General features: G+C 37.8%; 1 protein-coding gene and 1 pseudogene across 1 annotated transcript; one reads left to right on the forward strand and one right to left on the reverse strand.

Annotated features, from left to right (window-relative positions):
* Nucleotides 1-25,540: 25,540 nt before the first annotated feature.
* Nucleotides 25,541-28,328, reverse strand: LOC124106448 (ubiquitin-conjugating enzyme E2 variant 1-like; annotated as a pseudogene).
* A 4,695-nt stretch (nucleotides 28,329-33,023) lies between these two features.
* Nucleotides 33,024-194,159, forward strand: Myh15 (myosin heavy chain 15). Its single transcript, XM_058585464.1, is given in 38 exon segments — nucleotides 33,024-33,099; nucleotides 61,178-61,285; nucleotides 62,486-62,563; nucleotides 62,566-62,613; nucleotides 78,508-78,572; nucleotides 78,575-78,619; nucleotides 83,816-83,982; nucleotides 84,541-84,700; nucleotides 92,571-92,585; nucleotides 92,587-92,606; nucleotides 92,608-92,646; nucleotides 92,648-92,735; nucleotides 93,796-93,928; nucleotides 98,744-98,868; nucleotides 112,565-112,921; nucleotides 113,960-113,990; nucleotides 113,993-114,132; nucleotides 126,976-127,114; nucleotides 130,567-130,637; nucleotides 132,850-133,058; nucleotides 133,060-133,123; nucleotides 139,969-140,093; nucleotides 148,024-148,033; nucleotides 157,533-157,637; nucleotides 157,974-157,981; nucleotides 162,368-162,412; nucleotides 162,414-162,542; nucleotides 167,592-167,860; nucleotides 167,863-167,943; nucleotides 170,221-170,345; nucleotides 173,211-173,289; nucleotides 179,505-179,731; nucleotides 179,905-180,108; nucleotides 183,687-183,740; nucleotides 183,742-183,813; nucleotides 189,404-189,508; nucleotides 189,686-189,721; nucleotides 194,112-194,159. Coding segments are annotated over 38 exon segments (3,900 nt in total).
* The last annotated feature ends 94,199 nt before the right edge of the window (nucleotides 194,160-288,358 follow it).

A 288,358-nucleotide genomic window follows, 5' to 3' on the forward strand; every position in this document is an offset into this window, starting at 1 on the left:
GGGACTGCTGACAGGGTTGTGGGTGGGGTCATGGGAAACCAACAAGGAATAACAAAGCACCTTAGCTGCAACAGCTGTTGCACCTTCAATGTGGAGTGGCACGGGAAATACACTTGCCAAAAGCCTGAGGAACAGAGGAAACTGCAGGAGGAGCTGCCTAGCAGGAGCCACGGCCTCCAGAGCAGGACACAGTCACTACTGGCTTGTCAGGAGGAAGGTGGCCAGGTAGGAACATGGACTTCACTCTCCACCCCTCCCTCAACTCCTATCACTGGCTAATTTCAACCAGAAGCCACATGGAAAAGGGATATGTTTATGCAGTTCTTGAAGATTAGCTTTGTAGGTCCAGAGCAGAGATGGGAGGATGGAGAGCAGATCTGAAGGAGACCATCCAGCCCTGCAGGACTGTCCTACACCATTAGAGACTGCATGTGACAATGTGTCTTGCTTTGACAATTGTGTATAGCTGCCTAAACAAATTACCATAAGTGAGAGGCTTAAACCAAAAGAAGATTATTCTTTCACAGTTGCAGAGGCTGGAGGTGTCAACAGGGCCATGTTTCCTCTGAGGACTTGGAAAGAATCCTCCCTGCCTTCTGTCTCACCTCTGCTGGATGCTGGCAAGCTTGGTGCTCCCAACTTGATCTGCCTCACTCCAGTCTTCCTCTGTCTGCACAGGGTCAGCCTGTCTGTCTCTATGTCCTCTCTTCTTCACAGAGGCACACCAGTCACTGGATTTAGGTATGATATCATCTTGAGATCCATAACTCCCTGTTAAGGCCCTATTTCCCGGTAAAATCACATTGTGACATTCTGGGTGGACAGGAATTCAACTCATGATAGCCAGTGACAAGATACTTATAGGCAAAAGCTCTAGGTCTTTCCATGCAGTTTGTCACTCTTCGTTTCCCTCTGCCACCACAGTGAGCAAAGCCCAGAGAGTAGCTGTTCTCTCAGTCTGGGTCCTGGAGTGAGGATGAAGAGAGCCCCAGATGACCTGCAAAAGAAATGTATCGAGAAAAGAAATGAACGTGTCCTCTCTCCTGACAGATACCAAGCACAGTATGTAACCACAGTCCAGCTCTTCAGAGACTTTCCCAGCAGCCATAGCAGCTCCCCTCAAGTTTACCAAAACCATTCTGCAACTTTCGGTGTTCTTAGTCCCGGCATTTTACTGGATTATTGCTCCTCTTTGGACCTAGGTGTAGAAAGAAGTAGAACTTTAAAGGCTGCTTTTTGTGTCCTTAGGGGAGCAAGTTTTCTAGGGTAAAGAGGCATGGGTGTTCTTTGAAGCTAGCTGCAGCATAACTGTCTGCATTTGGGACTGGCAGCCTCACCTCCCGTTTCAGATGAGGTCCTACCAGCAGCAGCCAAAAACATGCACTGAGAAGACTTTGTTCTCTGTCTCTACCAGGGCTCTCTAGCGTCCCCTTCCCTGGCCTCCTGTGGTCACTTGTGCAAAGTCACTGGAGAGACTGTGCCTTGTGAAACTCATTCATTGATGTTCCGCAGGTTCTCTGTGTACATCTGCAGTTGACTTTACCTCTTGTCTGATGGCTGTGTTGTGGGCTATGCAGGCAAACTCTCAGCAACTGGACTTTGAAAGTGAAGTGGACAAGCTGGCCTCGCACTGCCACATGAGACTGAACTACATATTTGGAATTGGGAGAAAGGTTGCCTGGTTCCTCATCTCTTTAACCTTGTTTACTTGTCTTGAATGGCAGCTGGGTCTTGATGCCTCAGAGGATGACTGTTGCTGCAGAAGCTGCAACTGCCACCCTCCTTCTTCTCCCACAGTTCCCTGAAACACAAGGGTAGGAGGAAAGAAAGCAGTTTGACACACCCTGAGCCCAGAGGGTGGTTTTCAAGGACTGGTACCTGGCTTCATAGCAACTATAGCACCTGGGGGCTTATTAGAAATGCATATTCATGGGCCCTAACACCAATTTCTAAACAGACTCTCTAGGCTTTGGCCTGGCAGTCTCTGTGTAGGTGAGTCATGCAGATGATTCTGGGACACAGGGAAGTGTGAGAGCTGTTGGCTTTAGGTCTGACCTCAGGAGATAGATGGCCTGCCTTTGAGAGGATACATCCACTGAGATAAAATGTCATTAGCTCTCCTGTTTTCTTTTCTTTAGCAAAAGACATCCACCTGCAGTAGAATGAAGAATATCTCGGAAACCCAGTTGTCTCCTGGCCTACTGGGTTCTTTATATTAGTTGCAGGTCTCAAGTAACAATTGGGAAGTGGCAGCACTCAGGAGACACAATCATGACAGCTATTAGTGAAAACCTTTGTGTGGACAGCAGCATCTCTAGGATCTCATTGTAAAAAGTAGTAACAGACATAGGGAGAGCAGTGTCTGAGATTGAGGTCTCTAATGACCTCATGGCTGTGGTAAGCCTAATGCCTGGAAACGTTCCTGTGCAAGGGTACAGGATGCCTATCTGGCTGTGGCAATGCCCTGCATGAGGAGGATCTGTGGAAGAGTCTTATCAGCCTTGACCTTGATCTTAAGCACATACCTCCTAGGAATAGAGGAACTCTCCTCCTAGACAACCACAATGTTTCACCAGTTCCACTACTTCTGAAGCTACCTGCTTAACAGTAACTTTAAACAATAGACTTTCTTGAGAGTAACACAAAGCTCCTAACATTGCACATTGCAACTGTAAACTGAAATTGCAGAAAAGCTACATAAAATGTTTCTAGACTTGTAACTTTCTGATTACAAAAAATAATGCTTGCATAATCTTTAGCCTCATAATAAGACATATAAATAAAGATTGCTGGTGTAACTCTTTAGATCTGCTTCTCCATCAGAGAGCAGCACGCCACCTGATCCCAGCTTTATCTTCAGAAAACATCTGTGTCTATGAGTCTTTATTTTTCTAATCCCCCATCACCCCTTGCTGGAACCTGCTAGACTGGCCATGCTGGTCACGGCATCTCATGACAAAGAAGCACACATTGTACCTCTGTTCTGAAAAAAGTCAAAAGTTATGCTTCTTTCTGGCCTTAGACTCTCTGACTTTACCTTAGTTTAGAAATAGTTTGAGAAATGGTTGTAGTGTTCTTCTAGAAACTTATTATTTGAAGACTGTGCTAACCTTTGGGAGTTTCCATTTATAAGATACCATTTTGATAAAAGGTAGAAAGCTTTCATATGGTTATACAACAGTATCTGTGGTCCAGAGAATGAAGCAAATAAAACTGGGAGTCTCATGGAGAAATAACAGATCAATACTGTGAAAGTTTACAGATCAAAATGGGGTCATTTTGGTCAAGATCCAATCCAAACACACAAATAAATAAAAAGAGGAGTTTATGGAGGAAGGGATATCAGGCATGTATGCTGATAATAAGACTATTTTACAAAAGATTCTATCAGAATCAAAACCTTGCACAAAGGCCACCACAATCTCACAAAAACATAAAATGACATCTTCTCAGCAACTCTCTGGTTAATGTTGGACTGATGTCACTTTTACTGATCCTTGTAGTCAAGGATTATCATTTCAAAATATCTTATATGTGATCCTCATCTTGCCTTTACACACTTCCTCTTATCTATATCTTCCTGAATGCACCTATGCTTTACTCCAGTAAGCACATTTGCATTTGAATAAAATTCTATTTCCAAATAAACTCGATTAATTTTTAGGGAATCTTTTTTTGAATGTTATTTAGGTTGGCAAAACCCATTTCACCATGTGCCAAATTCAGAGGAGCTTTCACAGCTTGTAGAGTAGGTGAGAAATGAGTCATACTCTAACATAATTCAAAAGAAAATTATTTGTACCTTTTCGACACACAAAGGGGCTAGACTACCTGGAGATGGTTCTAGTGAGCTAAAATGAAGTTCTTCTTTTAAACTTCTGTGCCCTCAAAAAGGTCAGCAGCATTCTGCACAAAGGCATGCTATGTTCTCTGGACATTTAACAGGCCTGTTATGGGCAAATATGTCAAGTTTGCTGATAGATAAATTTCTATTCTTCAGTCTTTAGGATAATTCTCTTGATTTTTGTCTGATAGCACTGAATTGCTGAGAAAGTTAAGTAGTTTTCTTGTGCAACACAAAGTCTGTGAACCAGAATTATCTTTTATTATTATTATTATTATTATTATTATTATTATTTTCTTATTTAATGAAAAACTTGTACTCCTTCATTTATTCCTCTATGCCATCAGAATCCTCATGGCAGTTTAAAGGGTGCAATGGCTCTAGAAATCTGATCAAGTATGCTGTGATTTGTGCTCCAATAATCTCCCAACCCATTCCTCTAGATTTTTCTTTGGGGGGCTGAGCCCTACAACTATCTGGCTTCCTTTTTCTTCCCTAAAAAGTGTTTTGTGCCAATGGAACCATGAATTAAATGAAAGGCTATCAAAGTACTAAGGGAAAGAATTGATAGTCAGTGCATACATATATCACAACTGACAGACTTATTTCTACTCAAGTGAAGATGCTCTCAGTGTCTCTAAATGGAACCCTGCCTAGCTGTGTGCACACTCTGAGGGGTTTACATAGCTGTCCTACCCAGCACAGACAGACTGGATAGTTTCCTGGGTGATATTATTTTTTAAAAATCTGTTTATTTTTTATTACATATAATATTTATAATATTATATACTTATAATATCTATAAGTATAAAGGAAAATGTGAAATTTTGATTCTTCTGTACTTTGGGAAGGGATCAACTTAGGGGAATTATCATAACTCTCACCTTAAACTCATTGTTTCTTTTTAAAAAATTAATTCAATTATTTTAATGAGGTATATATGACAACAGAATACATTTTTATTCATTGTACACAATTACAGGAAAACTTTACATTTCTATGGTTGTACATGATGTAGTATCACAACACATATGCAATCATATATGTACCTAAGATAATGATGTCCATCTCATTCCACCATCTTTCCTGCCCCCATGCACCCTTCCTACCTTCCCTTCCCCTTGCCCAATCAAAGTTCCCCATTTTTTCCATGCTTCCCCACTCTCCATCATGAATCAGCATCCACTTATCAGAGAGACTATTTGGCCTTTGATTTTTTCTGATTGGCTAACTTCACTTAGCATTATATTCTCCAACTCCATCCATTTACCTGCCAAGGCAACAACTTTATTCTCTTTTAATGGTGAGTAATATTTCATTGTGTATACATACCACAATTTCTTTATCCATTTATTTTTTGAATGGCATACAAGTTGTTCCACAGTTTAGCTATTGTGAATTGAGCTGCTATGAACTTTGTTGTGGCTGTGTCTCTGTAGTATGCTGTTTTTAAGTCCTTTGGTATAGACTGAGGAGTGGGATAGCTGGGTCAAATGGTGGTTCCATCGCAAGTTTTCCAAGGAATCTCCATAATATTTTTCATATTGGCTTCACCAATTTGCAGTCCCACCAGCAATGTGTAAGTGTGCCTTTTCCCCCACATCTCACTATCATTTATTATTGTCTGTATTCTTAATAGCTGACATTCTGACTGGAGTGAGATAAAAATCTTAGAGTAGTTTTGATTTGCATTTCTCTAATTACTAGAGATGTTGAACATATTTTTTCATATATTTGTTGATCAAATGTATATCTTCTTCTGAGGAGTGTCTGTTCAGTTCCTTGGCCTATTCACTAATTGGGTTGTTTGTTCTTATGGTGTTAAGTTTTGTGAGTTCTTTATATATCCTGGAGATTAGTGCTCTTTCTGGTGTGTGTGAGGCAAAAATTTGCTCCCATTCTCTAGGCTCTCTGTTCACCTCATTGATTGTTTCTTTTGCTGAGAAGAAGCTTTTCAGTTTGAGTCCATTCCATTTATTAATTCTTGATTTTATTTCTTGTGCTCTAGGTGTCTTGTTAAGGAAGCTGGGGCCTAATCCAACATGATGAAGATTTGGGCCTACTTTTTCCTCTATTATGTGTAGAATCTCTTGTCTAATTCCTAGGCCCTTAATCCACTATGAGTTGAGTTTTGTGCATGGTGAGAGATATGGGTTTATTTTCATTTTACTGCATATGGATTTCCAGTTCTCCTAGCACCATTTGTTGAAGAGGCTATCTTTTCTCCACTGTATATTTTTGGTGCCTTTGTCTAGTATGAGATAACTGTATTTATGTAAGTTTGTCTCTGCATCTTCTATTCTGTACCATTGGTCTACCTGTCTATTTTGGTGCCAATACCATGCTGTTTTTATTACTAAAGATTTGTAGTATTGCTGAAGGTCTGGTATTTTGATGCCTCCTGCTTCACTCTTCTTGCTAAGAATTATTTTTGCTATTCTGGGTATCTTATTTTTCCAAGTGAATTTCATGATTTTTTTTTCTATTTCTATAAGGAATGATGCTGGGATTTTGATTGGAATCACATTGAATCTATATAGTGCTTTGGGTCTTATGGCCATTTTGACAATATTAATTTTGCCTATCCAAGAGCATGGGAAATCTTTCCATCTTCTAAGGTCTTCTTCAATTTCTTTCTTTAGCATTCTGTTGTTTTCATTGTAGAGATCTTTCACTTCTTTTGTTGATTCCCAAATATTTTATTTTTTATGAGGATATTGTGAATGGGATAGTTTTCCTAATTTCTCTTTCAGAGGATTCATCACTGATGTATAGAAATGCATTTGACTTAATGAGTATTGATTTTATATCCTGCTACTTTGCTGAATTTATTAATTAATTCTAGAAGTTTTCTGATAGAGTTTTTTGATATATAATCATATCATCAGCAAATAATAATAGTTGGAGTTCTTCTTTTCCTATCCATATCAATTTAATTCCTTTCATCTCATTGCTTTAGCTAGAGTTTCAAGGACTATGTTGAATAGAAGTGGTGAAAGAGGGCATCCCTGTCTTGTTCCAGTTTTTCAAAAGAATGCTTCCAATTCTTCTCCATTTAGAATGATATTGGCTTGGGACTTAGCATAGATAGGTTTTACAATGTTGACATATGTTCCTACTATCCTTAGTTTTTCTAGTGTTTTGAACATGAAGCAGAGCTATATTTTTTCAAATGCTTTCTCTGCAACTAGTGAGATGATCATATGATTCTTGTCTTTAAATCTACTAATGTGATTAATTATAATTATTGGTTTCTGTATGTTGAACCAAACTTGCATGCCTGTAATAAACCCCACTTGATCATGGTGCATTATTTCTTTAATATGTTTTTGTATGCAATTTGCCAAAATTTCATTGTGAATTTTTGCATTAATGTTCATCAGGGATATTGGTCTGAAATTTTCTTTTATTGATGTGTCTCTGCTTGGTTTTGGTATCAGAATGATACTAGCTTAATAGAATAAGTTTGGAAGGGTTCCCTCCTTTTCTATTTCATGGAGTAATTTTGGGAGTATTGGTTTTAATTCTTCTTTAAAGTCTTGAAGAACTCAGCTGAGAATCTGTCTGGACCTGTGCTTTTTTTTAGTTGGTAGGCTTTTGATGGTGTTCTATTTCATTGATTGAAATCAATCTGTTTAAATTATGTATATTTTCCTGATTCAGTTGGGGTAGTCCATATATATCTAAAAATTTGTTGATGTCTTTGAGATTTTCTATTTCATTAGACTCTAAATTTTCAAAATAGTTTCTAGTTAGTTCCTTCTGTGTTTCAGTAGTGTCCATCATGATATATATTTTTTTTTAATCAGGAATTTTAGTAACTTGAGTTTTCACTCACTTTCTCTTAGCATGCCTAAGGATTTATCAATTTTATTTTTTATTCAAAGAACCAATTTTTTGTTTTTTTCAAATTTTTAAATTATTTCTTACTTCAATTTTATTTATTCAGCTCTGATTTTAATTATTTCCTGTCTTCTGCTCTCCCCATAACTTTGAGGTAACATTGAAGAACAATAAAATACACATATTTGAAATATAAAATTTGAACAGTTTTGTATATAACCAATACAATCAATATAAAAAAGCAGTTCCATTGCTTTTCTTTTTAATTTGAAATCATGCAGGCTCTGTTTTCTGCATGACTTATTACATTAGAAATCAAGCACGCTTTTAAAAATTTATTTGAATTTGTTATATATGACAGCAGAATATGTTTCAATTTATATTAAATATATAGAACACAATTTTTCATGTCTCTGGTTGTATCCAAAGTAGAGTCACACTATTCATGTCTTCATACATATACTTAGGGTAATGATGTGAATCTCATTCCACCTTCTTTCCTACTCCAAATCTCCGTCCTTCCCCATCCCTCCCCTTTGCCCTATCTAAAGTTTGTCTATTTCTTCCCTGCTCCCCACCCCATCTCCATTATGAATCAACATTTTTATATCAGAGAAAAAGTTTGGCATTTGGATTTTGGGGATTGGCTTATTTCACTTAGCATAATATTCTCCAACTCCATTCATTTACCTGCAAATGCCATGATTTTATTCTCTTTTAATGCTGAGTGATATTCCATTGTGTTTCTTTATCCATTCATCTACTGAAGGGCATTTAGGTTGGCTCCACAGTTTAGCTATCATGAATTGAGCTGCTATAAACATTGATGTAGCTGTGACCCTATAGTATGCTGTTTTTAAGTCCTTTGGGTATAGATCAAGGAGTGGGATAGCTGAGTCAAATGATGGTTCCATTGCAAGTTTTCCAAGGAATCTCCATAATATTTTCCATATTGGCTTCACCAATTTGCAGTCCCAACAGCAATGTATAAGTGTCCCTTTTCCTCCACATCCTTGCCAACATTTTTTGTTGCTTGTATTCTTGATTACACTTCTGACTGAAGTGAGATGAAATCTTAGAATAGTTTTGATTTTCATTTCTCTAATTGCTAGAGATGTTGAACATTCTTTTCATATATTTGTGGATTAATTGTATATAATCTTCTGAGAAATGTCATTGGCCCATTTATTGATATACTTTTTTTCAGTGTTAAGATTTTTGACTTCTTTAAAATTTCTAGAGATTAATGCTCTATTTGATGTGCATGTGGTAAAAATTTGCTCCCATTCTGTAGGCTATATATTCACTTCACTGATTGTTTCTTTTGCTGAGAAGAAGCTTTTCAGTTTTAATCCATCCCATTTATGGATTTTTGATTTTACTTCTTATGCTTTAGGAGTCTGATAGAATGCAGGGTAGTATCTCTACTTTTTGGTATTTGCTAAGAATTGCTTTATGCCATAAAACATGGTCTATTTTAGAGAAGGATCCATGTGCTGCTGAGAAGAAAATGTATTAACTCATTAATGGATGATATTCTATATATGTTAGTTAAGTCTAAGTTAGTGATTGTATTATTGAATTCTATAGTTTTTTTTCAGCTTTTGTATAGAACATCAATCCAGTGGTGAAAGATGTGTGTTAAGTCACCCAGATTTATTATGTTGTGGTCTATTTGACTCTGAAACTTGAGAAGAGTTTGTTGAATGTAGATGCTCCATTGTTTGGGGCATATACATTTAAAATTGTTATTTATGTCTTGTTTGTGTATGGTTCCCATGAGCAGTATGAAAAGTCCTTTTTTAATCCTTATGATTAACTTTAGCTTGAGTCTACTTTATTTGATATGAGGATGAAAAACCCTGCTTGTTTCTGCAGACCATGTGAGTGGTACAATTCTTCCCAACGTTTCACCTTCAGTCTATGGATGTCTTTTCCTATGAGATAAGGCTCCTGGAAGCATCATATTGTTGGGTCTTTTAAAAAAAAAAATCCAATCTGGCAGTCTATGTCTTTTGATTGGTGAGTTTAGGCTATTAACATTCAGTGTTATTATTGAGACATGATTTGTATTCCAGCCATTTTTGTTGATTTTTGTTATTTAACTTGACTTGGTTTCTCCTTTGATTATTTTTTTCTTTAATGTAATACATTCCTCTGCTGATTTTCATAGTTGTTTCTTATTTCCTCCTCATGGAATATTTTGCTGAGGATGTTCTCTAGTGCAGGCTTTCTAGTTAAATTCTTTTAACTTTTGTTTATCATGAAGGGTTTTTATTTCATTATCAGATGTAAAGCTTAATTTTGCAGGATATAAGTTTCTTGGTTGGCATCCATTTTCTTTCAGGGTTTTCTATATGTTGTTCCAGGATCTTCTAGCTTTCCGGTTCTGGGTTGAAAAAATCTGAGGATATCCTAATTGGTTCCCTCCTTTGTGTAATCTGATTCCTTTCTCTTATGGCTTTTAATATTCTCTCCTTATTCTGTATGTTAGGCATTTTCATTATAATGTGCCTTGTGTGGATCTGTTGTGATTTTGTACATTTGGTGTCCTGTAAGCCTCTTGTATTTGGATTTCTGATTTATCCTTCAATTTTGGAAAATTTTCTGATATTATTTCATTGAATAGATTGTTCATTCCTTTGGTTTGAAACTCTATGTCTTCCTCTATCCTAATAACTCTTAAATTTGATCTTTTTATGCTATCCCACATTTCTTGAGTGTTCTGCTCATGGTCTCTTACCATTTTCACTCTGTGGTCTACATTCTTTTCAATATTATATATTTTGTCTGTATTGTATGAGGTCCTATATTACAAGTGGTATAATCTATTAGTGTTGCTTTCAATTGAGCTTTTAATTTGGTTTATTGTTTCTTTCATTTCAAGGATTTTTTTTTGTTTTTTTTTTTTCCAGAACCTCTATCTCCTTATTGAACTAATCTTTTGCTTCCTATATTTGTTTATGTAGCTCTTCGTTGAAATTATCTTTTGCTGACTGTATTTGCTCTCTCATATCTTATCCCTTAATTCACAGAACAATTTAAATCTTTACACCCTGAACTCCTTCTCAGTCATTTCATCTGCTGTGCTGGCCATGAACTCTAATAATGTAACATCTTGGTTTGTTTGGGGCACTTTGTTTTTCTTTTCTTCTTTTTTTTAAATATGTTCTTCTAATTTTTTATATATGATAGCAAAATGCATTACAATTCATATTACACATATAGAGTACAATTTTTCATATCTCTGGTTGTATACAAAGTATATTCACACCATTCGTGTCTTCATACATGTACTTAGGGTAATGATGTCCATCTCATTCCATCATCTTTTTTACCCCCTTGCCTCTTCCCTTACCCTCCCTTCCTTTGCCCTATCTAGAGTTTGTCTAATCTTCCCATGTTCCCCTTTCCAACCTCACTATGAATCAGCCTCCTTATATCAGAGAAAACATTCAGCATTTGGTTCTTTGGGATTGGCTAAATTCACTTTTTTTCCTTTTTTTTTTTCATGTTGTTCTTGTGTCTTCCCTTCTTGCACTGTGGATCCAAGGCATCAACATTTTTACTCTATATGATTATGTGCCCCTGCAGGTTTCAATACCTCTCATTTGAGGGAAAGAACAGTGTTAACAATACAAAAATACAAATAATATACAATCTTGAACCAAATAGTTGCTATTAAGACATTTACAGTTTGGTCACAATACACAGAAGTGATGAGTTCAATTATTAACTATAATATAAAAAGTGAGTTTGCAGAAGGGTTTACAGTTTCTGATGGTGGACAAAGAACCAGGGGTGAGGTATATAGGATGAGATGTTGAGGGGGTAGGAAGTATGGTTATAGAGTTATTAGATCTTAGGAAGTGTGAACGAGGAATCTAAAGAAGATGGTTAGTAGCAGGAGAAGAGAGAGGAAGTGATTTGGGGTAAGTATGTGGGAAGGCAGTAGAGTACATAAAACACACATAAATATTAAGAAAAATAAAAATGCAAAAATAGAAGAAAAGAGACTATACAACACAACTGTAATATGCTATTCAGACAACTCAATCCTCAGTATCCTAATTCATGCAAAATATTTGGTTTCACTTATATTGGGGATGTGAGGGCAGGAGAATAGAAAGGGAGAAATGAAAAAGAAGAAAAAAGAAAAAAATTTGAATGAAGAAAGAAAGATTGTTTTGGTTGGAGAACAGTATCTTTCTTGCTTCCCTTCATATCCAATAGGTGAGGTTGTCTGTTGTCTGCTAGTATCTCCACCCTCAAGATAGTGAAAGTTACCAGAGTTGCAAGGTTGGTCTTGGGTGCAGGGCATCTGGAAGTAGAGTGTGGCACCAGCTGGTCCCCAATGGAAGACTGCACTCCAGGGAATCCTTTGGGGCCCCATCGTGTGATGTGGGTACCTGGTGTTACCTCCTTATGTCTCCTGTAGACCTCACAATTTCTGGTCTCTAATTTAGTCTCTAAAATGTATCTCACTCACTCTCTCCCTTTCTGCTTACTAATTGGAGACTTTTCTTTCCAGAGGTCTTATGGGTCTAGGGGCTGTGCTCCTGTCTTAAAGAGCTGTTCTGCATTGGGCAGTCACTGTGTGGAGTTAGTGGCTGCTGGGGAGAGAGGGGAGTTGGGGACTATTGGTGCCTGCCCAGCTTGTGTTTCAAGCCGGGAGTTGCCCCAACTAAAGATGGTGGTGAAGGTGTCTCAAGATAGAGGTGACTGCTTTTACCAATGGAGTGTCGGATCAGGTGGCAGGGGCGAGTGTTTGCATTGGGTGATATGTTCAAAGATGCAGTGCTGTAGCATTCAGTGTTGTGGCCATCAGCTGTCTCCAGATCCAATGTGCATCTCCATGGGTGTCCCCAGGGCTGTCCTGGGCCTGCCTGTGCTCCAAGCAGGTGGGTGAGGCTTTCCCAGAAATCAATCATCTTAAGATTTATAGAATCTCACCCCCATGTCAACAATGTCAAAATTAAATGCTGCACTTATAAATATATCTCAGAGGTCAAGGAAGAAAGGATAATTACAGTGTTAGCAATGGATTCTATAATTGCAGCATCTTGGTTTGTTTGGAGAACTTTATTCCCTTGTTTTTTTCTTTTCTTTTCCTTTGTGTGTGTTTGTGAGTGTGTCTTCCCGTCTAGCAATGTGGATCTGAGGCAGTACAATTTCTACCCTGTAGACTTATAGTGTCCCTGAAGGTTTCTGGTACCTCATGTACAAGGGGTAGGCCAATATTAACAGCACTCAATGCAAACAATATACAGCCTTAAACCAAATAGCTCTATTATGATGTCTACAGTTTTGTTGCAATACATAGCAATGATGTGTTCAATTATTGTCTACAATATCAACAGTAAATTCCCCAAAATGATTTACAATTTCAAGTGGTGGACAAAGAGAGAACAGATACGTGGTGTAAGATGTGATGTTTATGAGAAAGGAGGACAGAAGATAGACATAAAAAAATTATTATAGGAAGAGTGAAAGAGGAATTAATGAAGGTTGGATGTTAGCAGGTGAAAAGAAAGAAAGAGAATCCAGGGAAATAGATAAGTGAAAAGGGGGGGAAATATATATATATATAACTGTAATATACTATTGAAACATGCCAGTCCTCAGTAAGCTGGTGCATAAAAAATACTTGATTTCAAAAATGGTAGAGATGTGAGAGAGAAAAAATTAAAATAAGAATAAGAATAAAAATAAAAATTTCTATAGAAAATTGAACAATTGCAGCTTTTCTTTTCAGCTGATAGGTGGGCTTGTCTGGAGTTTGATGGTAGCTCCACGCTAAGGATGGTGAGAGTTTCTTCTGGAGGTGTATCTCCTGGAGGTGGGGTATATCAATTGCCGGTCCATATCGGAAGACTGCACCCTAGAAATCTCTTTTGGGTTTCACTCATGTCATGTAGAAGCCTGATCTTAGCCCTTTACATTGCCTGAGGACACCATAACTCCTGGTCTCTGATTTAGTCTTCAAACTCTATCTCTCCTGCCCCTACCTTTCAAATTCCTAGTCAGGCAGTTCTCTCCCAGGCAGTCCTGAGGGCTGGGTGCCAGGACTTGTGTCCTGTCACAGAGAGCTAGCTATTCTCTATTGGGCAGATCCAGACCAGGTGCTGAGTTCAGTGCATCAGCTATGTATCCTCAATTGATCTGCCAGGATGGGGTAGGAGAAGTTGGAAGATTGGGGATTGGGGAGCTGGAGGTTCCTGTTGGGTGCTAGTTTGGTGCCAGATGTGTCAGGATCTAAGGATTGGTGAACCTGTGACCAGGGAGCATGTCAGAGACCCTGACCCATCCCTGTGCAGTTCAGAACTTGTGGATCTGGATAGAGCCCACCTTTCTCCAGCCTCTCTAACCTGTGATCCTCAGGTGAAATGCTTCCAGTTTCTGACTTTCCACTGGACAGCCCTACAGAGACCTAACTGAAAACTCACAGAGCTGGGTTTCAGTTTCCACGGGCTCTGCAATGCTGCAGTCCTAGGATGGCTCCTGGATAATGAACAATCAATAAAACACAGTGGAGTTCCTCCTTTTTAAAAATATCTGACTAATGAGTCAAGTAGTCTGCAGTTTACCTAGAGCAGACTGCCCCTCCAGTCTTAGGATTTTTCATTGTAAACCTCTGGAGACATAATATTCCCATTGTTTGAGTTTAGGGTAGCCAAGATGAGAGAAATGCTGCTTCACACAATTCTACTGTCTTTTCACCCCTTGATGTAATCTTATTTATCAACTCTTGCTTCTGTTGTCTTCCCTTTGGGGGTCATAAATTGATTGCCCCAAACAAATGTCCTGAAGTATTTACCTTATGTTTTATTCTAGAAGATGTATAGTTTTGGGTCTTAGATTTCAGTCTTTTGGCATTGATTTTCATATAGGTTGAAAGATAAGGGTCCAGTATTTTTTTGTATAAATATCAAAATAGTTTTCCCAGCCCCCTTTGTTGAAGGTATTTTTTTGTCTTCAATCTTTATTTTTGTTACCTTTATTGAAAACCAGTTGGCTTTAAATAAAGGGATTATTTCAGGGTTGTATATTCTATTTCTGGGTTATTTATCATTTGTTCCAGTGGTCTCTTTCATTCATTTTGATGGGAATTACATTGAATTTGTATATTGCTTAGAGAACTATGGACATTTTCCAATCCACGAGCATGGGATACCTCCCCCATTCACCACTACCCTTTCTATTTATTTATTTATTTATTTATCCAATTTCTTCCTTCAGTGTTTTATGATTTTCATTGTAGGGATCATTTACATCCTTGAGAAAACTTATTCCTAGTTATTTAGTTTAGTTTAGTTTAGTTTTTAGTGAATTGGATTTTTTTTTAATTTCCCTCTTGGCAATTTTTTTTTTATATAAAAAGCTGCTGATTTTTGAAGTTTAATTTTGTATTCTGCCATCTTGTTGAATTTTTTTTCAGTTCTAACAATGTTTGGGGGTAAAGTCTTTTGATTTGTCTGTATATTAAGTCTTTCAATTTTCAAATAGGTATACATGGTCTATTTCTTTCCTATTTGAATGCCATTTGTACAACTCTCTTGTCTCATTTCTCTGGACAAGACTTCTAATACTATACTGGATGAGACTTTAAAAATAAGTGGATACCTTTGTCTTTTTCCAGATCTTAGGGAAAATAATTTCAATTTTTCATCATTCAGTAGGTTATAGGCTGAGAGTTTGTCATACAAGACCCTTATTGTATTGAGCTATATCCCTTCTATGCCTAAGTTTTTAATAATTTTTTTTTAAAAACTAATTTATGTTAAATTTTACCAAATACTTTCACTGTATCTGTTGAGATAATTATATGCTTTTTAATCCTTCTTTCTTTGATGTGATATATTATTTATTAATTTGCATATTCTAAACCATCCTTGCATTTCTAAAAGAAATCTCGCTTGATCACAGTGTACAATCTTTTTGATGGTCATCTTGATTTTTATTGTCAGCAGTTTTTTGAGATTTGTTGCATATATGTTCACCAGGAATATTATCTTTACTTGTTTTTTCTTTTCTCTTCTTGTTTTTTGTTTTGTTTTGTTTTGTCTTGTCTCTATCTTCTTTTAATATCAAGGTAAGGTTTTTGGCCTTGAAAAATAGTTTGGAAGGCTTTCATCTTTTCATTACTTTGAAAATAGTTTGAGAAGAATTGGATTGATATTAGTTCTTGTTGAGAGCCACAGCCGAAGGGGCCCCAGCAAACTTCCAGCTGCCGGCTGATGATTGGCTCACAGCGGCCCCAGCAACATCTAGCTGATTGGCTCCTCTGCGGTGATGCTCATTGGGCTGTTTCCCTGCCCTTTCAGACCACGGAGCTGCTCATTGGGGGACTTTTTTGGCTCCGCCCACAAGACCCAGCCAATCGGCCTCAAGAGCAGGAGGATTGTGGGAGGTGGAGAGAGGCTTGTGTTGGAGAGAGAGGCTTGTGGGAAGCTGGTGGTGGCAGTTGAGGCTCTGAGGGTTTTTCCTGAGAGGCTGTTTTGTTTGGCTGTGTGGTTCTAAAAATAAAGTTAGTTTCTTTTGACAAGTGGCTCCTGATTGTGCCCAGCCAGACTGCGGCAAGTTCTTTTATAGACATTTTGTAAAAACTGATTTTTTTGTTGAAATACTTTTTATTACAGATTAATCTTGTTAGTTATTATTTATTCAGATTTTTTATGTTCTTATGGCTTAAATTTGGTTGAATGTATATGTCCTGAAATTTATCTATTTCTTTTACATTTTTCAACTAATTGGAATAGTTGTGTTCATAATAATCCCTAAGGATTTTTTTTCCATATATGTGTGGTATCATTTGTATTCTCCCTTTTCTCAGATATTATTTTATCTATTTGGATCTTCTCTCTTTTTTCTTGGTTATTCCAGTTAAAGCCTTGCCAATTTAGCTTCTTGTCCAGCAAAAAACTCATCATTTAATTGATCTTTTGTAAACTTTTAGCAGAACTTCTAATTTGATTACTTCTGTTCCGATCTTTATTTGTTTTCTTTTACTAATTTTGAGTTTGGTTTGCTCATGCTTTTCCAGTTTTGTGAGTTGCAATATCATGTTGTTTATTTGAAAATTTTCTCCTGTTTTGATGTAGGGACTTAGTGCTATAAACTTCCCTTTCAGCTCTCCTTTATCCTGTAGGTTTTGAAATGTTGTTTCAATTTCATTTGTTTAAAGCACTTTAAAAGTTATCCTTTCAATTTCTTTGTTTACCCAATGGCAGCTAAAGAATATGTTCTTCAGTTTCTAAGCATTTTTGCAATTTCAAAAGTACCTCATGTTGACTTTTAGTTTGATTCCTTTGTGGTTAGAGAAGATATGTACTATGACATCACTTTTTAAAAATTGTTTAGGCTTGTTTAATGGCCTAATACATGATCTGTCATGAAAAATGTTCCATGTGCTCATGATGATAATGTTTATTCTGCAGGAGTTCAATGCAATGTTCTGTGTCTGTGAGGTCCATTTGCTCTATGGTGTTGTATAATGTCATTATTGGTTATTGAATTTTTGTCTGGATGATCTTTCCACTAATGAAAGTAGAATGTTGAAATCTCAAGCTGTTGATGTATTAGAGTCTGTCTCTTCTTTAGCATCTACTAATATTTGCTTTATATAATTGTGTGCTCCAGCATTGGGTGAATATATTAAAATTGTGAAATATATGTTGTAAATATATATTCAAATTATTATTTCTTCTTATTAAATAGTTCTTTGTAATTATGTAATGACCTTCATGTCTCTTTTTGCAGATTTTCTTTTGTTGTTGTTTAAAATCCATTTTATCTGATATATGAAACACTACTACTGCTTGTTTTTGTTTTCCATTTGAATTACATATTATTTTCTAGTCCTTTACTTTTTCTGTGTGTTTTACTGGTAAAGTGAGTTTTTCTTTTATAACCAGAAGATATTTGAGTCTAGTTTTTTTTATTTTCTCCTTCATCCATTCAGTCTAAATCTTTAAATTGGGGAATTTAACCAGTTTATACTTAAAGATATTAGTCATGAGTAAAGTCATAATCTTGTCATTCTATTAATTTATTTTCTGCTTGTTTTGTATAGCCTTTGTCCTTCCTTCTCTCCTTTTCATCTTTGTAGTTCAGTTTTTCATATATTGATAGGGCATTTAAAAAAATCTTTTGTGTACCTCTTCTCCTGATGATGGTAGTTATCACACTTTTGCTTCCAGATGTAGGAGTCCTTTAATAATTTCTTGTAAGTGGTGAATAGCTTTAGATTTTGTTTGTCTTTATTTATCATTCACTCTCAAAAATAGCTTTGATGGGTATAGAATTCTTGGTTGGAAGTTTTTTTATTGAGAAGTTAGTTTTGTTTTGTTTTGATATCGGGGATTAAAACTGATACTGTGGTAGTAGGAGCAAATGTGACTCCATTTTGTTTTATGACTTCATCCTGTAAAACAATCATGCCAAGTAGAAGAGTCATGACTGGGACAAGATGTTATTTTCCTTTTGCTATAGAAATCTTTAAGAACACAAAACTACCTAGTGGGGTATTGTTTCTGTAACTAGGGTAAGGGGGCTCTGTTTCTGTAACTGGGGTGACTGGGCTAACTGTGATTGGTTAGGCTTCCCTCTGCTTGACTGCACTGTCCCGCTTCTGTAACCTGGCTTGCTTGCATTGGCTAGACTGCCCCCCCCCAACATCCCTTTTGTGGTTTTTCAGGCCTATAAGGAGTGCCTTTGCAATTGTTCGGGGCTGATCAGGGGAACAGCTTTATGTTCTGGTCAGCCGCCACCAGTGTGCTTCAATAAAGGCTTGATTCGATTATGCGGGAATGGTCTGGAAGTCAGTTTATGAAACCCTGGGACGAAGCTTTAACTATAACAATACCAAAAAAAAGGGGGGGGGGGCGCTTAAACACTGAGCCACATAGCAACCTTCCCAGGCCTTTTTTTATAATGTGTTTAGAGATAAGATCTCACTGAGTTGCTGGGGCTGGCTTTGAACTCACAATCTTCCTGCCTCAGCATCCTGAGTTGCTAGGATTACAGGCATGAACCACTGTGCCTGGCTGAATACATCATCTTCTTCTCTCCTAGCCTTAAGGTTTTGACAACAAAGTCTTCTCATTGTCTGATGATATTCCTATATAAATGATTTCATACTTTTCTATTGCTCTTTTTAGATTTGATAATTTCACTATAATTTGAATGAGAGTAGGTTTTTGTTTGTCAAATCTATTAATATGCCTTTGCACTTTCTAAACCTGGATATCCATATTATACCATAGAATTGGAAGGTTTTCAGCATTTTTCTTTTCACTTCTTTTTTCTTTCTTTTTTTTTTTTTTTTGGTACCAGAGATTGAACTCATGGGCACTGGACCACTGAGACATATCCCCATCTCTATTTTGAATTTTATTTAGAGACAGAGTCTTACTGAGTTGCTCAGTACCTCGATTTTGCTGAGTCTGGCTTTGAACTTTGATCCTCCTGCCTCAGACTCCCAAACTACTGGGAAGGATTTTTTTGATTGAATAGGTTTTCTATGATTTTTTCCTTTACTTCTAAAACACCCCTAATGTGACTGTTTGCTCACTTAATGGTGTCTCATAAATCTTGAAATCTCTCTTCATTTTTTTGAATTTTTTGAATTTTTTAAAATTTCTTTTTAACATTCTGACTTTTTTTTTTAAGACCTGCCTTCAAGTTCAAAGAGGTGAATGGGGTTAGAGCTCAGTGGTATAGAATTTGCCTAGCATGTTCAAGTTCCTAGGTTCAATTCCCAAAAATGAAAAAAATAAAGAAAAAGGAAAAAAAGAAATTCTTTCTTCTTCTTGATCAATTCTTCTATTGAGGGCATCAGCATTTTTTTTATATTATATTTATTAAATTCTTTGGCTCCAAGATTTCTGACTGGATCTATTTTATTATCTCTGTATTCTCTTTTTTCCTAATTTCATTGAATTCCTTTATTCTCTTGCATCTCCCTAAATTTGCTTAAATAATTCTTTTGAATTCTTTGTTAGGCAATTGCCAATTTTCTTTTCTCTGGGGTCTCGTGGTAGAGAGTTTTTGTGTTCCTTTGGAGGCTTCATGTTTCATTGTCTTTTGTTGAGGGGGGTGTATTTTTGTTTGTGTATTTTTGTTTATTTGCTTATTTAATAGTTTTTTTAGTCAGTTTTTTTCTTTTGTTGCTATATTGATATCAGGTGGGTTGATTTCTACTATCAATTTTATAAAGTGAGGCTTTATGCTGGTGATATGTCCTAGGATGTTGTTTGGATATGCAATGTTGGCTTTGGATTCAGGCGAGTGCTTTAGGATAATAATCATGTAGCTTCTTTAGATGCAATACTCTTAAGCAATGTTTGTAATGCCTTAGTGGCCTAGGCTGTAGGGTTATCAGATTGCATGATAAACTTGAATGTAGCTCTCTCTCTTTTAGACAGTGAGGTCATTTGTATCTTATATATGATATGCTTTCCTGTGTTTGTGGGCTTCCATCAGTTTCTGTGAATTGTGAGGATGGAGCCACTCTGGTAAGCCCAGGTGGGTGCAGCACATCATGTCCAATAGTGGAGTAGGGTTCCTGTCAATTTGTGGGGGCTGCATGGGTGCTTGGTTACACCAGTGAACCCAAGTGAGGCATCTGTCAGTTTCCAAGCCCTGGATAGTAGACTCTATTGGGCCTCTGGCTTCTGACCTGCTCAGGGAAGACTGCTCAGCTGCTTTTCAGTTGACTATCTATTGGGTTCTTAGTACCTCAGTGTGTCAAACTCTTAAGAATGTGATGCTCAACTGTTTATTGGTGCCAGAGAAGGATTAGCAGGGCCACCTGGTTGCCTCCTGAGGCATTTCAGGGCTGAGACTTTAAAAAAAAAGCTTCTCAGGCTGCTTCCTAACATTTAGGTGGAGGGCAGGACTATTTGGCTATTTACTGAGCCTCTGTGGGCTGAGATGTTTAGGGCATCCCAGCTGTGTTTTATGGTTGAAGGTAGGTGGGTAAGCTGCCTGGCTACTTCCTGGGAGTCTCATCAGGCCAGGCCACTAAGGGCTCTTTCCTCGGCTGCTTCCCAGGTTAAGGGTATATGAGCAGGGCCGGTTGTCCGCTTCTGGGGAAGCATGAGCATGGGCAGGGTGACCTGGCTATTTCCTGTGGGCTTACACAGGCTGGCCCTCTAATTGTAGGATGCCCAGATGATTCCAAGGTTGAGGGATGGTGGGCAGGGCTTCCTGGGTGGTTCATAGGGTTGGGACTAGAGACAGTTACTCGGCTGCTTCACCCTCCAGATGCATTATAGCAAGAGCCCTTTCCATACTGAAGGAAGTTCCTCTTGGGTTGGGATTAATCAAAGATATGTGATGGCAGATGCCATATACTTGGTTGCTTTCATTATAAGGCCACTGGGTAACTTAAAGGTCTGCTGTGTCCCTGTTACATCCTCACTGTACTCCTGAGACTCTGCTTCAAACACTCCAGTGAAATAACTATTAAATTTACCTTGTTTGTTTTCCCTCTTTTATTGTGGAGAAAAGCATTCCAGGCACTTTTAGTCAACCATGTTTTTCCACCCTCAATGTCTATCTTATTAGAGTGTTCTTTCCCTAACTCATCAACTTGCAAAGAAAAAAATTTGTAATTGATGTTCCTCTTGGTAATTAATACTGGGATTATTAAAAATATTGACCAAATGCAACCATTTATAATAAAAAAATTCTGAGTTATAAAAAGAAAGACATATGGAACTGTCTCAAAATTCAAACAATTATCACAAAAATGCAACAGTCCAATGATATATTTGGTAAAGTAAATTAATAATAATGAGAGATGAGAATATTAAGATGCAAAATGTACAAAGAATAATTACAAATTGAAAAGAAAAAGTAAATGGTCCCATAAGAAAAAAAAGGACAAAATAAGCAACTTAGGTAAGAGCCAAGCCAATTGACTGATCAACATTTGAAATAGGCTCAAGTTCTTTAATAGGGAAATAAAATTAAAATAGCAATGAGATATATTTTGTACCCATTGGACTGTTAAAAATGAAAAGGAATGTGTATGCCTTTACTCTTGGTAATACTTGAAAACAAGTATTTTGATACATGATAAGTGAAGTTGTTAATTGTTACTGCCTCTTTGTAAAGTTGTCTGGCAGTATCTTTTATCATGTGAAATGTACATTTTCTCTGAGTTAACATTCCCACTCCTGGGACACTTTCCAAACAGTAAATCATGAGTAATGACACATGTGGAAGGTTGTTGATTGTAACATTTTTTATAATAGCAATAAAACTCTGGAAAACTCGATAGCAGAAATACTGAATAAATTATGATACATATGGTATGATGCGGGATATCACACAGCCATTAAAATAATAAATTAGAGTTGTAGCAGTTAATTTGTCAGGTAGTCAATGAGTTGTTTTTTAATCAGAAAAAAAGGAGCACATAGAGACTTATAAATAATTGATCCCATTTTGTTAAATAACCCACAACAATGTATAATGTGTTAGTGTATTTACCTGAGTATATAAGCATAGAGAAAAATATTAGAGAATATATTTTAAATCGTTAAACTAGATTATGTATGGGATACATACAAGCATGATGAATGATTATAAGCACAAGCGTAGAAGAATGCAAGACCTAATTTAGAATGTGGAAAAAGAACAAAGACTTATAAAATAAACCCATGTTTTAGAATATGTTTGACCTATGAATATATAAAATCTGTTATACATGTTTATGTATATGTATATTTATACATATATTATATATATATATATATATATATATGTATGTATAGGTATCATTATATAGAGATGTTTATCAAGACACATATCTAATTCTGATCATAAATTATACCCAGAAATACTGACCAGCATCTTATTTTATTTTAAAATAGTACTTATTACAGAAAATGCATATTAGAGAAAAAATGGAAAATATAGAAATGCAAAATAACTATTTAAAACATCCATAATCTGCCAGTGTGTATGCCTAGAATCCCAGCAATTTAGGATGCTAAAGCAGGAGGATTTCAAATTTAAGGCCAGCCTCAGCAATTTAGTGAGTTCCTGTCTCAAAATTTAAAAAATAAAATAAAGGGCTGGGGATATAGCTCAGTGGTAAAGCACTCCTGGGTTCAATCTCTACTACAGAAAAAAAAAAATCCATACTTTTACTACCCAGAGGTAGTAAAATTTGAGACTTCAATTAGTGCATATATTTCTTAAATATAGTATAGATACTGTTTTATAATTATCTCCTTCAAGTACCATGAACATCTTTAATAGTTAATTCTCCTCAGGAACAAAACTTTATAACAAATATGAAACTCTCTCTTCATAGCCACATGTCAGGTCCTTTCACAATGCTCTCATCTTCAAACCATACCAATAAAATTGGGAACGGAAGAAGATGAGCAATAAGGATGTAACTAGATTTGAAATTTCTACTTTTCTTCTAAAATCTGTGCTGAATCTGTATAGAAGACATCCTTTTTTCTTCCCTCTACTCACGAATATATGCTAATATCTGTGATATTAACATCACTATCTAGGTTAGGAATAGGGAAGAAGAACTGTTGTTACAAATTATGTTTCAAGGCAACATGTAAATTCTTGATTCTCAAATGCTTCAGCACCATTTGTGTAGGCAATGTTGCACAACCATTCCTCTTTAGCAATTATTATAGTAGTTTCAGATTTGACTTTGTTTTTTCTGACAGAATACTCAATCAACAACATTTTGAGCCAGTAATTTCTTGTCTCTAATATACAAGAAATCTTCAAAGCTGGCTTCTATGTTGGAAATAGTTACTTTAATTTCATTCTCAAATCAATTACCTAGGTGATTTGATTATCTGAATACAGCAATAGTTGACAGGATCTAGATTTTACCTCATTTTGTTTTAAACACTATCTACTTAGTATTCAGGTCACTGTTTTATTCACCATTCTCTATTCCACCCAGGGAAGAAGTAACCCTGCTTCACATTCCTATGGTTGTAATGATGTCACAGACCAATTTGAATTTCCAACTGCCATACCTATCTACTCTGTAGATTTGTCAGCTACTAAATATTACTTAAGCCATATCAGCATCATCTCCCTGTTCCTGACCTTTTCTGGATTTTTTTACTTACTCATTTACTTACTTACTTTTTGGCATATAGAATTACACCATCTTCCCACCACTACCACCATCACTACATTTATACACTTCCTGTTGTTGCCCACCACCTGCCCCCACAGCCTACTGGTGCATGTCTTTACTCCTGAGTACTCAGAAGTAGAAATAGGCTTTTAATAGCTGCCTCTCATTTCTTGTGAATTAAACCCTCTCAAGACCAGTCTGTTTAATCCTTTGCATTTGAACATTTTGAACCGCCAGAGCGCATTAGAATTCAAGTTAACTTGTTCTGTCATATTCAGATTTTCTCTTTGTAAAAGACCCAAGCATACATCATACCCTATTTCTCATGCCTTAAGCACACAAGAAAATGGCTTGAAGTAACCCAAAAGCCCGGTGGAGAGATTTAATGTCCATCTCCTACAAACTAAATGCCAGTCAGGATAATGTTCTCTGGATTTCTCTGGCTTCATATTCATTCATATTGCCTGGAATTCCTGTGAGATTACTGCTGTCAATTTACCCACTGTAATTAAATAATATTCCTGTAAGAAGCCACAAAGATCATCTCAACTAGACTATCATATTGGATCATTTTTGTATAACCAATTAGTTATAGTTAAGCAATATTGCTTTAGTATTTACTATTAGCCAATTTTTGATCTTCATACTGCACTGCTTCAGTGTAGGTGTCTATCTACTGTTTCCTTTTTCCCCAATGAGAAATCGTGAATTAATTGATTTTGTGAGGTTGTTATGCAGAACTAGCCATTAGAATTGACTCCATGAGCTATTACCTATAACTCAAAGATTCCCTTTTTCAACACTTCCCAAAATTTATTTTAAATATAGTTTAGAAAATCCTTTACCCCAGAGAAACATTTTCATATTTTGTAAGAGGTTGTAAAGTCTGGGAAAATGATTCAAAGTCGTGGACCTTGACTGGCTAGTCTCTCATTTCATAACAAATTTTTAGTTGTTTGCCTCACATAGAAAAGCACATTTCATGGATATTGGGGGAGACAAATTGACATACATTTCCTTGGATAAACAGGATGCTTTTAAAAATTACACCTTTAGGCTGCAGAAATTAAATAATGTTCTAATACTTATAAATCATAGTAGTTACAAGAATAGATTTTGAAGCCCAACAAGTCTATGCTTACATCTCATATCCAAAACCTATTAGCTCATTACATCTGTAAAATGAGGAAAATAAAACATAACTTATGGGGTTGCTATGAGATTTGAATAAATTCACACATACAAATACCATGACAGTATCTATTCCAGCTAATATTTACTCTCTTACTGTGGGGTTAAGTGATATTTTGCTGAAGAGCATATTTTACTTCAATCCTAATCCAGAAAAATACTGTCCTCAATCTTTGTTGAATGCAGCTTCTTTGCAAAGAGCAAGAAAAAATAAGTCTTTTTCTAGACACTACTCAATACTGCCCATACTTCGATTGTGGCTCCATTGTCAATAGCTGGCAAACTTGGGGCATACATTCATTTATTTATTTATTTATTTATTTATTTATTATAGTACAACTTATATATTTCAAATGTACACAAAATTAGTATCATTAACAGTGTCTTAACATTAATTGCCTTTGAATGGGAGCTTCCTTTCCAGTACTTTGAGCTCTACAAGATGTATCTAGAAAATTTATTTCAGTAGAAAATGAAGACTGCTTAAATTACATGGGGAGGGGAGGGCCTGTGGTTTTTCTTTTCAATTAATTACTGTAACACTGTCCTTCTGGTGGCTGAAGGAGTTTTATATTTTCTTTAGACATCATTAAGTGCCCCAGTTCTTGCAGAACAACTTTGATGCTATATGAATTCTGCCATTTTGTTTGCACTGATATGGCTCTTGGGTCCACAACTCCACTAGAACTATTAACTCCATTCATAACAATTTTTGTTACAGATCTTACAAAGGGCTGTGTTTCTGAGTATTTAGGTTCACATTCTGTTTTAAGCCTGTATATTTAGTTTTCATAAATTGTCTAAGCCCATTGTGGCTGCCATCTTGCATCACTGTTGCTCAAAGGCTGGTCCCATTCATTTCTTTTGCTGGTCCATGTTATAACTTCCTGTAAATTATGGAGTGCTGAGCTAGCGAAGTTAAAGAACTTTTAGTTCTATTTCCATGGATTCAAAAATCTTGGGATAATACAATTTGGGTTTCATGACTTAAATATTTATATTTTCCCTGATGATTCAGTTTTCTTGGCACAGGTAAGCAGTTGATTTTCATCCTCATCATACTTCTTTCGATCCATGAATCTGGATTTTCATTTTTCATCCAATTGAGAGAATGGGTAGTGATGCTTTTTTAACTACAGACATGTTGCCTGTTAGGACAACATGGAGCAGAACTGAAGAGAAATGTTAATGATATTCACTAATTAAAATGTGGGCCTTTAATTAATAATTGAACCACATGAGAAAAGAACAAAAAGATGCAGAGATCTCAGAAAACCAGGGAGGGCTGAAAATCCTGTAGAAAACGAGTAGAAATAAAGCTTGGGAAGTTCCTGATTACCGTTTGTCTTTAAGAGACCATTAGAAATTAGAGTTTCTGTAGAGTTATGAGGAGTAAAGTCAAATAACAGTTTGATGGGGGATAATTAGGGTTAGGAGGGGAAACAGAATTGTGGAGTGTGAACTGTATTGCCTGGAGACCTGGCGCCCTCATACTAATCACTCTCTGAAGGGAAGACTTTAAATAATCAATAATTTGTACAACACTCTTGATTTGTAATTCAATTCATCGTTTTAACATTCCTCTTTAAGGAGATAAGCCTGCGTTAGCCCCCAGCTTTTATGGAGATCCAAGATGCACATAAATAAATAAGACACAGGCATTGTAGCTGTTAGAGGGTGGAGATTAGTGCATAAAGATTAAGTGCTTAGGAATTTTCTATTGAGTAAAGCCTTTTGAGTGAAGGCACAAAACAGGATTATCCCAGCAGCATGAATATTAGGAGGCATCAGCATCATTTTTCTCCTCAGCAGTGCCCCTAATTATGAGCATCTTGCAACATTTTCCCTGGCTTGTGGCATTCACTGGTCCTTGTAACTCAAATGCATTTCATTTACTGCCTTGAGCCATGTGTTCCAGCTTGTTTGGAATCATTTAAGTGCATGGTTAGTCTCCCTTTTCTCTGTTGACATCTGGACAAATCCATTCTCATTTTCCACCACTATGTCTCTAATTTTACTAATAGATAAGGCTTTGTCAAGTGATGCTTAGTGTTTGTTTACTCAGAGGAATATTAATATTTTTCTTATTACTTGCATCATGGTTTCCTAGCAGGGGAAATCTTTGAAAGCACAAAATAACCTACCTAGAGGACTCAAGGGAACCTAATCAATTGTAATGGGATCAACAGGTAAAAAATGTTGGTGTTGCTAACATGAAAATAATTTAACTCTTCACAATTTACTTAGTAGGCATCTACTGAATTTCTGCTTATAATTAAGGCACTAGAATGCCAAGGCAGTATAAAGCCCTGTATCTCTTTTCCCAGAAACTGACTCTTACAGAAAGACATAGGATTGCTCAAGTGCTGGGTTTATTGTGGCTAGCAGTGAGAAGACTAGAGTAAGAGTGACCTTCCAAGAGAGATTTCTATTCACAGATGATTCCCTTGTCTCACCTGCGTCTACCCAGATTTGACTACTAATTCTAGATGTCCCTCTTGACTTACTTCTGTAGTTTGAAGTGTCCCCCAAAGCTCATATATTTGAAACAATTTCCAAACTCATATATTAATGATTTTTGGAGGTGGGATTTGGGTGAGGTAGTTCCTTCATGAATGGACTAATGCATTCATGAATTCTTGGACTAACAAGGTGTTGAGGGAGTGACTTTGTTAAAAAGCAGGCTGTCTCTGGGATGCTTTGTCTTGGGATCAGATGCTCTCTGATGTTTCAGGATCCATTGAGAAAGCCCTCACTAGATGCTAGCAGATGCTGGCTCCATGCTCTTGGCCTTCTCAGTCTCTAGGACCAGGAGATAACTAAACCTCTCTTCTTTATAAATTTCCTAGGCTATGATTTTCAGCTGTAACAACATAAGAAAAAATAAGACAATTCCCTATGGTAATTGTCCTTATTATGGTTTTGTACATCTCAGATTCACTGAGCAATTTGGAAAATAAAGCTACCCTCCTACATATTTAGCACAGCAATCAAGTACTGCATAAATGTTTATTGAATATTATTAAGAGTAGTTAACATTGATTAAAATTTTACTATGTAACACACTATGTACTGACTTTTATATATACTCTTCACATCACATTAGGGACAGAACAAGGGCCTATATTAGAAGAACGACAAGGGATAATGTCTCAATTAAGGATATTTTAAACAACAGAAATTCCTCCAACATTATTTAAAGTTGGGGGGAAATGGGAGTTGATTGGAAGATTACTGAGAGACTTTACAGAAACGAAAGGTAGTGATTGAATTTGTTTCAAAAGGTACTGTTACCAGGAAGTCTATTTGGGACATAAAGCGATTTTTTTCTTTTTCTCTCTTTCCTTGGTGTCTTATTATTGTTTGTCTTCTTTCTTGTGATTCCTGTCTGTTGATGCTTTTGCTGATTAACATGCAGGTGGTGCCATGTGATCATACATACCACAATGCTATTCTCAACTCTCAAGTTTGTATCACACCATTCACAAAGAGCCAGACTAGACTGGGAGTGATATATGGACCTCAAATCCATATCCTAAGAGACACTCTGATTGTCCCTGTTTTTATCAGACCCTCAAGCCTGTCTGGTCAGGTGGGCCAGGACACTGGTGCCACATTGCAAACATGACTACTTGTGGCTTGTGCCAAGGGGTGGAGATTTCTTTCTGCACATTTATATAGAGCATAACCATAGTTCCAAATGAAGGAATGCCTACTTTAAATCCATTTATCTAAAAAGGCAATGAGTATTTGTGCTGACCATTATTGTACCCCCTAAGCCTAGCATGGACAATTATAAATGGGCAATAAATATATGTTGAATGAAAGAATAAATGGATATTTTTCTAAAAGGACATATACAAAATACCTGGGGAGAGAGGAGAAGATAACCACACAAAAATACAATTATCATAAAAATTGCTAGCTTCCAAAATAAAGATTGATAAATAACTTCAAGGACTATACCTGAAAATAAGGCAAGCAATTTGTCCCAGATTGCCCAGAACTTTCCTGGGTTTTTCACTAAAAAATTACAAGTCATTGGAAATAACTCAGTCCCTTGAAAATAGATGGATAGTCACACAATCTGATATCATATCTCAGCTAAAAGGCACTAACTTAGTTCTATCAAGAGCTGCTATGTTTTGACCAATATGATCTTTTCAGTCCATGGTACAAAGCTTACAAGTCAACTATCCCTTCCCTGTGAGGACTTGCTATTACTCATCTCTTACTTTGGTAACTAGGTACCTGAACTATATCTGGAAACTGGATTATGTCAATAAAAACCAAAGGGTATTGTCTTGTATGGTGCTCAGTCCCTGAAATGGTGTACTCTAGAGCAGAGCAGGATTAGCTCTTTGGCTATACCACAAATGGAATGATATAGTATAGCTTATTATATAATGCTTCTCTTAGAGTCCAACTTTTTAATACTAATGGTGTTGCCTAAGTGCCCTGTGAATCATAGAGATATAGAATTGTCTGGGTTTTATAATTATGGAAAAGTAGTAACCTTTTGGGGGATTTTTAAATGGTCATTCCTTGACACCAATTCTCTTACAAGTGGGGTATCCATATTTTCCTACTTACTTTGGACAGTCTCAGATTATGTCTATAAGCCTGGTTTAATTATTAGTAGCACCGTCTTTCACCCACAAAAGTGTCCCAGTATGGAAAAAATGTAACTAGGTTCAGGGGGAAAATTATATAGCTATTTAACTTATAAGTACAGTCATGTAATTCCCAGAACCTAATCATTCCTAATGCATTTGAAAAGCAAACTCCTGAAAGTTCAAAGGGATCACTAGGCTCTAGAAGTGAGGTACTCAGAACAATAAGCATACAGCTCTAGTGCCTCTTATGTTTCTTAAATATTTGCAGTAGCAAATAAAATTCATGATCACCAAATACACTAAAACACCAGCCTCAAATATAATTTCCCTTCAATATATAGATTAACATTTCCTCCTAAAAAGAAGTAAGTTTAGTTCTGTATTCACCTGTGATTCTCTATATTGAGTACAATATACCTTTCTGGTAATTTAACTTGCAAAGTTAAATTGCTTATTCTTTGGGGGCATTTGGGCTCTTTTTCCCCATCTAAAGTATTGATTTGACTGGGCTGTGATAAACGTGTTACTCTATAAAGTTCTAAAGCCTTGCATGCTAGTTCAACCTAAAGGAATCTAGAGATCAGAAGGACATTAAAGGGTTAATAGATACTGGAGGAAGCCAAGGAGGAAGGAGGATTCTGATCCTTCCTTGCTCAGGAGGGTCATTTTCTTGGCCTCAGTTACCTCCCTCCAAATGGTTACCAGGTCCTCCCTGCTCCTGACAACTGCCATTTCCTACTACCTACTGCCTGCTCCTACACATTCTGTTCCTTGTATGCGTTGAAAATGTATGAAGGTTCAGACTTGAAAGATGATTTACATAGGTTAAAGTACTTTATGTAATGATATAATCTTTTTATCTCTTTTTATCCCTTATTAGAATAAGTTCTGGGGCTGGGGTGGTGGCGCAGTGGTAGAGTGCTCACCTAGCATGCATGAGGCACTGGGTTCAATCCTTGGCACCACATAAAAACAAACTAATGTATCCACCTAAAACGAAAGATAAATAAATAAATATTTTTTTAAAAATAGAATAAGTTCTATTTTTTTTAAAATTGCTAAGTTTGAAAGTATAAACACCTGGAACACTTAGAAACAGACTAAACTGGAACTGAATGAAAGGCAGTTTCTTCCATCTCACCCATCTCCTGTTCCCATGTCCCAGAAAGATAACCATTTCTTGAGTATCTTCCCAGGAAATTTGTACACATACCCTACAAATATAAATCCTGAGCTCTACTGTCTACTGATTGCAAGTCATCAGAAATTACCCATAGAGAGCAGAGTCAGATACTGTACAATTCTGTCATATATGCAAACTCACAACTTATCTTTCCAATTATGGCTTCTTCCTGTCCCGATTCATCCAGATTCATTGCCAGAGCCATTTTCCTAAAATACCACTTTCCGTATGTCCTACTCAAAGAGTCTCTGCTGCTTCCTGTCACCTTTTTCTAAAGCTGACTTTCAGAGTTTTCTTTTACCATGCTCCATTCTATCTATTCTAATGTCAAGTAATGTTACTAATGTGAATATTATAATTATTACAAATCCTATATCTGAACATTCACCTCCAGGAACTTCAATTTCACTCTGTCCTCTGACAAATATCCTCAGTCTCATCTCCTGGACCCTCATTAATTTTGTTTCTCTGGAGGATCTTTTCTCCCCTCTAGCTCAGGGAATGTTCCTATACATGATGCCTAAACCTTGCATTGCATGGGTGAGAAAATGTTCCTACCAGGATTAAGTGATATCCTACGAGGCTCATGCCTGTTTTCTGGAGGAGATAGAACTAATATTTATCCTGGATCATTAGTTTTTGCTTTAAACTACATTCCTTTAAACTAAATTCCATAAATAGTACAAGTAGCCATGAAGAGATAGTGTGGTAAAATGCATTAGTTTATTGGGTTTCTTCATTGTTACGTGTGCATAAGGTAGAAAGTAATCACAGTCCATTCTGGAGTGAGTAGACCATGTTGCTGAGGAGTCCTGGAGTACAGCAGCTGAGCTAAGCAAACTTGGTGAGTGCCTCTCCACCTTCTCCTTTGAAAATGGGGCCAGTGACACTTACCTTGCATGCTTCAATAGAGAGGGAGATTTTTCTGCACAGAGAAAAAGAGCTTTCATTTAGGATCACAATTTCCATTTCTTTTCCTCCCTGTTATCAAATGTAACGTATGAAAATGAAAGATAATAATGTAAAGTGCATGTTGAAGGGAGAATGTCCAATGAATTTAGCCTTACTTATTTATCCAGCAGCTTGATCCCTCTGATACTGGCTTAAGCCAATGAACTCCTTCACTTAAACTTGCTCCACATCCTTCTCCCCACAATATGCTCCCACTTTCTACTTCCTCACCCCTATACTCAACCAGTCTTCTTAAATGACTGTGTACATGAAATTTTTGTAAGCCATTTGCTGCAGACACTCCTCTCTATCAGGATACTCTTTTTTTTCATTCCTTTAGTTTATAAAGCTGAGCATGTGTCTCAACAACTTCCTCCCTTATCATCATATTCTGGCTATGATGCTCTATGTACTTGTCTACAGGTACATATCTTGAAGCCCTTCCTCTACTCCTGCCAAGGCCCCTACTCTCCACAGCTAGATGTTGGTTGGTTTAGCCCATTCTAGCATCTGCCGAGGTTCAAACTCTGTGGCTAAAAGTTGCCTTGTGACTTTTACTGGTCCTAGGCAGGTACTTTTGGGGACATTTTCTGCACAAAGAAATATTAAGATAGACTTACAGTTGTGTTGCTATAAATGCAAATATAATCTGGCCTGTGGTTCTGTTTATCTGTCATTAATAGTACACTTATATTTTTCTTCTGATCTGTGTTAAGACAAAATGTTTTCATGGGTCCCTGAAAATACTGTGGGTCCTCCTATTGTGGGTCCTCCTATGCTGTTAGGTGACTCAGCGTTTTGAGAGACAGGTGTTCTTGGAGTTCAGTTTTGTCATAAACTTGAGACACACCAAGAGAAAGAAGGGGCACAGGTGGATATAAGAAAAGTAACCCTTTTTGTGTGTCTGCAGTAACTGTTTCTCACTTTAGAGCTTGATGCATCCTTTCTAATTTTTTCTCCCCCTCACCTAACTTCTGCAGAGTGAATGCTTTCAGCTCACTCTTAGGCCTACCCTTTTTCAGAGGATTTCCTTTGAAGCATGGATTTGTCAGAGCTTGGGGAAACTGCAACCTTCCTCAGAAGAAGGGAGGCTGACCTGCTTTTGCTGGAGACTATGACCTTTGATAGTAAGACCTGTGGTGGCTGCTGGTTTTTCTCATGTTATTACTTCAAGGTAGCAACTAAGATATTTGATTGAGAGGCGCCATCAATTCTGAATCCAAACTTATTCAATTAGCCTCTATGTATCTTTGACGAACAATGGAGGAGCTCATAACGTCCACACCAGGAATGGAGGAAGATGTCTGGGAGATGGCCCAGGCCCAGGCCCTACTCAGTTGGTCCTCAGACAGTTGTTTTTCTCAGAAGCCACTGTTACAACATTTATGTCCCAGGAGTGGACCACTGAAAAAGACATTTTTTAGAAGCCTTAGTAGTAGGTGAATAAATGCCTTAGGGGAGAGAGACTAGACAGTGACTTAAGTAGAGGTGGAGATTGTACACTGTGAGGAAAAAGAAAAGAAAAGACTCTGGCAAAGCTGGAGAATTGGAATTTGCCTCTGACCCTCTTTGGAATTTCTTAATGTTGTAACTTGGCCCTCTGGGGGTCTCCTAGGTCAGCAGAGTCTCTGGGCCAACACTAAAGAAAAGGTAATTAGGAGTCTTGCTCATAATTTCTTGATCCTTTTAGGCAAGGAAAAAAAGCTAATGAGAAGTTAGCCTCTAGACAAAGGCCAAGTTCTACACAAAATTCTCTCAATGTAGGTTACCTTTTACCCTCTTCTTCCTTTACATGTCTGGGCTACATAGCCGTTCTCTGGATTTTAGCCAATTGAAGATTAGAAATCAGATTCATAGTGTGATCTAGAATCAAGTCACTGATGTTCCTTAATTCCAAAATTATTCATCAGTTCACCATAAAAACTGAATGTTGTTCTAGTACACAGATTTAGTCAGCGTTACACTTAATATGATCAATTATAATTCAAGTCATTTATGTAGGACATTATACTTCCATCAAAAACCAAGCAGTCCTGGATTAGTTCCCAGTTTCCAGTCATAGGATTTCATTACTATGATTAGATTTCCAAGTACCTAATTATAGTCTATCAAATCAAATACAATAACAGAACCATCCCTGAGGTCAGATGTGGTCATGCACAGTCTTTAGCACAGGTGGTTAGACCACTAAGGACAAGACAATGGTGCTGCCAGGGAGAAAATCAAAATTGGACCAAATCATTAGAGATATATGCATGATTCATTTTGTAGAATCAGCATAGTAATCAATTACTTAAAATATAGCAATCCACATAATCTTTAATTAATTTGTTTTTTAGCCAAACAATCCTTCCTCATAGAAATGCACTAGCAACAAAGAGATGAAAGTTATAAAAAGTTTTCATTTCCTCAGGTTAGTAGACAATGGAGCTTTCTGTTTTGAACTCAGGTAAAATGGAAATAGTATGTTACTAAGTATTTGCTCAGTAGTCTTGGATTCACTCTCACTATTATTGATCCCATCTGGACATACAATTAGAACAAACTACTTCACTATATTGGGACTCGGTTTTCTGACCTGTCAAATGGGGATAATAATACTTGGCATGTCCACCAATCTCCATTGATTTGAGGAATATGAGGACTACAATGAGAAACATGAAAAACAAATATGATGCATTACAGGAAAATAAAACTAAAACTGTGGAGTGTTACAGAGGAAGCCTGAGTGGTTTTAGAGATTCAAAGCAAAACACCATTCCAAACCAAATGTAAATGAAAAAAGCTATATATTTAAAATTACTCCAAAATTGAATACAGTATTTTATTAATCACTTTTTTTTCACTGTAACAAAATACCTGTGATGACAAACCTAAGTAGAACAAGGGTTTATGTTGGTTCATGGTTTCAGTCCATGGTCACTGGGCCCTATTTGGGCCTGTGATGGTGCAGTAGGTTGTAGTGAGAGCACATGGCAGAGGAGGCAGAGGAAGCCTGTTCACCTCATTGTTGGTGCAGGCCCCAAATGGCTGGAGTTAGGCTCCCTCCCGAGTCTTCCAGCTATGTGATGAATTTAGTGTGTAGCCAGGGCTGGGAGTTGGCTACCTCATGGTTAATCAAGGCCAGAGACACTCTGATTCAGCATATGTACTCAAGGTCATAAACATTAACTTGTAAGTATGCACCCCCTTATGTAACCTGTTGGCAGTGTGCCTTCTTTGTTTGGCCTGAATATAAAAAGTGGCTATGGAAAAGACTCAAGGACTACAAGGGGCAAAATGAAGACTAAAATGGAACTGGCTGGAGTCTGAAGCTAAAGCTGGAGGCTGGAGGCCATTACCACCTCTGAATAAAGCTTGCCTACTATCTTAACTGTATCTTGCATCTTCTTCCACCTGCCAGGACCCTGAGTCTGTTTCCTGGACCTGAGCCCCTTCAGGAGGCTCATGGTGGTGGGGAAAAACAAAGAGAGAGAGGAAGGCAATCGGCCTCTAAAACATGAGCCTTTGGGGATACTCTAGATCCAAACCAGAGAAATGTAACCCCAATTTTGATTTCTACTACAAGAGTTCACAAGAAATGCTTCATATAGATAGTCGTAGTTATAAATACACTGACTATAGATGATTGACAATTTTTTTCTCTACTTTGAGTTTTCTCCAATACCTATTATCTGCATATTGGAAAATATATTAAATATATCAATATATTAGTATGCTTAATATATTGATATATTTAATTATCTAAAAATAGTTAAACGTATAGTCGAAAATCTCCTCATTATACAGGTGAAAAAACTCAAGACCAAAATAATGAGGCAATTGCTTTATATCTCATTAGTAACAAAGCTGGTACTAGAATCCAGATTGCCTGATACAAAGGAATTGCTATCAACATTTCCAGTTCTGCACGATTCAAGAACACAAGGAACTAAAATTTGGTGGAGTTCATTTACCTCATATTTTAAAACATCCCTTTCAGACCCTCTGCTTCAGAGAGGGAAGGGTTTTCAAGATTTTTGCGGGGGGGGGGGCGGGAGGGGGCGGTAAAGAAACAATGATCATTACTGGGCAGGTGGTGAACCTGCTTCTTGAGAGAAAAACTGGAGGAAGAAATTCTAAGCACATGTTAGAAGAAGCATGCTACAATGGAGACAATACTTAGTTAGGAGGTGACTAATCTAATTTCTATAGAGTCATTTTTCTAACTGCCACCAATGAGTTATGTGATTGTGGTGTGACTAGGGCCAACTCTCTTTACCTCTCCTCCAAGGATCTTAAAAGAGAAAGAGTGAAAAGACTGTCAGGTGATCTTCAATTTTCTTTTGAGCAGTAACATTTGGTTTAAAATGCAGAACATTAACCTTAAACACACACATGAAATTACACTTTCAAAAACAAGCACAGTTTCATAGACATATCACAAAGAAATTTCACTTTTTGTTAAGAGACAAAAATAACGCATACAATGACAAACCAGTATTTAAAAACACAGATGCCAAGCAGAAAGCAAATGCCTGGTGTGCTAGATGGGAGTATAAAATCCTCTCACCAAGCAGTTTGAGCAGTGGATTGTTTGTAATCATGAAAACAGAGAAGTCAGCAAATTGTAGATTGTGATAGCAAGTAAATAGTGAGTGAGCTGGAAGTGCAGCTCAGTGGCAGAATGCAGACTTAGTACGTGTGACACCTGGGTTCAATTGCCAGAACCAAGGGGGAAAAAAAATATATGTAGTGAGCAAAAAAATTCACTGCAGAGACAAGCTTGTTGGAAGAAGGTGGTAAAATTTCCCAACTTCCCCTACTTCTTGCATGCTCCTTTCCTTGTCGAGTAGGACACTGGGGAAAACATATGGCCTCTAGCTGTGAGGGCTCTCTAGATTTTGTGACTCCTATATTAGAGGTGGTGGTGGTGGCTGAGCTGGCATTACACATTAGTGCCACGGTGACAGTGGGGTTTTCACTATGTCTTCCTTGGCCCTGGGCTAGGATTTTCCTCGTTCCAGCCAATGTTCTCCCCTCAGCCTTCCTCTTATCTATATGAGGAATTGTGATCTGAGGACTCCTGGGATTTTCTGCTAAAACTCCCTTTCCTTTGAAAGTGAAATTCTTACTCATCTTCACTGGCTACCTGCCTCAGGTGGAGAGAACTTGGGACGTATGGAAGTGAGCCTAGAGAATCTGCCTCAGGTGTTCACAAGAGTTCTGCCTCATTTCACCTAAAATCTTTTCTGGTTAGTCACTTTGTGAAGAGGTTTCTTTGTTTAAGGATGAAGCATGGGCATGAGGAGGCTGAAGAGAGAAAAATAATATATGGGAGAAAATATGAGTTAGTTTTACTGTATAACAGAAATAAACTGTATTCTCTCTCCTTAGTCGCCCCTGCGATTCTAGCACACCATTTTCTTCGCAGACTTTCATTCAAAGATTAAAATTATCATCTAAAGAAACCCTGAAGAACAAGACCACTGACCTAAGTTTTTACTTAGTTCCAGATCTTTCTGAGTGAAGATTTTGGAAGGGATTTGGAAGAGAATATGAGAACCAAGGCAAAACCCAAGGGCACAGGGTTATGAATGGTATAATTGGTGGGATTGGGGTGGGTAAACTTTAAACAGGTGTTGATAGGTAATGTTCTTTTATTAAAATGATCTGTGGTGCTGCCAAATATCAGCTTACTGAGATGTTTCTCATTCCCATAGAGTCATTGTGTAGGAGTATCTTCAGGGTAAGTATTCTGTTTTAGATGAGATGCTTTCCAGAAATTCATGTGTGAGAATATGCAAGAAAATTTAGAGATGAAGTGATTGGGTTTGAAAATCTTAACTTAATCAGTGCATTAATCCACTGATAGGGATTAACTGGGTGGTAACTGTCGGCAGATAGGGTGTGGCTAGAGGAGGTGAATCATTGAGGGGCGTGGCTGTGGGGTATATATTTTGTCTGTGGCGAGGGACACCCTTTTTCTACTTCCTAGTGACCGTGTCCTGCGCAGCTTTCTTCCTCTACCCACTTCTGAGATGATGTTCTGCTTTACCTCTAGGCCAAAGCAGTGGAGTCTCTTGCCTATAAACTGAGACTTCTGAAACTATTGAGTACCAAGTATACTTTTCTCCTCACAAATTGGTATTATCAGGTCTTTTGGTCAGGGCAACAAAAAACAGTAAGAAATCATGATTATTTTTTTAAATAAGAAAAAAGATTTTGGTGGTACTGGGGATTGAATCTAGAGGTTCTCTACCACTCAGCTACACCTCCCAAGTTCTTTTTTTTTTTTTTTGCTTGGGGTGGGGGGGGGCTTGGACTCAGAGGCACTCAACCATTGAGCCACATCTCCAGCACTATTTTGTATTTTATTTAGAGACAGAGTCTCACTTATTTGCTTAGCACCTCAATTTAGCTGAGGCTGACTTTGAACTGGCAATCCTCCTGCCTCAGCCTCTTGAGCCACTGGGGTTGCAGGAGTGCACTACCATGCTCAGCTCCAAGTCTTTATTTTGAGACTTGCTGTGTGACCCAGCTGGGTTTGAACTTGTGCTCCTACTGTTTCAGCCTCTCAAGACCCTGGAATTATAGGCATGCACCATTGCTCGTGACTGCATTCATGATTTCATGTAACTTTAGGTAAGTTTTTTACATAAAGCAATTTTTATTATAAAACTTTATGTAAATTTTTATAAAATTTATATAATTTACAAAATTCCCATGTTGATGATTTTAAATCAACAAGAAAATTTAACAGAAAGATCGTATCCATCAGTATGAAAGAACCTAGTTTATATTTGCACAATTATAATAGTTATAATCTATATTTCCTTTACAGGGAAGGAGAATGCTGGGATTATGATGGGAAGAATGGATACACCGAGGCCAAATTTGAAAGAAATGAAGATGGAAAAATAATTGACTAGAGACAGAAAGGTAAAAGAATGTTTATTTCATCTTGGAAATACCTATGTTCTCTTTTTAATAGAATCATGAAACATCTCCTTTCTCTAATATTTTTATTATTAAAGATCTGGTCTTTAATAAGAATGAACATGGAATAAATCATAGTAAAATGATTCATGATTCCTGTGGCTAACATTACTGGCTCTAGACTTCACAACCATTTCCACTTCTTTCATCAATGGTTCAAGTATTTTTTAAGGTGCCCTGTGGAGTGAATAATGACCTGTAGACTTATGAAACAAGCTGTGGTTATTGGATCAAGAAAGAGATGTATAATTTGAATAACAATGTAGTGTAAGAGTAGCCAAAGATGGGGGGTTGGCCATTTACATCAAATGCTAAAGAAAGACCTAAGGGACTTGGAGAAAGCCTTGGATTTGAGAATTAGGAGGTCACCTACGACCTCTAAAAGAGAAGATTAGGTCAAGTGCTTGTTCCATAAGACTACAAGATTTATGTGGGAATGTGAGGTGAAGCCATGACAGCCCCACATCTCTCTGCCTTTTGTTGGGGCATTCAAAGCAGCAGCACAGTATTGAGAAGACTGCTCACTCTCAGAACCTTCTTCACCTTTATCCCTGACCTGGTGTTATCACCATATTGTGAGATTTTTCAGATAATTCTCTTCTCAAAACTCTTTCCAATTCTGCCCTTTCTCAACTCTATAATAAATAGTCATTATCAAGAAAATTCACCTTTTCCATGCTGTCTTTCTATGTGGACAATATGATCTAAAGCAGTGCCATTTGATTTGTAGAGTTCTGGAGGCCACTCATAAATACCACTTGTGGTGCTTCAATATGCCTTTCCAATAGCCAATGTCTGTATGTTAACAAAACGAACAAAATAAAACAAACAATAACCACCTAACTGGGTAGATTTTTGTGATCCATGGGATTATGGAAGGAACCTGTTCCTTTCAATAAGAAGATGAATAGCTGGCAAGGGCAAGTTCAGAGGGCTATTTAGCTTTGAGACAATTTTTTATTTAAAAAGGGGGATTTGAATGTGTCTTGTGTCTCTTCCATTGTTCATGGCAAAAGTTTTAAAAATCAAGTTTATTGATATGCAAATTTTATATCTGATAGCTCACCTCTTTAAGTGAAAGTGCTTATTTCAATGGTTTTAAGACATTTAAAGAATTGTGGAAGCATCACCATATCGTGTCTGATATTAGACCATTTTCTACATCCCATAAAAGAAACCTGCATTTTTTAGCAGTCACTGCTCTTCTCTCTTTACCCAGCAGTGATCCATCTACAGATGGACAGACATCATCTTAGGTGCCTCTCCTTTGTCTTTCAGGTGAGGAGTTACAGCTGGTGAGACTGATAAGCTCACAGGCCTGGTTTCTCTGATAGAGGTTTGAGACACTCATGCATCCAGGTGCTTCTAATGGAATGCAGTAAGTTCACAAGTGATCCTTTTTCACTAACATAATTAATTTATTAGTTTGGGCCTCATGATTATACTATGCAGGTGGTGGTTGTGTACATGTATAAACAAGGTATAGAGTCGTTCTACCTTGTACTCAAAAGTTATTAGTTAGTTACTTATGGCAAACTACTTTATAAAATTGAGTAACTAGGACACTGCTGTTCTATATGACATGAATAACTCCAGGAAGGGCACAGCCAGCTCTCCACAGGACTCCAGAGGAGAAGGATCACTCACTGCTGGAGTCCTGTCAGAGTGTCTGATGGATGGGGATGAGACGGAGACCATGAAGAGTGTGAGAGTCTTGCAAAGAAGAAGGCATCATCAGCCGGGGTGAAATGGGCAGTCACTTGACACCAGTACTTTCTAATCAAGTGAGAGTTATAAAAAGAGATTAGGACGCCTTTGATAAGAATGCCAAGCAACTCCCTGATAGTAGCAGCTTACCCACACTAATCAAGATATTCATATTTTCTGAGTAGCTCCAAGTCCCATGTAGTTTTTGGAGCCACAATTCAACCACTTCAGTGACTTGGTGAACCACTCAGTGTCCTGAAAGTCACATCCTTGATCTTGGTTGAGGCATAGATTCCCTATGGCCTCAAATGCCTGACGACTGGTTATCAAAACCCCTCAGCATGTTGATATTTTTCTCTATTTTCCAAATCTCTATGAGGCAGACATGTTAGTAGTTAGAAGATTTCCCAGGGGAGAGGTAATCCCAGGTCCTTATGTTAGTCTAACCTGCTTCTGCCTCTTCCTATTAGATGTCCTTTCTTTATAAGAATCTGAAAGTTCTCTTCTTTTGTTTTCCTTTATAAGTAAATATTTGAGCAAATGTTACCTGACAGGGGAAGAACTGACAAGCCTGAAAGAATTTCTTATCTATTTTCTGAAATCTGTTCTGATCATCCCTCAGACATATTTAAGTCTCTTCTATGTGGCCATAAACCCTTACAATTGGCTTTCCATGTGTCAGAAGTCCTGGCTGCCCACAAAGGGAAGAAACGCTTGGAGGCTCCCCCTCACATCTTTGCTGTTGCTAATAATGCCTTTCAGGATATGCTTCACAGTTAGTAGCTGCTCTAGAAAATGAAAAGTAAAACCATCTGATCTGCTATTTCTCTTAAGTGTCACCACGTGGCACTTAAACATTGTGAGAAGAGCATGGCCTTTACAGGGATTTAACACAGTGAAGCCCCTCTTCTGGATAATGTGTGGGCAAAATAGTGCTTACCTCCTATGGTTACTGGGATGATTATCTTACATGTCAAAGTGAGATATTTTAAAGTGCCTGGGTTGGTAGCTGACCCAGAATAAGCCCCCTTTAGATGTCAGCTTTTATTACATAAAGTTTTTCTCATACTGTCTGTCACAAAGAAGTTGTTCTATAGCTATTATAATACAATGATTCCTAAAAAGCTTAAGGTGGCAGACATATCACCCGTTTGTTGGTGATCATTTGTATTTAGAGGAAAGAAATAAGCCTAGAATTTATATGTTCATAGGACTGTTGTGATTGAGACAAGAGAAAATCCATTTTATTCTGCAACTTTTAAGTGGCATTATTTTTTCTAGCTGAAAGTGAAGCTGTATAGATATAGAACAAGTCAATGCTCTTTGTGTTTGCTGTGCTTTATTTTTTCCCCCTTAAGGCCTGCATGAAGTTTCAATGGAAACAGACGCCTACATTTCACTGAGACTAAAGCCTACATTTGATGCTTTTGAATCGTTTGCTTTTCAGATGTAGAATAAATTCCTGGCAAGAATAAGATACTCAGCAAATTGTCATAATGCATTAGTCAGTGACTACTCCACATATGGTGAGGGATAGTCTGGCTCCCTCCTTTAAAGAAACCCTTTAGAGGCCACAGTGCACAAGCTGGGCTGAAGCGGCCTCTTGTTGGAGAGGGCTCCCTTTTTCCAAGTGATCATGTTCAAAGGTCCCTGGACTAAGAAGAAGAACTGAAAGTTAGTAGGTATGAGCATGGAGCAGATAACATGCTATTGTGAGCGACCAGATTGGGGCAGGGCAAAGTACAATAAGTAGTGGGAACTAAAAGATGGTATGGTTTTGCAGAATAAGAAGTCAAGAGAAAGGAAGGATAGAGTTTCAGTGAAACCATTTTTTTTTGTGTTAATTTTGATGGAAATAACACTAACAGGGCAGGTGAATGTCACCATGTGCCTGAGACCCATGCGGCTGTGAAGTGCTGAAGTCCTTGGGCCTTCCTATGCAATATTGGTGTCACTCTGTGCGTTAGGTTTTCTATCCCAAGATATATAGATAAACTCAGGCCTTGATTATTTTAATGCTTTGGGTGATAAAGCTGTAAATTCACTACTGTGTTCTTTCCACATTACAAAATTAGCTGGTGGTGGCTTTTTGCACTGTGACAAAAAGGCTCTTGGTTTCAGAGGTTTCAGTCTATGGTCAGCTGGCTCAATTGCTTTGGGGTTATAATATAGCAGAACATCATAGTGGAAGATCATGGCAGAGGAAAGCTGCTCAGCTCATGGCAGCCATGAAGGAAACAAAGAGAAAGGAAGAGACTCAAGACAAGATAAACCCTTCCAGGGCATGTCCCCAATGACCCACTTCCTCCAACCAGGCCCCACCTCCTACAGTTTTCTTTTTTTTTTTTTTTCTTTTTTTTTTTTATTGTTGGTTGTTCAAAACATTACATAGTTCTTGACATATCATATTTCACACTTTGCTTCAAGTGGGTTATGAACTCCCATTTTTAGCCCATATACAGATTGCAGAATCACATCAATTACACATCCATTGATTTACATATTGCCATACTAGTGACTGTCATGTTCTGCTGCCTTTCCTATCCTCTACTATCCCCCCTCCCCTCCCCTCCCCACCCCTCTTCTCTCTCTACCCCCTCTACTGTCCTTCATTTCTCCCCCTTGTATTATTTTTCCCTTTCCCCTCATTTCCTCTTGTATGTTCTTTTGTATAACCCTGAGGGTCTCCTTCCATTTCCATGCAATTTCCCTTTTCTCTCCCTTTCCCTCCCACCTCTCATCCCTGTTTAATGTTAATCTTCTTCTCATGCTCTTCGTCCCTACTCTGTTCTTAGTTACTCTCCTTATATCAAAGAAGACATTTGGCATTTGTTTTTTAGGGATTGGCTAGCTTCACTTAGCATAATCTGCTCTAGTGCCATCCATTTCCCTGCAAATTCTATGATTTTGTCATTTTTTAATGCAGAGTAATACTCCATTATGTATAAATGCCACATTTTTTTTAATCCATTCGTCTATTGAAGGGCATCTGGGTTGGTTCCACAGTCTTGCTATTGTGAATTGAGCTGCTATGAACATCGATGTAGCAGTGTCCCTGTAGCATGCTCTTTTTAGGTCTTTAGGGAATAGACCAAGAAGGGGAATAGCTGGGTCAAATGGTGGCTCCATTCCCAGCTTTCCAAGAAATCTCCATACTGCTTTCCAAATTGGCTGCACCAATCTGCAGTCCCACCAGCAATGTACAAGTGTACCCTTTTCCCCACATCCTCGCCAGCACTTGTTGTTGTTTGACTTCATAATGGCTGCCAATCTTACTGGAGTGAGATGGTATCTTAGGGTGGTTTTGATTTGCATTTCTCTGACTGCTAGAGATGGTGAGCATTTTTTCATGTACTTGTTGATTGATTGTATGTCCTCCTCTGAGAAGTGTCTGTTCAGGTCCTTGGCCCATTTGTTGATTGGGTTGTTTGTTCTCTTATTGTCTAATTTTTTGAGTTCTTTGTATACTCTGGATATTAGGGCTCTATCTGAAGTGTGAGGAGTAAAGATTTGTTCCCAGGATGTAGGCTCTCTATTTACCTCTCTTATTGTTTCTTTAGCTGAGAAAAAACTTTTTAGTTTGAGTAAGTCCCATTTGTTGATTCTAGTTATTAACTTTTGTGCTATGGGTGTCCTATTGAGGAATTTGGAGCCCGACCCCACCGTATGTAGATCGTAGCCAACTTTTTCTTCTATCAGACGGCGTGTCTCTGATTTGATATCAAGCTCCTTGATCCATTTTGAATTAACTTTTGTGCATGGCGAGAGAAAGGGATTCAGTTTCATTTTGTTGCATATGGATTTCCAGTTTTCCCAGCACCATTTGTTGAAGATGCTATCCTTCCTCCATTGCATGCTTTTAGCCCCTTTATCAAATATAAGATAGTTGTAGTTTTGTGGATTGGTTTCTGTGTCCTCTATTCTGTACCATTGGTCCACCCGCCTGTTTTGGTACCAGTACCATGCTGTTTTTGTTACTATTGCTCTGTAGTATAGTTTGAAGTCTGGTATCGCTATACCGCCTGATTCACACTTCCTGCTTAGCCTAGTTTTTGCTATTCTGGGTCTTTTATTTTTCCATATGAATTTCATGATTGCTTTCTCTATTTCTACAAGAAATGCCGTTGGGATTTTGATTGGCATTGCATTAAACCTATAGAGAACTTTTGGTAATATCGCCATTTTGATGATGTTAGTTCTGCCTATCCAAGAACAGGGTATATTTTTCCATCTTCTAAGATCTTCTTCTATTTCTCTCTTTAGGGTTCTGTAGTTTTCATTGTATAAGTCTTTCACCTCTTTTGTTAGGTTGATTCCCAAGTATTTTATTTTTTTTGAAGATATTGTGAATGGAGTGGTTGTCCTCATTTCCATTTCAGAGGATTTGTCGCTGATATACAGGAATGCCTTTGATTTATGCGTGTTGATTTTATATCCTGCCACTTTGCTGAATTCATTTATTAGCTCTAATAGTTTCTTTGTAGAGCCTTTTGGGTCTGCTAGGTATAGAATCATATCATCTGAAAATAGTGATAATTTAAGTTCTTCTTTTCCTATTTTGATGCCTTTAATTTCTTTCGTCTGTCTAATTGCTCTGGCCAGCGTTTCGAGAACTATGTTGAACAGAAGTGGTGAAAGAGGGCATCCCTGTCTTGTTCCAGATTTTAGAGGGAATGCCTTCAGTTTTTCTCCATTCAGAATGATGCTAGCCTGAGGCTTAGCATAGATTGCTTTTACAATATTGAGGTATGTTCCTGTTATCCCTAGTTTTTCTAGAGTTTTGAACATAAAGGGATGCTGTACTTTGTCGAATGCTTTTTCCGCATCTATCGAGATGATCATATGGTTCTTATTTTTAAGTCTATTGATGTGGTGAATAACATTTATTGATTTCCGTATATTGAACCAGCCTTGCATCCCAGGGATGAATCCTACTTGATCATGGTGCACAATTTTTTTGATATGTTTTTGTATCCGATTCGCCAGAATTTTATTGAGGATTTTTGCATCTAGGTTCATTAGAGATATTGGTCTGTAGTTTTCTTTCTTTGAAGTGTCTTTGTCTGGTTTAGGTATCAGGGTGATGTTGGCCTCATAGAATGAATTTGGAAGTTCTCCCTCTTTTTCTATTTCCTGAAGTAGCTTGAAAAGTATTGGTATTAGTTCCTCTTTAAAGGTTTTGTAAAACTCTGCTGTATACCCATCCGGTCCTGGGCTTTTCTTAGTTGGTAGTCTTTTGATGGTTTCTTCTATTTCCTCAATTGATATTGGTCTGTTTAGGTTGTCTATATCCTCCTGACTCAATCTGGGCAGATCATATGACTTAAGAAATTTATCTATGCCTTCACTATCTTCTAATTTATTGGAGTATAAGGATTCAAAATAATTTTTGATTATCTTCTGTATTTCTGAAGTGTCTGTTGTGATATTGCCTTTTTCATCCCGTATGCTAGTAATTTGAGTTCTCTCTCTTCTTCTCTTCGCTAGCATGGCTAAGGGTCTGTCGATTTTGTTTATTTTTTCAAAGAACCAACTTTTAGTTTTGTCACTTTTTTCAATTGTTTCTTTTGTTTCGATTTCATTAATTTCAGCTCTGATTTTAATTATTTCTTGCCTTCTACTTCTTTTGCTGTTGTTTTGCTCTTCTTTTTCTAGGATTTTGAGATGAAGTATGAGATCATTTATTTGTTGGTTTTTTCTTTTTTTAAGGAATGAACTCCAAGCAATGAATTTTCCTCTTAGAACTGCTTTCAATGTGTCCCATAGATTCCGATATGTTGTGTCTGTGTTTTCATTAATCTCTAAGAATTTTTTAATTTCCTCCTTGATGTCTTCTATAACCCATTGATCATTCAGTAACCTATTGTTCATTCTCCAAGTGATGTATGCTTTTTCCTTCCTTCTTTTATCGTTGATTTTCAGTTTCATTCCATTATGATCAGATAGGATGCATGGTATTATCTCTACTCCTTTATATTGTCTAAGAGTTGCCCTGTGACATAATATATGACCTATTTTTGAGAAGGATCCATGTGCTGCTGAGAAAAAAGTGTAACTGCTTGATGTTGGGTGGTATATTCTATATATGTCAATTAAGTCTAGGTTATTAATTGTGTTATTGAGTTCTATAGTTTCCTTATTCAACTTTTGTTTGGAAGATCTGTCCAGTGGCGAGAGAGGTGTGTTGAAGTCTCCCATGATTATTGTATGGTGGTCTATTAGACTCTTGAACTTGAGAAGAGTTTGTTTGATGAACATAGCTGCACCATTGTTTGGGGCATATATATTTATGATTGTTATGTCTTGTTGGTGTATGGTTCCCTTAAGCAGTATGTAGTGTCCCTCTTTATCCCTTTTGATTAACTTTGGCTTGAAATCTATTTTATTTTATATGAGTATGGACACTCCTGCTTGTTTCCGAAGTCCATATGAGTGATATGATTTTTCCCAACCTTTCACCTTCAGCCTATGTATGTCTTTTCCTATCAAATGCGTCTCCTGTAGGCAGCATATTGTTGGGTCTTGTTTTGAGATCCATTCTACTAGCCTGTGTCTCTTAATTGGTGAGTTTAAGCCATTAACATTTAGGGTTATTATTGAGATATGGGTTGTTGTTCCAGCCATATTTGTTTATTTATGTTACTAAACATGGTTTGTTTTCCTCTTTGATTATTCCCCCCCCCCTTTACTGTCCTACCTCCCACTGTTGGTTTTCATTGTTATTTTCCATTTCCTCTTCCTGTAATGTTTTGCCAAGGATGTTTTGAAGAGATGGTTTTCTAGCTGCATATTCTTTTAACTTTTGTTTGTCGTGGAAGGTTTTAATTTCATCTTCCATCCTGAAGCTTAATTTCGCTGGATACACAATTCTTGGTTGGAACCCATTTTCTTTCAGTGTTTGAAATATGTTATTCCAGGATCTTCTAGCTTTCAGAGTCTGTGTTGAAAGATCAGCTGTTATCCTGATTGGCTTGCCCCTAAATGTAATCTGCTTCCTTTCTCTTGTAGCTTTTAAAATTCTCTCCTTATTCTGTATGTTGGGCATCTTCATTATAATGTGTCTAGGTGTGGATCTCTTATAATTTTGCACATTCGGCGTCCTGTAGGCTTCTAGAATTTGGGATTCTGTCTCATTCTTCAAGTCTGGGAAGTTTTCTCGTATTATTTCATTGAATAAATTGCTCATTCCTTTGGTATGGAGTTCTATACCTTCCTGTATCCCAATGACTCTTAAGTTTGGTCTCTTAATGTTATCCCATATTTCTTGGATGTTCTGCTCATGGTTTCTTAACAGTCTTGCTGAGCTGTCTATGTTCTTTTCCAGTTGAAATACTTTGTCTTCATTGTCTGATGTTCTATCTTCTAAGTGTTCTACTCTGCTGGTAGTATTCTCCATTGAGTTTTTAAGTTGGTTTATTGCTTCCTGCATTTCTAGGATTTCTGTTTGTTTGTTTTTTATAACCTCTATCTCCCTGTATAGTTGATCCTTTGCTTCCTGGATTTGTTTGTGTAATTCCTTGTCGAAGTGATCTTTCATTGTCTGATTTTGCTGTCTAATTTCTTCCTTGATACTCCAGATCATCTGAAGCATATATATCCTGAATTCTTTATCTGACATTCCATCTGCTGCAGCTGTTACCTCTTCTAAAGTTGAGCTGACCTGCATTGCTTGTAGTCCTTTCTTTCCTTGTCTTTTCATACTGCTTGCGTTTCTTTCTTCTTGGTGAAACTGTTGTGTTTTTGAAATTTCCCCCCCCCTATATATTTATATTGCTCTTGTATAGTTGAAAAGTCTCCCTTGCAGGTGCGGGCGGGGGCTCTGCTCTGTCCCTCCTCCAATTGGTGTGAGGTGTCTACCACGCCCGCGGACCCCTGGGCCTGATCCGCCGTTCTGTCACAGGTCTGCCTACCTTGCAGGTGGGGGGCGAAGGCTCTGCCCTGCCCCTCCTACCACGCCCGGGGACCGCTAGGCCTGATCTGCAGGTTGGTCGCCGGTCTGCCCACCTTGCGGCACGGGTGTCAGTTCCGCTCCGCCCCCACTCCAATTGGGGTCACTTGACCACCACACAGGCTGGGCCTGATCTGGGCGCGGGCGAAGGCTCTGCTCTGCCCCTACTCCAGTTGGGGTGAAGTGTGTACCACGCTGGCAGGCCGCTGGGCCTGTCGCAGGTCTGCTTACCTTGCCGGCGCGGGCGGTGGCTCTGCCCTGCCCCTCCTACCACGCCTGCAGACCGCTGGGCCTGATCTGCAGGTTGGTCGTAGGTCTGCCTACCTTGCGGGCGCGGGCGGCGGCCCCGCTCCTCCCCTCTGGCTCGACGACAAAGCGAGAGAGACTCGGGTATCTGTGACTCACCCTCCCTACCAGGGGACCAACTGTTTCCGTCGCCGCTGGCACCGATGAAGTTTTCTCCTCGGCCGCTCTCCGATGACATCAGATCTCTGCCATGCTGGCATCCCCTGTTCAATGGCTGAATCCCATTTTCTTCTCTTCCAATAGGCGGAGCTGTGCCCTCTGAGCCGAGCTTCTGCCCTCTATGTGCTGACAGAAATCCCTGTACGGTGGCTCCTGGGAGTCTCTCAATCCTGTTAGTCCAGAGCCCTTTCACTTATCCGGCCCCTCCCCCTGTTCCTCCTCCCAGCCAGCCAGCCAGGTCCTGTTCACCAGAGGCGGTTCCCCAAGGATCTGATTACACTTGCAGCCCCACCCGAACAATGAACACCCTCTCTGTCATTCATCTAAGCCCCAGTGCTGTGGTGGGGTGATCTGGGAACCAACAGTTTAATTTTTCCGGACCCCTTTGGTGGGCACGCCCCCAGAAACTGGCGGCTAAGATCTTGGGTGTCGCCGCTGGTGTTAAGGGGAGGTGGGGATCTGGAATCCCCTCCGCTTCCCTACAGACACACCCCCGGTGGTTTCCTGGCTGCTTGTATCTGGAGGGGGTGGGAGTCACACACCTGCTAATGTGGATTCCGCTGGGAAGGAATTCTGTCGGCTGAACTCTGGTGATGTCACCACTCTGCTATGGCGGGCCCCAGGCTCCTTGCCGGAGTGTCCGAAGGGAGGGGTGGGACTGGTCTGTCTCTGGTTGGTTTCAGCTCCCGGTTTGCTATTTCATGAAGGCTTGGCGAGAGACCTCTTCCTAGAGTCCCTGCACCGCTCCTGCTGAGCTGCGCCTCGGAGGCTATCCGCCCTGACGCGGGGGCCGGTGCAGGCAGCCGACAGTCGCCGAGTCGCGCGGGCAGCGGTTGGCGGGTCTGGACCTCTGCACTGCATGGCGGAGATTCACTCGTCTAGCGCAGACTGTCACCTCCAAAAATCCTACCGATTCCCGGCCGATCTCTCTTTAGTGGAATTTTGCTAGGAGTTTCTCAGCAGGTCGAATCTAAGCGTATCCATGCGTCTCTCTGACCCCGTAGTTGAGGAGGTACTGAAAGCGCTGCCTCCCCTCTCGCCGCCATGTTGGCTGTCTCCCCCTCCTACAGTTTTCAATCATGCCTTCAAATTATTCTACTACAGGTGCAGTCAGAGCCCTCATGATCCTATCACTTTCCCAAATTCCCACCTTCAAACTTTGAAAGGGCACCAAGTCCTCAACACATGAGTTTTCGGGAGACAGTCCAGATCTAAATCATAACATCTGGTTATCAAAAGCAAAGGGGAAGCCTAGAGAATACCTGCCTAGTGAAATGATTGTTAGGCCCCTTTCTGAGAAGAGGGTTTAATTTGCCCAAGTGGAAGCAATGATAACAATCTTTTGAAGAGTGGTAGGGAGGAGAGGAGATTGTCTTTACTTAATAAAGGTCTTTTCCTACTTTTTCAAAAGAAGTTCATGAGGAATAGGGTTTTTTTTTTTTTTTTTGTTGTTTTTGGGGGGGGGTGGTACCAAGTATTGAACTCAGGAGGAGTAGACCACTGAGCCATATCCCCAACCCTATTGTATATTTTATTTAGAGACAGGGTCTCACTAAGTTGCTTAGTGCCTCACTTTTGCTGAGGTTGGCTTTAAATTGACAATCCTCCTGCCTCAGCCTCTGAGGCACTGGGATTCTAGGTATGCACCACCACACCTGTCAGGAATAGGCTTCTTGATTTTATCAAGTTTCTTGATGTTTCTGAACTTCAGATTTTTTTTTCTTGTACTGGAGATTAATCTCAAAGGTGATCTACCACTGAACTATATCTCCAGCACTTTCTATTTTCTTTTTCTTTTTCTATCTTTAGACAGGGTCTAGCTAAATTGCCCAAGGTGGCCATGAATTTGTGATACTCATGCCTCAGCCTCAGAGTTTCTGGGATTGCAGACACATGCCACCAGGCCTGGATCAAACTCTAGATTTTTTATCATGCTTTCTTTCCCCTTCTCCTCACCAATTAACTGTCTACATAACCTAAAGTTCCATCTTAAGTTTTGACTTTTCTATAAAAACTTCCCTGTTTGCTATAGTCCATATGGTCAAAACTGCTTAGCTTTCATTACAGTGATTATCAGAATTGATAAACTATTGACCACCTGTGAGGAGTAAGGAGGTGGAAAGAACCACAGAACAATTGTCAAAGTTGGAAAAAGTCTTGCTTTTTACCTTTATGCCTTGAGAGGATCATCATGTGCTCTAAACTAATAATCTGAAAACATGAGTCGCATCATTTGTTTCCGTTCTGCTTCATGACATGTTTACTGGTCCAGTCTCTGTTGGTTAAACCCTCTGATAGTTATATACTTAAGATTCAAACCATCTGACTTTAAAGCTAGAATTATCAGTGGTTTAATTGGATACTTTCAAAAATATTTCTAAGCCTCTTTAACTACAATGAAATATTTATATTCCTATAAGTATATACCAATATGCATCTTCACCTTAACTACTGTGTCAAATCTCAAATGCCCAACTTTACTAGCTTTCTATGTTCAGAATAACTTTGCCATCGCTCTGTATATTTCGTTTGCATTTTTGGAGAAATGTGTGGTGTGTGTGTATGTATGTATGGTGAGGACTAAACTCAGAGCCTTGCATATGATATGCAGTTCTCTACCAGCTGAGCTACACCCCCCAGCCCATTGGCAATTTTTAACTTAGTTTTCTTTGTTTAGCTCCATTAATATGTTAATGGGCTTCATAATAATTTGAAGATAACTACACCATGAAAGTTGGCAATCAAAATAAAATTAGTTAAATTAGTAATGTTAAATGGAACTCAAAATTAATGAGCTATGGAGCTGTTATACCTCTTATCTTTCTATGTCTGACATGGTAATTTTGCTTGTTGAATTTGATCCTGGACATTGACTGCTGTTTTTGCAAAGAAATATATCCGAAAAGTCATCTGGTCAAATTTTTAAGCATAGAAAATTTTCTTTCCAACCACCACCTTCTCAAATTTCATTGATTTCTTTTCCAGTCATTTAACTCTATTATTCGCTAGATATGACTTGTTTTTGTGTGAATTTGTGAGTTTTGAGGGAGTTTGGGTGCATATTAATTGGTTCCATATAGTCATTGAGTCTTATGATTGCATAGCACATCTATGGAAATCTTTGCTTATATGGTTCTTTTATTTATTAGAAGGACCAAAAATCCATATTACATAGGATTTAGATATATGTAAAGTTAGATATTCTTGAATACTGTATATATGTCAATAAGTGTGTGTGTGTGTGTGTGTGTATATATATATATATATATGTATATATATATATATATATATGTATATATATATATATATATATATATATATATATATATATAGTTATATAGTTATTGCCACAAAGTGGGTCTTTGAGGATGAGTAGAAAACAGTAAAGTTGTAGTGAAGTGTGGCTGCTGGCTGGTCATTCAAGCTCACTGTATAGATGACCCATTTTGGTTCATCATGTAAGTGTGCATGATCCACATTCAAGATCAATACTATTATAAGTCACTGCTTGGTATGAACCTCTAGATTACTTATGAATAATAGCAAGCAAAAATAAATTTAGTAATGGTAAATTTGCTGTATTATCCTAGGATAAGTTTCTAGATATGTGAATTAGATGAGAAGAGAGGTAATTAACAATGGTGGAATACATGGAATGGAGTTCATCTGGAAATAGGCTTTGGTACTTTTTGTTTATTTTGGCTTATTTAGATTCTTTGATCTATTTTTTGTTGGAGCTTTTTTGTTTTGTTTTAGCATTTAATTCCTAAATAATACTTTATATTCATGTTTATAAGCAGGTTTGGCTACAGGTTATCATAGTCAGAATGGAGATGAACTTGGAGATGGGAATGTGGTAAATTATAGAATACTATTAAAAACAGTTGCTCTTGTCTTGCATGCATCTCAGGAGACTTTAGATGATCAAATCATATTGTATACCTATAATCTTAGCTACTGGTAAGGCTGAAGCAGGCAGATCACAAGTTCTAGACCAGACTGGGCACATTAGGAAGGCCCTGTCTAAAATTAAGAAATAAATAAAAAGAGTTGGGGATGTGGCTCAGTGGTAAGCACCCCTGGGTTCAACCCCACTACCAGGTTAAAAAAAAATTAGAACATCATATTATGTAAGTGAATGCTCTCTTGGAAGCATTTGGAAATACTAAAACCCTGAGAAATAACAATTCCTCTTGTCTTGTAACATGATTTTGCATAGTATCAGATTTTTTTTTTAGCTTTTAAGCAATGATAAAAACTCATGTCTGAGCAAATAGATGCAACAAAAATTCTAGAACATCAAAAAAGATCTTTTAGATTAAAGTCTATAATGTTGTTATATTCCTCAAAAAAAAAAACTAACCGACCTCATCATTCGGACAATTAACACTACTTATAAATATGTCTCAGAAGTTTCTATTTGGTCAATTTCAAGATGAAAATATTTATCTTAATTGTTTCAAATTTCTTTCCTTTCTCAATAGGCAAGCTGGCCCTCCAAATTATAGTGATGCTTTATATTTTATTATATTTTATAGATTGGAATATTTTCTCCTATGTAATTTCCTGTACTGCTTATAACAAGTCAATTTGGCAGGTATTTCCTAGTTCACTCCCCAAAATTATTGTTTCCACTCTTGCGTATAACCTCCTTACCTATACATATTTTTCACTGGAGATTTTTTTGTTTTGGGGAGAAAGTACTTTTTAAGTGGATTTTGATAGCTAGAAGTCGCATGACAGAGGAAGAATTTGGATTTCAAAACTTAGCTTCACAAATCCATTTTATGCCAAGAATGACTGGCAGGGAGTCACAGCATAATTTGTAATGAAATCTGCAGAAGGCTTCTTGTTTGAGTCTCTGGACGTAATTAAATAATAGTCTCATGCTGACTTGCCTAATTTCCATCCAGAGGCTTAGAATAGTGCTGTCCACATTTGCTCTGCTTTTAACATTTGGTCTAGTAGGTACTCCTAACAGTACTTAAAACAATTGCTATTTTTGGTATTTATTATAATGCTGTTATTTTCTGATGAAATATGAAAGAAACCAAAAGAAATGAGAGGAAAAAGGGACAATACAGAGGGAGAAGGGGAAAAACTTTTTAAAAAAGGAAAGTGAAAGAAAAGATTATAATAAAGGAAAAGAACAAAAAGCAGAAATATAAAGAGCAATTGAAAGAGAATAAGGATAAAGTTGGAAGAATAAAAAGAAGTAGAGAAGCAAAATTACATAAAAATGAATGGAAGGAAGGGACAAGAAAAGGGAGTCTAAAACATCAGGAAATCCAGTGAATTATTTAAATGAATACTATGTATAAATATGTATCTGTATATGTGCATATATGTGCAAATACGCATGTATGCCTTTGTATGTGTTGCTCCCTTTGCCCTACATATTTTTTATTTATTAGCCTAATCTTCCTGTGCATGACCATCTCCTTTCCCTACCAGGCTTCTGTCCTGTACTTGTACCATCCTAGCATGGGCTGACCTTTAGCAGATTGTCTTCTGTCCTGCTCCAACATCCTGCTCTGTCCTCCAGGCCACTGGACAGTCTTCTCAACTGCATCTGACATTCTGACATGGGCACTATCACCTCCGGACAGCCTTTGTTACCTGCCTTGTGGCTTTCACTGAGAAGAAAGGAACAATACTCATAAGTTATTAATGCAAAGTGTGTTTGAAACATTAATCAGGTCATATAATTCCTCTGCTTAAAATATCCCAATGTCTCCTGAGCACAGATGACATGAAACCCTATTCTTTTCTTGGTTCTATATGGTGTACAAGTCAGGGTGCTGTCTACCTCTCACATCTGGAATTATTCTTCCTTTTCTCTTACCTACTAAGATGTAGCACTGGCTTTTATTTGGATTTCAAAACATGCCAAAGGTTGTTAGAAGTTCTGCAGTAGCCATTTGCCCTTATACGTTTCATAAAGGAAGGGACCATGGCTGTTTCTCTTGGATCATAGCAGATGTTCAGTGACTGTTTGTTGAATGAAGGAAGGAGTATGCTGAGCAGATATTTCTCTCTCTTAAATAAGAACATTGAGACCCAGAGAGATTCCACTGTGCACACAAGAATACAAAGCAACAGGCAGATCTGGGGAAAAGTCTGGACCATTACTAGTCCTGGCAATCATACTATACTCCAAACATTAACAGGTGCCATCTCCTATTAAACCCATGCTGAGATAGATAGCATTCTGACTATTTGGAAAGTTTGAATATTAGACTGAGTTCTGTGTTCACCTAGGGGATATTTGTCAGGATGTACTTTGATACCAGAGACAAAATACATCTGCAGATATTATGATCTCTAAGTCTCTACAATAAGTGACTTACAGAAAGCACAATTGTATTGATTGCTTTTCTTGGGTGTTTGTTTAACAGTTTTCCTTTGTGGTTTTTTGTTTTGTTTTGTTTTGTACTAGAGAGTGAACTCAAGGGCACTTTACCACTAAGCCACATCCCCAGCCCCTCTTACTTTTTAAAATTTGAAACAGAGTCTCACTAAGTTGCTTATGGCCCTGCTGAGTTGCTGAGGCTGGTTTAAACTTGAAATTCTCCAGCCTCCTGAGCCACTGGGATTACAGGCATGCAACACCATGCCAGGCTTCTTTTGAGTTTTGCAGGAACATCTAAGTATCCATCTTGATGCATTTTCTACCCATCATTCATATTTGCTAGAAAAATCCTGGGTGATTTACCAGCAAACTAGCAAATATTTCCAGGAATAAAATTTCAGGAGAGAGAGAGGAACTACCATGTATTCATTCTAGAACAAGAGAAAGAAACAGATTGAGGGCCTGAAAAGTATTTTAGGATGTTCTATATGTTTATGAGTGTAGAGAATAAATAGCATCACTATTCCAAATTTCTCAATTTGGAAATTAAAGAATGAGGGTTGGTAGGATTGGGAAACAGGAAAGTGTGTGTGTGTGTGTGTGTGTGTGTGTGTGTGTATTTATGAAAGTGTTAGATAATAAAGGCCTCAAGCCTCAAATGTGAATAGTATAGACAAGGGGACAGAGGAGAAATATCACCATGGTGTATAAACAAGGGGGATTTGGGTAGGGAGGGGGGGATTTAACAAGACAGTCGAGAGTGTTTCTAGAAGGAGAAGCAATGTAAACAATACCAGGAAAGGGCAAATCAAGATCAGTAATAGAGTCCAGGTTGACTGGAATGGAGGATTTGCATACAGGAACAGCAAGATTTTATTATAGGTTCTGCACTAAGGGACTTGGGAGGGTGTGCATGCATCTGTGTTGCAGGGGTTGGTGGGTCAACAGAGCAGTGTTTAGGGTGATTAAGCTGATGTGGTGGGCAGGATGGCCTGCAGGCAGAAACTTGAGGGAAGTGGTGATTACAATAGTTGGTGTAAGATAAGACATTGACCCAAGGTAGTATCTGTGGGAATAGGGGGAATAGAGAAGGAGTTCATGGACAAAACAGCCTTGGCAACGACTGAGAAAAATGAGAGAATGATTACTCAAAAAATATTACCAAGTTGTGTTATTTGACCAAGATAATTGTAGTGGTAAGAACAGAAAGAAAAGCACAATATGGGGTCAGACGATGAATTTCATGTATTCATTCAACGTGTATTTGTATGTTACAACTGCTCTGTATGCAGCAGGCACAGCTATTTAAGCATGAGGGATACAGTGGTTACAGACAGTTCCTTGCCCTTGTGAAATCACATTTGAGTATGGAAATAGGCAACAAAAAACTAACAAATACATAATTTCAGAGAGTGGTGCACCAGAGTGGCCCGTGCCTGTAACACCGGTGGCTCCAGAGGCTAAGGCGGGAGGATTTTGAGTTTAACACCAGCCTCAGCAATGGCGAGGTGCTAAGAAACTCAGTGAGACCCCATCTCTAAATAAAATACAAAATACATCTTAAGGCTAGGAGAGAATAAGATGATGTATTCAGCCAGGCACAGTGGTGCGTGCCTGCAATCCCAGTAGCTCAGAAGACTGAGGCAAGATGATTGTTAGTTCAAAGCCAGCCTCAGCAACTTAGTGAGGTACTAAGCAACTCAGTGAGACTCTGTCTCTAAATAAAATACAAAATAGGGCTGGGGTTGTGGCTCAGTGGTCCAGTGCCCCTGAGTGCAATCCCAAATACCGCCCCCCGCCAAAAAAGAAAAAGGGTGAAGGGTAAAGAGAATGGTCTTTGGTAAGGTTGTGGGTGCTTTAATTTTAGATGGAATGGTTAGGCAATTGTTCTAGAAAACAATATATATATATATATATATATATATATATATATATATATATATATATATATATTTTTGCAGATTCATAAGTGAAGAAGTGAGGAGGCAACGATTTCCAGGAATGAAATTCCAGGAGGAAGAAATGGTGAGTGTGAAAGCCTCCAAGCAGAAATGCATCTGGCGGCTTTTTGGAATAGCAAACTGCCACTATGGGTAGTTGAGTGAGAAGGATCATAGAGAGGGAGTTAGGCAGGAGCCACATTATGAAGCATCTTGCAGGTCACGACAGAGATGATTTATATTTAAATGCTAGGGGAAGTCATTAGAAGGGGAGAATAACAAGCTGATTCCATTGCATTTGAGATAAGCCATTGAGCACAGAAAAGCTCCTACAGGAGTGGATATGGGCTGAGGTTGCAGATCCAGGCTAGCAAAAGATGTGAACCTTTCCCACAGTCCATTATGTTTAGATTAAGCATGATATACATATGGCAGCATTTTGACTACTTGGTTTTCAACTCCAAATTGTGTTTACTTGATGGGGAAAACTGCATCCTAGACAATTCTTGTTGTCATTGAGTGTAATTCATGATATGTAAATGGCGGCTATTGTCCTCCCTGCCTTGAACAGGATATTTTTGTCTTCCATTGATTAGCCCTGTCAGATCTCACATTCTGGACATGAATTTTTACACTGTGCAAGACATCTGACACATAAGTTTACAAACTGATTACAACCTCAAGATTTTGTGACAAATCTATGATTACTAATTTGCAGAACATGGAAGCTTTTGTACTATGAAAAATTCATGTTTTTCCTCAATTAATTTATCTTGCTGCAAATTGGGTTTTTTTTTTTTTTTCAGATCGTTTACTGTGCAAAGTCTGACATCTGCTGGTCCAAATTAGGTATTGTCAGACCACTGTTTTCAGTACTCATTGTCATTCAAGGGGACATTTCAAAAGATGATCTGGAATTCTTTCCATTCTTGCCAAACACGAGTTTCAAAGTGTCCTGAGGGTGGATACAAGACAGCAAACCTCAGCAATATGAGGATTTTATTCAAACTTCCTAAACATAGGCATTTGTCAATACCACACATTAATTGGACAGCAGGCAGGCTGTCCACCCATTGAAGGAGCAAAGGAAATGAAATGAGCCAGCACCCAACTAGACACTATGTGGCCGTGGATACCCCTTTGCTTCTTAACTCTCAGGTCTGACCCTGACTAGGCATGTTTCAGACCCACTTACTCAGCCCCTTCAGAGGTGGCTCCTTCAAAATCCTTTAGTTTTTAATGCCATCTCTGTAGCTTGACCCTATGTATATTTTTCTTCTTTTCTGATCTTTCCTCATTCTATTTATTTATTGCACTGATTCTTCCTACTGTTGGTCTAAAAACCCTAGGAGCAGTCTGCAACCAAGAAGTCCTTGCCTGGTAGAATCCTTGATATTTTGCCTATATCCTAATATTCATTTCCTCTAGTGCATGACAATCATGCATAGAGAAGAAACAACCTATGGAATAGGAGGAAACATTTGCAAACCATACATCCAATAAGGAGTTAATACCTAAAACACAAGGAACTTAAAAGGAAAAAAAACTGATTAAAAAGTAGACAAAGAATTTAAGGACATTTCTCAAAAAAAGGCATAAAAATGGCCAAAAAGTTTAGGAAAAGATGCCCAACACTATTGATTCTCAAGGAAATATAAATCAAAATCACACTGGATATCACCTCACACCTGCTAGGATGTCTATTTCCAAAAATAAGAGATAGCAAGTGTTGACAAGAAAGAAATTTAAATATTGGTGCAATCATTATGGAAAACAGTATAGAGGTTTCTAAAAAAAAAAAATCCACCAGTCCTACTTATTGTTATATATCTAAAGGCAATGAAATAAGTAATTCAAAATTTATATCTGTATTCCAATGTTTATTGCACCACTATTAGATTGTTTTAATATATTCTACAAAAACAACTTAGAAGAGGAAAAGTTTATTTGGGCCTTATGGTTTCAGAGCTCTTAGTACATAGAAGGCTGACTTCATTGCTCTGGGCCTAAGATGAGATAGCACACTATGGGGAGACAGCCCAGTAGAGGAAAACTACTCAGCTCCTGATGGGGTCAAGCAGCAGAGTGGGAGAACAAAGGGAGAAGAGGGTCATGGGAAAGATATACCCTTCCAGAGCACACCTCAGTGATCCACCTCCTTTCGCCACATGCCACCTGCCTACAGTTAACATGCAGTTAACAACCATCCAAACTAGAATAGACTGATTCAATTATAGCTCTCACAATCTAATAAAACTCTGAAAAACATTTCTACATTAACAAAGGAGATATTGGGGGATAGCTCACATCCAAACCACAACAAGGATGAATTGATGAAGAAAATTTGGTATATGTCTACACAAAGGAAAACCATTCAGCCTGGGGGAAAAATAATTTTGCACAACATGGATGAAGCTAGAGGGTGTCATGCTAAGCATTATGAGCCAGACACAGAAAGCCAACTACCACATGAGCTCGCTTATAGGTGGAATCTAAAACAGTTGAAGGAGTTCATAAGATCTGTTGCTTAATGTGGTGATTGTTAATAATAATGCATCAGATATTTGAAAATTTCTGAGTAGATTTATGATAGTCTTACCACAAAAAAAATAAGTATATGAGGTAATATATTAATTACCAAGATCAAGCTATTGTACCATTATATGTCAAAACATTTTGCACACCATAAATACAGCTTTTATTTGTCAAGTAGGAAAATAAAAATCATTTATAAAATACTTAACATTTTTATGTATTTCTACTTAAAATATATACTTTTCTTTGATTTTCTTTGAGTTAGCCAGTGTCCTTAAAATTTTTATAAAACAGTTTTATTATTATTGACCTAGGATGAACTTTACATCTTTGAAGTATACAATTGGAATGTGCTGTCATATATGTGTGAAACCATCACTACAATCAAGATAACTCACACATCCATTGAAGTTTCCTCTGGATCTTTTAGAATCCCTGATTCCTGCCCCTTGTTTGAGTCCTTCCCAATCCCTAGGCAACTACTTAGGATTTCTGTCACTAGAGACTGGTTGCATATTCTAGAATTTTGTAATGCAAAATCATATATATATATTCTTTTTGTCTGATTGATTTCTGTTGGCATAATTATTTTGACATTCTCTCATGGTTCATGGAACTTTGTATATTAAATAATAACCCACTGTGTGAATATTATAACAGTTAAGTCAATTGCGATAGATATTTGGCTTCTTTCCAAATAGACATTCATGAGCATTCCTGTAGCCCAATTTCTTGTGTCTGAGATTGAGGTTCAGGATAATAGATCTTCACTTCAATGAGTGATAAACAGGAAAAAGAGCTTAAAAAAAAAACAAACCCAACTTCCTCAGGAGCAAGTGTTTTGTGGTGGGTCTGGAGTGATTCTGCCAAGTCCGTTGATGATGTGCTGCTGACAGCCTGCCTTGGCTTTGGCCTGCATCATGTTTCCAGATGAAGTGAATCACATCTGGAGTCAGACATGTCAGTGGTGCAGTGTTAAACACAGTAGCCGATTTATGGATCCCTTGAAAGTCAGACTCGGCCTTCTAAGAGTGAGGATGTGATGTGACAGGCTACACTGCTGATGTTCCTTGGGTGCTGACACCAGGGCCTGGCTGCTTCCTAGCCTTTGAAGCTCAGGTCTGTTCTACTTATAATTTTACAAAACATTTTTCATCCCCTGGCCCTCAGCCATGAGTCTAGGCCTATCTTAGTTTTTTTTTGTTGTTGTTGTTGTTGTTGTTTTCACACCAATTCAAGCTGTTGTAGTTGAATTTGCTTTTGGATTTGGCCAGCCTCCTCTTGAGAGGTATTAACACATGACTGACATGACTGAAAAGTTAATAGAGGGTAAAAATTGACTGGAGAGGTTTGGGTCCAATATGGCTTTTATTGTGGCTTATTTACATGTATACTATAAGCTGTGAGAGTAAACTGTGAATATTGGTCAATAATTTTCTCAGGCCTTTGGCATTCTCCAAGCTGGTTAATGATGGTTTCCCCACTATAGCCATGTTCCTGGTGTCTGCAAATCCCCCTGACTTTCATGATTGTTCCTGTGCAGTACTTGCTGTGGAGAGCCTGGATGATGCTGAAGAATTGCTGGCCCCGAAGTAAGGTTTGTTAATTGTCAAAGCACACTTTGTTGATGACAATGAGGAATGATAGAAAGCAACTTAGTGCTCCATTCTTCTTAAGGGACTTGCAGAAGTGACCCTTGTGGGAGAGAGCTGCTTCTGTCCAAAGCTTACTAAGAGTACACATTGTCAGTGGAGTAAATTTGGAACTACAGAAAGAAATTTCAACTCAACAACAAGCACCTCTTTTATTGGGTATATCTAGCTATAGTATTCTGTCTTTAATCTACTTGGGGTTGCTTTGGTAGGGACATTATGGTGGTTTTTTTTAGTTAAAGTTTTTCAATAGATATTTATAAATATACTGCATGTACTATTTTTCATATACTATTTTTCAACTTCATCTTATAAGCATTTTAAGTATTGTCACAAACTCTTCATAAACATTTAAATGGATACTCAGTATTTTATAAGGCATTTGTGCTATTGTTGTGCTATTATACTAGCTTCAAGCTGCCCCCCACCCCGCCACATCGTGAATATCATGGTAGGGGAAACTTTTCTGCATATTGGATTCATTTTATGCTACATTCTCAGAAATAAAATTACCAGGTAAGGAACACAAATTTTGTACAGTCTCTTGATACACATTTTAAATTAATCACTAGAAAAAGCATACCTATTTTCACCGTCCTGGAATGTATGAGAGTGTATATCTTACCATGTACAGAGGCTTCTCAAGATGCAATTCTATAATGATGTATTTTTTTCCTTAAAGACTTCCTCCTACCAGTCTTTGAAATAAGCTGACTCTGGATTAAAATAAGGAGAACACATGGGACCACAGAAACAAGCAACCCAGCAGATATGGGACTTGCCGTCATAACCATGAAATGCAAAATAATTGACCTCATACAACCAGTTAGTGATCTATTGCTGGTAGGGACAGGAGAGGAGTAGGGTGTTGAAGGAAAGTTCTAAAGCTATTGGAAATTAAACAAGCCAAGTCTGTGCCTGCCTGATTCTTTTTATAATGGATTAGCAGACTGTAGGTAGCCAACTGCCAACAGGGCCTATTTGCATTTCTTTGAACATATCTGTCAACCCTGGGGTCTGTGGTGTCTCATTCCTGCCAGCCTACAGCCTAGAGGGGGAGGTGTGACACACAGTGGGGTGAGATGCTTACTGCAGCCATTAGAAAAAAAGAAGACAGGACCATCTGTTTCTCTTTTTGCAGCAAGCCATGGACATCTTGTGCTTTCTTCCTGATGAGAAGTATGGATGCTACAGACTCTCTGGAGCCATCACGCACTTTGGAAATATAAACAGAAATCCAGAGAGAAGAATCTGGAAGCAGATGGCACAGAAAGTAAGAATTACTTTGAAGACATGGTTTGTACTTCCATTCAAATCCCTGCCCCCAAGCCCATTTGTTTTCCTTACATTTAAACCCACTACTTGAGGGTTTTGGAAAATATTGAAATTAATATCATCTCTTTTAATTGTTCTTCAACATTCTGTCACCCATCATTCTTCCATAACAAAATTAGCATTCCTCAGTTAATATTTGATGAAACCAGGGAATTTGTTAAATTTTGGTGAAGTAAAGTTGACTAAGACATACTCTGCCTTTAGCGCACAGACCATTGGGAAAAACAGGGAAAGGAATAAATTGCCATAAAATGTTTTTAGTGACATAAAGGAGGTATGAACAAAGACCTTTGGAATTTCAAAGGCAAAGTAACTAATTCCACAGGGGTGAAACCATAAGTCTTCATTTCCTGTGGCTTTCAATTCATACTTAAAAAAATATACACACACACACATACATATACATACACATACTCTTGCCTTCTTACCAAGAAGATTTGAGGCCTCTTACAATAAATAACTTATCTACAATGATCATGAAAATGGAATACAACAATAATGGAAAGAAGTAACCCATTCATTCACGTCTTTCAACAAATAATTTTTTTTAATTTTGTATTTTTAATTGTGGTAAAACAACATAAAATTTAGGTGGTATTCAGTACATTCTCATTGCATATGACCATTAATACTCTCTATCTCCAGAATACTTTTATAATCCCAAACTGGACTGTATATTCTAAACAAAAACTTTTCTTTAGCTCCTTCCCCTATCCCCTGGCAACCACTGTTCTACTTTGATTACTCTAGGGACCTTGTATAAGTGGAATCATGTAATATTTCATCTTTCCTTTCTGGTGTCTTTAACTTAGCAGAATGTTTCCCATTTCATCTGTGTTGTGTGTCAAGGTTAGCATGTATCAGGATTTCAGTACTTTTTAAGGGTGAGTAATGTTCCATCATATGTATATATCATATTTTTTTTTACCCATTCATTTCATGGACACTTCAGTTTCTCCTATTTTTTGAGTTATCATGTGAATAGTGCTGCTATGAATGTTGGTATTCAAATACCTGTTTAAGTCTTTGTTTTTCATTCTTTTGTGTGTATACCTAGAAGTGGAATTGCTATATTTTATGGTAATCCTATGTTATATTTTTGAGCAGTCACCATACTGTTTTCCACAGTGTCTGTACCATTTTGCATTCCCATCAGCAATGCATGAGATTTCAGTTCTTCACATCCAGGACAACACTTGTGTTCTAGTTTTGCCTTCATATTTTTATTGGCACAGCATAGTTGTACACAACGGTGGTATTTGTTGTGGCATATCTATACATGCACACAATACAACAATATAATTTGGCCATTATCATTCCTCAGTAGTTCCCATTTCCCTTCCATCCTCCATCCTTCTGGTCCCTTTCCTCTGCTTTTCTGATCTTCCTTTGATTTTCTTGAGAGTTCCTCTTAAACTTTCTTTTCCTTTTCTCTCTCTACCTTCCATGAGAGAAAATATACAACCCTTGACTTTCTGAGTTTGGCTTATTTTATTTAATATTGTGTTTTCAAGTTCCATCCATTTTCCTGAAAATTACATTACTTCATTTTTCTTTATGGCTGAATAAAACTCCATTGTGTACATAGGCATACATTTTGTTTATCCATTTTTCTGTTGATGGACACCTCAGCTGGTTCCATAGTTTGGCTATTGTGAATTGGGCTGCTATAAACATGGGTGTGCATGTACTGCTGTAGTATCCTAAAGTGACTCTTTAGGATATATACTGGGGAAGTGGTGTAGCTGGGCCATATGATGGCTCCATTCTTAGTTGTTTGAGGAACCTCCATAATGATTTCCCCAGTAGTTGTGATACCATTCACTGTGGTGAGTCCTTGCTTCCCAGAATCCTGAAGTATAACACCAGAGAAGCATGCCAAGGCAAGTGTAGAGTGCAAAGGCTTTATTAAAGGATAGCAGAAAGTACCCCCCACACACACCCTCCCCACCTACCCACCACAGGAAGAAAGGGACCTGAAAGGCAGAATTCAAGGGAAGGGGAGGTCTTCTCCCTTTTATTTTTTATTTATTTTTTTTTGTATTTGAATTATTATATATTCATAACATGTAGATGTTTGTAAGCAAGAAGAAAACCTATCCATGGCTATTCATTATGCCTTTTGCCCTAAAACTCATTTCTTTTTTTTTTATTGGTTGTTCAAAACATTACAAAGCTCTTGACATATCATATTTCATACATTAGATTCAAGTTGGTTATGAACTCCCATTTTTACCCCAAATACAGATTGCAGAATCACATCAGTTACACATCCACATTTTTACATAATGCCATATTAGTAACTGTTGTATTCTGCTACCTTTCCTATCCTCTACTATCCCCCCTCCCCTCCCCTCCCATCTTCTCTCTACCCCATCTACTGTAATTCATTTCTCTCCTTGTTTATTTTCCCATTCCCCTCACAACCTCTTATATGTAATTTTGTATAGCAATGAGGGTCTCCCTCCATTTCCATGCAATTTCCCTTTTCTCTCCCTTTCCCGTTTTCTTTTGTTCTTCTACATTCCTGTCCTTTATTTTGCTTATGTCCCTCTAGGCTGTCCCTTGAATTCTGCCTTTCAGGTCCCTTTTTTCCTGTGGTGGGTAGGTGGGGGATACTGGTGGGAAAACCAAAAGGTGGATGAAGGAGGCCCATGGGGAGGGAGGAGTGATCTGGGCAGAACCTGGGATGATTTGATTAACATCTCCCTGTCTTGCTGGGAGCTGTTTCATTAACAGTTCTTTGGGATGGACCCCAGCTTTAGAAATATTAACATTTCCTCTCCTAAGTGCTGTTCTGGTTTCGTGGGCTCAGATGGACTCCATTTTCTTTATTAGACTTCATTTTAGAACTGATTTCTCTAACTACACTAACTACCTATCTTTAAATCTGGCTTCAGTTGTACTAATTTATAACGCTACCAACAGTGTCAGTGTTCATTTTCTCCAGCATTTATTATTGTTGTATGCTTTTTTGTTTGATAACTAATGAAATGATTTAATTTTGCTGTTAAGAAAGTAGACAGAAAATATTTTGTGGCATTAAAAGGTAGGACTATTTTGGATAAGAAACTAAAACTGTGTAGTGTAACAAATACCATGTTTCACTAAAGGCAAAAATATTCTACAGTGATAACTGTGCAGTCCAATTTTCTGTTTGTTTGGTTTTTTTTTTTTTCTTCAAGGCTACCATTCTGACTGGAGTAAGATGAAATCTCAGGGTAGTTTTGATTTGTAATTCCCTAATTGCTAATGATGTTGAACATTTTTTCATATATTTATTGGCCATTTGTATTTTTTCTTTTGAGTAGTGTCTGTTTAGTTCATTTGCCCCATTATTAATCAGGTCTTTTGATTTTTTTGTGTTAAGTTTTTTGAGTTCTTTATATATTCTGGATATTAATCCTCTGTCAGAAGAGTAGCTAGGAAAAATTTTCTTGCATCCTGCAGGTTCTGTCTCCACATTATTTCCTTTTCAGTAAAGAAGTTTTTTAATTTGATGCCATCACATTTATCAATTCTTGTTATTTCCTGAGCTTTAGGAGTCCTATTAAAAGTCATTGCCTGTGCCTCTATGCTGAAGTGTTAACTGTATGTTTTCTTCTAGAAGTTGCTTTGTTTCTGATCTAATTTTAAATTGATTTTTATGCAGAGTGAGAAATAAAGATCTAGTCTCATTCTACATATGGATAACTATTTGTCCCTCCTTTTGTTTTTTATAATAGTCATTTTAATGGATGGACAGAAGTATCTCATTGTCATTTTGATTTGTATTTCCCTAACGATTATTGATATTGACCATCTTTTCAGTGCTTATTGGCAGTTTATTTATATTCTTCTGAGAAATGTCTATTCACATCCTTGGCCCATTATTAACTGGATTGTTTGTCCATTTGTTATTTAATATGTAGTTTTTGAGGCCAGTCTGTACTGAGGACTATTCTTGCTGCTGAGGATACATCTATGAACAAGATATTGTCCCTGCCTTGTCTGTGTGGAACATAAACAATGAACAGACAAATAAGTATGAAATAATAGTGAAAAGACGCCAATGCAGAGTAAAAGGAGAAGGAGCTTCTCGTACGTAGTTTGGTTAGGATGTCCCCTCAGAGAAGAGGGTACTTGAGTACAGGCAGGAGTGCAGTCAGGGAGGTGATGTGGAGGGAGTGTGAGGGCTTTATACAGGAACATGGGAATAGATGCTTTTATGGTGACTTATTTTGTTGTTGTTGTCATTGTTTTCTTTTTCCATGCATTGAAAGAAAGTCCTTTGAAGATTTGTTTTTATTACAAAAAGGAGGCAGATCATTAACAAAGAAGACACAGATGAGCAAATGAAGTAAGTAATGTCATTCAGTGTCCATAGTGGCTCCTCAGGTTCTTTACCAAAGTGTTGTCATCGTCCCAATGTTTACATGCTGTGGGGATGCAAAGCTCAAACATTGAATCCTGTCTCTCTCCTTTCGATTCTCATTTCTTAGGTTACCTTTTCAACTCAATGTGTAGAACAAAATATCTCAGCGCTCTTGCTACCAGCTCTTCATTTCTGCTTCCTAAGAAGGTGTCAAGTGGATCACTGCCATTTGCTGTGATTCAAACTGTAGCGTCATCCTGAACTCCTCTCTTACTGCTTCTGCCTTTGAAACAAACCCCAACTCGTAACTTCTCTCCATGACCATGTCCACTGCTACCACCTACTTGAACCATCATTTTCTTCCACATTATTGCAGTTGCCTCCTTACTGATCCCCCTGCCTCCACCCTCATCGATGGTAGGTTCTTTTGCACATAGGAGCCAGCATCAATTCTTTTACAGTGTAAATCAGACCATGTCTCTCCTCTGCTGTACACCCAACTGTGTCTCCACCTTACTGTAAATACAACCCAACCCTTAGTGATAGCCTCCTTGTCATCTGTGATATTTCTCTAAATCCTTTTAATTCCATCTTCTGCCATTTTCTCTTACTCCTTTACATGTAGCCCTCGCTGGCCATTTGGTTCTTCTTGGAGTATGTGAACACATTCTAGTTGCAGGATTTTTGCTATAACTACTCTCCAAATTTTATTGTATTGGCATCTAGTTTTTTTCTTTAGCTGCAATAGTATTAGCTTTATGTATGGATGCTTAGGTATTTGGGATACATGTATATGTACATTATATGTGTGTGTATATATATATGTTTGTATGTGTATATATAAAACGTCATATATATGTATGTGTGTGTATATATGTGTGTATATATATATGTGTGTGTGTGTATATAATTTCTTCTTACTGATTTGATCTTTTTATCATTATATACTCCTTCTCTCCTAAAAGATTTTGACTTAGTATTTTTGTTTTGTTTTGTTTTGTTTTTGGCTCACTTTTGTTTTCAAGTTGCAGAGAATATTTTTCCCTCCCTTCAGTTTAAATCTATGTATATCTTCACCAGTGAAGTGAGTTTCTTGTAGGCACAACATATAGTTGGTCTTGTTTTGTTTTTTGTTTTTTGTTTTTTTCAAATTCATTTGGCCACTCTATTTCCTTTGATTGGAAAATTCAATCCATTTCCATTCAGCTTGTATGGATATGTAGGAACTTACTCCTGCCATTTTTGTTATAGTTTTCTTGAGTGTTTTCTCTATTTTTTTTTTTGTTCCTTCCTGTCTCTCTTCTTATTTATCTTTGTGATTTGGTAGTTTTCTATAATGAGACGTTTTTGTTCTTGTTCATTTTTTGTTTTGTCTGCCAGTGAGTTTTACTCTTTTGCCTCTGCTTTACTATGGTAGTTACCAGTGTTTTGCTTACAAATGTAGCACTCCTTTAAATGTATCTTAGAAAGTTGTTGTAGTGATGAAGAATTCCCTCAGGAATGGAACCACCATTTGACCCAGCTATTCCCCTTCTCGGACTATACCCAAAAGACCTAAAAAGAGCATACTACAGGGACACAGCCACATCAATGTTTATAGCAGCACAATTCACAATAGCTAGAATGTGGAACCAACCTAGATGCCCTTCAATAGATGAATGGATTAAAAAAAATGTGGCATTAATATACAATGGAATATTACTCAGCACTAAAAAATAACAAGATCATGGCATTTACAGGCAAATGGATGGCATTAGAGCAGATTATGCTAAGTAAAGATAGCCAATCCCTAAAAAACAAATGCCAAATGTCTTCTCTGATATAAGGGGGGTGACTCAAAATGGGATAGGGAGGAAGAGCATGAGAAGAAGACTACCACTAAATAGGGAAGAGAGGTGGGAGGGAAAAAGAGGGAGAAGGGGAGTTGCACGGAAGATGGAAGGAGAACCTCATCGTCATACAGAATACATATATGATGTGATGAGAAAAAGAAAAAAAAAGTGTGTCACATTAGATTGGATAGAGAGAAAGGATGGGAGAGGAGGGGAGGATTAGGGGGTATAGGAAGGGCAGCAGAATAGAATAGACAATATGATGTATGTACATTCCATGTATGTATTATGTGTCAAAAAATGCATTCTGCTGTCATGTATGACTAAAATTAAATTTAAAATTTTTTAAAAAAGAATTCCCTCAGTGTTTGCTTGTATGGGAAAGACTGTATGTCACCTTGATTTCTGAAGATAGTGTTGCTGAGTAGTGTACTCTTCGTTGGCAGTGTTTTTTTTCAGGCCTTTGAGTATATCATCCCATTCTCTTCTGGCCTTTAAGGTCTCTGCTAAGAAATCTGCTGTTAGAATAATAGGGCTTTCCTTATATGTGACTTGATTCTTTTTCTCTTGCAGTTTTTAAAATTCTCTTTGTCTCTGGATTTGACAATTTGATTATAATTTGCCCCAAAGAGGGTCTTTTATGGTTGAGCCTGCTTAGGTTTGGGGTTTGTTGTTGTTGTTGTTTTTTAGCTTCCTGGATCTAGATGTCAATACCTCTTGGAATATTTTAGATATCATTTCCTAAGTAGATTTTTAAAGACTTTCCCCTTTTATTCTGAAATCCCAATAGGGCAAATATTTGTTCACTTAATGGTGTCCCAGAAGTCTCTTGGGCTTTTTCATCCTCTTTCTTCTTTCTTGCCCTTTTCTCTCCTCCTCCCTGGTTCTCTTCTGTTCTTCCTTATATTTTCCTTTGATTCCTGACTGGGCTATTTCAAAAGACCTCTCTTCAACTTCAGAAATTCTTTTTCCTTCATGTACTCTGTCTTTAAAACTCTCAATAATTACTTTTTATTTCATGGAGTGAATTTTTCAGCTCCAAGGTTTCTGATTGGTTCTTTTTTGGGGTATGATTTCTATCCCATCATTCTCATCCATATCATGAATCATTTTCCTCATTTCATTGAATTGTCTAATGTTAGTCTCTTGCATCTTACTGAGTTTCCATAGAATTATTTTTTTTAAAATCTATTCAGGCTTTAAGTAAATTCTATGTTGCAGTCTGTTTCTGGAAAATTATTTTGTTTCTTTGGAGGTGTCATGCTTCCTTGCTTTTACATCTTCTTGTAACTCTATGTTGATATCTGTGCATCGACTCTCCCAATTTTATGAAATAGCTTTCATGGGGAAAGACATTTTCATTTGGCTTTGTTTCTGAGTAGGCACAGAATTGTAGCCTCTCTGTGATTTCTTCAGATAGAATCAATGTCAGTGGTGTCTATTTTTCTCAGGATCTAGACTGCAGTTGTTTGTGGAAATAGTGGTGAAACTTTACAGTGGACATCAACGTAGGCCCCCAAGAGACAAGTACTGATGATAATTCTGGCAATGCCAGGGGTATGGGCCACATGAGGGACATATTTTCAGGCTCTGCCCGGGGAATGAGTACCAAAGGCAGTGTACCCTCTGGCAGCAGTAGCTGCAATGCTGGGGAAGAGCGGGTTGGTTGCAGAGTAGCATGCTCTCAGGTCCCATTGAAGTGAATGCTAATGGCAATAGTAGTATCCACAATGCTAGAGGTAATGTCTGTGGAGGGGTGTGTCCTCTGTCCCCATGGTGATAATTGCTATTTGCACCAGAGTCTCTGACTGTGGACTTCACAATGTTGAGGCAATGGGCTCTGGTAGGACATGTCCTTAGGCCCCCAAAAGGAGGGCTGATAACTCTGGTGGCATCTGAGGCACCAGGCCTGGGACAAAGATAATAGGGATATTGTCCTCAAGCCCAAGGGGAATGCTCGTCAATTTCACTGGTGGGGTCAGCCTGTCTGCTGTGCTAGCCTACTTGTTTCCTGGAGTGCAGAGCACTTTCTAGACTCACGTGCCAGGGCTACAAGTGCATGGTTAAACTTAGTTGTATTTGTGAGATTCCAGCCTTTTGGGTGAGTGTGGTGGAATGATTGTGGGGTCCCAAGAATGGGGGATGCAGTGACTGCTGGTACCTGTGATGGGATGGACTCTAGCAATGTCTCCTTTCTTAAGATGTTGCTGTGCTATTGTGGCTTGGGCTCTGGGGGTTGCAAGTATCCAATGTGAATTCTATGTAGCAAAACAGTACTGTGAGAATGACAGAATTCCCTTGTAGGTAGGACTCCAGGTCCACAGTGATAATGGGGGTCACTGGAACTCTCCTGCTGACCTTTTGACTACATGGAGATCCTGCTGTGTGGGAGCCGCAGTCACAGTTGCAGTGGATTTTGTTGCTCTCTATGCTGCCAACCTGAGTTTCTATGCCATTTCAGGTTCCTGTCACATTCATGCTGTGTTCTAGTGTTCTCCTTCCTCATTCTCCTTGAAATACAGTAGTATTTCTTCTGTGTGGAGGAGGTGAGTCCTGGGCACCTCTATTCAAACATCTTGGATATTCCACTAAAGGCTCTTAATATAATAAGCTTTGATAATTTTTTGCAGCTAGTTGTTTCAGAAAAAAAAAATTGAAGGAGCTGGGCAGATGGAGATGAGGGGAGAGAGGGGAGAGTATCACACCCAAAGTGCAGTCCTAGCCTTTACCTCTTTGACTTTCACCCCCACTTTCTAACTTCTTATTGCATATTCTCTGCATGGCTAAAACTCAGCACAACTTCTTCTCCAGATTCTTGTCTTCTTCCTGAGTTCCTATCCATGTTCGTGATATTGTTCATCTTTCTACTTCATAGACAGAAAAGGTCTTAGTCATGTTTCTCAGTCTCTATTTTCCCTTTCGCATTACTTGTTTAGACCATCAACATCTTGCATTTTGGCCTTCTGCAACAGGTTCACCGACTATACTTTTAAATTCTTCCCATAGTAGTCTGTCTTCCACACTTCCAGAAAATTAATTATTTTGAAGCATAACTCTATATTATTATCTGCTTAAAGTATCTTTAACATTTCCTCTCTTACTTAACTGATACCTTAATGTGGTCTCAGATCACAACCAGACATTACTGATTTTTCTTAGATTTTCATGGCACAATCTGCCTCAGATCACAACCAGAAATTACTGATTTTTCTTAGATTTTCATGGTACAATCTGGATTATAACCTCTCCTTTGACCATACCTCAAATTCTGCCACCCATATGATTTCAACGTTGTATTTCAGAAATTCTTGTTCTCCCACAATTACCCATCAAAACCTTTCAAGTCTCAAATTAAATGTTGCTTCTTTTTGAATCTTCCCTGATCATATCTTCTAGAAGAGTTTTTCACTTGATTTCTGTGTCTTATGCATTTGTTTCACTGACAGCTAATTTATACTTGTGTTTTATTTACTCTCATGGTTGATAAACTCCTTGATACCAGGGAATTTTTTCTGGCTTATCCATCTTCCATAGCACATAGCACCAAGTTTCGTACATTGCAAAGTACCCACTAAAACTTCGTTCAATAAATTAATGAAATGTGAACAGCTCAGAAATCATTAACCCTCCATGAGATACTGAATGTCATTATCATAAATTCAGATTAGCCAGATTTTAGATCGATAAAACTGACATCGTTCCTTTCATTTTTATCTCCTTATTTACAGATGGGACTGCACTGGGATAGAATTATAAAGTTGGAAAACAATGCTTCTCGCATTTCTCTCTTTAGCAGATTTTAGGTGAAGTTGTACTTCATTTCTCCATCTTCTTGACTTCCAAATGCACTTACCAAATCTGACTACCCATCTCCAGTTGAAAGTTTGCACTTTTGGCTATATACCAGAATCTCCTGAAAGACAAATGCCTGAAGTGCAGGGATCACCCAGATCCAAGAAAATGTCTCTGATGTCTCCGGTTGTAGGATGCAGGTATCAGTATTTGTTTTTACAACTTTCTAGGTGATCCCAGTAGGTGGGCAAGATTGCAGTCCATTGAAATGACGACATTGTCCTGGAACTTTTCTGGGTATCAGAAGTGGAGGTGGGTTGCACAGCTCTAATCCCAGCTACTTGAGAGGCTGAGGCAGGAAGATTGCAAATTTGAAGCCAGCCTCAGTAATATAGTGAGACCTGTCTCAAATGAAAAGGGCTGAGGCTGGGCATTGTGGCTCACGCTTATAATCCCAGCAGCTCCAGAGGCTGAGACAGAGGATCGCAAGTTCAAAGCTAGCCTCAGCAAAAGAGAGGTGCTAATCAACTCAGACCCTTACTCTAAATAAAATACAAAATAGATCTGGAGATGTGGCTCAGTAGGTGAGTGCTTCTAAATTCAATCTATGGCACCCCAAAAAATAAAATAAAATTTAAAAAGTAAAAAGGGCTGAGGATGTAGCTCAGTGGTAAAATGTCCCTGGGTTCAGTCCCCAGTATGGAGAAATAAAAAAGAAGTATTTCAGAATCATGTAGGTAACCTGATAAACCTATAGTCTCAGGGTCTAACCTATTCTAGTGAGGCTCATCCTTAGGTCCTTTATCAGCTTTCCAGGCTACTCTAATACACATCAACATTAGAGAACCACTGTGCCAAGTTACCCACTCCTGGGTAAGATGCTGCTGCTGAATGAAATCTATGGTTAAACCTGTAGTTAAAACCTAATTAAAAGCCATGGGTTCATTCATAATGTCAATGGGATCATTCATTAAGTCCTAATGGTACTTATTGGTGAGAATTTTATAAGCCTCTTTAGGAACATGATTAAAATGTATTTTCAGATATTACTAGGTTTAAAACAATATTTTGTGAATGCCAAATGGACTTTTTACCCGTAAATTTGTACTTTGTCTTGATTATATAATTATAAACATTTTTCAGAACATTATGACCATGACTATTTTCTGCCCAGTCAAAACAGAACATATATTATGATGTTTAGTGTAAACCTCTGGGAAAAATCCAGTAACAGTGGTTCAGTCTGTACCTACTCAACTATCCCTGGAGTGGATGAGAAATAATCCTGTAACATTGGATGCTATTTCTGTTAAAACTTAAGGTGAGATACTATACAAAGAATTTGGTTTATTTTGTTTGTGGATGAAAATAGCTTTAAAGTTATGCCTTAACACAGGAAAAAAGAAAGAAAGCAACTCTGGATGTGAGAAGCTAATCTTTGAGACTGTTATTACCTATATTATCCATCTGACTGTTTCCAAAGCTTATAAAACCAACTTTTTTTTTTTCCTTATCTGTTGCCTGGACAGCCACTATGTACTTGTTTGTCTCCACTCAGATTGACCAGGCATACTGTTGCATTTTTCCTTTTCAAGTATTTTCATATTGGATTAGATGCTTTTTATACTTTTTTTCCCAATTTAAAAAGCCTATAATTCTAACTCATTAAATTCTGACTTGAAATAATAGGGCTTTTGTCCCCAAACCTGGCACCTTTAACAGGAACATCTCAGCATAGGATGGGTATGTTTGTTCTATTTTAATTTTCTATTTATTTTCCCAAATCTATTTATTTTCCCAAATATATTTTAAATTTTGAAAGTTTTATAGTGTTACCAACAAGAGTTGGGACCAGGTTTGTGGTTTATGCAGTTAAAGAACGAATACCTCTAACGCTGAGGTAAGTAAGCAAGCAGGAATTTTATTTTAAAGCAAAGTGAGAAAGAGACTCAGAACTCCTGGAGCAGGGGCAAGAGTGCGCTTTAAGTCCTTCAGTGCTCCTCCTTTTACAGCCACTTAAGGAGAAGTTGATATGCTTCTTTGGTGGCCTCTTGATATTTCAATTGCCCACTGTGGGTGCCAGTGGATTATGGGTTCTTAGACACAGGAACTGTTTTAACATGTTAGTGTTGTTAAAATGATTGTGCTTGCCCTCTTTATGACTTTGACTGCCCCTTCTCTACTCTCCACAGCCTGGCCTCTTCTATCTCAATAGCAGCTGAGGACCCAAGCCATTGACACTGCAAATTGACGTCAAGTTAAGTATGTTCGTAGAAATGTATGCAAATAAAATATTGATTTTTAGTTAATAACTTACCAAACATTTCAAGCTGTTAAAACTCCTGTGAGAATTTCAATGGTCCAAACAAAGGAAATGGATATATGTTGCTAATATAAATGACATGTAGCTTTCTAGTTGTTTTTTCTTTGTTTTAAACTTGTTCCCTGTTTAGGATTATTGCTCAGGAAATGATATGTATACATATATCATTGAAGCCAGCCTCAGTAACACAGTGAGAACCTGTCTCAAATGAAAAGGCCTGAGGCCGGGCATGGTGGTATATGTATACATATACATACTTGTATATATACAGATATACACATGTGTGTGTGCACAGCTATGTATATATACATACATATATATGTGTGTGTATATATGTGTGTGTATATATGTATATGTATATATGTATATGTGTATGTATATATGTATATGTGTATGTGTATATATATGTATGTGTATATGTGTATATGTGTGTGTGTATATGTGTATGTATATATATGTATATATGTATATATATATATATATTCTGTTTTCTTTTCTTAGTTTCCTGACTCCCAGAAATGGTCCAGGGAGAGTTTGGGAGTCGAAGGCAAAGTTCTGTGTATGAGCATGAAGGGTAGAAAGACTTGTGAGTTGTCATTATTATTAACACAATCTCATTCGTAGCCACAGGCTGATGAGAACCATAGATACAGTGAAGTATCTCCCCAAAGAAGGTACATCAAAAATGTGGTGCCCAAAGCATTCTTCTGAGTTTTCTGTCCACAGGTTTGTCTCTGGTTTTGTTTCTGACCTGCATTCATTCCCTGGTTTCTGACTCGGGCCTCCACCGTTTAGCTTACTGTTTCCTTACTTCCTAATCTTGCTGCTTTCTTTCCCAGTCTTTGCTTAGTATTTGCCTTCCTAGTAAGGCCTCTATGCAGAAAGAAAATCTGTAATGGCTCCTTTTGGGTCTGGCCTAGAAGTTCCTCCACTGGACTTTACCACCCACATTCTGTGCTGCCCCTTACAGTCACCATTAGTATACACTGGTTGGGTGGTGGTAGGTAAGAAAGAGGAGAGCCCAAATATAATAGAGGGTAAAAGTAATTCAAAACTTGTCTTGGAAGTTTCTTTAGAAGCTAAAACATGCAAAAAAAAAATGAAAATAGCATAGATACTGTCAATCCTGATTAAATACTTTCTGGTAATATGAGCTCACATTTAAAGAACTTACTGCATCAGACACCATTTTAAATAGTTTGCAAATGTCAACTTTTTAATTCGTCACAGCAATCACAAGAAGTAGATATGTATTCTTTTGATCCTTACAATACACAGAGGGAAATTGAGACCAGAACAGTTAAGCACTTACCCAATGTTACACAGTAAGATGCATCTCTGGGATTCATGTGACTCCAGGGCTGACCCCTTTAATCACTAAGCTATCATACCACCTATTTTGAACAATGTGACACTAAATATCCAAAGATGAGGCTATAGTAAAATGCACTTGATTACATGTACTGACTTAGAAACATGTTCCAAAAGAACAAGTATGATTTAGTCTAGCACTTACATAAGAAAACAATATCTATGCACTTATTCATTTCTGTATCATTTTAATACTTGAAATAAACGTGTATTGCTTTGGAAACCCAAAAGACAAAAAAATTTTAAACAGAATAACAGGCTAATTTTAGTTTTTAAAAAGGAAGAGCTCATAAGTGAAACGATAAGAGAGTGCCTTGTTTCACAGCTCCAGGATTTTGCCTATGCTGTCCCTGCTACCTGGAGTTCTTTCTTTTTTTTTTTTTTTTACAAAAATATATTTAATATTCATAAAAAGCAAAAATGTACAGTATTATTGGAGTAACAGTGCTCTGATACACCATGTAGTGTTTCAGTCAGATTAATTATGTGTATCTCTTCAAACATCTGTCAATTCTTTATGGTGAAAACATTCAAAATACTTCCTTTTAGATTTTTGAAATGTAGAGTACATAATGGTTGTCCCTAGTCGCCCTACTGTGCAGTAGTACACCAGAGCTTTTTATTCCTATCTAACTGTAACTTAGGACCCATTGATCAACCTTTTCCATCTCCCTTACATCTACCTTTTTCTTTTCTTTTTTAGTGCACTAATGAAAAACTGCCTCATCTTGCATTGTAAGACATTTTACAGAATTACTATGTAAGACATACTAGCATATCTCAGAATTTAATTAAAGTGGAAGGCATACCAGAGAGGTGCCAAAGGAGTGGAATATTCATTTTGTTTCATAACTGAAATCAACAATTTGAAATATGTTTATAATTTTTTGCCTGTAGCATTCTTTCATATAATTTTCATTTTTTAAACCCCTAATGGAGTACAGACCTATTTATGTTTTCTTCTGACAACATTTATCCTTCCTACTTCTTTAGAAAATTGAAGTTTTGTTTTAGAAAATATTCAGTGCAACATCTGTATTCCTGTTGGGCAGCAGAGGGCACTATGGAGTAAACAGACTTCAGAGGAAAAGAAAGGGTTTTTGATAGATCTGGGCAAGTGTCCTGACTTGTGTTGATTGGTGGTGGTTGTCTTGAATGATCAAATTTCACAACCTAAGTCCCTGTTTCATTCAAAGAATCTGTAAGCATATACCTAGAAATAGTTCTTGTTAGGAAAGGCTAGTATCAAGAAATCAATTCTATTTAAAATTGGGAAATAATCCATATATCATAAAATTCACCCTTTTAAAGTGTGTATTTCAGTGAATTTTAGTGTATTCACAAGGTTGTACAACCATCACCACCATATAATTCAGGACATTTCATCTCTCCTAAAGAAGCCCTGTACTCATTAGTAATTACTACTTTCCCCAGCACCTTGTCACTACAAAACTACATTTTGTCTCTGTGGATTTTCTCATTCTTGACAATTCATAAAAATGGAATCCTACAATATGGGGCCTTTTGTTTCTTCTTCCAAGAAGTGTAATGTTTTAAAGTTTCAGCCATATCATAGCATAATACGTCATTATTTCATTCCCTTTTAGACCTGAATATTATTCCGTTGTTTAAATATATCACATTTTGTTTATCTGTTCATCACTTGACATTTTCCCCTATTTTTGACTATTATGAATAATATTAGTAGGAACATTCATATAATTTTTTGTGTAAACATGTGTTTTCATTTTCCCTGGAAACATACCTAAGAGAAAAATTGCTGTGTCCTTTAGTAATTCTGTGTTTAATTTGTAATTGTCAAACTGTTTTCTATAGTGTTCACACCATGCATTCCTACCAGCAGGGTACAGGGGTTCTAATTTCTCATCATTGTCAACACTTGTTATTGTCTATGTCTTTTTGATTATAGCCATTATAGTGGGTGTGAAGTGGCATTTCAGTGTGGTTTTGATTTGCATCTCCAAGAAATAGATTCCTTTAAGCATTTAGGATTCAGGCATTTATTTCAAGCTTAAATTTTATCTCACTACATTGATGTAGTAATATGTAATGTGTTTGGCTATAATGGAATAGATTTTTACTCCCTCACTTATTCTTTACCTCTCTCCCTTCTTCCCTTCCTTCTTTTCTTATGACCAGGTGCTAACAAGTCTGCTTTATTCAAGGGCACTAACTACTTTGAGTTGATGAAGGGCTTGGTTCAACACCAAAGTTGGTAATGAATGTTACCAGAAGTCAAAATGTAGAACAGGTAAGGTGATATTTCAAGAACATTATAATTATTTGATCTTGTACTATTTGTGTAAATATTGTATATTCTCAACTACTGAGATTGTCAACAATGAAAGCTTATATTAAGAAGCATGAAATAGCTACTGTGATGAGTATTCCAAATGTGTTTATTTATGAAGCATGGGACAGTAACTGACCCTATGCTAAGATTCTCTCTAGTCTGAAATACATGTTTTGACAGTCTTGCCTTAGGTAACATGTCTCTTTGTTCTCTTTGTAGATACAGGCAAATATTTCACTTGTGATCAGCACCTTGTTTGTAGCTATGGTGCATTCAAAACTGTTGGTTTCTGATATGAATAAAAATAACAAATTGGCATTCCTCATCTATTTGGCACATTGACTTCATTAGTGTAACAGACACATGGTGACCTGACAATTGAGGAAGGGGCTTAATACATAGGCTGAAGTCAGTATTTGAAGGGAGGAAGTGTTGGAAATGAGAGATGGAAGGTCTTGTAGGTTTTGCTTAGCATCTAGGACAATGTTACAATGACAGAATAGTGAACTTGCTGAGGACTGCTCATCTTGAGGTTTGCCTGCTTGCCGTAAATGTTCCCAGGGCTACTAGCTAATGATACCAATTATGTAAGCTGGTACCTTTCAAAATATCAATTTATATCTGCTGTATAGATTAATCTGATATAGGCCATGCTACAGTAATACACTAAAACCTCAGTGACAGTGAAAATATTTCTCGTACCAAGTCCCAGAAAATGTGTATAGTCATCTCCATTTTGTAGTTATGCTTTCTGGGACACTTGGTCAGAAGTTGCTGAAGGTAGAAAAGATAATTTGTAGAGAAAGTCTACCCAGCCCAACTGCTTGGGGTAGAGGTGACATTACTTTCACTAACATTCCATTGGTGAGAATTTGTCAAATTGTCCTTTTAGCTACAGGGGACTGAGAAATAGAGCCTCCTTGAGGAGGGACTAGCAAGGTGAAGTGATAGCCTTCACTGTCATGTATAATATTGGTGAAGTATTCACAAGTCTGATCATTTTTCATTCTTAAAATACTCAGAAGGAATCAGGGCAGGAATACCTGTGTTTCTCCTGTTGGGGAAACTGAGGTTAAAAGAATCTCAGTAATATTCCAAAGGACATACAGCTAGTATTCAGGTGACATTCAGATGTCTTTCTCTGCATACATATCAAACCTGAAAAAAAGATAGATGAATGTACATAATTGTGGTAGAAAATAGTCATTTTGACTATAATAAACTCTTTTCTTAAGGTATCTGATGTGTCCGTGTTATTTTTTTTTTAATTTTTATTGTTTGTTGTTCAAAACATTACATAGTTCTTGATATATCATATTTCACATTTTGATTCAAGTGGGTTATGAACTCCCTCCCATTTTTACCCTGTATACAGATTGCGGAATCACATCAGTTACACATCCATTGATTTACATATTGCCATACAATGTCCATGTTATTTATAACATAAAAATTATAATCAAAATCAATTTTATTAATTTTATTACAGTAAGATTAGCTTACTCTATAAACCAATAATTCTAATTTTACCACAATACTAATTTTACTATATTGAACTAATTGCCTACGTTTTTATCTTCCTGGTAACCTAGCCTTTTTGAGGCCTTGGTCTGTGTCTAATTCATCTCATTACCCTGGCATCTAACACAGTGCTCTGCAACCAGTAGGTAATCTCCAATGTAAAAATGGCCACCCTGAGTGGAACTTGAATCATGTTCCACAGAACAATAATTGACCTATTTCTCAGCATTGGAGTTAGGGAGGTTTGGCCGTTTCCTGATTTCATAGATATTCACCATAACATGTATATGCATGACCTATGATGGTGATAGAATGGGACATTTCTCTTTATAAAACTAATGAGCCCATAAGAGGATGGAAATCAAATTTTCATCCCTTAAATATTATATTCTAGGGGACTCAGTTACCAGTCCAGCCTGTAATAGGTAAAGCAAGCTAGTCTATTATTATTCAACATAAAACATAAACCTCTTTCTCTCCTAGAGTTACAGTGAGCATACTATAAGGCTCTTCTTAGGAATTTAACAGACTTTATAGAGAAAATATTCACTGCTCAGAACAGAGACAAGTATGCTTTGTTGATGACAATTGCAAAAGATGGAGAAAATTCCTGCAGTGTTAACACTATATAAAGTTTAGTCCTAGCTCTAATGCTACCTCACTCTAATACCTTGGTCAATTATCTTCACATCTCTGAGCTCCACAGTGAAGAGGTTGAATGACTTTTTGTTTCTCCATGGGGAGGCATTTGGCATCTATGATGGGAAATTTTTCATGAATGAGAGAATAGGGCACTTTGTAGATGTTTGACATCCTTGGCCCCCAGGTACTAAATGCCAGTAGCTTTCTCAGTCATTATGGCAGCCAGAAGATGCCCTCCCCATTCCAAGTGGGCTGCTCCCAAGTTGAGAGCTATTAAACATGATTATCAAGTATTTTATAATTTCATGATAGCTCTACATCTATTAGAAATAAGATATTTGATTTTAGAAAAGATTGATAATGATGACACAACAATAATACTTGTAATCAGTGTCTGCCAAGTACTTAACTATGGCTACTGTGCTAAGAGATGTGTGTGGATTATCATATCCTATCTAATAGCAACCATTTAAAGTATGTCTTATTAATATTTCTGTTTTACAGCTGAATACAGTAACTCTTAAAGAGTCACTGCACAAGGTGATACAGCTAGTAAATGCTGGGGTGAGGATGAGAAGTGATACAGGGGAAATGAAATGGGAAAGGGGAGCCAACATTGGATACGAATTCCAAGTGCCATGCTCTGTAAGTTTACATTCTCTGACTCACTGGATCTCTGACAAAAACCTGAGATATGCATATGTCATTATGTTATAGATGAAAAAGGCAATGAACTTTAACATTTGACTTCATTTCTTTGTTTTTCTATTTTTTTTTTCCTGAACTATTGCCCTGCAGTAATCAAAATCTTCTATAAGGTTATCTTTTAAATGCCAAGAAATGGGTCCATTTCCTCCTGAAAAATGGAAGTATAATATTTCCCTTCTTGCTTCTTCATTGGACAGAAAATGATGAAAAAGATTATGGTGATTCCTTAGCCAGCCAGCATATTGACCTAGGGGTTTCATCAATTCATTCAGCAGACATCGTACTGTCGACATCTCCCTCTGCCTGCATTTCCAGACTTTGTTCCTGTGTTTCTCTGCCACTCCCCACACCTGTTCAAACAGCTTCTCGAGCATTTAGGAAATGAAAATGGGGTGAGCAAGTGATTCGTGTTCTTTTTAAAGTTTCAAACTGACTGCTGTAGACAGACTGCTTTCCTTGGTGTCAACAGGATGAAAATCCTCTTGATGCTTTATTTGTACCCTCTTAATGCTCATCATGAAAAACTGATGCCATCCAGCTTATGGATTCCTGTGGGAATGACACAAGATAACCATCAGGGTAGGTGACTCACAACTAAATCACCACCAGACACCAAATGGCCCTGCTGTGTGCTCTCTCCTGGGCAGAAGGAGGCATGTGATAGGCCTGTTTTGCTAGTTGCACTTTGGGGTACATTCTGTTTCCAGGCTTGGAGAGTATCCCTGAAATTCACTCCTACTTGGAGTCTGTCAGAAACCTGCTACAACAACAGCACTTTTGCATTGTGGAAGCTGGATTTGCATTCCTGTGGCATCATTCAGGCACAGAGATTGGATGTGTCTCCTATAGGTTTCATGAGAGCCTTTGCCATAGCCTTCCAAGGAAGGGTCATGTGGCCTCACTTTGACAGTAGGAAATCTGAATCAGAATGATGCTACCAAAGGCCACTCTCCATTTAGGGTGATGAGAGCAACTCTAGGAACTAATATAATGAAGAGTTAGAAGCCGAGGCTAGAAAAAAACCTTAAAGTTCATTATTTGGAAGAAAGTACTGCATCCCAGAAAAGGTAGGTCATTTGCCATGGGTTATACAATTTGTATGTAGCTGCAACAGTAGCAACTGAGCAAAGTCTAGGAATTGCAAATTTCTAACCTACCATACTTATAAATAGCCAACCTTTGCTGTATGTAGTGTTAAAGAAAAAAAATTCATGACACTTGTTAAAATGGTAAGGAAGATTTTTCTTCAGGACTTTTACAATACAGATATTGACTCGATTCCAATACAGTCAGGACAAGAGGATGATTGTACTGGAATTGAGCAAAGGGCGGTGGATGGAAAATCATAGAGAAGCCTAAAGGGTAGAGCTGTTCTTGCTGATGCTGGCCTAACAGGCTTCTTGCTGAAGGTAGACTAAGAATGTACACATGCCATATAGGCCATGAAGAACACAATTGGATATCATGGATGGGGAGATCTTCCCTGAAGCAATTTAGCGGAATTCTTTTTGCTTTGCTTTGCTTTTTTTTTTTTTAAGTCCTGGGGATTGGACCCAGAGGTGCTTTACTACTGATACATATCCCTGTTTTCTATTTTCTGTTTTATTTTAAGATGAGGTTTCGCTAAGTTGCCTAGGACCTTTGCTGAGGCCAGCCTTGAACTTGCAGTTCTTCTGCCTCAGCCTCCTGTGTTGCTGGGATTATAGGCCTGTGCACTGTGCTCAACAATTTAGCAGGATTCTTGATGCAACTGAGCTAAGCAGGCAGAAGGCAGGACAAGTAAGGTAAGATCACAGAAGCCTGATTACAGTTTGTTCAAAGAGAGTTTTTGACAACAGGAAGCATCTGGAATGAGGGTTAGAGTACAGAATCTATAGGTCTAGGACTGGGCTTAGAGTTTGCATCTTTCATGAGTTCCAAGTGATCCTGAGGCTGATGGTCTTAGAACACATTGAGTAGCAAAGCATTAGAGCACATTGCCATTAGAGGACCCTGTCCCAGCATATTTTTCTCTTTATTAATAGGAATATAATTTCTCCCACCTATGCTCTTAGTAGGGAGGCAGCAAGCTTGCTCACTACTTTCTCCTACCCTTGTGCTTTCTTCCTCTTTCCCTCACTTGCTTCTTTCTTTCTTTTCACTTGTTATATTCAGCAGAACATGAAAACCACAGGTTAGTAAATGCATTCTAAGTTGACTAGAAGATGATTGCTCATAGAGAATGCCCAGGATTAAAATGAGCACTTCTGTCAGATGATAAAGTGTTTAGGATGTGATTTCTAGATAATCTACACTCTTGATGCCCTGTCAACATGTGAAAGGATGTTTAAGTGGCTGGTGGCACATATCAGCAGGGTCCTGGATGCCAAGCTGTCAAGGTTCTTCTTCACTGCCATTCTCAACACCACTGTTTGAAGTTCTTTTTTTAATGTAGTTGGACACAATACCTTTATTTTATCCATGTGGTGCTGAGGATTGAACCCAAGACCTTGCACGTGCTAGACAAGCGCTCTACCGCTGAGCCACAACCCCAGCCCCTGTTTGAAGTTCTTGATGTAAGAATATGTGGAGGATGCAGTCAATCCATATTTACAAGCAGATTTGAAACTATGACCCAAGTGTGGAAAAAATAAGATCAAAGAATAATGGAATTCATTCTCAGTACATTTTTAAGAGCTACCTTGGTTGGAAAAGAGCTATAATTTTATATTAACAATTATTGTTATATTATTGAGAATTTATTACTCTCATTTCTGTTTTAAATAGAAGTATAAATATATGCAAAGGAATCTTCTATGATTTTGAATTCTAATACCATTAAATGTTTATAATAATCTTTAGTCCTTAGACAAATCTGAAGGAGACAAGAATTTAATTGAACATTTGTCAATTGTTGGCTCTATCTGCCATTATATGATAGTGGGTATTGTTTTTTCTTTAATGTATATTCTTGCAATAGAACTGTTTTTCTCTCTCCTTTCAACTATTCATATCTTTGAAGTATACTGTGAGCAACTTTGAATTAATTTTAGCATTAAAAAATTTCAATAGCTCTTCATTCAGCACATATTTATTCTGGAGCAAGAGGAACAGAGGAAAGCAGGCATTGACCAGGCATCCATTGACTCTGGTCTGGATTTGAAAGCCTGCATAGATCTCATTGAAAACGTAATATCTGTTTGTCTCCTTGTCCATTTTCATTTAAAGAGAATTGTCCCTGCTTGACATGTTGATCCATGTCAGGAATCAAGCTCTGTCAGGGGATGGGAAATGGGGCAGAAAAGTCCTGCATATTTTCTCCTAATGGGTCTTTGTGTGCAGAGTCTTTAACATCCTAGCTAAACTCTCATGTCATTTGCCCTATTCTATCATCTCTAATGCAGATGTAGCTACATATTTGTCAATTTGTGCATAGCCTCTTTACGCAAAGAGGCTTGTTGTGATTAAAAATGGTCATTCTGTTGACTGGAAAAACAGAGCTAAAAACATGGGTACTGTAGAGCATGGCTGATTAGCATAAGGTGAATGAGTAGATCCAAAGAGCTTAACGAAATTTGGCAAATTAGCATGCAAACAAACAACTACCATAAATCCTCAGGCCACTACCTTGCAGGCTGTAGTTTGTTCATTTAATTGGACAAGTACCAGTTAGTTTCAGTAATTTATGACAATATTTCATGCCTTATTAGTAAATTAGCTTCAGTGTATGGTTTGTGAATTTGTTGATGTCCCTGTACTCTGGAATCTTTCTGCATGCTCTGGGAGAGTTGGCATGGTCTTTTCTGTGGCTTTGTCTGCATGAACAAGATGGTAACATGTTAGAAGCTTGTGGGTTGCAGTGAATTTTGGAGACAGGTCTGAGCAAACCAAAGCCTTTAACTTTCTGAAAGTTCTGTAGCTACACTGTCACCTTTGATTCTCAACAACCATGTCAGAAAGGCACTTGGGAGACTGACCTCTCTCTGTCCTTTGCAGGTCCTGGATTCTATCATTTTGAGTGTCCTATCACTTTTATTAGCCTTTACATGAAACTAAATCTTCCTTGAAAATTGCTGTGATTCCTAACAGGAGTAGACATCATGTTGATTTTATTCATTTTATAACCAGTGACTTCTTGTAGGGAGAACAGTTTGCTTAAAATGCTTAAAAATGATTAATAAATCAAACATGAGCTGATTTGAAAAAATAATAATGATCCAACCTTGATCTGATAAATTATTTGTGGCATTCTAAAAGGTACATTTTTCTGATCAAATATGAAACAAGGGTCTGGGGTTGTGGCTCAATGGTAGAGCACTTGCCTAGCATGTGTGAGGCACTGGGTTTGATTCTCAGCACCACATATAAAATAAAATAAAGGTCCATCAACAACTAAAAGATAAATGAATAAGTAATGAAACAAACTGAAGTTCCTAAGAGAGACTGATTTAGTTTCTGATAGTTGTCACCTGTAAATTCTGCTTTTTCGATGATGACAAGATACTGTTTTCAGGCAGGAAAGTGAAACATAGATATTGTTTAGATGCTGGTACCTCTCTAAATGTTACTGATTTTAGTAGAATGAAGCATATTGCCGTATTTTTGCCAGCCTCAGTTACTCCAGCAAGAAGGATGTAATTTCCTGTTGTATTTTCTACTGATATGATAAAATGAGAAGAAAAAAAAAAACAGATAAAAGAAAGCAAAGCAAAGTCTTTGGTTTCCTATGAATGATTTCAGCAAAATTCAGGTCAGGCAAATAAGGCATACAAAAACATTTCTCTAAGACATTTTATATATTAAAAAACCATTATGTTGGTTCAGGATATCTGAAGAAAATTTGTAGAAAATACTAATAATTAAAACCACTCCTTAAAATAGCATGAATCATGGAAGTTTTTAACTTTCAAAAGAACTAAAATACATGAATATCTGCATAATGTTTTATAATCTGCATCTCTGCGTATTTGGAAAAAGGATTTTCATACATAGACTTTTTTGTAAACTTAATAGGAAATTTTTATCTCAAATAAAAATGTTGTTAACTTAATTTCAGGCTTACCATAAACTCCTTCCATAATATATATGCTGTGAATAAATCTATTATAGTATTAGCTCACACTTTCTTCATTACTTAAAATATTCTACTTCATTTAGGACTCGAACAATAATTATTTGCTTCTGAACATATTAATATACAATTACAGACTTATGATTATACATAAGATATTAGCAGAGATTATTCTTTTTTTTTTTTAAATATTTATTTATTTTAGTTTTCGGCGGGCACAACATCTTTGTATGTGGTGCTGAGGATCGAACCCGGGCCACACGCATGCCAGGCAAGCGCGCTACCGCTTGAGCCACATCCCCAGCCCAGAGATTATTCTTATTATTTCCTAAAAATACAAGTTTAAATGTATATTTTTTTATTGTAACTCGTTCAGTGTGTTAACCTGGAGAGGCTATATTCTCAGTAATTTAGCTTTTTTTGGACATTCTCACAGGTGGGATTAAGATAATTTTAGAATTTTATCTATCTCAAGAGAAGATTCGCTCTATACTTACATCTTCCTGAACTTTGTGTCTAAACAATATTATTCTGTTGATACATCCTTTGCCTATCTGCCTGAACTTGGTCTGAATATCAGACTGTGGGAATTTTTGATGTGTCCATAGTCAATAATATCAAATATTCTAAATAAATTCTAAAATATTTAAACCCTGGTAGCACTGAGGCACTAAATAGATATTGTTGCCTCTGAAGGGAAGCTTTTTGAATGTGATAACTTTATATTTAAAAAACCCAAATTAACCACATTACTATCTAATTATATCTTGTAAACACATGAATATTTTCTTTAAATACAACTTCATGCTTTTTGTCATTGTTGTTGGCAACTCTCACTTCTGTCTGATCACCAAAGCAAATTAGGCAAGGTTCCAGAACTCAAACCTGTGTGTCTCAGTTTTCACCTGTCCATCAATCTCTCTGCAGAAATTTGCAGATGGCCTACACTTTAGTCACCTCAGGACCTACTGTGCTAAGGGTCTGGAGGAATGCAAAACCCAGAAGGCATCACCCTGGCACTCAAGGAACTGCTGGTATACTTGAAAGGATGTCTTAAAACCAAGATTTTATTGTTCATTTTCATTAAACAAGTGAATCTGCTTAGCAACCAATGGTTGCCTGCTTCTTCTCATCCATTGGTAAGGGAGGGATCCTTGGTCTAGAGTTATGGAGATGGCCAAATATATGACATCCAACCCTGGATGAATGAGATCAGCATCTCTTCAGTCTCAAATGCTCATATCTCCAGGAACATAGATACCCCACAACATACGGTCCCTCAGAATAGAATGAATTGCAGGGAGAGTGAGAGGCAGGCTTTATAGTAAAAGTAAGGTGGGGTGGCCCTAAGTTCCAGCAGAAGGATATGATTGGCTTGTTTGCGTAATTCCACAGGCTGAGAGGAAATCAAGACCAATTACTCAGGGATAATAAGCAGACACTGTGTCTTTTCCCTGTCATAGAAGGGCTGTTTTTGCTGGGAGGTTTAACCTAGGAGGGGAATTTGTGATTAGGTCATTTGAGCCCCTCCTGGTTTTCCCCAGATTTCAAAGCATACATAATTGGGCTTTGATGATAGCACACTGCTCTGTATAAGTCTTTGAATTAAATGCTATAGAAAAATAGCATTTGTTTTAAGTAGCACTTGCCTTTAGGAAATATGCAGTCAAGTAAGGGATTTATAAGTCTAAGAAATGTAAAAGTATATTTTAAAATTATTAAATGCAATAAAATCACAAAGAAAAGTCCCAAGTGACGAGAAGCATAGAGGTCCCCCTGTCTATAAGAATCTAGAAAAGTCTGGTGAGGAGGAGCACAAAATTTCGATTAGATCTTAAGAAATGGGTATAATTTTAGCAAATAAATACAGAAAGACAGCAAGAAGGGAGACAGGCCAGAGCAAAGACAGAGACAGGAAAGCAAAGAACATGTTCTAGGCCTGGGATTGCACTGAGTCTGCTGTTCATTATGGGTAGAACTTATCTCTTAATATGAAATTTTCTTACTGGTGGGCAAGGAAAGTCTGCCCAATTAATTAATTGAAACTTCTTTAACTTTTCCCATGCTTGTTTTATAGTTTTTTTGGATACAAATTCTTTACATGTTTTTAAAAAATTCCTTTATAGTTATATTGTATCCATTTTAAGCTGTTGCAAATAGTAGTTGTTTGTTTGTTTTCCTTTCATTATCTGTTTGTTGTCAGTAAAGAGAAAGACATTGGGTTTGGGGGGTGCAGGGAGGAAGAACTGAGAAGTGAAATCAGACTAAGCTTAGGAAACCATGGGTGATCTTAGCGCATGGAAATTCAGCAGAATCGTGGAGCCACAACCCCAATGGGAATGAACCAAAACATGAAAGAGAAATTAGGAAAATGGGGCACATTAGATTTTGAGAAGTATTGTGGAAATGAAAGTGCAAAGTATTTTAGGAAACAGGGTAGAGATGGCTATAGCCAGGGGCGGAAGAAAGGTTCAAATGTTTTTCAGGTTTTTTGTTTGTTTGTTTCCTGAAAAAGGTAGAAAAAGAGATTCAAAGATCTAGAAGCTGAGAAATAAACAACAACAACAACAACAAAAAAAAAGTAAATCCTCATTAATAAAATATATTTCGTTTCCATGTATGTACGAGTTTGTCAGGATGAACCCATCTACTATGTATTACCATAAAGCTCTAATAAAAAATTACAAAAAAAAAAAAAAAAAGAACATGTTCTAAAATGTCCAGGAGTCTAGTTGGAGCACAGAATGTGCAGAAGAAAGAAACTTGAAGAAAAAAGGAGTATCAAATTGTGAAGGGATTTTAATTTATACTTTAACGCAGTGGAGTTCGGAGGGGTCTGAGCTGGTTAATGGAGAAGTCAGAGCTGCTTGTGCTTAATCTGATAGGTTTGCACGTGATGTCTGGGATGGGAAGACAGGCTAATGATAAGCAGGTAGGAAGCTGGTATAGCAGCATGAGTGAGAAATCAAGAGGTCTTGATCCAGAACAGCAGAAGTACAAGTAGTGAGAAAGTAACAGAAAGGGGGAAAGACAGATTTGATAATATTCAGAGTGAAAGAGGTCAGACTATGTTCTGAGTCAGGGCAACTGATTCAAACCATTTGTGTACAACGTAGGACAACTGATTCTGTGGGGCAGAAAATAATTACTTTATTCTCCAACCTATTTGTAAATTAATTTGCTTAACAGCCCCTTGTTTGTTAGAAGTTTTATACATCCTGAGTACTTGAGAAATAGAGAAGACCTTACAGGAACTGTATTTCTCTCCTCGGTGGTGCAGTTATGTTTTGAGGTATGAAATCTGCTTGTTTCACATAAAACTTCCCCTCATCCCAAAGGGGAAAGTTGGCTTCACTGGAAACCAGGAAAATTGAGATCCTCATGTGTGGGAGGCTGCTCTGCCTTCTGCCTCAGTTGGGAGCTGCTGTTCTTGGTAAAGTTTTGCCTCAGTACTCTTGTTAACAGGCACCATCCCAGGAGGTGCTTGCATTTTTTTTAATTTTTTTTTTTTTTTGTACTGGGGATTGAACTCAAGGGCAGTCAACCACTGAACCATATCCTCAACCCTATTTTGTATTTTATTTAGAGTTAGGCTCTCACTGAGTTGCTTAGTATACCTCACTGTTGCTAAGGCTGGCTTTGAACTTGCTCTCCTCCTGTCTTAGCCTCCTGAGCCGCTGGGATTACAAGCTTGCACCACTGTGCCTGGATAAGATGCTTGCATTTTTAAATGAATCATTTTTATTTTCACTGAGGGTTTGCTAGAGATATGTAGGATGTATGAATTCCATTTGTACTCAACACGGTACACGTGAAGTTCATACATCCGAGCATTAACACCAGAGAATCAAATGTTTAATTTCCAGATTTCCCCTTTCCCTCTCCCTCCTTACTTCCAACATTGCCTAAAACTCACAAGGTCAGTGTTGTAGGAGCAAGATAGGTGTTGCTTTCACTAGGAGAACTCTGCCTCATTAGAGTTAAGTTCACCTCTTCACTCTGCAGGATTCCCTAGTCAGATGCTTGGGGTAAAGATAGTTCTTGCCTAGAACTTTTCAAGAGCTATTGCTGAAATGTTCAATATGCTTTTCATAAAATTCAAGTTCTTGGAACATGAGAAAATACACAAGTGGTAGAAAACCATTAGAGTGATAGACTCGGATGGATTGAAAAGGTGATTTTCAAATAAATGATGAGAAGAATTATTAGACACATTTGCACGGCTTCTAAAAAAAAGGATTCCAAACTATAAACAAATTTTGTTTTCACAACTTACCTGTACAGACACTTGACTAAGAGTTTGTGTGTTCTCTTGCCATAAAAAAATTCAAGCATAAGCTAACCAGCCTTTTAGGAGGGAATTCTGAAGGGAATTCAATGATCTATTAGGAAATTTGGACCACAACTTCAATGTCTCTTCCAAATCTGAGTGTCTATGGTTCTTAGTTTCAATGGGTTGATACAGAATCATGAAATCTATGTTGTTGGGGCAAGGGGACATGGTCTGTCTTACTTGCCGTACCTTGAAATGTCACATTTTATCTGCACATGTTTCATCTGTTTTGAAGTCTGTGTATTATGCCCATGTCTTGTCTTCTCAGATACTTCTCAGAGCCCGTGTCTGATTCATTCTAGTACAATCTAAAGTGTCTGATATAGTGATTTGATCACAAAAGAAGGCATTTTAAAATATTCATGGAGTAGGTAAAGGAATCTATAAATAAATATGCAAATATAAAATTCATTGATCTGCCCCTGCCCACTGTGTGTTTCCCTGTATATAAGTATGTGTATGTCAGTTAATGGCAGTATCCACTATCCAGCTGCTCAGGCCAATAACCTCCTTATCTTACACCTCACATTCTATCCATCAGGAAGTTGTGAAAGCTCCATTTTCAACATATCTCACATTTCTAATGAGTTCTCACAAGCCCCAACACTATAACTAGACTAGACTAAGGGTCAGCAAACTAATTTTGTGGGTCAAATATAGCCTGCCATCTGTTTTGGTAAATAGTTTTATTGGAACATTGTCACTCATTTATTTTACATGTTAACTGCTGCTTTCAGTGCCACAATGGCTGAGTGGATGCAAAGGTGTGAAAGAGACTCAATGACCCTTTAGAGAAGAATTTGCTTAAGATAGTCATAGGGTTTTCGGTCAACATTCTTTTTCGTTTTTACAACCCTTTAAGAATATAAAAAAACATTATTAGTTCAGGACTTCCCTGTTGACTTTGCTCACTCCTGTTCCAAACCAATGGTTCTTTTCAAGCATAAATTAAGTCACATCACTTCATGTTAAAAGTCTCCAAAGGCTTCTCATTACATGTAAAGTCCAAATGCCTTACTGAAGCCTATAAATTCTTTGGGGTCCAGCTGCAGTTAAGTCTATAACTTAAGTACACAGCCTTACACCAATAGCATCTCACCATGAGCTCCATATCTGGCTCTGTCCCTATTTGGTTCCAGATGATAGGATCTCAAACTTGCCAAGTGTGTGCTTCTGCCTTGGGGACTTTGTGCTCTTCGTTTTTCTGCCTTGAATACCTGTGCCCAGATTTTTTCAGGTGGTTATTCTCATTCAGGTCAGAGAGATTTTCCCTGACCACTCCCATCTAAAATAGATTTTCCTCGGCCTGCTCTCTCCAGTAGTGTCTCCCTTGACTTTGCATCTTCAAAGAAGTTCTATGAGACTACGTTATTTATTTTATATCTTTGTTAATTTGGCTGTGATATGTCTGCTTCACCAGAATGTAAGCACCCTGAGGAGAGTATGTGGTCACTGCAGAATCAGCAGCTCCTGCAGGTGTCAGTATTGAATTGTAGGTATTTAATACATATTGCTGAAAGGATGATTGGCTAGTTACATCTAGTGAATATTCTCTCCTTTTTCAATTATTAGGGAATGCATTCATACTGATCCCCACTGGACACACTGTTTCTTAGAGGTTTTGAAAATGTGCTGTCTTCATGTATGTTCAACAGCCCATGGGCCTCCTCTTCTATCCTCGAAGAAAAATGCCTTTCCTAAGGCTACAGACACAACTTTCAAGAAAAAACTATTTTGAACAGTTGATTTATTTCCAGAAGCCCAAGTCTGATGAGAAGGGGAACTATGAAGCTCGCTTTGAACTCATCCATTATGGCGGAGTGGAAAGTTATCGGCACACCCCGTCCTGAATTTTCCTGACTCTGTTTCAAATGCACTTAGCCAAAGCCCTCAGATAATATTTAAGTAAAGTTTAGGTTAAATGAAGAGATGAACAAAACACACCTCAGTTCTAAAGGAAAGGTAGTGTACCTTTCTGCACTCAGGAAGTGAAACAGCATCCCATGTGCACAGAGGTCAAAAATTTCAAAACGGACTCTGTCACCCCAACTCAAAGCAGGACTGCTACAGAAAGGAATGGATACCATCAAAGACATTTTTTTTCTTATTTGTCCTCTTTTTAACTCGACATTGTTTGAATGTGAATTATTTTCAATAGATCTTTTTATTGAAGAGGTTTTTTTTTTGTTCTCCCATAAAGAGTCAGTGTCCAACAGTGGTCTCTAAACTATGGCCCACAAAGTTTTCTAATGACCCTCATCCTTTTCTCGTTTCCCCTCTAGAGCATGTTCCCTTCCCCCCCCCCCCCCCCCCCCCCGCTTTTCCACTTCTCTCCAGTGGTTCTGGGTGGAACAGAAAGAGAACTGATTGAAACATTTTTTTTTAAACTAAAAATGGCTTTCCAAGTGTCCCCAGATGTGCTAATACTTCTTTTTGATATCATGGAATATTATTAAGTATGATGATTTTTACAGTAAAATGCCATTATATTTGCTAACTTTTTTTTTTCAAGTGCTCTGTGGTCAGGGACAGTTGACAATTTATCTAGCCTTGCCTGTGAAGGACTGCCGAGGTGAATTATTAATACTGGAAATGATTTAATGCTTTCTTGCTGTCCCTTTTCCTCCCCCCCCCCAATCACTTCCACCTTCTGTTACTTCTTCTTTGCCCCTTTCTTCTTGTTCCTATCTCTTCCTTTCTTTTGACAACTAAATAGTGAAGCTTGAAAATCTCTTTGGGCTGCACAGTGAAATTCTGGGGTATCAGTACAGTTATATCAAACTGTTTTAAAATAAAGGACCCGCACAATTTGTGATGTTTTTCAAGTAGCGTACAATTTGCTGTGTCAATTCATGCACTTTCCCTCTTTTGTTACCGAAGTGCATGCCTTAAAACATCAGTGGTTGGCTTGAAAAGAACAAAGACCTTAATGAAACAGTGGTGGCAATACTTCAGAAGTGTTCCAACAGACTCCTGGCAAGCCTTTCGGAAAATTACATCAGTACTGACAGTGGTAAGTCAATCAATCTTCCTTGATTTTTTTTTCAGCCTCAGAATGAAACCCATGGGTTTTTCAGCTCTTACAAAAATTCTTGCTTCTTTCCCGTGATATCTGTTTCTATTCCCTGTGGTCTGAATCATCATCTCTTATTGGCCTTTCTATCCTCAGGCTGCTGGTTCTTCAGAGAGATGGTGTTGGTGCTCTGAGAGGTATTTCAAGAAGTCCATTTTTATCCTGCTTTTATTTCCTATTTGACTTATCTGCAAAGAGAGAATAAAAAACACATTTTGATAAATGGTTTGGGGGCAATAGCCAGCCCCAAATGTATACAATCGTGCATTGCTTAAAGATGGAGATGTTTTGAGAATAACTCCTTAGGGATATTATCCTTCTGCAAACATCACGGAGTGTATTTACACCTAGATGGTCTAAATCAATCACTTGACAGGCCCCTTGAGGGAACATTAGTAACTTGATAAATTCAGTAAACAGTAAAGAATATATACTATGGTAAATACATAATTGAGCAAAATAGTCATTTGTTATCATTATCAAGTATTATGTACTATACATAATTGCATGTGCTCTACTATACTTTCATAAGACTGGCAACACCAACATCATGACCAATATGTAAGCAATGTGTTGCACTATTTACAGCAGTACAAGGGCAACAATTTCACTGGAAAATGATTTCTAAATAATAATTCATCTTAATCTTATGGGATCACTGTTATATAATGTCAGAGACTATATATACGAGGCAGGACTGTATATATATATGTGTGTGTGTATGGAAAGCGAGGAGGGAGGGAGGGAGAGAGAGGACTCTATCTTGCAGGTATAAGGACAGAAGTGTTAGAGTAACAGCTCAAAAAACCAAAAGCCAAATGTTTTCTCTGATATGCAGATGCTAATTAACAATGAGGGGGTCAAGGGAAAAATAGAATTACTTTAGATTAGGTAGTAGGGAGTGAAAAGAGGGGAGGGGGTATGGGGGTAGTCAGGAGAGTAGAATGAATAAGACATTATTACCCTATGTACATATGTAACTATATGACCAGTGCGATTCTACATCATGTACAACAAGAAGAATAAGAAAATAAACTCCCTTATATATGATGTATCAAAGTGCATTCTACTGTCATTTGTAACTAATTAAAACAAATTTAAAATTTTTTTAAAAATGAATAAATGAAGGAGCACTAGGCAAGTAGCTCAAAGGTCTAAGTGGTTATGTGATTCTGCCAGCACAGATTATATGACGTGTGAGCAAGGCGCAACCTAATCATTTGAACTTGTTTATTCACCAAAGGGAAAAAAAAAAGAAAGAAAAAATGGAATTCTGAACCTAAAAAAAAAAAGCATCTCCAATTTTTTGAATCCACTAAATGGCAAAGTCTAGGTAGTAACTAAGACTGTTTCCTAGTCCCATGTCTATTCTACTCTCAATGACTCCCATGCATTTATGATTCAGTGAACACTTCTGCATTATTATACAATGGGTTTAAAGACACTGAGCCCAAGTGGCTGACACCAGACTCACAGCTGGACTAACAGTAACCACAGAGAGAAGCTCTGCATGATTTACAGCAAAGGTCACAGATTGGCAGTTTCTGAGTAGAATCTGGTCTTCAGATATGTTTTGTTGGTCCACACAGGTTAAAAAAAAAGTCAAAGCATTTCGCACCTGTGGATTTCCTTTTTCTTATGAAACATGAAAATCTGGGAAAATACAAAATCTGACCAGCCTGGTTTCAGATTCCCTCATGGCAGCAGTGGGGCAAAGTGCACCAGCTGTTCTTTAAATGGGTCTCATACTCTCACTGCCTAATGTCCTCACCTTCCTATTATCTTACACCCAGCTTCTCCTGAACTCCTGACCCCTACTGATATCGCTGGTCATCAGTGAGGGGTACTGCTCTCTCACATGTTGAAATATGACATTATATGGTTGCGTTTGCATGCTTCTCTAAAGCAGGGTTTATTTAAGAAGGGATAACATAGACTTCTTCTGGGAGGGAGGAGGGGGCCATAGCTGGGATCATGTATCCCAAGAAGTGAGAGCATTCTGCCTTTTTTATAGGACTTAGATCCAGGAGATGCTCAGAGAGATGGCCAAAATGTGAGAAGCAGATGGGATGGAGGGGCTGAAGTGGTATGATCTGGGTAGGAAGGGGGCATATTCAACAACTGTTGTAACTCCCTGTAGGGAGGGACAATCCCTGGGACAAGTTACCTTAGCAATAGGTTAGAGGAAGGGCTCTGAAGGAATTAACATTTCAATCCCTCCATTTTCTGGATCTGACCCTTGCCTATCTGCCTAATTCTGGCTTCACTATCAGGCTGATTTGGGACTCTTGATTGCTGGGTTAATCAGGGAATGGAGAAAGCAGTTAGCACTTTCTAGATTCATTAGCCCATGATGACACAATTCAGGAGCATGCTTGAAATCCTCTGGGCCTGCTTTAAGAGGTGGTTGAGAAATGGAAGCTCTTGTGTTTGGACTCTGCTAGTCATCAGGCTGTGCATTTGCCCGATTCTAATAGCTTCTCAGTTGCCTCTGAGGAGTCTGTAAGGTAGTGGCCACATAAGCTTATGGCTCCCAGTTGAGTGATTTTCTGATCATGAGAGGTCAAAGAGTGGTTTAGGCAGAGAATTAGGAAATAATCTTCTAACTCTTCAGGGTGTGTGCCATGTTCTGGAACCAAAAGAATTTCTAGAATATAAGATGTCCATTTTCTTCTTTTTCTTTTTGTATTTACTTAAGTACTCCCTAAAAATAATTGCCTCCAAGTTTTTATGCCTTTCAACATTAAATTGTCTATAATAACCATATTTTTTCTGGGAATCTTAAGTACGTTAACCAGAGTTATGAGGTTTTTTTTCAATTAAAAAAATTAATAAGTGTGTGTGGGGAGCATGGGAGGAATGGTGGAAATTTACATAGGGCAAAGGGGAGGGAGGGGAAGAGAGGTATGGGGGTAGGAAAGATGGTGGAATGAGATGGGCATCATTTACCCTAAGTACACGTATGAATACATGAATGATGTGACTCTACTTTGTGTACAACCAGAGACATGAAAAATTGTACTCTATTTGTGTAATATGAATTAAAATGCATTCTGCTGCCATGTATGACAAATTAGAATAAATAATTAAAAAACTAAAAAAAATGCATGTAGCATATGGCACATAATGATTACACTATTTCATTCTATTATAAACTCAGGAGCAAAATAAACTTTTAAAATATTCTCTAAATATAAAAAAGTACTACTAATAAAAAAAGACAAGCTATTACCTTTTCATATTTATATATATATATATATATATATATATATATATATATATATATATATATATATAAACTGAAGCACAAGGAGGTCAAATGACACGTAGAGAATGCAGGGCCTCGCAAAAGGACATTAGTAATTAAGCTTCATCAAATCTACCTCCACACAGTTGCTTGTCAGAGAGCTTTTTTTCTTTTTTTTTTTACTTTTGTTTGTTCTTGGCTGGCCTATTTTCTCCTGGTTGCCTATGGATTTTCTTGTTGCTATTGTTGTACATCTTAGTGAGTTAGCATGACAAATAAGATAGTTTGGCTGAGTATAGGTTCAAGAAGACAAAATGATATAATTTTTATAAATCATAAAATTAATACATGAGTGTTGCCTAAAACACAGAGAATAGAGTAAAACTACAAAGAAGAACATAAAAATTATCTATAATCCCAAATAGAGAAATAACAATTGTTAATGCAAATAAGCCTCCCAACACTTTTTATGTTTATAGTCATCTATAACACAACTGTGCTTAAAAACTGCATGCATTCAGGATCATAATGCACAAAGCATAGGTTCTGTAATCTACTTTTCTGTTAACATAAATTCTAGCGTTCTTTCCACATTATTTATATGCATCTATGTCATTTTAATAAGTTAGAGTGTGTCCCTTCAGAATTTAATCAATCTTCTGTTGATAAAATTTGTTAATATTTTGTTTGTAATGACTAAATAATGCTTCAATGAGTATCTTTACACTGTTGCCTGATAATTTCCTTAAGAAAAGGCACCAGAAAAAGATATTTTAAGAGATGTAAATGGGAATATTTGAAACTCTTGCTGAATATTGCACTATTGTCTCTAGAATTTTGATGAATTCATGCTTCCATCAACAGAGTATGTGATAGAAGAGCTTGTATTTGTTTTATTTGTTTGTTGTTGGATTTGATTATTTTTTAGTACTGGGGATTGAGCCCAGGGGTGCTTAACCACTAAGCCACATCCCTAGCCCTTTTTATTTTTTTGAGAGAGAGTCTTGCTAAGTTGTTAGGGACTCGCTAAGTTCCTGAGGCTGGTCTTGAACTTGTGATCCTTCTGCCTCAGCCTCCTGAGTTGCTGGGATTACAGGTGTGCACCATTGTGCCCAGCATAATAGAGCTTTCTAAATGCCATTGCCTACCTCCTCCTCCTCCAAACCCTCCTCTTCTTTCTCCTTTTTTCTTTTCCTTATATAGAGTTTGGGTAGGAGAGATGCCAGAAAGGAGCTTCATTCTAATATCATCTCTGCATAAAGTAGTTTAATTAAATCTATTCACGTATTAACTGTCTCACAATCTGCATTTATTATTACTTATTTGAAATTTCACATCTCTAAATTAGGGTAAAGTATGTGAAGTTAACCAAGTTGAAACAGTTGAAATTTATCTTGGTATTTTTTAAGGATTTTAGAGGACAGTGTTGGTCACCTATCTTGGTTACATTTGTCTGTCCTGTACCCATTTTCCAGTTAATGTGAATCCTACCTTATGAAACATCCCAGTTACAGAACTGTCTTTGATCAAGAAGGAAGCTAATCTGCCTCCTCTTCCTCCACTCCAGACTCCGGCCCCTTCTTTGCCTCGAGAAGAGACCATCTGTCCTGCAATTGGTGCATTGTGCTCACAGGTACTGCAGGGATCAGACAGAAGCCAAGCTGACACCATTGCTTTTTTAATTCCCCTGCTTCCCTCACTACCCAAATAAACCTCTCAAACCAGAATCTGAATCTCAGATTCTATTTCCATAGAACCTGGCCTAAAGTGAAGGTTTTCAATAGATAGAAAACTTGAGAAATTATTTTTTATAAGCCATTTTATTGCTCAGTCATAACTCATTGCTATTGAACTCAACACAAGTGGACATGATTCATAATAGAATTATGTCTCTCAGGTAAATACTGACTTGCCAAAGGAAAGAAATAATGTGTTTTGGTAAGCACGGAATAATGTTGTATTCATTGTTTTACTCTTGGTGTGTATGTTGGGTCTAAGATTACATTGACAGATTTGGAGATATTTGTGAAGTGGATTGGTATTCTTAGAGACTTGAAAAGTGATTTTGTATTTATTATGGTCTCCATTTTAGGAAACGTGAAATATATTGGTGACTAATCTGAAGTCAATAGTGCTTAATTTTGTGAGATGCATAAATCCCCAGTGAACAGAATGCCAGGTCAGAGTTAGATATTTTGTAATCTATACTAGGAAACCCATTTCATTTCAGCTTTGATGAATGTATTTTTAAGAATCATTTACTGGCCCATTTTTCATAAGGACAGATTTTTAGATAGAAAAATGAAAGCAAGTTAAAAGTAAGGTCTTTGGAACCTCTTCATGGCTGACTTTGAATTGAGATTCAAGTGGACATGTTGAAAGGTTTTCACAAAGCTAGCTGTATTCAGAAATATCAGTGCTTGGTATTGCTACTTCTATTTCAACTTGAATTTTGTGTTAAAATGTAAGTGTGCTCCTATTCTAATTTCTAGGAGGGCAAATTGTAGTAAAAAAGGGATTGAGTAATCAATTGGGGGATTAGGGTAGATATTTCAGAATAAAGGATATTACTTTGTCTGAATTATCTAAATTGACGATAAAGATAGTTTGCAAATCCATCTTTAATTGTGAAAAGCTCCCTCTAATCTTTCTTCCCAATAGGAACACCTTCTCTGTCTAATGGTATCCATTTCTTAGTTATGTGCTTCTGACAAGTGAATCGGTGGTAGGGGGATAATGGGCTGGGCCATAGTGGCAAATTCTGAAAGTGTTTTTATTTGCAAAACAATTTTTTTATGCTATTAACACAGATTGTCTTCTTTAAATAGTGGATTTGAAGATTGCTATCCTCTATTTGGAATTCTAGTCCCCTGTGGAGCTATGGTTGGAGCTCCCAGCCTCAAACAAGCATATCTGATGAGCACCTGTGTCTTCAGGGCACTAACCACCCTTGGAATATGTGGCCAGATGTTTCTAATTCTGGTTTCTGAGGTTCTGTAGTAGCTTGCGTTTTTTTATTAACCTACTGTAATTAAGACCCCAGTTTTGACAGTCTGTGTCCTATTTTGGGAAAGTGTGATGCCAAACAATGATGCCGTAGTTTTGCAATGCAAACACTTCATGTTCATTCAGGGCTTTATGTTTTTGCCTCATTGTTTCTTATCAGCTGGGTTTCTGAATGCATCTAAGGACACTGCTTCCATCTAGCAAGGAAACTAATTAGAGGCCTCTATTTGGAGCAATTCTGTTACCTATTAGAGTTGTCTTCCATCCAGGCAGCTTTGATTTCAATAGGTTTTCAAGAAAAGCTTCATGATCTAATCAAAACAATTCATATGTACTTAAAGGGGAACAGATGTTGTTTGATCTCGAGGTATCTGAGAACTCTACATTCTCCTTGTTATAGATCATCTGTTTCTGTCCCTGACAGGGATTGGGGTACAGGTAGATAGTTTATTTCTGTGATCCTAGACATAGGCAGAGTCACAGCATATTTTGTTAGGATTACCCCTTGGATTCTCCCAGGAGAACTGGTGAAAAGTTTTTCAAAGGCTTCTATCAGAGATTTCAGCTGATTGTTGTAACAGAGCTGCTTTTGATGGACAAAGAGGTCGATAGGAGGATGCTTAGACTGTAGAATAAAATTTAGTCAACGTAATAAGAGAACAATGAAGATCAGGATGTGGCCAAGTCCTTTCTCAGTAAATTATAAACAGAATTTTGAGTTTGTGCCTATTCCCCCATTTTGTCGTCCCTCCTACCTGGAGATGGCAGTGCACTTTTGTGGTCTTGTTGTCATTTCTAGCTGTTTTGTGATTAACAAATGGATAAGATACCAGCCATTTGGATTCTAGCAAAATAATGTCCTTTTTTCTTCATCATCAAGGAGTATTTGCTTAAAATCTGATCTGTGAACTCAGAGGCTTGTTCCATATTAATGGAATTTCAGATAAAACATTTAGAGACTCTTCCATAAGAGATGGGCACTGTGAGCACCATCAGGCTGGGAGTCAGTTAATGCCTATGACCTTTGCACACCAAATTCAGATTTTTTATTCCAAGATGCAGGAATTAGGACAAAATCTGGGATAGTCATTATTAGGCACTGACCCAGTGTGACCCTGTTCTAAAGGTGCAATGGACCAGTTTTTGCGTTCTTCAGCAGCTGTGCCATAATGATATCATGGAAGGGAGTAAGATGTACCATAAGGTTTTCCAAACTGACTGCTATGTGGTGATTTTAAACAAAGGGAAACATTTTTTTCTAGGATCCCAGAAATATGAGGCTGTCCATTCTGTTTTCCTCTCTGTTTAGGCACACAGTGTGTGTTTGGTGGATGTCCTCCAGACTACAAATTGGTGAGTTTTGGTGTCGGTGAGATATATGACAGAGTTCCATTTTTATTTCTCTTTAAATTCAACATCTATGAAGCTGTAATATCCTTAAATCTCTATTAACAGATAATAGGCCCACATTGAGAAGAATTATGTATAGAAGAAAAACCAGGAACTTAAAATGAATCTCTGAAATGTTGTGCATAATCAATAGTAGCTGGTATCTGAGCAGGAGGATGCTCTCCTAGCAAGCCTGTGAATGGAAGGAAGCCAGCAGGTTGCATGGTAGGAGGTGAATCTTTGCCTTCCATTTCCCAAATTCTAAAAGTGGAAGTAATGATTATAATCATGAAGCCAATCTTCACAAAGTGTAGTAGAGAGAAGTGTACCAGTCTCAGAATCAAGCATATATCGCATTCTCCCCCATCTCACCAATAGAGTAAAAGAATCTTGGAAAAGATACTTAATATCTCTGCATTCAGTTCTGTATCTACCTACCTGATAGAGATACTTATTCTTGCTTCCATTTTTATTTCTCCTTCCAATACGTCTCCATAATTGAGCAGACAAACAAATGAGATTCATCACTAAAGCACTGTAAAAAGTGTTGAATGTTTTCTTTCATGTGCAGAAGTTAGAGCAAACAGGGGGAAAGGGAGCTATTGATATAAAAAAAAGATAGAGGGAAGGTGCAGAAGAAGGAGGATGAAGAGGATGGATAGGAAAGAGAAGGAAATGGCCTAATGAACTTGACAAAATTGCACTATGTGCATGTGTATCTATAAAGTGCCAGCTGAAAATACATAAGTTGAAGGTACACCAGTAGAGAAGAGGAAGATAAATAGCAGGAGGCAGAAGGGGAAGGAAAGGAGGGGAACAGGGAACTGATACATGGTAAATGAAATTCCATGTGTGTTTGATTATGTCAAAATGAACCCAACTGTTATGTACAAATAATACATCTGATGGTGCTCACAGTGCCTTTTAGTTAAAACAAAAAGGAAAAAAAAAATACAAAACTATTATACCAACGGAAGAGACTACTTCTTTTTTCTTCATTATTGTTACCAAAAATTTTGTGAAAATTGCAATATTAGTAGTAGAAATAGATACCTGTATTTCCTTTCTCCCCACTTGTCCAGATTAATCTTCTCTTGAATCACATAATCCCTCCGACCCCATTTTAAATTAAGTAGTGCATTCTGAAACCCAATGACCTTTCCAAAGAGCAAGTCTGAGAGCAGCAGGAAAGCAACTGAAGACCTTTTTGGCTCCTTGGAGATAGGCACACCCAGTACCAACTTGGAGTCACTAAGGTAACCAGGAAATTGCAAAGAAAGCATTTGGAGAAGAGTAGGAGGAAAGAGTGTGTCTCCTAAAATATCCATGAACACTAAATTATAATATGAGGTATTCTTTAGCTCTTATGACCAAAAATAACACAAATAGAGCTCAGTTCAAAGTGGAGGTTTCAGTGCTGTTGAAATTCAATGCTACTTAAATCTCAGTCTTGACTACATTTACATTTTTATAATTAATCATAGAAGCAAATTTGGCTGAGATATAAAATACTGAATCAATCTTAACAGTGCTAGAAAGCTGTACACAAATCAAAGCTTCCTGGAGATAACTGCTTGTCTGTGTGAACTGATTTGTCTACTGTGTGCTCTTTTAAGGAATACATTTTTTAAGCTATCTGAATGATTTTTACAATAATTTAACAACTTTAATACCAACCAACCATTCAATAAATGAATAAATAACCCAAACTGTCTGACTTAAATGTGATTCTCTAAATTCTACTACATCTAAGAGACCTAGGTATTTTGGGAATCCACTGATTGGTCTTATCTGGTAGTCAACATGAGGTTGCTCCTAATGGCATCCATATAAGGACCAAATTATTTGGAGGAGATTAGGAGGATCCAGTGTAGAACCCAGAGAAAAAGAACTCTGTAGGATATGTTTATGAAATGTTACTTGACTCTTAGGTTTTGAGTACTTGGAAATCAGTCTGTTATTTTCACTGATTTTTGTTAACAGTACCTCACTTCCTGGTGTGTCCAGTTATTTTTGCTATATAGCACTCATATGGGTCAAAATTCACATGAGGCAATTGAGGCTCCTAAGGCACATATTTAAAGGGGCACTGACTCTTAAAATTGTGTATATTTTAAGGGGGCACTCACAGGTTTGTGTAAGGTACCTTTAAGGAGGTACTCTAAGTGAGTGCTTCCCAAAAATTTGTGCTTCTGGCAACTTGCTTTACCTGGATTGTTATTAATTACTCTTGAAAAAATATCATATTGAATCATTGACACATGGGACAAATGTGCCTTCTTCCAGAAGAGGGGTCAATAGGGCCCCAGGCCCATATCATGGCCTATTTTTAAAATATGTTCCACTAGCTAAAAGTGTGTTTACATTTTTAAAGAAGTTATTTGAAAACAAATAAGAATATCCTACAGAGATTGTATGGAAAAAGCTTATGGACGCCTTCTGGCACTTTAAAGCACTTTATGCCTGCACCCATCTGGGACCTTAAACCAGGTGCTCTATTATTAATAAGAGGAAGGATGGTATTAATTATTAAGCAAATAACATAACCACAGATTAAGTAAATATTCTTCGCAAAGACTTAGAAACCAAAACTTTCTAGGGTGTATATTTTATACATTAAAAACAATGCAAGAAGACACAGGACGGATAAGGTTGTCCTGAAGAATACTTTGATTGTTTATAGTCATTCAACACATATTTGCTGAACATCTCTGATGAATGAAACTAATATCTGATATTTTTTAGGTGTTTTTTTTTTTTTTTTTAAATCTGGCTCTCTGGCAAGAAACTAATCATGAAAGACTATCTAGTCTTCCATTGTTCCAAGTCAAACATACTAAAAAATATGTGATTCATATTCCAGAAGATTCTAGAAGAAAGGTATTATATTACTTATATCTCTACTCTGAATCCCTACTGCTGCATAATTTGTGCCTTGATCTAATTAGTTCCTCTATCAATGTGACTCTATCTCAGGGTTGTGGTAAAGAGATGCTTCCTCTGATTAGGCTGAGTCTAAAACGTTTTTAAATCATAGCATACCAAAAAGACAGTGTGATGGACTTTATTGCCTTATCTAACCAAGTATGAGTGTAATTCAGATATTACCTCCATTGCTTCTAGCTTTCCCATTGGGAGGAATTGTTTATGGTCTAGAAGTGTAGACCTCTGCAGGTGGTGTGTCTCACAATTTATAACAGAAGCAGACCTGCACAGGCCTGCATACCTACCCCACCGCCAACTCTGCAGGGAAGGTGGCTTCAGAGTGGGGAGGTGTTATGACCACTTTATTGCTTCCCCTAGGTCAGAAAATATGGCTTTTGGTGACATGTAATCACAAGTTTTTGTCTCAGGCAGGTTCAGTAGAGGCATTTATCACTACCTTTGGACATTTCCATGTAGGTTTTGTCTATTCTCTAATAGAATTATGGAAAGCAAGCTAAAAAAATCTCCAGAGACTGTAAGCAAGGGATTCTGCTGTGGTTGTAGTCACCTTTTTCTTAACATAATTTATATTTTGGAGAGACGTCTACAGGTTCTTAGTGAAACTTGTTCAATTGACAATTTGTTAATCTCAGTTTGCCTAAAGAAATAAATATTATTGCATGGATGTCAAAGATATTAATGAGGCAACATTTTAAGGGTTTTCTGTGACTTTCAGATAGTGTTCAGTGTGGTATGGGAGTTTGGGGATCCTGTGAACATAGCTTCTAGGACTGGTTGCATAAACTTGGGTATAACTCTTAATTTCTTTGTGGTTCACTTCCTTATTTCTAAGTGAGGCCATTATGACCTGTTCATTATAAGTCATGGAAGCTCTATTTTGTTACCCCCTCTAATTGCTGACAAAAAAAATTATTATTATTTAATATCTGATATTTGATCTAATATCTAATATCTGATTTTTTTTTTTTGCCTGCTCTGACTTGGAACAATGGAAGACTAGATAGTCTTTCATAATTAATTTCTTGCTAGTGGTCCAGAGAGCCAGCTTTATTTTTTAAAAAAATCCTATCAGACACAGTTTTCCTTTGTCTAAGTCCTATTCCTCCCTCCCCAGGCCTTGAATTTCTTTTATCTCATTCCATGTTTCATGTATAAGTCATATAAAATATATTCTCTACCTTTATTAGAAATGTAGACACCCTTAAAAATGGCACAATCTAACATGATTTACTCTTCACATAACAATATTCTGTTTAGTTGATCCAGAAGTTTATCTTTTATACTCAGTACTAATATTACAAATATAGAAGTGTTGGTAAATCTATGACAAGATTACTGGTTTTAATTGATGTATTCCATTGCATGAATATAACACTATTTGTCCAACTAAAGTAAATTTCCAATTTTTTGCTATTTTAAAGAATTCTCCAATAACATTTTTCTTCCAATAACATAATTGCTTCCCCTGGCACATTTGCTAGAGTTTCTTAAGAGTGGCATTACTCAAATGATCCATTCTATGATAACAGTTTATGGACAGCAGCTGAAATTAGGCACACACTTAGAGTGACAATTCTTGTGGCAATGCTTAGTAAGTGTTAGGTTACATGGAATTTCATTTACAAAATGCTTTCCAGTTTCTCTACAGCAACAGTGTAGGAGAGTCCCATGGCCTCATAGTCATATCAACTTGTGGTATTTCAAGATTTAAAAACATTGACTAACGCTTGTTGTATTTCTGATATTGGGAAAGTATCAATTAAAGAATGATACTTTCCATTGTTTCTGGTAAAAGTGATTTATTGTATGGAGAGCATTCCTTCCATTTTCTTTTGAACAATTTTTTTTTTATCAGGAAAATGATGAAATCCTGTATCTGGTTCCATTGAAACAGTAAGACAATTTTTCTAAATTAATCTGTAAGTATATTGCATTATATTAAAATACTTTTTAAAAGATTGAACACAGTTTGCTTCACAGTGATGGGTTTGATTGCAAAATTTCATGGTAACATTCATGAATAAGATTGACCTGTAATTTTCTTTTCCTCTGCTCTATCATCTGTTCAAGGTTATCCTCAGAAAAGAATTAAAGAACCAGGTATGGTGGCATATGTCGATAGTCCCAATGACCTGGGAAGCTGATGCAAAGCAACGGAAAGTTTCAGGCCAGTTCTAACCAATTTAGGTGAGACCCCATCTCAAAATAAAAAACGGGTAGCTCAGTGGTAGACTACCCCTGGGTTCAATCCCTAATACTGAAAAATAAGAACAAAACATTAAGAATTGTTGAATATTCTCTTTTCATAATATGAGACATTTGATCCTTGAATATTGGTGGAATTTGCTTATAAAACTAGCTGGATCTGGTAATCCTTTTGTTTTTTATTATTTTGTGTTAATTTATTATTATAGATCTTTTGGGACTTTGATCCTTCTTGAGTCATTTTAGATATATTTCTTTTTTAAAAAAAGGAATTTTAAATTTTTGTACCTTTTTCAATTTTATAGATAAGGATTTTAATTAACTAAGTTGTGGTGCTGAGAATTGAATCCAGGGTCTTGTGCTAGAAAATCACTCTATCACTAAGCTATATCCCTAGCTCCTTTTTAAAATTTTTATTTTGAGGAAGGGTCTTGCTCAGTTGCCCAGGCTGTCCTTGAACTTGTGATCCTCCTGCCTCAGCCTTCCAAGAACCTAGGATTACAAGTGTATATCACCATGCCCAATTAGCGTGATTTTTAAATCTTGACTGTGTTTATAATTATGTTGCTGGAACATAACCCCAATTATTCCTTGACTCTCATTCTACACTTGTATCTTCTCTCCTGTTCTTATCATAGGATCATTCATTTACTTGGTCTATTTAATAAAACCCCCTTTTCCAACTTTTACTCTTTGTTTTCTGGTTCATTAATTTCGGATCTCTTCTTTATTCCTTTCTTCCTTCTGCTTGCTTTGGGTGTATTCTTTTTAATTTTTCCAGAGTTGTTGAGGTTTTATTAACATAAAAACTACACATATTTATGTTAGATAATCTGGTGCTTTGACAATGTATACACAGTGGTTACCACAATTAAGCTAATTAACATTTTCATAGTTATATTTTGTATGTGTTTATGGTGAGTATGAGATTTACTGTATGAGCAAGTTTCTAGAATATAGTACAAGGTTGGCAACTATTGTCACCATACTGTGTATTTGATCTCCAGAATTTATGCATCCTGCTTAACTGGAACTGAATTCCCTTTGATCAACATCTCCCCAATTTCCCCCACTCCATGTCTCATAGCAATTACCATTTTACCTATGATTCTGTTAGTTTGACTCTTTGATATCTCATAACTAAGTGAAATCTTACAATGTTTTTTCTTTCTGTCCCTAGATTATTTTCATGTAGTGTAATGTCCTCTGGATTCACCTTTTTGCAAATGAATGAATTTCCTTATTTTTCAAGGCAGAATAATATTCTATTGCATACATACTGCAGTTTCTAAATTCATTCATCTACTGGTGTTCAATTAGGTTGATTCCATTTCTTGGCTGAAAAACTTCAGTGGACATGGGAAAAGTATCTCTTTGAAATCATTATTTCATTTCCTTTGGCAAAATACATAGACATGGGATAAACTGGATCATGCAGTTGTTCTATTTTTAATTTTTTGAGAAACTCCATACTGTTTTTCATAATGGTAATACTAGTTATCTTCCTACCAATGATGTTTAAGGGTTATCTTTTCCACACACATTATTCAACACCTAGCTTTTGTCTTTTTGGTAATAGCCATCCTAATAGGTGTGAGTTGATATTTCATTATGGTTTTAATTTGCCTTTCCCTGATGATTAATGATGTAGAATATTTTTTATGCACCTGTTGGTCATTTGTGTGTCATCTCTAAGAAATATCTATCCGAGTTTTTGCTCATTTTTAATGAGGTTATTTATTTTCATACTATTGAGTTGTTTGAGTTCTTTATATATTTTGGATATTAATCTCTTATCAGATACATAGTCTGTAAATATATTCTCCCATTTCATAGGTTGTCTCTTTGTTGATTGTTTCCTTTGCTGTTCTTGAGCTTTTTAGTTCAATGCAATCCTATTTGTCTACTTGTGTTGCTTGTGTTTGGGGATCATTGCCAGACCAATGTCAAGGAGTTTGTCTATAAGTTTTCTTCTAATAGTTTTATAGTTTGAAGTCTTTAAATCATTTTTAAAATAATATTTGCCCATGGTATGAAAAAAGGGTCTACTTATATCTCATCATGGGGATAGCTAACTACCACACCACTTACTAAAGATAGTTTCCTTTCCATATTGTGTGTCTTGTCATTTTTGTTGAATATCAGTTGACCATAAATGTTTAGATTTATTTCTGGGCTCTCTATTCTATTACTTTTGTCCAAATGTCTATTTTAGTGGCCGTACCATGTTTTAATTACTAGAGCTTTGTAGTATGTTTTGAATTCAGGTAATATGATTCCTCCAGCTTTGTGTGTTTTGCTCAAGAATTATTTGGCTATTCAGGACCTTTGGTTGTCCAATATGAATTTTAGGGCCACCTTTTTCTGTTTCTGAAAAATAAATTCTATTTCCTTTGTTGGTATATTTTTGATGACTGATGTAATATCCCTACACTATTATTGGTGTGTTTAGATTTTCTATTTCTTTTTCATTCCATTCTGATAGACTATATGATTCTAGGAATTTATCCATTTCTTCTAGGATATCTAGATTAGGGCTCATAAGTGTTTATAGTAGTCTCTTACCCTCCTTTGGTTTTTGGAGAAACTGGTTGTGATTTTCCTCTTTCATTTATGCTTTTACTTACTTGAGTCTTCTGTTTCTTCATCTAGCTAAATATTTGTTGATTTTATAGTTGTCATTTGTGTAGAATATTTTTTTCCAGTCCTTTACTTTTGGTCTGTGTGTCCTTAGAGGTGAAGTGAGTTTCTTGTAAATGGTTCTGTCATTTTAAAAAATTAATTCATTCTGTGTCCTAATTGGAGATTTAATCCTTTTATATTTAAAGTAACTATTGGTAGGTGAGGACTTACTGCTGCAGGTTTATTTGTTGTTTTCTGACATTTTGTTACTCCTTTGTTTCTTTTTTCCTCTCTTGCAGTTTCTTTCTTTCATACATCTGCTACAAGTTTTCTCTTTATACTTACCATGATTATGACAGTTTAGCAACTCTTACTGTTTATAAAAACTCATCACTTCAATGTCTGCTCATTGAAGACCGTAATCTTTCAAGAGGCCAGAGAGTTCTGAGTCCAATTTAAATTTGTGTGTAGACCATGATCTAATTGCAAAGCAGCAGCCAAGATTTTTGCTGTTTCTGAGAAAGGCTTGACTGAAATCTTCAGGACTATTGCAATGTGCTTCCAGTTATTCCTAATTCTTGTCTTCCTAAATCTGAATTACCATTAAAAATGAGTCCTCTTAAACCATCAGTTGTCAATTTTTTATCATTGCATCAAATTCACCATGAAGTTTGAAAAAATAAAAAGATGCTTAATCCTAGTCTAAGATATTGTAATTAAGCAGATCCTTTGTGGTTTCAAGGATCTGTATGGGCAATTCTGTTATCTGGTCAGGGTTAAGATCCATTGTCTTAAAGAAAAAAAAAATCATACTGCTTTCCATGGGACACCTTCAGGTCCTGCCATATATATATTTTAGATTCCAACTCTTGGTCTTAGCATTGAGCCCCTCTCTCCACTTGATGCCTGTGCGGTATTACTCCCCTTCACATTTCTTCTCCCTAGCCACCTGGAATACTCTAAACTCCAAAACAGTAAGGATAAAATTTTATTCACCTTTATTACATTTTCTGCCCACTCGGCACACTGATAAGTTTTTTAAAAAAAATCTCAAATACCATCATTTGAACACTTTTTCCTGTGTTATAAACTTACTGGAAACAGAAAAAACTAAAACCAGAAAATGTATTTTTAGAGTGATCCAAGTTATCCTTTTATTTGGAGATATTACTGTATTCCAGCACTCCACATTTCACATAAAACTGTACACTGAAACCAACATTTTTGATAAATATTTAGCAAAACAGCAATTCTAGAACTCTAGCATCACTTGAGATGCTTATTAAAAATACAAATTAGGGTATTAGTATAACATTCGTATTTTATTGCGATTTCTATTTTTATACAAAATAAATATTCACCTTTGTTAAAAATAAAGTCCTGAATTCCATTGAAAACCTACTTAAAATTCATAACATAATAATCACAATTTATAACACATTTTGGCTTATTAGAGAGATAGCTTTGGATGAAACCCAGACTCCTGGGTCCCTTCATTCCTCCTATTGATGGAGAATAGCCTGTGCTATCCAAGGTGATGTGAAAGGAAGAAATGGATCCAATGCGTATAGAGGCATGGTGTACAAAGGCTTGGAATACTTGTTAAAGATCATTTTGGGGATCACAGAAATACATGGAAGCAAGTTTCTAGAGCAAATGTACAAAGACTAGGGTGAGTTTAAATTGTAACTGAGTAAAAAGTTAACAAAACTATGAAATATTTTAAAATTTAGTTTGAAGGGCATGTCTAACCCTCAGATCAACAAGTCAGAGATCCTTTTAAAATTATTTATTTACTCAAAATGTCAGCAGAACTGGGTGAATCCATTCCAATTAACATTAAAATTATTTGAGAATAACTTCCATTGGGGAAAAGATGGGACACACCATTGCTCAGCTGACCCCCAAAACTCCACCATTGTTTAACAAAGGGATCAATGGTGTTTATTAGACTGTCCTCTCTTTTTTTTTGGTGATGGTGACAGTTCCTGTAATGTATTGACTGAAATGCAGTGAAGTGCCATTTGCATGTCAATCCCCAGTGAACTGAAATCAGATGTCCCTGTTATTTCCCAAACATTAGAAGCCTCTTTGATTTGCATGGACTCTTCTTTGTAACTTGATATTTCTTTTTCATTTGGTCCCTCTCTTATGGATCTTCAGTGAAGTTGGAAATTTACCATTTTATTCCTCTCTGTGCCCTGTGATCCTGTTTCTTGGACAGGTAGACATTCTCTATCCAAGAGTTGTGCAGAGGCAGATAATCCAGATTTTTACATTTTTCAGCTCTTGATCTAATTGGTTGAAACACCTTATGCAAGCAAAGGAAGAGTTAAGAAATTGTCCCACTGGCATGTTGTGGAGGATGGATGAGAGAGAGGTGGAAGATGAAGAGGCTTGTGAAGTCACTTTGCAATGAGAACTTATTCATAACACACCTGTAAGAACTTGTAAGCAAGAGGTTTTATTTAGCCTCTAAAGAAGACAAATTAGAGGAGATCAAAGTTATGAAAGATACTCTATAGCAAAAAGACTCTACGGTTTTTTTGGGGTTGTTTGTTTTTTTTTTTTTTTTTTTGATCCATAACACAGAAACAATAGGTCACCTTGTCACCTTGAGATTTGGAGGAAGTGCTTGTAAAACAAACTATTTTACGCTCTAAGTGTAGAACTCATAGAATTAATGCTCACAGAATCTTTGAGGCAAAAATATAGTTAGAAACAATAGTAATATCCAGTTAGTGACTTGTAAATAACTATGAATTCTAAATTCAGCCTGTGTATAAAACATACTCAGCTCTGCTCAGTTTGTTAGAAATCCATATACATTAAACAAGTGCATCTGGGCCCTTATAATAATATTATAAATAGTTTATTGGCTGAGGAAACACAGCTTTATTAAAAGAGCAGGTATCAACTTCAAGCTAAGTGCCCACATTGTTGCTTCCAGAAGGTGTGATTTAAGCTGCACATCACTGATCATTGCAGGCATGCAAACTCCTTAGGCCAGGGGATTCTATTAAGTGCTTTAGAAGAGGTCATCTAATCTACTGAATAGGCCTGAAAGATGGAAAGCTCCTCCAAACACAAGCAGCTGCTCCACTTCTCAACAACAGGATCAGGGACCTGGGAATATTATTTCAGCTGCCTAGGAAAGGTAGGTGAGGGTGCTGGGCAGAGGGCAGGCAATTATCTCTTTGCTATGTGTTAAGCAGCATTTTCGCCTAACTGATAAATTACTTCCAGCTGTTGGCAACAATTTTCTTCTCATGGAAGAAGGAGAGACCCTAGCAAATGTTGAAGAGAAGTGCGAGTCCCTGATTAAATCACAGATCGAGCTGGAGGCCAGAGTTGAGGAGCTGTCTGAGTGGGTGGAGGAAGAAGAGGAGATAAATTCTGCACTGACTGCCAGGGGGCGGAAACTCGAAGATGAATGTTCTGAGTTGAAGAAAGAAATCGATGACCTGGAAACAATATTAGCGAAGTCAGAAAAGTAGAAGCATGCTTCAGAGAATCAGGTGCGTTTTCTGTAATATTAGGAAGGCCGAAATGCCTGGATTCCACTCCCAGACCAGGCTTCAGTACCCACAGTGTGCTGTTTACTTAACATAATGGCCTGCAACTTCATAGCACTGAGAGTCTGAACTGGCATAAAATAAAGGGTCTGATAAACTGTGATTTCCCAATTTGAATTTAGGGAGCCTCACTTAATCCACCAAATGAAATATTATCATTTGCTTTAGTCTAATGTCATCTGAAATCTAATGGAAAGAACCAAATGGTTTCATGGGGTCCCTAAATCTATTTTTTTGGAAGGAGAAAGAGCATGATGACATTTGCAAAAAGGTAATTTGGGATGTGTTTGAAAACCAATTTCTGCCAATGATATGGATTTTCACCTTGCAGCCATCACTTTAATTCCAGTTCAGGGAGAATTCTGGTATTTTCTTTACTTGTGAGTTTTGATTTCTGTATCTATTTGTGGATTGAGATTAGTGAGGAGTCTTTATAAAACTTTTGACAAACAGCTAATCTTCAAAATGACTCTGTAATTTTGGCAAATAATTAAATATCAGTTCTTGTGTTTATCAATTCCCTTCCATATAAAAAGCACCAGGGCCTGATAAAGCTAGCTTCCACTTTTGCATGTGTAATCTGCTGGAACCCTTCTTTATCTGTCCCTCCCTTGGGACTCTGGGGCAATTAGTACATGTCCCCTGAATCCTCAAAGGAAAGCACAATTACCTTTACTGGAGTTGTTATCATCCAGTAATACAAGGCTCTGACAATGATCTGTCCATCAAGCCATATTGGTAACTGACCAGAATACATTTTTCCATGCCAGATTACATACACATATATGTATACATATATGTTTATTTTTTCTTTGTGGAAGAAAACAGTTTTAAAGACTGTATCAGGAATTTGGTTAAATGTAGCTCTCGATGACATTGGATACCTCATGAGGGTTTTGGACCACAAAAGGGAAGACCCTTGGTGTCATGCTCATGCTTCCAGTGGTGGCTCTAATGAAGATCTCTGTCTTCTTCCCACAGGTCAAGAGCTTGCCTGAGGAGGTAGAATCTCTGAGAAGGAAATCAGCAAACTTAACTGAGCAACCAAGTCCATGCGGAAAGCTCCTTAGCAGACCCAGGAGTGTGTGCACACAGAGGAGAAACAGAGCAACTTGAGCAAATCAATCCTGAACCTGGGGCAGCACGTTGATGAGGTAAGTAGCAATGGATGGAACTAGTTAGCAATCTGTATGTTCACACTTACCTCCAATTAAAAAAAATCATGGAGACATAATATTTGTACATCTTTATGAAGTACATTGTGGTAATTCAGTTCGTGTGTACAATGTATAATATTCAAATCAGGGTAATGATATTTGCATCTCTTCAAACATGAGTCATTTTTATGTTTGGAATTTTGTGCTCTTATAGTAATTTAAAAATATATCATAGATTTTTTTAACCAAAAATTGTCCTACTGTTCTATAGAAAAGTCAGAAGTAATTCCTCCACTCTGTTTTTTTACCCCTTATTGAACTTATTTCTGTATCCTCTCTCCACTGCACTTTCCACAAATCAGTAATAACAAGGCATATTTATTTTTCTGTGTTTGGCTTATTTTACTTAATCTAATGACCCCAATTCCAAATACGTTGCTGCAGATGACAAGATTTCATTCTTTCTATCTTTCTATGGGTGAATAATATTCCTTTGTATATATATATATATATATATATATATATATATATATATATATATATATATATCACATTTTCTTTATCAGCTTGTTCACTAAAGAAGGTTGATTCCATATTTTAGCTATTGTTAATAGTGCTGCAATAACTATGAGAGTGCAAGTGTCTTTCTGGTATAATGATTTCATCTCTTTGGATATATATCCAGTAGTGAAATTGCTTATTCATATGCTATATCTAGTTTTTTGAGGAATCTCCTTTTGCTTTCTATAATAGCTTTGCTAATTTATGCTAAGTGTATAAGAATTCACCTTTCTCCATATCCTAGGCAGCATTTGTTGTTATTTGTCTTTTCACTGATAGTCATTCTAACTGGGATGAGATGTTAGCTCATTGTTATTTTGATTTCCATTTGCAATTGATCATTTTCTCATATATTTGTTGACCATTTGTATATCTTCTTTTGAGAAGTGTCTACTAAGTTCTTTAGCCAGATTTTTATCTGAATTATTTGTTGTTTGGTGTTCAGCTACTTGAGTTCCTAAAATCTAGATATTCTAGATTTCATTCCTTGTCAGATGAATAGTTTCAAAATACGCTATGCCATTCTTTAGGTTATCTCTTAATTCTGTTCATTGTTTCCACTGCTGTGCAGGAGCTTTTTAGTTTGATCTGATTCTAATTGTATATTTTTAATTTTGTTGCCTGTGCCTTTGGGTCCTATCCAAAAATTAATTGCCTATACCAGTATCTTAAAATTCTTCCTCCTAACTTTTGTTGTATTAATTTCATAACTTCTGGTTTAACATTTTAGATTTTGATATACTTGGAGTTTTGTGTACAGTGAGAGGATCTACTTTTATTCTTTGCAATATATATATCCAATTTTTCCAGCATCATTTACTGAAGAGACAATATTTACTATGTGTTCCTTGTGCCTTTATAAAAGACTTTTGGCTGTATAAACATGGATCAATATTTGGCTTCTCTATTCTGTTCCACTTGCTTATATTTCTGTTTTTATGCTAATACCATGCTATTTTGGTTACTATAGTTTTGTTGAAAGTCTTGAAGTCGGCATTATGATACTTCCAGTGTTTTGTTTTTTGTTTTTTGTTTTTTTCCTTGCACAGAATTGCTTTGGCTATTCTGGGTCTTTTGTTTAGGATATTTTATTCTATTTCTGTAAAGAAAGTCATTTGCACTTTGAGGAAATGTGAATTTATAGATTACTTGACTCTTTAGATTATTTTGCTAGTACTGTCATTTTTAACAAAATTGGTTCTGATCCGTGAACATGATATAGCCTCCTTTTTTTTTCTCCTCTTTGTTTTCTTCAGTGACTTATAATTTCCATTATAGAGATCTTTTAATTCCTTGGTTAAATTTCTTCTTACTACATTATGTACAACCAGAAGAATGAGAGGTTATACCCCATATATGTATGTTGTGTCAACATGCATCCTACTGTCATGTATAACTAATAAGAACAAATAAAAAATTATTCCTAATATTTTTTCTGTAGATATTGTGTGAATGGCACTGATTTCTCAATTTTTTTTATGAAAAGCTCATTATTGGTTTATAAAAATACTACTGTTTTTGTTTGATTTTTGCATCCTGTACAATTTACAGATTCATTATAATAATAGCATTTTGATGAAGTATTTAGGTTTTACTATGTATAAAACCATGTCATTTACATACAAGGAAATGTAATTCTACCTTCCCACCATGGATGCCATTTATTTCTTTCTCTTGCCTAATTCTTCTTGCTTAGGCTGCCAACTACATTAAATAGGAGTGAGAAAAGGTGACATCATTGTCTTGTTCCCAATCTTATAGGAAGTGCTTTCAGCCCCCACCCCTCCGCCCTCAATTCAATATGATATTGGCTGTGGGTTTTTCATATATAGCCTTCAGTATTTTAAGGTATGTTCCTTCTGTACACATTATGAAAGAATGTTGAAATTTATGAAATACTTCTTCAGCATCTGTTGAAATGATCATATGTGTTTTGTCCTTCATTCTATTAATATGTTGTATCATTTTTATTGATTTGCATTGTTGAATCATCCTTGCATCCCTGGGATAAATCCAAGTTAATCATAGTGTATGATCATTTTGACATACTGCTGAACTCAATTTGCTTGTATTTTATGAGAATTTTTGCATATATGTTGATCCGGGTATGAATCTATAGTTTTTGTTTTGTTGTATCTTTATCTGGTTTTGGTATTGGAGTAATGATGATGGCCTTGATGAGAGTTTATCAGAGTTCTTTATACTTCATTTTTTAAACACATTTAAAGAAGGATTAGAATTAGTTCTTTAAATGTTTTGTAGAATTCAACAGTAAAGTCATCAGGTTCTAGACTTTTTTAGATGGGAAATTTTAGATTACTCATTATTGATCTGTTTAGATTTTCTATTGTTTTCTTGATTTGATTTTGCTATGTATATATTTATAAATTTTTCCATTTCTTCTAGGTTTTCCAGTTTGTTAGTGTATAATTATGAGAAGTTTATTATGATGTTTTCAATTTTTGTGGTATCAGTTATACTATCTCCTTTTCATCTCTGACTTTATTTATTTGAGTCTTCTCTTTTTTTCTTGGTTAGTCTAGCTAAAGGTTTGGCAATTTTTTAATCCTTTCAATTTTTTTTTATTTCACTGATCTTTTATTACTTTTATTTAATCTTTTATTATTTTATTTACTTATTCTCTTTATTCTCTTTCCTTCTAATAATTTGGGATTTGGTTTTGTCTTGATTTTCTTAGCAATTTCTTAGCAGTTTCATGTTGTTTATTTAAGATCATTTTTTAATGTATGCCTTTATTACTATAAACTTTCTTGTCAATGCTGATTTTATTGTATCCTACATATTTTGATATATTGTGTAGTAAATTACACTTGTTTCTTGGAATTTTTTGATTTCTCTTTTAATTTCTTAAATTATCCACTAGTAATTTAGGAGTATGATATTTAATACATTTGTAGACTTCCCATTTTTCTTCTTCTTTTTGGTTGTAGTTTCATTCTTTTGTAATCCAAGAAGGTACATGATATGATTTTGATATTTTTGATTTATTGAGACTTGATCTGTAGCCTAACAGATGATCTGTCCTGGAGAATGTTCAATGTGCTTATGAGAGAATATTCACTGTGCTACGATTGGATGAAAACTCTGTAAATTTCTATTAGCTCTATTTGCTCTAAAATATGGCTCAGGGCAGATATTTCTTTGTTGATTTTCATTCTGGACAGTCTGTCTATTGATAAAAGTGGGGTGTTGAAGTATACAACTATTCTTAGGATCTACCTGTACCTTTACTTTTAGAAATATTTGCTTTTGTATTTAAGTGGTCACTAGTTGAATACATATATATTAACAATTGTTTTATCTTTTTGCTGAATTGATCCTTTTATCAATATATAATGATTTTCTTTGCCTCTCTTTATAGTTTTTGAATTAAATTACGCTTAACTGATATGTTGGTTATTTCTGCTTGCTTTCGATTTCAATTTGTGTAATGTATCTTTTTCCAATCTTTTAGTTTTAGTCCGTGAAGTGAATTTCTTGTAGTTGGTGTTATGGCTTGGGTCTGGAGTTCCCCAGAGTTGCTATCCTTCTGCATCAGTCTCCTGAGTTGGTGGGATTACAGGTGTGTGTCATAAAAGTTTATGTTGAAGACTTGGTCCCCAGTACAACAATATCCAAAGCTGGAGCTTTTGTGAAGTGTTTACATCATTAAGTCTCTAACTTCATTCGTGGATTAATTCACTTAGTGGATTAATAATTTGAATGGACTACTAGGAGAATTGCAAAATGTAGGTAGGTGTTTCCTGGTTGGAGAAATAGATCATTGGGGGGAATGCATGCCCTTGTCCCTGGCTCCTTCCTCATTCTCTCTTTCTCTTTCTACTTCCTTGCTATCATGAGCTGAGCAGTTCTTCACAACACCCTTATGTGATGATGTTCTGCTTCCCAGAACAACAGAGCCAGCGACCATTAACTGAAACCATGAGCCAAAATAAATTTTTCTTCCTCCAAGTTGTTTACATCAGGTATTTTAGTCACAGAGATGAAAAGCTGACAATATAGTTAGTTCTGGGTTTTATAATCTCTTCAGCCAGTGGTTGTGTTTTCATTAGTGAGTTTAATCCATTTACATTTCAGGTTATTATTGATAGTATAAACTTCCTCTTATTTTGTTAATGATATTCTTTTTGTCCTATATATTTATTCCTTTATACCTTCATTATTATGTATTTTTTGATTTGATAGTTTTCTATTAATGTTTTATTATCTCTTTCTCATTCATGTATTTGTTCTTCTAGTGTGTTTTGTGTAGTCATGTGTTTTCATGGTGGTACTTATTATCATTTCATTCCTAGTACAGGATGCCTTAAGTATTTCTTTGCAGGGATGGTCTAGTGGTGATAAATTCCTTCAGCATCTGCTTATCTGGGTAAAACTTTACTTCTTATTCATTTTTGAAAGATGATTTTTATGGATATAGTATTCTTGACTGCAGGGTGTATTTCTTTTAGTATCTCAATATTTCATCTAATTCTCTTCTGGTAAAAGTCTAATGGAATTTCCCTTATATGTCACTTGATGCTTTTCTCTTGTTTTTAGGGTTCTATATTTTTGTACTTTGACACTTTGACCGTATTATGCTTTGGTGAAGATCTTGTTTGTTTGAATTGAGCTGGATTCCTTTAAGATTCTTAGATTTAGATGTCCATATCTCCTTTAAGATTTTGGAAATTTTCAACCATTATTTAATAAAGTAGATTTTCCTCACCTTTTAGAATTTTCACAATGAAAATATTCTTTTGCTTAATTGTGCCCCCTAAGTTTCATTCTTTATTATTTGGACTGAGTAGGCCAATTCAAAAATTCTTTCTTCTGCTTATTGTAGACTGTTATGGAAACTCTGTAGGGCGTATTATTTATTTAATTTATTGAAGTTTCTAGTCAAGTGATTTCTTTTTTAGAGAGAGAGAGAGAGAGAGAGAGAGAGAGAATTTTTTAATATTTACTTTTTAGCTTTAGTGGATACAACATCTTTATTTTTTATTTTTCTGTGGATCAAATCCAGTGCCCCACGCATGCCAGGCAAGCGCCCTACCTCTTGAGCCACATCTCCAGCCCAACCAAATGATTTCTTATTGTTTCCTTTTTATGATTTCTACTTCTTTGATAAATCTCTCCTTTATATGCTGAATTATTTTCTTCATTCTTTATATTGTTTATCTGTATTCTCTTGAATGTCTTTTAGTTTCTGTCTTAATCAGTTTTTTCATCACTGTGATTAAAAGACCTGACAAGACCAATTAGAGGACGAAACATTTTATTTGGCTCACAGTTTCAGAGGTTCGGTTTACAGTTGGCTGACTCCATAGCTCTGGACTGGATGAAAAGCAGTTCAGGAAGAAAGCAGTTCAGAACATGGCAATCAGGAAGCAGAGAGTGCACTCTGCTCACCAGGGACAAAATATAAACCCTAAGGCACATACTAAGTGACGCACCTCCTCCAATCACACCCTACCTTTCCACCTGTTTCCACTGCCTACAGTTGCCAATTCAAGTGGATTAATGCTTTGATTAAAGTTCTCCTAACCGAATCATTTTACCTTTAAACTCTCTTGCCTTGTCTCATACATGAGCTTTTGGGAGACACTTCACATCAAATCATAACATTCCTTCCCTGGTTCCCCAAATCCGTGCACATCTCATAATGCAAAATGCATTTTGTCCTTTTCCAAGAGACCTCATAGTCTCTACAGTTGCAGCATTGCTCAAAAGTCCAAGTCCAGAATCTCCAAAACTCAAGGCAAACTCTCTAAATGTAAGCATGTGTAAAAATTAAAAGTTACATATATTCAGTATATAATGGTACAGAGTAAACATTTCCATTTCACAAGGAAGAAATAAGGGCATAGAAAAAAGGTATGGGACCAAAACAAGACCAAAATTCAGCTGGGTAAACAAGTCCTATAACTCCATGTCCAGCATCTGGGGAATATGAATGACATCATGAGGTTCTCTCCAAAGGGCCTGTGTAGCATTGCCCCTATGGCCTTGCTGGTTGCAGCTCATGGCCTCTTTTGTTTCCTTTTCTGCTTGATTCATGCAGCTTTCTTTGGCAGACATCCCAAGTTATTGACATCTTTTAATCTCAGGGGTCTACATTATAACTTTATCTTCCTTCTCATATCTTCAGGCATCACCCTCTCAGGGCTGCCCACAAGGACTCCAACCCTGCTATCCTTTGCCTGGCCTCCTAGGTCTCTTTCTTGGAGAACAAGCACCATATGATTGATGTAAAGGTCTGCCACCATCTTGAGCAGTAGCCAAGCCTCTTGGAACTATGACTATAGCAGCATTTGATGCCTAGGAAGCTGAGCATGGTAAAAAGCCTTCCTAAGCTCCCTGTGAAATCGAGGTTCTACACCCCACCCCCATCCTTAGAGAATTTTTACATTTTAGACCCTTGAGTCTGATATGGGTGTGATATGACAATTCCTGGGATGCCCTCAAACCATTTTTCCTACTATCTTTGTAAAGTACTTAGCATTTCTTTAGTGACTCTAATGTCTTTAACAACCCTATCTTCCTTAGCCCCAGATTTACTTGCACTTTTCACGCCAAACTCAAGATTTTTCAACTCTTTTTTTCTCTGTTCTCTGCTCCTGATTATCACAGTAACTTGGCTAAAAGCTGCCTGTAACATTTATGCCATCACCTGAATTCTGTGCTGCCTTGAAATTTCCTTCACCAGATTAATTAATATATTATCTTTAAATTCAGTCTCACAGAATGTTTCAAAATGGGCAAATGTAGACAACTTCCTTGCCAAAACATGAATAGCATCTAATTTCCAAAAGAGTGTTCCTTTTTCTCTGAAACCTCATGAGCCCAGTCTTTATTATTCACAGTTCTATCAGTATTTTGGTCTTCTGAGCTATCACCAGAATCACTCATTAAGCCCCACTTACAACATTCTAAAATTTTTCCAGATTGCATCTCTAAATTTTTCAAAAATTCTTCCTCCAAATTCCAAAAAGCTCCAAGATCTTCTAAACTACATGGTCAGGTTATTCACAGAAAACACCTCTCTTCTTGGTACTAATTTCTGTTTTAGTCAGGATTGTTTTGTTTTTGGTTTGGTTTTGTTTTAATTATTGTAACCAAAATACCTGATAAGAACAACATGGAAGACAGAAAATTTATTTGGGACTCAGAGTTTCAGAAGTCTCAGTCCTTAGATAGCCAACTTCATAGCTCTGGGCACAAGGTGACATAGAACATAATGGCAGAGGAAAACAGCCCAAGACATTTAGAAAACAGAGAGCTCTGCTCATCAGGGACAAAATATATACCCTAAAATTATACCCCCCAGTGACCTATCTCCCTCAGCCATAGCCTACCTGCCTACAATTAGTGCCCCAGTTTATCCATCAGTGGATTAATATACTGATTAGGTTAAGACTATCACAATCTAATTATTTCACCTTAGAAAATGTTTACAATGTCTCACACATGAGTTTTTGGGAAACTCCTTCTATCTAAACCATAAGAATTTCCTTAGTATTGTTAAATTGTTTTTCAGCTACATCAGAGATTTTCTTCAAATTAGGATCTCTTTCTGGAGAATTGTTATTCTCATTTGGAAGTATCACATCTCCTGTCTTGTTTCTTGTGTACTTACATCTATATCGGCACATCTGATGTAACATTATGTCTTCCAATATTTTGAAGTAGTTTTTATCTTCCTTTTCATATCTTCAGGCATCACCCTCTCAAGGGCTGCCCACAATGACTGGCTGTTTTCCAAAGCTCCCACAGAATCTGGTGTTACTTCACATATATGCTGGTTTGACACTGGTGCTGCTAAAGCTTATGACTCTTCATTTAGATGGGATACAGGATATCAGTTGGGTTTGATTAATAGGGGAGCTCAAAAGCTTAGTCTCTATTTGATTTCTTCTCCTTTGATTGATGTCAGCAATGTCTATGAGTGCCTCAGTAGTCCTGAGAATAGCAGTTCAGGAAGGTGATTGTATGACTTTGTAGTGGAATTACAAATATGTGTGTCCCCAGACTCCACAGAGTTGAGTCCTGATGGGCAGCAGATGAGCACAAGCAATCCTGGAGTCTGTGGTACTGATAATCAAGGACTTGAGGTTTTAGAACATAAATAGGAATTTTTCTAGGTCTTGTTCAGTGATTGATGTTGGTGCTAGGGCTTGTAATGCTGTTAATCAATTTTATAGAGCAGAGGGACACACAGAATATCTTCTCCAGATCCAAAGGGATAAGCACAAACTGTATCAGGGCTTTTGGCACTAGTAGCAATGGTCCAAAGTTCATGACTGTGGGGAGGATACTTTCCCCAAGTCCCCTGGTATATGTGCAGGTATTGTTGGGACCTGTTTCTGTATCCATATTCTTGGAGTTGTAGGACATGGAAGAGACTTTCTTAATATTACACAGTTTCTACATGGGTGCTGCTAGAGCTTATGACTCTGGTACTGGTGGTACATGATATGGATGGGAATGCCCCTAGGTCACACAGGGAAAGCTCTTGGAAAAGATTTGTGATGTTGATAGCCATTGTCGTGGGGTTGCAGAACATGGATGGGATATTCTCCTGGTCCTCAGAGGCAAGTTTAGGTGTTGCCAAGGCGCTTGCACCAGCAGTTGCTGTCCCTGGGCCATGGGCTGAGAAGGAATAAAAGTGATACTGGGGATTGGAGCCACTGGTAGCCACATTCCTGAAGCTACAGAACTCAACTGAGAGTTTTTCCAGATCCCAATGGGCAGACATAATTGAAGTCAGAATTTTGCAATAGTAGCTACAGTTTCAAGGTTGTGGGCTGAGAAGGCGATCTTCCATAGCTCCAATAATGCAAGTGCTTGTGGCTAGGGCAGCTGCTAGTCCTAAGCTTCAGGATGTTTGAGGGGACTCTCCTCACTCAATGAGGTTTACATTGGCCCAAGAATTCTAATAGTGTCTGAGAGACTGGTTGCCAGCCCCTAAACCAAGATCGCATCAGGCAATGATTATTATAGTAGTTTGGGTTGTGGAAGTTGAAGGTACCAAAGTGAATCCATTCTTTAAAGTAGAGCAGTCACTTTTAGGGCACTCTGCTCCATGAATCAGACTTAAAACTTATAAAGCAATGGGATTATCCTGCAGTTAGGACAACTGCTGTGACTGGCATTGCTGGCACTTCCCTGCTCTCCTTTTCCTGGCAGTCTTGAGTGGCACCCCCCTCCCCACCCCAACCTCCACCACACTTGGAAAGCCAGGGTTGAAGGTCTGAATTGTTTTTCTTTTCTCCAGTTTGCCTTTCAAGGTCTTCATGCTGTTTAGGCTTCCCTTCACTTTCTGCTGATTTCCAGAGTTCCCTCTCAAGACTCTCCTTGAAATAGCTTTTTCTTTGTTGACCTGGTTCTTCTCTGTGGCAGAGTCACATGCAGGGCACCTGTCTCTGTCAGAGTTTTCACAGCTCTGGCCAAAAGATCTGACAGGAACAATTTTAGAGGAGGAAAAGTTTATTGGGTCCTCACAGTTTCAGAGGTCTTAAGCTGTAGGTGGCGACTCCATTGCTCTGTGGTCAAGGGAGGCAGAACATTATGGTGGAAGGGTATGGAGAAGGAAAGCAGCTCAGAACACAGGAAACGGGAAACAGAGAAAGAGTTCTGCTCATCAGGGTCAAAATATAAACCCAAGAGCAATACTCTCAAGTGCCCTATCTCTTCTAGCCACACCCTACCTGCCTACAGTTAGTGCCCAGTTAACCCATCAGTGGATTAATATATTCATTATGTTAAGGCTCTCATAACCCAGTCATTTCACCTTGGAATATTCTTGCATTGTCTCATACATGAGCTTTTGGGGGACACCATATATACAAACTGTAACAGCACCTGCATTCTGCCACCTGCATAGTCTGGTTTTTCGATTAGTTAATTTATCTTGACATTATTTAAAAAAACCCATCATAGGATGTTTCCCTCAGTATTTAGAAGTAGAACTATTTATTTTTTCTTAACTTATACTGAATCCCCACAGTGTAAGTGAGGCCTACCAAATAGTCCATAAGTTTTTTAATATGGCTTTCATACAACCCTGTTCTGTAAGAGAAGAACGAAGAAATGAATAGTGAAGGGTTATGACTGGCTGTTTTCCAAAGCTCCACAGAATCGGGTGTTGCTTCACATATATGCTGGTACCCTGTTTGACACTGGTGTTGAGGGACTGGTTTTAAAGGCCATGTTGCCTTTAAAGTTTTATTTTTTATTAGTGTGTTGAGTTTTATTTTTCATTGAAAGATATGTAAGTCACAAGCTATGTTCTACCTGTACTGTTAAAAACTACTTGTGAGATTCTAAAGGTGTTCTGCCTCTAAACACCCTATAAAATCGAAGTGTTTCAGACCAGCCTCAATGTGTAGGTTCATAATTTTTCATTTCTCTCTCAACTACTGACAGTGTGGGTACATTAATTTTCATATTAGTCTCCAAAACTTAGTTTTTATTAACAAAAAATCTACATGTTTAGTAGTTATCTCTTTTTTCCCTTGCTTGTCTATAAATGTCCTCTGTTACCTGTTATTTATATTACCTTTCTTCCTATTTCCACTAATTGCCTATCACACAAACATCAATATAAGAAATGATGGATGCATTTCTCTGTGTGTGCATACAGACACATTCTCTTTGGTGTCTCTTATGGTGTGGATGTGAGGTGTCCCCCAAAATCTTCTGTGTTAATGCAGGAATTTTCAGAGGTGAAATGGTTACGTTCTGGGAGCTGTAACTGTAACTGTAACTGACTGTAACTGTAGGCAGGTGGGACATGGCTAGAAGAGGCGGGTCACTAAGGGTATACCCTGGAAAGTTACGTCTCTTGTCTCCTACTCCTTGCATCCTAACATCACTGCCCTCAATTGAGCAGCTTCCCCCCTGCTGGGTCCTTCCCCCATGATGTGCTGACTCACCTTGAGCCCAGAGCAATGGACTCAGCCATCTATGGACTGAAACCTCTGTAATCATGAGCTCCAGATAAACTCTCACTCCTCAAATTTGTTCTTGTCAGGTGTTTTGGTCACAGTGACACAAAAGATGACTAGAATCTTGTCCTGCTCCATTCATGATGCTAACTGGCATAGACATGGGGCTTATAACCAAAAGAGATTCTTTCTCGCAGTTACAGGGACTGAGAACTCATAGATCAAAGTGTTGGTAGATCTAGTGTCTGACGAAGGACCGCTTCCTCCTTCATACATGGCCATCTTCTTTCTGTGTCCTCACATGGTGTGAGAATTGATGAACCTTTCTGAGATCTCTTCAGTAATGACAACTAATCCCACTCAATGAAGGCTCTTCTTCACAACCTATTCATCCCCAAGGGCCCTGTCTCCTAATGTCTCATCATTACTTTGGAGATTAGGATGCATATGCATTTGGGGGGCAGGGGAATACAAATATTCAGTCTGTAATACATGGGATTCATACACTTTCATGTTTTTACATATACAGCTTCCAGCAATTCTCCCTCCCTACCCAAATTGAATTTCATATTTTTTGCTGGTTATAGGAAATATTTTCCGTTGCTAAAAGATAAACATATCAATAAAAAGAAATTCATGTTGTAACTGTTATCTAACTTCCTGCTAAACTAATCTCTGTATCCCCATTGCCAAGACTAATCCAGATAAACCTGGGATGTTGTGACCAACTTGGTGAGATATCAGAATAGTGTCATAAAGTTGTGAACTAGAAGAGGGAAGCAAGATGGAGAAGGGAGCATGGAATCATGCCATGTTGTTTGAAATAATCAGTGATTCTGAGTCAGGAGAGCCGGGAAGGCTTCAAATGATCCATCAGTTATCACCTGGAGACAAATTTGCTGGATGTTGCTCTAGGGTGCAGAGTTTGGATTTGTGAGTATAATTTACAAAGATTGTTTTTACAACTTGTGAGGAAACACTGCTGAGTAAATGAACTTATCCTTCTGTGAAATGAGCTGCCATGGGAAGAAGTAAGCTTCCCACCACTGGAAAGTGATCAAACAGGAGTCTCCTCATTGCTTTCCTGGGACATAACTCAGAGCCCATAGTCTCTAGAGTTTTCCTTTCATCACTGATTTCTAGATCCTTTTGTTAACATATTGATGTATACAATATTTATTTTAAAATACTTATGTCACTGGGCATCATTTTCAGAATCTATGCTTATATTTTTCTTCTCCTTTCCCAAAGGTAAGTGGTTCATGAGCATAATTTACTAAAGTATAAACTATACCCTATTATTTGGTTAAATAATATCTTCTTTTGTCAGCTGCAGAGTGCCCTTGAGAGGAAAGCAAGAATGAACTGAAAAAGGGAAAAGCACAAACTACAGGGTGATTTAAAGGTGAACCAGGAAACTGTGGAGAACCTGGAGAGCAGCCAGCAGTAGCTAGCAGAGTGGCTCAGGATGTAAGCACCTTTCTGTTGACATGCGGTTCAGGAAAAGAGGTTAAGAGAGCAGTTCTGTCATTCCACTTATCCTCGAGACTCTAGGCAGATATCTAAGACCTCAGGCAATGACAATAGGTTTAGGAATTTTTTTGATGGACTTTTAGATAATAATAAAAAAAAACAGTAAATGCATAATGTAGAAGATAACAGTGTATCTGAATAACAGATGAGAATCAAAGGTGTAAGGCACTTGAGATATGAATTAGTGGGAATTTAAGCCTACAAGTTAAACTCAGAAATGCTCACTTATTTTTACTCATGCTTAGAGTAATGGCATAAAATGCAAAAATATTTGACTTTAATATACTAATATACTCTCTAATCACTTAAATAATATTTGATAGCTATTTCATTCGTACTTGTGTAGGTATTTATTGTCAAATAATTTACTATATAAATATTAAACCTTAAAATCTAAAGCAAGGGGCTGGGATTGTGGATCAGTGGTAGAGCGCTTGCCTTGCACATGTGAGGCCCTGGGTTCAATCCTTGGCACCATGTAAAAAATAAATTAGTAAAGTTACTGTGTCCATCTACAACTTAAAAAATATTTTTGAAAAATCTAAAGCAAAACATGGCAACAATCAAAATTAAGGAAACTCAATTCACATTATTTTTTAAAATATTTAGGTACCAAAAAAGTATTTATGTACATACATATGTATTTTTCTTGGACTGAGCATTGAACTCAGGGTCTCACGCTTGCTAGGCAAGTACTCTACCACTGAGCTCCATTCCCAGCCCTCACATGGATTCTTCTCTTTTTCAATTTTTTGAAGATTACTTATTGATGGATTTTTATTAGTTTATTTTAATAATACATAATATGGTACATTGTGACATCATTATCATGCATGGAATACAATTTGCTCTAATTTAATCCCCAGAACATTCCCTTTCCTTCCTCTTGTTCCCTTTCCTGTACTCTACTAATCTATCTTCTATTTATTCATAGTGTTCTTTTTTTTCCAATTAGTGCCTTATGGATACACAAATAAGTGAGATTCACTGTGGTATGTTTGTATGTGTTAATAGGAAAGTTAGGTCAGATTGATTCTACCATTCATCCCTTTTCTGAATCTTCCCCCCTCTCCTTCAATTTCTTTTCTCTATTGATCTATTTTAGTGGAATTCTCCCACCCACCACTTTCTTTCTTTCTTCCCTTTTTTTTTCTTTTTTCCCTTAGTTTGGTCTAGCTTCCACATATCAAATAAAACATTCAACCTTTCACTGTCTGAATCTTTTTAAAATTACACTTAGTGTGATGGTCTCCAGTTCCATCTATTTACCAGCAAATGAAATGCAATAATATCATTCTTTATTAAGTCTGAGAAATACTCTATCATACACACACACCCCACACTCACATTTTTTTTCATCCATTCATCTGTTGATAGGCACCTAAGTTGGTTCCCATAGCTTGGCTATTATAAATTGTGCTACTATAAACATTAGCATGAAGATGGCTTTCTCAATTTATAGTTCTACCCGTTAGTGAGAAATACCATCCCATTTATTGATTCTTAATTTTACTTCTTGTGTTTTAGAAATGTAGTTGAGGAATTTGGTTCCTAAGCCAACATAATGAAGATTTGGACCTATTTTTTATTCTGGTAGGCACAGGGTCTCTCATCTAATGCCAAGGTTCGTGATCCACTTTGAGTTTATTTTAGTGCGCAATGAGAGACGGGGGTCTAATATCATTTTGTGACATGTGGATTTCCAGTTTTCTGAGCACCATTTGTTAAAGAGGCTATCTTTTCTCCAATGTAGGTTTATGGTGCCTTTGTCTAGTATGAGAACACAGTATTTCTGTTGGATTTTCTCTGTGTCTTCTCTTTTGGACCAGTGGTCTTCATATCTGTTTTGGTGCCAATACCAGGCTGTTTTTGTTACTATAACTTTGTAGTATAATTTAAATTCTGGTATTGTGATGCCTCGTGCTTCACTTTTATTGCTGAGGATTGCTTTTGCTATTCTGGGTCTTTTTTTCCCAAATGAATTTCATGACTGCTTTTTCTATTTTTATGAAGAACATCATTGGAACCTTCGTAGGAATTGCATTGAATCTGTATAGTACTTTTGGTAGTATGGCCATTTTTTACAATGTTAATTCCACCTATCCAAGAGCATGAGAGAGCTTTCCATCTTCTAAGGTCTTCTTCAATTTCTTTCTTTAGTGTTCTGTTGTTTTCCTTCTAGAGTTGTTTCACTTCTTTTGTTAGATTGATTCCCAAATATTTTATTTTTTCAAGGCTATTGTGAATGGAATAGTTTTCCTAATTTCTCTTTCAGTTGATTTACTACTGGTGTATAGGAATGCATTTGATTTGTGAGTGTTAATTTTATATCCTGCTAGTTTGCTGAATTCATTTATGAGTTCTAGAAGTTTTCCAGTGGAATTTTGGGGTGTCCTAAATATAGAATCATGTTATCAGCAAATAGTGATAGTTTGAGTTCTTCTTTTCCTACATGTATCCCTTTAATTTCTTTCATCTAATTGCTCTTCCTAGAATTTCAAAGACTATGTTGAATAGAAGTGGTGAAAGAGGGCATCCCTGTCACATTCCAGTTTTTACAGAAAATGCTTTCAATTTTTCTCCATTTAGAATGATGTTGGCTGTGGATTTAGTATATATAGCTTTTGCAATGTTGAGATATGTTCATACTGTCACTACTTTTTCTAGTGTTTTGACCATGAATGGATGCTATATTTTGCCAAATGCTTTTTCTGCATCTATTGAGATTTTCATGTAATTCTTGTCTTTCACTCTACTGATGTGATGAATTATGTTTATTGATTTCTGTATGTTGAACCAACTTTGCATCCACTGGGATGAATCACACTTGAAATGGTGGGTGCACTATCTTTGTAGTGTGGGTTTTTTTTGTGATTTACCAGTATTTTATTAAGAATTTTTGCATCTGTGTTCATGAGGGACATTGGTCTGAAGTTTTATTACCTTGATGAATCTCTGTCTGGTTTTGGTATCAGGGTGATACTAGCTTCATAGAATGAGTTTGGAAGAGATTCTTCCTTTTTCTATTTCATGGAATATTTAGAGGAGGATTGGTGTTGAAGGACACGTAGTGTGGTGGCAGGTGCCTGTAATCCCAGAGGCTAGGGAGGCTGAGGCAGGAAGATTGCAAGTTCAAAGCCAGCCTCAACAATTTAGGCCCTGAGCAATTTAGTAAGATCTTGTCTCAAAATAGAATATAAAACAGGCTGGGGATATGGTTTAGTGGTTAAGTACCCCTGTGCTCAATCTCCAAGAAAGAGGGGGGGGGGCGGGTAGAACGGGAGAGATAGAAACAGAGAGAAAGGGATAAAAAGAGAAAGAAATTCAGAAAAACATAAAAATATGTTTTAATGTTTTATTCTAAACATTCTGATTTTTACATTTTTCTAATTAAAATTATAAATGAGTCAGGTAAATTCATAGGTAGAGAATGAGAAAGGACTGTTGCCTCAGCTTCAGGTAAATGTGCTTTAGGTAGTTGTTTATCAAATGCCTATGCCTGTATTTATATCTATGTGTGATGGTAGTTGTCAATGAAGCAGCGTCTATATGAAGGTATCCATACCACAGAAAAGTATATCTAGACAGAGGGAGAACGAACAGTGTCTAAGAAGGCAAAATAACGTACACAGAAGTATGCCCTGGGGAAAATCGCTTTTTAAACTTATAATTCCTTATGAGGATAATAAAAATGAGTAGCTAACTTGTTTAATGTTTGCTGTGAACCCTGGACATTGAGCTAAAATCCTGGACATGTATTTTTTACTCATTAATCTTCCTGACATCCTTTGAGCTAATATTATTGACTGCAACTGTACTGTAAGTGTCAAGCACAAAGCATGACCAATGATATGTAATCAGTGTTAGTAATTTAATTTTGTGATTATTATTCTTGGTGATTAGAAGACGATTGCACTGAAAATCAGTAAGTTCTATAGCCACTGTGGCCTCAAAACATTTGATAGCACATAATTATTTATAAATTTTACACTATGTGACTCTTTTATACTATATTACCCTGCTAGAAAGTAATTAAAAACATACCAATTAATTTTAACACATACACATATAGTCTTATACGCATCCAGATAGATCATTTTTCTTTGGAGCTAAATAAACTTCTCAATAATGTAACCAACATTCAAAATAATTTTAGAACATCTTTTTATATACTTATCTTCTGAAACATTGTGAGCCAAATAAGAAAATCAATCTCACTGTGTGAATATAATTTATTTTCAGACACAATAATAATCTCCAGGTGATTATTTATCATGTTTATAGGCTTGTCTCCAAATGATGCTTGACTTTATCCCAAATCAAAACAACAAAATTTTCAATTTATTTAAAACTCAAATTTTGTTATCTTCATCACTTCTAAAAGAGTCCAAAATTATTACTGAAGAAATATTTCAGAAATGTTTGATTCACTGAGAGTGCTGTTTGGGGTAAACATGTTGGATCCTGTGATCTCTAGATGGAAGGAGATCACATTTTACCTAGAGGTGAAGATCATATTTTTTTCTTTCAGCACCTTCTTTTTCATACCTCCTCTGTAGAACTGATAGACTACTTATCTGGTTTGACCTTAAAACATGCTTTCCCTAAGCCATGGTACTTTTTTCAATGGAAAGGAAATTTTCGAAAATCAATTCTATCCTTTTCTTCCCTATCCTAATGTATGCTTAATTAGTTAAGGTAATGTTAATGATCATCAATGCCCTTACTGTGCTATAATACAACAATGCTCTCAATATTTGTGGAACTATTCACCCCAGCACTGAAAAAATAGAGTTCTTATCACTACTTTCCTTGTTCTAATAATCTTGCCATTAGTGGTATCGAATGACTATTCACTTTGGTAGTCTCCATTCCTTCAGTAATTCTAATTTGTTGCTGCAAATCTCCTAATACTGGAGATCTAGTGCAGACAAGGAAACTAAGAAGCCAAGTTTGTTAACTGTATGAAATTAAATTGATACTGTTTAAGAGAAAGATGCTTCAACTTGATGTTCATTATAGTGATCAGATTTTTGCCTAAGTTCTGGTAGTTGAGATTGTAAGGTAAATGAATTCTAGATGAGTAAAGTATTGTATATAAAATTCACCTCGAGGGATGGGAACAAGGCTCAATGGTAGAGCTCTTGCCTGGCCTGTTTGAGTTCTCAAGTTCAAATTCTGACACAGCAAATAAAAGAAACAAACAAAATCTTAATTGCTTTAAAAAATAATTCCTGGTTAATTTTGTCTTTCTTGCCATATAAAAGATGGTTTCCTGTTCCTTTGGGAAGTGCTCTTTGGTAAGGTTCACCTCCATATAATTTAATGACACTGCCTGTCATTGAATGCTGAAAGATCTGGAAAAATCTTCAAATTCTAATTCTGGTCTTGGTACTGATTGGAGAAAAGTCACTTAACTTCTGTGTATTCTATTTTCTTTAGTTATGCATTGTGGATCAAAGTGTCATGTTATCTTTGTTAGTTTTAAAGAAGAAAAACCAATAGAATAAAGATCTTAAATATAGACTATGCTAAAAGTGCTTAGTACATAAATCAGAATTATTTATTGCAACAGACTTGATCACAGGATTTGAAAGAGGCTAGAACTTGAAAGAACCACTTGAGCCAAAGTGGAAAAGGAGAATGCTCTGACCTTACCTGTAGACTTAAGGAGAAGCTGGAGGAGGGAGGAGGGTCCAGTTTGACTTAGCTGGAGATGACCAAGAAATAGGAAGCAAAAATTCAGAAGCTTCTCCAAGAGCTGGAGGAGGCCCACATTTGTAGGTGATGTCTGCCTCTTTGAAAGAGGCATATAGGCAGTGAACTCAAAGTCAAGGATCAGGAAGAAAACCTACAGCATATCAAGCAAAAACTGGAAAAACAGTGGTTTGTAACTAAAAGTGGATGACCTCCTGGCCCTTGTTGAGCAGATGAGTTGAGCTAAGGTAACTAAGCCCTCCTCATAGACTTCTAAGCATGGACATAGGTAGGAGAAGGGAGGGGAGAAACAAAGCAGAATGATGACTCAAGGTGTTAGCTAAAGCAGGCTATAGCTCTTCCAAATGACTAGATCAGGCTTGACTTCAGTGGCTATTACTATCAGGCAACCATCCTCTGAATGACACCTGAGAGTGGCTTCTGGTTTCATGAGAATTCTAGTTCATGTTCTTTATGAAGATTTCTCATGATTCTATTAGTAAGTTGACTAAAAAAGTGAAGCCACTAGCCATGTCTGTCATGAAGAACAGCTTTGAGTTGTGAGCACTCCTTAGGGATGGCCTAGGGACTAACAGTCTGTTTAAATAAATGGTGGACACAAACAGTCTTGTTGAGAAGAGGGAACTTTTTGTTTACATCCTCTGGTGTCTTTTTACCAACTAGCACTAGAAGCTATCATATGTCCTTTCTTTGCTGAGTCTGTGAATCTGTGTACTGCAAGTTCTCATGCTAAAGGGTTATTCTCCAATCACGGGTAATAGCAACTCTAACTTCTGATAGTAGAGAGGAGTTTTGCTTTATATTAAGCAAAACAAAAGACTGGTTACTGCAGCCTCCACTCCTTGTAAGCAGAATTTGTGAAGTCCTAGGAGACACATATAACCCAAATACTGGTATTTATTACAGCAGCACCTTGATCTCTTGGTGCCAATTTTATCTTGATCTGGATGTGCTGACATAACAAAATACCTAAGATTGAGCAATTTATAAGTAACAGAAATGTACTTCTCATGGTTCTGAAGGCTGGGAAGGCCAAGATCAAGACTTCAGAAGACTTGGTGTCTAGTGAGGGCTTTCTGCTTTAAAGATGGTACACCTTGCCAGGTATCGTGGCACAGGCCTATAATCCCAGTAATTTGGGAGGCTGAAGCAAAAGGATTGGTAGTTCAAAGACAGCCTCAGCAACTTAGTGAAGCCCTAAGAAACTTAGCAGGACCTATTTCAAAATGAAAAGGGCTGGGGATGTAGCTCAGTCAATAAGCACCTCTAGGTTTAATCCTCAGCACCAAAAAAAAAAAAAAAAAAAAGAAAAAAAGAAACAACAAAAAAAGTTCCTCTTGCCTGGTCCTCATATGGTGGAAGAGCAAATGCTCTGCCCTCACATGGCAAAGGGGGGGAAGGAATTAACATTCCTTTGTACTTCTTTAATAAGGTCACTAATCCCATTCATCTCTTCCTGCATTATGTGATCACCTCCTAAAGGCTCTACCTCTTAATGCTATAACATTGTTGAATAAGTTTCAACATATGAATTTTATGGTACACATCACACTACATAACTTGGCACCCAACCATCCTCCCATTATCTTAGAATGCAGAGTGAGCATGCCTAATCTGATCATTTAAAATCCAAAATATTCCAAATTTTTAAAATTTTCAGTACTAACATGTGCTGCAAGTAGAAAATTTCATACCACAAACTTTGTTTCATGCATAAAATTATTAAATATGTTGTATAAAACTACCTTCAAATTATGTGTGTAAGGTATATATCAGCAACAAAAATGAATTTTGTGTTTACAGTCCTATCCCCAAGATGTCTCATTATGTATATGCAGATATTCCAACATCTGAAAAACATCTGAAATCTGAAGCACTTCCAGTTCCCAGCATTTTTAATAACTTGTTTCTATCTAGAGGGGACTCCAGCCTTCTCCTTCTCTTGTATCTCTTCTGCATTTTCTGAGAATTCCCTCTTTCCCTGGGTACTAAAAACTTTATTTTTCCAGGCTTCATTTGTATCCTATCTCAGCCCAGGTCCTCACTGCCACTATCCCCTCCTGTGCTTCTCATCCTAAGAAACTCTTCTGTTCTGCAAATATTGGTAGAAAGTCATAAAATCTGAAAGCTATTGCTAGATTCACTGTCAGTTCATTCCAACCCGGTATGACTCTAGATATGCTTTCTTGCTCAAAAGTTCTTGATCATTCTATTTTATACAAAATCTTTCCTCATATTCTGAACTTGCCTTTCTGAATACATTCTTTCAATAAATAAGACCAATTAAGATTAAGACCACTCATCTCCTCAGCTTATACATTTTGTTTTTCTTTCCATTTCTTTTTTTTCTTTCTCTCCAATGAATAAATTATTGTTCCACATAAACATGATTTATCTATTCCAAAAAAGAGAAGCAAATCCAAGTATAAAGGACCTAACTTTAGAAGCTAGAGGTGGTGTCTTGAGAGGAAAGCAATGCATTGGTATGTGCATCTCTAACAAAAGAGTAGTTTTCTCTTTATTTCTCGCTGTCTTAACAATTCACCTGAGAACCATGTAACTCGAAATAAAACTTACTATTATCCTTCTTGATTTTGGAGTTTGATAGTCAACATGTAAAGATACAGTTAAATGACAATTGAGACAGAAGTCATTTGAAAGTTACTTTGCTTGTTATCTGGCACTTGGGCTGGGTTAGATAGAAACCTGGGATCTCTCCTTGAGACCACTTCACAGGACTAGCATGGACTTTATTACAACATGGAAGTCACAGGGGAGTTGTACTTCTTACACAGCAACTCAGGGTATGAAGGGTATGTGTTCCAAAACACTAAGGCAACATTGCAAATATTGTGACTTACAATGCTACAGAGTCTCTATAACTCCTCCTGTTAGTTATAAGCCACAGGGACTGGGGTCTGTATAAGGGTGTGAATACCAGAGATTGTGGCTCACTGGCAGGCTATCTTTAAAGACGGTGTAACACATAGGTTACACATAGGTGTATACCTCATCATTTGCTTACTCTTCAATCCCTGAAATATGTGTTTCCTTTCCCCCCTTTTTTTTTTGAAAGTGTGCTTTTAAATTTTTCCTTCAAAACTTGGCAATATCTTTATTTCTCCCAATCAGCTATGTAAAACCAATCCACCAACTTTTCCTGAAGCTGGCATTTCCTTCCGGATGTATCTGTCACCAGCACTGATTTTTCCTATCGCCCAAGCTCCAAGCCTGTTACTTGTTTTCTTTCTCATTTTTTGCTCTCCAATTATTGCAGCAGGTTAATTCTTCACTGTCTCGCCATCCATATAGGTCTTATATCCATATAGGTCTCTCATTACATTTTAGCTGTACTGTAACAGTGGTTTCCTAAATTATCTTTTTTGCTTCTCACCTTTCTTTGGTCCAATCCATCCTGTATAGTACCCAGACTAATTTTTCTAAAACATGACTTTATTGAATTATGTCCCTGCTTAAAAATGAACTCAAAACCTCTGCTTTCAAGGTGTCCTATGGCTGTGATCAGGCTCAACCTGCCTTGCCAGTTTTAGATCCCATTATTTTGATTCACAGACCTTCATTTCACCCCAGCTAAAATGATTGCCTTTCACCAAATATCCATTTTTCCCCACAAATGAGTCATTTTCTACTTTCTGGAATACTCAAGTTCAACATCTTATGTTAAAAATTTGCCCATTCTTGAATTCTTGTAGCACTTTGGGACTCCCTCTTGCTTTCTTGCTTTCTATAATCTTTTAATTTTGTGTAATGGAAAGCAGAAACTAGGTCTTTGTACAAAATCTGCACTCAGTTACTAGCATTATTCTGCATAGGTCTTTTGGGCTGATAGGTTCAGGGATTTGTCCAAGGTCACAAAATATTATGGCAGAGATGGGTCACAACTCCAGATTCTGCATAAGTCTGCAAGTGGCCCTATTCTGATGCCTCAAATATTTTTTGGTAGGATGAATTCATTCTATTCACTCTCAAGTGGGTATATGTTATGCTCAATTTTTGTTTGAATTGTTTACTTCATCTTTTTTCAAATTATAATGCCAAGAATGCAAATGCTTAGTGATACAGTAAAAACAAAAGCATTTTCAAAAGCATATGATGCTGACAGAGAGGCCCAGGGCAATTTAGAAGTGATAGGCAATCTCACAATTATCTTGATTATTTTGAATTCCCATTGGTTCCTGCATTTCTGGGAGGCAGCATTTTTATTCCTCATTTTAAGAAGCAGCTTTGAGATGAATGTGCATTATTGCATTAACCTCCTCTTCCCTGATTTCAAAATTTACTGTTTTTCTCTGTTTAAATTAGAAATCCTTTTGACAGTACAACTCTTTGCATTCTATATCCCTGTACAGGCCAACTTTAGATAAGTACACATATTGTCTTTTACGAATCCTGCTTTGAAAAATACTTTATAAATTGAAAACACTGTGCCTATGGTTAGAGTGTCTATGGATAACCACCACATGAAGGTTTGTCTAAGGGAAAGTCCCATTGCCGCCATGCCCCAATTTTCCTATGTCTAAGGACAGGTGCTTGGACAAATCCCTGAACCTATCAGCCCAAAAGCCCAGTTGGGCTGACCACTCACAGATATGCACAGCCCAGTGGACTCTCACGACATGGGCCTCTCCTGAAAACTGTAGAATCTTTTGCTCCTTTTCTTATTATTTCCTAATACCATTGACTATGTGGGTTTATAGAGATCTGGGCCCTTTCATTTTTTGCAAGTAGGGGCATAACATAATGTATTCAGGGTCACAACCAGAAGTCCCATTTTTCACATGTGAATATGTTTATTCTGGTTTGTTTAAAGGTTTATTTTTATTGAAAACATCATGGAATAAAGATGCTTCACATAGTTATTGTATTTGTATCCAGTGGCTGCTGGGATCTAGGATTTGTGGCAATTCATGTCAACTCCTACTGAAGTCCATTCATCCTTAACATTTGACCCTTTTACTATTTTTTGTTTTGTTTTGTATCTACAAAGGCCATTTCAGTTCAAATCCCAATTCTGACCCTGATTAGCTGTATAAATTTGAACAAGATATTTAGCCTCTCTCATGCTCAGTTTTCTAATTTATAAAACAGAGAAAGATGAACTCTTGTGAGCTATTGTGAGGGATAAAGTGTGTGCCAATTTTTGCTTTCGAAGTCACTTTCAGAAGTGAGAGAAAACATTCAACATTCAAAATATAATTAGAAACTGCAGAAAACCTAAAAAACATTGCAATTATCACTACAATAGCCTTTCTGCTTGTGAGTGAATAACTGAACACACCTGGCGTCACCTCTGTGCTGCTGATGAATGAGAACCTGGTCATCAAATCTCTGCCAGGTCTGGATTCACAACCACCAAAAAGCTTGTATGCACCATGGGACATCTGCAACCTGGAACCACATTGCATTCTTCTAAATGAGCATGTACCAAAATTGGTTCTTCACTTCTTTGTTAATCAGTGGGAAGCATCTTGGCCAAGTTAGAAAAACAAATTTGGAGGCTAGCATTTATGAGGAAAATTTGTGACATTACTAAACACTGTGGGCTTGTTGTCCAACCTCTCACTAAAGTCTGTGTACTAGCCATTATTAAGAGCATGTTGTATGTCAAGCATTGTATTAGAAATGTAAGAGCATGTAAGGTAGCAGTCTTTCACAGGATGTTTAGAATGCTCATCATTGTAAGCTTAAAGAGAACAGTCTTAACATACTGTGGGCTCCAACTAGAGATGGCCAAGGTCTTTGCTGACTCAGAAGTTTCCCAGAGGACTTTTAAACATTCCTGGCCTTTGGACAATATTATTTCATAATAATTAGGCTAATAGCTGGGCTTACCACCAGCTTTCACCCTTTCACTGTGTCTCACAGTTTTCTCAGTGTCATGTGTGCAATTCTTTCTTTCTCTCCATATTGGTACCCTTTCTTTGTAAAGATAAGAATTAACACACATAAAAAGCCCAGAAGAGCACTGGATATACAATAAGTACCCAATAATGTTAGCTGCTGCTGCTGCTGCTATTGTTCTTTGTGTCATCATCCATTATCATCAATATGGGGGCAGATGAAAGGTATTCAGAGATAATTTGCAGATTAGTTTCACAAAACAGCTATATAAGATCTAAAGAACCATGGAAGTCAACCAATGTAATTTTGCCATTTCTGGCTGCATAAATTATAAGATTTAAATTACAGTTAATTCCTAGGTAAAAGGGGACATCCCCATATAGCCTACATTTGGCAATTTAGTTCAGTCTGAGAATCTTGAGTCTCAAAATTATTTGCATGAGTTTTCATAGTGTGACAGTCTAGTCACTTTATGGGTTACCTAAACCAGGCAAAAATGCAAAAGCCAATGGCATATTTTTTTCTTCAAGCATGAAAAGTCAATTCTGAGAAGTTGAAGTTTGAGATTCAAGTGTTAGTCCAACTGGGTTATCTTGACTCAGCAGCGTAAGTGATCAGAAGAATGCAATTGCTTTGTCAGCTCAAATTTGTTATTAGGTTTTTGCAACTCAGATCCATCTACTTTATCCTAGCCCACTTGGCCAGTTCCCTAGGTTTTTTTCCTTCCTTCCTTCCTTCTTTCCCTCCCTATACACCTTCCTGCTTGTTCATTGAGGCTCTATTATGTTGTAGACCTTGTTCAAGGTGCTAGAGACCTGTGATCAAGCAGAATTTCTACCCTCATGAAACATTCTAGTGAGAGTAAAAGTTGAATATATAATATGATATACTATCAGAAAAGAATTATGTGTGACACCTCATTAGTGTTTGACATGTTTCCTTCTCCAGAAGAGTAAAGAATCCTGGAGAGGCTCCAAATACCCTAGGAGTTGGATTGCTTCCCTACACCTATAATGTGAACTAGTTTTGATTTCTTAGAGGCCCGTACCCTTTTCTGTACATTTGTTATACGTGCTTAAATTAGATGTGGTTTCCCAAAGCTGACTGAGATCTTTACTGCAGAAGAGCTCCTACAGGTCCTCGTGCCAACCACTCCCTCCTTCCTCAAGCAGCTAATGAGCATGACTAACCCTTCTTTCTTAACTTACAGGCTAATGCTGAGAGAGACTGTAGTCTGTATGAAGAGCCCTTGAATGAAGCAAATGCAAAACTAGATGAGGCAACTCAGGTGGCCGATGACTTGACTGCACAGAAGACAAAGCTACAGAGAGGTAAGTGAATGTGCTGCCTCACATGTGAGTAATCCTCACACCCAGGAGACTCACGGAGGCACAATTGGGATGATAATTACCCACAGACTGGATGGGCATCCACAGACTCTAGTGGATGAATATAGCCTCTGCATTACCCCTGTCCACAGATACACTTCTGTCTGGAAAGGGTCACCTCTTTGGTGCTTCAGGAGGCTCTGCCCAGAAGAAAAGCACTGTGCCACTGACAAGCTCAAAGGGTCATAGGGGCTATCTACATTGTCTAGTAGGCATGAATTCTTTACAACTTCTGCATTGAATGGGCACTATTGCTAACTTTTAGTGAAGAACCTACATTAGTTTTACACTCAGTGAAAGTCAGAATCTGAACAATGGCCTACATAATTGGACTCCCATTATCTCTCTGGCCTCTTCTACTTGCTGCCTCTCTCCTTCTGCCTTAGCCACACTGAACTCTTTGCTTTGCCTTGAATACACCAGGTTCACTACCACCCTGGTGTCTAGGTCTAACAATTTCATCTGCCTGAAATACCTTGTTAATTCTGCAAAGTCTTGGAGATGAGGTTTAATCAAGTGGACATCTAGGGCAAGTCAGAATAGTCCCTTTGAGAAAGTGGCATTTGAGCACTGTCAACCTGTTTTCTACTTGTGCTTCTTTTTTCAGAGTATTTGTTACACAAACTGTTTACTTGACCCAATTAGCTTATTCGTCTCTCTCTGTTTGATATAAACCCTAAGAGTGCATGATTCTTCATCTTGTTCATTGGTACATGCCTATCATCTAGAACATTGCCCGGCATGTACTGGTGCTCCGTATACATTTGATAAATTAGAAGTAGTAAAATGCCCTGTGCTTTATTCTTTACTATAAACCACTATTTATATACTTTCCCAATGTTTTTCATTTCATTTTCACTATATTGTAAGCTTTATTGTATCTTGCCTATTTAGTCATTTATAATGGCTGCTCCCCACCCTGTAAATAAACAGACAATAGTTTATTTAACGGACAATAGTTTATTTACCCTATCCCTGTAACTTGACTTTGCTATAAAGAGCATGTGGCTTCATGTTTGTCTGTAATTAGAATTATTTTTAGGAACATATTTTCAGAGATAGAATTCCTAAGTCAATGGAAATAAACAGTGTGTTATTGATTCTCAGAAGCACACACTATTAAATACAAAATGAAGGCCATTTGAGTTGTCTGACATTGTTCTGACACTGGACACCTCTTTTTCTATATGTTAACTCTAGAGTCAAGGTAAAATTAAAATGAGTTAGAAACTTGGAAATCTAGCCAAGGAAAGTGTTTTGGGTTCTAGCAAAGACACCAAATAGGACCCTTCTTAGATTGTCGGGAGGAAGTGTGACACTTGGTCTCTTTACAATCCCTCAGTTTGATCTTCTGTACCATTTAGTATGTCATGTGTGGAATCCACAGTCTAGAAACAAAGCCAGGGTATATTTGGATATCTGGGCCTGAAGAAAGTTCTGTACAAAAGTTGTTTTAATAGGCACTGACTGCTTCTTTCTAGTTATTGGCACTAATTTTCCACTCACTTTTTTGATGAGGAAATTGGTGGGTAAGTGAGTAAAATGAAAGTGGGTGTGAGATGTAATTCTACTTAGGATGCAGGACCTTTTTCTTCCTTTAATTCTTATCTTTACCTTTTGGCTTTTGTATAAATTAAATTTTAAGCATGTACTTACCCAAGCTCCCCGCTCTCCTTACAGGGTCCATTTCCAGACTTTTTAATATCTGCTGCTTTTCTGCTATTATTACCAAAGTCTCTTTGTCATATGCTGTCCTCTTATACCCTGCTTCTTTTTTTTTTAATTTTTTATTGTTGGCTGTTCAAAACATTACATAGTTCTTGATATATCATATTTCACACTTTGATTCAAGTGGGTTATGAGCTCCCATTTTTACCCCATATACAGATTGCAGAATTACATCAGTTACACATCCATTGATTTACATATTGCCATACTAGTGTCTGTTGTGTTCTGCTGCCTTTCCTATCCTCTACTATCCCCCCTCCCCTCCCCTCCCCTCCCCTTTTCTCTCTCTACCCCCTCTACTGTCATTCATTTGTCCCCCTTGTATTATTTTTCCCTTTCCCCTCACTTCCTCTTGTATGTACTTTTGTATAACTCTGAGGGTCTCCTTCCATTTCCATGCAATTTCCCTTCTCTCTCCCTTTCCCTCCCACCTCTCATCCCTGTTTAATGTTAATCTTCTTCTCATGCTCTTCGACCCTACTCTGTTCTTAGTTACTCTCCTTATATCAAAGAAGACATTTGGCATTTGTTTTTTAGGGATTGGCTAGCTTCACTTAGCATAATCTGCTCTAATGCCATCCATTTCCCTGTAAATTCTATGATTTTGTCATTTTTTAATGCAGAGTAATACTCCATTGTGTATAAATGCCACATTTTTTTTATCCATTCATCTATTGAAGGGCATCTAGGTTGGTTCCACAGTCTTGCTATTATGAATTGTGCTGCTATGAACATCGATGTAGCAGTGTCCCTGTAGCATGCTCTTTTTAGGTCTTTAGGGAATAGACCAAGAAGGGGAATAGCTGGGTCAAATGGTGGCTCCATTCCCAGCTTTCCAAGAAATCTCCATACTGCTTTCCAAATTGGCTGCACCAATTTGCAGTCCCACCAGCAATGTACAAGTGTACCCTTTTCCCCACATCCTCGCCAGCACTTGTTGTTGTTTGACTTCATAATGGCTGCCAATCTAACTGGAGTGAGATGGTATCTTAGGGTGGTTTTGATTTGCATTTCTCTGACTGCTAGAGATGGTGAGCATTTTTTCATGTACTTGTTGATTGATTGTATGTCCTCCTCTGAGAAGTGTCTGTTCAGGTCCTTGGCCCATTTGTTGATTGGGTTGTTTGTTCTCTTATTGTCTAATTTTTTGAGTTCTTTGTATACTCTGGATATTAGGGCTCTATCTGAAGTGTGAGGAGTAAAGATTTGTTCCCAGGATGTAGGCTCTCTATTTACCTCTCTTATTGTTTCTTTAGCTGAGAAAAAACTTTTTAGTTTGAGTAAGTCCCATTTGTTGATTCTAGTTATTAACTTTTGTGCTATGGGTGTCCTATTGAGGAATTTGGAGCCCGACCCCACAGTATGTAGATCGTAGCCAACTTTTTCTTCTATCAGACGGCGTGTCTCTGATTTGATATCAAGCTCCTTGATCCATTTTGAATTCACTTTTGTGCATGGCGAGAGAAAGGGATTCAGTTTCATTTTGTTGCATATGGATTTCCAGTTTTCCCAGCACCATTTGTTGAAGATGCTATCCTTCCTCCATTGCATGCTTTTAGCCCCTTTATCAAATATAAGGTAGTTGTAGTTTTGTGGATTGGTTTCTGTGTCCTCTATTCTGTACCATTGGTCCACCCGCCTGTTTTGGTACCAGTACCATGCTGTTTTTGTTACTATTGCTCTGTAGTATAGTTTGAAGTCAGGTATCGCTATACCGCCTGATTCACACTTCCTGCTTAGCATTGTTTTTGCTATTCTGGGTCTTTTATTTTTCCATATGAATTTCATGATTGCTTTCTCTATTTCTACAAGAAATGCCGTTGGGATTTTGATTGGCATTGCATTAAACCTATAGAGAACTTTTGGTAATATCGCCATTTTGATGATGTTAGTTCTGCCTATCCATGAACAGGGTATATTTTTCCATCTTCTAAGATCTTCTTCTATTTCTCTCTTTAGGGTTCTGTAGTTTTCATTGTATAAGTCTTTCACCTCTTTTGTTAGGTTGATTCCCAAGTATTTTATTTTTTTTGAAGATATTGTGAATGGAGTGGTTGTCCTCATTTCCATTTCAGAGGATTTGTCGCTGATATACAGGAATGCCTTTGATTTATGCATGTTGATTTTATATCCTGCCACTTTGCTGAATTCATTTATTAGCTCTAATAGTTTCTTTGTAGACCCTTTTGGGTCTGCTAGGTATAGAATCATGTCATCTGCAAATAGTGATAATTTAAGTTCTTCTTTTCCTATTTTGATGCCTTTAATTTCTTTCGTCTGTCTAATTGCTCTGGCCAGTGTTTCGAGAACTATGTTGAACAGAAGTGGAGAGAGAGGGCATCCCTGTCTTGTTCCAGATTTTAGAGGGAATGCCTTCAGTTTTTCTCCATTCAGAATGATGCTAGCCTGAGGCTTAGCATAGATTGCTTTTACAATATTGAGGTATGTTCCTGTTATCCCTAGTTTTTCTAGAGTTTTGAACATAAAGGGATGCTGTACTTTGTCGAATGCTTTTTCCGCATCTATCGAGATGATCATATGGTTCTTATTTTTAAGTCTATTGATGTGGTGAATAACATTTATTGATTTACGTATATTGAATCAGCCTTGCATCCCAGGGATGAATCCTACTTGATCATGGTGCACAATTTTTTTGATATGTTTTTGTATCCGATTCGCCAGAATTTTATTGAGGATTTTTGCATCTAGGTTCATTAGAGATATTGGTCTGTAGTTTTCTTTCTTGGAAGTGTCTTTGTCTGGTTTAGGTATCAGGGTGATGTTGGCCTCGTAGAATGAATTTGGAAGTTCTCCCTCTTTTTCTATTTCCCGAAGTAGCTTGAAAAGTATTGGTATTAGTTCCTCTTTAAAGGTTTTGTAAAACTCTGCTGTGTACCCATCCGGTCCTGGGCTTTTCTTAGTTGGTAGTCTTTTGATGGTTTCTTCTATTTCCTCAATTGATATTGGTCTGTTTAGGTTGTCTATATCCTCCTGACTCAATCTGGGCAGATCATATGACTTAAGAAATTTATCGATGCCTTCACTATCTTCTAATTTATTGGAGTATAAGGATTCAAAATAATTTTTGATTATCTTCTGTATATCTGAGGTGTCTGTTGTGATATTGCCTTTTTCATCCCGTATGCTAGTAATTTGAGTTCTCTCTCTTCTTCTCTTCGCTAGCATGGCTAAGGGTCTGTCGATTTTGTTTATTTTTTCAAAGAACCAACTTTTAGTTTTGTCACTTTTTTCAATTGTTTCTTTTGTTTCGATTTCATTAATTTCAGCTCTGATTTTCATTATTTCTTGCCTTCTACTTCTTTTGCTGTTGTTTTGCTCTTCTTTTTCAAGGATTTTGAGATGAAGTATGAGATCATTTATTTGTTGGTTTTTTCTTTTTTTAAGGAATGAACTCCAAGCAATGAATTTTCCTCTTAGAACTGCTTTCAATGTGTCCCATAGATTCCGATATGTTGTGTCAGTGTTTTCATTAATCTCTAAGAATTTTTTAATTTCCTCCTTGATGTCTTCTATAACCCACTGATCATTCAGTAACCTATTGTTCATTCTCCAAGTGATGTATTCTTTTTCCTTCCTTCTTTTATCGTTGATTTTCAGTTCCATTCCATTATGATCAGATAGGATGCATGGTATTATCTCTACTCCTTTGTATTGTCTAAGAGTTTCCCTGTGACATAATATATGATCTATTTTTGAGAAGGATCCATGTGCTGCTGAGAAAAAAGTGTAACTGCTTGATGTTGGGTGGTATATTCTATATATGTCAATTAAGTCTAGGTTATTAATTGTGTTATTGAGTTCTATAGTTTCCTTATTCAACTTTTGTTTGGAAGATCTGTCCAGTGGCGAGAGAGGTGTGTTGAAGTCTCCCATGATTATTGTATGGTGGTCTATTAGACTCTTGAACTTGAGGAGTTTGTTTGATGAACATAGCTGCACCATTGTTTGGGGCATATATATTTATGATTGTTATGTCTTGTTGGTGTATGGTTCCCTTAAGCAGTATGTAGTGTCCCTCTTTATCCCTTTTGATTAACTTTGGCTTGAAATCTATTTTATTTGATATGAGTATGGACACTCCTGCTTGTTTCCGAAGTCCATATGAGTGATATGATTTTTCCCAACCTTTCACCTTCAGCCTATGTATGTCTTTTCCTATCAAATGCGTCTCCTGTAGGCAGCATATTGTTGGGTCTTGTTTTGTGATCCATTCTACTAGCCTGTGTCTCTTGATTGGTGAGTTTAAGCCATTAACATTTAGGGTTATTATTGAGATATGGGTTGTTGTTCCAGCCATATTTGTTTATTTATGTTACTAAACATGGTTTGTTTTCCTCTTTGATTATTTTCCCCCCCTTTACTGTCCTACCTCCCACTGTTGGTTTTCATTGTTATTTTCCATTTCCTCTTCCTGTAATGTTTTGCCAAGGATGTTTAGAAGAGATGGTTTTCTAGCTGCAAATTCTTTTAACTTTTGTTTATCGTGGAAGGTTTTAATTTCATCTTCCATCCTGAAGCTTAATTTCGCTGGAAACACAATTCTTGGTTGGAACCCATTTTCTTTCAGTGTTTGAAATATGTTATTCCAGGATCTTCTAGCTTTCAGAGTCTGTGTTGAAAGATCAGCTGTTATCCTGATTGGCTTACCCCTAAATGTGATCTGCTTCCTTTCTCTTGTAGCTTTTAAAATTCTCTCCTTATTCTGTATGTTGGGCATCTTCATTATAATGTGTCTAGGTGTGGGTCTCTTATGATTTTGCACATTCGGCGTCCTGTAGGCTTCTAGGATTTGGGATTCTGTCTCATTCTTCAAGTCTGGGAAGTTTTCTCGTATTATTTCATTGAATAGATTGCTCATTCCTTTGGTTTGAAACTCTGTCCCTTCCTGTATCCCAATGACTCTTAAATTTGGTCTCTTGATGTTATCCCATATTTCTTGGATGTTCTGCTCATGGTTTCTTAACAGTCTTGCTGAGCTGTCTATGTTCTTTTCAAGTTGAAATACTTTATCTTCATTGTCTGATGTTCTATCTTCTAAGTGTTCTACTCTGCTGGTAGTATTCTCAATTGAGTTTTTAAGTTGGTTTATTGCTTCCTGCATTTCTAGGATTTCTGTTTGTTTGTTTTTTATAACCTCTATCTCCCTGTATAGTTGATCTTTTGCTTCTTGGATTTGTTTATGTAATTCATTGTTGAAGTGATCTTTCATTGTCTGATTTTGCTGTCTGATGTCTTCCTTGAGACTCCAGATCATCTGAAGCATGTATATCCTGAATTCTTTATCTGACATTCCATCTGCTGCAGCTATTACCTCTTCTAACATTGAGTTGACCTGCATTGCTTGTGGTCCTTTCTTTCCTTGTCTCTTCATACTGTTCGCGTTACTTTCTACTTGGTGAGACTGTTGTGCTATTGAATTTTCCCCCTATATATTTATATTGGTCTTGTATAGTTGCAAAGTCTCCCTCGCAGGCACGGGCGGCGGCTCTGCCCCTCCTCCAATTGGGGCAATGTGCCTACCACGCCGGCAGGCCACTGGGCCTGCTCTGCCAGTCGGTAGCAGGTCCGCCTACCTTGCAGGCGCGGGCGGCGGCTCTGTCCCTCTGCGGGCCGCTAGGCTTGTTCTGTCGGTGGTCGCAGTTCTGCCTACTTTGCAGGCGCAGGCAGCGGCACTGCCCTTCTGCAGGCCTCTGGGGCTGTTCTGCCAGTGGGTCACAGGTTCGCCTACCTTGCAGGCGCGGGGGGCGGGGCAGCTCTACCCTTCCTCAGGCCGCTGGGCCTGTTCTGTGTGTCGGTTGCAGGTCTGGCCTGTTCTGATGGTGGTCACAGTTCCGTCTACCTTGCAGGCGCGGGGGGAGGGGGCGGCTCTGCCTCTCAGCAGGCCGCTGCTCCTCTTCTGCCGGTGGGTTGCAGGCCCGCCTACCTTGCAGGAGTGATTGGAAGCTCTGTCCCGCCGCAGGCCACTGGGCCTTTTCTCTTATACCCTGCTTCTAAAGGATACCAGTAGCACATATGATTGATTAAGCCATGTTAAATATGTGCTTGTTCTGTAATATAAATGATTTGTTGGTCTCAACATCCCAATAGATTTCTTCAGAATCCTTTTAAATATGATGTTTCACTCAAAGATTCTTTAAAGTTTGGTATCCCCAGGGTCCTCAGTATCTTTGGTGGGGTCTATGAGGTTAATGTTATTTCATCTTAGCACTTAGATGCTATTTGCTTTTTAAATTCTTTTGCCACTATATTGCTAGTGCAAAAGCATTGACAATTAAATCTTCTCTAGCCTTATTACAAATCCAGCCTGTAACACCATACTGCACTATTAATTAATGTATTCATTAATATGTACTCGAAGTTTAAAAAAATGGCCTTAATGAAGCAGTACAAATTAATTGTATTACATTTCAACTCAGAGTATATGTCTTTTTAATATTCTGTGTGACAAAACAAGTCTGCATTAAGAACTTCTATTTCATATTGAAGTAAGATGTGTGCTTTAGTGTGAGCTGAGCTAGTGGTTTTATTCAGGGAATATTACTTTAACTTGAAAGAACAATTGACAAACTGTGCTTATTCAGGCTTACATATTTGGCACATATTTTCTCAAAAAGGAACAAAGTAAGCCTGTCACTTTGAGAAAAACAACTGACAGTGTTTGTTGCCAATAATAACATGGGAACTTTTAGATGAGAAGTAGATTTCAGAAAGCATGAGTATGATGTCATGAGCTTGAGTTCTTAAAGACTTCTTTGATGAGATCAGTGGTGATGTTAACCAATATGATTTTTTTTTAGGATACTGTACATGATATTGTGATTTACGAAAAGAGATACTGTAGACCCTTTTTATCTGTGGGGAATTCATTCTAAGACCCCTAGTAGACATCTCACACCATACATATCCCTATGTATATTATGTTGTGTTTTTTTCCTACTTAATGACTAACAGGCAGGTGGCACATACATGGTACATATGGTGAACAAAGAGATGATTTGTGTCACTGGTGAGACAGAGTGGTACAGTGAGAAATTCCGTCACTGTACTCAGAATGGTGCACCATGGGAAACATGAATTGTTTATTTCTAGAATATTCCACATAGTGCTAACCAGAGTTGACCTTGGGTAACTAAACTCTCATCTCAGAAAGTAAATTCAAGGATAAAGAGGTGTGTGTGTGTGTGTGTTTAGTATTTGTTTCCTGACAGTAGACCTTAAATCCCTTAAAATCTCCAGAGTGTTAATAATGTCTTTTCTATGCTAATTAGGGGGCTAGGAGAAAGAGTTTGGGGGTTGTGGTGGTCACTAAATAGACCAAGGCATGATAAGAGGGTTGAAACTTTTATTCCCACCCCAAAACCCTGAGGAGGAGAGAAGTACTAAATGGTTGAGTTGATTACCAATGGCCAATTAAGTCAACCGTGCCTACACAATGTGGCTTCTATATAACCTAAAAGGACTAGGTTCCAGAATATCCTCATTGCTAAATATGTTCCTAAATGGCAGCCCTCCAGGAGAGGGCATGAGAACTCTGTTCCTTCCCACAAACCTTGCCCTATGCATATCTTCCCTCTGGCTTTTCATCTGTATCTTTGGTAATACCCTTTATAATCCCAAATGTAAGTAATGTGTTTTCCTGATTTCTGTGAGCTGCTCTAGAAGATTAATTAAACCCAAGAAGAGGGTCATGGGAACCCTGATGCATTACCATTCAGTTACCCAAAGGTGCTTTATCACTGAGCCCCATCTCTAGCCATTTTTTATATTTTATTTAGTAACCAATAGGTTTTAATGTAACAGAGTAAAAATGTTCACTGATAGAGTTGGATTACATATTGAAATTAACCTTTAAGAGACTTTCGGGCTGGCGTTGTAGCTCAGTAGTGGAATGCTTGCCTCACATATATGATGCACTGGGTTCAATCCTTAGCACTACATAAAAATAAATGAAATAAAGGCATTGTGTCCATCTACAATTAAAAATGTTTTTTTTTTTTTTTACAAAAGAGAAGCTTTCATTTATTGGTTTCTGGTGTTGTGTCAAATGATGGTCACAATCACATATAGAGACTATGAAAATATATTTCCCTTTTGTAACTAGGTACTGTAGGAGGTTGATTTTCTTTATATACATCAAACAAAACAATATATTATAGTAGATATAATATAAAAGCAAATATGAGACTCTTGCTGTCTTAAACCAGGGAATTATATATATATATATATATATACACACACACACACACACATATATATATATATATATATATATACACACACACATACACACACATACACACACACATACATACATATATATGTATGTGTGTGTATAATATACATATAAAACAATGTCAAAACAAAAATGTTTGCTGGGTTTTGGAAATAACAATTTTTCCTATTTTTTGTTTATATTAATATGTTAGCATGTTTTGTATTATTTTAAAATAATAATTTTTTTAGAAAAGAATACTGTAGAAATGTTTTTTTTAACACTGTCATTCCTTTTTCAGAACACAGTTGCTTGAAAGTATTCACATCAAAGTTTTTAAGGATTGCTTTTTGACTAACTTAACATCCTGTACACATACTGCCACACAAAAGGCATTAAAACGGGATCAAGAACTATGATATATAAAACCCTCCTTTACTTATTTGTATAAAAATGCCATCCACACATCTAAATAAGTCTTAAAAGTTATCTGGAGGCTCTAAGTATTGTTTGCAAGGTAAAGAACTCTAATTTGGATTGCATAGATGATAAGAAAGCCAATATATAGATTACATTTTAAAAATAAGTACTTTTATATCGGGCAGAATATGCAATGAGAACTCTTAGAACCTAAAGCAGGGCACTTCAGTTGTTAAAATTAGGAGAGAAATGTTATTCTTTTGGTGATTCCAATCCCACCACTAAATTTATCCCAAGCATTTTATTTCAGTCAGTTTTACAACATTTCTGTTTCTCCACAAGTAACTTCATAATTTTTACTTTAAAATGTCAAGTCATAAATTTTAAACTAAAAAGCAGCAGCAGTTCTTACTATACTCTGTAGTTTAAATGTGTCCCAGTATAGAAGCATAATTTCAATTAATCTGCTGACACTAACTTTTATAAAACTTACAAATATTTAAAACAAGGGGAACAGATTTTAGATAGTCTAGATTTAAAAAGCAGTTGCCTAGAAAATGGAGCCTCCATAACAAAAATGGAAATGTTATTGTCTGCTCATTATATTTCATTTAGTAGCTATATAAGAAAACAAGCTAATACCAAATATTTTTATATTTCTAATGGACATCCACTTTGAAAATAAATCTTAATTTTAATATTGATTTAGTTTCAAATATTTTTCTAACTACCTAGCTCTAATTAAATTCTATATCAGGTCATATTTTATGACTATAAGAAGCATGTACTGAGAACAATTATAAATATTTTAAAGAACTGGTATCCAAATCATTGGGCAAGCCATCTTAAAAACTTGAACATCTGCTAATTATCAACAGGTAATTGTTCTGAATTTTGAGGAACTTCAAAAGCCTCTTCTACTGATTTTCTTTCTTCATCCCACAAGTCTTACTGTTTTCAACCAAAAAAGATTTACAGGAATCAGAGCTTGTTAAATAGAATTGTATTAGTAACAATATTCATACCTCAGAAGATACTCAGTTTCCTCCACTTTGCTTGTTTAAAACCAGGCAGGTCTGAAAAGGTGGTTGAGACATTACACTAAAGATTTTCCTGGGTGTCCAGAAGTTTCCCAACATTCTTTTAGGATAAATGGAGGGGAACAAAACAGGAAAGAGGATCTTATCAGTCATCATAAAATACAGGCTCTGTATTTCTGAACAGAATTTTTACTGTTCTTCTTCTACTTTGCAAGTTACTCACATGACAAATAAGCACCCAAGTACCCCCAGCCAGAACAAAAGTCATTGTCTTTACATTAAAGATCTCTAACTATCATCATTTTGTATCTCAGTTGACTGTAATTTCAGTTAATTTTTAAATAACTTTAGAACCAAGAAATGAAGTGCACCAAACAACACTTATGTAAAAGTGAACAAATTTTAAATATGGGCTAAAAATGACTATTATAGTGAGCTTGATTTAGAAAAATTAAAATTCTAAGTAAATGGGAAATTTCATAGTGGGGTTTCATGAAAATTTTTCTCTGTATACAACAGAATCATTAATAGAGTAGTGAGTCTTATTTGGAATGATCAAACAAAAAATAGAAAAATCACACTTTTCCTGTAAAAAAAAAAAAAAAAAAAAAAAAAAGTTACACATTATATTCTGTAGGGGTAACTATTGTTCATGAAGAAATAAAGAAGTGATTGCTCTGTTGCACACCCAGGAACATCAGGGAATCTGAGCTCAGAGTGTTGTAAGAAGATCTAATGATTTTCTTCCTCTCCATCTTCACCATTTTGTTTCCTCTTCTTCACCCCAAAATATTCTTCTTCATCTTCTTCCTCCTCTTCTCTATCTTCAGCATAGTCATCATCATCATCTTCCTGATTTCTCCTTTTGATTCTCCTTTTTAGAGTGTGGTGCTTCATTATTTTCCTGATCAAATCCATTTAAGTGTATGATTTGCTGCTGCAATGCACACATATTTTCTCTGTAATCTTCTCTGACAGTTAAGAAACTCAAGACCTTTCAAATGTTAAAAATTTAAAAAGTTCCAGTGCACTGAGATTTTGATTTTGTTTCCACTCAGATTGAGGTAGGTAAAATTTGGATATTTCTCTGCCAGTACTTCCAAGTCTTCAAAAATTATGTTGTCAGTAAGTTTTAATTTTCTGTTTGTTTAAGGTGGGAAAGTGTGCCATGAATTTAGTTCTATGTTAGCTAGACTCAGAAATTTTAGAAATTTAAAAGTATCATTCAGACCTTCAATTTCTACATGAACACAGGCATTATCAAGGACTAAATGTGAAAACATTTTAATAACCAAAGCAGGTTGTGAAAATAAATGCTCTCAAATAAGCATTCTCTACCTGAGAATTCATTCTAAGTATATTTATATAAAATTTGTATTTAAAGAGAATGAATAGTCCTTGTTTCCTATAGTCATTGAAACAATTTGAAAATTCTTGAGAAATTTATTATGCATTTATTTTTTCATTGTTGTTTTGATTTTTATTTCCTATTTTAATAATATAAAATATATAATTTATACAGGGGAAAATAAAATTTAACTTTTATTTGCTTGTTTTTAATTTGAAATTAAATTTACTTTTAATTATAAAAACAAAAATTGCACACATTTATTTGGATACCATGTGCTATTTTAATATATGTATGTGTTGTGTAACATATCTACTCAAATATTTTTCATTTCTTTATGAAAATACTCAAAATCCTTTCTTCTAAGTTTTTGAAATATATAGTACATTATTGTTATCTATAGTCATTTTATGTACCTCTTACTCCTATCTAACTATAATTTAGTACCCATTGAACAAACTATCCCCATGTCTTCTTCCTCCCCACTCGCTGCAGCCTCTGGTAACTAACATTCTACTCTCAACTTATGATTTCTGGGGGGTTTTTTAGGTGCTTTTTTTGTTGTGTTTTGGTTTTTTGTACTAGGGATGAAACCCATGGCTTCACCCTGATGGACAAGCGTTCTACCATTGAGTTACATCCCCAACTCCAGTCCTGTACTCTCAACTTTTACTAGATAAACTTTTTTATTTTCCACATAAGAGTGCTGCAATAAATGTGTGAATGCAAATGTCTCTTCAACATACTGATTTCATTTTCTTTGGCTAGATACCAATTGTAGAATGCCTGGATCATTATGATAGTTCTATTTCTAATTTTTTGAGGAGCCCCCATACTATTTTCCATAATTGTTGGACTAATTTACATTTTCCCCAGTAAATACGTGATTTTCTTTTTTTGCATCCTCACCAGCACTTGTTAACTTTAAGTCTTTTTGATAATAATCATTTTTACTAGGGTAAGGTGACACGTCATAGTTTTGATTTACATTTTTCTGGTAATGATGTTGAACGTTTTTTCACAAACCCATTGCCATTTGTATATCCTCTTTTGAGAAATCTTTAGGTTTATTGCCCAATTTTTTAACCAGGATATTTGATATTTTGCTATTGAGTTTTTTTTATCACTCAACAGGTATCAGTTTTTATAATATTGACTTTTCTCCTGTATCTCTGTCAATGAATTTTACACACATACACACACACACACACACACACACACCACAAAGTAAAAAAAAGGGCATGAATAATTATTATTTTTTCTCATTTCTTTTAGCTGTCAATACTACTGATTCTGAAGCTTGTTTAAGAGATGAAAACAGTTTTAGTGTATATTTTATTTATCTTATGCTACAGCTTATTCTGTTCATGATCATATTTATTTTTATGTCTTTTTAAATTTGTTCTAAATAGTAATACATGACAGTAGAATGCATTTTGACACATCATGCATAAATGGAGTATTTTATCCCTCTTCTGGTTGTACATGATGTAGAATTATACCAGTCGTATAGTCATATATGTACATAGGGTAATAATGTCAGATTCATTCTACTGTCCTTCCTACTCGAATACCCCTCCCCTCCCTTCATTCCCTTCTACCTAATCCAAAATAACTCTATTCTTCCTTAGCCCCTTCCCACTTACTATGAATTAGCATCCACATATCTGAGAAAACATTTGACTTTTTCTTTTAAGGATTGGATTATTTTGCTTAGCATGATATTCTCCAACTCCATCCATTTATTGACAAATGCCACAATTTCATTCTGCTTTAAGGCTGAGTAATATTCCCTTGTGTATATATACCACATTTTCTTTATCCTTTCATCTATTGAAGGACACATAGGTTGATTCCATAGTTTAGCTATTGTGAGTTGAGCAGCTGTAAAAATTCATGTGGCTGTATCATTGTAGGCCCAAATCTTTACCATGTCATCCTAGGATCTGACTTCCTTAATAAGACTCCTAAAGCACAAAAAGTAAAATCAAAAATTAATAAATGGGATGCATTCAAACTAAAAAGCTTCTTCTCAGCAAAGAAAACAATTAAGAACTTGAACAGAGAGCCTACAGAATGGAAGAAAATCTTTACCACACACACCTCAGAGCATTAATCTCCAGGATATATAAAGAATTCAAAAAACTGAACACTAAAAAAACAAATAATTCATCAATAAATGGGCTAAGGAACTGAACAGACACTTCACGGAAGAAGAAATGCAATTGATCAACAAACATGAAAAAATGTTCAACATCTCTAGCAATTAGAGAAATGCAAATCAAAACTACTCTAAGATTTTGTCTCACTCCAGTTATAATGGCAATCATCAAGAATACAAACAACAATAAATGTTGGTGAGAATGTGGGGAAAAAGGTACTCTTATACATTTCTGGTGGGACTGCAAATTAGTGCAACCATTATGAAAAGTGGTATAGATATTCCTCAGTAAACTTGGAATGGAACCACCATTTGACCCAGCTATCCCACTCCTCAGTTTATACCCAAAGGATTTAAAATCAGCAAACAGTGACACTATTAAGTTTTTGAGTTCCTTAAATCCTTGTAATAAGCCTAAGGCCTGGACCTAATTCCATCTTCTTTCCTCATGTAGGAGACATCTCTCTCTAAACTGCTTGGAGTTCAGGGAAAGATGACATAAATAACTCCTTCCTGTCTTTTTCAATGCTTCTTTTTTTTTTTTAATGATTATACTAAAACCAGGAACTTTGGTCTTTCACTAGGCCTATATAACTCTTGTGAAAGTAGTTTGGTATGTGAATAGCTGTTCAAATTGCTGTTTTAAGTTTCTCTGCTATCATTTTAATATATTATGTAGTATTATGAAATAATCTCTTTGAGGTCTTCAATAATGTTTAAGCAGATAAAGAAATATCAAAAGGTCTGGGAACTGCTATTTTAGTCAGCTTTTTCCACTGCTATGACTATAGGACCCAATCTGAACAATTTTAAAGGAGAAAAAGTTTATTTGGAGGCTATGGTTTCTGAGGTCTCAATCCATAGACAGCCAGGTCCATTCCTTGGGGCTTAAGGTGAGGCTGAACCTCATGATGGAAGAGTATGGAGGAGGGAAGCAGTTCACATGGTGATCAGAGAGCAGAGAAAGAATCTACTCTCCAGATACAAATATTTCCCACAAAGCCACGTCCCCAGTGCTCACCTCTTCCAGATACGATCACTTAATCACATCAGAGGATTAATTCATTGATTGGGTTAATGCTCTCACAACCTAATCATTTCTTTTCTAAACTTTCTTACATTGTCTTACTTGTGAGCTTTTGGAGGATGCTTCACATACAAACCATAACAACTGCTGCTTTAATGTTGAGAGCTTTAGAACTTGATAGAGCTTTAGAACTTGATCCTTCCTTTAATGATGAGAGCTTTAGAACTTGATAGTAGCAAGGGGGAAGTACAAAAACAAAAACAGGGACCTTTTATTGTTGTATTCATCATACTATAAGAATAATTAGTTTTTACATGTTTTGCCTCAGCTTTTAATACCATTCCTAATAATCATTGTATTTCTACCCTGTGATAATAAAATAAATCAAGCAAAGAGCTAGAATGTATTAGAATTTCCCCCTCTCATGGTCACATTTGTTACCATTAAATGACTCTTATTCATTTAGCAATTCAATCTACAAAATACATTCACATCAGTTTTCAATATCAATTCTTTATTCCACCATTCTCTATCGTAGGTTGAATCTGAAATGTCTCCCATAGGCCCATGGGTTAAAAGATTGGTCCCCACCTTGACACCATTGGGATGTGATAAAAACATTAAGTATAAGCTATTGGGAGGTCTTGAGGTCCTTGGGGCCACGCCCGTTTAGGGGATTGTCAGATCTTAGTACCTTTCTCCTCTTCTCTTTCACTTTCCAGCCATGAAATAAGCAATTTTGCTGTGCCACATGATCCCACCATGATTCGCTGCCTCCCTAAAAGCAACTAATGATGGGCTGAATTCTCTAAAATTGTAAACCAAAATAAATATTTTCCCTGCATAAGTTGATTATCTCAGGTACTTTTCATAGTAACAGAAAGCTGATTAATACATTAGCTTAATTTACAAATGAAGCAAAAATAAAATTACCTTAAAAATTATATATCCATAAATTGGGAGAGCCACATATAATAAATAAGGGAGTATGACAGAAGAAAGAGATAGTGATATTCTTATGGTAAGAACTTCATTTGAATCTATGATATTTGTCTCATGTTTAAGTGAGTTTCCCTGTTTCTTCCTTTACAAAATGAATAATATAATACTTTCATTACCAAGAAGTTGTGAGAATTAACCTAGATAACATGCATAAAGTACCTAGAGCATAGAAAGATTTTCAATAATAGTAGCTATTATCTGTTATTGACTCATACTAGTAAGACGTCAGTTCTGTTTTTAGGGTTCTCGTGTGTCCTTAGCAGATTTATTGCCATGGTTTTGATGATAATAGAATGCTTAGAGTCTTCCTAAATATCAAACAACTGTGGGTAGTAGTCATTTTGAGTGTCCTTAAAAATCAATAAGCCAATTAGAGGTGACAATCTCTTATTATTTTGTGAAATCTTTCTGTATTGTGTTCCTAAAGAGACTGGAAGAAAAGGGGGCTCTCATAAGCCAATTTACCAGGGAAAAGAGCACTTTTACTCAGTAAATTAAAGAACTGAGAGGGCAGCTAGAGTAGGAGATCAGGGTAACATACTTATTATTTCCTAACATTAATTGTGTTTTTAAGAAATTTTGTTCAAACACTTGTAATCCTAGCAGCTCAGAAGGCTGAGGCAGGGGGATCAAGGGTTCAAAGCCAGCATCAGCAACTTAGCAAGACCCTGTCTCTAAATAAAATATTAAAAATGGCTGGGGATACAGCTCAGTGGTAGAGCACCTCTGGGTTCTTACATACTCCACCCCCCAAAGAAAGATGAAGAGAAAGTGCTATAGATGTAATGGGGAAAAAAAAAAAAAACATATTGGACCTTGTAAGTACTAGGAAGTGATCAAAATCACTTCTATAGTTTACCAAATTTAGAGTAAGCAGTGTATATGCTTCCATTTTGCATTGTTAACTGAACAGAATGTCAGTAAGTCTCTATGAATTTGATTCTGCTCACTGAAAAGCACATAATTACACAGAAAAGTAGAATGGAAAAAAGTGGAGATGAGTTACCTAAATATTATTTTACTTTGAGTTGTAGAAAGTAGTCATTTTTTTCCTATGGAATAAATAATGTTAGCAGGGACCCAAAGGAAAATTACTCTTTAGGGTGAAAGCAGAGTGAAAAGATGAAAGATGAATTTTTTAAGTTCAGGTGTTTCAGGCTAATTATTAGTTTATGTTCAAGTATCTTTTTACTATGACCCACAGTACCTCACTTATACATGATCTGACTAAAAGGCGCGCGCACACACACACACACACACACACACACACACACACACGGCCCGCTTGTGCAAGAAGGATTCCCACTGGTCTCTTCTCAAGAAAATTTTCACTCTAACTTCACTGAGCCTGAGATGGCTGTGGTCTTACAAGCTCTGAGATGCCCTCTCGGGAGCTTTATTTGTTTCACCCCTGTGATCAAAATAGCTAACAAGCAACATGGAAGAGGAAAAATTTATTTTGGCTTATGGTTTTAGAAGTTCAGTCCATGATTAGTGGGCTCCAAGGTAGAAATATCATGGAGGTAGAACATAGTAGAGGAAAGCTGCTCAGCCCATAGCAGCTGGGGAAGCAAAGAGATTGACAAAGAAGCTAGGGACAAGATATAGCCCCAAAGGGCATGCTTCCAAAGACTACTTTCTCCAGCCACACCCACTTGCCTACAGTTAAGAAATTGGCAAAGAATCAGAACAGGCATTCCTTTAAGGAAGAAAAGCAAAGGGCAAACAAGTTTGTGAAAACATGCTAGGCATATCACCTCATAGTTCATTCAAATTATTAATTCATCAAATGGATTGATTCACTGATGAGGTCAAAGCTCTCATAATCCATCATTACCTAAAAACCCCACTTCAGAACCTTGATGCATGGATGACCAAGCTTCTAGCACATGGACTTTATGGAGGACATTCTACATACAAACCATAACAATTATTGTACAATATTGTTCTCTCATTCTACTTCATTTCTATATCACATATAAGTTTTTTATTTATTTTAATTAGGTATATATGACAGCAGAATACATTTTGATTAACTGTACACAATTTCAGCACAATTTTTCATTTCTCTGGTTGTACACCTTGTAGCATCGCACCATATGTGCAGTCATACATGTACCTAGGGTAATGATGTTCATCTCATTCTATCATTTTTCCTGCCCTATTCCCCCTTCCTTTTGCCCAATTAAAGTTCCACCATCCTTCTCTTTCCTCCTCCTACCCCATTATGGATCAGCATCCACTTATCAGAGAAAAAATTCAGCCTTTGGTTTTGGGGGGATTGGCTTACTTTGCTTAGCATGCTATTCTTCAACCCCATCCATTTACCTGCAAATGTCATAATTTTATTCTCTTTTAATACTGAGTAAGATTCCATTGTGTATATATACTACAGTTTATTTATACATTCATCTATTGAGTGGCATCTAGGTTGGTTCCACAGTTTAGCTATTATGAATTGAGCTGCTATAAACATTGATGTGGCTGCAGTATTATAGTATGCTGATTTTAAGTCCTTTGGGTACAGAACGAAGAGTGGGTTAACTTGTTTCAAATGATGGTTCCATTTCTTTCCTTTGAATCTCCATGTCTTCCTCTATCCCAATAAATCTTACATTTTGTCTTTTGATGCTATCCCATAATTCTTGGATGTTCTGTTCATAGTTTCTTATCATCCTCACTGAGTGGTCAACTTTATTTTCAAAATTGTACATTTTGTCTTCATTGTGTAATGATCTGTCTTCCAAGTGACCTAGTCTGTTGGTGATGCTTTCTATTGAGTTTTTTAATTTGGTTTATTTTTTACTTATTTTCAAGAATTTATGATTTTTTTCAGAATCTTTATATATTGAAGTAATCTTTTGCTACCTGTATTTACTCCTTTATCTCTTTGTTGGTGTGATCAATGGTTGCCTGTATTTGTTCCCTTATCTCTTTGTTGGTGTGATCAATGGTTACCTGTATTTGTTCTCTTATCTCTTTGTTGGAGAGATCAATTTTTGCCTGTATTTGATCACTTAGGGCATTCTTTTTATTTTGCAGATCATTTTAATTATGTAAATTCTGAACTCCTTCTCTGACATTTCATCAATTGCTCTGTCCATGGATTCATTATTGTAGTATCTTGGTTCGTTTGGGGCACTTTCTTCCCTTGTTTTTTCATGTTGTCTATGTGTCTTCCTTTCTTGCAGTGTGGATCTGAGATATGACAGTTTCTTCCCTATATTCTTGTAGTACCCATGTAGATTGTCTGTCCCTCACCTTGATGTTGGGCTTCAAGACCCTGCTGGTGTCTTTCAGTGTATGCTACTGCAACTAAAGATGGTGGCAGCAATAGCTTAGGTAACTCAAGATAATAGTGGAGGTGCCCCAAGATATATGCAATGTCTTACAGAGATAGGGCTGAAAGAGTGGGCCTTACAATGTCTTTGGGCTGCCTATTTGGACATTAAGCTGTCTCCAGGCATTGTCTGTTCTCCCTAGATGGAGGCTACTGTGTGGGGAAGGCTATGTCCCAAGATGTAGGTGGGCTAGGCCTAGGCTCCAGGTGAGGCTGCAGGTCTGTGGGGGCCTGGGCCCTGGCCCTGGCCCTGTCTGCAGGTAATTAGGAGCCATTCTGGGCCTCTAAGTTTTTAAATTACTACCACTGTTTTTACATCAGACGCTTTTCTAGATACTTCTATCATGTTATCTTATGTTTTGTATCAGTTTTATTAAGCAGGTAGAATTCATTATACATGAAGAAACAACGGCTGTAAGAAGATAACTTGATGAAGGTCACAGAGCTAGAGATGCAATGTGAAGGAATTTGCATAGTGAGATGTCTTGATTTACATTTTAGAAAATCTTTCTGGCTGCCTTCACAGGGGCTTCCTATTGGTCTACAAAGCCACCTTGATTGAGCTCCAGTCTCCTCTTGTGAACTTACCTCACACATCTGCTTCCTTCATTAATCTCCTCCAGTTCCCCTGGCTTTCTGTCTGCCTCTTAAATAAGCCTTTATAATTCATACCTTAGAATTGTTTTAACTGCTATTTCCATTGCTGTTCCCTCCCCAGAGTTCTTTGAGGAAGGATGAGAAGACAAATATTATATATCATGTTGGGTTTTTTAGAACTACTAGAATGTCTATTAATAAGTTTACATGATGACTTTTGTGTATTCCCTTATTCTTTTTTTGGTTCCTTAAGGCAAAGACTTTGTCTTTATCTCCTTTACTTCTATAATACTAATGCCTAAAATGGGTACTCAAAAATACATGTTAAAGAAGAAGAGAGATAATTTTAATCCAAGTTTACCTGATTCCAAATCCTGTGTCCTGCTCAGACTCAACTTGTATCAAGCCTCCTCATTCACTGCCCAAGGATGCCTGTCTGGCTGAGGGTGCCATTAAATAAGCTTTGTGCTCAGAGCTGCAGTTGCCTAAGATGATTCTGCTTTTAATTTGCGAAATGGACCCATGAAGATTGGTCAAGTCTCTGTTATTCCTACTATATGAGGTCACCTCCCAGGAATAATGCTGATTGGTTGGCTAGACCACAATTTAATGACAGAAATTTTCATTAAACTCAGCAGGAGCTACTACTATACTATACAGATAGTTATCTAAATTTAAACATATATTAATCAAAATGAAATTAAAGACTCAGTTTTGACAACTCATGTTCTGGGCACAGTCTCAGTGTTCAACAGCTACATGTGGCTATTCATTATCATCTTAGACAATGTACACATAGAATATTTTGATTACTACAGAAAGCCTTGTTGGAGAGCATGATTTTAAAGTGATGAGAGGTGAAGTTTTCAGAGGTTTACAGGTGAGATTAAAGATGTTTCCTAATCCACTGAATAAAAAGGCTAGTCTGAAACACAGTGGTTCCTTGTGATTCAAACAGGATCTGAGTCTCACATATCAGTTAAAACAAATCTTAGTGCCTAAATAATAATGAACTTCTCCTTGCTATCTTTTTGTTCTCCACTACTTCTAGGACTCCAAGCCTGTCCATCACTGAAGCCCACATACTTGGATTGCCATTTCCCTAAATGGAACTCCTTCCTGTCTTAATGGAAAATTAGTTACTCCCTATCCTTTCTCTTCTTGTCCCAAATTTCACCCCTGATATTATCTTGTGAGGTTGAAGTTCTGCTTGAATTGTGGCAGGTTGTTATTAACTTTATCTTTAAAAAAATTTATGTCACCTCCAAGAATTTCCTTGTTAATGATGGTGTGCCATTTTTAAAACATGTGTCCCTTCTAAATAGTTCCCTGGCCCATTTGCTGTCAACTAGGCATGACTATGACCTTATGTGAGGAAGAACCAGAGGTCAAGGCTGAGCTTCACTGGACCCTACCCAAAGGCAATACTAAAGTGGTGCAGTGGAGAAAGAATTATGAACGTGATGTCATCCAGAGAACTGAAGAGTTGGAGGATGCTAGGTGAGTAGTGCAGGATTATCCTTCACTTGGGGCTGATCACACATAGGAGTCTGAGAATAATGACTGTGTCTTCAAGATCTCATGGTGTATTTAGCAAATCTTTGCAGCATGCATGAGCAAGCCCAAGACCAGAGCAAAATCATCACTAGTGGCAAGAAGCACATACTCTAGGAGGCTAAAAAGTATTGTTAAAATGGAAGAGACTATAAAGAAGTCCAGGAGAAGAAAGAAGCCCCTTTATAGGGGTACAAGTGAAATCTTTATTGAAGATATATCTTCAAACTATGGTCTGAAAACTGGGATATCACTTAAAATACTACATTTTATTTGGAACACCTGAATAATTGAGTATGTGTGTATATAAATATACATATTCATTCATCATAGTTGTGTCTCTGGTGTATAACTTATAGACTAACAAGTGCAGCTCTGTGAAAATGGACAGAGATATTTAGAAACATATTAGCATCTATCAGCCTGCTTTATGGGACAGAGTTTGCTTTGAAAAGAAGTCATCCCCAGGCTACACCTAAGGTTAGAATATCAATTTCATAGCCAATTCCATGAAGAGGTTTTAAAAGTTTCTCTCAGGAGCTATAGAAATTTGGAGACTAGCTAAATGAAGACCCAGTACCAGGGTACAGTACTGAAAATATTTGCTTAGTGGTTGAGAGACTGTATATTTGAGAGAAAGCATCAAACTAACCTCAGCTTATAATCATTAAGGGTTTACTGAAAAGGATGTGTCCCTGGCCTGGTAACTTGGCAGAAATCCAGTGCAGATCAATACATTTCTTTTTAACTTCAACCAGAAATGATGTTTTTTTGCGGTCTTCACCTAAATCGTTGAGCCTCATTACTGTGTAGTTGTGGAACAACTGCTGTGTTCTGTCCCAGAAGGAGTACCAAGTGATCCATCTCTGTATCTGCAGTAACTTAAAAAGGGTTTTGAAATGACAGATACTAAAAATACCTGTGGTAGGTGTTTTACAAAAACTCTGGACCCCAGAAAAATGGGGCTTTGAACTGTAATGCTTCCTTACATCAAATCTGTCATTTGCTTCTAAAGTAAGTGTTTTTTCTTCTAATAATTGAAGATTTCAAGTTGAAGTTCCTGTCATCCTGTTTAATGGTTTCTTTAATGTGTGATGGTTAATCTGGATTGTCAATTTGATTGGATTATGAGTTTCTAGGATTAATACTTCGGGATGTGTCCACAAAAGACACATCCATAGATAATTAGCATGTGGGGCAGCAAACTGAGAAGAGACCCCCATCTAATCTGAATATGAGCATCACAGTCCAATAGATTTGAGTCTCAGTTGGAACAAAAAGCCCAAGCAGGAGGAATCTGAGGCAGATGTAAGCTCTATTCTTAGTGGGTGTGTTGATTGTTGCTGCCGTTATCTGAGAGTATTGGACTCCAGCTCCTTCTCTCTTTTGGTCTGGACTCTGAACATTGATTCTCCAAGGAGTTCCTGGGCCTTTAGTCTTGGACTTGGGCTGCATCATTGGCCCTTTTATCTGAGGCTACAGCTTCTTGGACTGAGCAATTATTGGTTCCTCTGGTTCTTTGGTGTGCAGCCAGAGGTATGTGGGATAATCCAGCTTCTGGTGATGAAGCCAATCTAATAAATTCCCCTTTTTATAATCATACATATAAATATTCTCTTGGTTCTGTTCCTCTAGAGAAAACTTACTAATCTACACATATAGTATACAATGGCAAAGGGAAGACATTCCCATTCCAAAACAGAGTAAATGGGAGCATAAAAAGGGAGGGGGGCCAAACCAAGACAAAAAATTAGGCAGGGCAAATATTAAGTTCATTAACTCCATGTTCAGCATTGAAGGCATGTGGTAGGGAGATGTGGGCCCAAAAGGGCTTGGGCAGCCCTACTCCTATGGCCTTGTTGGTTGCAACCCACATGGCCTCTCTCCTGACCTGACTCTGTCCACAGACTGCAGATATTTTTGGCAGGTGGTCCACAGTCCTCATATTTCTTACTTCTTCAAGTCTCCATTGCAGTGTTGGTTTCATTGTCACAACTTCATGCATCACCCTCTCGGGTTACCCACAGGAATTCTGACTCTGCTACTCTTTGCCTAAAATACCATGCCTTCCTTTGAAATCTCAGTGGAATCCTTCATGAGCTCTTAACTTCAGCATCCTGCATTCCTGCAGAAACAGCACCACATGGAAGATGCCAAGATCTGCTACCAGCTTAAGTAGTAGCTGGGCCTTTTTGAACCCTGGCTGCAGTAGCCTCTTAGTGCCTGAGCAGCTAAGTGTGCCCCCTCAAAATCTCATATATTAGGCAATGTGGCAATGTTCAGAGGTGAAAAGATTGGGTTATGAGAGTTTTAACCTCCTCAATGGAATAATCCATTTGAAGGATTAATGATTTGAATGGATTACTGGTTTGTAATGATAAGCAGGTGGGTGTGGCTGACAGGGGCCATGTCCTTGGACTATATCTTGTCCTTGGTTCCTCCTGCATTCTATGACTTTCTGCTTCCTGAATGTCATGAGCTGAGCAACCTTTTTCTGCCACACCCTCCTCCATTATGTTCTGTCTCACCTCAGGCCCAGAACAATGCACTCAGCCAGACATGGATTGGACTTCTGAAACTGTGAACCTAAAATAAACTTTTCTCCCATGTAAGTTTTTCTTTTTCTTATAGTCACAGCAATTAATAGTTGCCAAACTAGGTGGGTAGAAAAGAAGGAAAGAATATAGACTGCTTTATGACCACATGACTTTGTTTGAACTAGTTTTGTAGGATGTGACAACTAAAGGAAAAGAATAGGCAACATGGTAATATTTGAAGATCCTTTTGATTTAACAATTATTTGAATGCCAAATATATCCCTAAATATATCTAAATCCCCTAGAGGTAGGCAACTACAAATATATTTAGGATCCTATGTTTTTCAGTTTGGAAATTTGAAGATCTGCCTGATTTGCTTTCAGGATGGGGTTCACATGAGTTAGATTAGCAGAATCAAGCTCACCTAAGCCCAATTACTATTTTGCCTTTTAAAAAAAAAATTGGAGTTCAATATTCTTCAAGAATAAGAATTTGGTTTCTTACTCTCACATTTATTTACCTATGCTAAGCAACTAAGTAGGTGCTCATGGTTAGCAAGTTAAACAGCTAAATAGGTAGCTTTTATTAAATATAATATAAAATTATCAGTAATATAAGGGTGACCTGTTTTTTTTTTTTTTTATTTGCCCTGGAATTCCCCAGTTTTACCATTGAAAATCTCATGTCCTGAGTCCCTCAGCATTGTGGATCACCCAAAGTACACTCCTGTTTTCTGGGTACTAATCAAGTATTTCTAAAGTAGTCACAATGAATGTAATTATTTTATAAGACTCCTGTTTTAGGTTGGATAAAGTATCAGGATATCCTCTTAGGAAGAATAAACAGAAAGTGAAGTGACATGGTCAGAAATCCAGTGAGCAAAGAGTTGTTGCTTGAGCACAGAGCCTTCTTGAATGCTGAGCAGAGACTGGTTTTGTAGGATTCCACCCAAAAAAGATGGGGGGGGGGGGTGAGCTTTATTACCACACTGCTCTATTGAGCTCTGTGATGTTTAATTTTGGTTCTTAACTTGGTAGGAATGAGCGATGACTAGAACACTGGTAAAGCACACAAACACTTTGGGTTTGTTTCTGTGCGTGGTTTCCAGAACCTTGTTGGTCAGAGAAATGAGAAAGACCCACACCGAATGTGTGGTCCAATGTTGGTCCAGTGGACTGGGGGACTAGATGGAACAAAACACAGAAGGAAAGGGCAGCTCCCACTATATGCTAGAAACTTCTTCAGTTGAAGTGTTGTTTTGTTTGCTTGCTAGCTGTTGTTTGCTGCCATCATCTCTGGATATCAGATGATAGATTCTTCAACCTTTGTACATGGACTTGCACCAGCCACTCTCCTGGGGCATCCAGGTGTTCAGTGTTAGGCTGGGATTACATCACTGTTCCCTTTTGTTCTGAGATTTCCAGCTTCTTGGGCTGAGCAGCTACTGGCTTCTTCGGCTATCCAGCCTGCAGACAACTACTGTGCAACTGTAAGCCTCTGATTGTGTAAGCCAGTCTAATAAACCCCTCTTATATGTACATTCTACTGTTTTCACTCCTCTGGAGAGCTCTGACTAATGGGACTAGTTGTGTGGTGCATGTTGATTTATGGGGACCTTTTTCAGTTTAATAACAGTGGAGAAGGAAAGCTTTGGCATATACTGTTCCTTTCATCTAAGAAGTGTAATGAGAGAGTAAGAATGGGACAGCCAGCAACCCTGCAGGAGACATAAGCAAGAGAACACATTTCATTCATTAAGAATTATTGAGTGCTGTGTTATGGGGGTGATGGAGGAAGCACTTTAATAAACCACTCTGTCACAGAGGATGCTGGAATGACTAAAGGGTCCCATAAGAGCACTGGGACCTGTTAAGTGGACGTCATGATGGGTGGATCTAGGATGAATAGAAATCTCAGCACAGGAGCTGATACGTAGAAGACATTAAGAGAGAAGAGAAAAATGTGTCACGTTTAGGAGCCAAATGATGAGAGGGTGAGGGAATGAGCAGGAGAGCGTGAGTGTTCCTTGGAAGCAACACAGCCAAGGAGTTCTTTAGAGACTAAGTGTGCCTGAGGATTTTCACATAGCTTACTATTGGTAAGGGGTTCAGAACAATCTTATTTCCCCCATTTCTTACGAAATTGTCAATAAATTATGTATTATTTATTAAAGTTTTAGGGCAAGTAAATATTTATAGGAATTCAAAGAGATTCTGAGTTCCAAGTCTAGGCTTCAAAGAAAGGGGAAATAAAATCCATGCAGTCACAGGAGGCAGAGGACAGTGGCCAGCCGACAACTGGGTTCTTTAGGTAGAAGGAGCTGCTTTTATTTCATTCTATTAAGCCAACCTCTGAGGCCATCCTATTTGGTACCTGAGCCCTGGACAGACTTGATGAGCTCTGTGACAGTTGATGTCTCACATCTCACATGATGTCCTGTGGGCCTGCCCCTCTCAGGAAGAAGCTGGCAATTAGCTTACAGGAGGCTGCTGAAGCCATGCAGGTGGCCAACGCCAAGAATGCCTCTGTGGAAAGGGCCTGGCACCAACTGCATCTTGAGCTGGGGGATGCCCTGTCTGAGCTTGGGAAGGTCTGCTCTGTAGCAGCTGCACTGGACCAGAAGCAGCAGCAGTCTGAGGAGGCCCTTGCTGACTGGGGGAAGCAGAAGCATGAGGAGTCCCAAGCATTACTGGCTGCCTCTCAGAAGGAGGCCTGAGCTCTCAGCACAGGGTCCTCGAGCTCAAGCACACTTATGAAGAGAGCAGTGAGGACCAGGAGACACGGAGGAGGGAGAACAAGAACCTGCAAGGTCCTCTCAGCTGGGCTTCCAACCCAAGCAAGAGCCAGGAGCCAGGAGCTTGGGAAGAGCCTTGGCTACAGAGCAAGGCTGTCTTCTGTGGGTGGAGGGCCTTGGCCTATCCATGTTCCCATTCATGTTCTAATTTTTTAAGGTTTAGGGCTTCATTGTGGCAATTTTTTTCTATACATCTTATTTGCATGAAATTAATTGTAAAAGTAAAACTAGTTTTATGCCTTTAGCTCCAGATCTACTCAGTAAGGAAACCACTCTGAAGAACTTCTTGATATCCATAGCCTTACATAGATTTTCCATGTATATATTCATATGTCTCTTTCAACCAGATTAAAAATTGTTCCATACCTTTTATTCAGTATATTTTATAATTTAACAAATATTTGTATAGCCCATGCTATATTCTAGGTACTGTTTTTCATACAGCTATTCATTGTTTAAGTCTCATAAGAGCCTTGATGTTAGTTTCATGCGTGAAATGGATATTATATTGAGTCACATAAGTAAGGTTAAATGGTTTGGGTGGCTTCACAGTGGATAAGTAGCAGATCTTTGACTTGAGCAGCTGGGCTCCAGGGTGGACACAGCTATGCTCCCTTCCATGTACCTTGTAGTTCATTACATGCCTACGAATGGAAAGCTGCCACATGCTTTAAAAAGCTAGATAGTGTTTCATAATAGGGTTGACCAACATGTATTTAACCTATTTACTTTAGGTCTAAGTTTTCATAATTATAAATAATTCTATATTATATATTGTATACACATAAATATTTCAGCAGAAGGGATTCATAGAAATGAAATAGCCGAGTTAAAGAAATGAATTTAAAAATTGTAACATGCAGCCAATTTACCCCACCACCAATCAATCGCATGATAACCCCAAGGTGCCCTGAAGGCAAGTTTGTTACTACTGCTTTCTGTCTTGACTTCCACAGTCCATGATCACTGACTGGGCTTTGAGGGGTGCTCAAATACTGGATAGAAAACTTCAGCTACATCCAAACCTGGAGGGTTTGTTGTAACACAGATGGCTGGGCACAACCCCAAAGTTTGATTCAATAGGTTTGAAATGGGGCCTGTGAATTTGCATATCTAATAAATTCCTAGGTGAGGCCTATACCAGCTGATCTGAGGACCACATGTGGTCTAGAGTGAGCCTTGGAGTTTGGGCTTTTCTGAAAAGCTCTTCAAGTGATTCTAAGGTGCAGTCAGAATTGAGAAAAGCTGCTCTGAGTTTTCTCTGAGGAACCGTTCTTTGGATAGGACATATGTGAAAAGGGAGTATAATTTACATGAAAATTCTCATCTAATGCATTGTTCTGTACTTCTTAAAACTTTTGTCATATCTTACTCGGGCACACCTATACTCCCAACTGCTCAGGAGGCTGAAGCAGAAGGATCACAAGTTCAAGGACAACCTGAACAACGTAGTGAGATTCCGTCTCCAAATAAAATTTTAAAAAGGTAAGCGTATATCCCAGTAATAGAACACTCTGCTGGCATACACAAGGATCTGTATTCAGTCCTCAGTACAGGGGGAAAAAATTACACATTTCACCAGTTCCAGATCTCAGAACTAGAACAGGTAAACTCCTGGGCTCTCTCTACTCCTCAGTGTGAGGTAATTTCCAGAGATACAAGACCTACACTATACTAGGCCGGTATAAGGTGGCAGAGGTTTTGTGACTTCTGGAAGCCTCTGTCACAGGCTGTGTTCATACTAAGATAGCCAAAACTTTCAAGTGCTTGAGTTGAAGTCACTGTCTTTCCTGAGCCCCTTGTGTTCATCTAGCCTATCTGAGGCCATGCGTTGGCTGCTGGCAGACAGTGACCACCTGATGCTTTAAGGTCTTGTTCTAGTGTTAAGTGGTGGCTTACACTGTGTTGACAGCTAAGCACTTCCACTGGAAGTGTAGGGATTCCAGGTCTGTGTCTGGGTGTACTTCCAGGTAGACTCTGAAATGGCTCTAACAAGCAGAACCACCCTGCAGAGTGCACAGGCTGTCCAATGTCCCTGACTCTAAGAAGCACCATCCTTCCCATTTGCTGACAGTTTCCTGGCAGATGGCAAAAGAATATGTAGACAAAGGGATGCCTTTTTCTAATTGTAACACAGATCCCCTGTGAATTAATGGTGGCTCTACTATCAAGTTTCCAAAGGATTACATGAACATGGTCCCAGCAGGCCTCTAGGAGTATTCGGATGTGCTTGTTATCATGGGTCTGAGGCTGAGCCCTCTCACTCACACTGCTATTCTTCCCTCTCTCCAGAACAGATTTCTAGCCTGACAAACCAGGATAGAAAAGGGACCCAGACTTTAACTGAAATGGAAAAGGTCAAGAAACCGATTGGACAAGAAAAGATTGAAGCCCAAGTGACACTAGAAGAAAGGGAGGTATGATCTTGGGAAAAAGGAGGTTTTTCCCACCAAGCAAAAGAGAAAATCTGCAACCATATCCTGACACTGGCTTAACTGATTACTACATGCTGGGCACCATGCCAAATGCTTGATATGCATCATTTTAGGTAATCACCCCCTAAAAACTATTTTTCCCATTTACAAAGGAAGAAAATGAGGCCCAGAGATCAGGATGAACACTAGTGAATACAAATCTCCTGATTCTAATGACTAGAGCAACTGTGGCTATCTTGTTCCCCCGTTTATCCCCAGTGCCTATACTCTTAGAATGCAGCCTAAGGACAAGTGCCTGGGCACCACCCAGGAGCTTGTGGGAAATTCAGAATCTCAGACCTCTCCCCAGCTCCAGTGAATCAGAATCTGCATTTTAACTAGATCCCTTGATGTTTCCTATGCAGGCTAACATTGGGGGAAGCACTGGCCTGGAACCCTGCTGGCCTATAGGAAGAGCTCAACAAGTACTCATCCAAAGTTGAAAGAATATATACCCTCCTAGCTGCACACCTTTTAAATAGAGTCCATCAAAGACACTTTCCCTCAAAAAAAAAAAAAAAAAACAACTTTAGTTTTTCCAATGAAATTACCAGAGATGTTCTCAGATATGTGCTTCTACAGTTTTTCAGGAATGTTTTCAGTGTTATGGACTCAAAGTTCAGCAAAAGTCTCTGGCTTTATCCCTGAGTGTGTGAGAGAGATTGAAAGGGAGATCTTTTTCCAAAAATGATGCTGAACTAAAAAGGGAGTTGTGCTGTGACAGTTATGAGGTGTTATAAAAGCCCTAAAGGGCCTTTTTCCTCCCAGCTGAATTTCATCAGTTTGACTCAACCTTCTGAATAGACACAAGGACACTATTATTCAGCCCCTAATAGCACATGCCTGTAATCCTAGTGAGATTCTGACTCTAAATACCTCAGTGGTAGAGCAATTGCCTAGCTTTCTCAAAGCCCCTGGGTTAAATCCCCAGTACAGGGTGTGTGGGGGGGAAATATATATATCCATATATTTCCATATACATATGGAGATATATATGTGTGTGTGTATGTATATATCTACCTGTCTACTCACCTACTCACCGGTAGAGAGAATGATTTTTTGAAAGTGTAACAGCCAGTCAGTTTGGGGAAGGGAACTTTTGGAAAATATAGTAATATAAATTTAGACCTAAAGAACTGCACTGGACAAGCATTGTCTGTTAAACCTCATCACTGCAATTCTGTAAGAAAGCTGTGATGCAGAAGAAGGTAAGTCCACATTACCCTTTATGAAGAGTTTACAAGCGCACAGCTCTTGCTTTTTTATGCACAAATGTTGCCTGAGATCATCCTCATTTTATATAGAATCCCTTCAGGTGGCAGTGTGGTGTCTGATAGCAAGTCTGGTTCTTGTACAGTTGAGGCATTTAGTTTCATCTAGTTGTTATCTTTGGCCCTCTGCATCCTGCCTGGGGGCTTTCTGAAGCTACCATCCTAACTAAAAAAAGTAAATTTTATGGTATAAATTTAAACATTATAACAAGACAATGAGAAATACATTGAAAGAGGTGATTTTAGTCCTATGTAACATACAAGCATCTTTGTATATTGAATCAACCAGGACTCACATCAAAGGTGATGGCTTAAGACCACAGCGCTCATACCATTTAGTACCACTAGATGGCAATGCGTGCTATTAGACTTTTCTCCAGTTGTATCTTCAGCCACATCATAAATACTTCATCCATTTGGACATATACTCTTGGCTTTGGGTTATTTCTTTTCCTGGTTGAGCATTTGTGAAAAACATTATTATTTCTTCTTTTAATTCCATAAAACTCAAATTATCACAGGTCACCTTCTCTACAAAGATTCATTTCTCAGGGTATTCTAGAGGGTTAGAAGTGAAAGTTTCCTCCTGAAGAAACTATACCACTCCCTCAGAAGAAATTGCCATCCAACCATTTTGATTTCTTTTCTATTGAAGGTAGTGTTCAAAGACTATCAAAGGAGGCCTTATTAAAATTTCTAGTCAATTTTACTTTTTACTTTTGATGGTATGTGTTAATCACTCCTCAGAGCAGATTATAAAACATTATCGGAAGTTTCCACTGCCCTCAGAACTGTCCAGAGTTAACTGACCAACAGAGCATCATGCTTATGCCCTTATATAACATTAGCATGCTCCATGTGTGTGTTGCTTCTTCTTCCTTTATAGACATTTTATCTGTGAAACAAACTTTTAAATATTTCTTCAAACTTACACTGTTAGCATTGAATCTCCTTTAAAACATCCCTGGAAACAATTCCCTGACCTAGGCAACAATCAAAGGCTCAGGGGATCTCCCCATGTGTCACAAGAATCCATTTGTAGTAATAGTACTCATTTAGGTAACAATGGCTCAAACTTAATGCTATGTGCCTAGTGCATTCTAAATTCTTTTATTTGTTCTTTATATGACAATATTTGGGCACTATTCCATTTCTTGTTCTCTGAACACATTCAGCTTCCAACCTTCTGAGATGTTGGAATTAAAAGATATAAGGTGGTAGTTTTGTCCCAACTTTGATACATTTATTGATTCACCCTGAAGATGGAATATGTTAGAAAAAGTCAAGAGTAATAAATGTAAGCATATAAATATGTTACAGACAAGATTGAAAATTTCTATTTTTAAAAATTCCTTAGAATTCTTGTTCTTGAGCTAAGCTGAAAGACCTTAGAATGTCAAAGCTGTTAGTGAAACGACAAAGCAATCATTCATTTTTCATGTCACCCAGTTCTCAGGTACCTGATTTAAACCTAGATCTCTCTCAATAAGTGTTGTCCAAAATAATACTTCATTTAATTTTTTTAAACTTATTCCAGGGAGCTCTGGAAAATAATCTGGAAAGCAAGATTCTTCATTTCCAGTTAGAACTCATGGAAGCTAAAGCAGAATTTGAAAGTTTTAGAGAAAGAGGAAGAAATAGAAAGTTTTAAGTAACTAAGATTATTTTGGAAAAGACAATAGTTATGTATTTCAGGATACTTGAATGAATAGGACTCACTGTGTTTGGCTGCTTTTCTGACCTCTTTTGGGATGTTACCAAAGAAACTAACACTGTAAGGGAATCTTCCATTAAATGCACTGCTATTAACACAAGGGGATACCTTCATATAATTGTTTTAAATTTAATCAGCTTCTGCTCTCAGATGTGACTCAGGATAACACATTCTTAAAAAGTGATGTATAAGGACCATGTGTACTATCTGGGTCCCCTGTGTCAAGTCTCTTCCTTCAGCATTCAAGAAACAGACTGAAAATGCTGAACTATGGAGGAAAGAACTAAAAAGTCAGGTGCTGTATGTTAAGTAACATCAGAGCAGAGTGAGGTTTTCCCATACCCCTGCCTGTACACTTAGCCATTTGTTTGGTGAGGGCAGAGCCCATAGCTAAGAGCCTTATTGAATCTCTGTTGAAGCAGCTGAGTCTTAATAGGAAACTCAATTGGATGGGACTCAGGCACTTCTGAATCTTTCCATAACTTCCGTATAACAAGCTGATGACTGTTGACATCCTATTTCTTAGCTTCTTGGGAAAGTTAGGGAATAAAGAATAACCCACATGTTACAGAAGGTGGTAAGGAAGATCAGCAACCTGGTGATGGCAAAGCATTTCACACTCTACAGATCAAAGGCACAATTATAAACATGGAATTAATGATGATTATATTATCTATCTGAACTGTTCCTTAAGTCAAAGCTGTATGTCAGCAAAGAAAATCATTAGTCAGAGGTTCACCTGGAAATTTATTTTCAATGTGTTTGATTAAAAAAAAATTAATCCTGTTAACATGTTCAATTGACCACAGTCTGTTTTCTGCCCAAACTCCTATGGGGTCCCTATTTAATGAGAATGTCAGGTCAAATTTGGCCCTCTCTGAGCTTTGAGTTATCTTTGCTATCACTCACTGGCATTTTCCTTCAGAGAACTGACTACAGTGAGAAATTCTGGTCTACTTAAGAGGCTCTGAGTCACTGTCTAAAAGAATTTTTTTTGATGAAGGCAAAATCTTTGGGCCTTGATGTTTGTCCTACTTCCTTCCACGAGGAACAAAAATGAATGTCTCCTTTGTGTACTTAAGAAAAAAAAATGTGACTACAGGTAACGTCAAATTCTGTGCCTATAAATAAACCCAGTTAGGAAAGAATGAATCCTCAGAGAGTCTGTGTCTCATCAGGCACATCTGAATGCCAGAGAGCAGTTCACCAATTGTAATAATCTTAGTGCTTTGGAAGCTAGAGATCCACACAGCTAAGGTTAAGAAAAGAAAGAACCAAAGACAGTATTAGTGGTGAAGGTCCTGGAAAAAGAAGGGGCTGGCTGGAGGCGTTGGAGATGAGCTCTACCTAGTTTTAGTTAATGATTCATAGTAGCCATAATAAGTACATCTGGCATCCAGAAAGGAAAGATGAGCATATTTTCCAAAATATCCTGTATACAATTCCATAGCATATCTGCTCTGTGAGTGCAGATTCTATCAAAATGCCTTGGTCGAATCTGACTTCAGGACTAGGAGGAATCTGAGTAGACTGCCAGGGCTAATGCACAAGCATCAACTTCCAGGTAATCCAAAGTAAGCTGGAAATTATAGAGCTCAAAGAAAAACCTTCCTGAGAGAAGAAGAGGTTCAAGGTCCTACATCCACATAAACCATCAGCCTCCAGCTGAGCAATCTATTAAGGCATGACCCAGGGAGTTGAAGGGACCAGGAAAGCAGAGGAGAGACCCACAGGAAAAGACCAGACCCTGGCAGTGCAGCTGACTATGAGGCCCTCAGCTCCTTGGCTGCTGAACTTGTTCTTAGTCTGGTGAGGACTAATCCTGAGTGAGCATCCCAGAGACCTGCTGGTGGTGTGTGTGTGATATAGTTCACTAATTTGCAAATATTGGAGCTCTATGTTGGCAGGATATCGGGCCTACTATTCTAGTTACGGCTTCTTAAACTTTTATGGATGATACAACTATTTCATGTTTTATTTCTACAAATGTTACTATTGGCATAGCTAGAGAGGGGGAGGTGACAGTGCAGTCACTGATGGAAGAACTTGGAGCTTTGGTGACTGACTTTGATCCTCTCCCTCCTACACACAGGGGAGGAGGCCAGCTTAAAGGCAAACTGGTGTCCATCATTGCTGTGGAGTCAACCCCGACCACCATGACTGGCCTGCGAACAAGGTAGTCACTTTCATCCTGTCCCAGTGTTTCCCTGAAATGCTCAAATGGGTGAGAGTCATTCCACTGGCCTAGAATCCTGACACTTGGTCCATATACTACTCTCCACCCAGGGAGGTGCTTTGGGGAAGGAGGCACTGAAATTTTATATTCTACCAAAATACATCTGTTTTGGTTTGATTACCTGTGGAAGGGATGGGCAAACATTTTCTGTAAAGGGTTAGATACTAAATATTTTTAACTCTGTGAGACACATGTTCTCTGTGGCAACCACCCAGCTTTGAGGTTGTAGTTTAAAAGCAGTCCGTCGAATGGGCACCATGGGATTTGGCTCACAGCCCATGGTTCTCCCACCCTGGTCTCAATCTTAGTTTAAGTATCTAGTGATGCTCCATCATTTTTTCCTTTCTCTGAACTCAATTATATCAAACTTTGCCACATGGTCTCAATTTATATGCACCATTTGATTTAATTTTTAATTGTCTGACTGAGTCTGTCAGGAGAATGTTTAAATTTCTTCCCATTTCTAAGAAAATATTTTTCATATCTTCAGAAAGTAGGGTCTCATTCTAATATGGTTAGCAAAAATACTTCATAGATCATTTAAAGGGGAATCACATGTCTTTGGATTATTGAGAATCTCATATTTCTGTGATACGGATAAGCAACAGTGTGAGAAGATAAAAGAACTAGTAAACTGCCTTTAAAATCACTAGCTTTTCAAATTTTAAGTTTTAATGTTGCTTGGATTTTTGTTTTTGTTTTCTTCATTTAGTTTCTTACATTTGAAAAACAAAAAGGAATGTCTTACTATATCATCATAATCTTAAGTGCTTTGTTTTTCTTAAAAAAAAAAAAATGTGCTTGAGAGAGTTCTCATTTTAAAGATTTCTTGACCAGGCATGAAATGTGTTGATTGTTTAGCAGGCATTCTTCAGGGCTGTGCCATTTCCATTCCTCTTAAACCACAGCATTGTTTGCTTTTGCAGACACTCGTGACGTTTCATAGACAACTGTGAGGAAACTTGTATCTGAAACAGTTTGTCGGCTGCAGAATGTGTTTCTATGCAGAGGATCTTGACACCAGGCCAGCAATGCTTTTGTCTTCCTGTGTAGGGACAGTCGGTTGCAGCAAGAATGAAAGCCTCTGCCATGGAAATCAGAGGAATGTCTTAAAGCTTTTAGTGATGTGGAGTATGAGTGTTGCTACATGAGTTTGCAAGAGCTGTCATCACAGAATACAAGGACTGTGTAGATTACAAAATAGATATTGATTTTCTCACAGTTCTGGAGTTACAAATTTGAGAAGAAGGGATTGCCAGGCTTCATGTCTCCCAAGGTCTCTGTCCTTGGCTTGTAGACATATGGCCGCTTCTTTCTTGGACTGTCCCCACATGGTCTTTCCTCTGTTTGTACACAGTCCTGGTGTCTCCTCCTCTTCTTATAGGGACACTAGTGCTGTAAGATTAGGGACCCACCCTAACAGCCTTGTTTCATCTCAGTTACCTCTTTAAAACTCCTGTCTCCAAATACAGTCTCATTCTGAGATACTGGGGTTTAGGCTTCAATATATGAATTTAGGAGATAAACATTTCACCCCATAAGAGTTCCTTTTAACTTATGGAGACCTATAGGATTCTTCACTGGGAGAGGCATGAAAGCCCAGCAGTCAAGGACAGGCATGAAAGTTTGACCTAAGTTTGTGAGAGCCAGAGTGATGGGTTGGCAAAGGAGTGGTCCTAACCCTGGGCTCTGGAGCCGTAAGGACTTGTTTCTCACAGATTTCCATAACTCCTATGAGACAACCCCACCAACATAAGGAGAAAGGTGGTCATGAAAAGTAGGGCCCCAACCTGTGACCAAATGGCAAACTCTGATCATTGTCCTGCTCCCCTGCAGGCTGTGTGCCTCCCTGATCAGCCTCCGAGTTCAGCTCACAGGCTCCATGACAACTCATTATGGAGTTTCATTCTGACCCCAGATGAATGCATTTCTGATGTTTGTTCTGAAAGACTTCCTCATGAGGAAGAATGAAAGAAAGAAGGGCTCCTCCCTTCTTTCTTTTATCTTCCCCATCCAGCACTAGATCCCTGTTTCACAGTGTGAGCTTAACAGGGCACATGTTAGTGATAGCAGTTAAATTGTTCTAATGAATAACCACAAAATTTTGGTAGCTTAAAACAAAAATTTGGGTTTTTCCCAAGTCAGAGTCTAATATAGGTCAGAATTGAAAATAAGCCATATAACTTGCTTCCACTAGGCACCAACTCCTAAAGATTTCACTTCCAATAGTGTCACAGATTGGTGACAAGTTTTTAACATATGGGCCTTTCGGGGATACTTTAATGACAGCATGAGTCTAAAGTGTTTTCATTTTTTAAAGAGCAGGTGAGGGGATAGGTTGGTGAATCTATGTCTATCATAACAGATTAAATAAGATTTCCAGACCAATCCCAGCCCACCCCCAAGTGAAGCACAAGAATCTTTTATTCCTGTGGGGTATTCCTAGTCTTCTCTGAGATCACCTTAAGAATTATTCAGGGCAAATATCTGGATTTTAATTCCAGAAGTCAGATTTCTTCTCAATTGTGATGTTATAGATATGGAAGAGAGAGTTCAGGACTCGCAGAAGTAAAAATGTGCATGGCCAAGACTTGGAATGGTGCACTTCACTGTGGCCCCAGTCCACTAGCTAGAATTAGATCACATGATCCCCAACCATCTGCAAGAGTGTTGGGAAATGAAAATTGCCTAGGGTGTCCTCCTTTTATCATGGTTTTCCTGTACACACAGCAGTTGTCTGAGCTTCTGTCACTTTATAAATATGGTTTCAGCATAATATTTTGCTTCTTTTGAAGGAATATTAAAACAATTTAATATCACATAGTAATTCGTTTTCTCAAACTCCTAGAGAAAGAGAACTATGCTATCATAGGATAGTTAGTGGCTACAGGCCATTAGGATAGTATTCTGGGTCTCAGAACTTACTCCAAACTTGGTAGCTCTTTTTTGCCCAGTTCTGACATTTTTCACCATTAAAAGTAACGGGAGAGTTGCCATATGGGCTGAATCCAGCAAGGTCATGGGGCAGGGCTGTCCAAGTCCCATGGGGTCACATGAGGCACCCCAGATGCCATACTTAGAGCTATAGGATTTAATGTTTTGCTGCTACTTTTCAGCCTTACTTTAATTCCTCCTAATTTTGTCCCTAGTCTTCCCTTTAAAATAGAGGAGTTCACCTGTGTCATTGCATCTCAGAAGTACATAATTATTTTCATCTTTATGGGGGCTCATAGTACAGGTTTCCTAAGTCTCAGAGGAGACTTTGGACTCAGACTTTGGAGCAATGCTGGAACTTGTAAGACTGTGGGGACCCATGGGGATGCACTAAATGGATTTTGTGTAATGAAATGGATATGAGACTCTGGGAAACTGAGATGGAATGCCATGGTTTGAAATTATTCCACAAAGGCCAATATTCAAGGCCTGGCCACCAGTCTGTAGTGCTCTTGGAAAAGGGTGGGGCCTTTAGGAAGTGAGGCCCAGTGGAGGAAAGGTGGGACCTTAGAGGCATGCCCTTAAAGGGGATAAGGGGACCCAGACCCTTACTCTCTTTTGTCTTTGCTTCTTGGGGGTCATAGGTGAGCAGATTCTCTGCTGCATGTGCCCATCATGATGTACTATGCCACCACAGGTCCAAAGCAACAGGGTCAAGTGACTGTAGATGGAAACCTACTAACTTGTGTGTCAAGATAAACCTTTCCTTCTAATAAGCTGATCTGTCTTAGGCATGTGTTACAGCAATGGAAAGCAGAATAACAAAACTAATTTTGTTAATTGCCTGGAATTTTTCTTGAGTTTTATTTTTTTTTTCAATTTTTTTAAGCTGTTGTGAACATAGCAGGCAACTTTTCTTAATTTGGGTGTGTGATATTTTTCCCCAGAATGTCATTCTAAAATTAGGCAGAAACAGCAGTATGCTATTGAATCCCTTCAGTCTAGTCTGAATTCTGAAGCCAAGAGCAGACTTGAGGCTACCAGGCTGAAGAAGAAGATGGAAGGGGACCTGATGGAAATGGAATGCCAGCTTCACTGTGCCAACTGGCAGGTGTCTGAGGCAACCAAATACCTGACACAGCTTCAGAGTCAATGAAGGTAATATAGGGTGAAGGTGAAATGCAAACTAAGCAACAGATTGTCCTGAGAAATAAAGCTTAGGACAACAAATTTCATCCTGTAAGAGAACAAGAGTATGCTTAAATTAAAAGACGCAGAACTCTGCTCAGAGCCTGTATGCCAAAACTCAGACAGGTCTGTGCTCTAGGCCCTGATTTTCTCTTGCAGGACCTTCAAGAGCAGCTGGATGACAGCACACACCTGAACAATGGTCTGAAGGAACAAGTGGCTATAGCTGAGCAGCACAATTCTCCTCTTCAGTCTGAACTAGAGGAACTAAGGTCCTTGCAAGAACAGACAGATCATGGGCTCAGACTGGCAGGCAAAGAGCTCCTAGAAGCCTCAGAAAGAATCAGTCTTTGCTATACCCATGTGGGGTCCATAAACTCTCCCTATTAGCTGATTCAGTTGGTTGAAGGCAGCAGTTTTTATCCTTGGGTCAGCCTTAAGCCACGCACAGTTGCCTTGTCAAGTCCTGGGAAAGGCATGAGAAGCACAGGGAGAGCCCGTGCAGCAGAGCAGTGGTCACACTGTTCAGTCATCAGCACTGGACGCTGGACATCTAAAATCAAGGTGTCCACAGCTCCCTCTGAAACCTGTAAGATAATCCTTCCTTGCCTCCTCCTGGCTTCTGTGGTTTGCTGGTCACCTCTGGCATCCCTTGGCATGTGGGAGCATCACACCAGTTGCTTGCCTTCATGTGGCATTCCCCAGTGACTGTTCACCTCATCCTCCCTCTGGTCTTTCTCTGTTAAAATCTCCCTTTCTATAAGGACCACAGCTTTATTGTTTAGGACCTACCCTAATAACCTCATTTTTTAGCTTGATTAATTCTTTTGAGGCCCTATTTCCAAACAAGGACACAGGCTGAGAAATTGAAGTTTGGAATTATAGCATATCTTTTTGGGAGAGAGAAAATTTGACTTATAACACTGACCCTTCTACCAAAAAAAAAAAAAAAAAAAAAAAGGACTGTCAAGGGATTCACAGCCAGGATTCTGGGGAGAGAGGAATGAACATTTCCTAATATTTCAGAGGCACTTGCCTGGTTATAAATATCTACTGACAGATATGATAATCTGCTAGTGCTCTGGGTACTTGTGTGAAATTATGTAAGTAAAAAAGCAAAATTCTCAGATCCTTCATCATTATTCCAAAAGCAGGAGAAGCCATGGTGGCTAGGACATTTATATAGTCAACAGGTCAAGAAATAAGTATTTTAAGATACCCCCCCATCCCCTGAAAATTTAGCTCAATGTAGATACAAAATGTCTCCACTGTCTTCAAAGATTGACCTAAGGGAACAGCTTAAGAGCATTGCTATGAGTTTGATGCTGCAGACAGCACATCCTGCAGAAGGCACTCCCTGGCCATCCTGGACTCCTTAGGTAGGGGCAGAGTCTTCTTCAACTGAATCAAGAAGTAAGCCGAGAATATAGAAAAGTCAGGGAGAGGCATGCAGGAGAGGGAATTTAGGATTTTCAGGGAAATTCACATACTAGAGCACAGGTTCATTAGGACAGATGAGTAGAAATGATGCCAAGACACAGGCAGGGCCATGTCACCAGGGAACTTGAGTCTGAAACTGCTGGAGTTTGAATTTTATCTGCACATAATGAGGATCCACTGAAGAATTTTGAGTAGCTGAGGGTGAAATTATCGGGTTTACATTGATCAGATATACATTTTAGAAAGTTTACTCTGGTGTTTGTTATGAAGTATAGATTAAAGAAAATAGGGACAGAACATTCATGTTCTGGGGAGTTTAGAAACATCTGTGGGGTCCTTTTAGTTGCCATGGTGACTGGAAAGTACCACATACATTTAGTGGCAGGGTCCAGAGATACTAAAACTCCTTCAAGGTGCTGGATAATCCCATATCAGAAAGAATTGCCCTTTATTGTGCCTGCAGTGAGTATATTAAAATAATGTGTCAACTGTAATTGTTTCTGCTGAAAGGTGTTGGTAGTAGTTTGTACCTACAGTTTGACTTTTGTATTCATGTGGGTGATACAGTCCCTTTGGGTACCATGGGGTATAGAACAAATAGGCCATAAGTTATGCATAATTCCCAGCAGAATAACTCACCTGAACATTTTCTTAAGAAAGTTTGTAACCAAAATGAGTTGAATTTTTTTTTGAAGTTTATAACATCAATTTTTAATAATTTATGATAAAATACTTCCTGATCCTTGAAATTATAGTGAAAAAATTAAATGGTTACTTTTAGAAAAAACTTTATTAATTTTTTTATATATGACAGAGAATGTATTACAACTCATGTTAAACATATAGAGCACGATTTTTCATATCTCTGGTTGTATACAAAGTATATTTACACCAATTTGTGTTGAGTGAATTCTTATAATTCTTATAAAAAGTAAATCATCCATTGTCTACATTACTTAATAACTATTGGTGATAAATCACTTGCCATGCATGTTTAAACTGACACTGTACTATATGGGTCCCAGTGTGATGAAAAACTACCATGACATGAAGAAGACATCAACCAAAGGGTGGTGGGGGGTGGTGAGGACAAAGGAGGGGAGGATTTGGGGAAAACTTAAAATAAGTCTCTGGAGACTGAGTGTACAAGGCAGATTTTTCTGAAACTTAGGTGGTGAGAGTCACTAACAGAAAAGTGCCAGTTCTCAGATGCTGCACACCTACTTGACAAGTTCTCAAGTGCTCCTCCTGGTCCCGAGCACTATCCCTTAATATTATCCTGCTTAGAACAAACGTGAGCTGAATCTTATCTTTGTTGATAGCATATGCCCTCTTTGCAAACCTGAGCTGTGAATGACCCTCCTGCACAATACTCCCTAACCTCTTTCCTACTAAAACAGAACCAGTCAGAGATATTCTGCTTGTAAAGGTTTTAAACATCTCCCTGGTTGATTTTAAATTATTCAGTGTGCAAACAAATCAGTGTTCATGTGTGTACCTTCCTTTACAAAGAGTTCCTGTGGAGTTATGTACAGTGAGTATCCAGAAAACCCTCCAGGAAAATATACTTACTGGTTCCCTGCCATGCTCATGGCCATGGAAATCATGGATGCATAGGGCCTGGTTGTCCTCAGGACAGAGGGGCAGTCTTGATGATACTTCCTGTCATGCACCTATGTGGCTGGAATGTCTATTTGCAGGCCTTAACCCTGCCACTGAGAGAGGCTCTAGCTAGAGGAAAGTGAAAGGATGAAATGAAAGGAGAACCGAAAAATCGAAAGCCTGTGCCTTTTATACACACTCTCTGTACTAAGGTTTCACACCCTCTGAAAAGCTGTGCCTCAAACACAGAACAGATGCAGCAAGGGGAGATTTGGCCTCCAGTGTCACAATTTGGGCAGGAAAGAATTAGGGCAGCACCAGGTGCAGAGCACAAAGCTTCCTCCCTTTAATGGGTGTTCCTAAGGGCTGGGGACTGAGACTTTTGTGAACTACTTTTTCCTCCTCCTCCTCCTCCTCCTCCTTCTCACTGTAGAGTGGAACAGGGAAGCAGGTGGATAAAGAATAATTTCTTCTTCTGTGATGAAATGGCATGCCGGGGATCATGATTTTTATTCTCCAAGACCCTGATCCCCAGATACTTTTAGGTGACCATGATTTCACTCTTAGATGTTTTTCTTTATCACAGTGAAAAGCAAAAGGCAGGAAAACATTCCTCAACAAGTTGACAGCCAAACCCATGTTATTAGAGATCCATTTCTCCTTTCTGATGGAGGCTACCATCTCTAGTCTTGAACCTCTACATTGATGAAATCCCTTCCATTCAAGTGTGCCCTGGATGGCAAATCACCTGGGGCTGGAGGTCTTGCTTAGCTGTGTGTGGATGACTATGATAAAATTTGCTCCTGGTCTGAGCTGCCTCCCACTGTGTGTCCTGAACAGACCAGCTTGCATTTGTCTTGGGGTTTCAGCTTGCCAACAGGAATGCTGCTTTTCCTCAGAACACAAGCCTCCTCAGCCAGAAGAAGAATATGGAGGCTGATGTTGCTCAGATTTCAGAAAGAAGGAGAAGAGATGATACAGATGTGTCAAAAGGCAGAAGAGAAGACCAGGAAGGCAGCCATGGAGGTGGGCCTATTACCTGTCTGCTCAGTCCTGTGATCCAGAGTTCACTGGAGCAGGAGCCCAGATACAGGAGCCCATGTACAGTCAAAAAGATTCCATTGATTCCCTGCCGCATCAGGAGGAGGTTAGGTGACCCCTCTGCCTCCCTGTGCTCAATTTGAACAGCTAGTCCAATTACCTCCTCCCTTCCTACCTACCCTGGCACTAAAAAGGAGCAGTTGAATTATCTTAAGCAGAAACTTGTGATAGCAAGAGCCTTTTTAAAAAAAATTTAGTCATTTTCTGCTTGTGAATCAATATATCTATTTCTAGAAACCATTCTTCCTGTGGTTCCCTGCAAATAACTATTTTTTTCTGGGGCCTATAATCGTTTTATGATGAGGATCTGAAAACAGTGCTTAAGTCACTGATGTTTTTACACTACACACCCCTGCTTAGGTAGAAAAGTCAGACTTGCAAAGAGAGCTACAGGGCTGGTATGCCCTCTTTATAATGCAAATTTAAATTTGTTGTTGGTGGTGCTTCTCCTAAATGCCACTTAATCTGCCAGCCTCAATGTACCCTTATGAGAACTGGATAAAGGCCATCTTCAGGGCACCCCCTCAGGGCTGATGTAAAATTCTCTCAAAGGACATGGGAAGTGGAAGTACCACTGAGTAAAAGATATTAGAGGACTAAGGGTAGAGGGTCAAGATTTTATGTAAGAGGACCTAGCTCCTGGGTCTCAGAGCTTGCTAAGTGGTGCTTGGGCTTTATTTTAGTTTCTACTCATCCTTCAGTGTCAAGGGCTTTGTCTCAGCTCATCAAATGTGCAACAACAACATGTAGTTACCCTGATTCTGCTATGTGAATGGAGGTTAATTCCTTACTTAAAACTGTGAGAACTGGACCTTCAATTAGATTTTATATTAGTCATTTTTAAATTGAAAAGAGATTTAAAAAAATGTTATTTACAATGTGGAGAACTAAATAAAACTTTGGTTGTAAAATTCAGCCATTAGGCCATTGTGGAGCCCAGCCTTCTGGAATGGAGAAGTTTACCTATCACTCATCCATTTTTTATGAAGGAAGGTAATTCTGATTTTAGGTAGAAATGAAGTATGAGAAGCCAGGCACAGTGGTGCATGCCTGTAATCCCAGTGGCTCAGGAGACTGAGATAGGAGGATCACGAGTTCAAAGCCAGCCTCAGCAAAAACGAGGTGCTAGGCAACTCAGTGAGACCTTGTCTCTAAATAAAATACAAAATAGTTCTGGGGATGTGGCTCAGTGGTTGAGTGCCCCTGAGTTCAATCTCTGGTAATCACCCCACCACCACCCCCCTAAAAAGAAAAAAAAAGAAATGAAGCATGTGAAAACTCAAAGATGTTTGATGTCAAGAGAAAAGAATATCTGTGAAAATCCACATACTTAAAAAGGAACAAAAAGTTTTTCTTCCTGCAGTCACACCTTATGAAGATACTGTCTGATTAATCTTTCCTTTATAGGACTTTCCTGATAATGCTGAAAAGTGAGCCCACTACCTCTTCTCCCTCTTCACCCTCCAGTTCTCCAACAGTGTAGCTGTGAGCCCCAACCCTACATAGCAGAGCCCAGCGTTGCCTCTATAACTCTCATTCATTGCCCTCACCCTCTGCAGAGATGTCTCATACTTAAATTCTACAGATGGTTGGTAATCAGATGGAGAAACTTTGGCTAGCAGAGTTGTATTCTTATATTAAATGCACTAAGAGATTCATGACACAATTCTTAATAATCATACTGGGACCCCAAGCCCTTGTATACACATCCACAGCCAAGAGTAAGATTCACAATTAACCTTCCTTGTGCCAGAGTACTGGTGCTGAGAGCATCTGTTACTGCCAAATTCCTGCAGCTTAAACTTGTTTCCGATAGTGAATCACAAAATTAGAGAAGTGAGATTGAAAAATAGTTTGTGTTCTTTGTGACATCAGCTACTTTATTCAATAATAATTGATTTAAATCAATTGCCTCAATTGATCTTTTTTTTTTTCCAGCACAGATGTTGTGTCCTAATGTGATGTGGTACTTCATCTTTGATCTGGTTCCACCACTGCTCATCCCAATCTCTCCCATCACTACTTCTATCTGTTGCCTCACCATTCACAAACTCAAGGTCAGTAGAGGTTGGAGAGCATGGTGGAAAGAGATCATGTACATAGTCAAGGCATTGCATCCAGTTAGACTAAAACTGAAGATTGTTGGCAGAAATGTGAAGATCAATTATCTACTGGTGTAGCTCAGTCCTTTTTTTCCTGGGTAATTCAAGGCCTAATTGTCCTGGAATATTGTATTGTATTGATGTCCCCACCCTCGTCACTTTTTGTTTTAGCATTTGCAGATCTTTTAAAGTATCTTATCTCAACCTTTCCTCTTGGTGCTAGGCGAGAATTCATCTTCTCCCACTCACCACAGCAGCTCTAGTCTCTCCACAGGAGGGTTGTCCACTGTATCCAAACACACCTTAGCAGTTTTACTTCTGTGTCTTTGCTCCTGTTGTTTTCTCTGTGGAAAGTGCCCATTTCCTAACACCTAGGAATCCACGATCCAGAAAGTCTCAGTGCAGATATAGGAATGACTGACAGAAATGAGGTAGTATCTGCCTTCAGGGAGCTTAGAGAAACATAGAATAAAGTATCTTAAAAATAGAACCTGTGAAATTGTTGAATTAATTTTAATGTCTACAGGTCATATGACAAATGCTACAGAGATGGAAAGAATATTCAACTGAAATTTGATAGTTCAAATTCCATTGTACATCCATACAATAGAATACTAATGCATATTTATAGGCCATTCATACAATTGTGTTGATTAAAAGGGAATGAAAAAGAGCTATAAAATCTGTCCTGGAGATCACACTTAACAGTATAATCATGACCAAAGGTGAAGGTGATGTGGAGAGTTAAAACCCTCTTATGCAAGGAGGGGGAGAATATGAACACACACACATACTTATATTTTGAAGAAATGGTGACAGAATAAATTAAAAATCCAATGAAAATGGCTACTTATAGGAAGAGAACAGAGAAAAGAAAGCTATATATTCTGAATTTAACTTATTTGGTTGTTTTAATGGCATAATAATTTAAATCATTTACATACTTCATAATTAAAACACGTTTGTGAAGCAAAAAAAGGCTCAGAAGTCCCCAAAATTTAAACACTATGGAAGCAAATGAAGATAACTCGTTATCAAGCAGACCACATAAAACATGCACAAAAAGAGTTATTCTCAGTGGCTTTTTCTTTTCTTTTCTTTTTTTGTACCAAGGTTTGAATCAGGTATACTTGACCACTGACCCACATCCCCAGCCCCATTTTGGATTTTATTTAGAGACAGGGTCTCACTGAGTTGCTTAGTGCTTTGCTTTTGCTGAGGCTGGCTTTGAACTCGCAATTCTCTTGTCTCAGACTCCCAGTGGCTTTTAAACATAGGTTTTATATATCATTCATATTATGTAAGGGTAAAAGAGCAAATTGAATTTACATTTCACAATAATATATTGCTACTAGCAATAATACAAATAGAATTGTTTATTCAATTACATAGGAACCCAGATTTTTAGTATAAGAAAAAAGCTCATAGGCATAAAACCAAAGAACTTATACAAATTTCCCTAAAATCTACATGAATAATAGTGGAATTATCTCCAATTTAAGATTGCAAGATTTTATTTCCGTTTGGTATTTGTTCAATGTTGTGACCCAGAATCAGTTATAACTGAGCAGCAGTGATTTCCTAAATAATCAGATGATATAAGGAATTCTGGTTAATTTTCTTAAATATATATTAAATATATGTACATATGTTCCTTGTGCATTATATGACTTCAGTTACTTATATTCAAAAACTGATAGTGTCCTGTTCTTTTACTCAATTAAAATCCATTGCCTCAATTGAGCACATATTTTATATAATTGTATATAGATATATGATATCAAAATATCATTGTTTGAATTAATTTTTCACCACTACAACAAAATACCTAAGACTAGGTAATTCATATAGAAATTTCTTTGGCACATGATTCTGAAGGCTGAGAAACCCAAGAGCATGGTGCAGGCACGTGTGTAGGCCTTCTTGCTGCATCATAATGTAGCAAAGGACATCGCGTGGTGAGACAGATTGAGCGTGCTAACACAAGTTTCTTTCTCTTCTTACATGAATGCTGTATTTGGGGCTTCACCTTCATGACTTCATTTAACTTTAATAACCTCCCTCTCAAAGTCCTGACATCCAAATACCATTAGTATATGAATTTGGGAATTAAGTTCACAGTGCATGAACTTTTTGGGGAGTCTTTCAAACCAAAGCAACTATCATTACCTGTTAGAAATACATAAGTATTTATTGGTGAAATTATATAATGTCTAGGATTTGCTTTAATAAAGCAGTTTTTCACCCAGAGGTATCTTAATAACTTTTTTTCAAAGTCCTTAAAAAAGTACAGAGGAGGTTCTCTGTTATCTCTTCTGCCAGTAGACAGAACTATGTAAAGTTCCTAGAGAACCAGAAAGCAGGAATGGAAATGGAAAGGTGTCTGTGATTTTGTAACAACAGGCTTTTTCACCAGGGAACCATCACAGCTGTTGACCTTCTCTCCTTCCCTTTCTTAATGCACCTAGCTTAGGAGGAACAAGGGGGTCAGTGTGGTTCCAGTGGCAGGAAGGAGGCAAGGATAGGGAGAGCTGGGATCCATCTCACCAGAGCCATTCAGGGCATTCAGCTTTGCAGTTTTAAGATGGTGATCAGGAGGCCTCTTGCAGAAAGTAGCATTTAAGTCAGGGAAACCACAGAGAAAGAGGCGTGGTCGACTGGGAGAAGAGCCCCTCAGCAGAAGCAGCAGCCCATGCTCTTTCCCCACCAACTCTCTAACCTCTATGCTTCCTTACTTTTCTTCATAGCACTTGACACCATCGCACATATACTGTATTTTACTTAGGTTTTTCTGAACCTCCTCATAAGACTGAATGCTGAAACAGGAATGATTTCCTTTTTGTTCACTTCTTTATCCCTGGCACCAGGGTGTGGTGTGTGGTAGGCATCTTGTGGGGTGTGGGGTGTGGTAGGCACCTTGCTGAATGTGTGTTATGCTAATCTTGTATACTATAGCTCTCCCACAAAGCAGGGCTGTAGGGCTGTGTGTGACATATGTGTGATGGAGACTTAGGGTCTGCACTGAATAGAAAAAGCAGCTTAAGGCCAGGGAGTTTATTGGCTGAATCCTCAAAGCCTGCTATATACAACTCACTTCCTGTACTTACAGACATTCATGCACGCATACACGTGTGGATATGAGTGTGATTTTGTGATGTAAGAAGGGAGGCTTCTCCCCTCTGTGTGGATTAGCCTTTCATGTCCTTTAGAATCTTAACAGTCCTTTGTGAGTGCACAGTTCAACCAGCTCACATTTGGCAGGGGAGTTTTCTCAGAGAGGTTGCCCTGTTTAATCCCTACCAGAAAAAGAGCAGACACATCATTCCTCGACTATTTCAACTGATCCTCCTGTTGGCAGACACTGTACCAGCCTTGCTGCCAGCATGTGATCTGAGGTCATGGTTTGGTTACAGGTTCATGAACTGGAAGGTGAACTGGAGGGCCAGCTCCATCACAATGAGGAGACCTACAGGGAAGCTCACAGACTGGAGCAGTGCATCAGAGAGCTGACCTATCAGGTAGTGCAGAGAACCATTCCCTGTGTATATAGTTGGGCTGGACCTTGCAGAAGTGTGCTCCTTCCAGGCTGAAAAATCCTCCTGGGACCCCTGCAGTTTTCTCTGAATCTTTGATCTCCCTCAGCAGCACTGACTCACCTCCCAGGGCTCTGTTCCTATCTGTTCTTATGATTTTAGGTCGATGCTTCTACAGAGCTTGCAGGGATGGGAGCGGTAAGTTACAATTAGAAGTGAAATCTATTTATGCCATCCTTATTTTTTCACACATAGTGTTTGCAGCACTTTCACAAGCGTGCCTTCCTGTGAGAGGCTGAGTGAGAACAACATGTAAATGAAGTGACTGGTAAAGGCTTGAATGACCACCCAGCCAGCAGATTAAATGGGATGCTAATTGAAGCAGGGGACATTTCCATTCCTGTTTTGCACAAACACTCAAGGCCGCTGAGGACTCTATTGCTAATGCCAGTTGGTAACAGCAAATACTATAGAAAGGCCTAAGGCTTTCTGAATCTCACCTATTGACTAACATTGGTCTCAAGCAAAAAATTGAAATGATGTGGGAACACTTCTTATAAGTTCTTAATGGAAGGAGTGGTATAATCCTCATCCTCACTCTTGCCTGTGCCGCCTGTCGCTTTTCTTGCTAGTGCAATACCTAGATGGCGCTCTGTGGTCCACACTCTAAAGCCCAGCAGCCTCCTGGTACACAGCGTGTGCACATACTTCAGTTGTTGAACACAGATGCCAAAAATTACTTTCTAGTCTTCTCACAGTGAACAAATACAGCTTATTGCATTGAAAAGTGGAATATTTCATCTTAGGGGCCCACTTTCACAGCTCCTCTGACAGTACTAACACAGGATCTGTGGGTCTTGGTTCTGATTCCTGAGACTGAGTTGTTAGAAACGTCAAAGTCTTCCTCCCTTGCAGCAGGAAGCACAGTGTTGATAAGAAAGCGGAGCACTTCAGACATATCATCTTGGGCTAATTAAGATGAAATGAGCTACTCAAACAGCTCTTATTACTGAATAAGTGGTTCTTTTTATGAGATGCATTTGTCTGACACTTCTTTAAACAATGTGAGGTATATCAAAGCCAATGAAGAGTGAGCCTATGATATGTGTAGTTAAGAAAGTAAACAGCTTGGGAACATGAAAGTTTGCTAATCTAGTCTTCCCTAGAGCAGGGTGGGGGAAGCCACCCATGTTGATGAGGTCAAATAATGCAACTTGTTAGTAATGTTTGGGTTTTGTTTTTATTTCCCCATTGATTATTCTTATTTTCATCTTTAAACAATTCCATTATGGAACAAAACACCAAAGCTATAATTTTTTGGTTTTCATTGTCCCAAGGAATGTAATCTTATTCTATTGTGTTGTTTTTGTTCCTTCATTGCAATAATCTCAGTGTTTCTCATATATTAGTTTGGAGGTGCATTTCTTAATTTCTTCCAAGTGTCTGCACAATGTTGAGAGTGGATCCAGTCAATTATGCAAATGAGTGGGTTCCACCATCAAATCCAATAATACCTACTGAGCCCTGACTTCATGCAAGATATTGGGCTAGACCCCGCGATTTGAAAGAGACACTAGCAGGCTCTCCACATTTCTTGATATCCATATCTTGTTCATAAACATTCAAGGTTGGTACTTTGTCAATTCATTTCATCTTTATTAAACATCAAAATGCCCATCAGAATGAGGCATGATGTTTTGTAATAGCCCATTAATAGGTACACATTCAAAAATGTCCCTCTCAAATGTCCCTCCTGGTAAAATCCTCTGGGGAGATTTTATAACCATGTACTGAATAGGGAATCAAGTGTAACTTTATTCCATAATGGTGCTATGGTTTTCCCCACTGTACCCTTATCTTTTCCTTTCTGTTCTTCTGCCATTTGGAAACAATGCTAGAAAGCTAGTGCTTCAAAAGATGTTCGATAAAGCAAAACATGAGATGAGAAACTGTAACTGTTGTAGAAGGTAAAGACAATTTCCCTGCCCCTCACTCTCTGTATCAATTTTACCTTTTACTACCTCTAACATTCAGGAACCTATGTGTAGCTATTCCTTAATCCTTACACACATATAGAACAAAAAAAGGACTTTGTGGCCTCAGTGTCAATGCTATGGCAGATCCAAAGAGGCTGTAGTTAGAGGTTGCACTTTTCACAGCTGAGTGGTCACAGCTTTTCTGGAAGGGACATCCAATACACAGTTATGGCCACCATAGTTATTTATTGGCTTAGAGCCATGATGTGAGTCTGGGTCTAACATCAAAGGCTTTGCCTTCCCAAGTGGGAGGAGCATCATTAACATCAGCAACTACTTTAATTCACCTCTCTTATATGTGGCCTCATTATCACCTCTCTCTCCCCAGAATTGTTATTATCAATTAACCCCATGTTGATTTTAGAGTTTACTGTAAACACAATTCTGTGAATCTTTAAATTTCATAAAATATATTTTACTTAAAACATGGTCTTTTCTCAGCTCCTCAACCAGGTTGATTCCTATGTATTCATCTTTGCCTCAGTAAGCTTCAAATGAGTAATTTTCTACTGTCAGATTCCAGGTGATGCAAACAGCTTGGCTAAAATCATAGAGAAGGGCATAAGCAGGAGCTGTGGGAAAATAGGGAGCAATGAGCCTGTTGCAGTGGGAGGGTTTGGGGGGATAGGGGAAAGTAAGTGTGGAACCAAAGGAGTTGATAATTGATAAAAGAAGTAAAATGCTGTGGCTTGAATCTTGAACATACCCTCATATGCTCAAGTGTTGAAGGCATAGTCTCCAAGACATGGTGCTATTATTGGGAGATAATAGGACCTTGAAGAGGAACGGCCTAAGGTAAGAAAGTCCTGTCATTTGGGGTTTTGCTATTAAAGAAGACATTGGAAGCCTCTTTGTTTCCCAGCTACCAGGCAGTGAACAGCTTCCTCCCCCACTCCCACCATGATGCATTCACTGCCTTGCCACAGGCTTCCAAAGCAACCAATAATTGAAACCTCTGAAGCTGTGGGTAAAACGTCTTTCCTCTTTTAAGTTGTTTATCTTAGGTATTTTGTCACAGCAATGGCAAACTAACTTACACATGAGGGAAGCTGAGAGTGCATATAAAGTTCAACCAGCAAGGTTATAGGGGGTTCTAAAATTCTGCCACCATGTCCAAGGATGCCAGACATAGACTTTGGATTTGATGTTGGCCCTGCTGTGTTTTCATCTTGCTTTTGGTCTGATCCTTGCTTTCCATTCCCCTCTGCCTCCTTCTGGAATAGTTACCCTTTGCCATTGTATCTTGGAAGTCTGTAACTTTATATTTACAGGGGCTCAGAGCTAATGGCTTGCTTCGAGTCTCAGAGGAGACTTTGTACTTAAGCTTTTGAGCAATACTGGAAAGTTAAGATTTGGCAGACTCTTGGGCATTAACTAAATACATTTGATTTGTAAAAGGGGCAGAATCCTATAGTTTGGATCTTGAATGTCCTTCAAAGGCTTGTAAGTAAAAGTCTTGGTTCATGGCCTGTGTTGTTATTGGGAGTTGGTAGAACATTTAACAAGTGGAGCATTGTAGAAGAAAGTCTAGTTACTGAGGCCAAACCCTTCCTCTCCGTTTTGCTTCTGGCAGCCATGAGGTGAACAATTTCTCTACCATGTGCTCGTACTCTGATGTACTGGCTCACGATAGACCCAAAAGCAACAGGCCAACTGACCATGGACTGAAATCTCCAAAACTGTGAGCAAAAATAAACCTTTCCTCTTTTTAAGTTGAGTATCTTAGGATTTGGTCACAGAAACAAACACATGAAGCCAGTACCAAAAATGTAAGCAACAGGGGTAGATATTAAGTTTATTTCTCAATCCTCAGTAGATTGGGATATTTTCTTCCTTTGGAAAGTTCAACTGCTCTGAAATAGAAACACTCCAGTTAAGGGGGAATTGGAGATATGAAGGTGGTAGGGAGGATGAAGAGTCCTGTCCACCTGCCTGCCTCTCCCCTGCTTTTTCAGAATACCAAAGACTCCATGTAGCATAGTAAGACACGGCCTCCCCAGCTGTCCTTTCTGTAACCCAACCATGGACTGTACCTGAGGCAATGAGACTAAGCACACTAAGGTCCCCACATCGTATGCAGTTTTCCTATCTCTGTTGATACCCATGCCAGAATCCAGAAAATTTACCTTTCCTATAGTTTCATTTTTCAAACCTATGGGTTAATTACAAAGTTCAAGGAATGAGTTGTTTTGATTGGAGTGTTATTGATTTTCCATTTTGCATATGTGGTCTTTTTAATAATGCACTTCATTCCTATTGAGAAACTCAGGCACCCGTAGCTTGGTTGGAATGGAGAGGCTGAACACTATATTGAATGTAATGGCTTTAACTTCCACTTCAGCAAAGCCTGGGGGTGTTGTGGGTGGATCAAGAGGAATGGCTCTGTCGTTGCTCAGAGCTGAGTTTAATTTCTCAAAAATCGGGGTGAGTAGTTAAGTCCAAAACAACTCTCAGATGGTGGTTTTTAATAAAATTTCCCCACATGAGGCTATTCCCAGTATAGACTGCCAAATCTTCCAAATTACCTTCAAGTACAATCCTATACATTTTAGGCAGAGGAAGACAAGAAAATTGAGCAAGATGCAGACTCTGACGGATAAACTTCAGCTCAAAGTGCAAAATTTCAAGCAACAACAAGAGGCGGTGGTAAGTGCCTGGCACAATTGCAGCCTCATGAATTTCCCAGCCATTGCTTTTGGTTAGTGGAGATTGATGACTCCAGGCTTGCAGAATAACTTGTCAGAGAGGGCCAGCTGAGGTTAATGTCTGCCCATTCTGGTCTTTCTTAATTTAGGCCTATCATCCCTAGAAAACATTTGTGCTGTTTTGGAAAGCCAGAGCAGGCTCCCTCAACCTTGTGGTTATACCCACACATGGACTATAAGAGATGAGAGAAGTAATAGCAGGGTATTGTGCAGGGATGACCAATTTTGGGCAGGATTGTCACCCTGGGGCTTCCCAAATCCCCACACTTTGGATGAGCATAAACACAACAGTTCACGATACTTTTTCCTGATAAGCCTGGACATGGCTGTGGACCAAACCGCCATCTTTGAAATGTATCTGCAGCTCCATGGAATGTAATTGGTAAGTGCCATATATTTTTTTAATGTTTTATGTTTTTAATAGTACATGCAGTTATATATAATAGTTTCATTCTGACAATCATATGCATAGACCATGATTTGTTCCATTTTCAGTCCCTAGTACTTCCTTTCTCCCTCCTCCGTTTTGTTTCTCTACTGGTCTTCTATTGTTTTATAATTGGTGCTTTATTGATATAAATTAAGATGGAATTCACTGTGGTATATCCATATATGTATGTAGCATAATTTGATAAATTTCATTCTTCAGTTCCTCACATTTCCCTTCCCTCTTGATCTCCCCTTTATTTTCATGGTTCTTCCCCCACTTATTTTGCCCTAGCTTCTACATATGAGAGAAAACATTTGACTTTGAATCTGGTAGGTTCTCCATCTCTATTCATTTACCGGCAAGTGTCATTATTTCATTCTTTATGGCTAAGTAAAACTCCATTGTGTATCTATACAAAAATTTTTTGTTTATCTATTGATGGATACCTGAGCTGGCTCCATAATTTAGCTATTGTGCTGCTATAAACATTAATATGCCTGTATCACTATTCCATGCTGATTTTAGTTCTTTGGGATAAATACCAAGGAGTGGAATAGTTGGATCCATTTCTAGTCTTTTGAGAAATCTCCATACTACTTTCCAAAGTGGTTGTACTTTGCAGTCCCACCAACAATATAAGGGTGTTCCTTTTCCCTTAAATCCTCTTCAGAATTTTGGTTTTCTTGATGATTGTTATTCTAAGTGGCATGAGATGAAATCTGTTTTGATCCTTGTTTACCTGATTGATAGTTGGCCATTTGTGTTTTTTAGGTGTTAAGTTGTTTGAGTTCTTTAGAGAGTCTGGATATTAATCCCCTGCTGAAGGAGTAGGTTATGCCTAATATTTAATAAGGCGTTTTAAATTAATTGATTTGGGCTAAAATAACACTGTCTTAAAATTACCTGTTGATTCATAACTTGACCCAAAGGCAGAACACAATCTTGAACTGACTTATAAATAACTATTTGCTGTAGCACATAGCAAGTCTATGAAAGCTCTACTACTTGCAATTAATGGAAAGTGCCCAAGGGGTTCTGAATTTCCAGGGAATAGCAGCTATGAAAGTGGATCTTGTACCTGCTACAAAGTCTGAATTTCTATATATCACACCCAAATTCATTCAATACTCAGAAGGTGATTTTTCACCTTTTCCTTGTCAGAGCAGAAGAAACTATTCAGGGATGGGGATTTTTGTATTTTTTATTTTCATATGAGGCACAAGCCAATCAATGAGCTCATGTTGCTTATACTTGGAAAGCTAATCAAGTGAAGGAAAGGGCAGAGACAGCAGAATCTCAAGTCAATAAACTGAAGATTAAAGCAAATGTGTTTAGGAAAAAAAAGTACAGCAGATATTCAACTCTGGTGTAACTTACAGCATGTCAGGTTAGGTCTCACTTCATTGCTTTATTTTTTTAAGTAAAGTTCAAATAAAATCTTCCTATGTTCACAAAAATTCTTTTTGGCTAGATAATAGGATGTGCTTCCCACTTCCCTATTTATAGTTCAAAGTTATTAATTGCAGGTTAACTTCAGGTTCTAAGTGCCAGGCTGGGCCCTCAAGTCATTCAAGTAGAATATCCAGGACTCCATGGAACAAAGACTTGAAAAGCATTAAAGGATATGCTGAAAATTAATTGAATACTTTTCATGGTAGACAAGTGCGTGACTTTGTATCACATCAACACAGAGACCGGGGAAGATGTTTAAAACTGAGGGAATGCAGGAGGCAAGATACTCTTTCTATTCCTAAAATTATCCCCAAACAGAGAAGGATCTTTCTGCACCTTTGTGGTTCATGAAATGACTGTTCTGATCCAGTGGTAGAAGCCAGTACCCTAATTTTATGGGAAATGTGGCTCAGTGCAAAAGAAACCTTGAACTAAATGTTCAGAAGGAAGCTTCAGCTTTTTGAGATTTTCCCAGGAACATAATTTTTAAATGAGGTCTGACTTTAGAAGTGAGTTAAGAGATTGGATAATGTGATAGTAGATCCCCTTCACAGAATGCCTGTAAAGCATTTAGCACAGTTTCCAGCTCAGACAGGCACCATCTTTCATTTTAATAATTTGGTGCATCCTGTACTATTTATTTCTGATAAATGATTTACTACTAGTAGCCCTACAAGATGAATTGATAAGGTTAGCAACAAAAAATACCACCTTAAGGGAGGTCAAATGGATTTCTTGAAGGAGGGACTAAAAGTTTGTTGCTCTAAATATGAGAAGCAGGAGTCATTGCCAACACCAAGATTTCTTATTGATGCCTGAAAAGCTATCATGGATATGTCCTAAATATAGGCTGTAAGTGGCTTGAATGCTGGTCTCAATTTGAGAAGTGTATGGCAATGGATTTAGGGTCTTCTCTGCAGAGCCTGCCCAGCGACCCCATATAATGGAATTGTTCAGGGAGGTGCCTCACAAGTGCTCCAATTTCACTCAGCTGCAAGAGCTTGAAGGGCATCCAAAACGGATGCCATGTATTTGACTTTGTTGCAGTTATTTCTAACAAAGAATGAAGCAAAAAGGGCCTCTGAAAGGCCAGAGATGAATATGAAAAGCTTTCTTGGCAGTGCAATGACTAATTGTTTCTTATTCACAGAAGAAAAGCCTAGAAATCCCTCAACTGATATATACGCATAAGGAAAAGGTTTTCTGATAGAACAGTGTGTCAGGGCTGTGGAGAAAATTGATGATGTGGCTGCAGAATCTTCCTCCTCAGTGGGGAATGGGGACAGAAAACAGTGACCATGCCCTTGGAGTGTATACAGAATGTGTCTGCTTTCTGTAATGCAGATAACTGCCTCAATTACCTGCCTCCTTTTGAAGAGCTGGCTAAGACCTACTTACCTCTGAGAGGACTTGGCATGGTCTGAGCATGTGCTTCACTGGAACTTCATAGAAAATACCAATATTGTTTTTTTAGGTTCATGAAGATTAAGCAATTTCTTCTTATAAAGGAAAAGGAGGGGGCCATTTTATAGCCAAAAACTCATGTTGTTTTCAAGAGGAACATTTACAAGATAATTAGAAAATTGCCAGGTGCAGTGGCACACACCTGTAATTCCAGAAGCTTGGGAAGCTGAGACAGGAGGATCTCGAGTTCAAAGCCAACCTCAGCAATGGTGAGGGGCTAAGCAATTCAGTGAGACCTTGTCTCTAAATAAAAAGAAGATAGGGCTGGGGATGTGGTTCAGTGGTTGAGTGTCCCCAAGTTCAATCCCTGAAACCAAAAAAAAAAAAAAAAAATGAGACTTTGGTCCTTAAAAGCATTTCTTTATGTTAGAAGAGCCAATGAATGCAAGAATTTCTTAAATTCTGATGTTAAAAAGTAAATGAATACTTCTTTTATCCATACTGCTTCTTAATGCATAAAACTTATAGAATGTACTCTTAGAGCAATTAGGCTCCATGGGAATTATGACATGTTAGTAAAATGATTTTTACTGATAACCAACTAGAGTTAGTATGGTGAGTCTTGGGGACCTCCAAAGAGTACCAGTATCTCTAATACTATTTAGGGAAAATGTAGTATTTTAAGCCATTAATGGTGAGAGTTGATAAAATTTTAACAATGTTCTAGATATAACCAATTAGTCACTTTAAACTTAGAGGAAAACATTCCTAATGGACATACATGTAGGCTATATGCCAACATGGATTTTTAACCACTGAGGCAGTGTATCACACAGGAGTTCAGTACAGGATGATATGCAGGCTTTGTACTGTTGCAGTGTGGTTATGTGTGTGTAGCACCAAGACAAACATGGTGCTACGTGTTCACTCAATATTGCAAGCCTGGTTGCCAGTTGTAACAGAATCCAGGTGTGTCAATTCTCAAGTTGGCAGTACCTTTTCCCTAAATAGTATTAGAGATACTGGTATTCTTTGGGGGTACCCAAGACTCACCATACTAAATCTAGTTGGTTATTCTGCTACAACCATTTATGTACAACTAAAGAATAAATAAGAAATTTATTTCTTATGGTTCTATGTAAAACTAGAGCATTTTCAAGTCAATTGCCTTTCTTAGATCCAGGCCCTGGTTTTCCACCTTTTTACTAAAGTGACTCCCTGCTTTTGCCCATTAACAGTGAATCAGATGTCGAATCAACTCCTAGTAATACATTCCTTTTGAGTTCTTGGTGGATACTCACTGTAGCCTCCTGGGCTGACTAAAACAGGTATGTAAATGAATGAGAATTATTTTCTAGGGATTCCTTGCATCTGGACAGTCATAGTAATGTAGATGTGGCGTTCAGTGAATGAAGCTTAAATCAATGGAATACTAGAAGTCTTCCTCTGTATTGTACTGCTGTAATAGAACACCTGTCACTGGCTCATTTATAAAGAACAGAAATTTAATTCTTATGGTTCTAGAGGCTGAGAATTCCAATATCAAGGTGTTTGCATCTGGGTGAGACTTCTTGCTGCATTATTCGAAGGCAGGAGGGCAAAAAAAGGCCAAACTCACTTTACAGCAAACAACTCTTGCAAAACTAACCCATCCCCACAGTCGGAGCAGAATCCTCTCGATCCCATCACCTCTTAGTAGGCCCAACCTCCTATCAGTGTTGCATTAGTCACTGAGTTTCTAATATGTGAACTTTGGGGAACATGTTCAAACTGTAGCACTGGAAGAGAGAATGGTTACGTCTTTGCAGTGGTAGAATTTGTCAGGTCTGATAAATCATTGGGACTACAGTGAAGAAAGGCCAGACAACATCACTGGATATTAAGGATGCTTGTCACAGTCTGTCTTCATTTTCTGTACTAGTTGGCTGTTCACAAAGGGACTAGAACCAATAAAATGGACTATAAATATCTGTTGTTTCAAGTCAAAATAACAATTTTTATCTTATTTAATGATAGTGGTTTATTACGGGGAAGGGGATAAGGAACTTTAAGCTATTACTTGCATCTATAATCAGATAGTTAGCTACAAAGTCGGAAACATTTTATATCAATTTTAATTTCCTTGCCTGATGTTTTTGAGTTTTTAAATAGTGTAAAAGCCAGTTTAGTCCACTTTTGTACCGAATTTAAATTCTGATTAGTGGAATATACAAATAATAAAATGTATGCAATAAAAAAGAAATATATAGCCAAACTAATTGGTAAGTGAATTTTCAGTTGCTAAGGAACCTATAAGTGGCTGCAAAATAGTAGTAAATCAGGCCAAAAACTATGGTTTGCTGCTTTCTATTTTGTCTGTGTCTCTTTCCACTTCAATATAATTCCATGTTTCATATTTTTATAAGAAACAGTACATTGAAGTACCCTCAGATATATGGTGCCATTTGATATTACCTCTGAAAATAATAGACTAGAAGAGCCCATTTAATTATAGTCATCGAGAAAAGCCCAATTGTGTTTGTCTGCTGTATTATCCTGCAATTCCCCCTTGCCATTTTTAACCCTTAGATGATATGTGTATTAGTCAAAACTTCAAATTCCTTCATAGAGCAGCATCTTTATACTATCAATTTGATAATTCAGAAGAAAATGGTAAGGTATCATTTTCTTCTGAATTAACATCTCTGATCAGTAGAGGCACAACATAATTCTACAGGGAAAAAAAAATCTTTGTAAACATTCAAATTCTCCCTTATGCCTATCTCAAAATAATTAGGAGAATCGCCCCTGTTATGTAGATTTTAATGTCTTCAACAAACATTAAAAATAGTGTGGAAAGATGCAATTGAATATGAATCAGAAAATATATTCTTTGACAAATTGATGGAAGAGAAATAAATCATACAATTCATCTTTAAAAAAAATAGTGTGGAAAGATGTGCACCTGACATATCTTTATATCAAAACTGTCATTGAGTAATACGCTGTACCCCTCTCATAATTTGGGCCTAATTCAATCACAAGTATCATTATACTAGGTCAGGGGTTGCATTGGCTGACAAGCCAGACACCTGTGACCTACTATCTATTCTTCTGGCCAGCTACAGGACAAGAGTAACAAAGGGACCACAGGGCCAGAACTGGCAAAACTCTTGTCACCCTGACAATGCCCTCCATAATGTTTTCTCTCTAACCTGAATTATATAACCCCACTGAAGTTAGAGATCAACCTGAGGAACACATGGAAAGGACATGGGATCTAGCTCAACCTCCCAGGACACCCAGAACCATCTGAGGTGGGTGATGGACTGAGGGAGAACTTCTGGGTGTCTAGAACTGCCCCTAGTTAGATGGGCGATCTCAGGTGGTGACATAAATCTGTTTCACACACATACCTAGCACTGCAGAGAACTTCCTGGATTCCCGTCTCCTGGGATGTGGAGATGAACTAGATCTCAGTTTTGTCTAGTTCCTTTCCAGCTCAAATTCTATTCATTAATGCAAAGAATCTCTTGGCCACGGTGTCTTGAGGTATCATGTTAAATTATTGTATGGCAAGTTTGTTACATGAGATTTAAAAGAAAAAAAAATTTAACTTAGCCAGAATTGTTCCAAAGATTTTTTTTTTTTTTTTTAAGCACCAACTATAGAATATGCTCAGGTGACAACAAATTCCAGAGACTGAAGAAAGTACCTGGATGAGGTCTGATGATGGGGAACTCATGGTCTGATCACTCCAAGGACAACTTTTTAAAGCTTTGTCATTTCTTGATAGCTATTTTTCAGTGCAGGATGACCAGATCATTCCATTTATTTTTATGCCAACTTAAATTTAGTTTTGAAAAAAAATACCTGTGATTTTTCAATTCAATCAGTTCCCTCCCTTATTAGTCACCTAAAATAGTAGAAAAACTAGAAATAATAGCAGTGTGCCACAGCAAAAATGCTTGTATATAGCTTGGCATGGCTCTGATCATTTACGCAGAGTAAATTTTTTAAAGTAGAATAGTTAGGAGCCTTTGATAAATTTTAGAATGATTCTTCAGAAGATTAAGATCCATGTACATGCCCAGCAGCAGTGTGTGTTTTCATGTCATCTTTAATACTCAGGACATGGAACACCCAGGGACGCATAGTCTCCACATTACCTGTGTTGCCAGTGGTGCATCTTCTCAATTTATGGCAAATTATTCCTATTGTATTTGGAAAAATCACCAGTAACATAAGCACATATTATCCAGGAAGCTGTTCCTTGGCTTGGTTCTAAATAAAACAAAGACTGAACTGCATGAAAAATTCCCAAATAAGAAATGTGGGTAGGTGGGAGGGGGTAGAGCATATTTACTATTTTAAAAACTACTTCACTTTTGTACTCCAGAGAGGAGGCAGAATTTAAAAAAAAAAAAAATGGATAATAAAAAGGCCCTTCAGATCAAGCTAAGAGTCTAAGCTGGACAGGAGAGTTTCCCATGACCATTAGTATTTCCATTTCAGTGTCTAATATGGAAAATTTACAGACACTGATATTAACCAGTTTGGGTGGAGTTTATAAGAGTCTGAAAACTTGAGAAGCAATGAGTCAATGATGCATTTTAAGTTTCTGTTGTCTAATAAGGGAATTAGTACTTTTTCTTTTTAATCACAGTAGGATAACTGACTGAAAACTAGCCTCAGCCCAGAATTCTCCTTCAACCATGAGGGAAAGATGCAGTTCACCCTTGTCTTGGGGAAGACAGCATCCTAGTGGAACTGTGTAAGTTCAAGGTGATGAGAGAAGCAACAGATGATCACTGGGTTAATAGTTCTTGGATCTCCTCAGGAAAACCAGAGGAGCCTGAACTTCAACATCCTTTTGTGGACTAGAATTGTAATAGGCATTGAAGGAGAAATTCCTGAAGGCAGACATTTGAAGGCAGAGATTATACTAGAGTCAGAACCCAGCTAATCTTGTATCTATCTATGTTCTACCAAAGAGTGAGGAGTTAAGCATTAGAGCACAAAGGTTAATTCAGGGTGGAAAAATGTTTATGGGCTGTTCATTAAAATGAATATCTCTAGTTACATAACATTAATTTTTATGAACATATTTAATAAATGGTTTATAGCCAATAAAACAATCTCTACCTATTCTATTTGTGTCATTCTGAAATTAAATACTGTAGTAAAGGAAAGATTAAGTAGAGATTTTTTTTTCCAATGCTAGTGATCAAACTAAGAGCCTTACAAATACTACTCGAGCTATTCTAGTTCAAGTACAGATGTTAGACTGAATTCTCAAGGTGTCTTCATAAGCAATGTTTCCTCCTGAAGAAAAGCCTGCAAGATATAACTGCTTCTCACTTGATCAGTGACCCTCAGTTCCCCCATCTACAAAGACATGTGGATTCTACAACAAAATTTATGAAAGATTATTAATTTTACTTAGTTCAGTGCAACTTTTATTGAGCAGATGTGTACTCTAGGAATCCTAAGTGTCCCCAAATTTTGGCCTCATTTTTATATGTAGTAGCATTTCCCAGGCAAGGCATAGCAAATGGAAAATTGCAATTCAGAATAGAAAATCAAGTTTTCTTGAAAGGCTGATGGATAGGGTACCAAGACTATTCGCCCTATTTTCTTGTCTGGCTGGGGTGGTTCCTGTTATAGGTATCTCCTTAGAAGATTATGGGGAGACTTTCCACAAGTTCCCACTGGCCAGAATTTACTTGGAATGAGAGTTTCTGAGAAGGCCCTTTGGTCAGGGATGGAAAGATCCTGATGATTCACTTTGTGTGGAACTGAAAATTGGATCTCTGGTAATAAGATGGGACATATGTGATCTTCACAGAGTTTCTTCCTCATATATTTTCTCTACTCCAAAATGAATCCAACATGAGACAACAGTTTTAAAAATAGAATATAGCCTTAACTGTATTGTACATAATACTGATACTCTTATTTTGAGGAAAGATAGGAACTTTAAGTGCATTCTGTTTTTCATTCTATACTGTCAAAATGGCAGCTCTACAAAGGGAGTGTTATCACTCAGTGTCTAGAAATTTCTATCTGAAAACCATATAACCTGAGGACAATTTTTATGTCTTTAATGATACAAAAATTTATAAAACATGTACCACTAACTCAAATTTCCTTATTAAAGGGAAGAAAGATCTTCCAGGGTCTCCCTTGATATCAAGCTGATAGATGATGGGTATGGGGACCAAACAACTTCACAGTACACATTCCCTGACTCTGAGAATACAGACATTTTAAGTAGTTAGTTTTGGCAGTTAACGATCAACAGAGGTGAAGAGTGAGCTGAATCAGGTGTAACTTAGTGCTTCAAATGTGTAGTGATTATTCAACCAAGTTAAAAAATAATGCCACTTTTTCCCAGCATCCAGTAGGGCCCTACAACTTTCTATTGTGCTTACAGCCTCAACTCCCAAACCCAGGCCCTAAGGCAGCACTGTAGTGCTGAGCAGGAGTTGAAGATGTTCAGCCCACAGTCACCAATATGTGTGAGTTTCTCTTCATTTCTGAAGCCCTGAAATCATGAAAAGGTAATCTTGTGGGAGCAATTTATTTTTCCAAATACAAGACTTTGATGTGGTCAAAAGAGGAAGAATTGAGGAGGAAGAGTTATCTGATCTTGACCAGAAATAATCCTGTAGGTGACAATGGGAAGTACTAACCTATTCTTTAAAAGACAGCCCACTTTCCACTTATACAGACCTCTACTGCTATACCCCAAACCCTTTATCCAACTCTACTTGCAACTTACCTACAGGTAGCATGTGGATGGTGAGTAAAGTATATTCACTTGAAGAAATAGTGCACAAATATTCTGTACTGTCTGAAGGGGTAAGATCTGTCAAAGTCAGAGAAGTCACTCATTTATGAGAATCAAGGTCATTGATAATTGTGTTTTGTGAGCAAGCCAGGACACAGGAAGTCCCACTTTCCACTCTGTACCATAGAACTCTGAAGTCTTGATTCAGTAGAGAAAAATCACTGATAACTTGACATAAAAGTGATCATTTTGCATTTTCCAAAAGCCATCTAACAACAGAACAAGAAAAGAAACATCAATGAAGAGAAAATTGTTGAACAAGCTTTCTAAGTTACACTTAGCAGGGAATAAATGTTGTAATATTGATATATTTGGAAATACCTTTTTTGAAAAGCAATTAGGTATTTGTGGCTGTAGAGTTTCATAAAAAGAAAAGCTTTACTGACACGATTCTAAGTTTCTTTAGTCCTTTTCTTTAGTCCAAGGTTACTTTAGGCCTTCAAAGAGGGCTAAGCTTGGGCCAGCTGGGGAGATGATGCATCTGGGTATGACCAGAGAGTAACACAGAGGAATGTTGCTACCTCCTACTAGCCTATTTAATTCAGTGTTCTTCTGTTAGCCCCTCAAATGCTGCTATTCCCGAGGTCTCCTCTGGTTACTTTATCTACTATCTAGTGGTCCCTGGTACTTCTATGTTCTCAACTACTTATTTCTCTATCTAGAACAATTCCCTTTTTGTGCATATATGTACTACATTTCCAACTCTGCACAAGGAATCCACATTGGAGTGAGATCTTTTAGAAAGAGTATTATTGAAAAAAAAAAAGAAAGAAAGAAAGGGTATTATTGACTTGCCTCTCTGGTTCCATTCTGTCATTCTTGCTCTGTAGACTGACTTCTATGAAGTGCCATGGATTGTTCCGTGGTTCGAAGTCCACCTGTGAGAATGATGCTACAGCAAAAATTGTTTTAAAGACAAATCCAGGATTTCAGATCAATGATGGTTTTAAATCCTTCTTTGACTCCATCCTACATCTAGGACCATCTATTTCAGGCTCCTTAGAAAAGTGTAGAAGTGTTTTTGCCTCCCTCTCCAGGTTTACCCCTTGATCTCCTAGTTTCACCCTAAACTACCTCATACTTACACAGATTCAGCCAATTTTACTCCTGTATGCTTTTGACTTGGAGTGTCTATGATCTCCTGGAATCTCCTACCACACTTAAAATTCTGCCCTTGTGCAACTTCCTTAAATGTGTGTTCTGTAACAACTCCGTACATACCTCACCACAGTGAGCAGAAACACCTACAACCTTTGTGTGCTACATTCCCAGTTTGGTCTTATTAGTAGGCATCTCTACAAGATGCCATGGATCCAGAATTGAGCATGAGTTCACGTTAACGTTCAGCTGTCTGAGAGCAAGGACACTTGATATTCAGTTTAAAGAACTAGTGCTTCAGATATTCAATTCTGAATAAACATGAGAAATGACTATTTTCCAAAAAAAATTTACAATTTTATATTAACATTTCAACCCTTCCCCCATGTCTCTGTTGCTGCCTGGCTAATGGCAAGTGAACATTAAATGACTGACTTTAACACTAGAATCAGGTAAAGGTGACGAGTCCTTCATAATATTGTAATTTGTTGGTAAATATTTTCAAACTATGAAATCCTGGGGAAGAGAAATCTGAAAAGAATAGCTAACCTCCACTTTTCCTACATAGGAGAGATTGACAGAAAAAAAAATTTTGTTCTGCTTCTAAAAATATGAAGCAATTCTCTCTGGAATTAGATTGGGACATGTCATTTTTCTTCCCATTAATATTTTCATAAGCAGGTTATAGTGTGACCAGAGTTTCCATTCGTTCAAATCTTTGGAAAGAAGGGTTAGAACCTGATTCTGTGATAGAGGTTTGGGTAAAAATTAACTGAAAAATACTATGTAAGAGACTAAATTACAAGCAATAATACCATTAGTTTTTTGTTGTCGTTGAAATATTGGGAAGAATTGGAGGTTGTAAGCTGCTAAGAGACAAGTATTCCTTCCTTTTCCTTTGCACATTAAAGTGAAATGCAGATAGAAAATCCTGTTTAGAGGATGAACAACAAAACACAGTAATAGTCATGGAGAAATTTACTACTTTCCATTTCACAAATATTTTCATTTGACTAAAAAACATCTGGTAATTTCATCAATGAGTAACTTAGGCTCAGATTTTAAAATAATTATGTAAAGTAATGAAGCCAGTAAAGATTAGCATTGCCACAGATATTTTTTTTTTTTTGTAAAAGCTATCCCTACGACCTTCCAATCAGTGACATAGCACTTGTACTCAGAAAGTCCGACAAACCCACCTTCCAATCACCCTGTCCATCTTTGCATCAGCAATTAATTTTCAATAGCACATTAATAAGATGAATTTGATCCTGTGATATTGAATGAAGTGATAAAGAACCCCAATACCCAATTTCTTCCGTATTGCTTTCAGAGATGGATGCATTGTCCATTCTCCACATAATCGTTTATCCTCTTTCACATATTAACACACTACATACCAGGAAGCTGTTCGTGTTCCTCTTTTCATACTGCATCACAGGTGCGAAGATAACTTTGCAGGAGAAAGAAGGGCACATGAAGGACTCTCACCATCAGCTTCTTAGACCATCTGTGTAGAAATCACTTTAATGCCCTTGCAGTGAAAAACTAGTTTTTAGGAGCAGAACTTGGCAGTTTCTGAAATGAAAACCAAAAACCAAAACTCTGTAGAATTTTCAGATAGTGTCCTTATCCAGAAAGAATGAGAAAGAACATGCATGGGTACACAGCAAATGGCAATCTCTATTATATTCTAGGATCTTAGCTGACAAAGAAATCTGAAGGTCTCATTGAGCAAGCAAAATGTGGGCATCAGACCCTATAAACTAGAGTTCATGCAGAACTCTGAACTCTTCAGATACTTATTCAGCCTATTTGATTCTGTTTACACATAATTCTTAGATTTCTGAGTCAAGGTATAAAGCAGCTAAATGAAGCAAAGGAACTAGTTGTGGATAAAATAACCTATTAGGTAGAAAATACACCCAGAATGTATAATGCTATTAACTATTATAGATTATATGGAAGCATACCTTGGAGATATTAAGCTCAGTTCCTGACTACTGTAGCACTGTAAATATCACAATAAAGCAAGTCACATGAATATTTTTGCTTCACAGACATATAAATTTTATTTTATCATTATAGCACAGTTTTAAGTATGCATAGCATTATGTCTAAAAAAACAATGTACATACCTCAATTAAAAATACTTTAGTGCTAAAATTGCTAATACTCTCCAGAAAATCACATCAGCAAGCTGGTGAAGGGTCAATATTGGTGACACTGACTGATCAGAGTGGTGGTAGCTGAAGGATGGGGTGATTATGGTTATTTCTTTAAGTAAGACAACAATGAAGTTTGCTTCCTCAATTGATTTCCTTCACCAAAGATTTTTCTATAGCAAGTGAAGCTCTGAAAGAATTTCACACACAATAGAACTTGTTTCAAAATTGGAGTCAATCCTCTCAAACCTTGCTGCTGCTTTATGTTTCTGTAGTACTCTAAATTTCTTGTTGGATTGAGACATCTAAAATGATGACTTCTTTCCAGAAGGTTTCCAATTTCATTTTCCCAGATCGACTAGAAAAAATCACTATCTGTGGCAACTATAGCCTTTCAGAATGTATTCCTTAAATAATAAAACTTGAAAGTTAAAATTACTCCTTGATTCATGTGCTACTAAATGAACATTTTGTTAGCAGTCATGAAAACATGACTGTTTAGGCCTGTCTTGGCACAAACTCCACCTGAGCTTTTAGGTAACAAGGTATATCATCACTGAATAGTAAGGTCCCCCCCACCCCCACCCCAGATCTGAAGATTGAACTCAGCCTTGTGAATGCTCAGCAAGCACTCTGCTACTGAACTGAATCCCCAACCCCTTAATGGTAAGATTTTGAAAGAAATCTTTTTTTTTTTCCTGAGAAGTTTTAAACAGTTGGCTTAATATTTTCAGTAAAGTATGTTTTAAGCATGTGAAACCAGGTATGGTTGTTCCATTTATAAAGTACAAGAACAACAAATTTACTATGATTCTTAAGGGCTCTAAGATTTTTGGAATGATAAATGAGCATTGATTTCCATCTCAAGTCCTCAGCTGTATTATTTCCCACCAAGAGAATCATCCTGTCCTTTGAATTCAGGTGTTGACTTTTCCTCTCTACCTATGAAATTTCTAGATGGCATCTTCTTGCAATACAAGGCTGTCTCCTCTGTGTTGAAAATCTGTGGTTCAGTGTGGCCACCTTTATCAATGATCTTAGCTATATCTTCTAAAAAACTTATTTTCCTTTGTACTTTAATGCTATGGAGACAGATTTTTCCCCCCTGAAGCTTGCAAAAGTTTGAGGTGACAAACTTTTCTTCTGCAGTTTCCTTACCTTTTTCAATCATAGTAGAATTGGAGAGTTAGGGCCTTGTTTTGGATTAGACTTTGGCTTAAAGTAATGTTGTGGTTGGTTTGATTTCTATCCAGACCATTAAAACTTTCTTCACACCAGCAATGAAGGAAGTTCTGCTTTCTTATTCACATGTTCACTGGAATAATACTTTCACTGGGAAGTTTCCCTTGAGAACCTTCCATCTACATTCACAGTTTGGCTGTATGTCATAGAGTTCTGACTTTAGGCCTATCTTGGCTTTTGACATGCCTTTCTCACTATTTCTAGCTAAAGACAATGTGAGAACCATGTTCCTTTCATGTGAACACTTGGAGGCCATTGTAAGGTTATTCATGGGCCTAATTTAAGATTGTTGTGTCACAGGGCATAGGAAGGTCCAAAAGTGGGAGACACACATAAGAATGGTCAGTGGGTGGAACAGTCAGAAAGTGCATGCCATAGGCCAATTAGAATCACCTTCATAGGGATATGCTTTGTAGGATCTCAGAACAATCACAATAGTAATACCAAAGATCACTGATCATGGATCACCATAACAGATACAATGATAAATGTTTAGATGAAAAATTTACCAAAATGTGCAGACAGGAAATGAGTAAATGCTTTTGGAAAAATGGTGCCAACAGGGTTCCTCAATGCAAGGTTGCCATGAACCTTCAGTTTGTAAAAACTGTAACATCTGAAAAACAAAATAGAGTGAAATGCATGCAGTATATTGTAGTATGCCTGTAATATACTGTGTGAATGATTAGAAGCCCCACTAATAGACCACAGCATCAATAATCCTTAAAATAAGAATTAAAACACATGAAGCTTTGCTTTTCATTTACTTTGTTCAATTCAGGTTGAATCTGTTTGATTCGATTTAACCATGAAAATGGGCAACAATATGTTGACTATGTAGCTATAGTATAGTTATTACAGATAAAAGTGTACACTATGGTAACTTCATTTTATAACAAAAATCTAATTTGAATAAAACAGTACTTTATTCATCACACTGGAAGAAATATTTAAGATTGATAATATTCAGTGCTGATAGGACTAAAAAGAAAATAGATACTCTTATGCTGCTGATGTCAGTAACATTAAAATCTTACTTTTCAGATAATTTCAGAATATTAAACAGAACTATAAAGATGTTGTTCCTAATGACACCCTTTGTAATGAAAAAAAGCACTGGAAATCCCTGGATATCCAACAATAGGGAAAATTGCTATGTCAATTATATCTAAATGATGAGACACCATGCATTAAAAGATAATGAGATAGATGTGCAGAAATTGACTTGAAAGAAAGCCCCTAGCATGTTAATTTAGGGGGAAAAAAAAACCTTTCAGAATATCATTGAATCAAATCGTTGAGTTTTACAAAATCTCACATGTACACTCACCTCCCACCTCAAGCACCACCTTGTTTGTGATATGCCCAGTTTCTGTTCCCTCATAGCAGACATAAATTCCTTCATCCAGAAGGCTTAATCTTCTTAGAGGCATTCCCATTGTGAATCTCACTATGGAAGAGGGATGTCCCTTTTGCATATTTGGGATGTTTTTCCACCTGGTCACTGCTTTTGTAGTAACTGTGCACACTGTGATTATCTTGATTCTTCCAGTGAATTACAATGTTGAGCTCACTCTCAAATGAGCAAGGAAGAATTGTATCTTAATCACATCTTCCAATGACAGTTTGCTCATTTATATTACCAAGGTGATTGAAGAAAACTGAATAGAATATCTAAAACCAAGAACAGAGATGGTTGAATGAAGTGAATTAGTGATGGAACTTGTCAAAGATTATATCAGGCCTATCTGGAAGAAATTTCCTAGCTCAGCAGCCTGATTAACAGACCACATTGTAAAGAAACCCTGTCTGATTGTTAGAAGCAAGTCATGAAGTTCTGTGTTTGAGTTTCTTCAATTTTCATTGAATATCTTGTTTGATTTGATGTAACTGAGAATCTATAACTTTCTAAAGCATGGGTGCACTAGTCTGCTGCCCACTTGATCAATAATTTCATCTTTCCACCAATTCTGGTCTGCTCAAGTACTGGAATATGTGTGTGTGTGTGTGTGTGTGTGTGTGTGTGTGTGTAATTATAAAAGACTCCTGTTGAGTTTCATTCCTGGAACACAGTCACTTTTAACACCTACTGTAACAACTATAAGTTAGTTTATCCAGATAGCTAGAGCCAGAGGGCTCTAAGAGTGGGTGGAAACAACTTGGTTGGATCTTAAAATATTTGGAGTATGTAGAAAACAATGCTGGATCCAATAATCTGCCAGAAATATTTGTATACTATTCCCAAGTAGGGGAGGACATGGGAAGGAGAAATCCAAAAGGAGAAATGAAGTGACTTATTTCGTCTTTGGGACAACTCTGAAGATATCCTCTGAGAGAGTAAAAGCAGAATTAAGGGAAATTACTCTAGATAGAAATATGTAAATGAAGAAGATTAGAATTACAAATTTATATCATTTTACTATTAATTTCAGTTGTCAATTCCTAGTTATAACAAAAGGTCTTTGCAAAGAAAACATAGCTAGACACTCCATATCACTCAAAAGATCATCTAGCTCCTTTGACCAATTCACAAAATAGTTAAAATAGATCTTGTGTTTCTCTGTGGAGTCTAAGATATTAAGGTGGGAAAGAGCCTTGTTTTGTGGACAATGGAATATACTCCTTTGAACTTTGGTCAAGGGCACCCAAGATGGAAGAACTGGGTGCTCAGGGACTCTGCCACAAAGTCTTTTTTCTCTGCCCACTCCTCTGGGGCTCTTTCCACTCTGCCATGTTGCACTTTTCTTCCTCAAAGAGCTAGTTCTCTGTAGAAAGCGAGACAGGTTTTGAGAAAGAAATGGAACGTGGTAAAGAAAAGGATTGATTATCAATCTCCCTAATTGCTCACCATACCTAATATTTCATTGGATAATTAAAAATGCCTATCACAGAACCTAGAAAGCTTATAATGCCTTCTGACAAATGTTAAGTACCATATTTCCACTTAGAAAAATCAATTAGCAAGGAGCAGTGGAACACACCTGTAATTCCAGCAACTTGGGAGACTGAGGCAGGAGAATCACAAGTTTGAGGCCAGCCTTAGTAATTTAGTGATACCCTATCTCAAAAAATAAAAAAGTGACCAAGTAAACTAGTCCTGAATTCAAACCTCAGTACTGAAAAAAATAAAGGACTGGGGATGTGACTCAATTGTAGACACCCAAGCATCCACCACACACACATCCTTGATATTATAGTGATTTTATTTCTAGTAGCAGATAACAAATTAGATAGACCCTTACTTAGAGTGGACTAAAGAGTATGATTTTTAATCTTTCTGCAGATTTCCAGCCTGTTCCCCGTTTTTTTATTGAATCATCATTTAGGAAAGTTCACAATGCTACAGAGAAAATATAGATTGAATGTTCCTCATCCAAAATGCTTGGGACCAGAAGTGTTTCAGATTTTTTCAGATTTAGAATATTTACACATACATAACTGTAATGGGACCCAGACGTAAACACACAATGTTTTACATACACCATATGCACAGTCTGATGTAATTTTATATAATATTTTCAGTGCACCTGCATTTTAACTGACCTGTAAAGGTTAGGTGTGGAAATTTACATTGCACCATCATGTCAGTGCAAAAAGGTTTTGGATTAGGAATGCACCATCTATAGCCACTTTGCATTTTGTGTTCATGTTCCTAACTAATGATACAAATAACTAGCACTTGTATTACAAAAGCAGTTACCTCGTAATCCATTCAGATGGTATGAGAAAGACAGCACTGACTATGCCTTCATGTCTTGGGGAGGTCACATTAGTTAAACTATTGAAGAGAAGCAAAGAATGTTATGGATTTTATGTGAAAAAAGGAACTGGAAAAAATTTGCATCTGACTCTAGGAGATTAAACTATTGAATATTCACACAAATAATTTCTTGTCATTAATTAAACATGATATTTTAAAAGTTCAATGACAGGGAAGTTCTTAATGTTACAGGAAAGAAACCAGATTATGATATAACTTTTCAATAGCATAGTCCCTTTATTAAAAGCATACACATTGCTGAATTCAGGGCACTAACAAGATCTGTCACTAAATATAAAGTAGGGTTTTGACTCTGAAGAGCAGGTTTCACATCTGGAGTAGTGTCTGCTATCTGGTGAGTGCTGAAATGGCTATTGAATAAAGATAGATTCGGTATTGATTCAAAGAGGTTCTCTAGTTTTGCTCTTCATAAAGCTTTCTACAATGGACATATTGCTTTTATAGTAGAATATACTAAAAGAAAATTCAATATCAAGTGCAACAATGTTAACTGTGGGATTGTTGTAATCACACATACAAAACAGAGGAAACCTGGAAACAGATGTCCAGCACTAGTGTCAACCACAGGCAGTCATTCAAATCATGGTGGACCGAGAGCTTTTCAAAATTCAAAGTGAGAAGATGTAGATGGCAGAACAGGCACACATACGATAAAGTTTCAAGTGAAATGGTGATTGATTTTCTTAGAGTGAAATTTAATTATAATTCCATCACCTAAGAAATAACTTGTTTAAATAATAACATATAATTTGTTTTAAAAATCTTAAACAAAATTTTAAAGAAATCATTTGGCAGTCCTACCATTGAAGGAATACGTTCTAAATCTGTTGTAAGATATGAGATTTTAGAATGATAACTGAGTATCCCAGAAAGTAAAACTAGACTCTCAAAATAAAACCTGGTGATTTATAGTTTCATGTTCACATTTTAAATACTAGAATAATGTAACATATAACCTTAGAAGACTTTTTCAATTACCATATTCTATCAGACATATGTCTACATAAAAATCGAAAAAGCCACAGAAATAGTAAAATAAGAAAAACATTTGCAGTATAACAAAAGTTTCCACTAATAGTCAAGTATTTTAGCTATGCTCTGAAAGGGATGGAAACTAAGTGAAAACTGTTAAAATAGCATTTTTCTGGGCTGGGGATGTGGCTCAGGTGGTAATGCGCTCGCCTGGCATGCACGGGGCGCTGGGTTCAACCTCAGCACCACGTAAAAATAAAGATGTTGTGTCCACCAAAAACTGAAAAAAATAATTAAAAAATTATCTCTCTCCTCTCCTCTCTAAAAAAAATAGCATTTTTCTTTTATATTTATTTCTACAGATGTATTTGCAAGTATAAATGTATCACAACAATCATCTTTGAATGGGCCAATTATAAATGGTAAACTCATTTTCTTAGTATGAAAATAATCTTAATCCTTGTCTCTTCCCAAGCAAAATTAATTGAAATCATCTTGTTAAAATTAACTTTGGCACATTCTTTGTCAACTTTCCTACGAAAACTTTACATTCCTGCTCCCTAGGACTCCAACATTTGCAACCTTCTCAATTGCCACCATCCCAGTTTCCAATTTCCCTCAGCTAATATTCTTGTTTCATCAATTAGTTTTGATTGGTTATGGATGCCTCTCTTTGTCTCACCACCAATTCAAACCATTGACCACTCTTCCTTTCTGCCCTTATCTAAGGCTAAGTTCTTCACTGTGCTCTATATTTCATACATTTATGTATTCCAGAAATGTCCCTGCAATTATTTCCTCTCAACTTCATCATCAGGTTCTATTAGATCAACTCGATAAGCACCAATGCTCCAATATTGCCCATCTTAAGAGCATGAGAGAGAAAAAAAATCCTCCTGACTCTTGATTAAATAGCTTGATTAAATTCTCCCTTTAGAGTCTCTTCTCAGTTCACTCTGAGCTCTTCCCTGTAGGACATACAAAACTGCCTTTGTCAGTATCACCAAAAACTTTCCTGATGCCCCAAATAGCAGTATCATCTGTCATCTCACTCCACATCACAGTAGCACGCAACTATCAACTTCCTCATGTAAGATTCTGCTCCTGGTTTCCAAAACACCACATTCTATTTTTTCCTTTCTTACTGCTGCTCTTCAGTCCTTATTAGTTCTCCTCTGATTGCCTTGTTTATGTGGAAATACAGAATGTTCCCTGGGCTTCCATCTTCTCTCTATGCTCTCCTTAGGCAAGTTCCTTTATTCCATGACTGAATGCCATCTGTCCATCAAGAATTTTCAAGTTTATCTACTGAGTTGAAGTCCTATATTCAATAGCTCATTAGGCCTGTTCCACCCAGACATCACCAAGTAAGCACAAGCCCTTGCTCTCTGTCCCACTCCTCAACAAGACAAAAATCATCACTCTCTTCCTCCAGTCTTCATCTAACTGGCAAATTCTTCCAGTTGTTTAGACCAGAAATTAATCTTGATTTGTCCATTCCCATGTGCCCCATATCTAATCCATGAACTCATCTTTTATTTGTCCACATTTCTCCACCCTGTTACCATGCTGATCCAAAGCCACTATCATTTTCTTACATGGACATCTAAAAATAGGCATCTGGTTGATTACTCGCTTTGTGCTCTTGCCTCCTTACAATCTGTCATCAACACCACAGTCAAGAGCCATACTTTTAAAACATAAGTCATTCTATGACATTATCCTAATTAAAATCCCTCCAGTAGCTTCCTACCACAATCATTGTGAGATCCAAATTCTTAACCCCTATCCTACCAAGCCTCACATCCATCCTCTGGGCTCCTGGTCCAACCTGCTTCTTCAAGCTCTCCACAGTAGCCCAGACATTCCCAAAGGCTTGTGAACACAAGTGCTCCACTTCACAGGTCAGCCTAGGCATGAGCTAAAAATTGGGTCCTTGAGACGATTTAATTCATGTATTTTGGATAAAATGACAAATTACAGTAACCCACTTATCTAAGCTAAAGTACTATGAATAAAAAAAAATGCTCAACCTCTTCTACACAAAGGCTTGATTTAGCACTGTTGAAATAATTTCAGCATTTAGTTAAGTGAGGCAGTTAATGAGTATTTGGCCCTATTTTTATTCCTGTTTTATTTTAAGACATTTATTTTTTTCCTCCTCAAAAGTAGCAGAAAGCTTCCACCTTAGACTAAACTGAAGTTACACAAGTTGCAATCAGCATGCTTACAAAAGGGTTCAAATGTTAGAAGCATCTTGTTCTGGTACATTTTGGCTAGATTCCAGATGTGAAGGAGAAAGGCAAAGAGGCAGTCGCTAATGAACATGACTAAAGGAAATCCAGATGCTAAAACTAATCAGTAGAGAAAATTGAAGCCATTTTCTACAAACATAAGATGGGTATGGGGGTAACTGTTCTGTTCTTAATAGCCACAGACCAAACTGACAGGCATCATCAGCACTTATTGTGACAATGATACACATCACTGTAGTTGGGTCCTATTCTCAAGCCGGTACACTGGTGATACTTGAGGTTAGTCCTGGCCTCATAACCACTGATGTACAACTGGCCAGAGCCACAGAGCAAGTCAGTGATCTTTTTTGAAAAGGAAATGTTCCCCGTCACTTGCACCTTCAAGCCAGTGCACAAATGTTCTGAATTCCTTTGAGGAAAAGCAGATTCCACTGCACTCCATTCTCCTCTGCATTGTTTTTAAATTCATTGCCTCTTCACGGTGTTCATGGCACTAAGCCAATTTGTGAAAGAAATGGGAACAGAAGGAAAACTCTTTGTAGCATCCTGGGAATTTCTCTTTAGCATCCCCTTAGATTTTAATAGGATCAACTTTGTTTAGACAAAGAAAGAACAAATGTATGAGGTAAGGATTACCTTCTCTTTACTTGAAATATCTCCCCTGATGTTTTACAGTGAAATTCTACCACTTAAGAGGATTCATATATTGCACTGAAACTTTGAATTTCTAGAAAGCACTGTCTTTGTTTCTTTGGTTTGGGAAACCAGGCGAAGACTGCCGTGTGATGAATTTGGGGAAAGGTGCATAGGTTCAACAGCAGAGCAGCAAGAGTCAAAGAAAAGGGGGATGAAACAAGGAAGATGAAAAGCAAACAGAAGGTGAGAGTTACTGCAATTTCAGAACAGAAAACAGTCACTTGCTAACCCATGAGCTCTAAGAACCACAGCACCTCAAAATAATTCATCAGAGGAAGAGACCTAAAGGAGTTTCCCTGAAAGTGTCCCTACTGGTCAAAGTCTTCCCATGGTCAAAGTAACTATTTCTTCCTGGTTGTATACCTGGCAACTTGGAACAGCCTCTGTGGAAATGAGCTGCTATGCTCTCCTGGATGCCATTTTACCTCTATGGCACTTTGCATTCGAGTCTGGAAATAGAGCAGGGGAAACCACAGACTGAGAGCTGCCCTGGGTCTTGTCTGGACCCTGCAACAGCTCCCAGCATGGAGGGCACAATAGAAGACATGCTGGAACTTGCCTCCCCAAGGAACTGGGGTTAGCTGATGATATTTGGAAATGAGACAATAGCATCAGAGTCTGGGGGTATCAGAGTATTCATTTTTCCCAGCCAGATTAGAGCCCAAGAGACAAGTGAGGCCGAGAAAATTTAGGATAGTTCATGAGTTGAGATCAATAAATGTAGATGTTTTAAAAATATCATTCATTAAATTTCTGATATTTTGTTAATTAGTAGACAGTTAATCACCTGCCCAGATCCCCCTGAAATTGCTTAAATTGGTACAGTTTTCATGAAGGCATTGCTCAGCAACTGCTATTGCTCACATACCTGCAGTCTTCTTCAGAGGATTGTGCTCAGATGATAGAAGCAGCAGATCTAGAATTATAGTCCCTCATGACTGCCTGCCACAGTGGTGGCTCCAAGCCAAGAAACACTGTGGTCCATAGTTTTCCTGGGTTAAGGCTGAAACTTGACCTGAAGCCACATCCTTGCTTAGCTTCTTTCTCTGCCTTAACCCGCTGCCCACACTTCTGATAGATCTCATTACCTGTAAGAAGCCTGTCTCAGGTGGGCTTGGTTCCCCAGAAGTAGAGCCCAAGAAAAAGTACTTATGTAGGAAATCACACTTCCTAGGAGGGTCCAGGGCCGTTCTCAAACCACCCAAGACCATTTTATCACTCAGACTCCAACCACAAAAATGCTTCTTTTTGTGCTGTACATAAGAGAGAATATAGCCAGACACGAGGGGTTTTTTTTTTCCCCCTAAACAAGAATGCTACAGAGCAGAACAAACCCCCACCCCAAAACCAAACAACACAACAGACAAACGAAATTATTAGTTCTAACAAGGCAGACACTAACTGACCAAAGACTCCACTAAGGGAAGTGTAGAGTGTGGGCAGATGGAAGCCCAAGGACTTCTGGGAAACAGTCTGCTTCTATAAGACAATGATAATGCCTATGGCACTAAGTGCTCCAGGAAGCCAGTGGGCTGTTTCTAGACACTTCTACTCCCACCTGCTCAGTGTGTTATTAAATAATTTAACAAAATGTAGGTTTATTGAATAGGACAAGAACAAACAGTTTTTCTGCAACAACTAAGCTGAATAAGATGGATGCTTTGGAAAGGCTACATAACAGCAAGTCAAAGAAGGAGGCGGGGGGAAATCTGCTTTTGGATTAGGTGTGAAAGAGATAGTGGTGAATATTGAAAGCAAATTGTAAAGCTCTGGAAGGAGTTGGATATCTTCATGACAATTCAAATGCAAAGTTCTCTGAACATTTTCTCATAACAAAGACTGGAAATATAAGATAATACATTATAAATATAAGTAGTATGAGAAAGAAAACAGGGGGAAAAAAAAAATCAAACAGTGACCCCATACTCAGAACCAGACCTAAATTTCCCCCATCCCCAAAACCTAGAAAATGGATCGGCATGTGTTTTAAGTTAATAAAAAATAGAATACTTATATTTTGAATTTTAACTACCAGGTCTCACTGTGTCAGATATAAGGATTTCAACTGAAGTAATGAGTCATGAAAGATCTGAAATGGTACACTGAATTCTCACCACAGAAAATGTGGGAAGAAGTTTCTGTAACACAGAGGGATTAGCCGTGTATGGAGGTCAAAGAATCTGGGCAAGGCTGAAATAGGGCGTTTCCTTCCTTGTGGTTTAGGTTTATCACCTAATTCTGACATCAGAATTCCATCCCATGTGGGTCAGGGTTGTTAAATTTAAATATATCTTGAATGGTTAGTGATCTATCTAGTATTCCTTGTTGAGAGCCATCCATGGGCTATCCTGTGGACTACATGGGCAATGCAGCCTAGCCTAGTGAATAGGAGAATCTGGTGTCTGGGAACTTCCAGTGGAAATCTCCTCTGGCCAAGACCACCCAGACACATGGTGAGCCCTATTCAGCTCTGCCTAGTCCCATACAACACCAGAGATGGGGTGGCCTGATATAGCCACACAGCCTCTCTGAGATGGGTGTGACCTGGCAAGATGCCAATCAACCTGCTGACTGTAAGCTATCACACAAGACTCCACCCCTGAAACCTTATCCCTGCCTTTGATGTACCCCCTTAAATAAACCTCGGGAGCCATTTTTTTAAATTGTCCAGCTCCAGCTTCTGTGTGGACTGGATCTATCAGGTGCTCTACTTTAAAACTATAATTCTGACTCTGTCTTTTGTTCTTCACTAATTATTTCTGACTTATTTTCTCTGGTGGCTTCACCCTCCTAGACAGAAAGAAGGACCCCCTGACAAGTCTCCAGCAGCCTCTCCATAATTCCTCATTTCCCAGTATGAGATCATTCCAATTCAATCCCCGTGTCAACTTTTAAACTCCAGAAGTAAAAAATTCCTTGTATCTGCTTATCAAGGTATTAGGGTAGGTAACTTAATATCAGAATCAAAGATTTGGTGGGAAGAATAGGCAGAAAACAATATATACAAGAATCGCTCGTAATTACATATACCATTTACAGTTTTTTTTTTTTTATTAAGTTTGATTTATAATGCACAATTGTTCGGAAATTTTTTGTGCCTATATACACCTGAATTAATCTTCTATCTTTAGACTTTAAAGCTCTTTCTAACGCAAGTGGATGGTACATAAGAAAAACTGCTGTCCTAGCTTAGTCATTTCCAAAGTGCATTGGTTATCATCTTTGTTTTTTATCAGTGATGTTTCTGTACAGTTTAGGGTCAATTCTGCCAAATAACTGGTTTATAAAGCTCCATTGCTTTAGCCCTGTGCTCTCCTCATAATTCATTCCCAAGTTAGAACTCTAACATCTTCTGACTCTAAGAAACAAGAGAAAATGAAATACCTCAAATTTATCCTGACCTTCTGGGAAATAAGACCGAGTTTTTCTTCGTGTGTTACCGACACCGTCATCCAGCAAGCTGCACGTATTTTCTGCCATTAAAAATACACAATCTGAACATCACCTATTGGTCATAAACTGTACCCGGATGAGTCAGACAGACAGCCCTTAACCTCAAATGGCTCAGTCTAGTACTAAAAGACAGGTGGATTATGTAAACAAATAAATCATAATACAGAGACACAGGCAGCAATCAGTGCTCCCACCAGGGTCTGTTTGAGAGCAGAGAAAACACTGGTGCACTGGGGCAGTAGGGGGCAGGGGGCGGGGGGTGTTATTAAAGCTTCTCAAAACATCAGTTTTGATGGACCAGGAGAAACTATTCCACAGGAAGAGTGGAGACAATTAGGGGAGGGTAGATACTCTAGTGAAATGATAAAGCAAAGATGCAGCAGCAAGACAGCAAAAATCCAGGCAGGCCATGCAGACAGGAAAGATGTACAAGGGATAGATTATGGTCCTTGTTATAGCCACAGTAAACAGAAAGCTAAGAACCAACCAAACAAACAAACAAAAAACAAATAGAAAGCTAAAATGAAGGCAAGTTTACATTTAGAAATATCTCATTGATGAGATCATAGTGGTTGAATATAAGGAGCCAGGTAGTAAGCATTAACAAAGATTTTTAACAGGAAACCATTCAAAAGCAAGCTTAATAGTGTGAAATGGATAAAATGTGAAAGGAAGATGTGGCAGACGCTGGTGCCATTTCCCTGCTTTCTTGCTAATGGAACTCCTTCTCTGCCCCACGCAGAATGCGACCAGTCTAACCAAAAGGAGAATTGAGTATCCAGAAAAGGTACATGAGATGACCTTGACGAGTTGAAGCTGGAAAGGAAGTCCTGTGCATTTAGGAAAGAAGGATCTGGGGAAATGACTATTGCCAAGTAATTTTGGATCTGGGATGAGAAGGGGAAGCCATTCTGAACCTCCCAATTTTCTGGGGAATTCAAAGTCCACTGATTGTCTATGTTTATATGACTGTTGGATGTTGGACTCCAATGTTTATGTGTTCACCTTTTCTTACTTCTATCTCTGAGCCCAAGGGAAGAAGTTGTGGCCAGCCTCTTAAATGGTTTTGAATGGTTTTGTTCAAATAAACTACTGAAATAAAACCCAGAGTGGTGACGGTGGTGGTGGGGGCTACTATTTAGACAATGTTTTGGACAATCATATGAATGAGATCTATTAGGATTTCTGTGGAAACGTGTTTGCTTATAAGTGAAATAGGCACAAGAACAGGACTTGATTGCAAACCACTCTCTCTACTTTTTTTTTTTTCATCAACGTCTTTTATTATGAAGCAGGAATACAGATTTATACTTAAAATAATTACTTTATATACTGTTATGTTATGCATGCTTTTCTGTGTGCAGTCTGTATATTCTTACAAGAGCTAATCTATTTAACCTCACTAACAAACAACAATTCAATCAAAATAAGTCCTTCAAATTTTTAGCACTCACTGAATACATTTTCTTAGAGAAAACAGCATCCTTCCTTCAATTGCTCCTCTCAACCCATTTTGAAGTTCAGACTAGGTTTCAGATGTGACAGAACTTTGTGACACTTCAGTGGGGGAAAGAAAAGGTAGAAAGCTAACAATCATAGGAAAATCTCCCATCAGTCTTCATCCCTTCACTTCTATTTTCTGAGCCTTGATTTGATGCCTGGAGCTGCAACAGCCATCTTACAGATGTGAGGAAATGAGTATGAAGGAAAAAAGGTCAACATAAAAAAGAGCAGAAAGATAAAAGAATCTGGGTTTGTAATGTCATGATTAAGTCCCTACTCCTACCTGTTCTAGTACCTCTATCATCAACTGATAATTAAGTAGTACACTTAAATTACTTTGAATTGGGTCTTCTGATATCTCAAAAAAAAAAAAAAAATCCAAAGTAGCAAAATGAAAAGAAATTATGAAGAAAAATAGCCAAAGGAGAGTCTGGAACATACTACCACATAAACAAATTACTATAAATTTTTCTCCTACCACAAAATTCTGGGAAGAAGTCATGTTATCTTTTAAAGGTAAGAGATGTGCATTTGTATTTTAGGGGATTTTAAGAATAACGCTATAAAGTAGAAAAATAACTTCATAATATATAGCTCAGACTTGAATATTTGTATAGAATGAATTAGACATCTCAAAACAATCACATGTGCTCCAATACCATAAATTTAGTGTTGAATTTATAAAATTAGGACTATAGTAAGAACAATATAAAAGCTGTGACTTGGTGCATAGAGTATCAAATGCAAAGAACTTCAGCTTGATTCATTTGAACAAACTGGTACATTTGGTCCATTCATATAAACCAAGCAGCTCAGATGCACTAGGTAGCTCAAACCCTTCTCAGTTCTGTTTGTTTCCAAGTTTAGACATTCTATGGAGCTTTACAGATGGAGGCAAGTCACTGGCAAATTCAGGCAGAGAGGAAGGAGGGAGAAAGGGAGGGGGAACAGGCAGAGTAAAAGAATGACATATAGGAAAAGAGGAATTTTGTAAGTGAGGCATCTTTTCCCATCCCTCCATATGTTCCGGCAGTGAGATCCAGGCCCAGCATGATTCACTGTTGAAGGATGATTCTGTTTCTCCTTGTACTGACTTTCAGTCACTATCAAAAAATCAGCTACCACCTTGAGAAATATGCCTCCCGTCCTTCTCTATCAAGCCAATCTTCTGATGATTCCTCCTTATCTCAATTTTGTCACCTATCTTTCCCTGGACCTGAGCCCTTCTCTCTATACTTGCACCCACTCAGAGACTCTTTCTAATTCCTACAAACACACTGAGTAATATTCCTTGACCCTGTTGGTCCTTCAACTAGTTAGATCCTAGTTCCCAACTACCTTTACTTTCTGAGTCTTGTCTGGGACCATATCTACTGCTACTCCTCGCTACATACTGTTAAAAATCTTGTGGGAAGAGCACCCTCGTGCTGAAGGAATGTGGAAGAGATGCCACAGAGCACAGAACTCAGGATGGCCTTTATAAAGAGGGTGATAAGACACCCAGCATCTGTCATTTCCTCTCCCCCCATCAAGATCAACCCTCAAACAAGAAGGACTTTGCATAGTAGAGAATGGGTTTGCTGGAGTCTCCCAAAAATCCTCACAAATGCCACAGCCACTTGAAGTATTTGCTGCTGGAGAAACCTGCAACCCTCAGAGTCCCTGAGAACAGTTTGGGGGGCTTGCAGGGAGCCCACATTGCTGGATGCCCCAGAGAAATAGTTCAATCCATGCTGTGCTTTCCCTAACTCAAGAAGATGCTGCACAGTGCCCATGAGACTCCATGTTATAGCTTTTACGCTGCTGTGACCAAAAGACCTGACAAGAACAATTAGCAAAGGAAAAGTTTATTTGGGGGCTCACAGTTTCATAGGTCTTAGTCCAGAGATAGCCAAACTGCATTCCTCAGGACCTGAGATGAGGCAGAACATCATGGGGAAATGTGGTGGAGGAAAGCAGCTGGGGACATGTACCAGGAAGCAGAGAGACACCACTTAACAAGGACAAAATATATGTCCCCAAGGCACGCCCCCAGTGACCTATCTCCTCCAGCCACATACCACCCTATCAGGGGATTAATATACTGATTGGGTCAACTCTCATAACCCAATCAATTCACCTCTAAATTTTGTTACATTGTTTCACACATAGGCTTTTAGGGGAACAACTAATATCTAAACCACAATACCTCATCTATGCATGATCTTGGCAAAGCAGCTAAATGACCTCATCTACACCCCTATAACCCCTCAAAGCAACAGGGTGACTCTGTCCAATCACAGCCCCACACAGTAGCAAAGGAACCCTCCTTGGGCAATTTGGCTCATTCAGGCCTTACAAAGCAGCAGGTTGATCCACCTGAGTCACCTATGAAGGAAACACTGCAAACAATACCACAAAAGTAGTGAGCATCATTAGAGATAAACAAATGCACACCAACAAATTGGAAGCCCTGGATGAAGTGAATGACTCTCTGAATAGATAACCTACCAAATTGAGCCAAGACAACATACACATGAATAGACCAGTAACATTCAACAGCACTGAATCAGTAATTTAAAAATTCCCAAAAAGCAAAACCCATGACCAGATGGCTTTACTGCTAAATTTTACTAAACTTTTTAAAGAATAACACCAGTTCTTCTCAAATGATTACAAAACAGTTGGGAAGGAGGGAATTCTTCCAAACTCATTCATCTGGGCCAGCATTACCCTGATATCAAAACCACACAAGGATACAATGACAAAGAAAACTATAGCCCAATATCTCAGACAAACATAAATGCAAAATTATCAACAAACTACTAATAAACTGAATCTCACAACAAGAATATATCATGATCAAGTGGGATTTAACCAAGGGATATAATTAAAGATAGTTCAATATATGCAAATCAATAAATGTCATATCACACCAACAGAATAAGGGACAAAAACTATGATCATCTCAACATGTGCAGAAGTACTCAATAAAATTTGACATCCTGTCATGAAAATAACCTTCAACAAATGTAGAAGGAATGTAACTTAACACAATGCAGGCTGTATCTGACAAACACAGCCAACATGACGAGTGGGAAAAATACCCATTATCTAGGACAAGAGAAGGATATTCACTATCATACTTTTTATTTAATAGGGTACTGGAAGTCTTCACACAATAATTAGGAAAGAGAAAGAAATGAAGAGCACTTAAATAAGAAAGGAGGATCTCGAATCATTCCTGCTTGTAGATGACATGATTTTATATTGATTTTTTTTTATTGAGGAAAAGCCTAACAAATCCACTAAAAACTATCAAAAGTGATAAATGAATTCAGTAAACTTTCAGGACACAAAAATCAACATACAAAAATGTTTCAGCTTTCTGTCACTACAAAAAAAAAAAAAATCAAAAAACAACAACAACAAAACCACTACCCAAGAAGATCAACATAAAAAGACAAAAGTGTTATTTTGGCTCACAGTTTTAGGGATTTCAGTCCCTGGTCCACTGACTCTGTTGCTTGGGGCCTGTGGCAGCACCTCAAGGTGGGAACAAAGCCAAGAGGCATGAGAGAGGGAAAGCCATCAGGCCCTAGGATCACCCTGAGAGCATGCTCAATAACCTAAAAGCCTCCCACACTCACCTTTTAAAGAGTCTTCTACCTCCCAGTAGAACAACTGGTTGGACTAAAGCTTTGATAGATTTTTGGTGGACATTTAACATTCAAACTATAGCAAAAAGCCAGTAGCATTTTCATATAGCAATAATGACTTACTGATAGAGACATCAAGAAAGCGCACTCGTTCGCAATGGCTGCACTTAAGCACTGAATAAATTTAACCAAGAAAGAAAATGATCTTTAAAAGAAAATGACAAAGTGCTGATGAAAGAAATTGAAGAGGATACCAAAAAAAATGGAAAGACTACCTGTTCATAGATTGAAAGAATAATATTAAATATCCATATTATCCAAAGAGCTTTCTTTGCAGATTTGGTACAATACTTATCAAAATACCTATGACAGTCTCCACAGAACTTGGAAAACAATCCTCAAATTCTTATGGGATTACATGAGACCCCAAATAGCCCAAACCATCTTGAGCAAAAAGACAAAGCTGGAGGCATGAGAACACCTGAACTCAAAACATTACAAATCTACAGAGCCAAAACAGCAACACACTGCCAAACACTGACACTCACAGCAGAACAGTAGAGAGAACCCAGAAATAAATCCATGCATCTATAGCCAGATGATTTTTGTTTTGTTTTGTTATTGGGGATTGAACTCAGGAGCACTCAGCTACTGAGCCACATGCCTAGCCCTAATTTGTATTTTATTTAGAGACAGGGTCTCACTGAGTTGCTTAGCACCTTGCCATTGCTGAGGCTATACAGCCAACCGATTTTGACAAAGGTGGCAGAAACACTGGGGAAAGAACAGTCTCTTCAACAAATGATGCAGTGAGGAGCTGGATATCCACACACAGAAGAATGAAACCAGACCCCTACCTCTCACCACATACAACAAAGTCGGCTCATAATGGATCAAAGGCCTACATGTAAGAACTGAAATTACGAGATGACTAAAAGAAAACACAGGGGAAACACTACAAGACATCAGTAAGGCAATGAATTTTTGGATAAGACTCTAAAAGCACTGGCAACAAAATCAAAAGAGACAAATGGGATTATAGCAAACCAAGAAGCTTCTGCAGAGTGAAGAAAACAATCAACAGAGGGATGAGAAAATCTGCAGAATGGGAAAAAATTATTTTCAAACCACTTTTTCAACAAGGAATCAATATCTGTATAAAAGAACTCAAGAGAAAAAAAATCCAATTTAAAAATGAGCAATGGTCTGACCAGACATTTCTCAGGAAAACATATACAAATAGCAAACAAGTCTATGAAAAAAATGCCCAATTTTTTTGCATCAGGTAAATGCAAATCAAAACCACAATGAGACACTATCTGACCCCAGTTAGAATGGCTATTATTAAAATGACAAAGAAAAAACTGGTAAGGAAGAAGAATTCGTATACATTATTGGCTTAAATGTAAATTAGTCTAGCCATTATGGAAAACAGTATGTGGATTTCTCCAAAAAACTAAATGGTCCATATGACCTAGCTATCACACTGTTGGGTATATATATCCAAAGGAAATTAAATCAGTGTATCAAAGATACCTATGTTTATTGCAGCACTATTCACAATCACCAAAATGTTCATCAGTGGATGAATGGATAAAGAAACACACACAAACACACACATGCACAATAGGATATTATTTAGCCATAAAAAAGAATAAATTATAATTGTGGTTATATTGATAGAACCGAGAACATAATGGTAAGTGAAATAAGCCAGGCACAGAAAGATGAATACCATATATTCTCACTCATATGTAAGATTAAAAAAAATGATTTCATTGAATTATAAAGTAGACTCATGGTCACTAGAGGTGGGAAGGGTAGAAGAATAGACAGAATAGAATAACGTAGTATAACCGGCATCAAAAAACATTTAGATAAAAAGAATAAGTTCTAGCATACCATAGCACAGGAGAGTTACTCTGGTTTATAACAACAATATTTTATAAAGTACCAGAAGAAAGATCTCAAAAGTTCCCAACAGGAAAAAAAAAATAGTAAACATTTAAGAAGATGGAAACGTCAATTACCTAGATTTTATCATTATACATTGTATATGTACATTGTGTACTCCATAAATATGTACCCTATGCATTAACTCTTAAAAAGGTATTGAATGTTTCCCCACAAAAATGCCTCATGTACTTAATCCCTTCATCTGCTCCCAGTTTGCCCCTCTAGTTTTGCTTTTCTATGAAAGGAATCAAATCATGTAGCTTTGAGTCTGGTTTCTAACCATTAGCTTATACATTTGAGGTCCATCCATGGTTGTTTGCACATCAATAGCCCATTCTTTTTTATTGAAGAGGAGGTTCCATAGTTTGGACATTCTGCAATTTGTTCATCTATTCACCAGTTGATATTTGGGCGGACTAGTTTGTAGAGATCATGCAAAAAGCTGATGTAAACATTCACATGTAGAAAAAAAAAATCAGATTCTTGTGGCCAGGACTTTCCTTCCTGAAAAGGTTTGGAAGTCTCTGGTAACAACCGACAAGGCCAAAGACATTCTTAAACCACTTGGGAGATGTTCAGCCACTCCTCCCTAGCCTGGCAAGAAATGTGACCAAAAGAACAGATTAAGTGAATCAAGAAGAACCAGTGTAAACAACGTTTGCCAGGAGATTGTACCTACTTTAAAAAAAAAAGAAAAAAAGTATAATTTTTTTTTCTGCTGTATTACCTCTTTTGATAGTATTAGTAGCTACTCTTTCAGAGTTCTACACAAATACTAGATCTATGCACTGTAAATATACTATATATAAATATACCATAATTCTAAACAATCCTGAGAAGTATAATAATTTCCATTTTATAGGCGAAGACACAGGTCTAGAGAGGTTAAGTAATATGCTTAAGGTCACAATGGGAAAGACTTTAAATTATGTCAGGCTCATAACTTTGAAGCCTTCTATTAACCACTCTACTATGAAAACTCAGAGGTGAAATGGTGATTCATCACCCCAAGCTATTTCTTGAGAACAAACTATCAAGGAGCAGATGGTTCCCTCCACTGGAGATTTAATTTTTTATGAATCCTGACCCTTTTGTGAGTCTTGGCCTTGGTTCCAACAAGTTATTTTCTCTTGGGAACTAGATGAGGGTGATTGTAAAACCATATACAGTTTTGCAATCATAACTACAATTAGACTTTGATCACACCAGGAAAGAGATTAGTGCAACAATTCCAAGTAGTCTCTCTCTTCTGCTTGGTTAGCTCTCCCAGGCGAAATATGCATCCATTAGTGATAAATAACAGCCTATTTCATTTTCAAGAGTGTCCCAATTTAGATGATAAATTACACCATCACTCTACGAACATACTACTGCCATCTTTTTCGTACATTGATTTCCAAATGTGATCCATCTACTCAAAAATCTAGAGCTCCTATTAAGTATATCAGAGGCATTTCTACCTGCCCAGCAACATTGCCTTCAGGTTGACCCTCCTCCATTTCATTTGTGGGGGGCAGCATTAATCACCATTCATGACAATGTCCAGTGCTGTTGTTCCAACCAAGGACAGGCTAATAATCCAGGCATGGATACTCATGGCAACTGATTGAAAAAAGGGGACAGGGGTGCAAGGGGTCCAAGAAAATTCAAATCACTACTGAGCATTAAACGAAATCTCTTTCTGCAGCAGAATTCTTAAAACAAAGAAAACTTGAAGGAAAAAAACCAATTAAAATGATGGGAATATTGAGCCAACATTTTCTTCTAGGAGGCGCAGGGTCTCTGGTCTAATGTCTAGGTCCTTGATCCACTTTGAATTGAGTTTTGTGCAGGGTGCGAGAAAGGGGTTTAATTTCATTCTGCTACATATGGATTTCCAGGTTTCCCAGCATCATTTGTTGAAGGTACTATCTTTTCTCCAATGTATGTTTATGGCGCCTTTGTCTAGTATGAGAGAACTGTATTTACATGGGTTAGTCTCTGTCCTCTATTCTATTCTAATGAAGTCTTCTATTAACCACTTTATTGTTTTGGTGCCAACATCATGATGTTACTGTTACTATAGGCCTGGTATTTTGATGCCTCCTGTTTTACTCTTCTTGCTGATTTGCTTTGGCTACTCTGAACTCTTGAAGCACAAGTAAAATCAAGAATCAATAAATGGGATTCTTTACATCAAAGGAACAATCAAGAGTATGAAGACAGCCCTAGGAGTGGGAGAAAATCTTTGCCACCTGCATGTCAGATTAATCTCCAGGATATATAAAGACAAAAGCTTAACACCAAAAACCAAATAACCCAATCAATAAATGAGTAAAGAAACTAAACAAGCATTTCACAGAATATAAATGGTCAACAAATATATAAAAAAAATTGTTCAACATCTCTAGCAATGAGAGAAATGCAAACTAAAAGTACACCGAGATTTCATCTCACTCTAGTCAGAATGGCAATTATCAAAAACACAAGCAACAATAAATGTTGGTGAGGATGTGGGGGAAAAGGTACACTCACACATTGCTGGTTGGACTGCAAATTGGTGCAACCACTCTGGAAAGCAGTATGGAGATTCCTCAGAAAACTTGGAATGGAAACACCATTTGATCCAGTTATTCCACTGCTAGGTTTATACCCCAAAAAGGATTTAAAATCATCACATTATAGTGAGGCAGCCAGATCAAAGTTTATAGCAGCTCAATTCACCATAGCTAAACTATAGAACCAACCTACGTGCCCTTCAACAGATGAATGAAAATATGGTACCTATAAACAAAGAAAATATGGTACCTGTAAACAATGGAATATTACTCAGCCATAAAGAAGAAAGAAATTATGACATTTTCCAGTAAATGGATGGAGCTAGAGAATATTATGCTAAGTGAAATAAACCAATCCCCAAAAAGCAAAGGCCAAATGTTTTATGATGTTCAGATGCTAATTCACAATAAGGAGAGGTCTAGGGAAGAACAGAAGTACTTTGGATTAGACAGAGGGAAGTGAAGGGAGAGAAGGGGATGTGGGGGCAAGAAGGATAGTAGAATGAATCTAACATTATTACCCTATGTGTGTGTATGATTACATGACTTTGTAATTCTACATCATATATAACCAGAAGAATGAGAAGTTATACTCCATGTATGTATGTATGATGTGTCAAATGCATTCTACTGTCATGTAAAATAAAAAAACTACACTGAAATTTCATCTCACTCCAGTCAGAATGACAATTATTAAGAATACAAATAACAATAAATGGTGGTGAGTATATGGGGAAAAAGGTACACTCATACACTGCTAGTGGGACTGAAATTGGTACAACCATTCTGGAAAGCAGGATGGAGATTTCTCAGAAAACTTGGATTGGAACCACCATTTGATCCTGTTATACCACTTTTCACTATATACCCAAAGGATTTAAAATCCGAATTCTACAGTGATACATACATATCAATGTCCAGAGCAGCACAATTCACTATAGCTAAGCTATGGAACCAACCTAGGTGCCTTTCAACAGATGAATGAATAAAGAGAACAGGGTATATATACACAATGGAATATAACTCAGCCATAAAGAAGAATGAAATTATGGCATTTGCCAATAAATGGATGGATTGGGAGAATAGCATGCTAAGTTAAATAAATTAATCCCAGAAAACAAAATGGTCAAATGTTCTCTGATATGCAGATGCTAACACACAACAGGCGGGGTGGAAGAGAAGAACAGAAGTTCAATGGATTAGACAAAGAGAAATGAAGGGAAGGGATAGGGGGACAGGAAAAGGAAAGACAGAGGAATGAATCAGATATAACTTTCCTATGTTCATATATGAATACATGATCAGTGAATGAGATCCTAATAAGTTATATTACATATGTGTACAATATGTCAAATACACTCTACTGTCATGTATATCTAAAAAGAACAAATTAATTTTTTTTTTAAAACTCAGTTGATGAGCAGTGGGCATAAAACTCAGAATGAACACTGATGAAAAGCAGGTCAGTGCTCTAGAGCACACCAGTCCTCATGACTTGGCTCCCAGATTTTAAAATTCAGTTCTGTAGAATACCCTGGTAGCTCTTCATTTGACATATACTAACAAAAATCCTTTTGCCTAATCCAATTTAAATTTGGTTTCAGTAACTTGCACATAAAAACATTCTGTCACTTTATCTCCTGAAAAGGATTACTTTCAATGATATGCAAAGATTAAAAAATGGAGATGAGGCCCCATTTTCAACATGGAAGAATGTCAGAGGTATATAGAAATAGCTACAGGTTGAGTATCCCTTTACCAAAATGCTTGGTACCCACAGTGTTTTCGATTTCAGACTTTTTTTTCCCAGATGTTGGAATATTTTTATATTCATAATACCATATCCTACCACATAATTGCCACCACCAGTTTTTCAGTCAAAAAGTGGTTAATAATCTTCCATTGTATAACTGTTGTGTACAACTGTTTGTCACACCACTTGAATGGTAAACAGAGCAGCAATGTATTTACCAGTAGCATAAGGTTGCACCTCTATCTTCAACACCACCAGCCTAGAGTTCTCACGCTGGTGCACTGTCAATGTATTTCTGAAAGCCTACTTGCCTGGCTGGTTTAGAGCATGCAGTACTAATGGTAAACACATATGAGTGGTGTTGAGGACAGCATCAGATAGGGAAGCCAATGAGAGCAAGGCAGGATCTGCAGACACAAAACGTAATCTGGAAGTCCATATTTCACAACACCATAGTAAATTTTCTTAAGTGTAACATTAACTACAATGCACAAATCAATAGCAATTAATGTGCTTTTTTTTCCCCCCAAAAAAAAACAGAAAAAAGTGTTCTCTAAACCGTCACAAAGAAATGATGTCCATCAATTTGGACTATTCAATTTTTTTAAATTTTGTTTTAATTAGTTATACATGACAGTGGAATGCATTTATGCACTTTGATATATCATACATAGAAAAATGAGAAATTAGATGGCATCTGAGGGTACATTTGTTGCAGAATCATATTGGTCATGCAGTCACATATATACAGAGATTCCTCAGAAAATTGGGAATGGAACCACCCTTTGACCCAGCTATCCCACTCCTTGGTTAATAAAGGATTTAAAATAGCATACTGTAGTGCTGCAGCCACATCAATGTTTATAGCAGCTCAATTCACAATAGCTAGACTATGGAACTAGGTGTCCCTCAATAGATGAATGAACTATTCAACTTTAATGTATGTTTACAAGTGTTTCACGCATCCTAAAATTGCACCAAAGACAGTTTAGTAATAATTGATTTTAATTAATACTTGATTTTTAAGTAATACTGGCACAGTACCACCACATGATGGTGGTACCCACTTTTTTCCATTAAAAAAATTGCATAAAATCTGCAACAATTATGCAGTAAAATATAAGATATAGTGGTTCCAACTGTCTGGATAAAAGTGAAATATAAGATATGTTGCACCCATCTGTAATACCAATGACTCAGGAGGCTGAGGCAGGTGGATTCCAAGTTTAAGACCCACCTAAGAAACTTTGGGAAAGCCTGTCTCAAATTAAAAAAAAAAAAAAAAATCCCCAGTACCAAAAACAAAAATGTATATCTTGGGGATGGGATCCCAGTCTAAACATGAAACCAATTTATGTTTCATATACCTTCTACACATAGCTCTGAAGTAACTTTATACAATATTTCTAATAATGTTGTATACAAGACAAAGTTTCACAACTTGGAATTTTCCTCTTGCAGCATGTTGGTGCTTTAAATTGGACTTTGGAGCATTCAGATTTTCAGATCTTAATCTGAAAATGCTCAACTTATCTAAACACACACTTATATACACACACATATACATTTCATATTCAGTTCTAGAAAAGATACTTGGAGATAGTAACTTACATCCTTGTAATGGCATAAACCGATTTAACTTTCTGAAAAGTAATTTGGTGATATTTATCGAGGTCTTTTAAAATTGCGAGAGACTTCCTATGATTCAAGGTGAATTCAGTGACAAGCAACAAACAGGTTTAGGACTTAAGAAGGAAATTTATTAAAAGGACATTGGGGAACTCCAGAGCTAAAGGAAAACAACCAGGTGTCAAAAAGAGCAGAGCCACAGACCGTGTTGGCAAAGTCAATAACAGAACACTGGAGACTTCCTGAGTACTCTCATACTGGGCTCCAATCAACTTCTGCCTGACTGGGTCTTTGTTCTACTTTCCAAATTTCCTGGGAAGACTACAATTTGTTTATTTGCTTCTACCCTGGGGAAAAGCCATGGCTACGACATGGCTGGAGGAGGGAGAAGACAGAACATCAGCTGCACAGTTAGTTTATTTTCATACATTCACCTTTGGCTGCCCAACACACATGCACACTCCACACAGCCAGACGACTCCACCACCAGCACCCAAATACCCTGAAAATGGCTGGCACGCTCACTTCCTTCCCAAGGGGAAGTGAACAAATCACACCCATCTGCTGGATCCAGGAGAGAACAAATTTCACAAAGCCACTGCTCATCAAGATCCGTGTTTTTCTAACTGCCTGTAGTAAAGGGGTAGTAAAATTTTATTTCTAATATGTCATGGACAAATTCATTGTGAAAATTCAATGAAAATGAGTTGCTAGAAAAAGAAAAGAACATAAAATGAAAGCCTCAATTATTTATTATGTATAATGATAGAAATCTTAATAGCAATTTGACAGTGATTTTAAATACTCTTTCTATACTTCATCATGAGCAGTCGTAAATGGCTCATGCACGGGCACCAGCCTGCAGACACCCCCTCCCCACCGAGTAGTACTGCTCTAGAGGATATCCATTCCCGCTCCAATTCAGCCTTAACTAGCCAGAAGGCAAACTGCACCCATCCAGCAGACTCTATATAATATGGAGAGAAAAGATGACATTTTGTTCTAAGTTGTGGTACAATAAGCTAGAAAAAAAATGTTTCTGCCATTTATGTCCAAGTCAGATCTGGGGTGTGTGTGTGTGTGTGTGTGTCTTCCTTTTTTTTATTACTCATTCTGCAGTCACTTTACCTTTGGGCAGAGCTCCTCAGCCATTGCCCCAATGGGATGACCTGAGCTTTGATTCTTGGGCTGCTTCATTCTTTGTGGTCTCACTCATAGAAGGACAATAAGTCTTCCATTAACCATCCCACTGAGCGCATTAGACTAAAGGGAGGCACAATGTACCGATCATATTCCTTCAAGATCCAGTCATATAGCAGTAACTGCTTCTCTCACCACTAGATAGGGTCAGTAACTTCAGCCAGCACAATCTTCCACTTTATACCAATTGTCCCCAGGCCTGAAGAGCCTAAATGACCATTTTTATCTTCCACTTCAAAGTGCCACACTAAATTCCATGATGAAAACATTTCTCCCTTGGGTAACTAAAGATAGATGACTGACACTAAAACGTAAAGATTTTGAGTATAGGTTAATTAGTTGGAATTATTAGACACATCAGTCCCTCTCACTCCCTGGTTCCTAGGTCTGTGTCTTCTAACTATGGAGAAACAGTACCTTATTTGGAACAGTGGTTCAGAATCTAACTAGTGTTTTATAGAGTTGCTGAGTCATCACATGCAACAAGATGCCCTGTGAGATCAGAGGGCTGAGTTTGGAGGCTATTCCATTAATTCGTGAGAGTAACTGCTTCATTAATGGGGAAAATAAAACAGTGAATTACATCTGAATTAGTCCATTAAATTCATTTCGTTTTGACCTAGGAACTTCCTTCACAGCCAATTTGGGCGACTCACAAGATGGTGTATGTACCACAGCATTCAGAAAGTCTGAGGATGGTAGTTCCAGTAGAGGTATGGCCAGGAGGAAGGAGGAAAAGGGAATGTGGTTCCCTTCCATAATTGGATCAATTAAATATAATCCAACAAAGAACTAGCTTGTGATGCTGTATCAGAGTTGTGGACGTGTCATGGAGTTGATGGATTGAGCATTCAAATATGATGGCAGTGTTGTCTGCTTTGAAGAGTAAAGGGCTGTGTGAAGGTGTTTTAGTTGGGTTTTTTCACTGCTGTGACTATAGGATCTGACCAGAATCATTGTAGAGGAGGAAAAGCTTATTTGAGGGTTCACAGGTTCAGAGGTCTTAGCCCATAGAAGTCTGGCTCCTTTCCTCCAGGGCTCAGGGTAAGGCAAAAGAACATCATGGTGGAAGAGTGCGGCAGAAGGAAATAGTGAGAGCAATTCCACTCACCAGATACAAACATATACCCCAAAGGCATGCCCCAGTGCCCCTCCTCCTCTAGCTACACCCCACCAGCATTCAGTTACCACCCAATCCCATCAGGGGATCAATTCACTGATTGGGTTAAGGCTTCCATAACCCAATCATTTCTTCTCTAAACCTTCTTGCATTGTCTCACATGTGAGATTTTGGAGGATACCTACATCCAAACCGTAACAGGAGTGTACATAAAGCCTCTGTCCCTACCCCCTTGGTTGACTTTTTCCAAAACCCACTGCAGAAGAGGCTCCCTTTTATGCTTGGGCCTCCTTTTATGCTTGCTCAAAGGCTGCAGAACTCTCATGCTCTGGGGTCTGTTTTGAATGTTCTGTTTACATTCCTTTCCTTCCTCCTCTAGTCAGTTTTTCTCTATGTCCTTGAACAACTTGTCCAAGAACTGGTGAAGAACCCGTCTTCAGGCCTTATTTTTATACAAGCAGTTACAATGGGATACGTTGTCCTACATCCTCCCTAACTGGAAGTTTTCCCTTCTCCACTGTCCTTTAGAATTAGCCCTACTGGGGTGGTTTCTAAAGTCAAAGTCTACTGTTTTAGTCAGCTTGTTTGTTGCTGTGACTAGAAGACCCGACCAGCACAACCACAGAGGAGGAAAGTTTATTTAAGGGCTCACGGTTCCAGAGGTCTCCATCCATAGACAGCCGGCTCCATCCCTTAGGGCTCAAGGTGATGCTGAACATCATGGATAAAGAGTGTGACAGAGGGAACCAGCTCACATGATGATCATGAAGCAGAGTAAGAGACTCAACTCTCCAGATACAAAATATATACCCCCTAGCCATGCCCCCAATGAACCACTCCCTCCAGCCACAACCCACCTGCCTTTAGTTACCACTCAGTTGATCCCATCAGGGATTAATTCACTGATTGGGTTAAGAGTCTCACAACCCAATCATTTCTCCTCCAAACCTTCTTGCATTGTCTCACGCGTGAGCTTTTGAGGAACACCTCACATCCAAACCATAACATCTGCTTACAGTTAGTGGGAGTTATTATTCTGAAAAGCCATTCTTGTACTTAGTTTCTGGAAGGGACTCTCCAGGAGGCCATAAGCACAGAGGATGGAACAGCAGTGTAGTAGGCTCACTGGGCATATAAGCAAGCTGCTCATAATGCTTATTTTCTCCTTTGAGGATTGATGAAATGCTGCCAGGCACATTCAGCTTTGTTGTGGATCCTGGATCTTTGATCATAGAATTTAAAACTCAAGCATCTTTATAGACTTTGTGCTACCCATTTGCTCAGATATATTTGCTTAAAAGAATAGATACTACTGTGCTTGTATAATTATATCAAAATAGGTTCTACTGTCATGTATATCTAAAAAGAACCAATAAAAAACAAGAATAGTCACTTGTTAAAGGGAGCAAGGTCTCCAAGTACTAGGAGCTTTTATTGAAATTCTCCTATTAGAATTTTCCACAGGCATTCTTCAGTATTTGGATCTGCCTTAGTCACTGTATTAATTTACTCCAGTGAGGAGACAACATATGGAACACCAATTGCAGTGTGAATCACCACCTGATTAAGTAATGATATGTTGGGCAGCTTTCCTGGCACAAGCTCCTTCTTTTCCATGACTCAGGCTCCTGACAGAAGACCTACCAGGGTTCCAGCTTCCACGAGGTGACCTCACCCCTGGGATCCAATAGCATCACTTCTTTTCAGATCGGGAGTGAGTTTTGCCTGTTGCCTGGGTTCTTCACCATCTTCAATTCGATCTCCCAGCTCTTCTACCACACACTTCTCTGAATTAATTCCCTATTGCAAATACCAGATGTGGATATTTTTCTAGTCAAGTTAATTAACTCACTAGTCCCTGTGGCTCTACAGTTAATGTGTTTTTATCCAAATATATGAAAAGAATGTCTATCCTTGGCAACTTTTAGAATCCACAGTCACTCCTTTGTGTTTTATAAATAAAAAACTATTTATTATAATAGGAGAGCCAAGGGACAGCTATTTGTGTGCCCTACACTTCCAAAATAGATGATAAAAAAAAAAAAAAACCACATTCCAGGCTATTTTCAAAGGATTCAAAGACAGTCCTATGGATATTCATAATTTATTCCTACCTAGTTTTTTGCCTTGGCCCTAATCCAACACTGATGACATATGGAGAATGAAAATTTTATGAGAGGTAAAAATATCTGGGCACAGTTGTGCACACCTATAATCCCAGAAACTTGAGCTGCTAAGGCAGGAGGATTGTAGGTTCAAGGCCACTTTGGAAATCTAGTGAGAAAAAATGGGCTGGGGATATAACTCAATAGTAGAGCACCCGGGGTTCAATCCCCATTAACACAATAATAAATAAGTAAATAAATGTTTAAAAAGTAAGAATAAAACAAATCTTAAAGACTGGCTCACTAATTTAATTTCCAAAGATTCAGTGTTGAACTGGAGTCATCAATTTCTGCTTATTTGACCATTTGCTGATCCCTGAATCCTGCACTGCCTTTGGATCTATGATTAGAGCCACATGGGGTCTGCAGTCATTTGCCTTCAATGTGACTCCTCCTAACTCGGTCAGTTCAGTTTCCCTTTCATTGCACCTTCCCAATTGCCATCTTGGTCTATAAAGAATAGTAACGTACATTTTTAAAGGATTCTGCAGCCTTTCTCAGCAATACGTCTCATGAGAAAGAACATTCTTCTGGGCCAGGAAGCAAAACAGAGATAAGTGGATCAAACATGCACATGCATGAATACACATAACCAAACCAATATTTCTAGTTCTGACAATTTTTTCTAAGGCAGAGAAGCCCCAGCATAATAGAAGGGAAAGCTTTCAATATTGTGTAATATATGACAGCATTCATTGATAGTCCACTTACCAGGCTGTCAAACTTGAAATTAAATCTGACTGCAAAGGCTGCCTCACTGAATACAATCTACTTGGCCAGTGCCTCTGGTAGCCCACCTCTAGTATGGCCCTCAATGATTACTCCCACCTCCCTCCCACATTGTATCAGGGTTTGGGCTGCGTTACCAATAGAAATAGAGCAGAAATGTCACTTCTGATATTAGGTTATAAAAGATACTGTGGCTTTGTTTCTTTCACTCTTTGATCCCTCACTTTTGCAGAGATCAGATGCTATGCTCTGAATAGCCCTGTAGTAAGGCCTGCATAGCAAGGAACTAAAGCCTACCAATATTGTAGAGTATTGGTGTATATTGAAGCAGATTCTCCAGACCCTTCAAATAATTGTAGCCTCGGTCAATACCTTAATTGAAACCCTGTATAAGACTGAGCCCAAATCATCCAGCTAAGCTCTTCCGAGATTTCTATCCATTAAGAACTGTGTGAGGCAACACGTGATAGTTGTCTTAAGCTGAGTTTTAATATGTTATGCAACAATCAATAACTAATAAACATCTAACCCAGGCATGACTGACACAGGAAGAATGAAAGATGTCCTGTGTCCAATTCCCTAGCAAAATGGGAGGGCACATGCATGGCAGGAGCCCAGAGGGAAGCAGAGATCAAAAGCAGACTGATGGTACAAGGGCAGCAGTAGCATTGTATTAGCCTCTGGAACCAGTAGGTGTGATTTAGTGCCACGACTGTTTATAGTAACATGAGCCAATACATTAACCCTCCCCCACTTTAAAGTTCAGAGTCTTCAAAGTATGTTTAGATAACTAAAAATATTTTGGCCCTCCCTCCAGCTCCAGAAGTGTGAATTTATACTGATATGCAACATAGTCAAGCCAAAGATAGTAACTGATTCCTTTCCCGGTTCTTGCTAGCTGTAATTAAGCTGGTTTAAATCTGATGTCTGTCACTTTCAACCAAGAGTTCTGACTCAAATGCCTTCTTCTAGAATCAATTTCATGCCTCACTCTAGCTCCTCCTCCCGCCCTGCCACCAGCCCCTCAAAGGTCATGTTGGCTGATCCTCCATCATGTTAGGCCACACTCTTCTGGTTCCCTGGAAGCTGTGTTTACTTGTGCTTCTTTGAAAGCTCTCATGGCATTTTCTCCTGGGGAAGCCTTAACATGCTGAGAATATAGCAATTTGACTAAATGATCTACATTTATTCCAGGGTAAATTTCCTCTACGATATATGGCGTTTTGCTTCCTAACTCAGCTAATCAAACACCCTGGTTACTGAGCCAACTGTTCATCATGAAGCAGGCTGAGCAGTCATTGTGAAAAGAAACAATAAACAAATTCTGCATATGAATCAAGCAAAAAATCTCAATTCTAAGATGTAATCTTCTCATACTTGCTGACCTCAGCATAAGAGTTTGAGATTTCACTCTTAACCCACCAGTCTCCCTCCTCCCAATTCTGAGACACACAATGAGTTGACACAAATTGGGGTCTTTCACAGCAAGTCCCCTTCCCTTCATAACAGACACTATAGTCACTTTCTCCTAAGTACCCCAATACCATTAATCAAGTGACAGATAATATGTTTTTAAATGTATGAATCTTTAGGCAAAGGGAAAAAATGCCACTCTTGACTGCCTCCCCCCATGTAATTCCAACATTTACCATTTCACAAAACAGTTCACAAAATCTAAATGCACTTTAGCATCGTCATATTTTACCAACTCAATTTCTTTAAGTTAGTCTGGTGACTATTCACAGATTTGCCCCCAAACAACAACAACAACAACAACCAAATAAATAAATAAATAAATAAATAATTCTATGAGTAGATTTTTGACTTTTGGATCCATGCATCCAAGGGAGCTAGGAACAAAGCTAAGCCCAGAGGAATTGGCATAAACAATAACCTACATTTTTCATGTTCTTGCTTTATCAAATTAGTCAAGATCAGAAATAGACTATTGAATTCAAAGCCCAGGATATTCCACTTAAAGCTGTGTACCATAAAGAAGCAAACAAACTATAAGAACTGAGCAATAATAACTAAAATTAGCAATAATTGAATAGATTGATTTAATATCTGGCAAGTCAGTTAATAAGAACTAGCAACCTAAATATAGGTAAGAATTATCCAGAATGAAGCAAAGAAAAACAAAATAATGAAAACTTTAGAAAGGGAGGAAAGAAAGAGAGGACAATGAATGAAAGTATAGGATAATTTCAAGTAAAATTCTAGGAAGAGGAAAATGAGAATGTAAGAATTACTTGAAGAAATAACAGGTGAGAATTTTCTATAACTAAAAGACATTAAATTACAGATTCAAAAAGCCCAGCAAAACTCAAATAGGATAAAGAGAAAATTACCAGGCACTCCATAGTAAAATGTTAAAAGAAAAACATTTTTAAAGCAATCACGAGGGGAAAAAAAAGGACTGGGACCTTCAAAAGAGCAAATATTAGGCAAGTAGGTCTTTTAAACAAAGGTAATAGTAATCAAAAAATAACATCTTTATGGTGCTAGAAATAAACAACTCCAAAACCAAAATTATGATTACCAATTATAATTCCCAACCTACTATTACAGCCAAAATACATTTCAAGAATAAAATGAAAAGCAATTTTCAGACACAAAACAATTTGTAACCAGTAGATCTGCATTAAAAGCAATACTAACAAAATGGTTTTTAGGCAGAAGAAAAAAGATACCAGGTAGAAGCTCAAATTCACGAAGGAATAGAGGGGAAAAGCAAATGTGAAACAAATCTAAATTAGTAGACTAATGATAATAATAATGAGGTTAAAATATAGACATCTCAAAACACAAACTGAATATATTGATGTTCATTTAAAATATGAATTAAAGGCTTACTTAAAGGACATAATAATGGCCTTAGAAGTTCAGAGGTTTCTGAAAAAGTTGTGTCTAAAAAGAGTCTAAGGTCCTTTCATGACCCATGAAGATGGTAAAATACCAATGCATGCTTTTTGGAACCAACCATATATCTAATAATTCTGTAGTTAAGCAGTCAAAGAACCATGGAAGAAGATGTAACTTCTAGGGAATGAAAGGGAAATACGATAAACTTGCAATAAGGCCAAGAAAGGAGGAGATTTGGAGGAAGAATAGAATAAATGGGACAAAAAGCACTAAGTCAGATATAAAACAACTCATACTGCAAGACTGAATTACCCAAATTCTAAAAACAGGCAAAACTCAACTAGCATTTAAGGTTGCACAATTAACAACAGAAAAGCAATGGGAGGATTAGCCCAGAAAGTAGGAAATGGATTCCTTTGAGAGAGACAGAGATGTCAGTGACTTGAAGAGAAACTGAAGGAACCTTGTGAAATCCTGGTAATGTGCTGTTGCTTGGCAAAACAGATGGTCACCTGATGGACTTTTGTTCTGTGCTGATGTATGTAGCATACTTCTCTATTTATACGATTTCCACAAAAAGCAGTGAAAGTATAAGGTAGACCTAAATGGGCCATTGTGGTATAATCTTCAGAACTACATAAAGTACAGAACAGCAGAAGTATTGTGCTCTTGTTTCTATTTTTAAAAGCTCACATATTCATATATATGTTTATATTCACACAGATAATTTGAGCCATATAATTTAATCTGGTCCACTATGTCTTAAGAGCTGAAACTAGAATGCTGGTGATTAGTATAGAGTTGTTTTCATCCAAATGCTTTTATTATGAAAATAATGTTTTAATTATATTGTTTAAAAAATAATTTTTACCAATCTATAGCCCCATATGGTGGCACACACCTGTAATGTCAGCAACTCTAGAGGCTGAGTGAGGAGGATCATAAGTTCAAGGCCAACCTCAGCAACATTGAGAAACTCTCATCAGCTCTAGTGAAATCCTGTCTCTATATAAGAAATAAAAAGGGCTAGCAATGTCACTCACTGGGTTCAATCCCCAATACCAAATAAATAAAAATAATTTTCATGAATCTCTAAATTAACCATAAAAACAAGGTAGGATTACCAATTGATTAAAAAAAAAAAAAACATTGTTTTTAAACAACTACATTTTTGAACTCTTAATGTAAGTCTGACATTTTTAACCAAGCATTGTAAATTATTGCTAAATTTGTTCAAAAGATGGATCAAATTTTTATACCAAGAAGGGAAGAAAGGTGGTTTTTATTTTAAACAGATACCCATGAATTGATCATCTTTTAATTTCCCTCACACAAATGGCATAGAGATAGGTAAAAAATCATTTTCATTTCAGCTTGTTTATAGCACTTTCGTAGAAGGCTTCCCATCTGCATTACAATGGAATGCTACTAAAAATAGGAAGCAAATTTCCAGTGAACCAAATGGGTGAATTTAATATTCTGCCACAAATCACGAAATGGTACATTAGGCTTTTAGTAAGATGAACACAGGATTGGATCAGAATCCAATAATATGGCTCACCTGAGATGTCAGAGCAATTAGAACTAAAAACAGTATGTATTTCAGATATTTAGCAAAAAACAAATGACAATACCCATTCTTGACAAGGTGGGAAGAAATGAGTCCACAGGAGATTTCTGGGTTAAGAAAACAGCTTGAACACATGTGTCTAAATTTTTTCTTATCTCCTTAATTCATTAAAAGTTTAGGAAAGCAATTTAAAAAAAAAAAGATGCAAAGCAGAAAAACAGGCAAAAAACTAAAATCAGTAAAATTTTGGAAGTTAGAGAAAAATGGTATAGAGAAAGTAGTAATTGACTTAATAGATCCAAGAAAACAAACCTCTAGTTAGTACTAGAAAAATATGAGAGAGAACTAATTTATACCAGAGTGCTTACAAGGTACAGTAACCCACTTTAGAACTGGGGTGATAGAGAAACAAAGACAAGATAGTGTCCTAGGAAAGCTATACCTTGTAGCCTTCCCAATTAGGGGTGGGATGTCCTGACTGATAATGCCATGTACACATCAGGGGTAAGAAAAAAGTGCATTACTTCATGGAACCTCCTGGGCAGGGCAGGATAGCAGCCAAACTGTCTGGAATTGGCAGGAGTGTCCTGATGGAGAATGGGTCCTGGTATATGAGGGCTGGCACTAGAGAAGAATTCACCCCCATCCAATTTTAACTTTCTTCAGTGCCAAGGAAAGGAGTGCACTGGCTTTTTATCAGCTTTCCCAAATATGGGGTCAAGGGGAAGGAGAGGGGGAAGCTTGACAGCTCTCAAAGATTTTTTTTTTTTTTAAATGGAGTCAGACTCTATTGCCTGAAGCCATCTATAAGCCCTGTGTGAACTGAGGGATTTGAGCCATGAGATGGGGAAACCCAGTTTTAGGAACTCCCAGGTAGAACCCACTGGTGCAAGAATTCTCAATTCACTTGGCGCTGTGTTCTAACTCACCACTCAAGTTCAAGCACAGCCCCAGAAATGGGAGTGACCTGCTAAGAGCCAAACAGTCTGCTCACCCTCACCCCCATCCTGTTTTTCATGAAGAAGTGCCCATCAATATCTTTTGCCTCCCAGAGATGGGTGTAACTTTCCAAAGGCCAATCAACCTGTTTACTACAAGACCCCTGCCACACCAAGAACCAAGTTTGAAACAAAACTCATCCCAGTGAAACCTTATCCCTGCCTTTGATGTGTACCCCCTTAAATAAAGAATTGGGGCCTTTTTGAGTTGTTCAGTTACAATTCCTATCAGGACTAGAAGGCACTCTGCATTTTAAATCTAATCTTGGATTTGTCCTATTTCTTACTGATTATTTCAGACTTTTTATTTTCCCAGGTGACTCATGCCTGCTCTTTCGGGGTGCTGGTCACCCTGTCATACCCTATTATACTATTTAAGAAGAAGTTGAACTTCCCAGATTCTCTCCTCCACTCCACTTGACTGAGTAATTGTGCTTTCTCACTATGAGTGGAATCTGGGAGCTTGTTTCCCAGAGAAAGTAAAAACAAGAACATCATTGATGATTCAGGCATAGGTTAGAGTTGGGGCGAGGGAGCATTAAGTACAAAATTCTAATGCTGACTACAGAGGCCCATGCCACTCTCCTGCTATGTCACCCTATAGGGGAAATCAGACTACCCTAAGGGTCCATAGTCCAGGCTCTCAGCCTCCATGGGCCTTTTAGATCCCCCATTCTTAACAGGGTGTAGACACTCCAAGACCCCACAGAAAGCTATCACAGGAGAGAGAAATCAAAGCTAAATAACCTCCTTCACAAAAAGACACCTTGAAATCAACAATGGGGTGGGGACAGGGAATCAACAAATAAAACCAAATGAAATAAAACTTAACATTCTCAGATAAGAAAATGCTATATCTATAAAGAGGAACAGATACCATGAAAAATAAACAGAAGAGACCTCGATTGAAAATATAAGAACAGAAGTGAAGCCATTAAATGGTGAGAAAATAAAGCAGAGGAAGTCTCCTAGACAGAATGAAAAGACCCAGAGGAAGAATGAAAGAAACAGAGGTAAGAAAAGCTAATGGCAACTCCAGAAAGCTGGGGATGGGGTGGGGACAGAAAAGAAGAAACAGCAGAAAACAAGGCAAAATTATTATAGAAAAATTTCCAGAATAGGAGGTAAATTGCAATTACTGAAGGGGCAAAAACACACCGAGTAAAAGCAGTGAATGAAAATATTCAAAGATACTCGATTTTGAAATTTCAGAACACAAGAGGAAAAGATCCTACCAACTTTCAGGAAGAAAAAGGCAGATCAGAAAGGATCAAGAATTATAATTGGTTTTAGACTTCACAACAGCATGACCTGCAAGCAAAACGAAAATGCAATAACATACAGAAAATTACCTGTAACCTAGAATTATAGCCAAACTCTCAAACCTTATGAGACCAGAATGACATTTTCAGATGTACACTCTAAGAAAAATAACCCATCCTTCCCTTTACAAGAAGCTGCTGGAAAATGCACTCTACAAAAATGGAAGTATAAACCAAGAGACAGACATAATATAGGAAAAAGGAGTTACAAATGGGAGAGAGGTGAATGGATTTTCAGGATAGTGAACAGACATCCCAAAGTGCTAGCTGGAAATAGACCAGACTGGAGCAATATGAGGCTAGACAGATATACTGCAGGCTATTAGAACCACCTTTTAAACACTTGAATGAGTGCCCTGGAGAGGCTGGCCCAAACAAGAAGCTAGATCTTGACAACTGGCTGATAAATTCCCTACTTTTTCTTCTAGGTCCTACTACCTAAATCAGCTATGCACATTTATTTCATCCCACTAAAGTGTTCTGCTTTGACTTATTTCTGAGAGCTAGAACAAGGTGATCACATGCTTAGAAGCAAGAAACTCACAGCATTTCACTCTACTGCCATCAATCATGTGCTAAATACCTGGTTTATACTACAGTCTTTTCAAATTTACAAACCATGGCAAGTCTCAGATTTCCTAGAATTCACTCATGGCCTCTCCTCCTAAATAATCCAGAAGGCTTGTAAACTTCCAGAACATAGAAGTCTAAGATCTAGAGACTATCGAGTTCATATTGTTCTGAAAACCTTCACCTAATGGTGATGACCAGAATGCCTTCACATAACTAAGTTTGCATTTGCCATCTACATTTTTTTTTAATCTGAATATTATTTTAGAAATACTATATACAAATATACAGTTTAATTAAACTACCAAAACTATAAAGAAACTCCACAGAATGTTTAACCCTAAATGCTAGACTACAATCTAGAAGATTCTACTAACTTCCTGAAAGAAAAACCAGATTAGAGTGAGGAACCATAAGACTTTAGGCCTGTGTGGAGGAAGATGTAGTGGGAATGTCAAGAGTGACAAATTTGAGAGAATTCTACATTCTATTTCATAACCTTGGTGAGAGATTCAAAGGTGGTTCATTTATTGTTCCTTGGATTGTACATTTGAATTTGACATTTAATTTCATACATAGAAAATAAGGAAAAAAGAAATAAGCTTACTCGTACAGTAATGGAATATAAATTGAAATGAATTCCCTAGATGTCTTAGCAACAAATATCGAAATTCTTTAAATTGGCTGTGCTTTTTAACCCAATAATTCCACTTCTAGAAAATATTCTATAAAAAAGTTAAACAATGTACAAACTATGCACAAAGACTTTATTAAATCAGACTTTACTAAATCATTACCCTCCACTAGAGAGTAATGATAGTTTAAAATTAGGAAATTAGGAACCCAAAACACCCAATCTTGCAGAATTTACATTCATGCAAATAGACCATTGTACAATCATTATATGTGATGCTTTTCACTGACATAGCTAAAGTTCACACTATACTATAAAATAAATAAACTTAAAATACTTAAGCACAAACCACACCATGTGTGCACTCTCTGGATTTTAATCTACTCCCCAAGAATGGTTAGCATTTGAAGAACTTGCTCAGAACAGGCACTCCAGGAGGCTGTGCTTTTGAAGCAGCTACTAAAAATGCTTCAGTGATAATTAACTCTATCAGTACTGAAGGATTTGCTAATTAGCATAAGAGATGCTCAAAATATTTTTTCACTGGTAAAATGTCCAAGCAAGTCTGTTCTTGCATGAACAGAAGTATAATAGAAGCCCATGCCCACAAAGGTAGTTAGCACTAGCATATTTCAGTGTTTGCCTCTAGTAAATGGAAAGAAGTTCAAGTACTTAACCAATTCTTAAGAGTTCTAGTTCATCACCAAGCTTGCAAAACAGGTTTTATAACTATATATGGTCACTAAATGTATTATTTAGTTTCCTTCTGAGAAGTAGATGGATTATTGTTAAGAGGTTTATTGGGGGAATCCCATAAGGGAAAAGGGGAGATGAATGGAGAAGGCAGGGGGAAACTTCAGACTATGATGAATGTCTTACTTTGTAAAGGAGAAACAGGGTGGGAAGGGGACAGGGAAGAGTCTCCTAACAGTGGAGTTCCAAGAAAGTTTCAGTCAGACGAAAGGGGAGGCTTTATTTCAAAGTCACCTTACCGAGTCGTCACATTTTGCAGCAAAAGGCATAATTGTGTTAGTGCCCCCGATAGTGCTTACTGATTGGCTGGGAGCAGTCAGGGGAACCATGACCTCAGTGCAAATGAGATGGTTTCCAGTCAGTTATGATGCCCACAGCAGGAGGCCTGAGTATTTTCAGGGCTGCCATAGTATGTGTGGCAGAATTCAGACTGAGACCAACCACTTAGTAAAGAGATCACTGAGTTCTCTCACTGGTAACCTAATCAGAAACATAACTATTAAAAAAATAGGAGTGGCACATGCCTGTAATCCCAGTGGCTCGGGAGGCTGAGGCAGAAGGATTGCAAGTTCAAAGCCAGCCTTAGCAACAACAAGGCAGTAAGCAACTCAGTGAGACCTTGTCTCTAAATAAAATACAAAATAGGGCTGGGACTGTGGCTCAGTGATCAAGTGTCCCCGAGTTCAGTACCAGATACCAAAAAAAAAAAAAATGTGTTGGCTATAAAATACCATATTAGCTTAAATCTATTCTCAATAATATAGTTAAGTAGAGCTTCAATGTGAATGTGGCATAATCCTTTTTTTTTTTTTTTTTTTTTTTAAGTATGAGATGGTGGGAACAAAAAATGTATTTTACTAGCCACAATTATTTCGGAAGCACTCTGCTTTCTTCCTACTCAGGCTCTTCTACTCCAAATCCTGCCCCCCGCTTCCACCATCTTATCCAGGCATTTTCCTAAAACACTGTGAATTTTAAAAAGCCAGAATTTGTGGTGTGGAAAGGCAAGAAGAGGGGAGGAACAGAGAAAGAGCGGAGCAAGAAGGTAGTCAGTAGCCAAAGAACTTAAAGCTACCTTGTAAGTGAACTTCCTTGTGTTTGGGGAGAATGAGAATAGCTGTTTGCCAAATAGAGATAAGGAAATATCTACAAGATGAAAGAAGTGGAACAATATTGACAAAAACAAATATGAGTCTCTAAGAAACTCCAGAAGTCTGGAGGCATAACCAAACTTCTCATATGGCTTGGGGTTAGAATACAAGCTAGCCTGTGGTAGACTAAGAAGGGCTAACACAATGTACAGCTTAGTTAAAAATTTAGAGACAAAATAAATATGGGTAGAAAATATTTGATAACATGAATGTTAATGTTGCTTCGTTACATGATAGGATAAGGGATAATTTTTTTTCTTTATTTTCCAATTTTTCGGCAATGAGCATAAATTGATATAAAGATGTTGGGTGAAAATAATTTGGATAATTGCCTATTTCCAGAAAGTAGGCTGAACATTAAGCAAGATCTTTGTTTTCAGCATAGTTGCTAACATAACTGATCAATTATAAAGAACTCCATAGAGCAGGTCAATTTCCCTGGAACCCTTTGATATATGTGCAGTTTATTCATCTTGGTAGGCATATGTTAGTCAAAGTAGAGGCCATGTTAGTCAAAGTAGAACTTCTGATTTTTTTCCCATGGCCATTTGACCAGAATTATTTCTCTTTTGCTTTATAGTGAGGCCTGAAAAAAAGTTATTGCTCCATTATATGTAAATCAATGGATGTGTAACTGATGTGATTCTGCAATTTGTATACGGGGTAAAAATGGGAGTTCATAACCCACTTGAATCAAAGTGTGAAATATGATATATCAAGAACTATGTAATGTTTTGAACAACCAACAATAAAAAATTTTAAAAAAAGAACTAAATTCAAAATTGGCTATAGTATGAAAGCTAATAAATTCTGTAAGAAGCAATCTCCCTGCATTCTAATTCATTGTTTCACAGATTTATCAGGAGTCTATTGGTAAACTTATGTACTATTATGTAAAATAATGTAGTACCTATCTATGACTGGGGCATTGTGATATTATTTCCTTCTTCCCTCACTGCTACTCACCCTTCCACTTGCCAGCTTCTCAAGTATGTAGATCTGTCATTAGCAACACCTGGCACTTTAGAGATCCCCAGTAGAGAGTAATGGAGAAAAGACCTATCCATTAAACAAATAACTCACTAAAACAATGTCTCAGAATATTGCATTCTGCATACCTTTCCACAGATGCACTAAGTTCTACCCTTAGATAAACTAGATCACTGGAAGAACGTGTACCGACAATAACCACAGTGTCTTCCTATTAAAAAAATAAGGGGAGGGGGTCCCTTTCTTCTAGGAAGATCTCACCCCACACACAGATACATGATTTGGTGAAAGGACTGGATTTCCTTTTTCACTCACCCCATGTGCCAGGTGCCCTAGTATATTGTCCAATCCAAGTAACTGTCTAGGGTGGCCATGGTTTATGTGCTTAGACGAACTTACCTTAGGTTCAGGAGAAAATCCTGTCACTTAGTCATGCTTCAACTCTAAACCTACACTATCCTCATGTCTCTCCTGCCAGATTTGTTGAGGGTTTTAGACCAATATTTCCCAGATTTTTGGATTTCACGGACTGGTTAAATTTCAAAGAACCAAAGAGTCTTGGGGAACTGACATAGGGTTGTCAAGCTTTATTTGAAAAACAAACGAGGACTTAAAGTATTCAATTTACCAAATACAGGGATTTCAAAAGAAAGAGCCAGTATTTGAAGAAATAAAAGCTGCCTACATAAGCCAGCGTTTATTTTGATAAAAAGCTGCACCAGTGCCTAGGTACCACCGCCTGTCTGCACAGTGTCTTCTGTCCTCCTTGTCCCCCCAGGGACACTGGCTGTGTATAGCTTAAACTGCTGCTTTTGTTTTCAATCCACTTGAATCCTGTCTTTCAGGTCTCAGGCTGGGGAGTCAGGGAAGAATTCTAAACAAATTTAGGAACTGTTCTTATTTCTATAAATTATACAAAAGAAAAGCAAAAATGGTTATATATCAGGTTTAATATTTAATCTTATCTGGGTAGACTTTGAACTTCACAAGGAGATCATTATACCTACAGAGTTGACCAGCACCTAATACAGGATCTGGTTACGTGACAAGTCCTTAAGTATTAAACCTTAAAATTGCATTAAATCAACATCCCTCATACACTGTTGGATATGAAAGATCCAACTTTTGGACCAAGGGGACCTGTATTAAAGATTGTATAAATTGTTCCTTGCCTGACCCTGTTTCCAGCAACCTTAGACACAAGTTTACATTCTATCACAGTAACTATGTTGACTTTACTGGTCAGAGTATTTACTGTTTTTTCCCCCCTCATCCTTTATTAAGCCATTCAAAGCTGTTTCAAATTCCTTTTCAGAAAGATACAGGGTGTAAATAAATAAATAAAAGCCTAATAATGCAATAACTCACCTGTTCCTGAAATAAAATGCTGACATTTCAAATGTTCCTTATTGTAAAGGTTAAATGATTAAATATATTCCTTTTCTGCTACCTCAGATTACTCAAATAAACATCAACCACATGCAAACCAGACTTGGAGATCAGGCTTGTGAACAGAGGTAAATTCAAGGAACAGGTATGTATTTGAAATCAAGAGAAAGGAAAATGTAAGGTACAGCATTCTAGTTTCAAAACAAACAACCTTAAGAAAACCACCCCACATATTTCTACTTATGCTTATCATATGCCCTTTTAAAATACCAAGAAAACCCAACTGCCAGCTTCTCCAAAGGTTTTGGAGAAGTGTCAAGACTCATTTCTCCCCAAAGCTTATGTAGATCAGCTCTTACCATTCTCAGAAGATCAGACTTTCTCTAGTTTGGTAAATACTTAAAACTGGGCCAAATATCAGTTCAGCTTCAAATTCTGCATTATTTTCTAATAAAGGGGATTTAACACAAAACATAGATGCTAATAAGTCCTAAATGGTTTAATTACTCATCTAAAACATATCACCCATAGAGCCTGGCAGAGCTTTACTATCCTGAGAGAAGTCCACAAGAGAAAGTTTGAGTCTAAGATAAATCAGATGAATTTATATTTAATAGCTCCCCTAGAATCCAAGTAGAAAGCCTCTTGTAGTTGTCACCAGCCTCATGCTCTCACACGCACGACAGGTAAACCACAGCAAAAGTTCAAAGACTCTCCTAGGGCCCCATAGAGTGGGCAACAGTCAGGACTAAGTGCTTTCCTCTGCCTCAGGTCCTCTGCAGGGGGCACTCACTGGCAGGCAGGATCAACTGAAAACAAGTCAAGTGGCAAAGGAGAGGTTAATAGCTCTGAGAAGGAAACTGACATGGTTCCCAGGCCAGTGCTTAAGCTCTAAGAAACTGTTGCTCCGTTCTATTAACAGGGGGCCATCTCTGTCATATCCGACTTTCCTCTGTTCACCAATGTCCTTGTCTCCAATGCCACAGAGCACGCTCAATCGGTATGCGTAACGCTTTCGTGAAACACCCTGGGCTCAGTTCGGGACTCAAGGCTCTTTGGAGGGCAAGGAACTCGTCCCTGGCACATACTTGATGAGCTACCTTGAATTTAGTCTAATTCCACAGAACAAGAGCCTCTGATAAAAGGCCTAACGTGAGTACAAAAGCACCATTTTCAACCCATCTGGGAAAATAAAGGCACTTGTTCTCCTGAAGAGCTTTAAAAAAAAAATGTTTTGGCACAGAGCCTGGCATCTTACTCGGTAGGCACAGCAGCTTTTGTATTTGGACAAGTAGGTGGGAGGATTCCCAGCTTAGAGTGACAGTCTCTTTTTAGAGTGGAGACATCTAAGCCTTCTTGTCCATACCCAAGGTGTTTTAACAGGAGGCAGGGGGGCTCCCAAGTCTGCCCTGGTTTTGAATTCCAGCTTCAAAATTTACTAGATGACTGATAATACTATAATCCACAAGCTATTTCCTCACCTGTGGAGAGGTTGGTATTGGATACAAATAGTCACTTTAATCCTAACACCTTGACAGAGTAAAATGCCCAGCTCTACCATAAATACACAAATACCTGTTCCCATTCTACGGCCTTCTCCTTACCTTCTGCTGCCTTCCCAGCTTGTGTAAGGCTGGGAAAATTTTAACAGACGTGGAGAAAGGGATTACAGGTATAGCCAGTCTCAGCCGTAAAGCATCTGGGTCCAGTGCAAATTCCTTCCCTTCCCCGACAACCTCCCAAACTTCTGTCTTAGTCCATTTTGTGTTACTATCACAAAAGTCTAAGAATGGGATCTTGATAAAGAAAAGAAATTTATGTATCTCACAGTTTTGAAGACTAGAAGTTCAAAATCAGACATCCCCATCTATTCAGTTTCTGGTAAAGACCTTCTGGCTGTGTCTACACCACAGCGATAGCATCACATCACAGGAGCACACGCACACACAGCCCACAGAATGTAGAGATGAGACCGCAGGGCAAGACAGAAAGCAAGAAACCCGGACGTGGGGCAGGCTTTTATAACAACCTTCTCACTTGGAAACTAATCAAGTCTCATAAGACTTAACAAGCTCCAGGACACCAGCATTCATCCCTTCACGAGGGCAGTCATTACCCAATTACCTTCTACTGGGCCTCATCATTTAAAGTTCCTACCACCTTTCAGTGTGTTACATCGAGGACCAAACTTCCAGCATGTGAACCTTCAGGGAGCAAAGCATATCCAAATTATAACACACACACACACATACACACACACACACACCAACAACATTCTTATCCTATTTTTTAAATAGGGAAGCAGTGAATTTCAAGAACATTTAAAAGGTAAAGGAATGCACACAATGTCAAAAGGAAAGCCTGAGGATCATGGATTTGCTCTCCTGACGACAATTGGGGTCATAATTCTGGAATGAGCTTTTTATGGCCATTTCTTTAGCCTTTACTTCTCTTTTCCCTTAACCTCTTTCTCTGTATTAAATCTTTTCTAAGGAATTATTATAAGAGTTTTATTGTCAACTGACTAGTATCGTAGGAACAAAGATAAAAATCACCCTGTGTCCCACACAGTCCAATCTATCAGAAGTAAACGTATGCCATGGTGTGTGTTAAACTCCCAGTAGAACTAGGGACATTCAGGAGAGAAAGGGATCCCTCCTATGTGAAGAGGTCTTTGTTTCTCAAGGAGATTTGCATAGTGTTTTGTAGGTGGAGGAGGATTTAGCTGGGGCCTGGAGAGAGGTCAGTATAACCATGCAAAGGTATGGTGAGAAGTCAGCTCCTAAACACTCTCTGCTTCAGTTTCCTACTGACTTGCCCAAGCTCACAGAGATTCGCTTCTATGTGGCAAAGACTCGGGATCAAGTCTTTTCGCTACCCTGTGACTATCCCTTAACCTACACATCCTAGTAGGGGCCATGTGGATATCCTCTATGGACACCTGTTATCCACTTCAATCCACCTGGCCACCTCTTAGGCCACACAGTAGCAGCAAGTTCTGAGAAGGCTCCAACTAGCTCACTGCAGATGCAGCTGAGGCAACTTGCCTCCAGACCACAGCACAGGGAGAAGAGCACAGGGAGAGAACCTCAGGGCTTCTGTTAGCACTCTCCCCAACACATGCATGCGCAACCCAGAATACAGAGAAATTGAGGTCCAGGTAAACACTGGGGGGAGGGGAGGATGGACAAATACTCCCTGCCCCTGCTGATCGGACCTGAAACATATTTCCAAGTGTTCCTCAGAAAATCCCACAGACTGAGATATTTACTGGTGATGGTGACCTAATCAACACTGCATCTCTGTGTTGACCCCCCTTCTTTCTTTCCTGATTTTACTCCCCCTAAATTGCAGCCTAGTTTACAGCACCATTAAGCTACCTGCATTAGCCTTCCCACCAACCACCCCTGAAAAAAAAAAAAAGCAACTATGTACGAGTCAAATCTGAGAAAAATGCCCATGTGTAATCTCACAGTCGCTATTTCTAGTCTTGTAGCCGACTTGCATTTCGAATCACCTCCCAGGCACTCCTAAACACTCTTAGGGCACCATTCAATAAGTAAAATGCACAATATTATCTTTTTGCTTTGAAATCTAGCCTCCCCTGACCTTCTCCTCAATTTTAGAACTTAAAACCTTCCAGTAACTGTTCATCCCTCAAGGATATTCAGCTATTTCATCGTTCCTTCTCACCATCCCTACCCTAACTGTAGGAAATGTAATTGAAGTTCACAACGGCCATTGAACCACATCACCAGATTAACAGATTTCCTCCATTACCTCTGTAAATGTACTCTTAGTTCCAGGTCCCTAGAAGCAGATCCATGTGGAGGAACGGGGAGGTGGGGGTTACCATACAATTGAGCCTCTGAGAACGACTTTTCAAAATAAAGCTGTAAAGAAAGGAGGAAATAGTGCAGAGAAAGGAAAGAAGCCTAGCAAAGATGGGCTGGGCTGAAATCTGTTTTCTAACAGAGCAGGGAGTACTTGGGTCTGAATGGCACCACAGTTTTGCTCACTCTTGCAGTAAGGGATTTTTTTTTTTTTTTTGTATCTTTAAATCAAGCAGCTGTTGGCCATGGGCCACACCCAGGTGGGATGGCATAGCTTCCCCAGGCATTTCAGGGGAAAAGGCAAGACTTTGGAGAAGAGTACATTCACGAACATTAACAGCCAGCATTCGCAGCAGCTGGGGTTTGCCTACACTTGCCAGAAAAGGGAATCTGGGCAAAATATCAACGGGAGCTACTGCTCATACTGACACTTGCCCATTGATATGTAGCCTACAGGTCTGGTCAGAAAAGAGCAATAACCATAGGGGGTTTTTTTGTATAGAGAAGCAACTGATTACAATCAGAAATAGAACATGTCATGCAGGAGCTCTGACCCAGGAAACAAGGCTTGGGGATCCAGCAATTGAAAGAAGATGCCAGGCACAAAGGGAATATTGGTCGTCCTTTGTTCAGAGGCAGCCATAGCTATTAGCCAGCCCCCAAGCCATTTTCATAGGCCCTTTTTATATAAGCTCAAAGAAGGCACACTGCCAACAGGTTACATAAGGGGAGGGGTGTGCTCACAAGTTAATGTTTATGACCTTGAATGTAAAGGCTGCATTGGTTTTTCTGGCCTTGACTCACCATAACATAGCTAGTTTCCCAGTCCTGGCTCACACTAAAAACATAACAGCCTGCTGTCTTGGTGAAGGAGCCTAACTACAGCCATTTTGGGGCCTGCCCCAAGAAAACATTTTAAAAGTTAATTAAAGAAACTCACCACATGGATGGTGACGAGAAAGCAAAACAGGTGAGCAAGATAATCTGGTGATTAGCAATAACAAGAAGCTGCCTCATCCCATGGGCTAGCAAGGCAATGGAGAAAAGTAGTGTTACCAGGACTGTCTTTAGGTTGCTATTAACACAGAGGGGTACTGAGAATAAGCAGCTTCTGCCAGGACACCTCAGGAAGTAAAGATGTGAAGAAGGACCTGGCTTTTCCCCACTCTAGGCTTCCAATTGTCTGCTCAGGCCTCCCATTGGCCAACCTATACTGAAGCCAGAGGGAAAGGGAATCTAGGAACTGTGGCTCCTAGTGCTGTACAATGGAGCAGGGAAGGGCAGAAAGAACCAGTGACATAGCCACTGGGTTACACCTCACCTTACGCTACTGTTCATACTAGGCAAGTTATACCCTTTATTTTAAAGCAATATGAGTTGGAAACGCAAAATTCTATTGCTTATTTTCCTCACTTTACAAATGCAAATGGGGTGGGTGTCTGTTTGTAGTGCATACATCTGTTTCATCCACTCTGCTATTATCTAGAATGAAAGAGTTTGGGGACATGCATACCTCCTTATGTTAATATAAAAGCTAGTCAATTTTTTGCCACATCTCTCTTGAAGCAATCAAATTTATATATACCAAGTGTTATTTCTCTGGCTCAGCTTTTAGTTCTCAAATTGTACAAAAGACCACCTTGAAAGCTACACTCCTTCCAATGCCCTTTCCCATCCCTAAATTAGAACTAGGCAAAGGCATAATAAAGAGATAGGGCAATTTGAAGGCAGCATCAAGAACTGAGTTCCATTCAATTCATATTTTTGACACAGGGTGACTTGACAGGATGCTTCCTTCACTTTTATTTCCATTGTCTCTTTCATATATATCTGAGTAAATAATACTCAATGTTTGATATTACTTGATATTTTCAAAATGTTAGCCACCACTTTAAGTGTTTCAGCAGGCACTAAATAGCAAAATTAATTATTAACATAGGTCAAAATTTAGTTGGCACATTTACATGTATCTTTAATTATTATTTATCAATTTGCATCAGTTTAGGTCTACTTGAAAGATAGATCATCAGATCAAGGCCATCCCAAGGAACTTAACAAAATGACTACAGGCTTATTAAGAAACAGAGATAGACTTGTTCTTTACCACTTGCAAATCACACAAGGAAAAGAACCATACATTTGCTATGAGTGAAATAATTTCCTAACTATATATACACTATATGCAGATACCCACCCCATTTGCAATAGAATTTTGTGTTTTTAACTAATATTGCTTTAAAACAATCTGTAAGGACTAAATTATAACCCTCTACCAAACCTATAGTGCACTTTGGTGAATGGGGAAAGTTTAGGCAAGAAAGAATATTTTTGTATAGATATGTTAACACAAAGTTTTCAGAACTTCATTTGTGCTAAAGGTGATGATTAAATATGCATGTTAAATGTGACATTAAAAGAAGTTTCTGTTTTCAAGGAATTTATACACTTAGCAAATGACATAGAGCCAAATGTAATACCAAGCACTTACATCTTCCTCAAACCCAAACTTTAAATGGTCTCTCAAGCTTTCAAATCAGTCTTGAGATGCACCAAAAGGGCATCCAATTCTATATCTGCTGAGATGAGAAATCAGATCCACAATCACAACAAACAAGCAAATTCATTCTAACTGCCAATATGAATGTGGGATGCAGTTCATTTTCAGTGATTAACAACTTTTGAGAACCAGAATTCAGATCGTTATGCTATAAAAATTTCTCTTGATAATCCAAATGAATTTCTCTGACTTGCCAAGAAATTTCAAAAACATTAACAATTAAAGCCAGCTGATTTTTTCCAACAAGAAGGAAACAATATGTCATTAACTTCAACAGAATATGATTGATGGAAATAACACAAGTGTATTAACCAGCACTTTTGATGAATTTTGCAGTCTTCAGGTGTTTTTCCCCTGAAGGCAATTTGTAAAATGCATGTTTTTAATCCATGTAAGATTTATTTTTTCTATAAATAAATACCAAAAACTGGGAATCAAATATTTCTTATTAATTTCACTAGACTTTCTCTAGAAAAAAAAATATGTATTTTTCTCTGACCTAGGAAAATGTAAGTGGTATGGGAAATTGAGGGAGTTATGGAAAGGGAAAAGTAAGAAAGTGCTAATTTTTTTAAAAGTAGAGATAACGTTATAAGGATACAGGCATTAACCTTAGAATTCCTAATGGAGAAGGTAGAAATTTTAAGCAACAAAATAAATTAAAATATTGGATTATAAACCAAATAATTTGTTTAAGCTCCATGTATGCATACTGACATAAATCAATTGTTGAATGAATAAGTTTTTCTTACCAAATAATTCCAAAGTGGGAAAACACACACACACACACACACACACACAAACTCCTTCTAGCATATGGAGCTTAGCTCTCCCCTTGTTATGGTTTGGATATAAGGTTCCCCCCAAAAGTTCCTGTGTTAATGCAGAAATATTCAGAGGTAAAATAATTAGATTAGGAGAGCTGTAACCTAATCAGTCCATCCTAGTTTGGACTAACTGGGTGGTAACTGTAGGCAGGTAGGTCACCAGGGGCATGACCTGCAAGGATGCATCTTTCCTGCAGGCTCTTCCCCTTTCTCTCTCTGCTTCCTGGCCACTATGAGCACACCAGCACTCCTCTGCAACACCCTTCTACCCTGATGTTCTGACTCACCTTAAGCCCAGAACAATGGAGCCAGCCAACCTTGGCCCAAACCCTGAAACCATAAGCCAAAATAAACTTTTCCTCCTCTATGTTGTTCTTGTCAGGTATTTTGGTCAAGACATTGGAAACCTAACACACCCCTTGAATGCAGGCTAGACTTAGTTACTCGCTTCCTCAGAGTGACTATGTCAGCACATATCTGCTGAGATGCTTCACTATAAGGGACAGGTATTGTGAAGTAGAGGGAAAAACAGAGGGAACAAAGGGTGCTGCCCCCAAGAACTGGGAGACTTCATCAGTTTTTCTAATAATTTCTATTTCGTGTTCCAGGATGCCTTCTGAATAGTACAATATTCTTAATATCATGTCTGCTTAGTGTTCTCCAAACTACGAGTTTCTCAGTCTTTCTTCGGTCTTTGTGATCTTGACAGTTTTGAGTGTAATAGGTAATTTGCAGACCACCCACGGCTTTGATTTTCTCATGATTAGAATGGGGTCCTGGGTTCTGTGGCAGAATGTGACATAGAATGTAGTGCCCTTCTCACCATGGGGCGGGGGGTGCTGGGCAGGAACAGGACTGAATTCAGATTGTCAGTTTAGTACCACTGCTAATTTCTTAAGTTTGACAAATGAAACATATAAGATGTTGTTTTAGTCAGCTTTTTTGCTGCTGTGACCAAAAGACCTGACAAGAACAATTTTAGAGAAGGAAAAGTTTATTGGACACTCACGGCTTCTGAGGTCTCAGTCCATAGACAGCCAACTCCATTCTTTGGGGTCCTCATGAACCAAATTTGGTTCAGTAGAGTGACTACAGCACAAACCTACTAAGATGCTTCATTGTAGTAAACAAGAAATACCCTCCGAGGGCATGTCCTCCTACTTCCCCCCAACTAGGCCTCACCTCCTAAGTTCTTATCACCTCCCAATAATGCCATCAAATTATTAATGCATCAATGGGTTAATCCACTGATGATCAGAGACCTCACAACTCAATCACTTCCCAAAAGCCAACCTCCAGACATTGCTGTACTGGGGATCAAGTCTTCAACCAATGAACCTTTGGGAGACATTCCAGATCCAAACCATAATAGCAATGTTGTGTAACAAACTAATACCTCAAGACACACCTTCAGAAACTGGAGTTGTCAACCACCTATACTTGGTGCTGCAGGACATCTAAGCCCCACTTTTTCATGGCTGCCACAGTAACCAGGGGTTTTTCTAGGAATCCAAAGAAAGTTTAGTATTGCAAAGATTTATAAATGTGACTTACCATGTATTGGACCCAAATCTCTTGTGTTTCTTCAGATTTCTTTGGCTCAAATTCTTCACAGACCTTACTGTCACTGATAGGAGCTGATTAATCATTTGCCCAGAGAGTGCCAGGTCTTCATCTTTGGCCACCACTTCAGAGCTGATCTAACCAGCCACATATCTGAAATGTCTGGCTTCTCTTGATATTTTTGGAATTGAATGAGATGCTGTACTCTAGGGCATGTGACTTGGCATCCTGAGCTGTCATCTAAGGGACTAGATAATGAAATTTAGATATATGGAACAATTTACCTCCTGTGCAATAAATTTTATTCAATAGGAAACAGTAGATATGGACAGATAAATCCCGCTCCCCTTGCTCACTCTTTCCCATAAACTAAGACAGTTCTGTACACAGTCCATAGAAATGTCCTTCATGCTAAATGAATGCAACTGTCAAAAGAATATCTGAGTCTCTTTTTGACTACAAATGAAGCTATAGCCAGCATGGTAATTCATCCCCTCCCAGAGCTCCCCACTTTTCTATGGCTCATTCCCATTTTCCTTTTTTGCTCATTGTCCTGAGTTTTTACCTCCCAAATACAGCATCAGAATTTTAATCATTGTTTCAGGTTCTGTTTTCAGAAAAGCTCAGGTTCAAAACACATTAACCAGACTAAAGTTGAAAACAAATCATCTGAATATATGCGGAAAAAAATTAGTAATATGCAAAATATATTTTTCAAAAAACCTCACTTAGTAAAACACTTTTTTTAAATATAATAAAGGGTGTTTCTGAAACCTACAATAAAGTCTTAAGTGGGGAAACACTATTAATGGGTCCTTTAAATGAATTATGAGGTAGGGATGAAGAATCATCCACAAGTTTCTGTTGGCAGAAAATATGATAACATATTGGGGTTATCAAGAATAGTTGACTAGGGCCAGGGATATAGCTTGGTGGTAGAGCACTTGCCTAGTAAGTGTGAGGACCTGGGTTTAATCCTTAGAACCACAGAAGAAGGAAGGAAGGAAGGAAGGAAGGAAGGAAGGAAGGAAGGAAGGGAGGGAGGGAGGGAGGGAGGGAGGGAAGAAAAAACAAAAGTAGTAGTTAACTAATGTGATTGTTTATAAATCTGTGGGTAGATTCAAGGAAAACTAACAAGGGTGATGTTCTACCCACATGACTGGCAACAGCAAAGAGTAGCACCCTATCACCCTAACTTGAAAGAGCAATTAATGGGTTCTGCAGAGAGTAGTGGTCTTCAAGACAGGCTTTAGTAGAGGGGTGAAACCAGCCCTGAAAACAAGTACCTATGTGGTTTGTTGACAAAGTCCTGACATTTCTTCCTGATATGTCTGTAGTGGGTTGACTAGTATCCCATAATAATTCAAAAGTCCACCAAGAACCTAATTATGGAACATTATTTGAAAATAGAGTCAATGAAGATGTATTAAAGCTCAGGACTGAGGTGAGATTGTACTGGGTTGGGATCACAGTGGGAGGCAGGAAAGGACACACAGATACACAAAGAAAAAGGTTGTGAGAAGATGGAATCAGACGCTGGAACTGTGCCGCCTCAACCAAAGGAAATTAATACAATAACTAAATTTGGCAAGAACTTTTTCCCCCTTCTTTCTTGACTGGGGAGTAGCAGAGAGGAAATGGAACATAAATAACAGAGTGGACCCTATGTTGTAAACATAGCTTACACAACTGCTGTGTTTGAACTGAGGGACATCATTCAAAGCCCTGATGTGCTCCTGCTCAGAAAACTATGTACATACACACATACCAACTAAATGCTATAAATATAGGAATGTGATATTTAGTAGATTTTAAAAAAAAATCAGTCTGATTATCTAACAAAAGCTGCATATAGCTAATGTCCACAACTGGCCAAAAATGCGGGCTAAGAAAATAAGGCTAAAAACAACAGTCATCACTCAGAGAGTCCCCTAATATGTGCTGGGGTAGTAACAGTCATGATAATGGGCTAAATACAGTGGGGAAAAAAAACATCAAGAGCCCATCACACACATACTGTAGAAGAGCAAGTTGACTATTTGGTCACATGGCAAAATAAAGAAATGTCAAAAAAAAAAGAAAGAAAGAAAGAAAGAAATGTCCATACATGCCAGAGTTCAAAAAATGTGTGTGGAATGCAGGGATACCATGCAAATGACCAAAAAATAAAATCCAACCTGGAACAAAACAATTCCGAGAACAGAAAGAAAGCCTTCATTTATATCAGGCCTATACTCTCCAGAAAGTAATATCCAGAATAAGTACAATAAAACAAGAACTTAAAAGTAAACCAAATTAAAAGATTAAAGAGGATTGCAGATCTAAGAAAACAAAACATGGATAAAATTTTCTAAAGAGAACTAATAGCAATATAGAGCTATCAAAGTACAGAAGAGATACCACTGAATACCAATTATGTAGTAAAGAAAGATTTGAGATAGCCTGATGTTAAGTGAGAGAATGAATGCAGTCAGATGGGGTTAAGTCTTAGAACACAAATGGGGCAGCTCCTGCAGTCAAGAACACATCAAAATGAGGTTGATACAAAAACAAAACAGAAGAAAATTTCCCCAAAATGAAAACAAAATTGAATCTCTTTCTTTCTTTCTTTCTTTCTTTCTTTCTTTCTTTCTTTCTTTCTTTCTTTCTTTCTTAGTCCACATTCCAGGGAAACTTAGTACAGAATACTCAGGTCCAAGACATATTCTAACTAAGCAGATACTTATCAAAAGGGGAAGAAGGAAAGAGTTGTTGTTGTTGTTTTTCTAAACAAGCAACAAAGAGGTAGGGCAGGGATGGAGAAAAAGAACCTTTGACTTCTCCAGGAAAAAAAAAAAAAAACTAAAGAATTTACTGAGTCCATGATTTTTTATTTCCTATTAGACTGTGCTGTTTTCATGGAACCAGTCAATAACCAAAAAAAGCAACATTGCAAGAAAATATTTCTACTAAATAAATACCTTTTCTCTTTCTTTGACTGTTGCATAATCTCTTCTATGCACTAGGGTTCCAAAAATAAAATTAGACAAAGTAGCAGCCACTACTTTAACAAGGGATTCTAGAAAATTTTAGAAAATTCATTGTGACAAGAAAATACAGAGAAAGCTATTGAAGCTTTAATTGGGGACAAAAAGAAAAAAAACCTGAAAAACTAATTCATAAACTTGATTACTTGCCTTAAGTGGAAGAGACTGTCTTGAATTATTAGAATTAAGGAATCCTCACCTGTAACCTGAACAAATGAAAATACAATTGGTAGGGGGGAAAAGTTTGAGAGAGATATCAAATTGTCAATAAAATGTCTGTCTAAACATACTATCAGTAGAATAGAGGGAGGAAGGTTGAACCCTACCTAGTAAAATACTTAAAAGCTTCTAGTTATTCTAGTACTGTTTCAGAACCTGTTATCAAGTAAATAATTAACCATTGCTCTTAAAGAAAATGAAACGAGATACTCTCTCTTCTAATCTCATTTATATAATATAAAAGGTCAGATTGTTAAATTTTTACATGTTATTCATTTCTCAACTAGAAGAAAATCAGACCTATTCAACTAATAAGCAAACATCCTTGTATATACCAGATGGTAGATGTAAATAGAAGCATGCAGGTCAAATCTCAGACCCTTACTAGTCTTAGTTTTAAACCTATAACACATCTCAACTTTCTTCTAAAGGAGAATACCCACACTCCAGGTCAATTCGGTGGTGTGGATTAAACCGGCTCTCTAGAGTTGATGGAGACAAACCCCTTATAGGAAAAGATTACAAGAATTTGCCAAACAGTAAAACTAACAGAGAAAGAGGGACCGTGCAACCTCTCAAGTTGGTCTAAGGAAGAGGAGACTTGAAATAATTGGGGGCAAAGGAAGAAAATTCAGCATGCTTCAGATTGCATAGAAGAAAAATAAGAGGAAAGAATTTTGAGTTTGAATAGGAAGTACCTTAAGAAAAAAAAAAAAAAAAGCTGTAAGGAGATAACTCCAGAAGAAAGCAAATGCCTAGAAAACAACAGATGTGCTTCGAATTCTCAGGAAAGGAAATGAATCGAAGTGGGAAAGTAGAGCCTGTACGTACTTGGTATTCAATCATCTATTTTTGCAGTCACGTCTCTGAATTCAGAGACAAGACAAAAGGATGGTGAAAAGTAGAGGTGAAAAGCCCTTCAAAGACAGTCTGCAGGAATCTGTCAGAACACGCAACACTGAAAGCACAAGAACGTATTAAGAATTAGAATTGTAATCTACAAAGCACACTTAGGATATCAAGTTGTTTTGCATGTAAAATAAAAAGCTAAACTCAATGGGGAAAAGTTGGTTTGGAGGACCTAGGTCTCTTGACAACTCAAAAGACTAACTTCAAGATCAGAAGCCATAAATTAGAAGACATACTTGTAGATGTATAATCCCCTCCTTCATTTCCAGTGTGCAAGGGAATTCTCTTCCTTTATTTAATTGTAATGCCATGAAATATTTCAACTGCATTAGAAGCTAGACCTAAATATATGATGCCATTAGTCATTTCTGATTATTATCAATCCTAAAATCAAAGCACATTTAAATAAACAGGATTATTAAAATAAATGAGAATTTAAAATTCTGCTAGAAGCAATAACAATAACAACAATAAAAAAAATCCTGGAACTAGCTTAGACAACAGAAAGTTTTCTGAGAAACCTAACTGAAGTTTCTGGGAACCTTGGGCCAGCTTGATCCAAGACTCCTCTCACCAGGTTCCATGTTTCTGTGTTGCCACTGGGTTTGCTCCATACACACCTGACTTCCATGGTAGGGATAAGACAGCCACAGGCATTACAAAACCGATACCTGCCACCACCAAACTCAGATGAAAAGGACAGACATTTTGGCAACACTCTTGCAAAGAAGAGAAGACTGTTTCCCAGAAGCCCCAGCAAACCCTTTTTTGTATGTCATTGGCTCACTTGGATTATGTTCCCATTCCACACATCACTCTAACTCTGTCCACTCTCTAACTGGCTTCTCCTAGGAGTACTACTTTAATAAGTCACTTTCATCCAAATCTGACTGATCAGCTGATTATGGTAGAAACCTCCCTGTGATACAAAGAAATGTGCTTAAATTCCATGGCAAGTGATTCTTGAAATCCCTGAGCTGTACCTTGCCATCCTGCCTCACTCTGCAAAAGTACTTTCCACTGTGAACAAGACATTTGCTTCCTATCTTCTCCCATTCTCTGTTTCCAGGCCCCTGTGCTGCTTCTGCCTGGAACCTCCCAGATGCCCATTTTTTCTCCTCTCAAATCTCATTAGCGTATCCTCTGAAAATATCATTCCCCAATAAACTGCCTTTTACTAATAACCCCCAGCTGACCTGCCTTAGTTGAAACCTGATTCTTTCACAAATCACAGTCCCCCTACCTTTTCATTTTCTTGGTTTAAGATGGGCCTCACTAAGTTGCCCAGGTTGCACTCAAACTCGCAATCCTCCAACCTCAGCCTCCTAAGTATTTAGGAATCCAGGCTTGCACCACCATGCCCAGCTCCATTCTCTTTCTTAAGAAGAGTGGCTCAATTTCCTGTCTTCCTTCCACATTGGACTATGGGATCAAGGTGGCAACTTCTTATACAACAGTACTCTTTCCAAACCACCACTTCTCTATCTTTAGGGTCTTCTACATCTCACTGTTGAAATCTAATTTTCTTCTCAAGTACCCCTTATTTCCACATGGAAGGCGACCTAGGGGGTGACAATTATATATCACCTGGATGGGGCATATATGATTGGGTTCATCAATTTTTTCATACTTCCTATGATTAAGAAATGTTTTCTCATGAAAGTTTTGGATCCAGGGTCATCCCCCCTTGGCTTCCTTATGCCCCACCCCCTCTTTTGTCATCTTACTAGATTCTCATCAGCAAATCTAAAACCCCAAAGTCAAAATTAAGAACTCCAAAACTAGCCCCTTCTCCCTCACTCATCCTAGCATTTTGGTAGGTGGATTATCGCCCTTATCACCCAGAGATTTCTGTTCCACCTCTGAGATCTCCAACAGGGAACAGCCTTCTGTGACAGAACCCCTGATCATCCTAACAGTCCTCTCCTTTCTCCCTTCCCACGGCACTGGCTCTACCATCTTAAGAATCCCAGACTAAGATTTCATTAAGTGTCCCCATTTTCATTTAGGCTGTTATTTTTCTTGGGTCTTTCCTAAAAATGATTTAATTATTTGAGCTTATTAAACTTTGAAACGACTAAACATTTCTTTTCCGTGTTGTCAAATTGATCTTGATAACTACAGAGCTGCTAGCTCCATGTTCATATAATCAGATTAGCAAACTAATTTTTCAACTTGTAAATCTCTAAGAACTATGTTTAGCAATTAACTGTGTTTACTTTTCAGAAAGTGATGTTAAACCTCACCATCCTATTGATAGAAATATTATCTAAGCTAGTCTCAGTGACATTCACTTTGCACAACTGACAGGACAGTCTAGTGACTACAGTTCAGGCACATAGAGGATGGGACAGAAGGCAAAAGGCTGCTTTCTTCAGGTGTTCTCTGAGATGTCTGTAATCTAGATTAAATTAGAGAGGATCTTGTTTATCAAATGGAGTATAAGGACATGAAGAAAATATCCACAGGAAACAAAGTATTAAAGTCAGAAAGCTCTAAGTATGCACTTGTCTATTCCAGTTTGTATCTTAATATCTTATCACTTGAGAAATAGTAGTTGGAACCTGAAAGGGCTGACAAGGAATGATGAACATTTATCAATTTTAAGATTCCAAGATCAAGGGTAAGGAAGAACAACCCCCACCCCATTACTCAGAATTTAAAAGTGAGACTCTGATGGGACATATAATAGCTTTTACAGAGAAAAATTCTGAAACTAAGCTGTTTATGAGAAGTTGCAACTGCTTGCCATACCCTAGTCTCCAACAGAGACAGATATAAAGGACACATTGTCACAGAGACTTGCTGGAAATGAAGAGCCAGAGAAAAGAAAGTCTCCGAGGTTAAAGGCTATGTTCCGGAGAGATGGGTGTAAACTTTTGAAGATTATGGGGTAAAGGAAGTGCTACTGGGAACTTTAGTTTGTGCTAAATAGTTTGGTTTTGAATACATAAATACCACAACTGAATTTTGATAAAAGATGTGAATCTGTTAGAAAGATAGTATTGTGTTAGAAAGGAGAACTCTGGCTTTTAAAGAAAACCAGAATAACAGGATTTTTAGGAGGACACATTAATAGTTTCAGTGAAGCGTCATGGACTTGCATCCTAATTGTTTTGTTTTGGTAATTTGGGCAGTCAGGTCATAACTCTAGAGAGTAAACACCCCAAACCTGATTTCACCTGGGAAAAGTCTCAAGGAGGACAGGATTTTTCCGGAGTATATGATTTGTTTTTTCCCAAGACTTACAGTAAGTCAGGAGGTAACTGGGCTCTTGGTACTTCTAAGGAGCTACTGTGTCACCAGGTAGAGAGAAAATATTCATTACCACTAGAAAAGGGAAAAGTTTACATGTCTGCAGCAGGAAGTCAGTGACACAGATTAATTCAAAACCTCAAAAAGGATGCTGTTGTGTAATTGTTCAGGGGGAAAAAAAATCTGCATTCCTAGTCAAGTCTCTGGGAATTTAGCATTGATTTGACAGCCTCCAGAAGAGCTTCTTTCTTAATGTCTTACTTTATGACATGTACCTGTTTAATGGTTCCAAGAAAGAGGAGCCACCCAGGATCCCTCGTTAATGATCAAAATATTTCTACTATTGTGGTCTCTCCTAAGAATGAGGAGGAAAACTAAATCCCAATATTAATTTACTCCCCAGTTCAAGCTATGAGCCTATGCAAAGGATGGGCAGAGACTTTATTCATGAATTTTACTTAAGAAGTCACCAAATTTTTAGGGACCTTGATATTAAGGTATAGAAAATTGTCTTTTACATCTTTATTGTGAAATAGTAATGATAATATTTGAACACTTTATACATATCAGGAACTTTGTTAAGCACTTTAACACATTTCTTTTAATCTTCATAGCCAACCTAGGAGCTCCTGTCTGCCCCATTTTACAGATTAGGAAACTGTTTTCGAGAAAATACTCAGCTGGTCAGTGATGGAGCAGGTATTCATAACAAGAATTATTTGACTGTGGACTCTATGATCTTAACCTCTACACCTCATTACATCTTTTAATTATAATATACATATAAATATGATGTGCCATACTGATTTACTCTTTTGGACAGAAATGATTTCCTTCCATTTTCTGGGAAATGTGGAAACTCAAGTTTGCTTTGTCAGATATCAGTAACAGAAAGAAAAAAAAAATCTTTTAGTATCTGTTTCTATTATACAAAGTCCTAAATAACAGAAACTTAGTAAGAAGTAAATCTTAACCTTTTAAGTCTTGGGCATTAAAAATGAGATAAATTGAATGCCTCTCCCTTGAGACTGTGCAAATATATAGGAGACTTCTAACCTTCTTGCTTCAGAATTCAAGGGGTATTTGATTCTTCTAGAGAATCACCACTACCTTGTTTTCCAATCCGCACCCACTCTCCAGCCACCACAGAGGGAGGAAAAATGGTTTCCTTGAGCAGTGTAACTAGAGGAATAATTAAAAGTAAAGAATATACCCTCTTAGAGTCCCAAAATACTTTTCAGAACTTCCTTATCCTTTCTCTTTGTCTTGTGAGAACATTAGGACTCATTTTTCTTTTTTGCCAAGTTCTTTTATTTGAAATACATTGGCAGGATCCTTTGAAACCACCTTCTAGTATATGTATTATACATATGCACTATATGTATTCACACTAAGTCAACTTAAAAGATCAGTCACAATTTTTTCCTAACAGAAAAAAATAAAATGTCAAGTAAAAAACATACATATTTGATTCAGTTATGCCCAACTTTAGGTTCCAGGTATAATCAACTTAGAAAGAAATCTTTACTTTACTTAGAAACCCATACCCACTGGCCAAATGCTAAGTAGTCCATAAGGACATCAAGGATTCGGATGTGGCAAGGAAGATGATTTAAAAAAAAAAAAAAAAAAGTATGAGTCTCTCTAAGAGTAAAGTCTAAGCTATGTTTAATTATTTACCTGTAACAGATAAAGGAAGCCAGGGTTCCATCCTTTAAACTAAGCCCCACCCAGATCTGAAAAGATTTAAAAATATTAAAAATATTTACAGATTTAAAAGTCCAGAAATCAGGCAATACAGTGAACAGCTGGACTAACCCTTGGGAGCAGTGCACTCTGGTCATGTTGTATGTGCCCGCCTTCACTGTCACAAGGCATGACAAAGGCAGCTTCCTGTGGGAAGGAGGTTGTTCTATGACCTTCATGTCCATAGCAAACCTGTCTAGTTTGCTAGAGTGGCAAGAACAGCATACAGCTTGTTGCAGTGGGTGTCGATAGTTCTTTGAGAAAAAAACATAAACCCACACAAAAGTCCCAGTTCATCCACACTACAATTCTCATTGCAGTCTTTGTTGCTAGAACACCCAAGGTTCAAAACCCAGCTCCAGAGAAAAGCCTTCTTTGTAAAGACATAACTTCATGGGGAGGGCTTAGCAGTGCCCTTCCTTTATGCTATCGTGTCACTCACTGTTTTTATTATTATTCTCTATCTCTCTCTCCCTCCTTCCCTCCCTTTCCTGGTGTCACATGCATGTGACTCACACACAGTAGATATTAGGAGCCATGCATTACTTACCCATTTCCCTAGTACTGTACCTACCATAAGCAACAAAATGAAATTGAATCCCTATCTCTCACCATGAACAAAAGTTAACTCAAAATGGATCAAGGATCTAGGAATTAAACCAGAGACTCTGCATCTAATAGAAGAAAAAGTAGGCCCTAATCTTCATCACATGGGACTTAGGTCCCAACTTCCTTAATAAGACTCCTATAGTACAAGAATTAAAACCAAGAATCAACAAGTAGGATGGAGTCAAACTAAAAAGTTTTTTCTCAGCAAAAGAAATAATCTGTGAGGTGAACAGAGAGCCAACATCCTGGGAACAAATTTTTACCCTCACACATCAGATAGAGTTCTAATCTCTAGGGTACATAAAGAGCTCAACAAGATAAGCACCAAAAAAAAAAAATAATAATAATCCAATCAATAAATGGGCCAAGGACCTGAACAGACAATTCTCAGAAGAGGATATACAATCAATCAACAAATAATCAAAAAAAAAAATGCTCATCATCTCTAGCAATCAGAGAAATGCAAACCAAAATTACTCTAAGATACCATCTCACTCCAGTAAGAATAGCAGCCATTATGAAGACAAACAACAACAAGTGTTGGCGAGGATGCGGGGAAAAAAGTACACTCATACAATGCTGGTGGGACTGCAAATTAGTGCAGCCAATTTGGAAAGCAGTATGGAGATTCCTTGGAAAGCTGGAAATGGAACCACCATTTGACCCAGCTATTCCTCTTCTTGGACTAGACCCAAAGGACCTAAAAACAGCATACTGCAGGGCCACAGCCACATCAATGTTTATAGCAGCACAATTCACAATACCACATACTGGCATATAGTAGCATAAATTTGTTAGATGCATGGGAACTAAAGTTACAAAGTGCACAAAAAAGTATGAGGATTCTTCTTTCTGCACTAAAGGATGCCATGCGTGCCTCAGCACAGCACATAAATCCCTTGATTGTATAGCTCTGTCTCATGGTCCACGTTTCCACATGCACTTTACCCTTCTGCCAAACTGAAACTGCAAAGCGAGAAGGCAGGTGCATTTGAGGAACTCCTCTCCTCTTTCCCAACTCATCCTTGACTTTTTCTACTCAGGTGTCACCCACAGTGAGCTTTCACTACCCACCACACATTGGGTTGGAAGCCCCAGGGCCCCACCCAGAAAACCTGAGGTCACCATGCAAACTTTTATCATTCTTTTATAGCTTGATTATGAAATAAGATCAAACTGGGACTTTCTTAAAAGATACAGCCAGTCCCAGTTTTCACCTCAGACTTCCTAGGGCCTTGTGGTTTCTGGAATATCATAGCCTCTCTAATGTTGGTTTAGGGAAATCACTAAGATTCTAAAGTCTTAAAGCATACACACAGGGAGAGCAGACTTCCATGGAATCTCAAAACTAGAAGAACTAGACATTCTTTTGTCGTGAGCAGTAAATAAATCATTGCTTTGAACTACATAAACCCTGGACAGTGAGAAGCTGTTTCTGGGAAACTTGCAGTGGGAGAGTGCTAGGGGAACACCCATTTGCAATATGACTCCTGTTGATAGGGAACATTCCATGCTCACCATGGAATTCCCTAGTTCAAAAGCCTTGATTTCAAATCCCAGCTGCCCAACCAAGCTGTTTTGCTCAACTTCACTCTGTTTACCTCAAGAAGTTTTTTCACACTAAAACCCTTTGATGGTCATATCTATATAAATAAACGCACAGGCTCTTGCTCCTTGGTTAGAACCAGACTCTGTCAGAACTGGATCATGCCACCAGTCCCCTGCTTTTCACTTATTTCCATGTCTTTGTCTTTTTTCTTAAATTTCTCACTCCTAATCTGATTTACCACTCTCGTTCGGGGAAACTGAGTAAATGTCACACAGGCAGTGGCATTCTTTGAGGATTATCTGAAGTTTTCGTATGAATTGCCATATACCTACAGAGGTCCTTATTATGCAGATTGTTCAAGATAAAATGTAGAATTAAGGTTTAAAAAATATCGATGACTAAAGGCTATTCCAAGGCTTATGTCACAGAGAAAGTTACTATAAAATACATGCCAACAGTGAAGACTAGATCAACAGTTTGAGCTTCTGTTCCCTTTCATTGTAGTATATTTGTCACTACCATTCCAGGAAAGAGTACATGAAAGGGAAGTTGAAGGGACCAGTAGGACCCTACATGAGGGAAGCCTGTAGGGCCACAGCTTTCAGAAGTTCAGTTGTTAGGCATTGAAATCTGTTACCACTTCAGTACCAGTTTGCATTCTCCTCTGCAAAGTTTCTCCATAATGTTTTTAAATGGCTGGGAGGAAGGGTGGCATATGAAATATTGTTATCCTCGATTATATCCATCATGCATATTCACTGACACTAAGACCCAGAGGATAATCTAGAGTAACATTGGCATTTAACAGCTATTAAATTTGCAAAAGTTCTGAAGAAATAGAAGTAGAATTGTCATGTAACTTGTGGATGGGAGAGTAGCTACTGGCTGAATCCTCAGAGATCAAATAGGGTTGGAATTAATAATGCAACCGGAGTCTTTCAATTGTCAAAACACTACAGAAGAAAGTGAATTTGAACTCTAAAGCTGAAAGGTGGGCAGACATGACTAAAATGTAGATTCTAAGTGGGACTGAGGCAGACTAGGCATCATAGTCTTCATATATTAGGCATTTGTTGAACTAGTTCAATCAATATTTATTTCTAGTAAGAAATAGTATTTTAACTTTAGATAGGGCAAAGGGGAGGGAGAGGAGTGGAGGGGGCAAGGGGGTATGAATGATGGTGGAATGAGTTAGACATCATTACCCTAAGTACATGTATGAAGACATGAATGGTGTGAAAATACTTCATGTAAAATCAGTGACTTGAAAAATTGTGTTCTATATGTGGAATATGAAATGAATTGCATTCTGCCATTGTGTATAACAAATTAGAATAAATAAATAATTTAATAAAAAGTAGTATTTTAACATGTCAACTAGTTAAGACATAAAAATAAACAAACAAAAAACCCTCTTTTTCTGAAATGTTAGACTCACACATTTATTTTCCAAGATGCCAAATGTAATACTTGTCACCATTTACATTTCCTCTTTTCTTATCCATTGTTGCTGCAGAACTGCCACATCAGTGCAGGGTTCCTGAGGTTTTCTAGATGTTTTCTGTGACTTCCCACTGCTTCTCTGTTTTCTGATATTTATACATGTCTCAAGTCTACAATATCCTCAATAACTATCAGTTTGGAAGACTTATTCTTCAAGTTGCTTCAAAGTGGTCTCTTCATACTCAGCCTGGGAAAAAGGCCCCCGGGAAGTGATCTGTCAGTCTCTTTCAGGATGAGGAAACAGGGCTGAGTGGACAAGTGTTGCACCTAATGAATAACAAAGTTGGGCATTGCATTACCCGTTTCCACGCTCCTCCCACATGCGCTCCACCCATCTTTTTGCCCCAGCCATTGTAGAGTCACCCAGCTCTACACAGGTGCTCTTGACAACACCCCATCTCAGCTGTACTGTTCGTCTGGCTGGTTTGTTATCCCAGGGATTCTTGACTTCCTAATGAGACTCTTAAAGGATTAAATTAATGTGTTGCTGTGTTAATATTAGCCTTTGGGGATCAGTTTGCTCCCCTTCCCATGTCAACAGTCCTCAAGGACTTTCTATACAAGTACTTAAAGCATCCCCACCAGGACCAGGCCCCAACTGTCCATGGGGAGAGTCAGTTCAACAACACACCTTGATTAGCTCTCCCTCCTTACTGGCTCACTCTTCTCAGGGTGTCCTTCTTATTCCTAGGCTTCATTTTCTAAAAGAATGTACTTGAATGGAAATTTATCTTAGCCTCTGCTTCTGGGGGAACCTCATTTAAAATAGGATACAATTTTTTTTTTATTTTCTAGTTCATTTTTCTTATTGCTGTATTTATCACTAGACCGAAAATTCAATACTCATCTTTTTTACCATTTCTAATCACAAAGGCTGTAAGATTTAATATTTGAATACCAAGTATAATCTCAGTAGGCTTTGTATGCCTTGCACACGTTAGGTGCTTAATAGTAGGAAATTGTGATAGCAATAGTTTAAGAAGGAGGATGCATGTCGGAAAATGAAAAACACATAAGTTGTCCTTCTGATTTGAGACAGAAGTAGCTATCTTTACAAAGTGGAATTTCAGTCTTTGAAGCTTCCTGGTTGGAACCTCTCCATCCTAATCCTATGTGTTCTAATAAGAAGAACGATTTTTATTTTTATGGCTTCTTATTTTAGATAGATTAGTGGCTTATTATAAGCAGACTCTCTGAATAGAGAAAACAGAATCATACCTTGATACCTTTGAGATTTATAATAGCAATATCAGTATTTACTAGTTGTAATCACATATCCACACATGTATTGTTCGATGTTTGTCCTTAGAGAATTTATAGATGGAACATGGCCATTCATATTTGTTTTTTTTTTCTGGTACAATAATAAAATATAAAATAAATGAGACCTCTGAGATGAATCACCAAATTGCTATCAGCATACTAACATAGGGTCAAGAGAAACTAACTGCTAAATATCAAACTAAACTTGATTGGGAAAGGACAAATATAAATATAAATAATAGTCCCAAGGTAATAATTCTATTCAGTTTGTGCAGACTATCAGATAAGTTGCCATACTACTTCTGATATAAGAGCCAACAAGGATCACTTTATATATTTGACAGATACAGAAATCAGGAAGCTTGAATATAAACATTGCTATGATTGCTTGTCACCAAAGACTGAGATACAGTGTATTGTTATAAATATGAAGAAACTAAGCTTTGGGATCTTAGATATATTACATGAAGCATTTATCACTGTGAAACAACTGATTGAGTTTATGCCATGACTTTCCTAAGAATCATACATACAATCTATGTAGAGTAGCCAAAAAATCCATTTCTCCAAATGCATAAAATAGAGACATCTGTATTAGTCACTGTTCTGCAAAATGAATAACAGTGTTATGATTCATAACTTGATAAACATTTTGAAGAATATTTGATGGTAATTTGTTGGAGCTTGAAAAATAAGAACAGGTCATTTAAAAGTTGAAAAAAAATTAGGATGTGAAAGCTGTTTCCATAATTGCTTTTAATTCTTCAGAAAAAAATATATAGATACTTTTAAAATTTGCTCCTGCCTTATTTCTTCCCTAGCTCCTTAAGAATCAGGGATGAGCATGAATGGCACTGTTAACTTTCAGACTGAAAGCTAATAACTAACCAACAATTTTAGGGAAAACAGATGGTCATTAATAGCCTTCACCCTGTGAAGACATCACTATCCAAGACAGAAACTTAAGAAAAACTAGCCAAAATGTACAAGATTACACCAGATGTCATCTGTATATTTGGATTCAGAACCCATTTTAGTGGTGACAAGACAACTGGATTTTCCATTGTGATTTCTTGGATTACGCAAAGAAAAATTAAACCAAAAGTTGACTTGAAAACATGGCCTATATGAAAAGAGAAAAACCTCAAGAAAACAAAGGTCACTGTTGGTACTGACTAAAAGCAGGACTACAGATTCTACAATGACTTCATCTGCAGTGATTTTGCAAAAGTTTTCATGGCAGATCAATAAATTGCAAAAACTTATTTTTTCCCCAATTGGTCTCAAAGCTCTGTGCAATTCAGCATTTAATCAGAAAATGAAATGCTTTTGTTCCTATAAGCCCATACCTTGACTTCAGATTTCACTAGCAGGTAAAGTTCTCATAGATACTTTTTCATGGCTGTCCCTAATCTCCAACATTATTATCAAGATTTAATTTCTATTTACATGACTATCTTGGTAAAAGCAAAATTATGATAATACTGTAATAAATTTTCAGAAAATTCTATATGCTGACCTGGCAATAATCACTAGCAGCATATTAAAATAATAACCCAGAGTTCATAAGAGAGAACACTGCCTGAAGGATAGTAGACATTACAAATGGCTAAAACTGGTGGTCACCTTTTAATGGTGCAGATGAATAATAGAATTCAACAGGATCCTACAGAAGCAATAGAAAAAAAATTTCTTTCAAGCCCATGATAGGGCTTAGATGTCAACTAGTGGCAGACAGGGTGGACTTTATTGGATATGCATTATGAAGTCTTCATTCTGTACGTAATTGCATACTTGCTCTGGAAACAGGGCAATTATGTGAAATGTTAATGAATACTTTCAGACAGAAGAAGTGTCAAAATAGCAGAGTGGGATTGGATTTTATGAGGAGGTTAATTTCTCAAGTCAGCCTACAAAGCAAAACACAAAGTCAAAATTGCCTCTAAAAAATCCTTATGAAAATACCTTACCACATAAGAAAAGAAAGAAGCATCCTAAGTCCAAAAGAGAACTTTCATGTTTTGGATTTTTTTAAAGCATGGGAACAATTACTAATTCTTGAATTGGAATGACTATTGTTTCAATTGAGGACCCAATGCTGTCTTGCATGTAGGGGCTATGTGGTACCAAAACTATGTATTTAAAGCAAAATGCTCCCAATCACTATGAAATGGTGCCCTCAAAATTAAGCAGCATTAATTTTAGAAAGTCACAGAACACCACAGGGTGTCAATTACCTTTAAGATTGCTGAGATCTTACTTACAGATAAAAGAAACAGCATTAAGGTCACTCTTTACTCTGAGCTCTGGGTCAGTTAGGGAGGGCCATTACTACGGGGAAGAAATCATGAGGAAGTATTGAACCCATTACAGAAACCCCCATAGAGAGCACATTTTGACCTGTCACGACAGAGACTCTAGCTCAGCACTACATCAATCTCCTGAGTCTGAATTCATAGTTCGAATATTAACTCAGCTTCCAAACTGAAGATCTTTGAAAACAGGGCAAAATAAAAAGTTTGTGTCTGTTTTCAGCACAAGCTTTAGTGACAGACTTGTATTTGAACATCAGAATCATTTAAAAATAAAAACTATGTTGTAATCTCAGTTACTCAAGGTGGCTGAGACAGGAGGATCACAGGTTTGAGGCCAGCATGGGCAACTTAGAAAGACCCTGCCTCAAAAATAAAATTGGAAAAAAAAAAAGTGCGGGGGGCGGTCTTGGGATATAACTCAGAGGTAGAACACTTCTGAGAAAAAGGAAGAAGGAAAGGAAAAAAGAAACTATTTTGAAATAATTAAAGATTCACATTCAAGTGGAAGAACTTATACAAAATATCCCATGTATTTTTTGCTTAGTTTCCCTGGAAGGTAACATCTTGATACCAGAAAAATATCATAACTAGTGTATTAGTTTGCTGGGGCTTCCATAACAACAGAAATTTAATTTTTCACAATTCATGGATCTAGAAGTCCAAGATCAAAGTATCAGTGGCTTGTTTCTTCTGATCCTCTGTCCTTGGCTTGTGGATTAACCATTTTCTTGTGAACTCCCTTTGTATATGTCTGTGTCCAAACCACCTCTTCTAAGTCAGACAGAATTATGGCCAACCCTAATGGCTTCACTTTAACTTAATAACCTCTTTGAAGACCTATCTCCAAATATGGTCCCTTTCTGAGATACAGGGAGATAGGACTTCAACATATAAATTTGGAGGTGGGGGACATAATTTAGCCCATAACAACTTGGATATTAATACTGATACTGTCATGATGCAGAATATTTTTCTCACTACAAAGTCCCCTTATTTTGACCTTTTATAGCCACATCTCTCTCCCTCTCCTCATCCCATTTAAACCCTGTCAGTCACTAATTGGTTCCTCATCTTTATAGGTTTATTTCAACACTGTCTAATAAATGGCATCATATGGTTTAGAACCTTTGGGGAAGGGCTTTTTTTAACGCCACATAGTTCTCTGAGGATTCATCCAAGTCATTGTGTATAGCAATAGTCCATTTCTTTTCATTGCTAAATGGCATTCCATGATACATGTATACCTTGTTTGTTAACCATTTATCCACTGAAGGACATTGAGTTATCTTCAGTTTGGGGCTATTATGAATAAACCTACCACTATGAATAAACCTACCATTGAGTTATCTTCAGTTTGGGGCTATTATGAATAAATCTACATATATCTATGTACAGGTTTCCAAATGAACATAGTTTTTATGTCTCTGGGAGAAATGCCTGGGATTGCAATTGCTGAGATATTTAGTGTTTTTAAGAATCTACCAAACTGTTTTCCAGAATGTCTATACTATTCATATATTCACCAGGACCATGAGTGATCCACAAGCAATATGAGTGATCTGGTGTCTCCAAAGCCTTACCAGCATTTGGTATTGTTACTATTTTGATTTTAGTTATTCTGACAAGTGTGTAGTGAATATTTCATTGTGGCTTTAAGTTGCATTTTCCTGATGTCCAATAATTTTGAATCACTTTTCATGTGCTTATTTACCATTTGAATATAGTCTTGGGTGAATATAGTCTGTTCCTATATTATTTGCCCATTTTCTAATTGGATTTTCTTTATACTACTGAGTATTAAAGGTACTTTATATATTATATAGTCTGTCCATTGGCAAATATGTGGCTTGCAAATATTTCTTCTCGGGCCATAATTAATTTTACAGACATTTTGCATCGTGAAAGCTTTCAATTCATGAGACTCTGGATCTTATTTTTCTATTGTATTTTAGATGGCCTTGTTTTTTTAGAAAAGAGCTCCAGCAGGGGAAGAGGTAAGGAGCATTTTATTACTGCAGAATGGAGCTGGAAGTCAGGCTACTCACATAGTCTCCATCGACACTTTGGAAAGGGCAAGATTCATGCTACTGTCTAGGAAGGATGTTATGATTTGGACATAAGGAGTCCCCTGAAAGGTCATGTGTGAGACAATGCACGAATGTTCAGAAATGAAAAGATTATGAGAGCTGTAACCTAATCAGGGGATTAGCCCATTTGATGGATCATTAATTTAAATGGATTAACTGGGTGGTGACTATGGCAGGTAAGGCATGGCCAGAGGAAGTAGGTCACTGGGGCCATGCCCTTGGGGATTATATTCTCCCTGGCCCCACACTCCAGCTCTCTGCTCCCAGGCTGTCATGGAGTGAGCAACCTTCCTTCACCACACCCTTCCTCTATGATGTTCTGTCTCACCTCAGGCCCAGAACTACAGAGTCAGCTGCCCATGGACTGAACCTCTGACACCGTGAGCCAAAATAAATATTTCCTTTTCTAAGTTGTTCTTGTCAAGTCTTTGGGTTATAGCAGTGAAACTCTGACTAACACAGGGATGAAAGTTCCCCTCTCAGCCTCCTCTGCCAGCATCCCCCAGGAGGGTGTGGCACTTCCTTGCAGCCTCCAGGAGGTAGAGGTCTAAGCCTCCACCAGCATTCTGGGACATTTGGCTAGAGTAGAGAGATGGTTGTCTAAAAGGTGTCTGTCTTTCTAGGTTTCCTTTCCCTTTCATGATCTTTTTGGTAGAGATAAAAGGCTTTTGTGAGGTCCGTTTTAGATTATGCCCATCAGTATTTCCAGTTTTTCGGCCTCTTTAGCTCCAATTCTTGATGGTTGTGAGGCTAAAAGAAAACCCAGGAACACTCCATGTTGTCACTCCTGGGGTCCTAGGATTCCTAGTTTGTGGCCTTTTCTCTTATCTTTTAGTGCCTTGTATTTGTTTTATGTATAGTGTCCTGATTTTTTTGTTGCATTTAGTGGAAAGACAGGGACAAGCACTTCATCTTGATCTTCCCAGAAGTAGAAGTCATTCATTGTCACTTTACTGATTGGGGTGAATTTCCTACTCTCTGCACCACAAATTCCTTGTGTGTGAGTTAATCCATAGACCTCATAGGACAGTGCAGAAGATTAAACAATAACCTGTATAAGGTGTTTAACTCAAAGCAGACACTGAAATATTGGATTGCTTCTTCGAAATGAGACTATATTACGAAATATTGGATTGCTTCTTCGAAATGAGACTATACTACCATTCTCCTAATCTTTTAAGCATATATTAAAAAAAAAAACTTCTGAATATTTCAGTTCCTGGAAGACTCAATATCTACCAGACCCTCATAACTTCTCAATACTATTAGGATTATTCCTGACTCTCCCTTTTGGAATTGGCAATTTTTCTCTGTACAGAAAAATAAAAATGTGGTTTCTTTAACAAAGCCATTAGCACAAAGTACGCACTGAAAAACCTACTCAAAGGCAAGTTTCTCCTGTGTTACTGTGATTTTACAGTGAGTATTTAGACAATCCTTAGCAAGAGGGTCATCTTGCCAGTGATAAAATGGGGATGACACCTGATAACCTATCTCATAAAAACAAAGTGGCCACACTCTGCATTTACAAAATGCAACACTCTTCTGAATGATACCCTTCCCTTTCGCAATAACAAAAGGCAGACTGCTGCAATAGCATCTTGTCATTATCGCCAGTCTTTCCCTGTCTTATTCCCAGTTCCCCATTTTTCCACAGCAGGGTGGAATAGAATTATAGTGAAGTCTGCAGAACAGAAGGGAAGACAGTTACCTGCAGAGCCAAGGACTCTTAGAAGGGAGTAACAGCCACTACAAGGAAAAACTCAGGATCTCATTTTACTAGTCATAAACCAGGCTTTGCTTTACTATTAAACAGCAACATAGGTACATAGCTAGTGTAGATGTAATGATATGGTCTTATTTCTCCTCTGTTAAATTAATGGATGAGAGCTATGCATAAGCAAATCTAAACTAATATTCCAAAAGCGTATCATTTATTGGATGAAGAACACTAACTTTTATCTAATTTTAGACCTCTCTAATAATGGAGTACTTGGTGATAGGGCTTTAAGTTATTGAATAGTTATTATCTATTAAAAGTTTTTAAATAGTTCAAAGTTTTAGAGCTAGAGATAATTGCAAGGCATGTAGTCATAACCCTGAGGTTAAATGATTCAACTTCCAAATTCTAGCAACTTATAGTGATCTTAAGGTGAATAATCACTCATGTGTTTTGAGGAACACCAAATATGGTGATCTGATTGCCATTACCAGTAGTCAGTTTTAAATATTTAGATTTTTTTAAAATACAATAAATAATTCCATCTAACTCTTACATACCATTTTTAAATTTTTTTTTGGGGGGGGGGGGCAATGCAAATTTACCAGAATCTTCTTCCTTATTTTGGAAGGAAGCTGAAAAATAAGATTCCTTAATACCAGCTCATTTTATGTGAAGATCATCTGTGTTCTAATTTTCATGTTGTAGAAGGAACTCTCATGTTTATAAGTATAGGTTTACCATCTCAAGATGAGTCAGATACATCCCCATATTCTCTTTTCCTATTCATCTGTAGAAGCCAAGTTGACCTGGACTTTGGATTACATTTCTTTAGTTACCAGGGGATCTGAAGAAAGTCTCAAACCAAATTGGAACTACTTACTTCTCTTTAACTTATTGAAAAGGCGTCCTTCAGGACAGGGTCATATTAAATTTAACCTTGTCACCCTAGCACCCAGCTTACAGCCTGGTAACTAATAATCACTTATTGAATGAAAGTGTTACCTGGGAGGAAAGAGGCTAAGCTATAATGTTCCTTTGCTCCAGAAATATTCCTAGTCAAATTGGTGGAAGGTCCTATTCAAAGTCAGTTTTGACAAAGGATAGAAGCAACTTAATTGCTTTAAAGGTTCTATGACCACATTTTTTTCTGAAACTGAGCAGAACTTTTATAGGAGAGGGCGTAGGGGAGAAGAGACAGCGGCAGAAACTGAGGCAAAAGGCAGCCAGACTCAGTTGACCCGCCTGTAAGGCCTGAGTGGGCAATCTGCACTCCCATCCCCTTTGGCACCCGTGGGGGCAGCGGGCAGGGCGGGTGTTTGTGGGGAGTGTCAACTTCAGTCTGAGAGCTTCGTAACATGATGAGTGCACAGGTTTAGTGTTCTGAAAGGAGAAAGACACTCAAGGTTCAGGAGACATTGGTGGGGCAATTGTGTTTAATAACAGAGTTGGAAAGAAACAAGGATGGAGAACACTTCGGGCTGAGGTCTTGTAGGGGTCAATGGAAAATTTTTACTCCTAATGTGTCTTTTACAGGAATAATGAGGTAAATGGGGACCTTAGAAATGCATGTTTTGCTTTCCAATGCTTTGAATGCTTCCTTAACTTTAGAGCCTTCAAAGCAGCCTGGATTTTTTAAGTCTAGGGGGAGTAAATGAGAAATCAATGGAAAGAAACATGGAGATTCTAGCAGTAGAACAAGAAAGGTATGAGTGAACCATAAAGGGATGAAAATTTTATTAATATCAAGTTTATATTACAAAACAAAGGCAAAAAAAACACCCTTTGGTAATAAACAGGTTCTTGTACTGTGTTGACTTTTTTTTTCTTCTCTTCAACAGAGCTTTTCTCACAGGAGTATTTTTGAGCAAGTTAGATTTTCAATTAGAAATTAGTTTTATTTAAATTGCCTAGTTGCATTTATACACAATGGAGTATTACTCTGCATTAAAAAATGACAAAAATCATAGAATTTGCAGGGAAATGGATGGCATTAGAGCAGATTATGCTAAGTGAAGCTAGCCAATCCCTAAAAAACAAATGCCAAATATCTTCTTTGTTATAAGGAGAGTAACTAAGAACAGAGTAGGGACGAAGAGCAGGAGAAGAAGATTAACATTAAACAGGGTTGAGAGGTGGGAGGGAAAGGGAGAGAGAAGGGAAATTGCGTGGAAATGGAAGGAGACCCTCAGGGTTATACAAAAGTACATACAAGAGGAAGTGAGGGGAAAGGGAAAAATAATACAAGGGGGAGAAATGAATGACAGTAGAGGGGGTGGAGAGAGAAGAGGGGAGGGGAGGGGAGGGGAGGGGGGATAGTAGAGGATAGGAAAGGCAGCAGAACACAACAGACACTAGTATGGCAATATGTAAATCAATGGATGTGTAACTGATGTGATTCTGCAATCTGTATATGGGGTAAAAATGGGAGTTCATAACCCACTTGAATCAAAGTGTGAAATATGATATGTCAAGAACTATGTAATGTTTTGAACAACCAACAATAAAAAATTTTAAAAAAATGCTCATACCACCAAAAAAAAATTGCCTAGTTGCCAAAATATGAACTCTTACTTTCCAATATGAAATAGTTGGGGAAATTTGGGATTCCATGAAAAATTTAACAAAGTTATCAATATTTACATTTCCAGGAGTATGGTAGATCAGATATCCTGAGCAGTCCCTCTTAGCTAAATTGAAGAGAATGAATAGAAATATAAAAATATATTTTCTAAAGTGACCATAAGCTGGTAAAAAAAAAAACTGGGAATATGTTAAAGTTTCCAAATTGTTTATAACCAGGAATGCTGGGTGGTAAGCAGGCACCAAATCAATTTCCTCACTTATCAGTTTCTGATCTCTGGAGATTCTTTGGCTTCTTTTCTGTGAGCTAATATGAAGAAGAACTAAATACTATAGCCTTCCTAGCTGGGGAATCTAATAGGAGATCCCTATATAAAAATGTCAATTTCTTCAAGACATAAGCAAAAAATTGTCAAAAAAGATGAACCAAGGAAACACACATTGTCAGATTTACTTGTAAGTGGAAGAGAAAGAAAATAAATTCTTCCCTGAGAACACATAATCATAAACTAGTTCTCAGTTTTGCTGTATAAATATGAGCTACCTGTGTGGTCTAAGAAAACCCCAAGCATGGAGTTTAAATTGAAATTGTCCTGGATTAGTCATACCCCAGGCTACTGAGAAAAGAAAATATCAATCCTTTCGGAGAATCTAAAGAGCAATCTGGAACTAAGAATTCCCACAGATAAATTTCAAACAAAACTGAGCATCTCCACATACATACCAAAATACAAATCACAAAATAATAAAAATATGCTCTAAGTAAAATAGCAGAAGGAGACCCACAAAGACTTCATATACTAAAATTACCAATTACTATAAAAAGCAAAAATGTTAAAGAAAGAAGATTCTTGAAAGCAAGCTGAAAATTGGAAATTTAAAACACACTCAAATAGAATATGTAGGGAGCAAGAATATAGTACATAAAATGTAAAACTCAGAGTACAAATTAAAAATATGATTAATTTGAAAATCTAATCTGAAGAAATCTCCAAAATGCACCCAGAATGATCGATGTATAAATATAAAAGAGAGGACAAGAGACACAGAAAATAGAATGGAAAGTCTTAACATATATATGCCTAATTCAGGTTCCGAAAGTACTTGGGAACTTGAGGAAAATAGAGATAGGAGATAATGTTTTACAATTATTAAAAATCCAAGACTCCAAAGAATTCCAAGATAATAAAAATAAAATCACACAGGGACACAGTACAAATGTTGAAGAAAGATAGTTTGTAAAAATAGTCAGAAGGAAATGAAAGATAAAATACAAAATAATGGGAATTTGAATGGTGACCGAACTCAGTAGCATGAAAAGCAGAAAACAATGATGTGATATATTTAAACTGAAGATACGAGAAGAGACAACTTAGCAATCATAGCTCAAGATAGTCCCAAGAAATAGCTTTAAAAGACTTTTTTACAATCAGAATAACTATGCTATGTAAACCTTTTTTTTTTTTTTTTTTTTGAGTATGGGCTATTAAATCCAAGGCAAGCTCTCACTCACCGACCTGCAACCCTAGTCCTTTTTAAATTTTATTTTGAGAGAGGGTCTTGCTAAGTTGCCAAGCTGACCTTGAACTTGTGATCCCCCGCCTCTGCTTCCTGAGTAGCTGGGATTACAGGTGTGTGCCAACAAACTTGGCTTCCTACACAAATTCTAGGGAATGTTATTCAACCAAATGGGAATGATTCCAGACAAAGGAGCTAAAATGTAAAAAAAAAAAAAAAAAAAAAAAATAGTGCCCAGTCTATAAACCATACCTTATTTATTTTGGCAGAATAAAATTCAAAAGTACTTTGATCAGATTTCCTTTAATTAAAAAAAATGTAATGAAGAGTTTAGTGTATTGATTGGCTTTAGCTGTATATAGTGCCTTCAGGATCTGTCGCTGCACTTGAGCCAAGAACAACCCTTCCCACACAGCGCCCAATCAATAACTGAGAACAATAGGGATTCTAGAGAGCAGTAGTTTGTGGCCAATGCAGGCTTCCTATGTTGGGCAATCTTTGCTCAGGAGTTATTAGGCTAATCAAGACTCTTAGAGATGTGCTTCTGCCTCATGTTCTGTCTATCCATCCCCCTTACTTCCATGTCTTCTTCCATAGGGCTCAGACCTACATGGCCTGAAGGATTTTTCTAGCCCTGTTTTCTTTTGCTTTTGTTTCATAGGCACTACCAGCTGTAGAATTTATGCCTTTTCTGCCTCTGATTTCATGACTGCTTCTTAAAAGATATAACCAACACAATTTCTACCTGGAGTGGTCAAGGAGAGCAGTTGTAAGATGAGGTTTGGGGACTTAGATCACTCACAAGCCAGTTGAGAGAAGCACCCCATCCTAAGTGGTTTGTGAAACAAGGGTACTTTCCAGCACAAGGTAGAGGCCTACCTGCTACAAAATTCACCAGTTATAATAAGAAATGCATCCTGATGGAAGGATACTCTTGCCATGGAACAATGCAGCTATTAAAAAGCTAATAAGAATAACAGTACAGACCAAAAAATAGAATTGGGTATTTATTGCTAAATTGCACTGAGGAATTAACTACACAGGAGAAGTGCAACCCTACAGGGAAGTCAAAAAATTGAAAACCAAGTGTGACTCAGAGGGACCGTTTAGTACTTTTACAAAGAGGCCCTTATGCTCTTCAGAATAGGAAAGGAACACCTGGAGGAACAAACTCCAAATCTGATAGTTAGGCTCAAAGACTATTGAAACTCAGCCAAGACAATATCTGCTATGTGAAGGACAAGGCCCTGTGTGAGAAATGTGGTAGGAGGGTGTCTGGATAGGTGTCCTTGAGGTCTGTGGCTCTCAGCACATCCTGAACCAAAGCCTAGAAAGGCAGCCTAACCCTCTCCATTAAGGGATAACTTTGACCTTTTTAAAGTTTTTTTTTCTTATAAGGCATGGGAAACCCACCTCAGCAATGCCCCATTTTTTCTCTGGGTTTTAGACAAACAACTAGGTACAAATTACAGTGCAAGCCAGTTAGAGCATAGGACAGGCTTGTTAAGAGAGGATGGAGGGCTGGGGATGTGGCTTAAGCGGTAGTGCGTTCTCCTGGCATGCACGGAGCACTGGGTTTGATCCTCAGCACCTCATAAAAATAAAATAAAGATGTTGTGTCCACCAAAAAACTAAAAAATAAATATTAAAAAATTCTCTCTCTCTCTCTCTCTCTCTCTCTCTCTCTCTCTCTCAAGAGGGGAGAGAGAGAGAGAGAGAGAGAGAGAGAGAGAGAGAGAGAGAGAGAGAGAGAGAAGAGAGAGGATGGAGTCAGTTGCACTGGCACATGCCTGTAATCCCAGTAGCTCGGGAGGCTGAGAAAGGAGGATCAGGAGTTCAAAGCCAGCCTCAGCAATGGCAAGGCACTAAGCGACTCAGTGAGATCCTGTCTCAAAATAAATAAATAAATAAATAAAATACAGCTGGGGATGTGGCTCAGTGGTCCAGTGTCCCTGAGTTCAACCCGTGGTACCCAGAAACAGAGAGAGAGAGAGAGAGAGAGAGAGAGAGAGAGAGAGAGAGAAGATAGAGATTAGATCTAAGGCAAACTGCAAGAATTCTTTGGTTTGTACTGGCAGGAACAATTTTTTGTGATTGATTTTGAGGGTGTTTTATCAAATGTGCCAGACTGGATAAATTAGTTTACTGGGTTGGGAGTACTTAATGGGATATGGTAAGGACTCTTGGTTCCGAGAGAATAAGCTAGTAGAACACTTCTTAGAAACCAAGGGAAGTGCTGCTCCACATTGCATAAAGTGAAAATACATGAGTTGATAAGACAATGGGCAAAGATATTAAAAGTGGGCTTACTCGGCGGGATATATTCTATGAAGCAGAACGTTCACCACTGGATTGTATTTCACAGGAAAACCCAGAAAATGCAATATTGAACAAGACCCAGAAAATGCAATATTGAACTGAGACGGGGGTACTAGAATTACTGAAAATTTTAGTGGTTACTTTCTTTTTCAGGACAGGAAAGGTGGTCTCAGAGTTTGGCTAATTAATTGCAACATAATTAATGAGGGATAATAATGACAGTGGTATTTAACTGCCAGAAATTAGGGAACCAAAACTACTTTAAAAACCATGAGGGTTAGAGGGGCAGCCATGCAGAGATTTACGGTGTCTCTAAAGACACAATAGACCACCAGTTAATGACATTGCTACATAAAAATATAAACAAAAGATGACAGAAATGAAAGAACAGGAAGCTGAAGGTAATCATTACATTTAAACTTCATTACTTTATTACTCTTACCTAATCAAAGAGAATCTTATGGTTGTTTCTCTGTATCTTGAGAAGTATCCTTCCTAGAATAGATCTTTTGGACATACCCATACCAAATTCTGACTTTTGGAGGATTTTACTTTAACAATGAAAAGGAATAATTTCAACATGGGCGTACAATACTACTCCAGAATTTTATAGAATCCAATTCCTTACCAGACGCCCAATCACCTCTCAGCCAGAACTTATGGTCCTTTCAAAAACATGTTAAATTTCCAGTAAGTATAGCAATAAATGAATATCCTCAAGTGTCTACGTGTACTCACAACACACATGAGTACTCATACCCTAGCGGAGTAGTTCATGACTCTGAAATGCAATAGAACATCATCACAAAGGCTTTCTACCCAACAAAGTCACTGACATGATAAAGGTTCACAGTGGAAAAGCACCATACTACATATGTTGTTTTGACTGAAGTTCTAGTACAAAGATCTCCCAATAGAATAGAAGGAAAAATCTAAGGAGAAGTTCAAAATGTTTGTAAAAGAAATATTAAACTATACCCCTCTGTTCCGGGGGCAGGGAATGGAAATCATTCGCTTTAAAATTCATGAGGAGAAATTCTGTCAAGTCCAAAGATATCTGATGTTACAGATAACTTCAAATGGACCTTGCTAAAATCTCCCAGGATACAGGGCTGGGGTTGTAACTCAGTGGTAGAGTGCTTGCCTAGCACATGTGAAGCACTGGGTTCGATCCTCAGCACCACATACAAATCAATTAAATAAAGGTATTGTGTCCATCTACAACTAAAAATATTTTTTTTAAAAAAATCAGAGGAGGACATATAGTCAATCAACAAGTACATGAAAAAATGCTCAACATCTCTAGCTGTCAGAGAAATGCAAATCAAAACCACCCTAAGATACCATCTCACTCCAGTAAGATTGGCAGCCATTAGGAAGTCAAACAACAACAAGTGCTGGCGAGGATGTGGGGAAAAGGGTACACTTGTACATTGCTGGTGGGACTGCAGATTAGTGCAGCCAATTTGGAAAGCAGTATGGAGATTTCTTGGAAAGCTGGGAATGGAGCCACCATTTGACCCAGCTATTCCCCTTCTTGGTCTATTCCCTAAAGACCTAAAAAGAGCATGCTACAGGGACACTGCTACATCGATGTTCATAGCAGCACAGTTCACAATAGCAAGACTGTGGAACCAACCTAGATGCCCTTCAATAGACGAATGGATAAAAAAAATGTGGCATTTATACACAATGGAGTATTACTCTGCATTAAAAAATGACAAAATCATAGAATTTACAGGGAAATGGATGGCATTAGAGCAGATTATGCTAAGTGAAGCTAGCCAATCCCTAAAAAACAAATGTCAAATGTCTTCTTTGATATAAGGAAAGTAACTAAGAACAGAGTAGGGACGAAGAGCAGGAGAAGAAGATTAACATTTAACAGGGCTGAGAGGTGGGAGGGAAAGGGAGAGAGAAGGGAAATTGCACGGTAATGGAAGGAGACCCTCAGGGTTATACAGTGGAGGGGGTAGAGAGAGAGGAGGGGAGGGGAGGGGAGAGGTGGGGAGGGGGGAGGGTGGAGGATGGGAAAGGCAGCGGAGCACAACAGACACTAGTATGGCAATATGTAAATCAATGGATGTGTAACTGATGTGATTCTGCAATCTGTGTATGGGGTGAAGGTGGGAGTTCATAACCCACTTGAATCAAAGTGTGGAATATGATATGTCAAGAAATTTGTAATGTTTTGAACAACCCACAATAAAAAATTAAAAAAAAAAATCTTCCAGGATACAATTATTTTTACAAACATTTTTATTTTAGTACATTATAGTTATACATAATTGTGGAGTTCATTTGAATGTAACCATGTATATATAAAACATAGTTTGCTCATTTTGAATAACCAGACCTTCTTCTTTTCCTCCCCTACCTTCCCCCTGTTCCCTTTCCTCTGCTCTCCTGGTATTCTTTCTATTTATTTATTGTTCCTTAAT

The sequence above is a fragment of the Marmota monax genome, unplaced genomic scaffold, assembly GCF_021218885.2.
Source record: "Marmota monax isolate L192 unplaced genomic scaffold, Marmota_monax_Labrador192_F-V1.1 WCK01_AAM20220418_F8-fsc00156, whole genome shotgun sequence".
NCBI classification, from domain to species: domain Eukaryota; kingdom Metazoa; phylum Chordata; class Mammalia; order Rodentia; family Sciuridae; genus Marmota; species Marmota monax.